At 49.6% G+C, this 250779-nt stretch overlaps 1 protein-coding gene across 1 annotated transcript; it reads left to right on the forward strand.

Moving 5' to 3' along the window:
• Nucleotides 1-46629: 46629 nt before the first annotated feature.
• ATXN10 (ataxin 10) lies at nucleotides 46630-189143 on the forward strand. Its single transcript, XM_068970734.1, has 12 exons — nucleotides 46630-46751; nucleotides 71487-71678; nucleotides 76892-76974; nucleotides 86733-86829; nucleotides 89147-89305; nucleotides 91877-91957; nucleotides 100813-100978; nucleotides 108992-109100; nucleotides 111304-111473; nucleotides 163045-163108; nucleotides 187272-187459; nucleotides 187953-189143. The coding sequence occupies exons 1-12, from the start codon at nucleotides 46636-46638 to the stop codon at nucleotides 187953-187955; spliced, it is 1428 nt and encodes a 475-aa protein (XP_068826835.1). The 5' UTR covers nucleotides 46630-46635; the 3' UTR covers nucleotides 187956-189143.
• The last annotated feature ends 61636 nt before the right edge of the window (nucleotides 189144-250779 follow it).

Raw genomic sequence — 250779 nt, forward strand, 5'->3', positions numbered from 1 at the left:
GGGATGGGCTGGGGGTCGGCCCAGGGTTGTTGAGGGGCTGGTGGAATAACCGCATCATGCCAGCGGCCTACACACTCCTCTTTCTGTCTTCCTCTGCAGAAAACCTGGGCACCAAGCACGTGGCTTCTGTGTCAGGTCGACTTGTGACCACTTACCCATGAGCCTGGGATAACTGCAGAAGCCCAAGGTGCGGGGGAGCCCGGAGCCCCCTTCCAGCACCCCTTCTTCCCTCTGCAGACCTCTGTGCGGACCTGCAACCCTGGCTTTGGGCAAAACCATTAAGAAGAGGGACAGACGGGGTGGGAGGCAGGGGAGAGGTGGGTGTCCCTTGTGGAGCTGAGAAAGGGAGGGTCACCTGGGGGTGAGAGGGAGAAACTTTTGAAATGACAAAGAGCAGGGGCGGCCATCGAAGCCCCCCCACCTTGCAGACCTCTTAGGGGAGTGGCCAAGCTCCAAGATCCTCCGTGGAAAATCTAAGTAGTTACCGGAGCCAGCCACGATGGCAACATCAGCAACAACTTCGACCCTGATGTTGCTGATGATGTTCCTGCACGAGACCCTCACTCAGCTCCTAGCTCTGGTCCCTGCACCTTGACGGGGAAATTATTGCAGTTGGTCTGTGGAGTGGCCAGTGACTGGGATCATTCCTAAGAGGCGAAAGCTTATTTCTGCATTTCTTTTTTTCCCCAATAAATCATCCCTTCATTTATTTAGTAATTACTGAACTCGGCATTGTGCTAGGCAAACATTTATAAACAAAATAGGATCAAAAAATTATAATTGGACTCAAATAGTTGTACACCAAATGTTCATAGCAATAGTCACAATAGCCAAAAGGTAGAAACAACTCAAACGTCCATTGATGAGCAAATAGACAAAGTGTCGTGTATTCATACTACAGCATCACCAATTCGATGCACATGAATCTGAGCAAACTGTGGGAGATGGTGAAGGACAGGGAAGCCTGGCGTGCTGCAGTCCACGGGGTCGCAGAGTCACACACGACTTAGCAACTGCACAATCCATACCATGGAATGTTATTCCGGCTAATCCATGCTACCGCATGGATGAAACTTAAACATTAGGCTAAGAGAAATAAGGCAGAGAAGAAAGACCCAATACTGCATGACTCCATGTGAGATACTAGAACAAGCAAATTTCTGCATTTCTCATGGTCACGATCAGGGGGCTTCCAGGAGGATTCTTCAGATTGCCAAGAAAATACCCTCCCAGACAACTTTCCTCTCTGAGTAGTAGGCTCCTGTGCACACAGCAGGTGCTTACTTCTTGCTCTAGACAGCAGAGCCTGCCTGCCCCAGCATGAAGAGTGTGGGTTTGCACAAAGGAACCATTTCCCTGTTGTCTGCTTAGATTAGCAGTCTCCTGGTTAAAATCGGGCTTCCCTGGTGGCTCAGATAGTAAAGAATCCACCTGCAATGCAGGAGATCCAGGTTCGATTCCTGGGTCTGGAAGATCCCCTGGAGAGGAGAGTGGTAACCCACTCCAGTGTTCTTGTCTGGGAAATCCCATGGACAGGGGACCTGGCAGGATCGCAAAGTGTCAGACACGACCGAGGAACTAACACATACACAGGTTAAAATCGATTCTGCGAGCACTTATGGGCAAGAACTAACAGAACCCTTCCAGCTGGTTGCCCTGGAAACGTGAGAGCATCTGGCTCCAAACCCAAATCTTAGCAGAGAAAGTGTTCGGCATCCCTGGGCTGCATGTAGGTGGTTCTGGGGTCACAGGAGAACCCTCTGTCCTGGGCCGGTTTAGTCACTAAGTCATGCCCAACTCTTTGCGACCCCATCCCACCCCTCTAGGTTGTCACAGAGCACCCGATTTGAGCTCCTTGCGTCATACAGTAAATTCCCACTGGCTATCCATTTTACATATGGTAAGTTTTCTTCTTTTAATTTTAAACATTTTTATTGCACATCTTCCACATCACAGATATGGAGAAAGGCCAGTGGGGATCACAGGGAATGGGTGGAGGGAAATCTGTCAGGCCTGGTTTCTTTAATTGTCTCCTGCAAACTTGCTGGACTAAGTTTTGTTTTCATCGCTTTTATTTTGTTAGCGTTCGCGCTGTGCAACAAGACGTTTAAGACCAGATTCATTTCACTTTCACACATATTTAGAAAAAATTCTCAGAGAAAGAGCCAATGAGTTGGTCATAAATTAATAATTAATTTTGCTAATAAAAGTACCATGTGAGGGGCTTCCCTGGTGGTCCAGTGGTTAAGAATCCGTCTGCCAAGGCAGGGGACACAGGTTCGATTCCTGGCCCCAGAAGATCCCACATGCTGCAGGGCAGCAGAGGTCATGCACCACAAACACTGAGCCCCCGAGCTCCGTGAGAGAAGCCCTGCTCACCGCAGCCAGAGAAAGCCTGCATGCAGCCGCGCGTGCTCAGCCGCGCCGAAATTAAACTGAAAAAGATAAAAGCGATAAGCGTGTATCTTTAAAAGCACCATATGCTTTTAGAGTTCTGAGAGCCAATAGTTACTTTGGCAACTGGGAAACTCAAATCTAAATTTAATGTCCAATTGAATAATGCCCCATCTGACATTTAAAATTTAGTTTAACCTTCCCTTTTGTTTCTGATCTCCATTTTTTTTTTTACTCTGTTCTATGCGAGAGCATGATTTTTACAGCAAGTCACCTCATGTTTTTTAAATGAGGCATAAATTAGAAATAATTTTATTTAAAAATGAGTATTAAATAGAAATCACCTGATGCAATAACCAAAAGGTGGAAAAAAGCCAAGTGTCCAACAGTGGACAGACGGACAGAACGTGGCCTGTGTGCGCACTCGAAGGTTCCTCAGCCTTAGAAAGAAGGGATTCTGAGATAGTGGGGTGTGCTCAGTCGTGTCCCACTCTTTGTGACCCCGTGGACTGCAGCCCTCCAGGCTCCTCTGTCCACGGGATTCTCCAGGCAAGAATAGTGGAGTGGGGTGCCATCTCCTCCTCCAGGAGATCCCGAGCCAGGGATCCCACCAGATCTCTTGTGTCCCCTCCATTGGCAGGTGGGTCCTTTACCACTGGGGTACCTGGGGGGCGCTTCCGACATAGGCTACTATACAAATGAGCCTTGAGGACATTTTGCTGCGTGAAATAGTCACAGAAAGACAGATGCTATGTGATTTCCCTTTTCTGAAGTAGCCGGAGAAGTCAAATCCTTACACACAGAGGGTAAGGTGGTGGGGGCCAGGGGCTGGGGGTTGGCAGAGTTGGCGTTCAATGGGCACAGAGCTTCAGTTGTGTAAGACAAACGAGTTCTGGAGGTGGATGGTGGTGATGGTCGTATAACAATGTCCATGGACTTAATGCCAGTGAGTCGAACATTTAAAAATGACTAAAATGGTAAATTTTCTTTTGTATGTATTTTACTACCAAAAAAAAAAGAGACCAGTTTAAAAAAATCACCCGAAAGTGAACAGTGTAAAATGTTTGTCCTATAGAAAATGCCCTAGGCCAGTTTCTGCTAGTTTTTTTCTTAGAAGAAGGACAGTACAGCAGCTTCCATGTGGATTTATCCATCCCCACCCACTCCAGTATTCTTGCCTGGAGAATCCCAGGGACGGGGGAGCCTGGTGGGCTGCCGTCTATGGGGTCGCACAGTCGGACACGACTGAAGCGACCTAGCAGCAGCAGCAGCTACCAAAGTTGATCAGCTGGGCCTCTCCAAGGAGGCATCCGTGGTGTGAACGCTGCCTGGCCACCAGCACAGCTAACACAGCCCTCCCCCGACTGTAACTTGATGCCACCCCCCGCCCCCAGAGCAGGTGGGCGTCTGTTAAGCGGCAGGACCAAGGCTGCCCCCACCTCCCAGCCTACAGGCCTCGTGGGGAAGGAACCTGGTAAATGCGGCCTTTCAGCAGCCACTGCGAATGTCATCACCGCTGTATTTTATCTCTGGCCTCCGGGGACTCACACAGCTTCCCCGTTATTAGTCTTATTATATCATCATCCGCAATTTTGCTTGTCAGCCAGTTGAGGGAGGGAGGTACCGTTACCAAAGGGGGGCGCCGAGCAAAGAAAAAGAGCCGTGTCTCCCTGGGGCGGGAGGGAGGCGGGCGGGGTAACCGTGAGCCTGCTGCTCCTGCGGGGGCTGTTGACAGACAGGGGAAGGGGCTTCCTGGGCCGTCGCTGTCGTCCTTGGGAGCCCCCAAGGCCGGTTTTACTAGAGGTGGACAAAGGCCGGGCCACCCTGTCAGCTGGCGCCCTTGGAGGCCGGGTGGTGCTGTGTCGGACTCGCTGGGTCCTGACCCAGAGGGTCCGGGGCCTGCAGGAGGCAGGGGATGGACACAGGTTCCCTGGCAACCGACGCTAACGATGGCCGAAGTGCAGCGAGGAGGAGCTCGGAAATGTAAACCCAGCTGGCCCAGCCCTGAGTCCTGGCTCTGCCGCAGTGGAGCTGTGTGACCTGGGCAAGTTGCTAAACCTCTCTGAGGCTGATGAGGGGACCACGATGCTACGTGTGAAAGCTCCTAGTGTGGTCCCCGCCAGGTCCCTTCCCCCATCCTCCTTCCTACCTCCCCGTCAGCCCACGGGGAGAAATACCATCCTGGTGGTCTTGCTAACAAGTCTGCAGCCCCAGAGCACTGGTTTCTGGGACAACCTAGAAGGTGGTGTGGTGGGGGCGGTGCGGAGACGGGAGGGAGGTTCAAGAGGGAAGGGACACGTGCATGCCTGTGGCTGACTCACGCTGATGTGTGGCCGAGACCAATGCAATGTTGGAAAGCAACTGTCCTTCAGTGAAAAAAAAACATTTTGGAAAGAGACTTCAGACGCCACCCCACCCCTCCCTGTGCGCTCAGTGGTCACCTCCCTCCATCCACAGAGAGGGCAGCCTCTGAGGAATACTGGCCACTGTCCCCTTCTGAGAGCCGCTCTGGCCGGTATCCTGCAGAGTCAGAAGGGCTGACTCTAAGGGCTTGACTCGGATGGTCTGCAGCTAATATCCCACGGGGGCGAGACAGAAAGTCTCAAAACCCAGGCGGTGGGAGATCCGGTCCCTTTACCAACAGCATCCCGACACCCTGCTTAGCCAGCGGTCACGGAAGACAATGAGAAATGAATTTGCAACAGCGCCTGACCAGCCGCCCAGGCTCCCGCGGTCCAGGAGGACCACAAGCCCAAGACTAGACCTGCTGCGCGTCAAGCCCTGCGCGTGAGACCTCTGTTGGGGACGCACAGGGGACTGAATGTAGCTGTTCCCCTGCAAGAATATAAGCAATATTGCCAATAAAAGACTCAATTAGGCTCATTGTTGTTGTTGTTGTTGAGCCGCTATGTCATGGCCAATTCTTTGCGACCCAAGGACTGTAACCCACCAGGCTCCTCTGTCCTTGGGATTCTCTGGGCAACAATACTGGAGTGGGTTACCATTTCCTCCTCCAGGGGATCTTCTCGACCCAGGGATCGAACCCGCAACTACTGCACTACAGGCAGATGCTTTACCACTGAGTCACCAGGGAAGCCCAGTGAGGCTCATAGAAGGCCTGTTTTTCAGCCACAATAATTCCCTAAAAAGGTCACTTCTATACGTGGGTTGTTTTTTAATGTCAGGTTTAACATAAATACTTCCCTGGTGGCTCAGAGGGTAAAGCGTCTGCCTGCAATGCAGGAGACCTGGGTTCGATCCCTGGGCCAGGAAGATCCCCTGGAGAAGGAAATGGCAATCTACCCCAGTACTCTTGCCTGGAGAATCCCATGGACGGAGAAGCCTAGTAGACTACAGTCCATGGGATCGCAAAGAGTCGGACACGACTGAGCGACTTCACTTTCACTTAACATGAATACGGTGGAATGCATAGATTTGAAGGGTACAGATTAAAGAATGTTTTTTTCGACCACAATAATTGTCTTTAAATGGTTATTTCTCTCCTTAGGCGTTAGTTTGTTATTTTTTGAAGTGAGGTGTAACATTCATACCGTGAGGTGTGTAGTTATTAAGCACACAGCTGAAAGAAACTTTGTACTTTTACACACTCAAGTAATCACCACCCAGATATAGAAAATTTCCAGCATCCAGACCCCCGTCCTGACCTCTCCACAGCCTGTTCCTGCCAGTGATTAGCCTGCCAGAAGTCCCCGCTCTCTTGAGCCCTGTCATAATTCCGCTCACTCTCGAGCTGCACGTGAATGGACTTCTGTTGCACGCTCTCTTCTGTGTCCGGCTCCCTGTATACAGTAATGAGTCTGCGAGATTCGGCCGTTGTTGTAACTCTTCACTCAGTCGTGTCCGACTCTCCATGACCCCATGGACTGCAGCATGCCAGGCTTCCCTATCCTTCACGATCTCCCGGAGCTTGCTCAAACTCATGTCCATTGAGTCAGTGATGCCATCCAACCACCTCAACCTCTGCTGCCCTCTTCTCCTCCTGTCCTCAATCTTTCTCAGCATCAGGGTCTTTTCCAGTGAATCAGTTCTTCACATCAGGTGGCCAAAGGATTGGAGCTTCAGCTTTAGCACCAGTCCTTCCAATGAACATTCAGGGTTGATTTCCTTTAGGATTGACAAGTTTGATTTCCTTGATCATCCATCCTTTGATTCATCCATAATACCGGTGAATTCATTTTTTTTTAATATAGTGTTGTGTTCCATTGTATGAATAAACCACAAGTTCTAAACAGCTGCCTGCTTCCCTGTGTATATCTTTGAGTGGACATGTGTGCTCATTTCTGTTGGGTATAAAGTTAGGAGCAGAATTGTTGGTTCATAGTGAAGGCCAAAATAGTTGTACCAATTCACAGCAATGCATGAACGTTTCCTTTATTCTACATCCTTACCAACACTAGTATTGTAGTCATTTTCATTTTAGCCATCCTACTTAGATTTTGAGTACTTCCCTAACTTTACGAGTTGTGTATCATTGTGGTCTTAATTTGAATTTTTGAGGATGTCTAGCAATGCTGAGCTCTTTTTATTTTGCTTTCTGGGTATTTGGATATTCTCTTTCGTGAGCTGCCTCTTTAACTCGTCTGCTCACTTTTAATGTGGCTTGTTGTTCAGTCGCTAAGTCGTGTCTGACTCTTTGCAACCCCAGGGACTGCAGCACACCAGGCTTCCTAGTCTTTCACTATCTCCCGGAATTTGCTCAGACTCATGTCTGTTGTGTCAGTGATGCAGTCACTTGTCTTTTCAAACTGATTTGTAAAGTTTCTTTACATATTCTAGATATGAGCCCTTTATTGGATACAAGTAATATAAACACCTTCTCCCAGTCTGGATTTATATTTTTACTCATTTATTCATTTCTGTTGGTAAATAGAAGTTCTTGGTTTTGGTAAAGCCCAATTTATCAACCCACTCATCTACAGATAATGGCTTTGTGCTCTATTTAAGAAATCTTTGCTCATCTGAAAATCATGCAGATATTCTCCTGTTTTCTTTTGGAAGCTTTATTGTTTTACTTTTCTCATTAGGAATAAATACAGGTAATCTTGAATTAATATTTGTGCATGCTATCAAGGTTCACTTTTTCCACATGAATATCCAATTTGGCATTTTATTGATGAGAACATTGTCCTCTATTGTCCTGCTTAAGAGCTTTGTTGTAAGTAGCCACATATGTGTGGGTCTATTTCTGTTCCATTGCTACGCCATTTCTAACAGCAATATCACATTGTTTAGTTAGCATTGCTTAATTTCATGCAAAGATGGGCTTGATCAAGGACAGAAATGGTATGGACCTAAGAGAAGCAGAAGATATTAAGAAGAGGTGGCAAAAATACACAGAAGAACTGTACAAAAAAGATCTTCATGACCCAGATAATCACAATGGTGTGATCACTCACCTAGAGCCAGATATTCTAGAATGTGAAGTCAAGTGGGCCTTAGAAAGCATCACTACGAACAAAGCTAGTGGAGGTGGTGGAATTCCAGTGGAGCTGTTTCAAATCCTGGAAGATAATGCTGTGAAAGTGCTGCACTCAATATGCCAGCAAATTTGGAAAACTCAGCAGTGGCCACAGGACTGGAAAAGGTCAGTTTTCATTCCAATGCCAAAGAAAGACAATGCCAAAGAATGTTCAAACTACCACACAATTGCACTCATCTCACATGCTAGTAAAGAAATGCTCAAAATTCTCGAAGCCAGGCTTCAGCAATACGTGAACCGTGAACTCCCAGATGTTCAAGCTGATTTTAGAAAAGGCAGAGGAACCAGAGATCAAATTGCCAACATCCGGTGGATCATGGAAAAAGCAAGAGAGTTCCAGAAAAACGTCTATTTCTGCTTTATTGACTATGCCAAAGCCTTTGACTGTGTGGATCACGATAAACTGTGGAAAATTCTTAAAAAGATGAGAATACCAGACCACCTGACCTGCCTCTTGAGAAACGTGTATGCAAGTCAGGAAGCTAACTGGACATGGAACAACAGACTGTTTGCAAATGGGGAAAGGAGTACGTCAAGGCTGTATATTGTCACCCTACTTATTTAACTTCTATGCAGAGTATATCATGAGAAACGCTGGGCTGGAAGAAGCACAAGCTGGAATCAAGATTGCTGGGATAAATATCAATCACCTCAGATATGCAGATGACACCACCCTTACGGCAGAAAGTGAAGAAGAACTAAAGAGCCTCTTGATGAAAGTGAAAGTGGAGAGTGAAAAATCTAGCTTAAAGCTCAGCATTCAGAAAACTAAGATCATGGCATCTGGTCCCATCACTTCATGGGAATCAGATGGGGAAACAATGGAAACAGTATCAGACTTTATTTTGGGGGGCTCCAAAATCACTGCAGATGGTGATTGTAGCCATGAAATTAAAAGGTGCTTACTCTTTGGAAGGAAAGTTATGAGCAACCTAGATAGCATATTAAAAAGCACAGACATTACTTTGCCAACAAAGGTCCGTCTAGTCAAGGCTGTGGTTTTTCCTGTGGTCATGTATGGATGTGAGAGTTGGACTGTAAAGAAAGCTGAGCACTGAAGAATTGATGCTTTTGAACTGTGGTGTTGGAGAAGACTCTTGAGAGTCCCTTGGACTGCAAGGAGATCCAACCAGTCCATTCTAAAGGAGATCAGTCCTGGGTGTTCTTTGGAAGGACTAATGCTAAAGCTGAAACTCCAGTACTTTGGCCACCTCATGCGAAGAGTTGACTCATTGGAAAAGACTTTGATGCTGGGAGGGATTGGGGGCAGGAGGAGAAGGGACAACAGAGGATGAGATGGTTGGATGGCATCACCGACTTGATAGACATGACTTTGAGTGAACTCCGGGAGTTGGTGATGGACAGGGAGGCCTGGCGTGCTGCGATTCATGGGGTCGCAAAGAGTCAGGCGTGACTGAACTGAACTGAATTACTCTTACTTTATAACAGGTCTCAATATTTACTAGAGTAAGTCTCCCAATTTTGTTCTTCTTCTTCAAAATTTTCCTGGTTATTCTACATTCTTTGAAATTTAATTTAAATCAGATTGTTAATATCCATTACAAAACTACTGCTGAAACTTTGAGATTACGTTGAATCTGTGGATCAATTTGAGACTTGCCACTAAAATAATATTGAACTTTATAGCTCATGATGTAGCATCTCTTTCTATTTATTTAGGTCTTCTTTAATCTCTCTTAAAAATGTTTTATAGTTTTCAGGTAGGTCTTGCACATTTTTCAAAAGATTGTTTTCCAGTTGCTCAATCATGTCCGACTCTATGACCCCATGGGCTGTAACACACTAGGCTTCCCTGTCCTTCACTATCTTCTGGAGTTTGCTCAAATTCATGTCCATTGAGTCGGTGATGCCATCCAACCATCTCATCTTCTGTCACCCCCTTCTCCCGCCTTCTATCTTTCCTAGCATGAGGATCTTTTTCAATGAATTGACTCTTTGCATCAAGTGGCCTCAGTATTAGAGCTTCAGCTTCAGCATCAGTCCTTCCCGTGAATGTTCAGGGTTGATTTAGGATTGACTGGTTTGATCTTGCTATTTAAGGGACTCTCAAGAGTCTTATCCACCACCACAGTTCAAAACCATCAGTTCTTTGGCATTCAGCCTTCTTTATGGTCCAACTATCACATCTGTACATGACTACTGGAAAAACCATATCTTTGACTATATGGACTTTTGTCAGCAAAGGGACGTCTCTGCTTTTTAATACACTGTCTAGGTTTGCCATAGCTTTCTTTCCAAGGAGTGTCTTTTAATTTCATGGATGTAGCCACCATCTGCAGTGATTTTAGAACCTGAGAAGAGAAAATCTGGAAATCCTATTTCTACTTTTTCCACTTCTATTTGCCATTAAGTGATGGGACTGGAAGCCATGATCTTTGTTTTTGGAGTGGTGAGTTTTAAGCCAGCTTTTTCACTCTCCTCTTTCATCTCCATCAAGAGGCTCTGTAGTCCCTCATCACTTTCTGCCATTAGAGTGGTATCATCTGCATATCTGAGGTTGTTGATATTTCTCCTGGCAATCTTGATTCCAGCTGTGATTCATCAAGCCTGGCATTTCACATGATGTATTCTGCATAGAACTTAAATAAACGAGGTAACAATATACAGCCTTGATGTACTCCTTTCCCCATTTGGAACCAGTCTGTTTTTCCATGTCCAGTTCTAACTGTTGCTTCTTGATCTGCATACAGGTTTCTCAGGAGGCAGGTAAGGTGGTCTGGTATTCTCATCTCTTTAAGAATTTTCCACAGTGTGTTGTGATCTACACAGTCAAAGGCTTTAGCGTAGTCAATAAAGCAGCAGTAGATGCTTTTCTGGATCTCTCTTGCTTTTTCTATGATCCGACGGATGTTGGCAATTTGATCTCTGGTTCCTCTGCCTTTTCGAAATCCAGCTTGAACATCCGGAAGTTCTTGGTTCAAGTACTATTGAAGCCTGAGTGAAAGTGAAAGTATTCGTTGCTCAGACATGTCTGACCTTTGCACTCCATGGACTGTAACCCACCAGGCTCCTCTGGGATTCTCCAGGCAAGAATACTAGAGTGGGTTGTCATTTCCTTCTCCAGGGGATATTCCCGACCCAGGGATGGAAACCCAGGTCTCCCCCACTGCAGGCAGTCTCTCAACTGTCAGAGCTACCAGGGAAGCCCACTGAAGCCTGTGTGCCTAGTCGCTCAGTCGTGTCTGACTCTTTGTGACCCCACGGTCTGCAGCCCACAATGCTGCTCTGTCCGTAGAATTTTCCAGACAAGAATACTAGAGAGGGTTGCCATTCCCTACTCCAGCGGAGCTTCCCCACCCAGGGATCAAACCCGTGTCTCCTGCATCTCCCATATTGGCAGGCAGATTCTTTGCCACTGAGCCATAGCTGTTCACAATATCCTGTTATTACATTTGATATAACACTGGGATCTGTGGTCAGAGCCCCTTCTAATTTCTGTTACTGGAATTTTTTGAAAATGTGGGAGCTGTGTCTTTCTGTTGTTTCCCTTGATCAGTTTTGAGGGGATTGTCAAGTGGTGTTTACATTGTCAAACACCTAACCTGGCTTTGTTCTGTTCTCTTTCCTTTTGCACCTTTGTTCTCCAGTTCATTGATCCCTACTCTTATCTTGTTTACAGTCTTCCCAGTTTCATAAGACAGAAGCTTAAATCATTGATTTTCAACCTTCTTATTTTCTAACTGATACATTTAAAACTAAAAAAATTCCCACTCAGGTACTTCTTTTTAGCTTTGTCCCACAAGTTTCAATATGTGCGTTCTCATTATCATTCAGTTAAAAGTATTTTTCTAATTTCCATTGTGATTTCTTCTCTGACCCATGAGTTATTCAGAAGTGCATTGCTTAATTTCCAAACACTTGGGGATTCTCCAATTATCTTTCTGTTATTAATTTCTTGTTTAATTGCACTGTGGTCAGAGAACACGCTCTGTGTGATTCCAGCTCTTTGAAATCTGTTGAGACTTGCTCTAGGGCCCTGCATATGGTCTATTTTGGTAAATGTTCCATGGCTGCATTTATCCCTTCCCTGCCCTGGTGCGGTTCACATTATGTCTTTTAGCACTTAATAATTTATTATTGCTGTAAATAATGTTTTTTTTAATCTTTACCCTTCCTAGTGTTTCTCATTCCTTCCTGAAGATTAGTGTGCCTACCTGGGGTCCCTTTCCTTCACCCGAAGGACTTCGGTGGGAGTCCTTCGACGTGCTGGTAACTACTTCTCTCGGTTTTTGTTAGAAGGCATTTTTGCTTGGCCTGCATCTCTGCAGAATATCTGCTTCAAAAAGGTTGGCAGGCTTTGGGCTTCCTTTTCTTTCAGCAATTTAAAGATGTTATTCCATTGCTCCTGGATTCCAAAAACATGAAATGTTTCGTGAATCTGCATGTCACCCGTGGGGGCTGTGCCATCTTCCCTGAGTCTGTCCAAAATCAGTGGAATCAGTGCCAGAACAAGCACATGACATAGCTTTTCAAACATTTATGCTTGTCTTAAAAGAAAAAAAAATCTTCCCTTTCGGCTTCTCTGCTTTTTCCCTCCTCTCAGTGAGGAGCGGATAGAGTCCCCCACCCGCTTTGGGTGTGTTTTTGGGGGTGTGTTCCAAGTGTTAGTCACTCAGTCATGTCCAACTCTATTGGGATCCCATAGACTGTAGCCCACTAGGTTCCTCTGTCCATGGGATTCTCCCAGGCAAGAATACTGGAGTGGGTTGCCATTTCCTTCTCCAGGGGATCTTTCCAAGCCAGGAATCGAACCTGGGCCTTCTGCATTGCAGGAGGAGTCTTTACCATCTGAGCCACCAGGGAGGCCCGGGTTTATTAAGCAGAGTAGAAGACACATGTCTGTGAAGCGATGGCATCAAACCACCCTCCCCCTTGCTCACAACACTCTGGCTGCCTTGGCCTTTCTCAGTTCCTCAAACTCTCCAAACTCTTTCCCGCCCTGGAGTTCTGCATGCTGCTCCCTCGGTTAACGTGCTTATCACGGCCCTCTTCACCGGGCTAAGTCCCACTCCTGCAGGTCTTCATTTAAGTGTTCCTTTATTTTATTATTATTATTTTAATACTTTTTTTTTTTTTTTTTGGCCATGCTGAGTAGCATGCGGTGGTTCCCTGACCAGAGATTGGACCCACACCCTCTGCACTGGACGCCCAGAATTGTAACCACTGGCCAGCCGGGAATTCCCTAAATGTTCCTTTTAAAGTTGTGTAGTTTGGGAATTCCCTGACTGCCCGGTGGTTGGGACACGGTGCTTTCACTGCCGGGGCTGGGTTTGACCTCTGATCAGGGAACTAGGATCCAACAGGCCCAGCAGCACGGCCAAAAAGAGAAAAATAAAATAATAAAATAATAAAGTTGTCCATTTTGACCCCTCTCCTGATTTACATCACGGCCCTTTTGTAACTGTTTATCACCCTCTTTCGGGTTTTCTTCCTGGAACTTGCCGTGCTTCCTGATCATGGAATGAGTCTTCTTGCTATTTATGTAATCATGTCACTTTTGGATGTTATCTCCTTTAGATCTGAAGCTCCGGGAAAGCAGCGGAAGATCCCCTGGAGAAGGGCATGGCTACCCTCTCCAGCATTCTTGCCTGGAGAATCCCATGGGCAGAGGAGCCCCTCATTCTGGGTGCTGGCTGTCCTCCCAGCCCCCGGCTGAGCACTCGGCACGGTTGGGGTTTGTTCCCCTCTTCCACCACCTCCGTCCTCTCCACGACTTTCCTCTTTCTCCTCCCACTCATTTCCCTCCTTCTCTTGGGTCCTGATTCTAGTGGAGACAAGCCAGGGGCTTTTCTGGGCGCTGTGCAGGTGAGCAGAGGTGACCGCTGGCGTGACTGTACTGGCTGCAGGCTGGCGGCCTGTGGGCGTGTTTACCTGAGTCATCGTTGGCAGAGCTTGCTGGCTCCAGGATGGAACAAGTGTGTGAGAAACACCTCTGCGGCAGGGGGCCCACCCCTCTTCAGACAAGGGCGGGCGTGGTCACCAGGAAAAGAAATCTCGAGGTTACTAGGGCTGAGGAATTTGTGCGCCTCATAATGAATGGGTTTCATTTTCAAGAAGCTGGGGTGAATGCCCCATTCAGGTCAGAATACCTTAGCCGCAGTGGACCCATTTTACTTGTATGAAGCCACCTCATCATGACTGGATTCAGCTCCTCGGAGCAGGGACCCTCTTACCTTTTTCTTTTGTCTCCCACAAAAACCCCAGCCCAGTGCCAGGCGAGAATGAACCCAGCAGTCAGGCCTTTATCATCCCGAGTGCTCCCAGTGAGGCCGATGGCAGGAGCAATGGCAGTCACTTTGAGCCAGGCATTCCCAGCGTCACGTACGTGATCTCTCACAACGGAGCCTTCTTTCTCAGTTTCTCTCTGACAAATGAGAACACCAAGGCTCAGTCCCTCCTGCATTTAATAAGAAGAGGGTTCCAGTTGCTGACCGACCTTTTGACTTGGGTGGAGGTATAAATAGGGGAAGGCTTCCCAGGTGGCACAGTGGTGAAGAGCTCGCCTGCCAGTGCCGGAGATGCAAGAGATGCAGGTTCGACCCCTGGGTCAGGAAGACGCCCCGGAGAAGGAAACGGCAACCCGCTGCAGTCCTGCCTGGAGACCTCCATGGACGGAGGAGCCTGGTGGGTTACAGTTCCATGGGGTGGCAAAGAGCCGGACACGATTGAGTGCACATGCGCACATGATCGGGGAAAAACAAAAATTGTTTTAAAGCAAGAAACTTTAATGGTGTTGAAAACGATTAATAAAGGTACGGAAATGTGAACTGTAAAAATTCTATACCCTTCCTTGCAAAATCCCAGGTTGGCTGGTAGGATGAGTGGTGGCTGAGTTTGCGCTGTGTTTTCCCCAGTGTGGACCACCCGGCCTAGAAGTCAGGGCCCCTCACTTATCTCCAGGTTCATCACCAGTGCTAATTTCATGAGGAGGGACGGGGGTGTCCAGGCTTGGGTTATCTGGGTGAGTCTTGCCCTTGAATTCCTTTCCAGGGACCGAGTAAGACAAAACAATGCCCCAAATCTCAAGTGAAATGGGATATAACAAATCAATGAAGAGACTGCAGTCAGGCATGTTTGCTTCTGTAAAATATTTCCAGAAACCCAGACAGTTCCTGATCTGAATGCTCAGTGCGCTGCGTGAGGGGACACTATCGATTTGTCTCCTTGCTAGAACCAGCTCGGAAACGACCCAGAAACACACTCAGAAGATGCAAGGGGGTATGAACTCGCGTCAGCAAAACAGATTCGTGGCGATGAAGTTGTGGCTACTCCGAGTCGACAATCATCCTTTACGAGGGAGTAACTGCCTAAGCAAAAAACAAGAGAAACAGAACCTGTAGTGGCATCAACTCTGCAGCAACAGCGTCCCGTCTCCACTCAGCACACCCTGATGGGGACCTTTGTGCATCCTTAAAAGATTCCTTTCTTTTTTGCCCTTTCTTTTCTGTTTTCTTTTTTCTTTTTGGTGATGCTAAGTTTAGCTATTGGGCTTCCCAGGTGGCTCAGTGGTAAAGAACCCACCTGCCAATGCAGGAGATGCAGGAGACGTGGGTTTGATCCCTGAGTCAGGAAGATCCCCTGGAGGAGGAAATGGCAACCCACTCCAGTGTTCTTGCCTGGGAAATCCCATGGACAGAGGAGCCTGGAGGGCTACAGTCCATGGGGTTTCAATGAGTCCGACATGACTGAGCAACTGGGCACACAAGTACAGCTATTAGAGGCAACTGAGAAAAGCATTCGCTAATCTCTTTAGGGAGATCGAGCCCCTGTCATTTAAAAACAGCTCCAAGGGGAATCCCTGGCCATCCAGTGGTTAGGACTCTGAGCTTTCACTGCTCAGGGTACGGGTTCAATCCCTGGTCAAGGGACTAAGATCCCACAAGCTCTGTGTGCAGCCTAAATCAGTAAATGAGAATTCATCTCAAGAGGCTCAGCCAAGGCAGCTTGAAAAATAAATAAAAATGGTTCCAAGCACGTAAGCTACCAAAGTAATGCAACCACTGACTTGGCAGCTCTGTGAATCTGGACAAGTCAATTCAACTCCCTAAGTCCATTTCCTGGTGGATAAAGTGGGAATAATGACAGGGTGGAAGCCTGCCTGGCACTGTGGACAGTGCCCAGCCTGGCACCGAGTCAGGGCTTCCTCACCGTGAGTTGCCTGCCTTGATGAGCAATCACCGCTGCTGTTATCCGTTATTACGTACTCACCCTGTCTGAGGATTCCCAGGTGGCTCAGTGGTAAGGAATCCACCTGCCACTGCAGGAGATGTGGGTTCGATCCCTGGGTCGTGAAGATCCCCTGGAGGAGAGAATGGCTACCCTCTCCAGTATTCTTGCCTGGGAAACCCAATGGACAGAGGAGTCCGTGGCTATAGTCCACGGAGTCGCAAGAGAGTCGGACGTGACAGCGACTGCGCAGCAACACAGTTCCATGAGATTCACCGGAAGTTCCCACTTAAAAGCTGTTTTAAAGAGAGGAAGTAGGGGGTTGGCACGAGAAGCACAGGAGGCTGGTGGGAGCGTGGAGGAGAGCTGATCTGAGTAGCCCTGGCCTGAGACCCACGCAGGAGGCAGAGGCCACAGGGCTCCTGATTCAACGGATGCATGCTGAGAGTCGAGTGTTGAGCAGGGGCCCCCAGAGCATAATGACAGGTGACGGATGTACCTGGTCCTGGGGATTATGCCTGCTCAGCACTTCCTACACAGCATCTCATTTAGCATCACAAGAACCCAGAGGCCAGCACAGCTGCGGGGACAGGGATTAGTAAGGAAGGTGTTCACTGTGCTGGGGAGGTGGGGGAGGGGTGCACATCCCTGAGGTCGCCAGCAGAGATGGAGGGAGCCGGGGGCACTGGTCAAGGCTGCCAAGACCTCGTGGAGGAACAGATAAAACAAGCAGGAGGGACTGCAGACGGTTCCTTGTCAGCTGGAGCTGGGCCGAGAAATGCCAGGGTCTCCCCGACACCTCGTGAGCGAGCGAGCGGAGCCAGCTGGTTCTCCGTTGCCCTGGCAACGCGGGTGCTTAGGTTCAGGGAATGCTAATGAAAGACCCACATGCAAATGAGGTAGATTGCAATTAGGAGGAACCACGTGCACGGTCTGTCCTTGAGAAAGTCGTGGCTGGCGGGTGGGGAGGGCGAGGCGTCTGGGAGGGAGCTTGCGCCCCCAGACAAAGAGCAAAGCAGAGAGAGGAAGACCTTGGCGTTGTGTAAGAGCCTCTCGCTGGCCTGGGCTGCCCTGCAGTCCTGCTGTACCTCCAGCGTGGGGTCCTGTGACGCTTCAAAGGCCAGAGGGGTGGGCTCAACCACTCAGCAGCTAGAATCTTCTCTGTCTCACAGATGGGAAAACAGAGGCTTAGAAAGACGAGGGACTTACCCAAGCTGTTCAAGTGGGCAGCGGATTTGAACACGAGGTCTCTCCCAGATAAACTCAAAAGTGGGTTTCTAGAACAGTTAGCCAGCTCTTCCTGAAAACTCTGGGGCTTAGGCCATACCCTCCCCCACCAAAATCCTTCTCTAAAGACCAGGCTCCCATATTCTGATATTTAGAGAGCTGATACCCACCAATCAGTCCAGACGAAAACCCACCGGTGCGGCCTGCCCACCTGTCCGGGGCTCGGGATCCATAAGTTTTCTGCCTCAAACAAGGAAGACGGACTTCGAGGAAAGCCTCTGACACTGGAGACCAAAGTCAACAGAGAATTACGGGGCTGAGCCAGAGCAAAGACAACAACAAGAAGAACCACGAAAACCTCTAATTAGGATCCTCGGAGAGACTGGAGGAGATGCCGCATTCGCAAAACTGGAACCGAGAACACCGAGAGAGGAATGTTCCAGCACAGGAGAGAGAGTCAGTCTCCAGTATTAACAAAGCAAGAAATGATGGAGTAAGTGTATTGCTTAAAAAAGGAAGAAGACGGATGAGGAGGGTGAAGGCATGGGGAGAAGGTTGCTCCCAACCTGGGAAGGCACCAAGCCAGGTTTTCTGGGCGCTGCCCCCGGATCCACGGCCGCCCACCAAGGGGCCTCAGATCAGACCTGACCCGGCCCTGCAGCATCACCCCCCACCCTCCAAAAGGTGGCCGGTCTGTCCTTTCCCCCACGGGTCAAGGGCCAAGTGGTCTAGTGTTCCTCTGGCTAACCCCACCTTGAAAGTAATTCTTTATCCCCCAGAACAGGCGATGGAAAAAGAAAGGTTCACGGCCCGCCTTCCCTTCCGTGGGGGCAGGGGTGGGGTGGGCGGGGGGCGCCAGTGTTTATTTTCCTACCTGATAGCCTGGGACTGTGACCTAACCTCAAACCACCCAAGCAAGAAGGCACGTCTATTCTTTTGTCTCAAGAAGCCACCTTAGTGTGTGCAGTTCAGAGTCGACCCTGGGAAATATTAGTCATGGAAACTAAGACTCCAGGAGGGATCGGGCTGATAAAGGCCTCAGTCTGGAGAAGCAGCGAGCTAATCACCGCTTCCCAGGAGTGAGGGTCCTTCCTCCCACTGACTGAGTCCGGCTTCATTGCAGAAGTGCTGACCGCAGGACCAAGCCTGGCCCAGCACAGACCAGGTCACCCGTGTGAAGCCGGGGAAAGCCGGGTGGAGTGCAAAAATCCTGCACCACAGAAGGGTGGTGGGCAAACCGAGGCACAGAGAGGTTGTGTAGTGGAGCCAAGGTCCCACAGCAACAGCAGCGGCAGAGCCAGCCTGTGCCGGGGGTATGGACGAGGGTCAGGCTCCGCCCCGAACCCCTCTGCTCTGTGTGTGCGCTCAGTCGTGTCCGACTCTCTACGACCTCAGGGACTGCAGCCCGCCAGGCTCCTCTGTCCATGGGATTCTCCAGGCAAGAATACTGGAGTGGGTTGCCATTTCCTTCTCCAGGGGATCCTCCTGACCCAGGGATTGAACCCAGGTCTCCTGCATTGCAGGCAAATTCTTTACTAGCTGAGCTACCAGGGAATCCCACCCTCTGCTCTAGGGCTTCTCAGTACTTTTAAAAATATCTGTTCACAGATGGAGTTTAATCAAGACACTCTTTGCTAAAACCACCTGCTTTGTTTACATTGGGTCTTTTTTTTTTTTTCTCCAGCGTCTGAAGTTTGCATAACTGGGTCTTTAAGATAAAAGGACAAGATTCCCCAAGGAAAAGCACCAGGAAAGGACAGTGCCACTCACCCAGGTGGAGGAGGACTGGACAGAGGTCTCCAAGTCGGCCTTCCACTGTGCTGTGTTTTTCTCTTTTCTATTTATTTATTTGTTGATTTTGGGCTTCGCTGGGTCTCTGTGGCTGCACGCCAGCTTTCTCTAGTTGCGGGGACCCTGTGCTTTCATTCTGGAGCTGGGCCCCAGTAAGGCTGAGGACAATTACAGGCTGCCAAAAGGCTCAGGGACCCCCTCGTCACATGTTACTATGCAGGCGTGCGTGTTTCGTCGCCTCAGTCGTGTCCAACTCTGTGCGACCCCATGGACTGTAGCCCATGAGGCTCCATGGATTCTGCAGGCAAGAATACTGGGGTGGGCTGCCATGCCCTCCTCCAGGGGATCTTCCCAACCCAGGGATCAAACCCGAGCCTCCTGCTGCTCCTGCACTGCAGGCGGATGGATTCTTTACTGCTGAGCCACCAGAGACGCCCTTGTGTCCCTATATCTGGATAGAAATGTTGATGATCCCCTCTCTGCATGAATTTAACCCAACTGGATAAACAGCAGCGGAGCAAGGAGCATTCCCTTGACTGAGTGATTGTAAGCAGCTGGTTTTGAGGCCCTTTGGAGTGTGGCCGAGTTAGCCCAGCCAGTTCAGAGGTGACGCAGAGTGAGAGGAGACTTCTGCAGGATCGCAAGGTCTAGTTAGAAGCTGAGACAGGAGTCACCCGCAGGAGCTTCCAGAACCTTCCAAGGCCTTGCTTCTGGACGTCTTGGCTGCAGGTCCGACGGGTGCAGATCCGATGGAGAGGGCTGGGTCGTGTCTGGTAAGAGTCGATGGTGATATTCCAGCCTCCTTGCCTCTGTGTAACCATGGCCAGTGATTACCCACCACTCACTTGCTGGGCACCTCACTTCAGGAAGGCCGCCCTGGTATGAGAACGGTTTATGAAAAGTGTTGGTCACTTTTTTCCTGGAAAACCTGAGCTGTCCAGAGACGGAACAGGCTAGTCTCAGGTTTCCCTTCTAACATTCAAGCAAGGTGGCCTCACTCCCTCTAAACCAGAGTCAAGAGGCAGACAAGTAAGGGCCATGTTTGGTAAAAGTAGTGGAAAGTTCTAGTGATTCTCATGGCTTGGGCCCCAGGCCAACTGGATTCCATTTGGAAGGTTCTAGCATTCCCAGACTAAAACTTCAAATGCCCAGTTCATTTCAGAAAAAAAACAGGACACTTGGTTGTCAATAAAGTGGGTCATTGCAAAGTGAGTTTTCATTTCTCCACTATGTGACTCTAACAGTATTAAATCTGGTATCATGAGGGTTGGAGCCACTCAGCCTAAGTTTACATTCTAAATACTCAGGCTAACTGACCACTGCGTAGCTAAGAAGTGAAATCTCATTGGCACTTGCAACCATCAGGTGAGGAGCAGACGGGCTGGTGGGCAGAAGGGGCTAACACGGGCTGGTTGTTTGCTCCTGGTGGGTTTTGCCAGTGCAGGAAGGGAAGTGATAGTTTTGGAGTCTGAAATTTGCCATAAAATAATGTCTTCTCCCTCCACCGGTGCACCTGCCTAGACCTCACTCAACCGATGTCCAGGTAATGCCTTTCCAACCCTTTCAAGCCAAATGAACCCTGCCCCTTGGCTATTACAGCATCCAGTCCAGCCAACTAGAGCAAAGGCTGCCCAGAGTCATCCCCTAGGACACCCTTATTTGGTTGAAGGTTAGGCAAGCACCCCCTGCTTGAGTCACCCGCACTGCTGAGTCTCACCTCAACCATAACCTGTGCTCCTCAAACCCAAGATAAGGCAGCTACTGCAGAATAGGAGAAACCTATAAAATTATAAAGACATTCACTGATGTGAGGGGAGACTGTCTTGACCTCCCAGGTTTATGCTTGTTGGAAAATGTCAAATTTTCCCTTTAGTTTTTCCCCAGCAAGCAGACTTCCCCTCCCATCTCTGCCATTTCTTGTATAACTTGTTCTTCAAAAGGAAAATTACAAACTCTTCTTTTAAGTATATTCTCAGCAGCAGTGGAAAAAAATGTTATTGAGTTGGGTGTGAAACTGAATCTATATTCACTCAGTTCTTAGCCATCTGTATCCCTCTGTCTGACCAGATTCCTTTACATATATTTGCACCAAGGCAATCTGACTTGCCTCTTGAGCTAGTGTGGATACATGGGCTTTTTACTCGGCAAATCCAGAACCTTCCATGTTCATCCACCAAGACTTTGAGAGCACTTATTAAGTCCTGATGGTGCTGAATACAAGCAACGAGAACAGTAAAGTTTTGAAAGTCAACAAAGAAAATAAACCAACATTTTTATTTGTCAGCGAGAGGTGGATGGCATATATGTATGTGTATGTATGTGGGTGCGTGTGTGCGCACATACACGTATCTAAATAAATGGCATACGTTGGTGAAAGCCATGTTATTTGGTTAAGACTGAAGGCTTTGTTGGGAAGGAAGGTGGTGGAATTAGATGTTGATACAGTAGGTGTTTCAAATGTCAGATTTCAATGGTAATGGGAAGGAAAGGAAAGAAGAAAAATGGCTCCTTTAGAACAAATCAATTCATCATTTCCCCCTTTGCAAACATTGAAAAAAGCAAAAGAAGCTGTGTGCCTCTCCTTGAGAGGAGCCTTTAGTTCTCAGAGAGATGAAGTTTGGGCTGATGTCAAGGTTTCTAAGGAAACGATGTAGGCTTATGAACAGCAAAGCAAATAGACATATAGCACTCGAGTAAATCATTAATTCATTAATATTATTATTGATGGAGGCTGGAGAGACTTATTCCATCTTTATCCCAAGTTCTCAAAAGTTTTCTTTCATCGCAAGGCAAACACTCAGATGGCCACTTTATGGATAATTATTCCCTCTTGGCCTCACTCTTGAGTCGAAGGAGGACTCACTCTCAGATTTTAATGGATCAAAGAGAATGAGAAACCAGGCAAGAGAAGTGTGCTTCGTGGGTTTTTTTTTTTTCTTTTAATTGGCGGCTGTGCGTTTTGTAGAGAATGGAAAATGCATTAAGGATAGTTTGACTTAAACACAAAGCGCTGGCTGGCTTGACAAACAGATTGAGCAGAGGCAAAGGCACACTGTCTGCCCCGCGATTATGTCCATTTTCATGGGGACATTTGCAGTGGCCAGACTCCGTGGCACAGGCAGGGGTGCTGGCAGGAGGCGGTGAGGGGCCCCGGCCTAGACGCAAACCCGGGGGGAATGCGGGGCTGGTGGCCAGGCAAGGCCAGAACACCCCCGGGGGGCTGAGGTTGCAACACGAGGGAGTGTCCTGGCTTCTCACTATTTCCTATTATTTCCGCCCGCCAAGTGAGTCAGCATTTTCTCTTCAGGTGCCCACCAGGCCTGGGGGGTCCTGGTGGAGGTGAGCGAGAGGTGAACCCACCCAGCTGGGCTTTGCCTCTGGCCCTCCTCCCCAGACCACCTTCAGAGAAAACCCCCCACTTCACCCCGTACCCATGTTCTCTCAGGATGACATGCCTGTAATCATTGTCACTAGTGAGCATGAGACTGGGGCCAGGTCTGTTACTGCAGGGCCGCTCCTGGGGTGCTCGCCAAAAGCGCGCCCATGCATGGGAGCTCCTGCACCTCCAGAGCTGTGTGCCCTGGGCAAGTTGCTTACCCTCTCTGTGCCATGCTGTCCTCCTCCATAAAACCTGGTCGGTCACAGCACTTACCTACGACAGTGGTTGTCAGTGTTGCCTGGAGGTTTTGTGCATGTTGCCAGCCTTACCACAGCGAGAGGAGCCGGAGCCCAGAGAATCTGGGCTAAGTTGGCACCAGTCCACTTCCTGGCCCTGCTCTGGGTACTGGACACCTGCAGAGCCTCCTTGGAACATTAAATGCGGAGGCACTTCAGGCCCACCCCCCCGCCGTCTACCCCTTCCCTTTAGACCAAGGAGAAGAAATCGTTTGCCTTCCAGCAGATTGGAGGGAAGCTCCCAGTGCAGTTCCGGGCTCTGGGAGCCTAGTGTGGACAGCCAAGGTGAGGACAGTGAATCATCAGCCAGGAGCAGGATGAGTGTTTATCAGTCAAATTAACACTCCTTGCCAGGAGGAGCTGTTGTGAAGGGAGATGGGAAAAGTCACAGCCCTGGGCACATGTGAGCCAGAAGTGCCTGGGAACGAGGTGCGGTGGGGGAACCAGGGGAGGCTTCCTGGAGGAGGTGGCTTTTGAGGTGGGTCTTGAAGAATGAAGAAAAGTTTGCAGAGGCTCAGGAAGCCAGGGAGCAATCCCAGGGAGGTGTGGTGTCATTGGGGGGGCTTGACAAGGGGGAGAGGAAGCTTCCTGTCAGACCCTAAGGCCTCTAAAAGCAAAGCCACTCTAACCCCTCTTGAACCCCAGGGGCTCAAGGCAGCGGTGCCTGGCCATTCAGGTCAGTCGGTGATACAGACTCACAGACCTGCCAGACCCCGGTCAGGAGGCTATACTTGGGCTGCGGAGGGCCTGTCCCATGCTGGCAGCCCCCGGTCAGGAGGTCATTCTTAGGCTGCAGAGGGCCTGTCCCACGCTAATTGTCGGCCTTGGTAGGGGCAGGTCCCAGGGGCCTTGGTGGCAGGGTAGGGGGCTTGGGGAAGAGTCCCTGTGTCCCAGAGGAAGGGGACTTGAGGTGCTGGTTGAAAGTAGTGCCCAAATGTCCTCCTGAGCTTGCTGGCTCTGGTTCTGAGGCACATGGGTGAGGGATCCTGCAACTGGGGGTGTCCCAGAGGGGGGACGGCAGGTGGCCTGTGGGGTCCGCTGGGCACATTGCATTTGTGGCAGCCACACTCAGCTTTGAGGGCAACCAAGAGCTGGAGGCTAACGCTAGAGCAGTGGCCACCCTCCCCTGCTCAAAGGGGGTGTGGGAGGACAAGGGGGTCACCGCCACTGTCCCCAGCGCTGGCCCCGCATGGTCAGAGCCCTTTCAGCCCCAGGAAGAGGCAGAGGCGTTCCATTTCCCGGGTCCACAGATAAAGCAGCTGAGTTTCAGAGAGGCCAACCATCATTCCCGCAGCTGTGCAGCCAGGAAGCAACCTGACGGGTCTAGGACTGAACTCACAAAGCACCCCACGCTCCCCTCCCTGGTGCTCCCAGCAAAGCTCACGGATGGCCCAGCTGTCTGCCTCCCCAAGAGGCCGAGCAATCTGAATTAGAGGCAGTCACATGTCCTATAAAGATGAGTGGGGAAGCACTGCTGTGCCAGGCACCAGGTGACGACCGAGCCCGGGATCTCGGGTCCAACAAGCACAAGCCTCGACTTGGGCTAGAGCGTCCGGGCCCAGCCGTGACCTGGTGCTGCCCACCAGCGGGGTTTAACCAGGCTGACCCTGGGGAGCCCTCAGCGGCAGGAGGTGGAGGAAACAGGCACACAGGGAGTGTGTGCAAAGCTCCTTGGGAACGTGGCAGGGATGGGGCAGGACCTTGGCCCAGGTGGCGTTTTAGATTCAGTATTTCCATTGTCTTGTTCGGTTACAGACTCTGATCTGTTTCCTAAATTTGCGTGGTGCCCCATAATGTGAAGCACAGCTGGGTCGGATGTTCACCCTTGGGCAAAGCACAGAAAGGCGGACTGGACTGTCCACCAGCGCCTGCCCTGTTGGTCTTGACTTAGCAAGCGGCCGAATCTCAGAGGTGATGGAGAGCCAGACGCAGAAGGGCCGAGATGGGCCCGGGAAGGTGGGGTTTCAGCCAGCCCGCAAGTGACGGATCCTAAAGCAGGTGGTCTGCAGGGGGCACTCCAGGCCTTGGCCCAGGGCTGGTACCGGACCCAGCGGAGGCTGGGTGGGCTGAGAGCTGCCAGGCCTTGGGAACACAGGCCTGATGGGACTGGATTTGCTCTGGGTTTGGGTGTGGAGCCCACACGAGGGAGGAAAGCATTTGTAGTCAGGTCATCATCAAGAATAAAGTCCCCATTCGTGGCTGCCACTGGGCCCTTTGCTGAATCTGTCCGAGGCGTCAGCCACTGCAGGATCCCCAAATGATAGGGCTCGAAGTCAAAACCCACTCCTTCCTCCTTCCCCGCAAGGCCTGTCTAGTCTGGACCCAACCGTGGGTGGAAATGCGTCTGTTTTCACCCTCTCCTGCCAACAAAGCACCTTTACTTCAGCTATTTTTTAAAAATTTATTTTGTATTGGGGTATTGCTGATTAACAATGTGATGGTTTCAGGCAAACAGCGAAAGGACTCAGCTGTACATGCACATGTATCCATTCTCCCCCAAACTCCCCTCCCATCCAGGGAGCTATTGTTTTTAGATTTGGAATTTCCATTGTCCTGTTCATATCAGTTACAGACCCTGACCTGTGTTCTAATTTTTCAGAGCAAAAACTCCCCTGGATGGGAGCCCCGAGTTTTCAGAGATTCATCTACTATGCCCCTTTGGGGCCTGAGAAAGGCCCAGATGGGTGAGCGTCTGGGGGGCAGGGGGCTGGACCGCGGAAGCTTTCCGCGGGGGTCCCTACATTCCACCCAGTGTCCCTACCGCTCCCAACAGATTCTTTCCGCAGGGACTCAGCCCTCACACGACATGAACAGGCTCGTTTTATATCAGAAGGCTGAATTTTAACTGACAAATTGGACAGTTCCCTAAGGCAAGGGTTACGAAGCTTTGTCATTCTCACTAAAAATGTGATTTATAAGATATTCCTATTTGCTGGACACTCCTGTTCCCAGGAATGAAGCCTAGCACAAAAATACAGGAGGACAGGAGGTCTACTTAGTATCTTGACCCCTCATAAAAATCCACCCCACCACTGTCTCTGTGAGCGTGTGAACAGATGTGCATAAATTAGGATTCCACAGAGTCCAGCAAGCTTAATTTCATTAAGTTTTCATGACAGTTTAAGGGGTCAAGCACTTAAAATTCAGGATCTAGCAAGAGTAACACACAATTTGCTTTTGAATTTTACGTGTTGAAGGGAAGGTCTAAGGGCCTGAAGAAAGCAATGCTATTTCCTCTGCCTCCAGTTTATAAAGGTAAAAACAGTATTTGTTGTTCCTAAAATATGCTGATATTTATGAATACAGGTATGTCAGACATCAGAGATCAGTCCTCAAGCTACCTCAGAAATTCTTTGTAAAAACCACACTCGAAAGGGCAGCAGGGAAACCATCTGACCTCTTAAAAGTCGGAGTTAAAGTTGCAAAGTCATTTTGCCCGAGATAACCAGGACTGCTCTAAAGCTAAGTGGGCAGAAATGGATTTGATCTCTATATCTGATTGCTTAGCAGAAGCCATCCAGCCAATTTTTCAACAATGTCTCCATATCATGGAACTTCCTAAAAAACTTCAAGGGGGTAACCTGAGCTTGTGAAAAATGATCCTGAATGTCAATAGGACAAAGTTTCCCTTCCAAGATGTAATTAGCGGGGTTTGGAGCGCCTTTCATATTTCACTTGACAAGCATCTTTTGCCTTTGTTCTGCCTGCTCTGGAGGGCTTTGCAGGGCTTTGCCATTTCTTTGTTAAGAGGAGTGGTTTTAAAAGACATATTTAGATAATAGTAATCGCTGAAAGTTGAATGCACCTGATAGGAATGTTCATATTTTACCCAATATTTTTGTGTGTGGAGAGAATCCTACTTTTTCTAGTAGTATTTATTTCATTGTAGGCACGTTTGACTGTGTAGAAACACTGACCAAGGACACACTGACAGCGTGAGCCAAGGATTGCTAAGAAGGCTGATGGAATCTCTAGGTTCCACTGAGAGACGTCTGGCGTGTAGACCAGACCCCAGGGTGCCCAGGTGGGTGGGAGCCTGTCTGGAGTTCTGTACCACATCATGGAAGAAACTTTGATGACAAATGGAGAGTATTCCTTGAAGAGGCCAGGTTGTTGAGCCATCCTGGGACTCAAAAGCAGGATTCCACAACCTCAGCACTAAGGCATGGCTGAGGACTTTCCTGGTGGTCCCAGGGGTTAAGACTCCATGTTGCTGATGCAAGGGGCACAGGTTCGATCCCTGGTCAGGGAACTAAGATCCCACATGCCACACAGCCAAAGAAAATTCTTTTAATGTATGCTCAATTAAAGTTGAATTTCAGATTAAATAATAAAAAAAAGCATCTCTGGGTAATTGTGTGGTGGGGAAGGGGGCACGGTCCCCTCCTATGCAGCAGTTACAGCATCTTGGCCTGTGACCACTAGAGGTCAGTAGCAGCCTCCCACCTCCAGGTGTTTCAACCTAGAGGTCTCCAGACCCTGAAGAACGCTGCCTGAGGGGCAAAGTCGTCTGCGGTTGAGAACCACTTCTCTGAAGAATGAAGGAAGCCGGGCATATTTCACCCCCAGATGACAATGTTGACAGAGAATAAGAAAGCTGTTTGTGGGCACTGCATAAGGAAAAAAAAAAGATTTTGAATTGCTTCAGAAGGCTGAATAAGAACAAATGGGGCAAAATTGTAGAGAGGTCAATGTTGACCAAGGAACAAGGAGAACTTTCTAGAAGAAGTGGACAGCTCTCATCCCTGTAGTACTTATGTTTATTTGAGGCTAGAATCCCAGTTCAACATCCAGAGCTCTTTCCTCCACAGATCTTTCTTGGAGCGCTCAGGGCGGGCAGAGCGCTGTGTGGCTGCTTTCCACACACCGTCGAATTAGTCTTCTTTGGGGGCCAACAGATCAGTCAGTCAGTCCAGTCGCTCAGTCGTGTCTGACTCTTTGCGACCCCATGGACTGCAGCGTGCCAGGCCTGCCTGTCCATCGCCAACTCCTGGAGTTTACCCAAACCCATGTCCATTGAGTCGGTGATGCCATCCAACCGTCTCATCCTCTGTCGTCCCCTTCTCCTCCTAGCCTCAATCTTTCCCAGCATCAGGGTCTTTTCAAATGAGTCAGCTCTTTGCATCAGGTGGCCAAATTATTGGAGTTTCAGCTTCAGCATCAGTCTTTCCCATGAATATTCAGGACTGACTTCCTTTAGGTGGTTGCTTTCCACCCACCGTCGAGTTAGTCTTCCGCTGGGGGCAACTGGAGCAGCTCTAAAGGCGGGCTCGTGCCCTGAGGAGTCCGCCCTTCCTCCAAGCCCACCCCAGTCCCACAGGGAGGGTGGGCAGGACAGCGGGGACGGGGGCTGTATGTGTGGCGGGGCTGGGGGCTGCCAGACGACGGGGGTCCCAGAGCACGGGGGCAGCAGGAAAGAGCCGGCCGACACGCGGACGGCTTCCAGCTGGGGTCTGAGCAGGGACTGGACGCCGGAGTCGTCACTCATGCTCTTCCCAGGCGTCCTCCAGGGACAGAGCCAGGTGAGCTCTCCGGGGCGAGCACCCAGCCCAGGTTCTCCCGCCCCGTTCCTTAGAGTCTTCAGTTCTAGGGACCCCCCTGGACCCACCCCTGGGCCCACTCCTGGACCCACCGGCAGCCGGCAGCCTCAGCAGGGTGCACGTCCCCAGATGACCACTAGGTGTCACCCTATGGTCTCAAATGCCGGTTCGCTGGTGCCCCAAGCAGAGAGCCGCTTTTTTCAGACTTCGACATTTTTCTCCTCTCTGCTTCCAGCAGAAACATTCCAAGATTCTGTGTGGCAGGTATTTTTGCTTTTCTGCTAAATGGCCTCCGTTCTCTTCTCCCTGCCTCTGCCTCCTCAACCAACTTCCTCCCCTCTCGCAGACCCTTCCTTCAGCTTTGTCCCCCCGGGGGGCTCACCCCGCAGTGGTGCGGCTCCTGGGGTGAGAACGGCATGGACGGTCCCCATGGAAACGATTCTGTGAGTGCCTGAGAGGGCAGGAGAGGCCAGCTCGGCCTCCAGGGGCTTCTGAGCAGCCCTCCAACTACTACCTCTCCAGGAATGAGCGCATCTGGCCCCATACCGCCCCAGGCACGTTGCCTGTCCCTCTGTAACCTCCCATGGTCTGCCCCGTGCCTGCCTCTTCGGTATGTTTTAACTTCTCGACTGTGAGCCCTGGACATCTCCCACCTTTCTGGTCCCCACATCGCGGAACAAAGCGTATGGTAGGATGTGGGCTATTTGGGGTTGAAGGAAAAGAAGCATCTTAAACGTTGAAGACTGACACACGGAGCCACTTTCGAAACCAGAACAGCTCTAATCATGAAGGTGAAGAGCACGGGGAGGTGTGTGTCCATGCCGAGGGTGCGTGTGTGGAGGCCAGGAGCTGGCTCGGAAAGCTCTGGGTGGGGGGCGCGGACCAAGGGGACAGGGAGCACCCCCCAGGGGCGGGGCAGGGCATGTGCTGTGCGTGGAGCCAGAAACCAGGGGTGCCCGTTCGGAGGAAGCAGAGTCTTCTGGCTGCCCAGGGGTCACCAGGGATTCCTGTGAATCCTGAGAGCTGCTCCAAACCCTTCCCCCTGCACCCTGGGACTCACTGCCCCTTCCAGATGATGTATGAACGTCTCCTCTCCTGGAAGCCTAGGTTAAAAAATGGCCAAACCATCAACGACTTAACATTCTCTTCTGGGTGGTCCTGCAGGTGGTGGTGGGGGGCTTGTATGTGGCATAAAAACAGGAGAAAACAAAGTTGGGGGCCACTGAGGAAGGTGGGGGCCTTTCTGCGATCGAGTGTCAGGCTTGTGGGATTGCTCAGCCCAGAACATGAGCTTGCGTGACCATCCTAGGGGGCAGATGACTGGGGGCTCCACGCAATGGAGGGGCCATGTGGACATTTTTAGACAGTGGGGTGAACTCACAGAAGGTTTGATGGTAAGAGCTCGTGTGTATTGAGCACCTACTATGTAAGACACTGTTCTAGAGCCTCTCACACCCTGGCATTAAATGCTCACAGTTGCCCAGTGAGGCAGGGCTGTCACCACTGGCCCATCTACCCTTCAGCTGTGGGAGCCGAGTCACATGGAGGTTTTGTTACATGGTGGGGCACGCAGCTGGGGGTGCCGCCTGCAGGCATTTGGGCACAGGCTGCTTGGCCAAAACTCCCCTCTCAACCAGTCTACATCCACAGCCTCCACTACAAAGCTTCTTCTTTTTTTTCTTCAATTTTTGGCTGCACCCCATGGTATGTGGGATCTTAGTTCCCCCACCAGCGATCAAATCCATGCCCCCCCTGCATTAGAAGGCAGAGTCTTAACCACTGGACTGCCACAAGTCCCACTATGAAAGTTCTGAATGTTATGAATAAACTAGCATTTTTCAGAGTCCTCTCCTCAGATCCAGACTGAAGGGACCCACGTTGAAGGTAGGTACATGTTTCGACTTCCCAGGTGGTGCAAGGGGTAAAGAATCTGCCCACCAATGCAGGAGACGTAAGATATGTGGGTTCGATCCCTGGATCAGGAAAGAAGTCCGGGACAATAGTTTGCTTACATATTTGAGACTAAAATATTGTCATTGTATATGGAAAAAGATTCTATATATGTATAACACAGCACTGTAAATCAACAATATTCCAGTAAACATTTAAAAAAATTGGAAGTATCCAAATGTTTAAAAGGATATACCACTATAACAATTAAAGGCTAACTGCTTTATCTGTGCAAAAAAAAAAAAATGGAACACCATCACTTGCAAAGTATCTTCACCCACATAGTCACATGTGGTTCTCCTTAGGGGCCTGTGCAGAGTACAGAGCAAATGTTAGTGACCCCACCTCACAGACGAGGAAGCAGACTCGCAGGCCAGTTGGGTGGCTCCTCAAGGGTGGAGCAGGGCTTAACTCAGGCCCAGTCTCTTCTGCCATCCAGTGAACTTCGGATAAGGCTGCAGCTATAGCTGTTCTACTGCAGGGGAACTAGCATACAGCAGGTGCCTACTATGTGCCTGGTATGTTAAGAGCCACCAAAAGTGGAAACAGTGATAGATTTTATTTTCCTGGGCTCCAAAACCACCGTGGATGGTGACTGCAGCCACAAAATTAAAAAGATGCTTGCTCTTTGGAAGAAAAGCTATGACAAACCTAGACAGTGTATTAGAAAGCAGAGATGTCACTTTGCTGACAAAGGTTCCTATAGTCAAAGCTATAGTTTTTCCAGTAGTCATGTATGGATGTGAAAGATGGACCATAAAGTAGGCTGAGCACTAAAGAATCGAAGCTTTTGAACCATGGTGCTAAAGACTCTTGAAAATCCCTTGGACTACAAGGAGATCAAACCAGTCAATCCTAGAGGAAATCAACCCTGAAATATTCACTGGAAGGACTGATGCTGAGGTTCTAACACTTTGGCCACCTGATGTGAAAAGCTGACTCACTGGAAAAGACCCTGATGCTGGGAAAGATCGAAGGCGGGAGGAAAAGGGGGAGACAGAGGATGAGATGGTTGGATGGCATCACGAATTCTATGGACATGAGCTTGAGCAAGCTCCGGGAGATGCTGAAGGACAGGGAAGCCTGGCGTGCTACATCCTATGGGGCCTCGAAGGGCCAGACCCGACTTAGCAACTGAACAACAATCTCCCATTAGGCACCGTCTTCCTCGATTTACTAAGGCTGAGAGAAGTGGCTTTCCTGAGGCTCCCCCGTGGCTGGCACAGACGGACTTGGAACCCACATCTGTCTGACTACAAAGTCCTATTATTTCTACCCGGTCTGAGGGCTCCTTCCTGCCCGTTTCCTCCTCTGTAACCCCACCCACCGGAGATTCAGCCCCTCTCTCACGCCTCACTTTGCGGATCTGTGTTGCCAACTCATGCGTAGGGTTTTAGCTCCGAAAATTGGAAGAAGGGGCTTAGCTTAAAACCCCTGTTATGGCCAAAATAATGTCCGAAGATGTGCAATAGACTAGATGGCCGCGACAGCAAAAGCAGCAGGGAAGGAGAGGAAATGAGTGACAGAAAAACTGGGGGATGGGGAAGGCAATGACAGGGTGGCGAGAAAGGGAAGGCTGGTGTAAAGAAAGTAGGTTCTGTTTGTGTAACGTTCGGCCGTCAGGGGTGGTGAAACCTTGTTCACAGGACCGGGGCTGAGCGGGGAGGCAGAGAGGAGCGCAGGGCCCAGGAGCCGGCCCCAGGGAGGAGGGGGGTCCAGGAGCGCAGGAGGCCGGCGGGAGGGGCCGTGCCTCCGCGCCGCCCCGCCCACCACGCCCCCTCCGGCCGGTGACCTTCACCTCCGCTCCCTCCGGCCGCCCACATCCCGGGCCCTGTCATCACTCCAGGAGCCCACTGCCTGACCGCAGCTTCCGACACGGCCCGGCCGCTCCCGCCTCCGTCCCGCCACACCCCCCCGCTGACCTCACCCTGATCCCCAGTCCCCGGACTTTCCCACGTGGACCAGCGCCTCCCGGCTCCCAGCTCCAGGCCTCCAGACCGCACAGGGCATCGTCACGGCCGTGCTGGTGCCAGGACCCTCAACTGCTTTGCCCCAGTGTCCTTCCGTCCTGCTCATCCGGCCAGACTTGAGCGAGGGATCTGCTCCAGCACCTGTCTCCTCTGCCCCGACAGAGGACACCCCACACAAGGATGTTCGGTGCCCACGAGGCCATGGTACCCGGAGTCAGCTGCCCACGGCAGGACTCCACCTCCCCCGCGCCTGGGCATCTATTCCAGTCCTCCGAGACCTGCTCTGGGCAGACGGCTCTGCCGCCCGGTTCACAAAGGACAGAGAGGAGCTGGGCGTGCCAGCCGCTCCTCGTGCCTACCCGGGCACACGCGCTCAGTGCTTTGTCCCTACGTTGTCTTGTCTGTGACAGCGACCTTCCTCCACTCTCCTTTCACAGCCAAGGCGCCAGCAGCTCCGTGAGTGGCCTCAGGCTCCAGAGCCTGCTAAGTGGTAACAGTAGGCTGTCTTCACACGTGGGCTTTGCTTTTCCTTCTGGCTGTACTATGCGGCTTCCAGGATCTCAGTTCTCTGATCGGAGATGGAACCTGGGTCCCCGGCAGTGACAGACCCGAGTCCTAACCACTGGGCGGCCAGGGATTCCCTCAATCGCATGCTCCTAATCCATAGAGCCAGCGCTAAGCCAGATCCTAAAGGTAAAACAGTAGAAAGACTGGCAAGCTTCCTGCCCTCATGAAGCTCGTGTTTCAGAGGAGCAGACGGACGGTACATAGGTGGACGAACGACTGTGGTAAATAACTGCAGGCTGTGTCCCGGCCAGCAAAGGAAGTTGCAGAGTTCAGTGATGAGAACGCAGCCCCGACTGGCTGCGATAAGGTGGAGCGCAGGGGCCAGGAGGCCAGGTGTGCCGTCGGCCTCACTCACCACCCACTCGCCTGGAAGACATGCCTCCACCTGTTCCAGGGTGTGCACTCTGGATCCTGTTCTTGGCAAAACAGGGTCACCTGCCCTGGGAGCAGCTGTCTCTGGGGACTTGATGAACTCAGTGGCTGGATTACTGAGGCCCACAGGTGGGAGCCAGATCAAACCAGTCGGAAATCAACCCTGAATATTGACTGGAAGGACTGATGCTGAAGATGAAGCTCCAATAATTTGGCCAGCTGATGTGAAGAACTGACTCATTGGAAAAGACCCTGATGCTGGGAAAGATTGAGGGCAGGAAGAGAAGGGGTCGACAGAGGATGAGATGATTGGATGGCACACCGACTCAATGGACATGAGTTTGGGTAAACTCCGGGAGTTGGCGATGGACAGGGAGGCCTGGCGTGCTGCAGACACGATGTTGTGACTGAACAATGAATGACAGCAGTAGGTGGCAAGGTAGTGGGGGCATTTCCAGGGTCAGTCAATCATCTAGGAAAGAACTGGGTCCTTACATGTTTGGATCACCAGCTTTGGAGGGGGGCCTCAGCCGTCTTTCTCCACGGTCGGGAGAAGGATGGAACTGACCATGATGGAGGCAGGTAGTTTAAGTCCATAAACACAAACAGGTATGGAGCACCTTGTCCCAGGCTGGGAGCCCCCGGGCGTGGGGTATAGAGATCTGGGTGCAGGAAGCTGTTGGGAAGAACCCTTGGGACCAACTCCTGCGTGAAGGCAGCAGAACTGCAGGGAAGGAGGGGGGCAGAAAACAAGACATTTGACAGAGGCCGTGGGCTTTGGTGAGGGCTGCCTGTGCTGCTGGGCCCACCCATGGATGGCCCCAGTCTCTGCCACTGCGGCCAATCAACTCATGGGAATTCATGTGTCAGTCCCAGGGTGGCTGGCGACAAAGGCTGGCGCTAAAGCCATTCTGTCCACTGAGATGTCTGGTGCCTTTTTCTGTACTGGATGCTCTCTGGATGTCTGATGCCTTTCTGTACTGGATGCTCTCTGGTGAGCAGTAACAGGCAAAAAGCTTTGTTGCTGGTGCCTGCTCTCTTAGGTTCATACACATCTTCTTTTCAATCTTCTTGTTCCCAATTTTCTAACATTTCTTCTTTCAGGACTCTGAGCATGCAACAAGCGATTTGCCACTGCTCTTTGGCTTCTATATATTCTAACCTTGGACCAAATCTCTTCCCATATGAAATGATTGACCAGGCCCATGCTCCAAACTCTGTCTCTTAAGATTTCAACTCACTGGTGTCTTTCAAAGCCACCCCTGAATGGGGCTGTGGGGGGCCACAGTCCACTTTTGGCTCATACCCACATGCCAAGGGTGGTAAACAGAATAGTGTTCCCCAAAGGGGGCCCCACCCAATCCCTGGAACCTGTTGTTGTTATTCAGTTGTTCAGTCATGTCCGGTTCTTTGCGACCCCATGGACTGCAGCACAGCAGGCTTCCCTGTCCTTCACCATCTCCCAGAGCTTGCTCAAACTCATGTCCTTTGAGTTGGTGATGCCATCCAACCACCTCATCCTCTGTCGTTCCCTTCTCCTCCCACCTTCAGTCTTTCCCACCATCAGGGTCTTTTGCAATGAGAATATGCTAAATTATGTGGAAGAGGGAATGGAGGATACAGGTGGAAGGTTGCTACTCAGTTGATCTTGAGATGGAGATTACCCTGAGTTAGCTGAGTGGGCCCGGTGTCATCACAAAGGTTCTTATACATGAAAGAGGGAGGCAGGGTTGTTATTGCAAGAGTCAGAAGAGGAGATGTGATGATGGAAGCAAGAATCAGAGAGACGGCAGCAGTGTGTGAAGGGCTCAGACATGCAGCTGTGTTGCTGGCTCTGATGGTGGAGGAAGGGGTCACGAGCTACAGAAAGTGGGTGGACTCTGAAACTGGAAAAGACCAGGAAGCATCCCCCTCCAGGGTCTCCAGAAGGAATGCAGGTGTGTCCCAGTCAACACCTCAATCTCAGCCCAGTGAGATCTAGTTCAGTCTTCTGAACCTAAGTTTGGGTTGTTTCGAGCCTCTAAATTTGCAATCATTTGTTACAGAAACTAATATTACATGGAGCAGTCCTATCAGTGAACCGAGCTGGCTGTTTCCCTTCTCCATCTGATCATAAAAGACTCCCATGGGGTGGCCAGCAGTGAAGAGAGCTTAGGAACATGGACCAGGGCCATGGTGGAAGGACAGGAGTTTGGGTTACTTACTTTCGCCTGCTGACATGGCTGGTCCTCAGCCCCAGGTATGCCACCTCCATCCAACAGCCAATGGCTGTTGCACCCTTGGAAGTTCTGATGGAATTCAGCTCTTAATGGGTAGTACTGTCCACACAGTCTCTTGACATCGCAGTTAGGTGTCCCATGCCTACCAAGGCCTAGTAGCATGCCAGAAGCTTTTTTAAAACGGGTGTACTATTCTATTGACATGTAAAGAGTTCTTGAACACCAAGAACTCTTGGACACCAAGAGTTCAAGTATATGCTTGCCACGCGTTCAGATTTTTGAAGTAAAAATAAAATGGATAAATAGCTCTGAGGGTGCAATGTTACCACTGCACAATAAATCCACCAACTAGACAATTCGGGGGGTGTAACTATACCCTTAGGAACACAAGTATAAGGACAAGCCCTGGAACTGGAGCAAAACCTTGCCATTCAGGACTGAACAGAGCTCCTTAGTGGCTGACGGAATCTCCCCTTGACCTCACACTTGAGACAGATTGAGAGAATCTGTCAGTATATGAAACTCACTGAATTCAGAACAAACAGTAAACAGAAGAGATTGGCCAGAGCCAGCTCGGATTGTGGGGGCCAATCTGAAGTGGGCAGGGTTGGCTGGGGGCTGGAAGGTTGCAGGTAGAGTCCAGGACTGATAGAGGAAGGCAGCCATCTTCTAAAAATCGCTGATTTCCAAACAAGCTTCTAAGATGCTTTTTCCAAACAGGGCCAGGAGTTTTTAAAATTGATCAGTTTGATGAGTTTTGGTAAATTTTTCAGTTGTGCCATCCCGATATTGCAGCCTTAGAACGCTTCCGTCATGCCCCCAGGCTCCCCTCCTGTCCGTGCTGGGTCCATCTGGGATCCCACCCCCATCTCTACTTTCTGTCTCTGCAGTGTTTGCTTTTTCTAGAAATTTCATACAAATGTGATCACACCATATGGTGTCTCTTTTGTCTGATTTCTTTCACTTATCACAACGTCTTTTGCTGGGCTTCCCTGGGGGCTCAGTGGCAAAGAATCCTCCAACATTGCAGCAACAGGAGGAGATGTGTTTGACCCCTGGGTCGGGAAGATCCCTGGGAGTAGGAAGTGGCAACCCACTCCACCCACTCCAATATTCTTGCCTGGGAAATCCCATGGACAGAGGAGCCTTGCAGGATACCGTCCATGGGGTTGCAAAGAGTCGGACACGCCTGGGCACGCACGCATGCACACGAAATGCGTGTGAGGTTCATCTGTGTGCTTATTTCTCTCTTCGACCCGACTGGCCAACCTGAGCACCCTCCTTGCTGTGTGAGTGCTGGGGCCTGGGGCGCCACCGCTCCTCATAGCTGTTCTTTGTCTCGCTTCATAAACTCTCGCCCTGTGCACGCACAGTTTAATAGTCTGAAACCCGAGCAGATTCCTATCTGCTTTGTTCTCTGCAGGGTTCCCACCTCTGCAAATTCCAGCCACTCTTGGTCTGCAGCATGTGATCTCCGTCTTCTTATTTCAGAGAGACGAACTCGTTGTTCAGAGTCCCCTGCTTTCTGCGCTGCCGCATGGAAAGTGAGTCCTTGCAGAAACGCTGCGTGATCACAAAGACCCCCTCATGTACTTGGGTTCTCTTGGGGATCCCAGTGCTACATGCCTATTGTTCAGGGTCTAAAAAGGGTCTTTCCATATATGTTGTCCAGTTTTCTAGTTCTTTATAAGCATGAGGGCAGGTCTGCTGGTAGTTATCTATGATGGCCTGTCATGATTTTCTTGTTGTTGAATTTTTTTCACTAGCTATTATTATGTACAAATTCACCTTTTAAAAAGTACATAGTTTGAACAGTTTTGGTAATTGTATACCATCGGTAGCCACCTGCACCATCATGATGCAGGTCAATTCTTTTACCCTAAAATGCTTCCTCATCGCCCTTCATATCCTCCTGCCTCACCTCTACATGCAACTTCTTCCTGCCACTGTGAGTCAGCCTTTTCCATAATTTCGAAATTATACAGTAGTAGCTTGATATTTTCACTTAGCGTGAGGTGAGATGCTCCATGTTGTTGCATGCATTAATATTTTGTTCCTTTTTATTGCTGAGCAGCATTTCATTCTGTGGAAATACCACCATCTGAAGTCAACATTCACAGAACTAAGATCATGGCATCTGGTCCCATCACTCCATGGCAAATAGATGGAGCAACAATGGAAAGAGTGAGAGACTTTCTTTTTGGGGCTCTAAAATCATTGCAGATGGTGACTGCAGCCATGAAATTAACAGACGCTTGCTTCTTGGAAGAAAAGCTATGACCAACTTAGACAGCATATTAAAAAGCAGAGACATTACTTTGCTAACAAAGATCCATCTAGTCAAAGCTATGGTTTTTCCAGTAGTCATGTATGGATGTGAGAGTTGGACTATAAAGAAAGCTGAGCACTGAAGAATTGATGGTTTTCAATTGTGGTGTTGGAGAAGACTCTTGAGCGTCCCTTGGACTGCAAGGAGATCCAACCAGTCCATCCTAAAGGAAATTCAGTCCTGGATATTCATTGGAAGGACTGATGCTGAAGCTGAAGCTCCAATACTTTGGCCATCTGATGTGAAGAACTGACTCATTTGAAAAGACCCTGATGCTGGGAAAGATTGAAGGCAGGAGGAGAAGGGGACGACAGAGGATGAGATGGCTGGATGGCATCACTGACTCTATGGACATGAGTCAGCAAGCTCCGGGAGTTGGTGATGGACAGGGAGGCCTGGAGTGCTACAGTCCATGGGATTGCAAACAGTCGGACAGGACTGAGCAACTGAATTGAACTGAACTGAATCGAACCACCATTTGTCTACCCATTCACCAGATGATGGACATTTGGATTACTTCCTGTTTGAGACTATTACGAATAATGTTACTAAGAGAGTTTCTGTATACCTCTCTCTGTAGAAAAGTACGTACATATACTTTGTGTTTAAGGAAATGCTGGGTCATGTTGTACACGTACATTTTAAAGACATTGTCGTACTGTTTTGCAAAGCAGCTTTCAGTCCCACCCGTGTCTCCGCATCACCAATAACACTGTTCCTGTCTTCCTAACTTTTAGTCTTTCTAATGGATGCATAGTGGTATTTCATTGATTTCTTCTTTGAATTACCTTGGTGCTTTCGCCAAAAACGAACTGACTATTGAAGTGTGGGTTTATTTCTGGGTTCTCTATTCTATTCCATCCATCTAGGGCCAGTTCCATACTGTCTTGATGACTGTAGCTTTAGAGTAAGTCTTGAAATCACAGGGCTTGCAGCCTTCAATTTTGTTCTTATTTTTCAAAATTGTTTTGGTTATCTAAGGTTCTTTGTCTTTTCATACAAATTTTTAAATGTCAATGTCCTTTTACAAAGACTGTTAATATTTTCATTGGAACTGCATGACTCTATAGATCAATTTGAGGAGGACTGACATCTTAATAATCTATGAACATGGCATATATTTTCATTTATTTGGGTCTTTTTCAATTTCTCTTTGTAATGTTTTATAGTTTTCATTGTACAGGTTTTAAATATCTTTCATTTAAATTTATTCCTAAGTTTTTTCTTTTTTTGGCCATATGACATGTGGGATCTTAGTTCCCCAACCCGGGATTGAACTCATACCGCCTATACTGAGAGCATAGCATCTACACTGCTGACCTGCCAGGGAAGTCCCTATTCCTAGGTATTTTTGATGTTATCATAAGTGAAGTTGTTCATTAAATTGAATTTGTAATTGTTCATCCCCAGTATATAAAAATACAATTGATTTTCATATATAACCCTGCTATACTCCCTTACTAGTTCCAGTAGAGTTTTTATAGATTCATTAGGGATTTTTACAAACATGATTAAGTGGTCTGCAAAAAGGACATTTTTTCATCTTTCCTAATTGGTATAGCTTCCATTTCTCTTTCTAGTCTTGACTAGGACTTCCAGTAAATGTTAAATAGACGTAGTAAGAGCGCGAATCCTTACCTTGTTAAGCACAGTCTTTCACCACTGAATCTGATGTCAGGTGTAAATTTTTTGTAGATGCTGTTAAACAGGTTTTGAAAATTCCCTTCTGTTTTTACCTTCCTGGGAGTTTTTGCCAAGAAAACCTCTTGAATTATATAAAATGCTTTTACCTGCATCTATTGAAATGATAATATGCCTTTTCTCTTTAATCTATTAATATGGTGAAATATATTGATTGAGTTTGGGATGTTAACCTAATTTTACATTCCCAGAATATGGCCCTACTTGGTCCTGATATATTGTCATTTTTAATATATAGCTTGATTTGTTAATATTTAGTTAAGAATTTTGGGGTCTATGGTTATGAGAGATATTAGTCTATAGTTCTTTTTTTTCTTTTCTTATGAGGTCTTTGCTTGGTTTTGGAATCAAGATAATACTAGCTAGATTTATAAAATAAGTTGAGAGATGTTACCTCTTTTTTTTTTCTGAAAGAATTTGTGTAGAATGGATATTCTTTCTTTCTTAAATGCATGGTAATATTTGCCACCAAAGCCATGTCACTCTGGAGTTTCTTTATGGGAAGGCTTTTATTTATAAATTCAATTTATTGATAGCAAGCTGTTCAAGCTTTATATTTTTCCTTGGGTGAGTTCTGGCAATTTCTGGTTTTCGAGGAATCTGCCTGCTTTGTGTAGATTGCCATATTTATCGCCATAAAGTTGTCCATAACACGCCCTTATTATTCTTTCAATGTCTATCGATTCTGTGGTAATGTCTTCTCTTTTACTCCTGATATTGGAAATTTGTATCTTCCTCTTAAGAAATTAGCCCAACTAGAAGTCTCTTGATTTTATTACCTTTTTCAAGGAGCTAGCTTTTGCTTTCACTAAAGTTCCAATTATTTTCTTCATTATTTCAATGGTTTTCCCCCTTATCTTTACTATTTCTGTCCTTCGGCTTGCTTTGGGTTTAATTTGCTCTCCTTTTTCTAGTATCTTAAGGTGAAAGCTTGGGCTTCCCAGGTGGCATTAGTGGTAAAGAACTCACCTGGGTCCGGAAGATCCCCTGGAGGAGGGCACGGCAACCCACTCCAATATTCCTGCCTGGAGAATCCTATGGACAAAGGAGCCTGGGGGGCTACAGTCTATGGGGTTGCAAAGAGTCAGACATGACTGAAGTGACTTAGTACATATACATGCTAGGTTAAAGCTTAGATAATGTGTTTGAGCTCTTTCTACTTTTCCAATCTATGCATTTAAAATTATGTTTCCTAGTGGCTTAGATGGTAGACTCTGCTTGCAATGCAGGAGACTTGGGTTCAATCTCTGAGTTGAGAAGATCCCCTTGAGAAGGAACTGGCAACCCACTCCAGTGTTCTTGCCTGGGCTATCCTGTGGACAGAGGATCCTGGCAGGCTACAGTCTGTGGGGTTGCGGAAGAGTCCGATATAACCCAGTGACTAAACAACAACAGCGTGGGGGGATCTTAGCTCCCGCCAGGGACCGAACCCCCACCCTATGCATTGGAAGGCAACCCAACTGGAATGCCGGGGAAGTTCCTGGAATGTTTTTAGGGATTCCATTTCAGTTTTTCTGTTGGCATCTTATCTATAATTCTTCGCATTTTTAAAGTAGTTGCCGCCAGGAATCTATTACACAATGCCTTCGTAGGTCATTATCTTTCTCTCTTCTATTATTGCTGTTACACTTCATTTATAACCTCACGAGAACATGTTCTAACTTTTATTATAAACCAGTTTATAAAACAATTAAGAGGAAAAGAGCAAATAGAAGAAAATGGCTGTTTGCATTTACCCAGGTATTTACCCTTTCCAGTTCTCTTCCATCTTGTCAGGATTTGCATTTCTGCATTTCCCTCAGCCCAAGGAAGCTTCCTTAGCATTTCCCATGGTGCAGTTCTGTTGGAGAGGAATTCTCTTACTTATATTTTACCTTAAAACCATGTCATAAAATACACATAACCTAAAATTGGCTATCTGAACCATGTTAAGTGTACATTTCAATGATATTAAGTGCTAGTGTGTAATAATGACCAGCAGCCATCTCCATAATTCTTTTCACCTTGAAGTTGAAAACTTTACATGCATTAAAAAGAAAAATCCTCATTCTTTCCTCCTCCAGCCCTTGGCTGCCACATTCTACTTTCTGCTGTATGACTTTTGACTACTCTAAGCACCTCATATAAATGGAATTGTGCAGTACTTGTCTTTCTTGTGAATGGCTTACCTCACTTAGCCTAAAGCTCTTTAGCTCTAGAGCTAAATACATGACAGACACTGGGTTGACACAGACTATCTCAATGAATCCTCCAAACCACTAAATTAAGTAGGTGTTATTAATATTTCATTTTACAAATGAAAAAATAGGCTTTAAGAGGTGGTTACTTGTCCAAAGTTAGGTGCTAAGAGATGAAGACACAATTCCCATCATCCAAGATTGCCTAATGATCTAGAGCTCATGTTTTTTTTTACCAGAGATTAGCAAACCTTTCCTATGGAAAACCAAGCAGCCAAACAGTTAATTTCTTTTCTTTTTTTTTTGCCACATGGCATAGCATGTGGGTTCTTAGGGGATCCTGACCAGGGATCATACCCTGTGCCTCCTGCACTGGGAGCTCGGAGTCTTAATCATTGGACCACCAGGGAAATCCCCTAATTGTTTTAATGTTTTAGACTTGGTAGGTTATACAGTCTCTGCCACAACTACTCAACCCTGTCACTACAGCATCAAAGAAGCCACAGGCAATATGTATAATGAACGAGTGTGACAATTTCCAATAAAATTTAGGAAAATAGATAGTAGGAAAGATTTGGCTTGCAGGCTGCAGTTTGCTGATCCCTGCTCTTAACAATTACACTATTCTGTTATTTTTTCCTTTGGTCTTCAAAGTTTTCAGTTTCACAAATATTTATAGCCTTGAATCTAGGCACAAGGCTTTGAACTTGATCCTGAACAGGATAAGGAAGATAAAGTCCCTGCCTTGAGGAATCTCAGATTCAAAGGACAGTACATAAACACATGTGTAGCACGAGGGGGATTCTCCAAAGTTAGCGCCAAAGAGAGGTATGGGCTGACTTGAGCATCCACTGAATATTATGTTTTGGAGGAGGAGCTGATATCTGGCATACGCTTTCTCTTTAAAAAAAAAAAACCAAACAACATTTCTTTATTTTGCGGAGTCTTAGCTGCGGCACGTGAGATCTTCAGTTGTGGTACACAGGGCCTTTAGTTGCAGGATGTGAACACTTGGCTGCTGTGGGATGGCGTTTCCTGACCAGGGATCCAATCCACGTCCCCTGCGGGGGAAGGTAGATTCTCAACCACTGCACCACCAGGGAAGTCTCTTTCCTTCATTTCTTTTTCCTTTCTTTTTGTTTATTTTCATTTCTTGATTATTGAATCGTGGCAGATCCAGTTCTCCTGCAGCAGGCTCAAGACACGAACATACCACAAATCTTCATCTAAAGTTTAATTCACGCACATCTACATGGTGGCATGTTCATCATAAGGCATCACTATAAAACATTTTTTAAATGCTAAAAAAATGCTATTTAGCCCAAGTGAAATAATAACTTAGTTCTGTCAGTTCATCCAAGGTTGAAATCCTCTAGCCAGTTCCAAGCAGTCAGTAACACTCCACCGTTTGACCGATTTCATATCCTTTTGTTTCTCATACTCACCTATATGTCTAGCCTGTCCTGTTAATGTCTATTTTTCCTTTCATGGCCTTTAATGATTATTTTCTTCCTCTTCCATCTTTCCTCTTTCTTGTACTGTGTGGATTGTTCACCCACTTCTGGAGGCGTGTTATTTTCTTTCTCCTTTTTGAAAATGTATTTTAAAATATTTCTGTTCATTAATTTAACTGATGTTTACTGAGCAATTACCACATCCAGTTCCAGTTCCAGTTCAGTCGCTCAGTCGTGTCCGACTCGTTGCGACCCCATGAATCGCATAAGTAGTCCTTTTCTAGAGGCTGAAGAGATAAAAGTAAAAAAAAAAAAAAAAGACCAAAATCTCTGTCCTTGTGTAGCTTAAACATTTTGGCAGCAAGCAAAATGGTAACAATAAATAAATAAACAAGTAAAGGATGTGATATAGGAAGTGTTAAGGGCCATGAAGAAAAATTCCGGAGGATCAGGAATTTGGGTGGTATGCTACAATTTTAAAGACTGACAAGGGAAACTCATTAAGAGACCTTTGGAGCAGATGAAGGAAATAAACCATGCAAGTGTGTGCTAGATAAGCATTGAAAGTGTTTCATGCAACAGGCACAGCATGTGCAAAATCCTGAGGCAGGAGCATACATCCCCAGGTGGAGGACAAGGAGGGCAGGGTAGTTGAAGCTCAGTGGAGGATGAAGACTAGCAGATGTGATCAGAATCGGTGAGGGAGGCAGCCTATTGAGGGACACTTCCACTGGAAGAACTTTGACACTTGCTCTGAGTGAGATGGAAATCCTTTGGATGGTTTTGAGCAAAACAAAATGTTGACTCATATTTTTAAAGGACTTATAACGTAGGGAGACAAGAGAAGGAGCAAAGCGAGTAGCCATGGTCACACTGCAATATTCCAGGTAATGAATTTGAATGTCATGGGACATGTTTTCTGTAAGAATCAGAGCAGTTACTTTTGTTTTACAATTGATGATGGAAAACTAAGGGGTAAGATTTTGATTGGTGACAAAACATTTTACTATTCCCTGCTCCTCGGGGAAAAGTTGGGAGATCCTGCCCTGTTAGTTTAAGGACTGTTAAACATTTTGGATGGTCTTGAGCATCTCTAGGCGATATAATGCCTGGCACAAAGTAGGTACGTAGAAATATTTGTGGAATTCATGAACATATCGTCAGTTAAATGGATAGGGCTGAATTACAGTCTCAGCTGCTTTGCTTGTTCATGTTTCATTTCTCCTGCATATTCTGGTGGTGTTTATCAGGTCTTTAAATTTTATTTAGCAAAGAACATCAAAAACATGTTATAAACACACCCCTACGCTTCAAGTCAAAATGTAGAGAGTATTACTTATATATTCTAATTGGCCTCACAGCAATTTGTCTAGTCCTTTATTATAGCAGTAATCAACTGTATTCAATTCTGTTTGCCTCTCTCTCTGAATAGTCTGTGAGTTCCTTCAGGGCTGGGATCATCTCATAGATCTTTACACAGTTGGTCCTCTGTCTCCACACGTTGCAGCATCTGTGGATATGGAGGGCTGACTATGGGACTTGAACATCCACGGTTTTTGGTGTCTGCAGGGTAAGGGGGTGTCCTGGACCCAATTCCATGCAGATACTGAGAGATCACAGTTTGTCCTGTACCTAGCATGGGGTCTGGCAACAATGTCTGTTCAAAGAACATAAACATGATATGATAAAGAAGTGAATCCCATGCAGTGAAAAGAGTGAGTTACCAGCACCCCTAGAGAAGCTTGTCTGATTCCTGTAAAATATTCTCATTTCCCTTTGCTGTTTTTCAGTCACTCAGTCATGTCTGGCTTTTTGCAACCCCGTGGACTGTAGTACGCCAGGCTTCTCTGTCCTTCACTATCTCCCAGAGTTTGCTCAAACTCACATCCTTTGAGTTGATGATGTCATCCAACCATCTCATCTCACTTCCTTTAGAAAAACACAATTCTTAGCCTAACTCTGTAGAATTTAGCTTTTTGACTTCAAATTGTATATAAAGCCCTTAATGAACTGGAACAGAGTCCCTGGTGGCCCAGTGGTAAAGAATCCGCCTGCAGTGCAGGAGAAGCAGGTTCTATGCCTGGGTCGGGAAGGTCTCCCGGAGAAGGGACTGGCAGCCCACTCCAGTATTCTTGCCTGGGAAACACCATGGACAGAGAGGCCTGGTGGGCTACAGTCAATGGGTTCGCAAAGACTAAACTTAGGGGCTAAACCACCACCAATGAGCTGAAACAACAGTATTCTCACCCCAAGCGGGCCTGGTAAATGATCTGTTATTGTCCGTGTGTTAGCTGCTCAGTTATGTTGGACTCTTTGCACTCCCATGGGCTGTAACCCACTTAGCTCCTCTGTCCACGGAATTCTCCAAGCAAGAATATGGGAGTGGGTAGCCATTCCCTTCTCCAGGGGATCTTCCCAACACAGGGATCGAACCCGGTCTCCTGCATTGCAGGCAGATTCTTTACCATCTGAACCACCGCCAGTAAGTGATCACTAAGATCACTAATAAAGAAAGCTGAGCGGGGAAGAATTGATGCTTTCAAACTGCGCTGTTGAAGACTCTTGAGAGTCCCTCGGACTGCAAGGAGATCCAACCAGTCCATCCTAAAGGAAATCAGTCCTGAATATTCAGTGGAAGGACTGATGCTGAAGTTGATGCTTCAATACTTTGGCCACCTGATACAAAGAGCTCACTCATTGGAAAAGACCCTGATGCTGGAGGGATTGGGGGCAAGAGGAGAAGGGGACGACAGAGGATGAGACGGTTGGATGGCATCACTGGCTCTATGGACATGAGTTTGAGTAAACTCCGGGAGTTGGTGATGGACAGGGGACTGGCGTGGTGCAGTCCATGGGGTCGCAAACAGTTGGACACGACTAGCGACTGAACTAACTGACTGACTGAAGAACTGGGAACTGAGCTTCCAGGGACTGAGACTTGCAAGATGGACACAGACTGCTCCAGCTCCCAGGGGCTCGGTGTGAGCCCTGATCAACCCTCCCCACCGCTGGATCGAGGTCTTCAGCCTTCTCCTCCAGGGGAGCCTCTGCAGGACTCCCCAGCCTTCCTCACATCCCCTCCTGCGGAGACCCCCGTCTTCCCGCATCTCCCCGAGGTGCCCTCGTCCCCCACACCCGCTCCCATGGAGACCCCCTCTGTCCCCATTGCCCCGCTCAGGGTGTCCCTATTCCGGGCCCAAGCCCGCCCCCCACCCCGCCGACTTCTCCTTGGGGACCCTCCGCCCTCCTGATGTCCCCACCCCCTCAAACACAACTTCCGCCCGCGCCCCCTCCCCACAGGGCGAACTTCCGGCCGGCGCCCCCCTCCCCGCAGGCGGGACTTCCGCCCGCGCCCCCTCCCCTCGCCGCACCGTTGCGTCCTCCGGTTTGAGGCGAACCTTGGGCGCTTGGTCTCGCGCTTTCCGGGCCGGGCCCGTGGGCTGCAGCGGCGCCGAGGCGGCGGCGGCGGCGGCGGCGTGCGGAGGCAGCAGCCCGCGCTCCACCCGCTCTCGCCGGCCCTCCTGCCCCTCCTCCTCTCGGTTCCTCGTCGTCGGCCGCTCGGCCCGAGCTGCGAGCGGCAAGATGGCGGCGCCCAGGCCGCCGCCCGGCAGGCTGTCGGGCGTCATGATGCCCGCGCCCATTCAGGATCTGGAGGCTCTCCGCGCGCTGACTGCGCTCTTCAAAGAGCAGCGGAATCGGTAACGGCGCGGGCGGCGCGGGCGTCGGGGGCGGCCCGGCGGGGCTTGCGGGAGCGGGGCGGGGGCGCCCCCTCCTCCCCGGGCGGCGGTGGGGTGGCTGCCCCGCGCCTCACCAGCGGGCCCCGGGCTGGGGGGCGGGGGTGACACCTGCTCCCCACTCGTCAGTGCGGGCGTGAGGCCGGGCGCAGGAAGGGGGACCGATCCAAGCGAGTCCTTCGCCGCCTCCTGCCTGTTGAGTTAGTTGAGCTGCGGTGATGGCGCCCGGATAACGTGCAAGATGGTCTCCTTGGCCTGGCTGGAGAGGTCTCCGGGCCTGGCAGGCCCCCAGAAGCAGCGGAACGTGCAGCTAGGGGAGACAGACGTTGCAGATGTGCAAGGTGGGAGGCGGCGTCACTCCGTTCGTCCTGTGAGCCCAGGCTCCGCATCCCCAGTGGTGGCCCTGCTTTGCGCAGTGGCTACTTCAGTCCCGACTCTGCCGCAGAAGGGCCAGATGTCCGTTGCGAAAGGTGCCCAGGAGTCTGAAGATCTGGATTTGGCTCCTAGCCCTACAAGCGATGCGTTATGGTGCCATTTCTCCAAGCCTTAAGATTTCCTGCCTAAAAATGGAAATGTAATACACGACTTCATTGCTAAATTGTACAGAGGAGTATATGAAATAAAGCACGTGAAAATACAAAGTACCTGATATCTCCAATCAGTGCCTGTTTTGTTCTGGTCTTCTCTGGGCCGCAGTTTGTGTGTCTGTTTAATAGGACTAAGGTTGGAGAGTACTTTCCTGGTGAGGTTGTCAAGATTAAGTGAACTCATGCATATTAAGTCCTTGGCACATATCTGACACATAGTATTAAATCAAGTTAACTGATACTATCCCTTAACACATTTATGGATGGTTCTCCGTAAGTGTTTTGTTGGGAAGCCCTGTTCTGGAATCGCAGAAGTGTGTGTAAAGAGTAGAGGGAGTGTGGGAGACGTCCAGATTGGTTTTAGAGGTTCACTTGGTCCGAGCACTTCTGCCTCAAATCTCAGTAAGCGTTGAGCAATTCAAAGAGTGTGAAGAGCCCTGGGCACTGCTCCTTTGGCTTTTGGGGAGATAAGCTAATTGATGTTGTACCTCAGAGAGATTTGTTGATTGCTTTAATGCTTAGGATATCTATACCATGGTGGGCTCTCCTTTTAGTCAACCAATCAGTAACCTTCATTGAGGACCTGCTCTGAAGCAGGTTCTTTGCTAGGGCCGAAGGTGCAAAGATGAACATGATGTCCCTTTTTTCAAGCAGGTTAGGGTAATTGCTGTGTAAACAAATTGTAAGAGGGTCTAGCCAAGAAGAGATGGTGGAGCTGGGGGAACTGTGGAGCTGGTGGAGAGATTTGTGGGTCAGGGAAAGGCCTTAGGTTACTATGGCTTCTAGGCTTACCGATGAGAGGGCTAATTAGAAAGAACAGTATGTGCAGAGGAACAGTGTGCTGATTTTGCATGGTCTCTGAGTTTAAATGAAATAACATAGATAAGATATCTGGTAGAGAGGACATAGTCAAATATCAAGTTCCTTTTTATAAGCTGAAGGATAAAATCCAAGGCCCTAAGCCAGTTTACAAGGCCTTTCCTGACTCTGCTTCTTGTGAGAGGAGTTTATGGGGAACCATGCTAGGAGATCAAACCAGTCAATCCTAAAGGAAATGAATCCTGAATATTCATTGGAAGGACTGATGCTGAAGCTCCAGTACTTTGTGAAGTGAAGAGCTGATGTGAAGAGCTGACTCACTGGAAAGACCCTGGTGCTGGGAAAGATTGAAGGCAGGAGGAGAAAGGGGCAGCAGGTGATGAGATAGATAGCGTCATCGACTCACTGGATATGAATTTGAGCAAACTACAGAGAGAGGAACCTGGCGTGCTGCAGTCCATGGGGTCCTAAAGAGACATAACTTAGCAACTGAACAAAAACAACAATGGAAGTTTGTTTCAAGGGCATGGCCTGGCAAATCGGTATATTAGACAAATCTCTGGCTGCCATTGTGAGAGATACATTAGGGTGAGGCTAGAGGCAGATGACTTGATGGAGAAGCCCAAGTGAAAGAGAAAACTGTCGGAATTTAGGGTATTGTCTATGGGGGATGGGTAGGATAGATACTGAAACATCTTTACCAGATTGAATGGACAAGACTCAGTGACCAGTTGGATTGCTGGGGAAGAATGAGAAGAGGTGAAGGTGCATCCCATATTTGAGTTTTTCCTGGGGCAGGCAGGAACTCTGTCCTAGTTCAGGAAGAGTTGAAGGCCGGGAAAGGTGACCTGATGTGTAGGTCTTGGAATCAGGAGGCAGATAGTATGTGGTGGTGCAGAGAGCCCCTGATGAGGATTTGTGAGCACAGGCTTCTGGTTCTCAGCGTGTCTTTGAACAAATCACTAGTTTGCCCTCAGAAGGGTCTCAGGGTTTCCAGAGGCCAGCTGCTCTGAGAAGATCCGTCCAATGCTGATGGACCCAGAGGGAGGATGGATGGAGGTGTCAGAGGCTGGATGGGACATAAAGTGAAGCAGAATGAGGCATCACAGTAGCAAACTGAAAAATGCAAGGCACAGCAGAATCACACTGCGGAAAGTAAGAAGGAATTTGACCTTTCCTCTTGAGCGTGGGCTGCACCAAGTGACATGCTTTTAAATACTAGATGTGGGGGAAGTGACAGGGTGTGACTTCTGAGCACAGAAGGCCCTGAAGCTTCCTCGTTGCCTTCTCTCTTGGATCGCTTGTTCCAAGAAAGCCATCTGCCATGTTATAAGGACACCCAGGGGTCCACCTAGACAGGTCTGTGCGGTGAGGAACTGAGCCCTCCTGCCAGTAGCCATGTGAGGAGCATCCTGGAAGCAGATCCTCAGTCCCAGTCAAGCCCACAGCTGTTTGTACAAGTTGATAAAGGAATCTGACCTGTGTTAGACTATGAATGGAATGGCTTTAAAACTGCTGAGTTTGGGGCTCATTATGTAGCAGTGTGCTTAGTGGTTTAGTTATGTCCCACTGTTTGTGACTCCATGGACTGTAGCCCTGCTAGGCTCCTCTGTTCATGGGGATTCTCCAGGCAGGAATGCTGGAGTGGGTTGCCATTCTCTTCTCCAGGGGATCTTCCCAAACCAGAGATTGAACCCAGGTCTCCTTCCTTGCAGGTGGGTTTTTTGCTGTCTGAGCCGCCAGGAAGCTCCCCTGTATTCAAGTGTAGAGCCAGGTGATATTTTTTACTTCCACTGTCCATGCAGCTGCTCACATGTGGCTATTTAAATTAATCAGCAATAAGTTAAATTAATCATTCCATTCCTGACTTGTCCCAGCCACATTGTCAGTACTAGTAGCCACACATGGCTAATGGCAGCTTCTCGGACCATGCAGATACAGATTATTCCCATCACAGAAAGTTCTGCTGAGTAAGCTACTGTGTTTTTTTCTATAGGATTCTTGAGTATTCATGAACTAGTGTAATGTTTGGGTCCTGCTTTCCACAAATCTTCTCATGCTTAAACTGATATGATTGCTCTTGCATCTGACAAGTTTGTTGAGTAAAGTGAGTGTATCACATTCCCTGGGTCCCTAGCATCTAGCATACAGTCTGATAATTGTAGGTTCTTAACAAAGTCTTGTGGAATTACTGCTATTTGTGTAAGTCATTATTTATGCGGCTTCTCAGGTGGCTCAGTGGTAAAGATAAGCCTGCCAATGCAGGAGACGCAAGAGACTTGGATTCCATCCCTGGCTGGGAAAGATCCCCTGGAGAAGGCAGTGGGACCCCACTCCAGTACGCTTGCCTGGAAGATCCCATGGACGGAGGAGCCTGGTGGGCTGCAGTCCACGGGGTCGCCGAGAGTCGGACACGACTGGGCACACACCGCACAGTTACTCATGGCACATGTGTAGTCTTTTGGTTCCATGGCACATGTGTAGTCTTCTGGTTCCATACTCGAATGGGTTAACTTTTTAAATCTTCTCTCAGTATGGGTTCTTTCTTCTTGTTAATGTGTGTTTAGTCAAAAGTATTTTCCCGATTTCTTCCTTCCAGGCTTTGTGTATACTGTGTAATAGGGCAGGTGCTTCCCTCCCCTCCATGCTTTGGAGTCCCTTTATCTTATAAACCATATTTTCTTTTTTATTTTTTAAAGAAAGCACTTACTAGATTCTACATACTATGTAATTATTAGTAGAGGTTTCTCATTTATGCTCTGTCTTCTTCTAGAATGAAGGCCCATGAAGACAGAAATAGTTGGCTTTTTTTGTAATTACCCTCTTTGGATAATGCTTCTTGAATTTGATCTTTGAACAGCTTAGGAAATTGTCAGCCAGTATTTCTTCAGCTGTTGCTTCTCTCATTCTTTCCTTTCCTTCAAGGAATTTAATTACACATATATTAAACCTTTCACTGTATTTTGTATATCTCAAAGCCTCTTTCCTGTATTTCCGATTCTCTCTGAGCTTTGGTTTGAAAATTTCCTCCTGTCTTCTCATTCTCTCTTCTGGTTTTTGCTGTGTCCGATGTGCTGTCTGTTGTATTCTTAGTTTCAGGTAGTTTTGAGTTTTGTAGAATTTCTGTTGGATTTTTTAAATGAATTACTCTGTTGAAATTCATAGTCATTTACTTTCTTAAGCATATTAATTACACTTATTTCAGATAACATGCCTGATAAGTATCTGTTGTCAGTTTCTGTCTTGTGTGCAGTCATCTAGTCTTCTCTTGACTGAATGCTGAATGTCGTGTAAGGAACGTTAAGACTGTTTCCAAACTATGTGCAAGTTCCAAGCCAAAGTCAGTCTAAAAACTCTAACCCTAATCCTGAATTCAAAAAAAAAATTTTTTGAATTTCATTCAAAAAATGATGGTAGGACAACTTGATATCTAAATGAAATAAAATGAACTTTGACCCATACCTTTTACCATTCACAAAAATAATTCCACATGGATTGTAGACCTAAACATAAAATTTAAAACTATAAACTGTTTAGAAGATGGGAGAGTATCTTTAATCTTGTGTGTAGGCAAATATTTCTTATCCAGGACACAGATAACATTGACCTCTCAAGAAAAATTGATTATCAAATTAGATTATCAAAATTAAAAAAGCTTCTGCCTATCAAAAGAAAATGGAAAAGGCAAGTCATACACTGGAAAATATTTACAACACATATACCTAACAAAGAATTTCCCTTAAAATGTATCAAGTGCTCCTGAAACTCAGTAACAAAAGACAGTCTGGTAAAAAATTGGCTGGAAAAAAATCTGGTTTAGAAGGGAAGATATATAAATGGCCAACACACATGGTAAAGTACTCAACATCATTAATCATTGAGAAAATGCAAATTAAAACAAAAACTCCACTGTGCTCTTTAGGATGGCTGTTACTAAAAAAAAGGGAAAAAAATGTTGGTAAGGATGTAGAAAATTTGGAACCCTTGTACATTGCTGGTGAGAATGTGAAATGGTTCAGCTATTATGTTAAAAAAATTTTTTTTATGGTACCTCAAAAAGCTAAACATAGAATACAATCAAGCAGTTCCACTCCTAGATATGTATGTACCTTGGAGGATTAAAAGCAAAAACTTAAACAGATACTTGTATGCCAGTTTTCATTGAGGCATTATTCATAATAGCCAAAAGATGGAAACAGCTCAAGTGTCCATCAACAGGTGAATGGCTAAAATGTCATGTACATACAGTGGAATACTGTTTAGCCCTAAGAAGGAATGAAGTACTGGTACATGCTGGAATGGGAGTGAACCTTGAAACCATGCTAAGGGGAAGAAGCCAGACATAGAATGACTGATATTGTATAATTCCACTTCTGTGAAGAACTAAGAATAGGCGAATTCACAGACAGAAAGGAGATAGAAGTTACCTGGGTTGGGGGGGAGGGAAGAGTTATTGTTTAATAGTTACCAAATTTGTTTGCGGTACTAAATTTTTGGAATTAGTGCTGAGGTTTGTACAACATTATAAATATAATTAAAGCCACTGAATTCTATACTGAAAAGTGGTCAGAATGTAAAATTGTATATTATTGGTTGGTGCAAAAATAATTTGGTTTGGCATTGGTGAACTTCGCCATTTGATATTGGAGTACATTCTTAAATTGGTTCTGTTATACATCATTTTCATGCACATTTCTCACTTTATTTATAGTTTTGCTAATGACATTACTTGCTGTTTATTTTATATTTATTTTAGACTGGAAATGTTAGACAAAAGGCAAGTTCAAGTGGTTTTTTTTTTTTTTAATTCGAGTTCAAAATGCGTCGTAAAGCAGTGAAGACAACTGGCAATATCAACAACACATTTGGCCCAGTAACTGCTACCAAAGGTACAGTGCAGTGGTGGTTGGTTCAAGAAGTTTTGCAAAGGAGATGAGAGCGTTGAAGATGAGGAATGTAGTAGCAGGCCATTGGAAGGTGACAACGACCAATTGAGAGCAGTCATTGAAGCTGATCCTCTTACAACTGCTCAAGAGGTTGCCAAAGAACTCAGCGTGGACCATTCTGTGGTCATCGGGCATTTGAAGCAAATTGGAAAAGTGAAAAAACTCACTAAGTGGGTGCCTCAGGAGCTGACTGAAAATAAAAAAACTGTCCTTTCGAAGTGTCTTCTTTTACTCTATGCAGCGGCAACAAACCATCTCTCAGTCAGGTTGTGATGTGCGGTGACACGTGGATTGTATATGACAGCTGGTGACGACCAGCTCAGTGGTTGAACCAAGAAGCTCCAGAGCCCTTCCCAGAGCCAAACTTGCACCAGAAAAGGTCATGGTTACTGGTGGTCCGCTGCCCATCTGACGCACTACAGCTTTCTGAATCCCAGTGAATCCATCACACCTGAGAAATATGCTCAGTAAGCCGATGAGATGCACTGAAAACCCAGCGCCTGCCTTGGCACTGGTCAGCAGCGGGGGCCCGGTTCTCCCCACGCCGCTGCCTGACTGCATGTCGCACAGCCAGTGCTTCAGAAGCGGAGTGGCTTGGGCTGTGAAGTTTTGCCTCATCCTCCACATTCCCCTGACCTTTCGTTGATTGACTACCGCTTCTCCAAGCGTCTTGACAACTTTCTGCAAGGAAAGGAGGCAGAAAATGCTTTCCAAGAGTTTGTCGAATCCTGAAGTACAGATTTTTATGCCACAAGAATAAACAAACTTATTTCTCATTGGTAAAAACGTGTTGATTGTAATGGCCTATTTTGATTAATAAACATGTTTGAGCCTACTTATAATGACTTAGAATTCACAGCCCGAAACTGCTGTTATTTTGTTCCAACCTGATATATACATGCTGCTGTCGCCAAGTCGCTTCAGCCGTGTCCAACTCTTTGTGACTCTATGGACTGTAGCCCACCAGGCTCCTCTGTCCATGGGATTCTCTAGGCAAGCGTGCTGGAGTGGGTTGCCATGCCCTCCTCCAGGGGATCTCCCCTACCCAGGAGTCAAGCCCGCATGTCTTAGGTCTCCTGCTTTGGCAGGCGGGTCCTTTACCACGAGCACCCCCTGGGAAGCCCCTAATACATAGATACTTTACCACAATTAAGTTAACGTAATATACCACAGTTGATAAAATTATGTAGTTAAGTGAGTGAATTGTATGCTTTGTTTAATTATGTCTCAGTAAAGCTGTTATAAACTAGTAAAACCATAATGAGATACCTTTGCAGACTCATTAGATTTGCTGGGATTGAAATGACTGACAGCTTTTGGTGAGGCTGTGGAGCAGTTGGTCTCGTCCATTGCTGGTGGGAGCGTGGATGGTGCAACCGCTTTGGGAAACGCTTTGGCAGTTTTTTATAAAGTTAAACATACTCCTGCCCATAACCCTAGGTTTTTATCTTAGAATATATGTCCACATGACTTGTGAAAGAGTGCTTGTAGCAGCTTTATTGATGGTAGCCAAGTACTAGAACCTGCTGCGATGGCCGTCAGTGGGCGGATGACTAAGCTGCCTGCTAACTGGACCACCAGTTCACACAGCAGTGCAGGCGGAGCTCAGAAGGCACCGGCTGAACGAGGCCAGACAGACAGTGCGCTCTTCACGACTCTGCAGTTCTGCGAAGCTGGCCTTCTCTGTGTTGCTGACTGGTGATGCAGGCCTGAACAGTGGCTGTCACAGGAGGCTGGCGGCTGACTGGGAGGGAGCCTGAGGGGATTTTCTGAAGTGAGGGAGACCTGCTGTACCCAGATGGGGGTGTTGGTTGCCTGGATTTGACAGACTCATAGAACAGTAGCCATCTGTGTAATTCACTGGCCACTGTATCTCAGTTTTCTGGGTGTAAAATTATTCTCCCTGCCACGCCCAGAAGAACTTCCTTGAGCTGAATCTCAGCCAGCCTGATGGAAAGGCTTGTGGAAATATCACTGGTCTCTTTTGCTTCCTAGTTGAGAATTATCACTGGTAAAACAATGTTTCTGAATTGTCACATTTCTTCCAAGAACAGAAGGAACTGGGCATCTGATGTTCTTAGTATACTCAGAGTGAGTCGGGATTTGATCCACGTGTTCCTCCATGCCAGACAGTGCTCTCTGTTTCCAGAGCCTGAGATGAGCTGAGGTGACTGATACTCATGAAGTGCTTGGAACCAAATCTAGGAAAAAAGGAAAGAAATCCTGGAAGGGTGCAGGCAGTAACGTGGCTCTGGAGAGTTCAGCTCCTTGTCCACTGAAGAGTGCAGTGGAAGGGCACTTTCGGAGTCTCGCTTTGCAGTGATGTCATGCTGCTTGGTGTGGGGCTGAGATCTCCTTCCTCAGGGTGGGGAGGCAGAAGTGGTTTATCATGGCTCTTCAGGATCTCTGGGTAACACTGGTGGTTGTGCAGAGTGACGGAAATGGTTTTGTAAACAATTTGAGTTTGGGAGCGTCTTCCCCACCCCCTTGAAATGTATTGGTATGAAATACTGATACCTTCTGGGACTCAGTAGGTTTCAGGGGGAAAAGGCTTTTGTAAGGCATAGAGAAGCAAAAGGTAAAGGAGAAAAGGAAAGATATACCCATTTGAATGCAGAGTTCCCAAGAATAGCAAGGAGAGATAAGAAAGCCTTCCTCAGTGATCAATGCAAAGAAATAGAGGAAAACAACAGAATGGGAAAGACTAGAGATCTCTTCAAGAAAATTAGAGATACCAAGGGAACATTTACTGCAGAGATGGGTACAATAAAGGACAGAAATGGTATGGACCTAACAGAACCAGAAGATATTAAGAAGAGGTGGCAAGAATACACAGAAGAACCGTACCAAAAAAATCTTCATGACCCAGATCATCACAGTGGTGTGATCACTCTCACCTAGAGCCAGACATCCTGGAATGTGAAGTCAAGTGGGCTTTAGGAAGCATCACTACGAACAAAGCTAGTGGAGGTGATGGAATTCCAGTTGAGCTGTTTCAGATCCTAAGATGATGATGCTGTGAAAGCGCTGCACTCAATATGTCAGCAAATTTGGAAAACTCAGCAGTGGCTACAGGACTGGAAAAGGTCAGGTTTCATTCCAGTCCCAAAGAAAGGCAATGCCAAAGAATGCTCAAACTACCGCACAGTTGGACTCATCTCACATGCTAAAGTAATGTTCAAAATTCTCCAAACCAGGCTCCAAAAGTACATGAACTGTGAACTTCCAGATGTTCAAGCTGGATTTAGGAAAGGCAGAGGAACCAGAGATCAAATTGCCAGCATCCATTGGATCACCAGAAAAGCAAGAGAGTTCCAGAAAAACATCTGCTTTATTGACTATGCCAGAGCCTTTGACTGGATGGATCACAGCAAAATTTGGAAAATTCTTGACGAGATGGGAATATCAGACCACCTTACTTGCCTCTTGAGAAATCTGTATGCGGGTCAAGAAGCAACAGTTAGAACTGGATATGGAACAACAGACTGGTTACAAATAGGAAAAGGAGTACGTCAAGGCTGTATATTGTCACCCTGCTTATTTAACTTGTATGCAGAGTACGTCATGAGAAACGCTGGGCTGGATGAAACACAAGCTGGAATTAAGATTGCCAGGAGGAATATCAATCACCTCAGATATGCAGATGACACCACCCTTATGGGAGAAAGCGAAGAGGAACTGAAGAGCCTCTTGATGAAAGTGAAAAGAGGAGAGTGAACTAGTTGACTTAAAGCTCAACGTTCAGAAAACTAAGATCATGGCATCTGGTCCCATCACTTCGTGGCAAATAGATGGGTAAACAGTGGAAACAGTGACAGACTTTTATTTTTTGGGGTTCCAAAATCACTGCAGATGGTGACTGCAACCATGAAATTAAAAGACACTTGCTCCTTGGAAGAAAACTTATGACCAACCTAGCCAGCATATTAAAAAGCAGAGACATTACTTTGCCAACAAAGGTCCATCTATTCAAAGCTGTGGTTTTTCCAGTGGTCATGTATGGATGTGAGAGTTGGACCATAGAGAAAGCTGAGCGCCGAAGAATTGATGCTTTTGAACTGTGGTGTGGGAGAAGACTCTTGAGAGTCCCTTGGACTGCAAGGAGATCCAACCAGTCCATTCTGAAGGAGATCAGTCCTGAATATTCATTGGAAGGACTGATGCTGAAACTAGAACTCTAATACTTTGGCCACCTGATGCAAAGAGCTGACTCATTTGAGAAGACCCTGATTCTGGGAAAGATTGAAGGCAAGAGGAGAAAGGGACAACAGAGGATGAGATGGTTGGATTGCATCACTGACTCAATGGACATGAGTTTGAGTTAACTCTGGGAGTTGGTGATGGACAGGGAGGCCTGGCGTGCTGCGGTTTGTGGGGTTGCAAGGAGTCAGACATGACTGAGTGAGTGAACTGAACTGAGATGAGTACCATTGTGCGGTACTTTGAACATTCTTTGGTGTTGCCTTTCTTTGGGATTGGAATGAAAACTGACCTTTTCCAGTCCTGTGGCCACTGCTAAGTTTTCCAAATTTGCTGGCATATTGAGTGCAGCACTTTCACAGCATCATTTAGGATCTGAAATAGCTCAGTTGGAATTCCATCACCTCTACTACTAGCTTTGTTCATAGTGATGCTTCCTAAGGCCCACTTGACTTTGCATTCCAGGATGTCTGGCTCTAGGTGAGTGATCACGTGATCATCGTGGTTTTCTGGGTCGTGAAGATCTTTTTTGTACAGTTATGTGTATTCTTGCCACCTCTTAATATCTTCTGGTTCTGTTAGGTCCATACCATTTCTGTTCTTTATTGTACCCATCTTTGTAAGTAAATGTTCCCTTGGTATGTCTGATTTTCTTGAGGAGATCTCTAGTCTTTCCCATTCTGTTGTTTTCCTCTATTTCTTTGCATTGATCACTGAGGAAGGCTTTCTTATCTCTCCTTGCTATTCTTGGGAACTTGGCATTCAAATGGGTATATCTTTCCTTTTCTCCTTTGCTTTTCGCTTCTCTTCTTTTCAGAGCTATTTGTAAGGCCTCCTCAGACAACCATTTTGCCTTTTTGCATTTCTTTTTCTTGGGGATGGCCTTGATCATTGCCTCCTGTACAATGTCATGAACCTCCATCCATAGTTCTTCAGGCACTCTGTCAGGTCTAATCCCGTGAATCTATTTCTCACTTCCACTGTATAATCATAAGGAATTTGATTTATGTCATACCTGAATGGTCTAGTGGTTTTCCCTACTTTCTTCAATTTAAGTCTGAATTTGGCAATAAGGAGTTCATGGGCAGGAGTCCCAGTCAGCTTCTGGTCTTGTTTCTGCTGACTGTATAGAGCTTCCTTGCCTGCAAAGAATATAATCAATCTGATTTCTGTATTGACCATCTGGTGATGTCCATGTGTAGAGTCTTCTCTTGTGTTGTTGGAAGAGGGTGTTTGCTCTGACCAGTGTGTTCTCTTGGCAGAACTCTGAGCCTCTGCCCTGCTGACGCAGAGGGTGTGACTGCCGGCAGTGGATGTGGTGGGCAGGGGCTCTTTGTCTCGCTTTCCAGTCTCATTCTTCCCTCCCGGCTGCGTGTTACATGGTGTGTTACGTGCTGTATATGCTTGAGTCGGCATCTTTAATTTTTGCTCTGTTTTTACCAGTTTTCATACGTAGAGAGCTAGATCATTAACTTCAACAGTTGTGGAGTGTACGGTCATAAGATTACATCATCATTTATCTGCCTTTTCTTACTGTTGGGCATTTGGATTTGTCTTTAATCTTTGGTAACTCCAACAGCACTGTAGAGACCATCTTTATAAACGCCTCCTTGTATGCCTGAGCCTTAGGGCTTTTTCTCCAAAGCAGAATTTGAGGTAGGAACTTGGGTGAAGTAATTTAACGATACGCAAGCCCCAGCGATCAGAAGTGTGGGAGAGGGGAAGCTCGGTGTGGAAGGAGAGAGAGCTGATGTAAGGATGCCGTATTCAGTGGCGGCTGTTGGAGGCAGCTGGGGCTCAACCTGACTGGGGGTCCCTGGGGGATGCACCTCTGAATTGCCTGAGCACGGGGGTCGTGAGAATTGCCCTTGGGGTCATTAACTAGATGGGCCAATGGTGTGTGATGAGGGATGCCGTGAGCATCTGCTACAGTCCGCTCTTCTCCTGAGACCTCCCCTTGCCTGACACTGTCCACTCAGTCACGGACTCTTGGAGGCCATCGCTGTTTGGAATCTTAGGAGACCTCACAGGCGTGTCGGAGCAGTAAGTCCTGTCCCCCTGGCGCAGCCTGTCCTGAGGCCGTTAGTGGACAGGCATCTGCTGGCCCCAGCTTCCCGTCTGGACTCCCCCGGCTCTCCAGCACTGTCGCCAGGCTCTGATGCCGCTGGGGCTGAGCCCTCGGTGGCCTTGCTCCCGTCAGTGTGCGGTTGCTGCCCCTGCCTACTTATTGTTACCCCTAGACACACAAGTGCCAGGAGACAGCCCGTCGAACCCTGAGTTCCAGACCCACTCCTCCCTGCCCCCGTGTGTCGTCGCAACCCTGGCTCTGCATGCTAATCGGGGGTTACTCCTCCTGTGTCGCCAGCTGGAGAATCTCAACGTGCTTGTTCTGTGGTCTAGTCTGAGGCACCCTGACCCCTTTCTGTGCACCCTGCTGGAGTTCTGTGTCCTGAACTCAGGCTTGGCCCAGCACAGTCTAGAGTTGCAAGGTTGGGAAGCACACACTCTGAAGGGTTGTCACAGAGAGCACTGAGGAAAGGCCTGTTTTCCCTAGGGTTAGACTTTGTCTGTGAACTTTCAGTTTGCTGGCTCACCTTGAGAGATTTATTGCGTTTTCTGCCTTTCTGGGCTCACTGCTCTCTGTATAATCAAGTTGCCCTTTCTTCTGCCTCCTTCCCCGGTGACCCCAGCCTAAGGTCAGGCCTTCCTTCTATTGGTTGTTTGTATCCTAGTGATACTGGGGGCTCGTGTAACTGGTCACCATGCTGGCCAGCATCATGGACCGGGTTCCATCTATGAAGTTCCGTGGCTCCCTCCTAACACTGGAGTGCACAGCTTTGCATGTGACCCATACATAGGGCTGCACTGCCTGTGTGCGTGGTAAGTCATGTCTGACTCTTTGCGACCCCGTGGACTGCAACCCACCAGGCTCCTCTGTCCATGGGATTCTCCAGGCAGGCGTACGGTAGAGGATTGCCATTTCCTTCATCCAGGAGATCTTCCTGATCCAGGGATTGAACCCGTCTCCTTCACCTCCTGTACTGGCAGGTGGATTCTTTACCACTGAGCCACCTGCGAAGCCCAAGGCTGCACTGAGTCCAGCTCTTTCCTGCTCTCTTCAGATGCAGGTCACCCTGTCCTGACACTGACTTTCCCATAGCGGCTCTGATCGCCACAAGCTGGAGGGGCGCTTTTCGTCTCCATTGTGCCACAGTTGAACTGCAGATGACTTTAGACCTTCTGCATTATGACCTGGGTGCTTCTGCCTTATTCCCCTTACCTCTTGCAAAGAACTGCAGTAGAGTATTATGATCACTTAATCACCTACCTGTCCACTAGAATGAGCCCAGACCTGAGGGCAGGCGTCTTATTTACCTCTGTGTCCTCGGGGCCTCCTTTAATACCTAGCACAGAATGAGCCCTTGGTTGTGTTTTTATTACTTCCTTAAATAATTTCCTGGAGTCAGCATAGAGGAAGGACTCTGGTAAGAGAGGTATGAAACACTGTCACATATGACAGAGGATCATGATTTCAAGAGGTCAGAAATGTTTTGGTGTCCCTCATTGCTTGCATCAGGACGTAGACTAACACTCGTAGGGAAAGGGTCTGTTGACGCTTGAGAGGCCGGCATGATGTAGAACTCGGAATAAACTGGTCATCTGTGTGTACGCAGGCTCACATAGGTTTTCCCCAAACACAACTGAGCCTGTGGCCCGCAAGTCTTTGGCTGCACCAAAGACAACAGCCAAACGAAGCAAAAAATCCACAACACAAAACAGGCCTCTTTCAGACCCCCATGAGTTGTCAGCTTGGTGAAGGGGCCACATGCTGTCTTGACTCAGCCGTGACTCAGATCAGCTGTGCTGAGAGAGGACGCAATTATGCAGCACTATAAACAGAACTGTGTCGAGTGCGGTGACGGCTCCTTTATTTTTACCTGTGCCCTGAGCTGGGCTGCCACACGGAACCGCTCGGTAAGGTGTTCTGACTCAGCTTCAAAATACAGATGTGGTCAGTGTGAGCCACCCCGCACATCCAATTATCTTAAATGGACAAAGTAGACAGGAAGAAGTTTGAGCCAGCAAATCAAAATAAATAAGGTCAGAATGGTGACCCACTGTGCCCTCAGAGGAGAGTTTCTCAGCTCTTTTCATCCTCCCAGTCTTTTGTAGTGGTCCCTGGACCAGAGGGTGTGGTCACTGGACTGTGGGCAAGGATACTCATTCAAAGGCAGAGGGACCCTGGGGCCCACGGCAGGCTGAGTCAACCTCTGACGGCCACAAGCCCAGAGAAGTCGCATTAGAGCCAAGCGTGTAGCGGAGCGTGGCTGAGCGCAGACCTTAGCAGGGGCTGTTGCTGTGCGCAGGTAACCCGCACCCCCTTACTGGGAACCGGTCACTATTGGTTCGTGACGTGGTGGGCCCGCCCCTAGCAACCAGTTGTCAGTAAGCGACAGTTGGTGATCCTGGTTCCCTCTCAGCCATTGGTCGGTGCTGCAGTGAGCCCCTCCTACAAGCAACCAACTGTCAGTGAGCACTGTTAGTGGTCCTGGTTCCACTGGGGCCCCCTGGGGTGCCTTCTCTTAGCCAGGATCAGGACTTCAGAGGATGAAACTTGTGTTTTGGGACCTTGCCTTTCTTGTCAGAACAGGGAATAGCGTTCGTTTGGTAGATTTACAGGAGCATCGCTACTGACTGTGACCTGACACCAAGAAGCTTGCAACAACTGCCTATGCCCTCCCTTACCTTTCCTAGAGAAGGGCTTTGCTGAAAACCTGGGGTGGTTACGGCGTGAGCCACCCATCTCTTGCATTGCCCTCAGTAAACCTCTCTCTGCTCCACACTCTTAGAGTTTTGGTATTGCCTGGCCTCTCTGTACATTGGGAACACAGACTTGAGTTTGGTAACAAGGACTCTCTGTAAGTGAGGGATCCACTGAGGATGGCCATGGAGGAGTGTGTGTGTGTAGTGCTTAGTCAGGTGCTGGGCGTGGCATGGGCACAGTTCAGCACAGTGGCTGCCATCCTCACCGAGAGTATTATAATGCTACCCAATGCTTACACAGTTATACCGTGATATGATACGGAGACACAGTAACACGGAGACATCACCTCTCCCCAGGCTGACTGGTTTCGGTGCCATTCAAAGGAAAATCTCAGCAGGGTTTTTGCTAGACATTTACAAGCTGATTTTCTAATTAATATGGGAAACAAGGTTTTCTGTTACTCACTGGTTCCCTTAAGGCTTTGTATGGATCCTTTTGGACTCAACTTTTAAAACCCTTCCCATGTGCAGGGGGCTTTCCCGGTGGCTCAGTCAGTAAAGAATCTGTCTGCAGTGTAGGAGATTGTCTGCAGTGCAGGAAACCTGGGTTCGATCCCTGGGTCAGGAAGATCCCCTGGAGGAGGACATGGCAGCCCACTCCAGTATTCTTGCCTGGAGCATCCCGTGGACAGAGGAGCCTGGCGGGCTACAGTCCATAGGGTTGCGAGAATTGGACACGACTTAGTGACTGAACCACCACCATGTGCAAAATTCCCTGTGTCTTCAACTTCTCTGGACATTCCTGTCATCTTGATCTAGGCGAGATATGGCTCACTTCTAAGGACAAACCTTGCCCAGAAAGCCCTCCAGGTGGGTTGTTTTCTCCCATATCCTGTGTATTGCTTAGCTTGAGGATGTGTAGGTGCGAGGGTAACTGTCATTGCTGCTTTCAGAACTCCTTCCTCCATGATCCCTGCAATTTCCATATCATGCCGTCAGAGTGTGTATAGCTCATAGATAGCCTCTTTTACTGTTAAAAGTTCAGGTGGTCACTCTCATTCCTTGACGAATCTAACTTTGGTTCACGGTTAATTCTGTGTTACTTCTCCCGTCTCAAGTCTTGGTTATTTTAGTGTTTACCTGGATGATCCTTTCATTACCCTGACTTTTTATTTCTTGACTGACCACCTCTCCCCTCCCCCACTTCCCCATCTAACCACACACTGCCGTGTGTTACCTAGGCCTTGTGATTAACCATGGCTGCGTGCCCTCCGCAGTCTTGATTCCAAGAGTCCCACTCTGACTGCCTGTCCTGTCTTGTCTCTCTGTGGGTCCCCTACTCCACTAAGTGTTACACTCCCCACTGGACACACAGTCTGTTGATCCTGCTTCTTCCTATTCTCTGTCCCTTTTGTTCCTTAGAGTCACGTATCCCTTAAATCCAGGTTAGACCTGTGGATCAGCGATAAAGCATTTCCTTGTATACATTCTGAGTTCCCTTGCCTCTTCTCCTTTGTGATACTTTGCTGGTAAAACTCTAGTCTAGTTAAATCCAGCTTGCTGCTGCTTTTCCACTTGCACCCAAATAACTGAACAAAGATGGATAAAAAAGTATCAACATACTGATTGGGCTTTCTGCAAACTGACGATCACTGACCTTGTGTAGGGATTTCGTGCTACCTGGCAGTCCTGCCGTTACCCTGGTCCGTCGGATTCTTCCGCTTTCCTGGTTAGCTGACGTATGCATTTTGCGCTCCCTTAGCCTCCACTGGTTCTCCCTCCTCGTTCTGAGCTTCCTGCGTTTCCAGGAATTCCCGCTCTCCTCTCTGCACCGCTGCCTCTATCTGTCCGCGCAGTTCGCCCGCCCTCGGGGGCTGTGGCTGAACGGCCTTCTCCAAATGCCAGCCCCCCTGAGGTCTGCACATATTCCTCTCTCTTTTACATATGTTGCTCCAACAGTTCTCTTCCCTTCCCCTCTTTCTTAAGTCATCTGTTTTACCCTTTCTATTGGACTATTCTCATCAGTTGATAAATCTGCTATAATTTTTCCCATCCTAAGAAGAATCTCTCCCCCATTTCCCTCATTTCTTTCTCCCATTTATATGAACTTCTCTAAGGGTTTTTATATTCATCTGCTACAGTTTCCCCTTTCTCTCTCTTGAAGCCATTCCACATTGCCAGGCCCCTTGGTCTTCATCTAAAATCCTCATCTTCTCTGCTGGTTGAGGTCGCTCATCACTTCTTTCTCCCTGGAACACCGTCTTCATTTGGCTCCTAGAGCCCCTCCCCCCCCCTTCTGACTCTTCTCTCTTGTTGGCTGTTCTCTCTGAGGCCCCGCGCTCAGTCCCTCAGAGTTCTCCCCGCCTACCTGTGCTGTCGTGACGGTTGCCTTCAGTCTTGGGGTTTTGTTAGAGTTGGTGATAGCTCTGACACTTTCTTTAGCTGGACTTTGCTGCTGATGTTCAGACATGTAAGCTCATCTGCCTGCTCCACATTTCTGCTTGTATTTCTAACAGGCATGTCAGATGTGGCAAGTCTCAAACTGAACTCCTGATACCCCCCTCCCCCAGTATCTTTACAGCAGTCTTCTCCAGTTCAGTCAACAGGAGATCATCCATGCATTTATTGCTCAGGCCAGAGCTGGGTCAGAGTTTGGCACCATCCTTGACTCTGCTTTCTCTGACACCCCTCATGATAATTTCTCATCAAATCTCATTGACTCCATCTTCAGAATATATTCAGAGTCTGGTCTCTACTTATTATGTCTGCCACTGGCCCCTCCTCTCCCAGCCGCATGGTGGAAGAGTGTCCTAACTGATCTCCATGTATCTTTTCTTTCTTTTGCTGTGATCAGTTCTTTACGGAATAGCAGAAGGATCCTTTAAAAGTGAAAGCAGGTGACGTCACTCCTCTGATCAGGACCCTCCCTGGCTTCTCGTCAGGTGGGTGGTCCTTTCAGTGGCCTGCAGAGCCTGTGTCTAACATATATTCCTAAATCCAAGTGGAGTTCCTCTTTACTTAAGGCTCCGGTTCTGGTTTTTCCCCATATGACTGGTAGTTGCTCCAGCGCCTCTTCTGGAACAGACTGGCCTTCTCCCTGGGCCTTTAGTGCCAGCCCTGCCGTCCGCCAGGCTCCTCTGCGCGCAGTTCTTTCCTGGGCGCCCTGGCTACTTCTGTGCATCCACCTTCTCTCTGCTTGCTTCCCTTGGCATAATGCACTTGAGAGTCTGCGTTCTGAGGAGAGATGCATTTTGAGTATGGTGAGGACGTTGGAGTAAAAGGAGACAGGATTTTTTGGGGGGATGAGGAAAGGACATTGAAACCCTTCAGAGCTGGGGTGAGAGTCAAATTTCGATCTTGGGGCCAAAACTGACCCACCACCTGTTTTTTTTTTTTTTTGTTGTTGTTGTTAATAGTTTTTGAGTTGACTGATTTTTACATTTTTAACGGTAGGGGAAAATAAATGAATAGAATTCCATGAAGATGATGTGAGCTTTAAATCCCAGCGTCCATAGAAAGAGTTTCACTAGAACACAGCTGTGTGTGTGTGTGTGTGTGTGTGTGTGTGTGTGTTTGGATCCTGTCTCTAACTGCCCTAACCCTGCAGCAGCGGATCAGCTGGGCCAGAGTTAACAGGTCCTCACAGCCTGAACTATTTACTCTCTGGCCCTTTTCAGAAGAAGCTTGCCAGCCCTGCAGCTCTGTCTCAGGGGCAGCTTGAGAGTCCTCGTCGTGACAGAAGAGGGGAAGACAGTGTATAAAGGAGAGGTTTGAGGTCTGCCAAAATGAGTTTCAGACTTTGGTGCAGACTGTTTCTGACAGGAGCTAGAGATGCTTTTATTTCCTGTTTCAGTTCTTCCTAATGCAGTCAGATCAGTAAGAGGTTTATGGTTTTAAATAACAACCAGTGGTGGTTATTTTAATCTGAACTTGTGTGTGTTCTAATAGTTTTCCTCAGTGACAGTGGTTAAACTACTCTAAAGCACGTGTGCCAATTTTTAATTAAATCTCAGGTATTAGAATAAATCTTCTAACAAGGATGAAATTCTCAGTTGTGGTGTTACAGTGACAAGGAGTTTCCTTTTCAGTAGGAGGTCCCACTGATGAATTAACTGTAAGGTGTGTGTACAGATAGTATGCTGGGCCTCTCTAACCTGCTACACATAATCGCCGGTAGTTTTCTTAAATTTTACTCAAATGGGACTTGCCAAGATTAAACCTACAGATCTGTTCAAACTTGAAGGAAATGAAATTCTACCGTGTGTATAATTCAGAGGCTGTTTTTGTTCTGTAATGTAACATTTCATTTCTAAGTTGTCTTCAGGGTATGCATTCCTATCTAAAAGGAATGTCTATCGGTTGGATTTTAATTGTCCTTCTAAGCACTTTGGGCTTTCTGTGAATGAAGTAGCTAAGCTTTTTAAAATCTTTGCGAATATTTTGTGTTAGTTTGGTTGAAGCAGAAATGACAGCAATTTTTTACTATAAATCACATTTGTAACATACAAACGATTGACTGATCTTTACTAGTTATTTCACTGTCGTTAATCATTACACAGACTTAGCTGTGCTGTCTCGACAGTGAATGTGGAATTTGCAGAGTACGTTAGGAGCGCCGTGTGTCTGTGCTGCCAGATAGCCTCCGTTCAAGGCCATGGGGAAGGTAGAGAGAGTCAGATGTTTTCCTCCTGGTTACTGTTAACGGAGCACTTTCTTTGTCCTCATCTGGTGAAAGTTGTGTATTAAAATGTGGAGTAAGATCTGTAGCTATTTGTTATATGTCTCTAGAGGAAAAGGGTTTTTTCCCCCTCTTTCACCCTTTATAAACGGATGCAGACATCTGAGAAATAGTGTCTGCTTTCAGGAAATGTAAAATGTAGTTAATCAGGTTACAACGCCTCTCCTTTCCCTCCCCCTTTATGCTTACCCACTGTATCATTTAGTAGGGAAGAAGAAATTAGATGTTTCTTAAATGCCAATTATAAGATGTCTACATCTTAAAATATGACCCTGATTTTTCAAATTTTTGGGTCCAGGGGTGTGGATTTCTTAATGGATGAGTTAAGCTGGTTCCTGGGTGTTTTACCTGGCTCTGGTTGCTGCTGCAAAGTACGCTGATAGCCCTGGTCCCGACAGGCCTGGCGCCTGCCTGCGGGCTCAGAGCACAGGCTCAGTAGGCATTTGGGTTCCATGGCAAGCCTGTGAAGCAGTGAGATGCCGCCCTGAAGATGTGACTAGTCTTGTCTCTGTTTTAAATTTGCACAAATGCAAGTTAGTTAGTGCAGGTCTGGGCCCTGAGGTACGAAAAAATACGGTCTTCTCTTTTTTGGGGATCTGTGGTCCAGCTGGGGTGGTGGACCAGATCAGTGAATGTAATCCGACGTGGAGAAGTGTTACTCCATGCTGTGGACTGAATTCCAGGGGAGCGTATAGTACTCTGAGCAGTTCCACCAGGAGCCCCCCGGGTTCTCTCTTCCAGGCAGAGGCTGGGGAGGGAGTGGTATGAGGAGGGATTCTGGCGGAGGGCGCATGTGCGAATAAACCCAGAAGAGGGCCAGTGCCTGCTGCCCTCGGGAGCCCACGTGATCACAGTCCCCATGGATTTTCTCTTTGTATCAAAAATGTAAACTTTTGTGTGTGGAATAGAAGCTGCCAGGATTACTCTTGAGGAGCTGTTAGTAGTTATTTGTGTGTCAGGAGTCTTTTGATTGACTTTAGTTCAGTTAAACATTTTCCTTTTGGCTGAAAGTGTAATAGAGGCATGTGTGTGACACACAAAAAATGTGTAGCCCTTGGAAGTGGTTGACTTGGGGTAGTTCCTGAGCTTACTGATGGTGCAATGCTTGGACTGCCAGTCACCCAGGTTTCTGAGAACAGGGCTTTTATTTAGTGTAGTCTGCTATTTGTTGTTGCTCAGCTGATGAGTTGGGTCCGACTCTGCGGCCCTGTGGACTGCAGCATGCCTGGTTTCCCTGTTTTTCACTCTCTCTCAGAGTTTGCTCAGACTCACGTCCATTGAGTCGGTGATGCCATCCAACCATCTCATCCTCTGTCTCGCCCTTCTCCTGCCCTCAATCTTTCCCAGCATCAGGGTCTTTTTTTCCAGTAAGTTGGCTCTTCATATCAGGTGGCCAAAGTATTGGAGCTCCAGCATCAGTCCTTCCAATGAATGTTCAGCTTGATTTCCTTTAGGATTGACTGGTTTGATCTCCTTGCATTATAGTTTGAGTTCAAAGCTTTTGTTGTGCTTGATAGCAGTTTTGAGTAAAATAGATGTTAAAAAGAGTGACACCAGAGAAGACCATTCACAGTAGGGAGGTGGTACCTATGTGAGAGGCAGCTTGCTAAGGACTGGCCGAAAGAAACCACACTGGCTTCTTTCTCGCTTCTTAGTCATCATAGTAGGAAAAAAGAGGCTTTATTGTAGCAGATTATTGAAGTTGTAGGGCTCTATTTTTATTTGACTGGAAGATTAAGTAATAAATGTCTTCAAAACTTTATGCAGATGGAGTAGATAGAAGTAATTAGGCTTATTCTTTGTGGTAGAAATCTTGACCACTCTTGGCATTCTTCAGAATACTTTGGACCCGTGGGTACTTTCTTTGTGTTTTAATAGGGCCTGCTCTGTATTTAGTACGGTTGGAGCTCAGAGCACACCTCCCCAGATAAGCCTCAATGGCATGTTGAGTTTTTTGAATTAAAGTTAGTCAAGAAAGAGCTGATGCAGGAGGGACCCTCTGACCCTCCTGTCTGTGTCTGAAAGCAGGCAGTAAATCTCCATGTGAGAGGTACCCTCCCTGACTCCCGAGGCAGAAGGCCGCTCTCCCCAGAGACGGATTCAGGGCCCAGAAGCCTGTATGAACAAACCTGGTATCTTCTTGAATTTACTATCCAGGTGCGGACTCTGGTTAGGTTCTTCGCTAACTAAGCACCCAAGCCTGTTTCTTTGTTCTGTCAATTCCTCACAGATGTATCCTTTCCTTGTCTGAAAAGTATAAAAGCTGCCTGCTCTGGCCTACTTTCTTGGTCCTGTTTCTAGGAGACCTCCATGCACACAAACTAAAATTTCTGTCTCTCTTGTCACTCTGTCGATGTTACTGTTAGTCCAGCCTGGAGTAGGCAAGGCGGGTAGAATGGGAGATTTCCTGCCCCCGAGCAGCGCTCTTTAGAGCTGTCTTGATGGAGGTAGTGAATGTTACTGTCTCTGAAAGTGGCTTATACACTTCATTGTTTTATACGGTTTCTGAGGCTGGACTAATGCACAGCTCTGAACTTTGACCTTTTTAGTTGGTTACTCAGTCACTGAGATCTGAACCAAAGCTTCATGATCTTGTTTTAGAGAAGGCTGATGGCAGGGGGCGGGGTGGGGAGGGGGCAAGTTATTTTCTGGGTGAATTTCCAAGTTTAGTTGATTAATTTATACTCTGTCTCTTTCTGAAACAAAATTTGAAGTGCTTAAAAAAAAAAAATACTTCGTAGCTCATCAGAAATAACTGACTCACACTCCATGGAAGCTCTCCTTGGTTTGGAGCACAGATCAAGAAGTGGGAACCGTGCTTGCTTGCTTTTCTTTTTTTTTTTGCCCACAAAGTGTTTTTTACATTATTGAAATAGATGCGAACGTTTAGAAATCAAATTTAACATGAAAATCTAGCTCGTCTTTTAAAATAGGTGGGTGTGTCCCCTTTCCCCAAGCCTGTACCAGCCATAGGCTGTAGCAGAAAAGATAGGACTTAGGCTTCCTGCTTTCCACAGCCCACACTTGGCCCAGCTTGCCACTCAGGGTACTTACTCCACGACTTCAGACATTGAGTAACTCTAAAGAGATTTGCTAAACTTGAACTATAATGTTTATGTATAAATTTTGTGTAGTCTAACAGTATACAAATTGGGGGAAAATGTAGTACTGTTGATATCTGTAATAAAATCAAGTTACCAAGCCAAAATAAATAAATACAGCTAGATAAAATAAAAGGTAAGGGAGGAAGTTGGAGGGAAGGAAAAAGCCAGATAGGAAAAATAAGGTTAGCACTCAGAAGTCATGCTGAGGGGTTTGTAGTGTTAAATATGGGTGGTGGCTTTGACTCCATGCTTCTTAAAGGCAAAGACAGGAAAGAGGACATGATGAATGATGTGATTTATTCTGTCCATCCTTAAGGTGAAAAGACAACACTTAGAGTGCAAGTATTTATGGTCCTGAAGCTCCCAGAGAGGGTGTCTCAGTGGCCTGGGGCGCTTCAGTGGCGGTGGTTCTGTGGAAATGCACTTCACCACCATCCTTTCCCCCCGTGGTCTGGCTTCATCCAGGGGAGAAGTGTTCCCCTTCACTCCGCAGTGAGAGCACAAAGAGAAACCCCACTTGGTTAGAACTGAGCTGTGAGCATCTCTTCAATTGTCTAACAGCAATCTGTCTTCTACCATTAGAGCAGATTCTTGTTTCTCTAGGGGATTCATGGAATGAGGAAATTGGCTGGCATTTAGGTGCCGTGTTGCACACAAAAATTCTTCTCTTCATAACTTGGAGATGATAGCCAGAGCGGGCAGCGCTCCTGGCGTGAGTGGCGTGTGGGAACCGAGGTGCGGGCTGCATGGGAGGGAACCACTCTCCCGGGAAGGGCACTCACCCTGGCTTTCTCTCAACTCTCTCTCTCTCTCTCTCTCTCTCTCTCTGTCTCCCTCTGCTTCTATCTCCTTCCCACTCCCCGAGCCCCCATCTCTGTGGTTGCACATGTATAAGCTCAGAGACCTGCTGCTGGCTTGCTGTATCTGAGAATGCATGGTGTCTTGCCCCTCAGGCAATCCTTCATGAGTTTTCTTTTTCATAATTTTACTTTAGGTACAGATACTGGGTGACAGAGGATGTGGTTATACTCTCTGTCCCGAACAGGAGATGCAGAGCTTCTGTTTTGAGAGCAAATCTGTAACCTCCATACTCAACAAAAGAATCCGAAATGCAGTACTTAGGTGCAATCTCAAAACCCAGCAGAACTGACCATAAACAGTCACTGTAAATGGGGATTTGGGTTGTCGTGGGGAGTGGAGGTCGAACAGTTTCAGTTGGGATTGTGGCTCCAAGGGTCGTGAGCTTAGTGACAAGGGCGAGTCACTCAGACTCCTTTCTCTGTTCAGTTACCTTTAAAATGCCTAGGACAGTGTTGGCTTCTGAGGTTAACGCGAAGCTTCAGTGAGATAATACAGGGAACGGTTGATGAATCGCTTAGTCTCTGTAGCTCTTTTGTGTCATAAATCAAGGAACTGAAACAGATAGGCCTAACCTACCTCCCCACAAAATTAAGTTATCAATACAGGCAGTGTTCTGAAAATGACGTTTGGAAATGAGTCTTTTTTTTAAACTGATGTGCAACAATTTTATCATTTTTCAGAGAAACAGCACCCAGGACTATCTTCCAGAGAGTCCTGGATATCTTAAAGAAATCTTCTCATGCCGTTGAGCTGGCCTGCAGAGATCCATCTCAAGTGGAGCATCTGGCTTCCAGTCTGCAGCTGATAATGGAATGCTTCCGATGTCTCCGGAACGCATGTATCGAGTGTTCTGTGAACCAGAATTCAATCAGGTACTGTTCTTTCTAGTTACATACATGCCTTTGATTATATGGGCCTCCCAGCTGGCACCAGTGGTAAAGCGCCTGCCTGCCAGTGCAGGAGATACAAGAGATGCAAGAGATGTGGGTTTAGTCCCTGGGTCGGGAAGGTCCCCTGGAGCAGGGCCTGGCAATCCACTCCAGTATTCTTGCCGGGAGAGTCCCATGGACTGAGGAGCCTGGTGGGCTATAGTCCATGGGCTCACGAAGAGTCAGACGCGGCTGAAGCTACCTAGCACGAATGCATGCTTTGATTGTATTTCTTTGTGTCTGTGCGTGCTGGTTCTGCCGTATTGGCTTATCCAGTAGAAATGATTTTGGCATCACAGCTGCCTGTTTTTATTCAGACTCTCTCTCCACGTCTCGGGGACAAGCGCTCTGAAGGACTTGGCGTGGGAGACTCTGAGATGAGTCTGTAAAGGAACAGCATGTTTAACATTAAGGTGGTTCTGTTTCTTACTTGTATTTATATGTTTAGAGGTATTTGGTTTTCTACATAAAAGTGATTTGAACTTATCTTTGATCCTTTGATTCTGCCTGCCTAAAGGCATATGCAGTTTAGACTTCACTTATTAGCTGTAAATCTTTTAACTAGTTTTCGTGTTTTAATTAGTTGCTCTTATCTTTACTTTCAACAGGGAGCACGTTGTGAATTTCTGAGATGAAATTCATATCGTGAATTTCTCAGCTTTCCTTAGGATCCTGTAAACTTGCCAGCTTTACTTCCACCTAACTTACAATGTACAGTTAAAATGTAATTACAGAGACAAGCGAGAGAATTGCCCTGCGCTGTTCTTGTTCTTTTAATGTTACACTCTGCTCCCGGAACTGAGCACCTTTCCTCTTTGGTTTTGTGGAATCTACTTTTTATTAAAAATTTTTACTTGAGGGGAAGTCAGAAGCCATAGAGCATGCTCACCTTTATTTCCTGGACTCGAGTGTAGACAGAGCCCAGGGGCCTCGCTGTCAGCTGCCAGGATGAGTGAAGTCGAGCTGGCGCAGAAGCCAGTAGAGGGTTTCCCTTCGCTGCCTGGACCGTCTTATACCTGAGGCTTGAATATGATTAATGAGATTCTTTAGATCAAAGGAGAGGGCAGGGGGGGAAGGCGAGGGTTTAACTTCAACACAGAATTGAACATGGCATCCTATGCAGATGAATGGATAGACACAGTAACAGTCTTAGTAGTAATAGTTAACACTGAGAAAGCGTAGCTAGTTATGTGCTGGGTGCAGCAGGCCAGAGCCAAGTTTATTTTGTCACTTTCCAGGCGGGGAGGCCTGTAGTGTAACAGGAGAGGGAAGGAGAGCCCTCAATGGAGATTCTAACCATCTGGGGCGTCAGCTCCTGGAAGAACCATTCCTCTAGTCAGAAGTACAAGAGAGATTCCGGTCAACCTCAACTAAAGCTGATGTTGCCAAGCCTGTCAAGGTTCAGATCTCAAGCAAAATGCATTTTTCTGATGTTTTAAGTTATTAAAGAATTAATGAAAAAGTAGGATGCTGTTAGGGCCTAGGTCTTTTTATATCCTTTGTCTGAAAATTGCACTTTGTGTGGACTGGAATTGCTGTTTGCCAAGGCTGTATGGAACTTGGGATTGAATACAGCAGAGCAAACAATCTGAGTCATAAAATTTCAGGAAGTACTCCGAGAAGACTGTTAAAAGCAGTGAGCCCTGCCTGTAAACATGACCCCTGTTGCTGGGGTTGCTGGGCTGCTACTGCAGAGAGCCGGATGAACAGTTCAGGCTCTGTGGTCGCTGTCAGATGGCTCGGCTTCCCACTGCAGTGTGAAAGCAGCCCTACACTGTGCGTGAAGAGACGCACGTGCTGTGTCCAGTGAAGCCTCATTCGTGAGCATCGAAATTGAGTTTCATAGAATTCGCATGTCATGAAGCTGCATTGATTTCCTCCCCCAAATCTGGCTGATAGAAGCAGGCAGTGTGCCCAGTCACCTGGCAGCTGTTTGTATGTGTAAAGGCAAGGGCAGAGAGGGGAGCAGCGTCTTCCCTGCCGAGGCAGGAGCTGAGCCGCTTTTCCCTCCAGCCCCGAATTTGAATAGAGGAGGGGCAGTGCCATCTGCCCGCCTAGGCTCGGGGAGGGGAGAGAGGGTCCTAGCCTTTGCACGCCCACCCTGACCCTCGTCTTTAGCAGTGAATGTCTTGGCCTAATTCTGATTCATGCTGAGGAGAAGTGAAGAATGTAGGGAGCTATATGAGTTTCTTTGGCTGCTATAACAAATTACTGCAAATATAGTAACTTAAACCAACAGAAATTTATTATCTGACAATGCTAGAGTTCAGAAGTCCAAAATCTGTTTTTCTGACCTAAAGTTAAAGTGTCAGCAGAGCTGGCTCCTGAGTCTCTAGCAGAGACTCCATCCTCTTGCTTATCTGTTAGTAGCTTCTAGAGTCTGCCTGCTCTCCTCACTTCATGGCTCCATCTTCCCATCTCCAAAGCAGCACTGTAACGTCTTCCAGTCTTCCCGACTCTGACCACCTGGTGTCCCTCTGGTAAGGACCTGTATAGTACATAAGGCCCACCTAGTAATTAAAAATAATCTTCCTATCTTCAAATCATTAATTTAATCATACCTAGAAAGGTCTCTTGTATTTTCTGACCAGTTCTTATTCTCCAGCACCAGCTGGGAGTCCAACAATTCAAATCCATTCTGACCCTAGCATCCTCACGTTAGTGGTATCAGATCCCATAACTTGGTGATATCAGTCTCACAGGACTGTCCCACTTGATGCCAGGTGCAAATGGGGTCCCCAGGCTACATTTCTGCCCAGCCGACTGGAAACTCAGGGCTTCCCAGGGTACCCCTCAGGTTTGATAATTCAGTAGAATGACTCAGGGAACTCAGGGAAGCACTTGACATTCTATTGCAAGTGTCCTGTAAAGGGACAGTCACGTGGCAGGGATACTCAGGATGGGGCAGGGCACAGAACTTCTAGGCCTTTTCTAGGCCTGCCAGCTTCTGGACACTTTGCAGTTGAAACCTTTCCAAACTCATTGTTCAGGATTATTCATGGCAGTTCTGTCACAGAGGCACGGCTGATCAGGTCATTGGCCAATGGTAGCTGAGCTCAGTCTCCAGCTGTCTTCCTTCCTCTGAGATGGGAGGTTGGGGTTGAAGGTTTCAGCTGTCTGACCTGATCTTAGAGTTGGTTCCTCTGGCAGCAGCCCCCTCCTGAAGCCGTCTACAGACCCAGTGATAGTGTAGCATAAACTGAGGAGGGTTGAAGGGGCTTGTTAGGATTAACGAGAGCCCTTCCTGTCACACAGGGACTTGAAGGATATCAGGAGCTCTGTGCCAGAAACGTGGGGTCAAAGATGAAATAAATATTTATTACATCATACCTCTTTGGCCATGTGAGGTAACATTCAAAGTTTCAAGTTCAGTATGTGGACATTTTTCAATGACCATTATTTTGCCTAGCATAGTCTTCCCTTTGGCCCCTAAAGATTCATGTCCATACTATGTGCAAAATACATTCATCTCATCCTGAGATCCCTCAAATTCTTGAACCGTTATAGCACCAACTCAAGTCCAAAATCTTACCTAAGTCTCATTAGTGTCCGAAGTCTTACTGTCTGAATTACATATGGTTGAGATTCTGGGTGTGATTCACTCCGGGGCAGAATTCCTTTTTATCTTTGGGCTTGTGGAACTGGACAGCAGGTTGTCTGCTCCCAAAATACAATGGAGGGACAGGCATAGAGTAGCAGTTTAAGACATTATCCTCTAAAAAAGGAGAAAATTGAGGGAAAAGAGGAGTCATTGGTCCCAAGCAATTTCAAAATCCACTTGGGCAAGCTCAGGTTTTGAGGCTTGGGAATAATCCTGTGTGGCTTGAGGCTCTGCCCTTGCCCCTACCCTCAGAGTCATCCTTCCTTTTTCTTGAAGGGTAAGGGTAACACATGTTTTCACCCAAATAGTTTTATCAGTCTTCTTTCACTCTTTCTCCGTGCATTTCATCCCCGTTGGCAGGGTTTCTACTGGTATGACATTCTTAAAAACCTTGTGGGTCTCACGTGTATGTCATGGGGATTTATGCACCAGTGGGCAGCATAGAATGTGCTGTCGAGCTTTCTCAGATAACCCATCTCTATTCCTGACTTCTGCTGAGACGACCGAAGGGGGATGCGGAACATGCCTGATCTCCTTAAAGAGCTCTCTGGGTGAACACTCACCTTTGAGTTCTTCCAAGTCATTAGGAAAAGGTTGTCCAGCCATGCCCTCAGCTTTCTCTCCAGAGCACACTTTCCTAACAGTGGACATTCTAGTTTCCAGCGTCTTTTGCTATCTGGATGGACCAAGAGTTTCCCCAGTTGAACCTGGCTCCCTTTTAGTCTGCTTTATCTCTACTTGCATTCCTACCGTGTGCAGCAAGAGGGAATCAGGGCACACCGTCAGTATGTTGCTTGGAAATCAGCTCAGCTAAATATCCAGTTTCATCTTTTGCTAAGCTTCTGCCCTGGTAAGAAAAGGATTGCCTTTCTTCCAGTTTCCACTCCCCTGTTCCTCACTTCCTCCTGGGATCTCACCGGCGGTGCCTTCAGTGTTCACGTTTCTACCAGGGATTTGTTTAAGGCATCTTGGCTTTTCCTGTCATGCTTCTCAAAAGTCTTCCAGTCTCTGCTTGTCGCCGAAGTCCAAAACCACTTCCGTGTATTTTTTATCCGTTACAACAGCACCCCGTTTCTGCTACCCAAGTCAGTGTCTTGTTGCTACTGTGATAAATTACTAAAGCTTAGTGGTTTAACACAACACAGATCTGTTATCTCACAGTTGTGGGGCTCAGAAGTCTACAGTGGGTCAGCATGGCTGAGTCCCTCCTGGAGGCTTTTCCTGGCCTTTTCAAGCTTCTAGAGGCTCCTGCATTTCTTGGCTCATGGCCACCTTCTCTGACTCTTATGAGACCCTTGTGATATACTGGGGCCACCTGGTTAATCTGGGAAAGTCTTTTCATCTCAAGGTCCTTAATTTACTCACAACTGCAAAAGTCTCCTTTGCCATGTAAAGTGACACATTGACAAGTTTAGGAGATGAAGATGTGGGTACCTTGGAGGGCCATAACCTGCCCGCCATAGGAACGGTTAGCCAGTGGTCCCTGCATTCTTGGGATCATCATTCAAAGTGCAGGAATGTGTCTGACTTTGTCTTTTTTGAACACCTTATACAGGAACTTGGGTACAATTGGCGTTGCTGTTGACTTGATTCTTCGTTTTCGTGAACTGCGAGTGGAACAGGACTCCCTGTTGACAGGTAACTGACAGTGTGAATCGTGGATTATTTATATCTTTGACAAGGATTTAAATACCACTGCTTTGAGTATTACATCGTTCATTAGAGCAAATGTTCTGTATATTGTGAAACAGAGAAACTTCATTATTAAATGATATTAAAGGGTGATCATAAAAGAAAGGTGTAGTAACTTCCTTGCCTCCCTTGTAGGCGGTGTCCCTTTCTGAGTCCTTGCCTTGGGCCACTTCTGCATGTGACTGGCTGTGGAGACAGGGCCTTTACAGAGAGGATTAAGATGAAGTGCGGTCATGGGTGGGCCGTAATCTGCAAGACTGGGGTCCTGCAGGAAGGGGAGATTAAGACACAGACAGGTGCAGGGGACTGGGCACGTGAGAACACAGAAGATGACCATCTGCAAACCGAGGAGAGAGGACTCGGGAATCCAGGCCTGCCGACCGGAAGAAAACAAATTCTTGTTCAAGCCCCTCAGTCCCTGGTGCCTTGTGAAGGCAGCCCTGGCAGAGGGAGTGTCCTCTAACACGTGTGGTGGGTCAGGCCCTCTCCTGGGTGCGGGGTGTGATCTGAACAGGGACCATACCACGCAGACGTGTCTCTCTTCAGGGTGCTTAGTCCCAGTGAGGGCAGCCTTGCATTGCACGTATTAAATAAGTCAGATACATAGCATGACAGAGAAGGGAGTTAGCTCTGATTGTTAATAGCTCCTGATGTGGGAGTAAGAAGAAACCATGCTCCTTAATACGAGGACAAGAACCCCTTCCAGGCTTTGGGATGTTTTTGGTTCTTGGGCTACTTGCATCAACACGACTCCTTTGGACAGGGTTTATTATCATAACATATTTTAAAAAACAGAATTTTAACAGATGATCTCTTTATGCAAAGAATTGAAATACTTGTTGGTAAACCTGTCATTTAGTAAGAACGTTTCAAATGTATTAAATATCCAGTTTATAAAATGTACTAGATTGGAGGTGAAGAAAATTCTATTTTAGTAATAATTCAATGAATCATTACTTTTAAATGAGAAATCTCCAGCTGTATTTAAAATATGATTTGATTTATAAGTTAATTTATATAGAGTTCTTAATGCCTATGGTTATATAAAGTGAAGCGTACTTCTGTGAGTGTTAGTGGGACGCTGCTGTGAGAAGGTAGAGAGAGAATTTGAGCTGATCATTTTTCTTCACAGGCCTGGAAACTGAGGCCCATGGGAAACAGGCTAAGTGAGCTGCTGGAGGTGCCGCCTGGCTTGCTTTAATTCTCATCCTGTGATTTCTCAGTATTTTCATTTAAGATGCATTTGTTAAGATTCTTGCATCATTCTGTTTGATTTAGAATTCTTCCTCTAGGATGTTGTAATTATTTACTTATTTGTTTTTTATTCTATTTATGTTTTTTAAAGTTTTTTTGGGAGTGGCCCACACCACATGGCATGTGGGATCTTAGTTCCCTGACCAGGGACCAGACTGGCACTCCCTGCATTGGAAGCTCGGGGTCTTGCCTTAACCCCTGGACCACCAGGAAAGGCCCTGTAATTATTTTTTGAACTAATTATGCAAGAATTTGCACAAAAAGTGTTTGCTCTAAGTTTTTTGAAACAGCAGTAATTTCTTGAGTATTCTCAATTTGGTAGGGCGTAGGATTAGGTTGTGAAGTGTTTTAAAATGTTACGTATTTAGAAGTATTTTCGTAGCTCCATTTTATGATAAAGCAAAAGCCTCAGAGCTCAAATTAGAGGATTAAAGATCAGCAATAAAATACAGATTTCACTCCCTTGCCTGGAAAGGCAGTTATTTTTGAAGTCTGACTGGTATGGTAATCCAGACAGGGAGTTCAGCATGTACCGTTTTGTAATTGCTGTGAAGTACGATGTGGTGGGTAGCATGTCCCTGACAGAGCTGAGGAACTGGGGTGGGTAGGAGTAGGCTTCTCTCATAATGACGGATCCCTAAATAAGACGCCCAGAGGAAGCTGCACAAGCGCTGTGATTAAATAACCATCAGTGAGGAGCTGGCCGCCTCCGCTGTGCTGGGGTCCCGGCCCCACTTGCCCCTCAGAGGCCAGCTCTCCTCTCAGCACTTTTGCCCTCCGCTCCACCGCCTGTCAGCCTGTGATAGGATGTGCTCTCCTATCCTCCATCTGTCCCCTTGACCCTGTGTCCCCCTCGATCACTGTCCCTTCTCTCGGCCCCTCAGTGGCTGCGGAAGATCGGTTACTTGGTATTTACAGTATAGGATAAAAGGTGTTCTGTCCCTTCTTCTCAGGATCAGTTTTCTGTTCCCTGGGGCAAATAGATGATCTAACAGAAAAATCTGAGGAGCCAGTTTCCAAAGCTGTTAATGAACTAGTTTGCCATTGATGAATAAGCTAGTTGTTTGGTTGGTGGCTTGGCTGTTCATTGGTACTTACCAGTCAGAGAGAGTAGGTCTGTGCAGGCCTGCTTGATGTAAGATGCCCTGAGAGCTGCTCACAGGCTAGGCAGCTGCGGCCGTATCAGGTAGTCACTGTCTTGCTCGCTGCTGGGACAGGCACATAGTGTAGCTCACCGCTTTAAAGTGAGCAGCAGGTACGTTTGGTGCAGCGGCAGTGTTGCTCACCGCCACCTCTGGCTGGCTGGAAGGTTCTCCTCACCCCAGAAACAGAGTCTGTGCCCCCAAGAGGCCGCTTCCTGCTCCTGGCCCCACCATTCTGCGTTTTGTTGCTATGGGTTTGCCAAGTCTGGGTTTTTCATATAAATGGAATCATAGAATTATGTGACCTTTTTTGCCTGGCTTTTTAACTTAGCATAATGGTTTTTGAGGTTCATCCACATTGAGCATGTGTCAGAGCTTTGTGTATTTTTATGGCTGAGTGATACTCCGTTGTGTGCACAGACCACATTTTTGTTCATCTGTTCATTCATTGTCTCCATGGTTTGACTCTTGGGCCACTCACTCTTCGGCTGTTCAGAATAGCGCTGCCATGAACGTGCGTGTATGTGGATTTATCTGAGTACCTGTTTTTTTCAGTTCTTTTGAGTATATACCTAGAAGGGGAATTGGTACATCAATTTTATATTTAAATTTTTAAGAAACTGCCAGACTTTTCCATAGCAGCTGATGCTTTTATACTTTCAACAAGGTTCCAGTTTCTCCACATCCTTGCTGACATTTGTTTTCCTTTCTTTGGATTATAGTTATCCTTGTGGGTGTGAAGTGGTATCTCATTGTGGTTTTGATTTGCGTTTCCCTAATGACTAACAGTGTTGAACATCTTCTCATGTGCTTTTTGGTTATTTATAAATCTTTGGGGAACTGTCTATTCAGATTCTTTGCCCAGTTTTTAATTGGGCTATTAAATTTCACTGTCAGGTTGTGAGAGCTATTTATTTATTGTGGATACTAGGAGTTATGTTGAATCTGTAGACCCACTTGGGGAGAATTGCCTTCATAACGATGCTGAGTGTTCTGGTCCATGAGTGTGGGACATCTCTCCCATTTGTTTAGGTCTCCTTTAGGTTTTCAGTTGTGTCAATTTCAAGTAGATAACTTGTGTTTATTAACCGAGTTGGAAGGATATTACTGAGGCAGGGAGGAGAATGAAAGTGATGTTTCTCATGCATTCTTGAAAGAGGCAGCCAGTGATGTTAATGAATCTTATTTGGAATTCAAGAATGAAACTTTGGTGGCACAATGAAACTTAAACACATTTTATAGTGCATAAGTTCAAACTTAATACAGATCTTTTTTTAAAAAGTGTTCTAGCTCCTAATACAGCTCCTGTACCATCTTCTGATTCTTTTTCTGTGAGAACCTTATTCTTCATAGATTTTTAGCTGGATATTGGTGCCAGAGTTTTGTTACCGCTCTTGAGGTAAGAACTATAATTACGTTGTCAAAATAATATTTAGAGTATTATTTTCAGAGAATAATTGCAGTGGTGTGACGAATATCTTATGCTCATCAAATTTTATGTAAACATAGACATGAGTTATTTTAATTGAGTTATTGGTGTTGTTTTTGGCCTTTGTTCTTCCCTAATCTATAAAAATAATGTTGGGCTTTTTGAGGGGCTTTGTAACATTTGCAGTATTTACATAAAGATCAGTTGATAAGCTGTTTGGTAAAAGTAAACTGTCATTTGTACTTGCCTTGAGTTTTCTTTTCTTGTTTCTAGGATGTCTTTAAACCTTTTCCTTCCCAGAATTGTGTTCTGATTCAGAGAGCTAATTTTTAGTTGCCTGATGAGTTGTTGGGTTCATTGGCTTTCAGACTAACTTATATTGTTGGCTCTTCTTGTGTGTGTGAAAATTTTACAAGGATTTCAGTGTTAATATTCTGAAATATTCAGAAGAAATATTAATGTCATTTTAAACTATGACAAGATTAAAATGAAGATTTTTTATTATGAACATTTTATAAAATTTTATTATAGAGTAATTTTTTTTAATACATAAATTTTTAAAAAGGCCTTAACTTAATATACATCTCTGGATTTATCATCAAAACAGTTTTTCATCTGATTCCAAAGAGGATTAGGCAAAAAAAAAAAAAATTGGAGAAACAGGATTTACTCCCTAGCTTATCCCTCTGTCCAGTAATTTCTCCTTTAATTTCTATAAGAATTTATCTTTTTGTCCAAATCTGACAATAGTGCATACCGGCACCCTTTCCCATCCCGTGGCAGGCCATGAGCAATAGTGCATGCCGGCACCCTTTCCCATCCCGTGGCAGGCCATGAGCAATAGTGCATGCGGGCACCCTTTCCCATCCCGTGGCAGGCCATGAGCAATAGTGCATGCGGGCACCCTTTCCCATCCCGTGGCAGGCCATGAGCAATAGTGCATGCCGGCACCCTTTCCCATCCCGTGGCAGGCCATGAGCAATAGTGCATGCCGGCACCCTTTCCCATCCCGTGGCAGGCCATGAGCAATAGTGCATGCCGGCACCCTTTCCCATCCCGTGGCAGGCCATGAGCAATAGTGCATGCCGGCACCCTTTCCCATCCCGTGGCAGGCCATGAGCAATAGTGCATGCCGGCACCCTTTCCCATCCCGTGGCAGGCCATGAGCAATAGTGTATGTGGGCACCCTTTCCCATCCCGTGGCAGGCCATGAGCAATAGTGCATGCGGGCACCCTTTCCCATCCCGTGGCAGGCCATGAGCCCGTCAGGCGCTCTTCTTGGAGGACTTGCAGAGTGATTTTTAAAAGCTCAGAAAAGAGGAGGAAGAGCCGCCGTCGTCTGTGCGGCCACGCTAGACACTGGTTGCCGCTCGTCTTCGGTGGTTGTGTGTAGGGTGTGAACGTGTGCTTGCAGTCTGGCATCCTGCTTTATTTTAGGTTAAATGTTAACTTAATTCAGTTTTGAGGGTCTTGCTTCAGCATTTTGTTTGCATAGTTTTTTTTTTATCTCAGTGTTTTGCTTTTTGGCCACAGTTTCGCAACTCTTCTTTGAGCGGCCAGTTGTCACGTTACTCTGAGTAAGTGACTAGCACGGACTGCTCACACGCCTCAGCCTTCTCCATCTTCACAGCTGCTCTGCCTCTGAGGTGCTGGAGCAGCAGCGATGGGCCGGAAGGGAAGCCTGGGTTTCGGGAGCCTGTGGACAGAGCCCCGCGTGCCCAGCAGAACAGGGTTCTAGGAGGGTGGAGGCCTGCAAGTCCTCTGCCCTTGAAAATGTCCCCTGGTCGCTGCCTGGCGGGATTTCCTTTGAGGGAGCAGGGCCTTGGTCTCATCCCAGCTTCTGCTGTGGCTCCTTCCCGACGAGCTGGTCCCGGTCCCTGGGAAGAGCCGCAGCATGTTCTCACCCGTCCTGCTCCTGCCACTTGTGGGCATGGTGGCCCGGGCTGGGGGCCTGCCTTCCTAGCTCTGGTGACTGCACAGGGGCATGTCGCCCCCGAGTCTGCGGGGGTGTTGTGGGGTTAAGTGCGATGATGCCGACAGAACGCGGGTGTCCGCTCTTGGGAAACAGCGTGTACCTGTCAGCACTGTCGCCTCTGGCCTCCCGCCTAGGCTCTCGAGGCTGTGTTCATGCCTGTGTTCCTTCCTCAGGAGTGTCCTGCTCTGGTTTCACTCAGGGTCTCGACCCTCCACTCTGCCTGTATGGGCTGCCTGGCCCCAAGGGAACCACCTTGAGAACAGGCGCTGACCCTGCAGCGTGGGTGCCGGGCGGGCGGAGCTGGGGCCTGTGAGGCACTGGCCTGTGGTCTCAGGTGTGAGCTGAGGCGGGGCTGGGGCAGGGGTGGGTGTGCAGGCGTCCACGGCAGTGTCTGTGACCGCAGACTGCACACCAGGATCGGGTGCCCGTGGGAAGTGGCTGGCTGGCTGCCCTCCTCAGTGCACGGACTGGGGTGGCAGCCGGTATGGACCAGGGCCCTGGGCTGTTGCTGACCTGGACCATGGGCTTGACCTCTGTGCCTCCACGTCTTCACCCGAAAAACGGAGATGACGATAACCTGCCATATGGTGGGAGTTATGATAAATAAGAATCTATGTGAAATGAAGCACTAGAATGGTGTGAGTTACATTAGTGATTGTCCAGTGTTAAGCGTTGCTCTGGTTCCGAGGCTGTCATTACGCAGCTTTGAGCTTAGCCATCTGTGCCGTTCGGTGTGAGCTGGGTAAGCAGGTTACCCAATGTTTGCTGGGTAAGCAGTGTCCACAAACTCGTGTCTCCTCTGTGTTCCGTGAAGTTCAGCCAGTGGAGGGTCTTGTGGGTGAATGGAAGCAGCAGGAAGGAGAGCGACTGCTCCCCACTCGTGTCTCCCTTGAACGGCCCCCTTTCCAGCTCCCTTCCCCCAGGAGCCTTTTGGTTTTCCCTCTGAGACACCTGTCAGCCAGCCTGGCCCTTGCTGAGGCTCCCCCACTCCCCGCTCAGGGAGGTCTGGGCCCCCTGTGCGGAGCCCCCAGGCTCCTGGGTGCTCAGAGCCTCACCCCCTCCCTTTGGGCCTCCAGTTTTAAGGGTGGTGAGTGGTGGTTTCCTGTAGCCTTAACCTCCGTGTTACCTTAGTCTTGCCTTTTTAGTTTAACTGATGGCCACATATTAAATTTTCTTTGTTAAAGGATAGTTTGGCTTCTTTGTCTGATGACATGGTCCTGGCGGGTTGAGCTATGTGTGTTTTCTAAGGCTGTGCCTGACGACACCTTTTCTTGCTCCCCTTTCCCTTCCTCCCTGCTGCCTGGGCCCCTCTCGCCATCTCAGCTGGGGTGCAACCAGGAGACGGAAACCACACTGCAATTTGAATAGGGAAAGTTTAAAAGAAAGAATTACTAACTATAACAAAGGCTTGAAATAACAAGGGATTGACTACTGAGAAGTAAGGAGAATGCCGAAGAACACAGAAATTGCGCACAGGAGGAGCGGCCAGGGCCCCAGGGCTGAGATGAGTGTCTCAGGAGGAGGCTCCCCGCTCCCCCCGAGGTCTGAGACCCAGGCCTCCTTGTGGAGGGTGCAGTATAGGGGGACGTCGTCCACAGGCTGCTTCCAGAACGTGGAACTGGCTTCGAAGCGTCCTGAAGAAGCTCCTGCTGCTGGACGCTGCTGGTTGTCCCGCTATGCAGGAGCGCGTCTCTAGAGAAGCTGTTCCTGCCGGAGATGAGCCCAGAGAAGCAGGAGAAGCCTGGCCAGAGGATGACCCCAGAACCAGAGGGGAACTCTCCCTTTCCCACAGGGCGGGCCGGGCCAGCTGATGGAGGAGGCGTCTGAAGGCCTGCCTTTATGTCTGGAGAGCAGGGCGAGAAGCTAAGAGGCAGCAGTTGGTAGCTGGTTCTCAGGCAAAAATAATCCAAATGTGCTTTGTTCACTGGTGTAAAGGACTTCAGAGAACCTTGAGTTCATAGTGAACTGCGTTCTCATGAACGCTTTGTTATTTTCTAACTGAATTTTTTTGCCAGTCTGGTGTGTGTAGTACAATCTTGTGGTTTTCCCATGGGCTCGAGTGCCTTTTCTTCCATACGTATGTGTATGTAGACACATGGACTTCCGGGTGGCTCAGCGGTGAAGAATCTGCCTGCCAAGCAGGAGATGTGGGTTTGAAGATCCCCTGCAGGAGGCAGTGGCAGCCCACTCCAGTGTTCTTACCTGGGCAGTCCAATGGGCAGAGGAGCTGGGCGGGCTGCAGTCCACGGGCTTGCAAAGAGCTGGACATGACTTAGAGCCTGAACAGCAATAACATGTATACACATATATGTTCTATGGATTTGGACAGGTGTGGAGCACATGTGTCCATCATTGTAACATCATACAGAGAAGTTTCACTGCCCTAAAGACCCTCTGTGCTCCACCTGTTCACACCCCCTCCCGGCCCCTGACCCCTGGTGGCCACTTGTCTTCTCACTGTCTCCTTAGTTTTGCCTTTTCCGGAATGTTGTAAAGTTGGACTCACGCAGTTTGTAGCCTTTTCAGATTGGCTTTTCATGTGGTGTTTAATGTTCCTTTTCATAGCTTGGTCGCTCATTTCTTTCTAGTGCTAAATAATACTCCATTGTCTGGGTGGACCTCAGTTTATTTATCCATTCGCCTACTGAAGGGATATCCTGGCTGCTTTCAGGTGTTGGCAGTTAGGAGTAAAGTTGCTGTAAACATCCATGTGCAGGGTTTTGTACAGACAAAAATTTTCATTTACTTTGGGTAAATACCACGGAGTGCAATTGCCAAGTTGTGTGCTAAGAGTTTGTTTGGGTTTGTAAGGAGCCACCAGACTGTCTCATGAAGTGGCTGTGTGAGTCTCATCCCCACCCACAGTGAACCAGAGTTCCTCTGCTCCACGTCCTCACCTGCACTCGACAGCGTGCTGGGTTTTGTCCAGAATTTTGCAGTTTTATTTGTTGAAATAGTCTAAATATGTCAACTAGGTTGTTATTAAATCTTACTCAAATCTTCTAAATATGCTGATCGTTTTGTCTGCTTGTTTTATAATTTACTGGGGAAAATATATTGTTATTGCTGAATTTAACTGAATTTTTCTCTTTGCTGTATACTTTTGTCCATTTTTCTTTTATATATATTTGAAACCATATTATTAGATGATTCCAATTTAAAATTGTGCCTTTCTGATAAATTAATTCTGAAATGACTTTTTAGAAAACCTTCTAATAATGCTTTTTGCCTTAAAGTTCATTATGTCTGACTTTAAGTGGTGTATGACTACCTTTGTAGGCCAGTATTTGCCTTATATATCTTTTTACCATTCTTTAACCATCAGTACTTCTGTAGCTTTGTATTTTACATGTATGTTTTAAATCCAGTCTCAGGGTAACTGTTTCAATTGGAACACATATTCCAGTGGTATTTAGTGTGATTACAGGTAAATTTGTGCCTACAGTTACAGTCTTTTTTAAAAGTTAATTAATTTTGTATAAGAATATTGTTCTGGTGAGGGCTTTCCTGGTGGCTTAGTGGTAAAGAAGCCACCTGCCAATGAAGGAGACTCGGATTTGATCCCTGGGTCAGGAAGATCCCCTGGAGAAGGAGTGGCAACCCGCTCCAGTATTCTTGCCTGGGAAATGCCATGGACAGGGGAGCCTGGCGGGCTATAGTCTGTGGGGTTGCAGAGTCAGGCATGACTTAGGGACTAAACAGCAGCATCATGCGTTGTTTTGGTAAGGTATTTTAATATCAACGTCATGCCCAAAGTTTCACTGTGGTGAGAGACTTTCATAGTTGAGAGACGCTAACAGAAACTTCTTGTTGAATAACATGAGGAATATTTCCTTTCAGGATATATTTTAGTGAGTTCAGACTCTTTCCATCACAAATCTGTTTTGCTCTTGTCACCCCTCAGCATTTCGCTGTGGCCTGCAGTTTCTAGGCAACATCGCCTCCCGGAATGAAGACTCCCAGTCTGTTGTTTGGATGCATGCATTCCCAGAGCTCTTCTTGTGAGTATATTGATAAGAATTTTTCTGATTTCGGAGAAGGTTGTAGTTACATCACTCCACTTATGTGAAGTTCCAAAACAGGAAGAGCTAACCTTGGTAACAGAACTCAGGGCAGCAGTTGCCCTTGGCAGATGGTGGCGGGTTTGGTAACTGCTGGGAGAAGGCGTGAGGGCGTCTCCTGGGTCGAATGTTCAGTATCTTGGTCTGGATGGCGGTCACATAGGTGTATGCATATCTAGTAATTTATTGGGCTGTACACTTAAGATTTGTGCCCTTCATTGTGTGTCAGTTTTTACTTTATGTGAATAAAAGTTTTGGTTAAGTAAATCCTGTTAAGGATACTTTTTAATAAGGAAAAAATGTAAAAGAAAAAACTATAAAGTGCTGAAGTATGGGTAATGACTTAGTCACATGTTTGTTAACTGAGCATCTCTGTGCTCAGCACAGTGCTGTGCGTCTTGGTAGATATGGACCAGTGTAAGGTGTTGGAAAGTCAGTGTGTTTGTCTCGGCTGGTTCATGGTATTGTTTCTGGTGATTGACTGCTTTGCATTGATCAGCTGTGTTAGTGCATAAGAAATGGAGCCTTGAGATGAAAGGTGGGCGGGTGATGGCCGCGGGAAAGGCCTGTGCAGGAGCAGGAGGCCTGCCTCTGATCCGGGGCCCACTCCAACCAGGGGGTGTCTTTGGTGGTGGCCACAGTGTAAGCACCAGAGCAGCTGTTGTTCAGGTGCCCCGAGCTGGGGTTTACTGTGCATTTCCCATCCTCTGTGATGTCCCTGTGCTTCCCTGGTGGCTCAGTGTGAAGAATCCGCCTGCAGTGCAGGAGACACGGAGTTGATCCCTGGGTAGGGGAGATCCCCGCGAGTAGGAAATGGCAACCCACTCCAGTATTCTTGCCTGGAGACTCCCATGGACAGGGCAGGCTCCACAACTTAGTGACTAAACAGCAACAACAATGTACCCGCAGGACAAGCGGTACTGTCCCCATTTGGACAAATGGCGGAGCTGATGCTAATCATTGATACACGGCGCAGCTACAGCGGGAGCCCTGTGCTGCCCTCCGGATCCAAGCCTACACTTTTTGAATACCAGCTGCCCAAACTCTGTGCCGTGATTGGGTAGGTTTTCTGGGCTCATCTGTACAGAGTTAGGATGAGGGAAATACTCATGTTATCTCTAGCTCACTGCGCTGGAACTGGTTCTCAAACTCCTGTCGATACTAGAGTTGAAGACAAAAAGTCTTTATGGTTAGTAATAACTGAGCTTAGGCTGGAAGGAGGAGTTGGTGGAATTCAAGCTATAAAATAAACACCACTCACTTTTGAGAATTTGTTCCTTTAAAACTGTCTGAGCACCTCATATCTGCCAAGTTCTGAACTAGCTGATTGGAAGAAGGGTAACTTAGGTATATCCACTACTCCCTGAACCCCATGCTGGAGGCGTGTCATTGTGTAAGAAGGGATGTGTGACTCAGGGGAGGCCAGGTGTCATAGGAACACAGGAGAGGTCCTCAACAGGGCAGCCGGTGTTTACCTGGTGGTTTTACATTGGTTTGAGACCTGGTGCTCACAGAAGCCAGGGAGCTCTTGCCATCCTGTTCCATTTTTGTGTCAAAAAACACACTGAAAGAAGTTATGTGCCTTCACTCTCTCTGCGTTTGTGAGACAGACACAACCAGGTTTGGGCTCAGCTTTGGCAGTATTGGCTTTGTGCCCTTGGGCAGGTAAAGTCAACACATTCTTCACATCTGTGAAAAAGGGTAATAACTCCTCCGGAAGAGTATTATGAGGTTTAAATGAAAAGAAGTCCTGCCATAGTGCATGACCGTATTAGAATTGACAGTTGATAATATAGTGACCTTTTAAGGTCACACAGCTGATAAATGGAGGAACCAGGAGTTATCCTGAGGCTTTTGACTCCCAGGTTCTCCATATATCATCTTTTGCTGGCACATTCTGTCCCTCAAACTGGTAAAGAAATGCCTATAGTCTGGGAAGTACCTTTTTTTGCCTTTTAATTTTTCTTTCTAATAAGAATGAGCCTTTCAATGCTTTATAAATGTAATCACTTTTTTCTTTAAACAGATGTTATTTGCTTTTTGCTTCTGAGTCAACTGCCCCTTTCATATCGGATACTTTGTTTTGTGTCTAATTTTATATTTGCTATTTTTGCCAGAAATAATGTTTCAAAGTTGTGATTCTTTGTTAAATCCTTAGAAATGTCAGTGTATACTGAATTTGTTAGTTGGATTATTGTCATTTATGAGTTGTCATATTTTATCATTGGGCCAACACCCTGATTTCTTTATTTGGAAGATCTTGCCTAAATCATCCAGACAGAAAAATTGTTGCCTACTCGTCAATGATTTTGTTCACATCCCTGAATTCTGAAAGAATGAAGGAGCTGGAAGAAAACCTCAATATTGCGATTGATGTCGTAGAAGCTCACCAGAAGCAGCCTGAGTCGGAATGGCCGTAAGTGTTTTGTTAGACATGCGCCTGCTTAAGAACAGCTGATGTCACTTTCCTGGTAAAGGTTCTGAGTAAAAGCTTGAATTACAACAATTGAACAATAAGTTAAAGTTTAACATATGCTGAAAAAACAAGGAAAGCCTTAGGAATGGATCCCATTGCTAGCCCTTTTTGTCTGTAAAGTAAATATGTCTGTCTCTGATGCCCTTTCTACTTGGACTTCTGCTTTGGATGGAGGGTATTTTTGATTCTCTCCCAAGGTAATTTGTTCTGTTTTTCTATAAAGTTGGAGTATTACTTACAGGCTGTAAAATGTCTTTGTGGCATTTTATGTTTCAGATTAGTGGGACCCCACCTCCCTCATAAAATATTACCACAAAATTTTTGCATTTACAGAAATAGTAATTCTATGAAATAATTTAATCACAAATTTGAATTTTGTCACTTAGAATATGTTAACCACTATTGGATCTCTACTGGTTATTAAGGTCTTTATCTTTGGTTCTTCCCTGGAGCAGATATTGGGTAAGAAAGTCAGTGCGATGAAATCTGAGTGAAAGTTGAGAATTTACTTGTAACTTTGTGCAGTACCCTAGAACAGAGAGTAATATTATATTTAGAAAAACAGGCCCAGCAGCTAACATAATAAAAACTTAACAGGTAATTTACAACTATTTAAATGACCACTTTTGAGTTGTAAGGAAAAAACCTACCTCCCACTGGCATTCCATCTTGCTCTGTATGTATAATATTATTTGCAGCCAGGATTATGACATTCAGTGTAAGGTAATGTAGCCAAGAATTCCAGTTGTCTGTATGGATGTCCAGACGGAATACTTTTTTCTGCCTGTATTTGTATTGATAAATTATGAGTGACAGTTATTATCCTTTAAATAGTTCTACAGTGAAAATGGGGCTTCCCTGATGGCTCAGTGGTAAAAGAATCTGCCTGTGATTCAGGAGACATGGGTTTGATGCCTGGGTTGGGAAGATTCCCTGGAGGAGGAAATGGCAACTCACTCCAGTGTTGTTGCCTGGAGAATTCCATGGACAGAGGAGCCTGGCAGGCTGCAGCCCGTGGGGTCACAGAGTCGGACACGACTTAGTGACTTAACAACAGCAAGAGCACACTGCTCTTCTTTCCTTCATGTTGCCTTTTCAAGTCCTTTTTGTCACCTCTAGTTTAAATGCTCTTCCTTCCCTTTTCAACTAGGGATTCACCGACTCTTGATCTCCCTGCCCCATCCGTCACCTCTCTCCCCACCGCCCCACCCCCACCCCAGCCCTCTTGTTAGATAAACTCTGCTGTTTCTGTAATCCATGATGTGTCTGTATGTTACGCTGAAGACACTTCTGTCGGATTACCTATCTGTGCCCATGTCTTTCTTCACTGTTAGAGTTTGGAACTGGGGCTGGGACCTAGCCCCTTACACACAGTATTTGGAACATTGCATTTTTGAATGAAAGTTGTTGAGGGAAGATGTTTTGAGCTCCAAGTAGGTGGTTTATGAATGAACTTCAGAATCACAATTTTGTATACCTGGCTTGATAGGCTGAACTTCTATTGTCACACTGAGATGACCTACCTAAGTTGATGTGAAAATTGAGAATCTTGAATATTATTCATTATTGTTAGAAATATTTTACATCAGTGTCGTTCCGTTATTTGAAAGGTTATGGGGGAAATAGAATGTGTGTTTTGGTTTTGTTTTTATATGAAGTGATGCTATGTTATGGTAGTTAATATGTTTCATTTGACTATCATACTTAAAAGATACGCTTTTATTCTGTTATTTACTAAGAAGTGATTAAACTGTGTTTGTTGATATAATTAATGCTTTACTGTCATGCTTAGTACTAACCTGGATTATGAGCAGTATATTCCTTAGTTCTTAAGTCTTCAGATACCCTCTGGTAAATACGATTCAGAGTTAATTAATAGTATGCTCAATCTTTTTAGTTGTCACAGTAGTGCTTTGAAGAAGCATGCTTACACTCTTTGCCTCAGGGCTTCCCCAAGTTGGTCTCTGAGTTTCGATGAGTGCATCGCTTGACAGTGAGGGGTTTTTGTGGTGGCTCGAGAGTGCTTCAGGAGCAGACAGTCCAGCCAGCATTCACGGCTTCGGCGGTGTGTGTTTCAGGAAAAAGGAGGACATGTCTGTTCCTCTGATTAATCTTAACACTACACTTTTGATTAAAACAGTTTAATGTGTTTTGTTATACCCGAGCTAAATTTCATTTTATCATTTAAACTATAGTGAACTTTTTCCTTTTGTAACTTAGATATTAGTAAAAAGTATGGTAGGCCCTTCCCTTAAATTGAATAAATTTGAATCACTGTGATAAATTTTTTAGAAGTAAAATTGGAGAAAAATATTTTGAGGGTTTTTATTTTCTTTTCACTGCTAATGGAAAAATAGTATGTGACCCTCTTAAAACATTTGAAGGTCAATTGAAGCTAATCAGAAATTCAACAGGAATACTTTATGTATAAACTATGTCTATAAAGTAGATAAGGCCTTGTCTGTTTTACTATGTTTCTAGTAACCAAACCCTTTCCTCCTTTTCTCTTAGGTTCTTGATTATCACAGACCATTTTCTGAAGAGCCCGGAATTGGTTAAAGCCATGTATGCCAAAATGAGCAATCAAGAAAGGTAACCCCAAAAACCAGTGTGGTTTTGAGAATTTAGCATTCCATAGAGAGTATCCTGTACACATGACTGAAAAACTGTGTGGTTTCTTAGTTGGCACAAAATCTCTAAATACATGTTTCTGTGTCGGTAATGGTTTTAAATTGGTTGGTTAACATTACAGCTCAGCCACAACAGCAGCGATTTACCAAGCGTTGCAGAATTCAGGTTGGCGCCATTATTCAGTAAAGCCGTATCGAAAAACATTGAGAACAAAATGTTAGACTTGTCCTTCGTGTTTATAAAAGTAATTCCTGCATCTGCGTATTAGAGCTCTATAGACGGAATGTGCTCATTTGTTCACTCCCCTGTTGTCAGGATTCGGGATCCACTCTGTAGATGTGCAGTTTTCCAGTGTGTGCTTTAGAATGAGAGAAAATCAATACGTGTCTTCGGCCTTCGCTGCCGTGTAGTGGGAGGGGCTGTGCCCGCGGAGCCCAGAGACCGTGGCACCTTGGCCCGTTGTCTGGGTGCCCTCGGCCAGGCCTCTCACCTTGCTCTCAGGCTCCTGGCCGGTGAAGTCAGAGGAGTGAGCAGAATGATCTAGGGCTCTGTCCATCCCCAAGTGTAGGTTTTCCCTAACCTGATTGGAAATGTTGCCCTAGGAGAATAAGACTTATTCAGAAATCACAGATCTAATGATCAAAAACCTTAAAAAATGTTAATCTTTTGATTATAGTCACAATTTTTATAATTGCTGTGGTTTCGAAATTCTTTCAGTGCATTTGGGTTCCACCAGTTAATCTTTATGCACTTCTTTGTAGTCTTGTTAAGTAGTGTTTTTTTGTTCTTTAATATCTTTAACAAAAAGGGAAAGTTCATGCTTTTAAAATTCATTTAAATGCCATATTTATAAATCCAATGCCCCCCCCCAACATATGCATACTTTTCCTGCAGAAAAATAATTAAAATAAGTATGTGAAGAACAGGGCTATGAATTAGTACATTGCTCTGCAGAGAGGAACATCTGAAAACAGGAACCACAGTTTTATTGTATTTCAATATCAAAGCTTGTTTTTCACGTGTTCCTATCAAATGATCTTTTGTTAACTGATCCATTTCCTAACCCAATGAAGATGACAGACAAATGTTTCCCATTTTTATTACAGAAACTGCAGCCACCGCTTCGCAGCGTCATACAGATTTCTTGCTCGGGCGTCACCTCCCCTGCCCCGTTATTTTTCTTGCACAGGAGAAGTGCCTCTATTGCTCACACACTTGCTGGCAGTGTGGCAGCAGTGGATTGCCAGTGTGAGGCCAGGATGGGGGCTTTTTTAACCTGTGCTCTCCGTGTTTCCTAACCAGTGCTTGGCACGTGATAGGTGCTAAACAAGTTTTTGAATGAAAGCTTGTGTGACTGAGTGGGTTTTCTCACTGGTGTACTTGTTACTGTAACATCACTCGCTGGATGGGAGACCTCAGTGCCCTCCCCCCGCCGCTGCCTCCACTCCTGTTTCCCTCGGTCAGTAAGCCTTACCACCTAGACCATTTCAGTGTGCGGCGAATTCACTCCTGTCACAGCTCTGGTTTACATACCACCTTTGACTAGACGTGGGCTTTAGTGTGTTTAAAAACTGTGATAAAATACACTTAATACAGAAGTCACCATTGTAACCTTTTAAACATGTGTGGTCAGTAGTTTAAGTATAGTCACGTTGTTGTGCAGCCAGTCTCCAGAACTGTTTCCTCTTGTGCCATTGAAACTGTACCCATTGGGAACTTCCCTGGGGGCCTGGGGTTCAAGAATCTGCCTTGCAATGCTGAGGACTCAGGTTCCATCCCTGGTTGGGGAACTAAGATCTCTTGTGCCACAGGGCAACCTGAGAGCCTGCATACCGCAAGGAAGAACCTGGAGAACACAGCTAAGACCTGATGCAGCCAAAAATTTAAAAAACAAAGGTCTACCCGTTAAACAGCTGCCCATTTCCCCCTCCCCCAGTCCCTGGAAAGCACCATGCTGCTTTCTGTTGCTGTGATTTGACTCCTCTAAGTACGGTTGACTCTTGAACAATGCGAGGGTTTAGCGGTGCCAACCAGCAGCGCAGTGGAAACTTACAGCCGGCCTCTGCATCCGAGGGTCCTCCGCATTCCCAGATTCAGCTGCCTGCAGGTGGTGTCATGCGGTGGTCCCTGTTTACTGGAAAACTCCGTGTCCACGTGGGCCTTTGCAGATACTGCCTGTGTTCCCTTGCCTCGGCTGAGTTGCCCAGGCAAAGTTATTTGCATCCTCCCCTGTGCATCGATCATGATCATTTGCTTTTCTGCTGGAATATGTATTCTTCAAGGACAAAGATTGAATCTTGTGAGTTCTCTATTCTTAACACCTGCCAGAGTCAGTACTGGAACATTACTGGAAAGGGAAACTCTACTGATACCAAATACTTAAATGAAGCATCTCTTCAGGATGCTGACTCTGTTGATAGTGTGGACTGCAGATGATCCCATCCGCCGGGAGGACGTGTTTTGCCAGCAGGGGCCTGGCGTGGCTCGGCTGGTTCGGGTGAAGCTCGCTGTGGGAACTGCTGGGCCTGGCGGCTTATTTTTGCTCAGTGGCAGGAGGAGGGGATGGGGGCTTTGCAAGAGCGCTCAGAGGTCTGTAGAGAAGTGGAGGCTGCTGGCTTCCTTGGTGACTCGTTTTGGGCAACAATGAATGATTCTTCAGAGTGCCGTGCTGACAGACCAACAGAGCTGAAAAGACATGGCTTTCTCAGTGGGGCTGTTTGATGAAATTAACTTTGCCCTTGCTTCTGGAGTGGCGCTCCGTGCTGCCCTGTGAGAACTGAGAAGACAGGGCACGTTCCTGAGAACTGAGAAGATACGACACATTCCGTGTCCTGGGGTTCAGATGAGGGACTGCACTGGAGATTTCTGGGGCACTTGTGGTGCCTCATTTGGGGACACACAACAAGGGTCTACTGAGCAGTGCCCAGGCTGTGGCCCCAAGCTGCTGAGCTAGAGAATCCAGTTGGGTTGGGGGCTGTTAGATTAAAAAACTTTGGGGGCTCAGTCAGTAAAACAGGCACGGTGTTCATTAAGCCCCTGCTCATGGTCTCTAGGGCCTGAGGGCGAACGGTGCCCCTCCCTGCCCCCGGTGTGGGTGTGTAAGCAGGGAGGCGGAGCTTTCTCTTGCTGGTTCTACTGGTTGTCATGGTGAGTTGACTCCTTCACCCTGGTAGTTTATTTGGGCTGATTACTGGGTGAAGATATTTTGGATACAGAGTTAAAATCAACTCCCATAGTGTGATTATGCAGAAGTGAGTGCCTGTGTTTATACAACTTTCTAGTCCCCGTTCCCAGTGAATTGGAGTGACACTGAGTTAAACTAGCTGCTCCTAGAAACCAGCTTGTGGCGTTACCAGGTTTATAATCTGTGTTGTGGTGTTTTTCAGTTGCTTAGTTGTGCCTGACTCTTTGTGACCCCTTGGAGTACAGCATGCCAGGCTTCCCTGTCCTTCACCATCTCCCAGAGTTTGCTGAAACTCATGTCCATCGAGGCAGTGATTCTATCGAACGGTCTCATTCTCTGCCACCCCCTTCTCTTTTTGCCTTCAGTTTTCCCCAGCATCAGGGTCTTCTCCAGTGAGTCAGCTCTTCGCATCATGTGACCAAAGTACTGGAGCTTCGGCAAAGCTGTCTGCAAAGTTATCATCTGGACGGCACAGGGTAGAAGAGCGGAGGCTAGTTGCGCTAGTTATGCCACTCTCTGCTTTGGATAAGGCACCTCTTGGAACCCTGTTTCATCTGTGGAATGAGGGTGGTAGTGGTAGGCACCCCATGAAATCGTTGTGATTACCAGCTGAAATCTGTATGAAGCTCTCAGTGCTGGCATGTAATCATCGCTTGGTGACAGTGAGGTGGTGTTTCTGCGTGCATATTCCTACGACTTCTACTATAGTGAGCTTGACCTTTTTCTCCAGGTAGCATCACTGTTATGTATGGAGGCAGCATGCAACCATTATCCTTTAATCCTCAGAGAGACCTTCTGAAATAGTTTTATTCTTGCCATTTTTTCACATCAGGTATCTGAGACTTTTAAGGTTAAGGTGTTTGTCCTGGGTTACAAAAGTAGCTGAGGTGGTATTTGAACTCAGTATGTCTGATGCCAGAGTCATTGATCATTTTCCCTGTAATGCACTAGCTTCTCATATATGTAATTTTTGACAGGATTAATAAGATTAATCCAGCAACAGCCTATATCTTGGTTAGCCTGTTGTCCAGGTTAATGAAAGTTTTGGCCTTTGTGGCATGCCATTCAACAAATCATTCAGGTGGAGTAGTTCAAATATAAATTGAGAATTTGTTGGAGATGTCAGTCTTTGAATTACAGATGTTTTAGTACCAGAATTGTAAGCTATTATTTCCTACCCTAGAATGCTCGTAAAACTCCCTCTCACTCTTTGCCCTCGTCCTTTGCCCCGTCACTCCAGTCCTCTCATGACGTACCCATTTTAGGGCAGTGCAAGCCCGGGCTCTTGAGATTGCAGACTGCATCAGTTGAGGCATAACTTTATAAAGTATGAACCTTGCTGTAGATTTTTTCCATAAAATCGTTCCCGTGTACATTGCTTTCTGTTTTTTTATGAAACAGGACTCGTCATTTTGAGGACAGAGTATGTAACTATCAGAAGTGAATTAGAAGTAGGCGGCTCATGATAGCCGGCGATCAAGGAGTGAGTTGAGGGGTGTGTCGGGGGGCCCAAGGCAGCTCCTGTGCTGGTCTCTGGGTTGCCGGAAATGAGACTGAGGTGTTGCGATGGCTCTGGGCAGCGGGTCGCTGGCCTCTGGCTAGCGCTTTCTGGTTCTGCAGCCTCCACTCCTGGGGGAATGGGCCTCTTAGGCCACTCGCGCTCCGCCATGTGTTCAAGGGAGTGTTCAGTGTGGTTCCCTCGCAACTGCAAGAAGCAAGAGATTCCCCGTGCTGTCCCATTTCCCCTGGCTCTGCAGTACTTTCCAACACACCCGTTTTCTGGCATAGAGCTGGGGCGGGCAAGTGCAGTGCACAACCGAAGGAAATGCCTCTGAAAAACAACTTCCTACTCAAGTTCTATGTCCTGTGTGTAATTCCTTTATTTTATGAGAAAGATGAGATTTTTTGTTTGTTTGTTTGTTTGTCTGTTTTTTGTTTTTTTTTGGCTGCATCGTGTGGCTTGTGGGATCTTAGTTCCCCAGTCAGGGTTTGTACCCAGGCTCTTGGCAGTGAAAGCGGGGAGTCCTAACCACTGGACCACCAGAAAATCCCTGAGAAGGATGATTTGGGTGGTGGCTAGAAGCAGAGGCAGTTAGAGAGTTCAGTGGGAACTCCGGGTGGGAGGACCCCGTCTTCCAGACTAAAGTTTTTAGACCCACTCCCCAACAGTGGGCGGAGAAGGCTATGGCATCCCACTCCAGCACTCTTGCCTGGAAAATCCCATGGATGGAGGAGCCTGGTAGGCTGCAGTCCATGGGGTCGCTAGGAGTCAGACACGACTGAGCGACTTCACTTTCACTTTTCACTTTCATAAATTGGAGAAGGAACTGGCAACCCATTCCAGTGTCCTTGCCTGGAGAGTCCCAGGGATGGGGGAGCCTGGTGGGCTGCCGTCTATGGGGTCTCAAAGAGCTGGACACGACTGAAGTGACTTAGCAGCAGCAGCAGCAGCTGACAGTGGGAGCCCTTAAAAGTTTTTATTGCTAGATGACTTAATATAAGGAGGATCATTTAGTGAAGTATAATTTATTGCCAGGTACTTTTCAAGCTTGGTGTATATCTTTATATTTTAAAGATTCATCCCTGATTTTTTTTCGTTCACACTCACTCCCTTCCTGTCTCTTAGTTCTCCCATTGCCTAATAGAGTGGAGCGGCGCCTCTCCTGAGCAGAGGAGGCGCCCGGGAGCACCGCTGCCTCAGCCTGCTGTGTGAGGTGGCCGGCGGGTCTGAGCTGCCCGCCTCCTGGGACAGCCCCCTCAGCAGGGTGCCTGGGGCGCCAGGGCCTTCCCGCAGCGCTCGGTCGCCTCGACTAACACTGCCCTGTGGCCTGCCGCTGTCCTGACCCCTCCCAGCTCTTTAGGACTTGCTTCTCTCTCCTTCAGCATCTGCGTGGCATTGGTCCTTTCCCCCACTTAGGACCTGTCTGTCTGTTCCTCATTCCTCTTCACCCTATTCTGGGTGATCGTCCCCTGGGTGCTCAGTTCCCTAAAGCTAGGGATCATGCCTTCTTAGACCCGGTAATACCTGCCACGTTATCCCAACTTACAGGGAATGTCTTTAGGGCAGACCTTCAAGTTCCTCTTGAATCACACCATGTGTGGCCTATGTGGCCTCTTCCCTGGCCTCTCAGAGGTCGGAGGTCGTCCTGCTCAGGGAAGGTGGGAGGCCTGGCTTTGTGACCGGAGCACCCTGTTGTCTTCAAGGATTGTATGTGAATTAGAGAAAACAGATGTATCTGAATGCATACTGAACTGTTCGTTGTTCTTCTCTGCTCAGTTGAGGGGATTATTTGTTGTATTTTGGATTAATAACTGCTGTAAGAAATGTGAAGTTTTAGGAGTTTTGAAAATCGCTAAGCTCTGTGGGTGATTTTCATAGACTAATGATCTTTCTGAAGAGGCCTTACAAATAGCTGTGAAAAGAGAAACAAAAAGCAAAGGGGAACAGGAAAGATATACCCATTTGAATGCAGAGTTCCAAAAAATAGCAAGGAGAGATATGAAAGCTTTCCTCAGCGATCAGTGCAAAAAAATAGAGAAAAACAATAGAATGGGAAAGACTAAAGATCTCTTCAAGAAAATTACAGATACCAAGGGAACATTTCATGCAAAGATGGGCTCGAGAAAGGACAGAAATGGTATGGATCTAACAGAAGCAGAAGATATTAAGAAGAGGTGGCAAGAATACACAGAAGAACTATACAAAAAAGATCTTCACGACCCAGATAATCATGATAGTGTGATCACTCACCTAGAGCCAGACATCCTGGAATGCGAAGTGAAGTGGGCCTTAGGAAGCATCACTACGAACAAAGCTAGTGGAGGTGATGGAATTCCAGTTGAGCTATTGCAAACCAGAAAGATGATGCTGTGAAAGTGTTGCACTCAATATGCCAGCAAATGTGGAAAACTCAGCAGTGGCCACAGGACTGGAAAAGGTCAGTTTTCATTCCAATCCCAAAGAAAGGCAATGCCAAAGGATGTTCAAACTACTGCACAATTGCACTCATCTCACACGCTAGTAAAGTGATGCTTAAAATTCTGTAAGCCAGGCTTCAACAGTATGTGAACCGTGAACTTCCAGATGTTCAAGCTGGTTGTAGAAAAGGCAGAGATCAAATTGCCAGCATCCGTTGGATCATCAAAAAAGCAAGAGAGTTCCAGGAAAGCATCTATTTCTGCTTTATTGACTATGCCAAAGCCTTTGACTGTGTGGATCACAATAAACTGTGGAAAATTCTGAGAGAGATGGGAATACCAGACCACCTGACCTGCCTCTTGAGAAACCTCTATGCAGGTCAGGAAGCAACAGTTAGAACTGGACGTGGAACAACAGACTGGCTCCAAATGGGGAAAGGAATATCTTAAGGCTGTATATTGTCACCCTACTTATTTAACTTCTATGCAGAATACATCATGAGAAACACTGGGCTGGAAGAAACACAAGCTGGAATCAAGATTGCCGGGAGAAATATCAGTCACCTCAGATATGCAGATGACACCACCCTTATGGCAGAAAGTGAAGAGGAGCTAAAGAGCCTCTTGATGAAAGTAAAAGAGGAGAGTGAAAAAGTTGGCTTAAACCTCAACACTCAGAAAACAAAGATCATGGCATCTGGTCCCATCACTTCATGGGAAATAGATGGGGAAACAGTGGAAACAGTGTCAGACTTTATCTTTTTGGGCTCCCAAATCACTGCAGATGGTGACTGCAGCCATGAAATTAAAAGACGCTTACTCCTTGGAAGGAAAGTTATGACCAACCTAGATAGCATATTAAAAAGCGGAGATATTACTTAGCCAACAAAGGTCCATCTAGTCAAGGCTATGGTTTTTCTTGTGGTCATGTATGGATGTGAGAGTTGGACTGTGAAGAAAGCTGAGCATGCAAGAATTGATGCTTTAGAACTCTGGTGTTGGAGAAGACTCTTTTGAGAGTTCCTTGGACTGCAAGGAGATCCAACCAGTCCATCCTAAAGGAGATCAGTCCTGGGTGTTCATTGGAAGGACTGATGCTGAAGCTGAAACTCCAGTACTTTGGCCACCTCATGCGAAGACTTGACTCATTGGAAAAGACCCTGATGCTGGGAGGGACTGGGGTCAGAAGGAGAAGGGGACGACTAAGGATGAGATGGCTGGATGGCATCACCGACTTGATGGGCAAGAGTTTGGGTAAACTCCGGGAGTTGGAAATGGACAGGGAGGCCTGGCGTGCTGGCGATTCATGGGGTCGCAAAGAGTTGGACATGACTGAGTGACAGGACTGAACTGAACTAAAAGTAGTGAATAAAAGTTAGCCCACTTAACTTTGCTGTTGTTACAGTAGATGACGTATTGTATAACTTATTTGACAGCATTATTGAAATGTGGAATTTTATTTCACGGCTCGAAGTAATAGATATAACAAGGTGCTTATTTCTGTAGCTTATTCACTGCAAAGAAATCAAGATTTTGAAAAATAGGTTATTGATGAATTGTATTCACAAAAAATATGTTTTCCCTAAGTAGACATTATAAGTAAGTTAGGAATTTAAAAATAAAAGTACTCTCCTAAAATGGTCTCTAGAAATATTTTTAGTATTTTACAATTTCAGTATTACATATTCATGTAAAAATCTTCTCTGTTTTACAGGGTTACATTGTTAGACCTTATGATCGCCAAAATAGTGGGCGACGAGCCACTGACCAAGGATGACGCCCCTGTGTTTTTGAGCCATGCTGAGTTGATCGCGAGCACTTTTGTGGATCAGTGCAAGATTGTACTGAAACTAACCTCTGAGCAGCATGCCGACGATGAGGTGAGTGAACAGAGAGGTTTTCTGACTCAGCGAGGTCCTTGGTGACAAAAACTTTAAATATTATTTAAGTAACATACCTGCTGGGGACTGAATGCTTGTGGCTGGACCTCCTCTGAAGTTTCCTGGTCACAACCTGGTGCCCAGGGTGATGGTGATAGGAGTAGGGCCTTTGGAGACAGTTGGGTCATGAGGGCCTCATGGATGAGGTTGTAGAAGATATCCCACAAAGTGTCCATGCCCCTTCCACTACATAAGGCCACAGCGAGAAGTCGACCCTCTGCAGCCCTGAAGGGGGCCCTCCCCAGAACCCAGCTGGGCTGACACTATGATCTTGAACTTCCAGCTTCCGGAACTAAGAGAAATAAATGTTGTTTATGAGCTACTCTGTCTGGTATTTTGTTACAGCTGCCCAAGCTAAGACAGTATTCTTATTTTAGAACAGTTGCGAAAATACAGATTAGTGAAAGTAGTGCCCTTATTCTTACCATCCTGAGTTTATGACTTAAGAAACCGTAATTAATATATCTTCTGGGCAGTCAACACCAAATACGTGCATGCATGCACACACACAGGCTTTCACAGAGAAATCATTTTATGCTGCCTGTTTGTAAGTTGCTGTTTTTCCTTCTGCTGAGTGTGAAAAAGCTGCATGAGGGCAGACGTTTGGACGGTAATATTCCTAGAACCGTGCGCAGAGGAGGCACTTGGCACCTGCCTGCTGAATGCATACGTAGAGCATGCGCGGTGAACGCCGTGAAATGCTGCTGCGGCGTTCTGTGTATCGCCTTTGCCGTACCTGCCCTCAGTCCTGCTCATCACAGTCAGTGCTGTCGTCCGTCCGCTGTCTCTGGGTGGGCAGGTGGGCCCCAACCCACAGCGTCGCCTTGAGAGCTTTGTGTGGGCGTGTGCACCTGTTCACTCCCACAGTGATTGTGCCCCTTCTGCCATGCAAGTGCATTTCCTTCTTTGTGAAAATACCTTTTTCACAGTTGCTTTGCTGTGGACTTGCTTTGGGTCCCACACAGGCCATGCTGGGTCTCGCTGATAAGGTCAACTTCTTACCCTTACGTCTGTGATAGAAGGGAGGAAAGTCTTCTTACTCTTGGGCTGCTTTCCTTTCTGGGGAAAGATTCGCCCCTGTTTCAAGCAGGAGGAGCAGTGAGCTATGCTTCAAGAAATTTTAAAAAAAAAGAATTTTCCAGGAGACAGAAAATGAAGTAAAACTTAGTACTTGTTATATCACAGCTTTAAACTTTTTCAAGACATGAACATTTATAGTATAGATGATATCAATATTGTAATAAGACATTACCTGATGTAACTTTTTATGTTTAGGAAAAGCTGTATCTTTCACACTTTTTTCTTTAACAGTGGGAGAAATTATTATGTATTAATAGCTAGAAAATTGTAGTTTTGGGGGGAAGGCCCAAATAGTCCACCTGTTGAAAATCCATCAATCTATACACTCAAATTGCCAACATCTGTTGGATCATAGAAAAAGCAAGAGAATTCCAGAAAAACATCTACTTCTGCTTTATTGACTACACTAAAGCCTTCGATTGTGAGATCAAAAGAAACTCTGGAAAATTCTTCAAGAGATGGGAATACCAGACCACCTTGTCTGACTGCTGAGAAATCTGTATGCAGGTCAAGAAGCAACAGTTAAAACCAGACACAGAACAACGAACTAGTTCGAAATTGGGAAAGGAGTACATCAAGGCTGTGTATTGTCATCCTGTTTATTTAACTTATATGTAGAGTACATCATGCGAAATGCTGGGCTGGATGAAGCACAAGCTGGAATCAAGATTGCCAGGAGAAATAGCAATAACCTCAGATATGCGGATGACACCACCCTTATGATAGAAAGCAAAGAAGAAATAAAGAGCCTCTTGTGAAAGGAGAATGAAAAAACTGGCCTAAAGTTCAACATTAAAAAAATGAAGATCATGGCATCTGGTCCCATCACTCCATGGCAAATAGATGGGGAAACAGTGAGAGACTTTCTTTTCTTGGACTCCAGAATCACTGCAGATGGTGACTGTAGCCATGAAATTAAAAGACGCTTGCTCCTTGGAAGAAAAGTTATGACCAACCTAGACAGCATATTAAAAAGCAGAGACGTTACTTTGCCGACAAAGGTCCGTCTAGTCAAGGCTATGGTTTTTCCAGTAGTCATGTATGGATGTGAGAGTTGGACTATAAAGAAAACTGAGCACTGAAGAATTGATGCTTTTGAACTGTGGTGTTGGATAAGACTCTGGAGAGTCCCTTAGACTGCAAGGAGATCCAACCAGTCCATCCTAAAAGAAATCAGTCCTGAATATTCATTGGAAGGACTGATGCTGAAACTGAAGCTCCAGTACTTTGGCCACCTGATGCAAAGAACTGATGCTGGAAAAGACACTGATGCTTGAAAAGATTGAGGGCAGGAGGAGAAGGGGACGACAGAGGATGAGATGGTTGGATGGCATCATTGACTCGATGGATAAGAGTTTGAGCAAGCTCTGGGAGTTGGTGATGGACAGGGAGGCCTGGCTTGCTGCAGTCCACAGGGTTGCAAAGAGTCGGACATGATTGAGCAACTGAACTGAACTGATATGCTTGTGATTTGTGCATGTTAATATATATATTATCCTTTAAGTTAGAAGTTTTTTAAAAAAGCATTAGTAGTTTTTAAGGAGACCCGTACCTCAGTATTTAATATATCATAAACCCCGTGGTGCGTAGGAGCTGGCCTGTACCAACTTCTGAGAGTCGGTTATTATTAAATATTCAATAATTTGTGAGCTGGTTGTTAAACTCTTGACGGTTTCAAATCAGCCACGGTGGAAGTGTTTATACCAAGTACTTATACTTTGGAAAGCAGGGTATGTTTACCAGTCGACTTCGCACTGTCAGTTTGCCAGCAAGCCGCTGCATTTACCCACCTGTGATGTTTTGGGGACAAGATGTCCAATAAAGTTCTCATGATGCTATGACCTAAAAATCAGAATGAAAATAGATGTTTTTATAGCATCTAGGCTTCCCTGGTGGCTCAGATGGTAAAGAATCTGCCTGCAGTGAGGGAGACCTGGGTTCCATCCCTGGGCTGGGAAGATCCCCAAGAAGAGGGCATGGCAGCCCACTCCAGTATTCTTTCCTCAAGAGTCCCTATGGATGAAGGAGCCTGTAGCCCTACAGGCCATGGGGTCGCAAAGAGTCGGACATAGCTGAGCGACTAAGCACCCAGCACACATTTTTTTATTTACATAATTATGTGGCTTTAAAATCCTGAGGTTTTATTCATATGTTCTTTTATACAAATAATCCTCGGTTCTCATGCTAGCGTGCAAGTCTCTGTCCTTTGGTATATTTTGGTGTACTACTCGTTTCCAGTATGTGGTGTATTTTTGTCAGTTCTGGTATGCTTATTTTTTTTAAGATTTGCTTTGTCTTAAGTTTCAGTCTTGTCACTTGTTGTAGTGAAATTTGCCTTTCTTACAATATAATATTTCCTTTGTTGTAAGAAAAAGTAATTCAAGCCAAAGGCAGTGAAGCAAAGTTAAGGACTCCTCTTTTTCACCCAGGCCCCGTCTATTTTCTATAAACTTAACAGCATATACTTTTTTCCTTCCAAAGGTTTTATTGTGTGTATACAAATGGCAACCCACTCCAGTGTTTTTGCCTGGAGAATCCCGGGGACGGGGAAGCCTGGTGGGCTGCCGTCTGTGGGGTCGCACAGAGTCAGATGCGACTGAAGTGACTTAGCAGTAGCACACACCTATATACTTTTGTTACTTTTTAAAACACAGTACTATATATTCTGTTCTGTAACTTTTTTTTTTTCACTTACTCTGATGTATCTTACCCTTGGACACATATATTCATCTCATTCTTTTTAATAGTTGAATAGTATCACACTGTATACAGCCATCAGAATTTTTTTTATTTGTTCCCATAGATGTACATATGAGTTGCTTCCACATTTTGTTTTTTTTTTAACCTTTACAAATATTACAACAGTGAAACACCCTTATAAAAATACCTTTCAGTTTTGGGCAAGTCAATCTGGGATTATAAATTCCTGGTAATTGAATTGCTGAGTCACAGAGAATGTGTTTATTTAAAATTTGTAAGAGTTGTTTCTAAATAACACACCTAAGTGCACAAGAGTATATGGGTCTGCGCCCTTTCACTAGTCTAATTATCATTTCTCTCTTACTTTTCAGTGACCTATATGTTGTTTGTTTTTCATATCAGGTTACCTTTTAAGATACTTTTTTTTATGAGCATTTTCAGAAAGTTAAATGTCACAAATAGAAGAAACTTTTTTTGCCCATAATTTTTTGTTTGAATTTATTTATGGTAGTCTTAGCCTTTTGGGAGTTTGTTTTAATTCAGTTAGGTTTATCAGTTTTATCCTTATGACTTCTGAATTTCTTTACAGATTTAGTAAAATCATCTTCCCTTAGATTGTGGAAATGCTGCTGCTGCTGCTAAGTTGCTTCAGTCGTGTCTGACTCTCTGCCACCCCATAGACGGCAGCCCACCAGGCTCCCCCGTCCCTGGGATTCTCCAGGCAAGAACACTGGAGTGGGTTGCCATTTCCTTCTCCAGTGCATGAAAGTGAAAAGTGAAAGGGAAGTCGCTCAGTCGTGTCTGACTCTTAGTGACCCCATGGACTGCAGCCCACCAGGCTCCTCCGTCCATGGGATTTTCCGGGCAAGAGTACTGGAGTGGGGTGCCTTTGCCTTCTCCGAGATTGTGGAAATAGACACCTGTATCTTCTAGTTCTTTCAGTACATTGTTCACATATTTAATTAACCTAAGATTTATTTTTGTGTAAGAAGTGTAGCATAGATTCAAATGAATTGCTTGTGTCTTTTAACTCTCCAAGATTATATAATCTTTGGTAGAAGACAGCTGGATTTGAACCTGGATTTCTTCTATTTCTGGTGTGTAATCTTGGAAGTTACCTACCCTCTCTGTGCCCCAGTTTCTTTACCTGTAAAATGGGTTGTATTTTACTATAAGCACTGAATATACTGATTGGTACCTAGCTGCTGCTGCTGTTAAGTCGCTTCAGTCGTGTCCGACTCTGTACGACCCCACAGATGGCAGCCCACCAGGCTCCCCCGTCCCTGGGATCCTCCAGGCAAGAACACTGGAGTGGGCTGCCATTTCCTTCTCCAGTGCATGAAAGTGAAAAGTGAAAGTGAAGTCACTCAGTCGTGTCCAACTCTTAGCGACCCCATGGACTGCAGCCCACCAGGCTCCTCCGTCCATGGGAGGAGTAAGAGTGCTGGAGTGGGGTGCCATTGCCTTCTGGTACCTAGCTAATATTCCCTAAATGTTATTTGTTAATTATAGTATCAGTACCATTTGTTGAATAATCTGATCCTTTCTACTAATTTTAATGCCACCCAAATCATGTTAAATTTTTAATATGATTTTGCATCCATTTCTGTATTTCCGACCTTTTACAGTGGAAACTGGTAAGATACTAACCACTGTTAAAGAATTCAAAGAGCCACGTGTTTATATGTGATAAAGGAATGCTGAAATGAACTTACAAAGAGTTGCAGAAACTGGTCAATGAACAAGGAAGTGATTACTTGCATTCCAGCCAAACAGAAGTCATCTGCGTTTCTGTAGACAGGAGCACTTTGCATCATCATCAGTTTTCTGCAATGACAGTATTGTAGAATGGCTCAGAGACTCTGAGTGGCAAAGTGAACCCAGACAGATGACCTGGAAACAGTCTGCCTCTCCTTCACTCATTTCAGAATTGTATCCTTTGCTTTGCCTGCATCTTTTTTCCCCTACTGGTGCCTGACTTAATATACACAGTGTTACAATAGTTATAAATATTGGAATGGCATCTCACATATTTCTCTTGTTTTTTAAAGAGAATTTTTTTTACTGGCTGTTATTTCATTGCTGCTGCTAAGTCGCTTCAGTCGTGTCCGACTCTGTGCGACCCCATAGACGGCAGCCCACCAGGCTCACCCGTCCCTCGGATTCTCCAGGCAAGAACACTGGAGTGGATTGCCATTTCCTTCTCCAATGCATGAAAGTAAAAAGTGAAAGTGAAGTCGCTCAGTCGTGTCTGGCTTTTCGAGACCCCATGGACTGCAGCCTACCAGGTTCCTCTGTCCATGAGATTTTCCAGGCAAGAGTACTGGAGTTGGGGTGCCATCGCCTTCTCTGTTTATTTCATTATTAGTTTCCAAATACTTGTTAGAAGCATTTCATTAATGAAAGCATTCTGATGATTAAAATTGGAAATTTGTTAGGTGAGGATAGATTACTTTTCTTTTGGGTTTATTTCATATAATAATATAGAAATGAGGAGTTCAAAGGAAACTTTCAGATCATCTCTTCCCACCCCCTAATTTTGTATCCTTTTATCATGAAAAATTTCAAACATAGACTAAGAGAAAAAATGTTGTTAAACCCCCATCACCCAGCTCCAGAACTTATCAGTTCCTCATGGTTCTTGTTTCATCCACAGTCCTTCCCATTCTTAGGCTGGATGCCCCAGATTCGCATAGGGTCCCACGTAGTCCATCAGTTAACCTTTTATGCGTGTGTCTGAAAGATAAGACTTTATATTAACACACGAGTGAAATACAGGTAACACATCCGAAAACTTAACAAAATGTGAATATCAGATGAATAGTATTCAACTGTTCCCCATTGTCTAATATTTTTTTTCAAGTGTCTTTCTTTGAATCAGGATATAAGTAAGAGCCATACATTACAATTTGTTGCTGTGTCTTAAATCTTTAAATAGCCTTCTAGAGCTGGTTTTGTGAATTTGTACAAAGATGATGAGTTGTTTAGTTTTGCTTTTAATCATTTTGAAGTCATGGCTTACAAACCATTGGCTTTGTTTTCAGTTTTAGCAGTGATTCTTCCTCATGGTCTCCTGTGCTAACCAGGGGAGCCTCTCCAGTTGCTTCTGATTTCTTCGGGCACGACCGGGGAGTGTCTTGATAGCTGCCGTGCTCCCTGGTATGACAGGGTGTCCAGGGCAACTTTATGTGTGCTCTGTCCTGACTGACAGCCCGGCAGCCGCTTCCTCAGGGAGAAGTGGTGTCTAAAGATGCCAGGCTGGGCAGCTTCCCATTTAATAACAGAGGATGCCAGTGCCGTGCTAAGAAGTTGATAGCTTTGCTCAAGTCTTTTGAACAGACTTAGCATCTGGATATTTTCTCCTAACTTTTAAACTAGCACATGAAAGCAGTGAAAGATACCAAAAATGTGTGTTTATTGCTATCTCAGATTTCAGAATACTATATTAAAATATAGTCTACTAATTGGAGAATAATAAATACACATTTAGAAGTTTTGAAAGGAGGTAGCTTGTTTTTCTTTTGAAGAACATTATCTGAGATAATGAAATTGCATTTGAAAATTAGACTGCCTATTGCCATGCAGCTGGTGGTTTCTTGATCATGTAGTTTATTTGATATAAATTATTTAATGGTTATGTGAACATTTTCAAATAATATTATCTTTTCCAACTATTAGGATAGCATATACGTTTGTATTTACCCAGAAATAATCCAAGTTATTGCAGTTATAGTTCTTTCAGGCATTGCATTTTACAGGATTCCTGTGGACAAGAAATTAATGTATTTCATGGGTTACTTAGTAGAACTTGCTTGCTGGGAATTCTTTAAAAAGAAAGTACTTGCATAAGTGTTACGTACATAGCTAGTCATTTTGAACTTTTATTCCACTGTTGGAAGGTATTTTTGCTTGAATAAGAACTTTTCTGACTCTTTGCTCTAAGAAGCCGCATGATCTTGCGTTCTTGATGGCAGACCTGTTGTTAGTGAAAACGATTATTCCTGTGTATATTTAATAGTTCGGTTTTGTTCTTGATCGTTCTGGTTGTCTCTTTAGATGTGTTACAAGCATTGTCTCTTGACTGTTCTTTGTAACATTTTCCTCTCCTATGATTATTTGTGACAGTCACATCACTTAGCTTGTCTTGAAAGTCATGTTTTCTTTTCTTTTTAGGAGGCACTGGCTACAATTAGACTTCTTGATGTCCTTTGTGAAATGACCGCTAATACTGACCTGCTTGGCTATCTGCAGGTTTTTCCTGGCTTGCTGGAGAGAGTGATTGGTGAGTGAAATATCACACATAGTGTTGTTTTTAATCAAAAAATCTTTGACTTGTCATACTATAGTATAAAGTTCAAGCACAGATCCTTAATGTTCAGTGTATTGGTCTTCTTTTAAGATTTTTGGGAATATTTCTTCTTGAAAGGACTCGTTGTGTTTTGGCAGCAGGTCTGGCTTTTGCCCCTTACCGCTGTTTATCGCCTGCTCAGTGGAAGGGGACCCTCGTCCTTTTACGCAGGGCGCCCCGAGTGCTGTCCCATCAGTAGTGCTTGTGACAATGGTGGTGGGGTAGGGAGGGTTATGAGAAGATGGGGGGGTTTCAGTGACGATGGTGATTTTTATGCTGCTGTCGTTTTACCAGTTTTGTTAGTAAATTTTTCCCAGCTTCACTTAGGGAACTTGAAGAATATTGCCGTATCCATAGTAATTACGTATTCCATTCTTATAAGGAAATTGTTTTAAACGGGAAGCTATTGTTTGAAATATTACCATCTTTGCTAAAAAGCTGTTTGCAAAATAAGTTCACTTATTTTGTAAGTAATAAGTTCACTTAAAACCTGTTGCTTGTGGTTAGCCATGCTTGTGGTTGCTGTTCACTGTTGGCTTTTTTTTTCCTTTATTAAGACAGTACATTTATTCTGGAGACCCATCTTCCAGGAAAGATGAATTGGCGTCCAGATGGGTAGAGGAGTTAGCAGTGAACTTTAGAAGATACTTAGAATCTCATATCAGTGCTTTATTTCGAATGCAGTGCTTTCAGTGATAGTTAAAATAAGACATCACAAAACTGAGAAACCGAATTATTGCAGGAAAAGCATGCGTGTGGAGCCTGAGCAAACGCGGGTGGTCCGCCCAACTGCCGGGTCACTAGCTTCTCCGAACCTGGTTTCTTCGTTTTCAGGTCAGGAAAGTGGCCTGCCTTTGCTGACTTTGTTGAGAGCGGTGCTGAGATAATGTGGAAACGGTTTGTAAACCTCTGGAAGACTGTCCGCTTTCGCAGGCTGCCTGTAGGTGCCCTCACAGAGCATAATAGTGTTAAGGGGCTTCTTCTGAGTGCACCCAGACGGTAGAGAGCTCGTGCTGCCTTCCGACTATCTGAGCAGGGGAAGGCAGTGTCGGCATGCTTCCCAATGTCTGTCCTGAGGCTCGTTGCAGATAGGCGCTGAAGCTGAGGGGCGTCCGTGGTGGCTTAAATGGTGAAGAACCTGCCTGCAGTGCAGCAGACGCAGGTTCAGTCCCTGGGTCGGGAAGATCCCCTGGAGGGAGGAATGGCAGCCCACCCCAGTATTCTTGCCTGGGAAAGCCCATGGACACAGGAGCCTGGCCGGCTGCAGTGCATGGGTGGCTGAGCTGGACACGACTGAAGTGACTGAGCACGCACTGCAGTTCACACATAACTGACTGTAGCTGTCACATGAGCGCCTTCATAAAGAGGTTGGATTTGGAAACCTTGTACTAGGGAAGATGGAAGAAAAGTTTTAGCTGACCTTTCTGTGTGGATAAACAGAAAGTCCAGGTTGGGCTAATCATTTGGCTTATCACCCCCCAAGTCAGCGTTATGGTAAATTCTAAGGCAAATGCTGAAGAGCCTTCTGACCGTTCCTTTGATGAAAGCTTTCAGTATTCTGTGTGTGCCTGTGTGCTAACTCCCTTCAGTCTTGTCTGACTCTTTGCAACCCCATAGACTATAGCCTGCCAGGATCCTTTGTCCATGGGATCCTCCAGGCAAGAATACTATACCTGTATTTTTATTTTAATCCGTTAAAATAAATTACATTTATTTATGAGAATCTAGTACAAAACAAGGCATTCTTAAGAGTCCCTTGGACTGCAAGGAGATCCAGCCAGTCAATCCTAAAGGAAATAAGTCCTAAATATTCTTTGGAAGAACTGATGCTGAAGCTAAAACTCCAATATTTTGGCCACCTGATGCGAAGCACTGACTCATTGGAAAATAACCTGATGTTGGGAAAGATTGAAGGTGGGAGGAGAAGGGGACGACAGAGGATGAGCTGGTTGGATGGCATCACCGACTCAATGGACATGAGTTTGAGTAAGCTCTGGATGTTGGTGATCGACAGGGAAGCCTGGTGTGCCGCAGTCCATGGGGTCACAAAAGAGTCAGACACAACTGAGCAACTGAACTGAACTGAGTACAAAACAAAAATTTTCCTGTGGAAAACAGTTTATCCTTTCTGCTGTAGATCTTCTGCGCCTGATTCACGTGGCCGGCAACGACTCCACAAACATCTTCAGCGCCTGTGCTTCCATTAAACCAGAAGGTGATGTCTCCAACGTGGCTGAAGGCTTCAAGTCTCACCTCATTCGCCTGATTGGGAATCTGTGCTACAAAAATAAAGATAACCAAGACAAGGTAAGTAAGGTTCTTAGTATGCTTTATACATATACCACTTTATTTAGAATATAGTATTTAGGATTTAGAATCTATTCATTTTCTGGAAATGAAGCTTTGAAGTGCTTAGAGAGTATATGTATATGTGTGTGTTTCCACAGCTTGACATAATGTGTCATATTTGTTTGTATTAGGGTTTCTATTTTTTATAATTTCTGCATTATATTTGCTCTTTGTGTGTTTGAACCAGTCTCCTTTGTATTAAACAGTCAGTGTGTGTCCTAAGCCTGTGTGTTTGAACATACTACTTATTATATGGAGCACATGAGTGAAAAATAGAACCTAGGAATTTTCAAGCACATAGTAGACATTTGATAAACAGAATTTCTTTTGGACCATTATCTTAAGAAACAAACAGATCTTAACTAATGTCTGTGCCCTGCCTTTATGCATCATAAGCATTTCTTCCAGATACTCTGACGTGGACATAATGTTTAAGTGTAAATCTCTGAAAACTCAACAGATTGCCGTTGGAGACCTCTTTTGTGCTGAACAGCTGAGGGGTAATTGTATTGCTAATATGAGAGGGTGATAAAAAGAGATAGCTGGAGGGCTGGACCGCATGCTTCTCTTTGAACAGCCTGCCTGTGTCTTTCCAGAGTCTTGCTTTTGTTTGGTGGCATTTGTTTTGCTTTGTCAGATACTGAACATATGTGGGGCAGATTATATTTTTCCAAGATAGCTGCAAAAATATCTATCACTCTGTATGTAATTGCAATGTGACTTTGCCACTTCCCCATCAGAGGTTAGATTTATTTCTCCATCCTCTTGAATCTCAATGACCAAGGCCTGTGACTGCTTTATAAAATATGGTTATAAAATATGGTGGGAGGGATCCGGTACCACTTCTGGTCTAGCCCTTGACTGGTCGGGTAGATTCCATATCTAGGCTCTTAGAGGCCAGTCATCACGTGAGAAGTGCAGATTCCCTGAGATTACCACGTCCACATGGAGAAGCCTGCATGGAGGAGCATGCAATGCAGTGAGGAGAGAGAAAGGGGCTGGTGAGCAAGCCCCAGGGCAACGGGCACAGACGTGAGAGGCTGGCTTGGAACGTTTTAGGTCATTGCCCAGTTTCTTTGTCCCAAGTGCAGCTCCTCAGTTGCCCAGCTGATGCATGAGTCAGGGACAGCCTGCCTGGCAAAGCCCTTTCTGAATTTGTGACCTACAGCATTGTGAGTAAAAATTTTGGGGAGAAAATAAGTTGTGTAGGTTCTGCTTCTGTTAATGGCCCTGTAAGCTACTATTGGACTGATCCTCCTGCAGGTAGTGAACTGTGGACAAAAGACAGCAATGTGAAGACATTCCAATTTGATAAAAGTTAGATTTTGGAGTTGAGATGACGCTTGGATGAAGGGCACCACAGAGTTGGCCATGTGGGGCAGTTAAAGCTCTGATAGAAAACCTATAGGTCTTTTAGCTTAAAGAGTCATAAAGGACAGTTTGGAGCAGCCACAGCTTTTGTAAAGTGAAAGTGGAAATCCTGGAAAGAAGAAAGTAAGCCCTACATACTACGTACCAACCGCCTGAATCTCTGCTGGTGCCTGAATCCAAGACACAGCGTCAGGCTCCAAGCAGCTAGGCTAGGGACAAGATAATGACACTGAGATTTGAGCTGCCAACTTAAGAGTCTCGGTTTAAGTTGAACCAAGATAATTACCTACTGAAACAAATAGGATACCAGTATTCTGTAGAGGAATATAATAGAACCTAGAGTTGCCCATACCATAGCATTCACAGTGTCCAGGATAACTTACATCCCAAACTTACGTGAAACCCATTATCAAGACAAAAAAGATGGTGGAGTTGGAGTGTGTGATGACACAGAGACGGGTTCAGAGCAGTTGTGACTGCACAAGGATGCAAGGGAAAGCTTGCTTTGAGTGAAAGAGAAGACCGCTTTTCTCAGCAGCGAAATAGAAGCTATGTAGAAGAACCAAACAGAAGTCTTAGAACTGGAAAATACAGTATCCAAATAAAATATAAAAATGTTACCGAATGAAGGTAACAATTCAATAGAGAGGACAGAGGAAGCAGTCAGTGAACTTGGAGGCAGAGCAGTAGGAGTCATCCAGTCTAAAGAGCAGGGGAGAGAAAAGACTGGAAATGGAGTGGCCATCCTCAGATGCTAAAGCCTGGGCTAGTGTGGTAACTGGGATCGTTCCTACAGGACGTGGCAGAGACATGCTGGGCAGCTTGCCCTTTTATTATACACGTATGCTATTTCAGTGACTCCTCATCTGTGAACAGGCACGAGTGGAAGACTACTAATCCACCCTTGGAAAATTACTGGACTGATTTTTATAAGAGAAAGGTGATAGAGAATAAAACACTTTACCTTTTTAATGACCAAGACCGCCTTTCTTCAGGAGCACAAAAGAGGTGGGTTTCTTGTGTTTAACTATTCTTTTGTTGCTAATTTGGATTGCGTTCTTAAAGGAACAAAATGTAGTAACCCTTAAAAGGCTTATGAAGTAACTCACTGAGGTCGGATCAGATTGCAGCGTAAGTAAATACAGAGTGTGCCCCCGGGCTGCTCTGGAGAGGTCGTGGGGCTCACAGGAAGTCAATGGTGTGTCCTTCATGTGTGCAGTTGCTGATAGCTCTGCTGACTTCTGAGCAGACATTCTCGAAGGTATGAAGGCGTTCGTTCTTTGAGCGTAAGAATGCCTCTGTTTCTCCTACATTTTTTACCTACACCAGCAAAAAGCTTAGCCTGAAAGCATTGCTTGTGGGATTTTGTTCTCCTTCCAAAGAAGCTATCACAGAATCACAACTGTGACTCACTGGGTGTTAGCCTTGCTCATTGATGCTGCAGAGGGTGGAGTTCATTTTGGAGAAACAGATGGTTCTAGAGCACGTCCTGATCACCATGCTGTTGATTTTCATTATAGCATCTGGGTTGTCTCACTTCTCTGCAGCTCGGGCCTAGAAGGATGTTTGGCTCTTTCTCCATGACTAAAGATACGTTAAGTGAAAGTGAAGTTGCTCCGTTGTGTCCGACTCTTTGTGACCCCATGGACTGTAGCCTATCAGGCTCCTCCGTCCATGGGATTTCCCAGGCAAGAGTGCTGGAGTGGATTGCCATTATGTGTTAGGGGGATTTTATATCATCAAGCTTAATGAAGTTAATCCTTCACCCAGAGTGGAAACGGGGCTGATGGTTTGTTGAGTGTCTGCTTTGTCCAGCCTTGTGCTTATGGACATGTTATCCTCTTTCATCTTTGCATCAGTCCTGGAGTCAGGTTCTGCCAGGCACACCGTAGGGAGAGGCCACCAGTTAGTGATCTGCAGAGTCCAGAGCAAAGTTTAGGTTTGTCTGCGAGCCTGGGCCTGCGCTCTCTCCCCTCTACCATGGGGCTTCTCATCTGGAAGCTTTCCAGGGCTTTGGGGAAGATGTCTTAAATAGACTTCCTGAGTGACCTGAGATGCTGGAGGCTAACCAGGCTCCTTGGGTCCGCTCTTGGTTCAAGTCGGCCACCCTCTTGCAGCTCACGTCTCTGTCTCTGAGTCATCCATTCATCAATTGTGGGTGGCCCTAGCCTTGGGGACCCTTAGATGGATAAGGCAGGCCGGAGTCTCCTCCTGTGCAGCTTCCCCTCTTGGAGCACGGAGGGACCGTCCTTCCTTGTTGAACCAGAATCCCAGAGTTATTGGCACATATTTCCTTCAGTCTTCGTGCACTGCTGACTGTTCTGAGGTTTGGTCAGAAGTCGTTTAAGCCCAGCTAGGTTTCTGCTTATCTGTGTAACTGTTCATCACATTGAGTGTGGTGCCCACCTGCGGATGGCTCCCCCCGTGATTAGTTATGTGACCCTTTCTCTGTTACAAAGGTCATTTCCTCTGCATTAGTTCTTGGAAACGTTTTGACACCTCTCTGGCAAGGCTGAAAAGATATTGTCTCCATTTTCTAAATGAAGAAACTGAGGCTCAGAGGGACTAGGTATGGTTTAATTCAGCTGGCGTGTGTGGAATGGACCCTGCTGTGTGCTGTGTGCTCCGCTTAGTAGGGAGGCGTGCAGGGGCGCCCGCAGCTCCAGCCAGAGTCCCTGATTTGAGGGGGAGGGCACAGTGGGGGAGGGGCAGCCCTCTGTAAACTCAGATGGGAGCTGGCCTGCACCATAGTGCCAGGAAGGGCGATAATCTTTCCATTTGTGTCCATGGGCAGTTTTCAGGAGGGTCAGGCTGCCTGGTCTGCGGTTGAAAGGTGCTCAGAGATTTGTTTGCCCCGGTTCTCCGTGTGTCCCAGCTCTGCACGTGGTGGAGTGTGTTTCCTGGGCTGTGAAGGAGTCTCTCACGCTCCCTTTCCCGGGTCGCCGTAGGGGCTGCTCTCCAGCGCAGCGCCTGTGCCTGCTGTTCTCACCTGTGGCTGCGCTCAGCTCGCATGGTGTGTCCTGCCGCCTCTGGTGCTGGCTCGCTGCTTGTAGACCTTGGTGGGCCTGAAATGGAGGTTGTGTCTTGGTTTCTGTCATGAGAAGCACATGGGTCTTAATGCTGCAAACATGGCGAAAGCACTCTCCCGCTTCCCCTTTGTTAGAATAAGGGACGTTCGGTTCACGTTGTTGCTTCCTCATTCTTCTTCTCTTCGCTATTGTCGTGAACTCTTGAAGTGGATGCTTATTATTGAATAGGAGAAAGACTGAACACAGTGTTTGTTTTTTTCATAAAGCTGAATGCATTCTTTAAAATGGATGAGCAGGTGATCCAGTTTTTCTGCCTTCTCCCCGACACTGCCCCCCCACCCCAAGAACTCATAGTGACTGAGGTGGGCCATCCACTGTTGTGGCTGAATTCATTCTGCTGAAGCTTTTGTGGAAATGCTGTTCAGTGTCTTCTCTTCCCCCTTCTGCTCCTGACTGAAAGATTGCTAGCTTTCACACATACGTTTGATCCCATGTGTTCAAACATATGCACCCATAAAGCTTTCATTAGAGGCATGACTTCATTTTAAAAATAAGTCCATTCTATGTGGAAAAGTTCACCATGTAAAGACAGTAAACTGTTTGGCCACTTGTCTATTGTGAAGGCAGGTTTCATTTCTATATCTTTGTGATGCATTTTCCAGTAAATGTTTTACCCACTGTGTGACCCCCAGCAACTCAATTGTACCTGCCATATATAAGCATTCAGTAGATGTTTCTTGAATGAGAATTTATTTTAAAACATCTGTCAAGTGTCCACGACATACTGAGCACAGTTGTTGATGCTGAAGATACAAAGCAAGTAAGACACACTCTTCCTCTTCAAGGAACCTACATTTTACTATAAAATTTCCTGACCATGCTTGCAAACAAAGGCAATTAAAATAACTTTTCAAACAAAAATGAATGTTCCGCTAAATGCTGGCTTTTGTAATTATTTGTAGTTTGCCTTATTTTTATTTAATTTATCCATAGCCAGGATATGTGTTAATATATAGCATAAAATATTAGTTATTAAAAATTTTAATTCAAAGTTTAAGCTTTGTAGCTCTGATTGCACTTTTTTCATTAAAATTTTAGAGTAAATAATGATTGTTAAGCATTCATAAGAGGATTATTTTTACGTCCCTTTTTTGAGGGGGAGGGGTGCCTTTCACATCCATATAGGAGGAACCACAAACAGGCAAACCATTATATCCTTTTTCAAAATGATTTCTTTCTATTTAAAATGTTCTTAAGCAGCATATTTGCCTGTTAAATCATGAAACTTAAAAAATCTGTTGCTCTTTCCTAATTATTTTCTTTAGGTCGTTGCTCTTAGTGGGGATCAGTCCTTGTTTTGTACAGGATTACTGGCTAACTTACTAGTTACCTAGACAGTTGACTGACTCGTTTATTTGTTACAGTTGCAGAGAGAGCACCACTGACAGGCGTGTGCTAGTGTTTCCCTTTGTGCTGCTCTCAGTGGGTTTGGAGATTCCCAGATGGTTCAGGGGTAGAGAATCTATTCTGCCTGTCAGTGCAGCAGACATGGGTTTGATCCCTGGGTTGGGAGGATCCTCTGAAGGAGGAAATGGCAGGCCACGCCAGTATTCTTGCCTGGAGGAGAATCCTGTGGACAGAGGAGCCTGGTGGGCAGCTGTCCACGGGGGTCACAGAGTCGGACATGACTGAGCATGCCCGTGTGCATGTCAGGTGGGTTTGGGTGGCAGTGCCCTTGATGCTCAGCCCTTACGCAGGCAGGCATCTGCCTTCTTGGCCTGTGCTCGGCCTGTGGATGTCCCAGCCTGCACTCATCACACTGACCTTAATTTAGCCCTCAGAGCTGAGGATCACAGGATGTTTTTTCTGCAAAACCATCTGAGGTTGGTGCAGGGAAGCTTTCTACTCTGCGCTCCCCTCTCTACCTTGCCTTGTCTGTTCCTTGTTACTGTCGTTCCGTCACTCAGTCGTGTCCGGTTCTCTGTGACCCCATGAACCGCAGCCCAGCAGGCTTCCCTGTCTTTCACCATCTCCCAGAGCTTGCTCAGATTTGTGTCCATGGAGTCGGTGATGCCATCCAGCCACCTCATCCTCTGTTGTCCCCTTCTCCTCCTGCCCTCATCTTTCCCAGCAGTGATACCTCCGGCTTTTTAACATGCTCTCTAGGTTGGTCATAGCTTTTCTTCCCAAGGAGCAAGTGTCTTTTAATGTCATGGCTGCAGTCACTGTCCGCAGTGATGTGGGAGCCCAAGAAAAGAAAATCTACCACTGTTGCCACTTTTCCCCCATCTATTTGCCATGTAGTGATGGGACCATGATCTTAGTTTTTGGATGTTGAGTTCTAAGGCAGCTCTTTCACTCTCCTCTTTCACTCTCATCAAGAGGCTGTTTAGCTCCTGTTCGTTTTCTGCTATTAGAGTGGTGTCATCTGCATATCTGAGGTTGTTATTTCTCCCAGCAATCTTTATTCCAGCTTGTGCTTCATCCAACCCAGCATTTCTCATGATGTACTCTGCATATGAGTTAAATAAGCAAGATGACAGTATACAGCCTTGGCATACTGCTTTCCCCACTTGGAACCAGTCCGTTGTTCCATGTCTGGTTCTAACTTGCTTCTTGACCTGCATACAGGTTTCTCAGGAGGCAGGTAAGATGGTCTGGTATTTCCAACTCTTGAAGAGTTTTCCACAGTTTGTTCTGATCCACGTAGTCAAAGGCTTTAGCATAGTCAGTGAAGCAGAGTAGATGTTTTTCTGGAATTCCTTGCTTTTTCTGTGATCCAACGGATCTTGGCAATTTGATCTCTGGTTCCTCTGGTTTTTCTAAATGCAGTTTGTACCTCTGGAAGTTCTCGGTTCATGTACTGTTAAAGCCTAGCTTGAAGGAATTTGAGCATAACCCTGCTAGCACATGAAATGAGCACAGTTGTGTATTGAACATTCTTAAGCATTGCCCAACTCCCCTGCTTTCTACACCCTGCCCGATACCCCCAGTTTTTGCACGTGTATATTCACGTAGCAGTTTTTGTTTCTAGTTCCTAGTGCAGCACTTGTGTGTTGTTTCTGCTTAAGACTTCAGTGTGATGCACGTAAACTGACTACCGGCAGAACCGTGACACAGAAGTTGATCTGAGTATCACTCAGGTGTCACTTTAGCGAGTAAAAGTGATTTCTTCCTAGTCACCCACAGCCGTCGCCACTGCTCTTCGCTTCTCCCTTGAGGTTGACTCCCTCATGAAACCCTTGCCCTAGATCTTCCTGGATGATAGTGGTTAATCCGCCCTCTTTCCCAGGCACATATTTTTCCGCTTTTACAGAAAGCTTTGATATCGTAACTCTACGCCTGACTAACTGGGGAATTCCAGGTAGGCTATTGAAGGTGTCCTGGCATTGAGTCCTCCTGGCACTGGCTCTTCTCTTCCCTTGGCTTGTAACGTTTGGCTTCATAAATATGAGTGATGTACGCAGGGAAGCCTTACAACAGACAGACAGCTTGGGGTAGTGCAGAGAGTCCAGACAAGGCTGAGAGAAGCCCACATCACCTCTCAGTTTCACCACCTTTTAGCTGTATAGGATAAATTTGGACAAGTGACTTAACCTCTCTGAATCTCAGCTTCTTCACGTGTAAAATGGAAACTGTTACACCTGCCTTACGGGGTTGGAAGGATTAAATGTGATCACTTACATGTAAAGCATTTGGCAGTACCCGCTCCTCCTTCCCCCACACCCCGCCACCTCCAGCCCCTCTGTGAGCGAGTAGCTGTAGTTCACATCAGCGTCTCCCCACTGTGGTTATTGAGATGGCCGTTTGTGCACAGCATCTCACAGTATTTACAGACCATTCCATACTCTGTGCTTTGTTGTTGCTGATTAGTTGCTAAGTCGTGTCCAACTCTGTGTGACCCCTTGGGCTGTAGCCTGCCAGGCTCTTCTATCTGTGGCCTTTCTCAGGGAAGGATACTGGAGTGGGTTGCCGTTTCCTTCTCCAGGAGATCTTCCCAACCCAGGGATCAAGCTCACATCTCCTGCCTTGGCAGGCGGACTCTTGACCACTGAGCCACCAGGGAAGTCCCACTCTGTGTTTATCACCTTTCTAGTAAATGGGACTTTGGGGAGGAAGCACAGTGAAAGCAAAGTATGCGAACCTTTTTTTCCCCTCTTTAGTTTGACTACCAACACTTTCTCAGTTGAATTTCCCTTTTGTTATTGTCGACTAGAGAGCTGAAGGGTTTTCTGTGTGGATTCCAGAATTGGTTCTAGCTTAGTCTTGAGAGTGTTTTAAGGGACTTCTGAATTACAGGTTTACGGCCCATCTCAGACTGTGTGTTTTCCTCTGTCGGAAACTAGTTGCACAGAATCCCAGCTTATTGATTTGAAGATTGAATGTATAGACAAGAGCTGGCTTGCTTAGAATTCCACATCTTTGTAATGTAATCCGAGTTCAAGAAACATGTCAAAATTCATAAATCAAACCGTCACCATTAGTTTCCTGAACTTATAGTTCCTGCTGCAGTAAATGAAATTAAAATTCCTAGCTAGAGGACACATACCATGGCTGAGTGTGTTGCAGCTGTCTGTATCTTGTAGAGTGATGAGCTCTTCTGCAGAAAAGGTTTAACATTATTTCAAACGAAGAGTCATGCTAAATACAGAAATACCATGCGACTCACTGTTGTCTGTTCCATACTAACCAGGCTCCAGCCCATGCCAGGCTCTTCCATGCCGTGCTTTCTCCTGTGGCTCCCACCGGTTGTGTTCCTCAGAGACTAAGCTCCTTTGCAGGCAGGACACACCCGGTCTGGTTTAACACCCTCCATACCACCGAACTGCAGTGTGAGGAGCAGTGAGCAGAGGGTGAGAGCCCTATTTTACTGGTTAGTCAGACCTTGGGTAGCTGAGTTATTTGGAGCAGTAGTAACAGGCTGACCTCTGACCTCCAGACCCAAACTCCGCTGTGCTCCACTAGGTTCACATTTGCTGGAGAAAGAGACATTCGAAATCTTGGACCAACCTGTAGGAGTCCTTAAGGAGGGGCATCTTTTGTAAAACAATGCACACAGGACTGACTTTTTCTTGGCAATGATTGTATTTCTTAATTCCTGTTGAACTGTTTTCAGTAGTCTATAACTTCTTCAGATTAGTGTAGAAAACTGCATTTCAGGGATATGCATATTTCTCAGAAGCATCATTTACACGTTTCTTACGTACCAAAAGAAAGAGTGTGAAAGTCATTTGCCTGGGGTGACTCAGCAGTTTGTAAAAGCCTGGTGAAAAATTCAGTTTACTTTGCTAGGCCAACTGGTCAGTTTCTAAACAGTAAGGGTTTTAAATGGATTTGTGTTCAATAGTAAAAACCTTTATTTTGCAGTATCCAAAATAAGAGGTATCTGAGACTTAGGTGAGGGGGAAAGAAGCTGCGTTCCTAGATAAAAATATAGAATATTGTAAAGATACTTGTTTTTAGACTCATTGTTTGTTAACTGTTCGGCCAATTACAATCCCCTGAGTGGGGAACTCAGAATTTTGAGAAAACATGAAAATAATGGAGGAATTGACAATATTAAAATACACTTTAAAGTTAAAATAACAGTATACAGAAATGTATTGTTTAGTGGAAGCGAGCATAGAAGCAGACACCTGAGAAGTTATAAGAAGTGAGCGTGCGACAAGGAAAGCCCAGAAACCCAGAGAGAAAAGAGAAGTTTAGTGTGAATGTGAATGAGAGATGATTGATTAACTAGTTGGAAAAAAATCCAGCTTTACCCATAACAAACACCAGAATAAATCTGAAATCGATTAAAGTGTTAAAGATAGAACTGTAGACATATAGATAGTATTTAGTTGATTTTTTAGATTAAGCAAGGACATTTTATGGATTAGAAATAGTGAAGATTATTCTAGATTTCACTATAAGTAAATGAGACACTCTGGCTCAAACCAGCCTCAGTTCAGTTCAGTCACTCAGTCGTGTCCGACTCTTTGCGACCCCATGAATCGCAGCACGCCAGGCCTCCCTGTCCATCACCATCTCCCAAAGTTCACTCAGACTCACGTCCATTGAGTCAGTGATGCCATCCAGCCATCTCATCCTGGGTCGTCCCCTTCTCCTCCTGCCCCCAATCCCTCCCAGCATCAGAGTCTTTTCCAGTGAGTCAACTCTTCGCATGAGGTGGCCAAAGTACTGGAGTTTCAGCTTCAACATCAGTCCTTCCAAGGAAATCCCAGGGCTGATCTCCTTCAGAATGGACTGGTTGGATCTCCTTGCAGTCCAAGGGGCTCTCAAGAGTCTTCTCCAACACCACAGTTCAAAAGCATCAATTCTTCGGCACTCAGCCTTCTTCACAGTCCAACTCTCACATCCATACATGACCTCAGGAAAAGCCATAGCCTTGACTAGACGGACCTTAGACCAGCCTAAATAGGTTTAAACCTGCTGCTACTGCTGTTAAACCTGGGTTCTGCTAAATCATAGCTGGGTGACCCTGAGCAGAATATTCAACCCCTTTGCAACTCTGTACTCATCTTATGGCAAAGCAGCTGTGAGGGGTAGATCAGCTCGCCCATGTGAAACATCGGATAAGTGCTGCATCACGGTCAGCTGTGTTTATGCGTATGCTGACTTCAGTATTGTAGATAATAGTAGAAACAGTCTACTTTTCCATCCACTGGGGCTGTTTTGCTCAGTTATGGTAATATGATATACAGCTAATACAATCATGTTTTCAGAAAGCAGGTACCATGTTGGTATAGTGCTCGTGATATCCTGGTCAGTGGGAGTTCAAAGTAGGATACAACATTACATCTCATGAGCACCTACTTTTTATGTTTCTGTGTCTGTTATATGTGTATTTATGCAGACACATATATGCATGGCCAAATGACCCCAAAGAAATACACTACAACATTAATAGCAGTTATCTCTGGCTGGTAAAAGTAAGGATTGGCTTCTTTTTCCCATATGCTTTTTATAGTCATCTCTCAAGAGCACTTGGCATTCATGCATGCTGAGCTGCTCAGTTGTGTCCGACTCTTCGTGATCCTTTGAACCGTAGCCCACCAGTTTTGTCTATCTGTGGGATTCTCCAGGCAAGGATACTAGAGTGGGTTGCCATTTCCTCCTCCAGGGGATCTTCCCAACCCAGGGATCGAACCCGCCTCTCTTAATGTCTCCTGTACTGGCAGGCGGTCTCTTTACCTCTAGTGCCACCTGGGAAGCCCATAGTCATATACAGTGCACATGAGTCATTTTAATAATAATAAGAAAATTCTATTAAGGGAAACAGGCCTGAATGTAGGCTTCTGGTTTTCCTCTGTGACAGGAGTATGTCCTGAGTTCATTAGCAACCAAGGTTAGTTTTTTCTTTGTTGTACTTCAGAGTAGGACACCATCCTGACCCCTCTAACCAAGGTCTGGAGGCTTTAATAATTGCAGTTTAAATTTATTTTTAGTGGAAGGATTTGAAATAATGAAACATGAGCCGAGGATCTGGATGATTTTGCCAAACAATAATACCTGGGCTGGGGATGGTGCATGGGGTGTGTGTAGGAAAAAGAGGAGAGAAAATAATAAAGTGCATTCTTCCAAGGTGTGGAACACTAAGAGGAATAGGAATTCAGATTCAGCCTTTATTGTCAGGACCTCTGATTTGGGCACATTAGCTTTGGCTGAGTGCAGCAGTTCCCAAGATTTCTGCTACATATCTCCACTTAATAAAATCGGAGTGCTTGTGATACTGTGAAATTTCTTTGTATCTCCCCAGGCTTCATTTCTTTGGCTAAATGAGAAAAGTGCTCTTATTGCAAATGTTAGAGAGTTCTCTCCTTTTCTAAAAAAAAAATATAATGGAGCTGTCTGTCACACATCTAAAACAGTTTTGATCTTTAGCATATTTCGTGTGTTTTTTTTACCCCTCCTGGCTGCAGCTGAAAATTAAGAGGATCAAAGTCACGTTCATATAAAAAGCCTTAAAAAAAAAATCAATACTTGAAGTCCCTATTGGACTGCTCACCGCTCCTGCTTTTAGAAGCCTACTGCTTATCTCATCCTGATAGAATTTAATTTCAGACCTATCACACTCTAGTGGACCGAGAATGATATTTAGTCTCAAACTGTGGAATTTAGTTGAATTCGAATCTGTTTCTGTGTTGCCGTTAAGAGTAAAATCAGGAATAATTTTGACTCCAAATATGAACGAATGTGCTATTTGGCATCGCGAGAGCTTTTAGTTCAGTTCAACAAATCTGTGTCTGCCGTCTGCTGTGTGGCAGCGAGGACTGTAGGCGCTGGGGCTGCAGAGATGGGTTTGGCCTGGTGCTTACTCTCAGGGAGTTCACACTCGAAGGGGGAGACAGGTGTGAACATAGGGTAGTAAGTGGTGTGTGCAGAGTCCTCAGGATGAAAAGTAGAAAATTCCTAAGTGCTTCATACCAAGGGTTCACGTTGGAGCTTCAGCAGGAGCTCTGGGATCTAGGCCTTCGGGGATGAACTGAGCAAGAGGCTGGCAGACCAGAGGGTTGGCTTGGCAGGCAGAATGGCTCCTGTGAGCACGTGTGTGGGCCCACGTGCTGTGTGCTGGACTTCACTGGGACCCAGGGGTGGGAGGTCGGGTGGTGGGGTGGTGGGGGACGAGCGAGGTGGCTGGAGTGGAGGGCTGGCCAGCTGGGCTGAGCAGGCCTTTGTTTGCCTTGCTGACAGACTGAACTCCACGGGAGACAGTCTCTGTCTCTATAGAATCATTAAAATATCTCTTGTTGCTGAAAACGGTCTGTTCTTTTTTCAGATCCTCTCATCCCCTCATCGTGTGCCCCAGCCTCCAGGAACTTAGTCCTGGTTGGATCCCAGATCCCTTCACTCTCCTTTTCCGCTGTGGCTTTTCATTCTTGGCATCACGGGTGGTACAGAGGCTGCCCAGTGGCAGGATGTGCCCCAGGCCCCCCAGGGCCTTCCCGGGACTACTCCGCCCAGCAGCCAAGCTGGCAGGGAGCCCAGGTGGACGTTTGCTGCGTGAGCCTCCCCCGACTCCCTGCTTCTGGCCTTCTCACAGTTACCTTCAGTACAGTGTATGGGGATTTTTTGATTTGGGAAAAAAGTTTAAATTCCATTTTTGTTTACTTACTAAGAACACAAGCTTGGTACACTTTACTTCTCAGAGTCTCAGCTTCTTGATCTGTAAAATGAGATACCATTACTGACTTCATACATTTGTTCTGAGATTAAATTATTCTTTGTGATGAGAACTGCTCTTTATGCGTGTTCCTCAGTGGGCTGTCTGGAAGGGAGTTCTGTCTGTCCCGTTTGTGCCGAGGCCCGTGTTCCCCCACATTGCCCGCCTCTCGAACAGAGTGTCGGAGGGGCCTGGCTCCGGGAGCAGCCGTCATCCCCAGCGGTGGCAGTGTCCTCCTTGTGGCTCTCGGCGTGGGCTTCTGGGGGGTGGCACCACGAGCAGGTGCTGAAGCGGGAGAAGGCTGGGCCCTGCCGGTTCCCCCTCTGCCTGGGAGCTGCCAGATGGCCGCCACTGTCCCTCGACACGAGGCCTGGCTGGCTTTCTCTCGGAGGCAGCATCCTGGAGCCGGGGCCGGGGCAGGAGAGCCGCGTCAGCCCTCCCGGGGAGGCGCACGCTGCGCGGTGCTTGGACGTCTGTGGGGGGCCCCCCTGGGCGGGCGGGGAGCCCCAGCGCTCCCGACCTTCAGTCTTCCCCGTGGTCGGCGTCATGCTGTCAGTCCCGTCGTCACCTTGTATTTCCTTCAGCTCTGGTTTGTGTACGAGGCGCATACACCTTGGAGAGGAAACACTTCAAGCCCTCATCAGGTTTTCACTTGGTAATGTGGTTGGGAGCAGCCAGGACTCTCCTCCTAACTGAGCCTGAGGCCTGAGCCCCGTCACTGGAGTCTCCTCCTGTGTGGTTGTTAGTCGCGGAATCGTGTCCTGCTCCTGGCAGCCCCATTCAGGCACCACAGCCCGCCAGTCTCCTCATCCATGGGACTTCCCAGGCAAGAATAATGGAGGGGGGTTGCCATTTCCTCCTCCAGGGGGTCTTCCCGACCCAGGGGTTGAACCTGTGGCTCTCGCATTGGCAGGCGGATTACAGCGAGTGAGTAACAGCAAAGGAGTCACAATGCCAGAAGCAAGTGCTGCTTGGTGCTGACGGACAGACAGCTCCCAGTCTGTTTACACACGCCAGTGCGCTTACCCTCAGGTATTTCCTGGTGGGCTGCAGTCCATGGGGTCGAAAACAATCGGACACAGCTGAGCGACTGAACAACAGTTTCCTAGAGTGGCTGATACTGTCCTCATCATACAGACCTGTAAACTGAGGCCCATCAGGGTCGAACAGCTTGCTGAAGGTCACACACACAGTCCACAGTGGAGGCCCGTGAGAACCCAGGCGTCCCAGCTCCACAGCCTCCCAGCGACTCGCTGCTGGGCCCTGCGCTGGGCCCAGAGGCACTGCTGGCCGAGTCTCTGTGGCAGTCGTCTGTGGGGGACATAGTGAGCCACAGGCAGGGTGCTTCCTGTGTTCTCCTTAGGATCACAGATTCTATTTCTGGTTGTAAAGGAATGCACGCTGAGTATCCACTATCAGTCTTACAGGTGTAAGAGTAAAAATGATTCTCTCTGCTTATCCAGACTATTTTTAAGTAGTTAGTATTCTGAGTACAGTCTCAGAAAACTGACATTTTCAAAAAGATACTTTTGTTAAAGAAAATTTTATCTACTAATATATACTATACACACACACACACAGACACACACACGCACACATTTCCTGGAAAATTCCATGACAGGAGCCTGGCGGGCTGTAGTCCATGGGGTCATAAAGAGTCAGACACGACTGAGCACGCAGGTCTCTCATCTTACACACCTAAGCAGAGAGGACATGTGTTCTGTGAGCATTTACAGACAGTGAGCTATTGGCATTAAAAGAAAGTAGCTTGGTCGCTGTGATGAACTTCTTAATGGATATTTCTAGTCTGTGTTTGACAGAAATTTGCTGCAAAGGCCGTTTGGCATCATTTCAGCCCCTCTGCTGAGAATTTGCTCCCCTGTGTGAGCTTGCTTATTGGGTGGGTGGCTGGGGTGTGATTGTCCTTTCGGGTTGGACTCTTTGTGTTATTGTACATCTTATGTTACAGATCCCTCCCCAAGTGACAGTTAGCTCATGTTACTCTCAGACATTTGAATAATTGGTTTAACGTGAGGCTAATTTCTGGGAATGACTCATCACTATTTATGTGGTATGAGTTAGTTCAATGTTGAATTTACCCACTGGAAAACTCCAACAGGAAACCTTAAAAATAAGTCCCTTCCACGCAGTGCTGGGACAGGAGCAGGCCTGGAGTTGAAATTCCATCTTCTGAGGCCCACGCAGGCTGTGCCTGAAGATGGAAGAAGAGGTGACTGGAGGGTCATAGGCGAGAGGAGACGAGAATACAGTTTCAGATGTTTTCTGAAACAGATCACACCCTGCCCCTTTCTGTGGCAAAGAGTGACTTGGGTCCGCACCTGCAGCTCTGGAAGGACAGCCTGGGGCCTGGGGGTGTGGAGGAGGCCGGGCTGGGAAGTCTGAGCTGGGAGGCGCGGGGTGGGGGCGTTGACAGAAAAATCCGACTGGGAGCAGGGAGGGGGAAGGCGTGTCCCTGGCCTGCTGGAATTTCAGCCCTGGCAGCTCTCAGCTAAATCCTCCTCTCTCCCCCAGCCCAACCCAAACCAAACAAAACAAGAATATCTCAGAGCTTCAGTGCAGAGAGGGGCAGTACCAGCTGATGGGCAGCCCTCCACCACCACCCCAGCCCAGGCCCCAGTGGAGGAGCGGCCTCTGTTTCCCGAAGCAGCAAGGCCAGTCGGGGGAGGCCCAGGACAGGGGCCCGCACCCTTATCTTAGTCAGATTTAGAATTCTGCTGTTTCCCCTCTAGGGCCCCTGGAGAACATGTTCCAGAAGGAGGGGGGATGTTTCATTGAGCATTTTGAAGAAAGAAAGAAATCAGTCATTTCTATAAGGCCTTTAAAATGGACTTGTTTTTAATCTTGGAAAATCATTTCTAGCAGTTTTAGAAGAAGATTTTTATAGCATTGGTAAATTTGGATAGGATTTTTAAAAACCCTTTTCACAGGCACATAGGATTCAAGGAATTTTTAGTATACTGACTTTATGTCAGATTGTTTTGAAATTTTAGTTAATGTCAGAATTGTGACTAGAATTCCCATGCAAATTAATGGACATTCTCTTTTTTTTTAAGTATTATTCTCTTGTATAGTTTTTATAAACAGTTGAGCTTACTCTTATTAGAAAATTAAGCCTGATACACTTTCTCCAATCCATTGGACTCATTCAGGGTACATTTATTAAATTGGTGTTTATTAGACTTCTGCATACACTGTTTATTATTTTTAATTATGTTTCTAAAGGGGAAGAAAACACAAGCTCAGCTTCTGTGCTAAGATGCAAAAAATTCAAACTGTAGTTGATACCTCAAAATTTGAACTGCAAAGAGGGACTTAAATATTTGTCACTAGGACACTGCTATCAGAAAGGTCCCCCATGGGGGTTGGGGGATCCCAGCCCAAGTCAGCCCCTCACCCCCCACCCTACCCACGTCATCTGGAGCTTCAAGCTTCCAGCTTGGCTCAGAGTTGTCCAACCTACTCCCCTCCGTCATGTGCAGTCTCCTTAGAAGGGTTGTTGGAGTGTTACCTGAGCCACATTGCAACTTTCTAGCCATTTCAAATTCACATAAAAGCTCAGAAAAGCCAGTTTTACTTTTATAAAATTGCAACTCATGGCTGGAGATACTCCCCCTTCAGTGCTGTACGTTATGATCTAGGTTCAAAACATCTGATTCAAAGCTGTTGTTAGTCGCTAAATTGTACACAGCTCTTTGTGACCCCAGGGACTGCAACATGCCAGGCTCCTCTGTCCTCCATTGTCCCCCGGAGTTTGCTCAGATCCATGTCCATTGAGTCGATGATGCTATCTAAGCATCTCATCCTCTGCCGCCCCCTTCTCCTTTTGCCTTTCCAAATTATTTCCAAGTATCGATCTTGAAAAACTGACATTTCTTACGGAGTATCACACCAGATTTCCAGGTTGCCTTGGATATGTTTCTGTGCCCGTTCACAACCTTAGACATTCTCGGTTAGTGCAGTGTTTCATGCTCTGACAATTATCTCTAAAATGTTGTCTTTAGGTTGCCAGGTGTTAATTTAAACACACCACAGCCTGTGTGCTCGCGCGTGCACGCATGCCTCCACACTCCCGCCGCAGTGCCAGGAGCTGTGATTTAAAGTGGAATTGATAGAGCAGTGGGTAATGTTTTATATTTAGGGCAAGCTCCTGATGTACAGCTTCGTGTGACATCTTGTTTTTTTAAAAGCCTGAGGCATCAGTAATCTTCACAGCAAGAATGCTCATGCTTTTATGCATTCCAGGCTTACTGTCTGTTCTGCCCAGTAAATATATGGCTTTTATGGACTTATAAATCATGACAGTAGGATTCATACATATCCAAAAAAGAAGAGATTTAAATCTTTACTGAGTTCTCAAGATGTAATGTAGTTTAGCCATTATTCTTACTTAGAAGTAACCTTCTTATCTAAAGGCAGTATATTGTATATCTTTGAAGGTAACCTTAAAAACGTATTGCAGAGAAACAAATATTTATTAAGAGCATCCTGTGTGCCAGCCGTCTCCTGAGTGCAGCAGAGAAGGCAGTGGGAGAGACGGCCCCAGTTCTTAAGTAACTCAGAGCCCAGAGGAAGATGCTGAAAGGTGGAAGATGGTGGCATCTGGGAAGTCCTCTTTGGGATGGAGGAAAGAAGTCAGTGCCTTGTGGCGGGGCAGGGAAGGGCAGAGTGTCCCCCTCTGCACGGGGCTCTGAGCAGAGGAGGGGCCTAGTCTTTCAGGATAGAGAAGGAAATGGCAACCCACTCCAGTGTTCTTGCCTGGAGAATCGCAGGGACAGAGGAGCCTGATGGGCTGCAGTCTCTGGGGTCGCACAGAGTCGGACATGACTGAAGCGACTTAGCAGCAGCAGCAGCAGCAGTATTTAATGATGTCCTCAGCAGAGGGCAGGTTCACCTGCATGATGGACAGTTTCCCTCCCTGCTCAGCTCTAGTTGGGGAGGGGCTCGGAGCTGAGGAACCACCAGTTGGTGGTGTCCAGAGCCAGCTCCTCTCTGTCTTTCTGGTTTGTTGTTCTTGTTCAGTTGCTGAATCATGTCCGACTCTTTGCGACCCCATGGACCGCAGCATGCCAGGCTCCCCTGTTCTTCACTGTCTCCCAGAGTTTGCTCAGACTCTGTCCATTGAGTCAGTGATGCTATTTGACCATCTTGTGCTCTGCCGCCCCCTTCTCCTTTTGCCCTCAATCTTTCCCAGCATCAGGGATGAGTTGGCTCTTCGCATCAGGTGACTAAAGTATTGGAGCTTCAACATCAGTCCTTCCAATGAATGCTCAGGGTTAATTTCCTTTAATATTAACTAGTTTGATCTCCTTGCAGTTCAAGGGACTCTCAAGACCTCCAGCACCACAATTCAGAAGCATCAATTCTTCGGCACTCAACCTTTATTATAGTCCAACCTCTCACATCTGTACATGCATACTGGGAAAACCATAGCTTTGATGATATGGACCTTTGTTGACAAGATGATGTCTCTGCTTTTTAATACACTGTCTAGATTTATTCATCTAGGTGTATATATTTATATATCTATCTAGGTGTGTATATCTTAATTTACACACAGACAAAATGCACAGGTTTTTAAAACTTTTTTAAAATCAGTTTCGATTGTACTGGGTCTTCATTGCTGCCCTCGGGCTTTCTCTGCTGTGGCAATCAGGAGCTGCTTTCTAGTTGTGACTCATGGTCCTCTCTCTTTGCAGTGGCTTCTCTTGTTGGGGAGCCTGGGTTCTAAGCGCACCGACTTCAGTCGTTTTGGTACAAGGGCCTAGTTGCCCCGAGTCAGGTGGAGTCCTCCCGGACCAGGGATCAAACCCAAGTCCCCTGCATTGGTAGGCAGGTTCTTAACCACTGGACCACCAGGGAGGTCCATATGCACAGGCTTTGAGTGAATGATTTGGTGAGTTTGGGCAAACCTATACATCTGTGCCGCCGTCACTCCATCCAGGATGCACTTGACACTCTCGTTAGCTCAGCACTCTCCACCATGTCGGGGCTGGCTTTTGTGTGCAGCTTCAGCCTCGTGCAGGGAAGTCACAGCCCAAGTCAGGCCTGAGGCCCTAGGTGCCTGTTCCCTGTGGGCCTGTGTCCCTGTATCCCCCGGCCTCGCCTTAGACTCCCTGGGAGCAGCAGCCTGTGGCCTGACGGCGCTCAGTCTTTCCACCTTCAGACGACCATCCTGGCCCTCCTCACGTTCCCTTAGCCAGACCTCACGAGGCTCCGTCACCTCTGTGAGCGTGGCTCCGTTACCACAGTCCTCTGCGTGTATGCACAGCACACGGGGGTTGAGTCGCGCACAGGGGTGATTGGTCCACACTACCCGCTTTAGCTCCGTGAGCATTTACTGAGGGTCTCCCATGTGCCAGACTCTCTTAAGCTTTCAGGTTCAAACTGACTCAGACGCAGACCTTACTCTCAGGTAGCTTCTGAGGTAGTGTGGGCCCCAGATGAGGAGCAGAGCGCTACGACATGGTGTGGTCAGAGCTTGGAAGAAAGGACACGCTGGGCTTCTGATCAGGACGTGGGGTATCAGCAGCAGCCTCCTGAGAGTAGTGATGGCGGCATCAAGAGTAACAGGCTTACTGAGTGCTGGGCCTGCTTCTCTGCACTTCACTCTTAACTCATTTAACCCTCTTGAGGTTACTTTCTGCATTTTGCAGATGAGGAAACCAAGGGCCAAAGAAGTTATGTGCCCAAGACCACACAGCTGTTAAATGACATGAGGAAGAAATAAGCTTTGTCATTTGTAGCCACTCGGATTTGTTCGGGTTTGTTACTGGCGCATAAACTGGCCTATCCTGACTTGCTAGGAGCATCCGCATAGAAGGGCTTGGAGAAGAGCCACTCCCGGGGCGGGACCAGTGGGAGGTTGGCCAGGCGTCTGGAGTGGGAGGACGGGAGGCCTGATCAGGGGTGTGATGATAACGCTGGGAAGAGGAGGACAGCTGGGAGAGGAAGGAATCTGAGGAAGACAGGAATGCAGGGGATGTTTTCCTTTGCTGGGACGAGGGTGTCAGTGCCTGAGTGCTGCTCTACTCGTGGGAAAGAAGTTAGCTTTTCACTGCTGCCTTACCCGTTCAGTTCAGAGACTAGTTCTGGTATTTACAGTGCTGATTTTCAGCAGAGATTTAAATACTGTCTAAAACCCCAGGAGCCTGTCAGCCCCCTGCCGTTCCCCTCACTCTTCTCAGCCACCAGTACCGTGCTTTGCCCAGAGCAAGTGCTCAAAATTTCTAGGGATGAACAGATGGCTAGTCTTCGATATAATTGCTTCCTTACGGTTAGACTTCTCTTTGCTCTTGTTTAATGCTACGTTTGCTGCTTTTCCATTTTCCTCCTACCTTTCTAGGGAGATGAGGTTCAAGAATGACAGTGGGTAGAACTATAATAAAATTGCATGTTGGTGTCGATCAGTTGCTAAGTTGTGTCCGACTCTTTGCGACCCCATGGACGGCAGCAGGTCAGGCTTCCCTGTCCTTCACTATCTCCCGGAGTTTGCTCAGATTCATGTCCATTCCATCAATGATGCTATCATACCGTCCCATCCTCTGCCGCCCCCTTCTCCTCCTGCCCTCAGTCTTTCCCAGCATCAGGGTCTTTTCCCAGATGAGTGTCTCAGCTGTTGGCATCAGGTGTCCAAAGTATTGGAGCTTCAGCTTCAGTCCTTCCAGTGAACTTTCAGGGTTGATTTCCTTTAGGATTGACTAGCTTGATCTCCTTGCTGTCCACCGGACTCTCAAGAGTCTTCTCCAGCACCACAGTTCGAAAGCATCAGTTCCTCAGTGCTCAGCCATTTTTATGGTCCAACTCTCACATCCATACTTGAGTACTGGAAAAGCCATAGCTTTGACTAGGCAGACCTTTGTTGGCCAAGTAATGTCTCCGCTAAACTCCTTTAACGAGGTGAAGGTAAGGGTAATGTCACAGTAGAATGCAGTTTCTGCTAGACAGTACCTGTTTTCCTGTTTTGAAACTTCTGAATACAGTGACTAGCACATTTCATACAAGTCTTCGCTCTTTACTTTTTTATCATACACCTCTTCCCTGCTTTTGCCTAGTCATTATTAGTAATTATATAAAAATCAGTTTTAAGCTATACCCCAGGGAATAACAAAAGCTGGTTGCTTGTCTAAGTGCTCTTTAATTAAAGCTGAAAAAAATTAGGTTGTTGTGATGCAGATATTTTTAAAATACTGCTGAAAACAGAAGAGGCTGATCTAAGTGCAATCAGGTTGAAACTGTTTGTACTTAAATGGAATAAAATATACTCTGGCTTTTTTTTTTTTTTTTTAAAGAAAAACCACATCTGTCTGGGATGTGGTAGGTGTGGTCCTAATTTTAAGCAGGTGAATGGACCACATAAGCCTCTAAGAGTCTTCTGACTCCCAGGTTTTTCTGACTTTTAAAAAAAATTCCTATTTAAACATATGTTTAACGTTTCACTTTATGGCTTAAGTGAGCTGAACAACAAAAGTTAATCATAAAAGAAAATGTTATGCTCATAACAATTACTGAGAAAGTGAAATGCTCAAAGTTATGGGTAAAAAGGTAAATTAATTTTCTCTGTGCTAGCTTTTGCCGTGGCATTTCTGAGACTGTTTGTTTTCATTTTGTGTGTCTTCCTTGTCTGGTCTGTATTTCTTTCTGTAGAGCCAGGTACTTGGCTTCCTGTTCTCTCTGTATACATTACTGACCAGGGGCCTGGCCCCAGGAGGTGCTCAGGTATTCAGGGACACGTCCGCTTTCTAGACAGGATGAATGACTGTTTCTTTCTTTATCTTTGAGTAATGACCGGTAAGAGGTAAAATCAGTTATTTCAGCCAGGAGTAAATGCAGTAGAATTCTTTTGACTATTGTATTTTCTTTGTTTAATATTGTTAATTGCGTGTGAGTGCACACACACACACTTTGAATATAGCATCTTTGCTTTGAATGTGTCCCTGCACTAAACTTGCCCTTTAAATGAAGTAGTGCTCTCATCCTGATTGGCTCAGGCGTAAGGTGGTGTTGAACTTGCTAGGCCCTCCTCCTTAACCCATCGACTGGGTCTGGGCAAGGCTCTTCCTTCCGGTCCCTCTCAAGCTAGTTCATGGAGAGCTGGGCCAGAGCGTGTGGCTTAAGGATCCACTGAGTGCCTGGACTCCTAGAGCAGGAACTGGAGGCACTGAAGACCCTGAGACCTCACACCCAGCCTCATACTCTGCCCTCAGCCTGTGCGTCTGGCCCAACTTCCTCGCTCTGCAGACTGCCATCTCTTTCGCTTGTGGCACCGGGTGGCACCTACCTGACCCTTGGTGCTTCCTTACCTCACTGCTCAGAACCTGCCTTTGGCAGGTGTTGTCTCTATATATCTTGGCTCCAAGTCTTAAGGAGAATTGTGTGGCTTCTGGATCAATTTCCATCCTTGTTGGAGGTCCCTCACAACTCAGTGTGGACCCTGGACCAAGCACAGAGGCCACCCCTAGGGCTTTGAGCTGCAGAATCTCAGGCTCTGCCTCACACCTACTGAATCGGAACCTGCATGTTAGCAAGATGCACAGCTGGTTTGAATATACCGTTAAGTTTAAGACGCACTTGTGGCTCAGTGGTAAAGACTCTACCTGCCAGTGCAGGAGACACAGGAGACGTGGGTTCCATCCCTACGTCAAGAAGATCCCCTGGAGGAGGAAACAGCAGCCCACTCCAGTATTCTTGCCTGGGGAATCCTATGGACAGAGGGGGCTGGTGTCACAAAGGTCCATGGGGTCACACAGAGTTGGAAGCGACTGAGGACACACAGGCACACATGCACGCAGGCCCCAGCCACTCCTGCACAGAGAGCAGCGTGGCCCTGCCTCCTGGAGGAAGAGGCCCCGGCCACTCCTGCACAGAGAGCAGCGTGGCCCTGCCTCCTGGAGGAAGAGGCCCCGGCCACTCCTGCACAGAGAGCAGCGTGGCCCTGCCTCCTGGAGGAAGAGGCCCCGGCCACGCCTGCACAGAGAGCAGCGTGGCCCTGCCTCCTGGAGGAAGAGGCCCCGGCCACTCCTGCACAGAGAGCAGCGTGGCCCTGCCTCCTGGAGGAAGAGGCCCTAGCCACTCCTGCACAGAGAGCAGCGTGGCTCTGCCTCCTGGAGGAAGAGGTCATGAATGCAGCATTCAGCCTGGAAACGGCCGGGCCTGTGGCCACCCCTCCCTCTCTTTCCCACCCTTGTGACTGTCTCATGTGGCAGAGTGTCCTGGGGGTGAGCTGACAGGAGACGCTCTTGCAGAGATGTTCAGAGGAGAGCAAGGGGTAACTGGCTGGAAAAAGAGATTCTGTTCAGAGGCTCCTAAGAGACAGGCCTGTGAGGAAAGGTTTGGTCAGGGTTGCGGAAGGCCTTCGAGTATCAGGTGGCCTCCCCCTTCTCTCGCCGCTCTGACCTGCTGCCCTTCACGCTCTCGGCTTCTGCCTTTACTCCTCTCTGTTCCCAGAGCTGCATGGCCCTATCCGGCACTTGCGGGAGGGTTTTGCTCCTCTCATGAGCGGCCTTTCCTCCCTCTCCTCCCTTTAAAGTTGTGCCCCTGCCCCCCCCCTTTGGCATTGGCTCCACGTCTCTGCCACACTCACTGCCATCTGTTGTCTGACGTGTTTATACGATGTTTGGGGTTTCATCTGTGCCCAGGCCCCGCTCATATTCCTAGAATGGAAGTCCAGTGAGGGTGGACCCAGACCACGAGTCTCTCACGCATCGCTGTTCCACTGCCTAGATCGCACTGACCTACGGTAGGCCGTTACGTGGGTCAGGGGCTGTGAATAGCGTGAAATGCCAGCTGCGTTGACATCTGTGACGTTGACATGCTGTGCAAGGTCCACAGAGCACCCAGATCACTCTCTCTGTCTGCACAGGATCGCTTTGGGACCATGGCTCCTGGACTGCAACCTCAGACGCCTGCTTTCTTTCTAAGTCTGAGCTCTCTGCCTTGAGTCGTCTTCGCCTTCCCCGCAATGGGGGAGCTCCTTCTCTGCACGGCCAGGCCCATCACCGCCCCCTCGCCCCAGCCTGCCTGCCCCTTCCTCTCATGCGAGTTCTCCCCGCCAGCCCGTCCTCACAGGGCAGGGAGTCGTTAGGATTTGGGGGGAGGGTTTCTGCCAGCAAGACTTCTTTCATACGAAATGTGTGCAGCTCCTCCTCCCCCTCACGTGTCCTCAGGTTTCGCGTCTGAGCTCAGGAACGTCGGGCTCACCGGGTTTGGTTTGGCCTTGTCTGCAGGCTGCACAGTCCGGCTGCGTTTATTGTCCTTTGTCTCTGGCACTTCTACTGATGTTTCCCCCCCATCCTTTGTGGGCAGATTTAAGTGAAGATAGGATCTTCTCTTTTTTCAGCATCAAAACCTTGCATGCTTTGCTGAAGAGGAACCAGACAAGCTTTTAAGCAACCAAGGAATTTATTCAAAACTGTGTTAAAATGAGACTCTCTGGGTGGAACAAATAACACAGTTTCGAAACCGCACATATATTTAGTAAGCTGTGTACTTATTGAAATTCACAGACACTTCAGCTCCTCACACATGCTGCTGAGTTCTCTGCATCAAACAACGAGAATGTCAACCCCATATGCCAGCACACCAGCGACCATGGAAATTCTTGTCCATCTTCAACTTCGTTGGATTTTGATTGTCAACAGCCTCCCATCCTTAGTATATGCTGTTTGTTTATCAAACAGTTCATTCCTAACAATCATTGTGTCCAGTAATCCTGTTCTTTACAACACAAATGAACTTAACGCTCATTTTTCTATTTTGTAAATGATGAAATTCCCTTTCAGGGGTTTTCAAGAGCTGTGCTGATAGGAAAGCAACGTGAGGGCAAGTATGCCTGCCTGTAGAAACGTTCTGGGTATCAGAGGAGATTTCTGGGTTGGTCCTGGAGCACGCCCATTCCCGAAGCAGTGGCAAAGGAAGTAATTGGGCCTAGTGCAGCGGTGGTCAAAGGCAGTAGGTTGCAGCTGGCTGTCAGGAGTCGCAGATGGGGAGGCAGAGAGCAGCGAGGAAGGTCTGAGAGCCGCGGGAGGGGGACTGAGAGCTGGGGAAGCCTGGCAGGCTTTTCAGTAAAGCCGGACTCGGTCAGTGGCTAGGAGAGAAGATAATTCACCCGTGCACAAGTTAGTCTTTGAGGATTTGGGGAGCATTTAACTCCTCTCAACCCAGTTTCACAGCAGGAAGTTGCTCTAGAGGCTGCACTGGGATGGATGGCTTGAATGCTGCTGGTTTTAACCCTATTTCCACTTGCTCCTTGGCATTGCCCAAGTTCTTCCCTCTTGGTTACTTAAATCTTTTGTGCAGATGTTTCAGAAGCCCCTTATGTCACCAATCACTCCTGGACATAAATTATTTCCTAGCAAATTGTAAATCTGGGTCTTGCTGTTCAGAAATACTGGTTGTTATCATAAAGGCACTGCTGAAAGGGAAGCATTCTGTTTGAAAGTGGTCACTGTGCGTACAATGTGCTGGGGCAGGAAGACTTGGTTTCACACAGGTGGTACTTCCCCTGCTGTTTATTTATCAATTTAATGTGATCTCCACAGTGTTCTCAGGTTTGTTTCTGGAGCTGGGTTCAGTGGCTCAGCAATAGAGAATCTGCCTGCAATGCAGGAGATGCATGTTTGATCCCTGGGTCAGCAACATCCCCTGGAGGAGGAAATAGCAACCCACTCCACTGTTCTTGCCTGGAGAATCCCATGGACAGAGGAGCCTGGCGGGCTGCAGTCCATGGAGTCCCAAGAGCCAGACAAGACCGAGCATGGATGCACCCTTATATAGATGAATAAATGGGCAATAACAGCCCAAATACGTAAATGTAAAAACACCCAAAACCTACGCACATGAAGAGCAAACATGACGAGTCTTTTTACATTATACACTGAGAGTAGAGAAAAACTTCCTATATACCTCATTCTAACAGCAATAACAGAAGCTTGATAGATTTAAATATACTTTTTTAAAAAAGCCTTTGCACATCAGGAAACAAATAAAGTAAAATGATAAATGACAAAGGGAAGAAAATATTTACAACTTAAATCACAGAGAGCTGATAGCCATAATAGGTAATTTCTAAAATTAAGAAAAAGACCTATGACCCTATTTTAAAATTTATAAAAGATGAATAATTTACAGACAAATAAAACAAGGAGCCATCAAACTAATGAAACACTGCTCACTCTTGGCCATAAAAAGAAATGCACACTGACCAATACACTTGTAGCATTATTTACAACTCTTCAGCGTTAGAGACAGCCAGGGTCCCTCAGCGGAGAGCTGTGGCTCGTCCGTACAGTGACTTACAGGGAGTGCAGCAGCGCCGGTCCTCCACATAGTCTGTGGAAACAGCAGCCGCAGAGCACTTTGAGTACGCTGTCTTTTGTATAATCTAGGGGCAGAAATATGAATTCCATCCATTTTCAAAGAGAACCTGTGGAAGGATAAACTAAGAACTAATTATTAAAAATCGGTTACCTGTGAGGGAAAGGGGCAGTATGGGGTAGATGGTGAGTGGGGCGCGGGCTAGAATTCTCTGTGACTCAGTTGCTCAGTAGTGTCTGACTCTTTGCAGCCTCAAGGTATGTAGCTTGCCAGGCTTCTCTGTCCATGGAATTTTCCGGGCAGGAATACCAGAGTGGGTTACCATTTCCTTATCCAAGAATTCTCTAGAGGTACCTGTTTTTAAGTATTATTTTAAATACACTAGAGGTGGAAAGTGTGGAAAGAGGTAGAGAAGCAAGGTTGACAACATGGTAACTTGAAGCTGGATATTGAGTATGTGGATATATATTGTATCTCTGTCTCTAGTTTGTGGCATGTTAGGAAAGTTCCACCAAAGAGGGTTTTCAAAAAAAAAAAAAAACCTCTTTTAATTCCTATTGTTGACTTTAGATTGAAACCTTTAGTGGATGGGGGGAGTCATGGTAGAATCTGAACAACAGCTTCATCAGTGGAACAATGTCTATGTGTGCTGGGCCACACACACAAATTTACATGTTTACACTGTCAACGTTCGTAGGCACGACAGCTGCCGCATAATGGGATTGGTGCAGCGTGTGCTGGGTGGATGGGGAGTGAAGGATGAAGTGGTTAGAGTCCTGGCCCGTGAGAAGGACAGACAGCCTGGCCAGCACAGCGGATGCCGCTTGGGAAGGAGGCTCTTGGGCCCGGCCCTGCAGGTAACAGTCAGCTGTGTGGGAGTGAAAAGATACTCAGAAAGGACGGATTGTCCCAGCACAGGGAGAGAGGAAGGAAAGAAGAGGGAGCCGGGGAGACTCTGGAATAGACTCCGTCAGGAGGGGAGAACAGAGGCCAGATTCCATAGGCCTGGGAGCCGGCTCAGAGCCGCTCTGGCCCAGAGCCAGGCCGCCTTTGTTCTGTCTCCCTGAGTAGCCTAGTGCAGTGCCTGCTCTGCATACAGTGAGGGAAACGGCCTGAATGAAAGCCTGTAAGAGTGTCACGACGTTGAAAAAGCATGAAACTTTTTTGCAGGAACACAAGGTATAAACATGTTGGTTGACTAAAGAGTAAACTTGGCCGTAAGTATTTTGCCGCTCTATAAATACATTTCTAAATGAGGATGCCCAGATGCAGCCCCACAGAGCAGGCTGTGTCCCAGATGGTGAGACTCAGAGCCGACGAAGTGGGTTTTAGGGTTTCTGTTCTGCTAATAATAACGCTGGGGCTTCTTGAGAGCTTTCTGTGTCACGTCTGTGCCTCATGCTGGTCTTGTACCTACAAGAAGTATCCCCCCTGTTTCACAGATGAAGGACCCCAGAGTCAAGAAGTATTTGCCCAAACCAATTAGGGCAAAGTATGATTGAAACCTAGATCTGTTTGAAGTCCATCCTAAGCAGAGTATTTTTAAAACTGTAAATTGCAACCCATTAATGGAATGTGAAAGTCATTTAATTCATCATAGCCAGAATTTTTTTTTTTTAAAGGAGCAGGATAAGATGGAATAGAAAACGTTTCATTTATCATCATGTATTTAGCAAGAAGTACGCATAGGGTGGTGCCTTGGACGCCTGGTGAGTCTCCACCCTCTCTGGACGGCTGTCAGTGTGTGGCTGCACGCCTGCTCAGTTCTTGCGGCCCCTTGTCCCATGGACAGAGAACAGGTGCGGCACAGTCTTAGAGCTGAGGTGGTGTAGGGGCCACTCGTGGGGAGCCTGCTGTGGTCCCCCAGCGCTTCCCAGGGAGAGCAGAGCTGCCTTGGAGGAAAGGAAGGGCACCCGCTTTGTGGAGAGAGGCCGGTCCTGTTAGCCGCCGCCGCCTCGCCTGCCTCCCCCAGCCCTGACTGGAGTGGACAGCAAAGAGGCCCACCAGCGAGTCTCCAGGTCCCTTTCCTGAAGAGGAAAGAGGATTTCAAACGCATTTTAAAAGCCCCACGGGGCCAGGGAGTGGGTGACATCGCACCGCAGCGTGTTGCCCCCCTGCTTTCCGTCTCTGCCCCCCGCTCTGGACGTTTACGCTCGTCGGCGTCCTATCAACAGAAGCCCTCGTTGACCAGCAGCTCTTCAGGCCGCCATTTCCAGAGGCTGTAGCTGCAGCCTGGGGCCACCTTTGAGAAACACCGCCCCTTAGTCCTTAGCATCCTCGGAGAAGGAGGGGTGGGGTAAGGGGTGGGGAGAGATCATGTGCGCTCCTAGAGTGTTGGGGTCTGATTTCTGACTGACAGCAGAGCCCGCAGCCCGCTGGTTCTGAGATGGGCTCTGTGTCTGGGTCCGGTGCTGTCAATCAGGACCTCCGCGTCGGGACTGTGTGCGCCTTCTGTAAGTGGCTTCCTCGAGATTTTGTAAGAAATTAAGACTAAAGTTAGAAACATCGTGAGGGTTTATAGAATGGCGTGCACTTGCCAAAAATTTATACTTAGCTCACATTTTAGCTCTTTTTAATCTGTTCAGACATGTACTTATTTGCTTGTTGAATCATTCAGAAATAATTATTCTATAATGCTTCCATTTTATTAAAATACAGTCAACACTGGGAAATATGGCTAGAATTAGGTGAATACCTAAGGTGGCTTCGGGCAGTTTTCATCTGTGTAATAGCACCTTTTCTCTTTAGTGTGACTGTTCGTGGTATAGACACAACTTGGAGTATTGTTAATGGGTGTTTTGTGAAGCAGCGTCTGAGTAGTTTACATAAAGACTTTGTGCCTTATGTGGTAAGCATGAATCTTCAGCTGATTTAACATAGAGCCACCAGCAGTAAATGCTTTGGTGAGATCACCCAGCCCCTGACAACAGGCCTGTGAGGTGGAGCTTGGAGGCTGTGAGGAGCTGCTGTGGGCACTGAGGTTCGTCCATCCCTGGCCTACGCATCACCCGTCTGCCTGGGGCTGGTCTGTTGCCACTCTTGAGCAGGTCAGGTGCTCTTTCTGGAACTTTAGTTTTCATGTCCTTAAAACCAAGATGGTCATATATTCTGTAACAGAGGGAATATTCTGCAGAGATTGAAAAAAAAAAAACACCCTCTGCATAAAGGCTGCAAGTGATTGTTTCCATTTTTTCCATCTAAAACTTAAGAAATGTGGACCATGTCTTGCCTGAATCTTAAATATGTTTGTTAATAATAATGAATCTTTATGCAGTGTTTTACAGTTTACAAAGCTCCTTTACAGGCACCTCATTGAAGGAGGTTTGCAAAATAGTTGTCTTTGCTCAAAAACCCTCTCTTGAGAGTTGCAGTGTGTGTGAAGAGAAGGCAGTGGATGCAGAGAGCCTCTGTGTGCAGGGACGGGGCCTCCATCAGCTCCTGCAGAGAGTTGTAGAATAAGCTTCCTGTTTCAGGGGAAGCAGAAATGGTTTCCAGTTAGTGGAACATTCTACAGTGGTGCTTGTCTTGGGACTGGGAACCCGTGCCTGTGTTTTGTGCGTTTCTCATGGGGAAAGTGACAGTGGACAGTTCCTGCCATTCTCAAGGTGAAGAGTTATTGAGTCTCCAGGGCTGAGTTGTTATCACAGCCCCTCTGTCTCACAGCCAAGCTGGAGAGGATGTGTCACTGTTCTTTTCAGAATTACGGAGGTAGATGGAGCGGTAGGTTTAGGTGGCAGTGGTAAAGAACCCGCCTGCCGATGCAGGAAACACAGGAGATGCAGCTTTAATCCCTGGGTTGGGAAGATACCCTAGGGGAGGAAATGGCACCCCACTCCAGTATTCTTGCCTGGAAAATTCCATAGGCAGAGGAGCCTGTCGGGCTGCAGTCCCTGGGGTCACAGAGTCAGACTCGACTGAGAACGCAGAACACTGCAGGACGGTGGCCATGCTTCGCAGGTGTGGTGCGGGACACGTATAATTCAACTGGCCGTCCCTTTCATTTTTTCTCCTGTAAGAAACTCTTCCTTTCAGAAAAGTTCACGTACCACAGCCACGCAATTTTTCATAGAGTTTGCAGAGGTCCATGAATTCCCTGGGAACTATTTTTGGACCTCAAATTCAGAACCCTGCTTTAAAGAAGTTGAACTGATGTGGAAGAAAAATCCGGACTTGCAGGCTAGGCAGTTGCTTGCTGTTGTCGTTTAGTTGCTAAGTCATGTCCAGCTCTTTGCGACCCCATGGACGGTAGCCTGCCGGGCTCCTCTGTTCATGGCGTTTTCCAGGCAAGAATACTTTAGTGGGCTGCCATTTCCTCCTCCAGGGGGGATCTTCCTGATCGAGGAATGGAACCTGCGTCTCCTGCATTGGCAGGCGGGTTCTTTACCACTGAGCCACCAAGGACGGCTTGACAGACCTGATTCTAAATCATGTAGGCGCTCAGGTGCTTAGGAGCTTGGGGCGGGAATAACTGAGCCCCAGTTTTCTCAGTGGAGAAAAAGGAGAAGAATAACGCATGCATCTTGTCTTGCAGGATTGTTTCAAGCATTAACTATCACATTGACTCAGATGCTAAAGAATCTGCCTGCCAGTACAGGAGACTGGGGTTCAGTCCCTGGGTCGGGAAGATCCCCTGGAGAAGGAAATGGCAACCCACTCCAATATTCTTGCCTGGAGAATTCCGTGCACAGAGAAGCCTGGTGGGCTGTGGTGCATGGGGCCGCAGAGTCAGACACAACTGAGCGACAAGCACTTCACTTTACTTCATCATCTCTGTAAAGCCCATCAAGAGTGCTTGGTATTTCACGGTCACCCAGAAATACTACCTGCTGCTGCCACTGTTTGCAAGCACTTACAGTCTAACTTAGTTAGTTTTTGTACCAGAGAGTCTGAGACAAATGTGAGGTTGTTTGTTTTTTTTTTTAAGGTTTATCTATAGGACAGACTATGCCCGTCTCATTTTTTTATTTTCACATATATTTTGTACATAATTTCTTGGTAAGTGTATCGAATTGAACTTTTTAAGCCAAGTACTATTTATGTCACTTGAGTAGTGAGCAGTTGAACTTAATGGATTTTATATATATTTATCTTAAAGGAACCAAAGCACTAATTTTATATTTTGAGAAAGAACTGATTTGAATATTTCTTTTGAGATTCTGCAGTGTCACTCCTAAGTAGTACCTTACTTACTGAGGTGAGCCAAAGGAGGAGTTTGTCAAACTTTGCTACATACTGAGTAGCCTGTAATTATCAAGATTATCCAGTTAGCATAAAGTGCAGTTTAGATTCTGTTCTGTACTTGTTGCCATAGCTGGAGTCGGGCGGGTGTTTAAACCTTCATGAACTCAAAATTCTTTTATGATGATGGAATATTTCATGTTTTAATACTCTTGGTACAGAGTATGTGTTTAAATACTTTACCAGGCGTGTATTTTTTACAGGTTCATATAATATATAAAATGCATTTCTGTTCCAAGAAAAATACAAGTGGTAAACAATTGGGAGAGAGCTTGCATATTTCCCTTTATTATCCTGTCTGATGATTAATGCATTCAGCTATGTTCAGCCTCACGTGTAACCAGGTTAGTGTTTAGTTTGGGTTAGGCTGTTTTCCTTGTGAGAACAGAAATGGCCAATCCCGTGCCCCGCCCGTCTCCCAGATGGAGTCTGCATTGTTCCCACATCACGGTGCTTAACGGAAGGTCAGAATTTCTTGTGAAAACAGATTTTGGATTAACTCTGTCTGTGCACTTGCACACACCCCTCCACACCTGCCCATGTGCTTAAGCTCCAGCAGCCTGCTACAGTTACAGGTTTAATTTAAAGATGCAAGAGAGTGGACATTCTGCTTTGTGCCATGAAGTGCAGGAACAAGTCTGAATACACCGTAGATTTGCGTGGAGACCATGAGGTTTCATAGAAAGAGCACGGACTTGCAAATTCATGGTGTGACCTTGGACGAAGCCCTCAGTAGCTGAGCCTCTGGTTCTCGATAACCTGCCCTGCTTGATTATTGTGAGGATCTAATGCGGGCCTGGCAGCTACAGCCGGCAGGTCTGTTTTATGTCTGACTTTATGGAGACACAGCAGCGTCCCTTCCTTTAGGGTTGTCTCGGCTGCTCACCCTCGACACCCGCACGGTTGGGTAGCTGGGACAGAGACCACAGTGTGGCTTGCAGAGCCTCAGCTGTTTATTTTCTCACCCTTCACAGAAAAGTTTGCTGGCCCCTGATACAGTGCAATCAGAAATCGTGATTTGAGTCTCAGCTGTGCCACTCAGTACCCATGACCATAGTTGATCGTCCGTAAACTTAGTACTAAACTTTTTCCTCTATAAATATGATTTGTCCATCCATTCACTGAGTATGGTTTGCTTGCTATGAGTCAAGCATTGTTCTAGGCTCAGGAAGTGCAGTGCTGAGCAGGATAGACCCAAATACCTGCCCTCATGGAGCTTGCATTCCAGTGACACATACTCAGTGAGGATAACACCACCTCACAGGGAGGATTAGATGAAGCAATCCTTGTAAAACCACATTGAGAATATTCCTTGCATGAGGCATCATAAGGAGAATAGTAGTGTTGATGTTATTGTTAATGCCACGTGTAGGGCTGAAAGTGAACATGTTAGTCGCTGTCCAACTCTTGAGACCCCATGGACTATAGTCTGCCAGGCTGCTCCGTCTGTGCGATTCTCCAGGCAAGACTACTGGAGTGGGTAGCTGTAACCTCCAGGGAATTTTCCCAACCCAAGGATAGAACCAGGGTCTTCTGCATTGCAGGCAGATTCTGTACCGTCTGAGGTTGTTAATGTGTAAAACAAAGTAGAACCTCAGCTCAGGGCTGAACCCTTGTAATTAATTCCATGCTCACTGTCCCTAACTAATGTTTTTATTGAAAGAGTGAATAACTCGAAGTAAATAAGAGGGTACCATTACCCTATATATGAGAGAATAGCTTGTAATAAGCTGAGTGTAATCTCCACCAAGTGCATAGGATAGCACTGCTGAGGCCCCAGTCGGGAGCTGTGTGCAGTCCCTGGGCTGTTCAGGTTGCAGAGGCCTATCCAGGTGAAGAAGATCAGAGCAGGAGACACAAGCATCTCACACCTCTGGCCGCTTAGCATTTATTTTTGGAATTTGGAGTGAAAGCCTGGAACTGTATGCTCATTCCATATTTTAAATCTCATTAGACATACCGTCCCTTTCTTAAGACCTTTGAATCTCAGAGTAGGGAGAAGAGACACTCAGGAATGTCAGGATAAGCTTAGATTAATAATCCCTTCAAGTGTGATTACATTTTAAGACTGAAGATTAGCGTTAAAAAATAATGAAATTGATCCTAGTTTCCTTATATACTTAAATTTGATCATCTAATTAAATTGGTGTTTGCACACAAGGTCCTTAGACCTTGTGTTTCACATCTTGGTCCTCAGTGATGAATGGGGTGGGCCAGAGTTTATTGGCAAGTGGACCGAGTACATACTGTCAGAGGACCTGGGGAAGATACCTAGTGTTGTTCCTTTTCCCATTTGTAAAGTAAGGAGATCGGACCAAGTTTTTCCACGTCCTTTTCAGCCCTAATCATGTGATTTGTGAATTTTTTCTTTGACCAGGTTGCCCAAAGTAGGAAGCTTTTTATTGTTTTTCTCTCCTGCCAGAAACCGCTCCTTCTCCCCTGGTGTAATGACGTGACACCCTTGGTTCTTCGTGTTTCTAAGTACAGAACACGTAATATTAGAGTAACAGGGCCCTGCCCTTTCTAAGAAGTTGTCAGTTTCTTCATCTTCTTAATCAAGATGGTTTCCTTTCGTAATCCTCATCCGTAGGTGGGGGTATAATGGACCACATAATGACCTAAGGCATTTTGCAGTTCTGATATTCTGAGATTCCAGAGTAAGATTCAGAAGATGGGAGGTGGACTAGAAGGAAGAAGGCTGTGTTATTTTGTTTTCTTCTTTTAAGGTGGAGGAACGGGAAACCTCCACAGCTGGGAACTTTCCAGGACTAGGCTTGCTGTCGGAGTTGGGGGATGGCTGTGACCCCCCAGTAGTGATGCAGGTTCTCAGTAGGCACCTCTGTTGTTTTTCTGCAGTATTTATGCAGATCTTCTTTCTTATTAAGCTCTCCATTTCTCACATAACTGTAGGAAGTATGTATGCCCAAAAGTATGTATGATGGGAAGTGACCAATTCAAGATGGCCTGGTATAATTACAGGTGTACAAACTGAGACTTGAAATCTGTAGTTTGCGGTGTGTACTCCGGCAGAGAGCAAATAAAATTCATACACACTTGAAAATACAAAGTAAAAATCATCTGGACTTTATTTGAAAAGATGCCATTTTTCTGGAATTTTCATTTTTAGGGTAATTAGTCATAATGTTTTTGAAAAAAAAAATCACTTGAAGTAGAATGGAAAAGTACACTTCAGCAGTTTAACCTATCAGGAATCATTGCCCTTAAAAATACAAGGTTATAAGGTCAGAAATTTTATATATATATATATACACACACACACACACACACACACACACACACACACAAAACATGTATGCAGCTAATGCTACCTGTGAGTTAATATCTGCAGTATTCCAGATTTATGAAACCCCAGCTGAGAAGGCTTACATAGATAAAAGGACACAGTGTGGTTTTAAGCTGCTGATCTTTAGTCTGTTTCAGCATCTTGTGTTTTCGCAGGCAGGGAGCAGTGAGTGAAGGCTGCCTCCCTGCCCGTTTCAGAGGCTGGCTCGTGGTGCGGGCTGTTAGGTGGGAGTGTGGGGGTGAGGAGCTCTGGTTCTGGATTCAGATGGTCCAGGGCCAAACCCGGGCCATGCTGTGGGGCAGGGAGTGCCCTGCAGGAGTCTGCTCCCATCAGAAAGGCGGGACAGTGCGGGTTCCTCCCCACGCTTTCGGGAGGACGAGGACAGTTAGGCGTAGTCCATGTGACGTGAACAGTGCTGGGCAGAGCCTGAGTGAATATGAGCTGCCGTTGCCGCTGTTTGCCTGAGAGATCCTGATCTTTCTTCTGAAATCCCAACGTGGGTCATCCTTGACTTCCGTCCTTAGCTCCTAGTCGGAGGTCCTCTGGCCCCTTCAGAGTGGCATGCTGGGAACAGGGCTTTCTCAGTTGTGGGTCCAGGGTGTGTCGATGCGCTTCCCCAGACTCCTGCTGCTACAGAGGCGGAAACCCTGGGCGTCACGTGTGGGACAGGCGCAGGGAGACTCTGAAGGTGGAGGAGAGGCAGCTGCCCAGGGCCTTGGGGCTCCGGGGACGGCCCCTGGTGCGCTCCTCGGGTTTCCTTTTTGCCTCATATTTCTCAGACCAGATGTTAGAGAAGCTGTCGATCCAGAAACATTGGAGCGGACCGCAAAGCCCCCAGGAGAAGCTTGCTCTTTCCAGCTGAAGGACAGGAAAGGGGCAGCCCCCATCAGCAGTGGCCAAGTGGGGAGCCTGCACTTAAACCTTCACCTGAGTGTGATGGGATAGCCCCCACCCCCGCTCTGGCTGGGGTCAGAGAGGACTGGGTGGGCAGCTGGGACCCTCTTCCCTGCCCCTCGTAACAGGCACCCTCCTTCCCTGCCTGGCCCTGCCGTCCGTGGAGGGCACGTGGGGAACTGGAGCTCACACTGTTCCATACCAGTCCCAGAGGTGAAAACTGGTCTCCTTCTGCCCAGCAGGAAGGAGGCCAAGTGAGCCCTGCCCCAACATGGCAGTAGCAGGGTGCTGCTCCCCGCCCCACTGTGGTGTCGGGGAGCCAGCTGAAACGGGAGCCTGCCGTGAGATCCAGTCCCAGCAGCATTCCCTAGTGTTCAGGGTAATTGAAGGTCCTGTGTTACACTGAGAGCCAGGAAAATCTCAACCTGAATGAGAAAGGGCAGTCAACAGATGCCGGCACCTCGACGACACAGATGCTGGAGTTATCTGATGGGGACGTTCAGGCAGCATTCATGAAAGTGCTTCAACGAACAGTTGTGAACAATGGGCGCAAATGAAGGAGCAGAAGATCTCACCAGAGAAAGAGAAGATGCAAAGAAAATCCAAGTGGGGATTTGAGGACTGAAAAATATGACAGCTCAAAGTGAAAAAGCTCACTGGACTGGTTAGATAGCAAACAGAAAGGACAGACGAAAACAGCCGGTGAATGTGAGGAGAGAAGGTAAAGTGTCCAGTCCGAATAACAGGAATAAAATAGACGGGGAGGAAATGGCCAGGGACATGCAGGACTCGAACAGACGCTCTCACATTCCGTCATCAGAGTCCCAGGAGAACGGCAGAAAGAGGGCGGGGCTGAGGAAATGCTCAGAGAAACCGTTTCCCATACTTGACCGAAAAACCCAAACCTGCAGGCTCAGGAGGGCCAAGACCAGGTCACGTGTTTTCAGTTCAGTTTGTGGACAGTGACCGTCCCAGCTTCTGGAAACGTTTGCGATCTCAGTTACCCACCCATCCTCCTAAGAAAGGATCTTGCTTCCTGTCTTTTATTCTTAATGACCGAGATCTTGCCTTATCTTCGTCGAGGTTACATCAGCCAGCATTTTCAGTAGAAGCATAACAAGAGAGTCTTCCTGCTGAATTTCTTATGTTTTCCTGAGCCAGCAATAACCCGGGTAATAAACGCAGTAGATACAAGTGCTGTGTCCACCAACAGTCTTGTATACGAATGTTCATAGCAGGCTTATTTGTAATAGCCAAAGCCTGGAGACAACCCAGATGTCTCTTTAATAGTTGAACAGGTAGTGCCCCATGGTGTGTACACACAGTGGAACAGTACGCAGCAGTGCAGGCGGCCGGCCACTGTGAGGTGCAGAAATAGGTGCAGTAAAGGAAACCAGAGCAGGAGAAGTGCGTGCCGTAGGGCTCCTTACCCCAGTGAGGCTGTGAAAGTGCCGCACTCAGTATGTCAGCAAATTTGGAAAACTCAGCAGTGGCCAGAGGACTGGAAAAGGTCAATATTCATTCCAGTCTCAAAGAAGGGCAATGCCAGAGAATGTTCAAACTACCATACAATTGTGTTCATTTCACATGCTGGCAAGATAATGCTCAAAATCCTTCAAGCTAGGCTTCAGTAGTCTGTGAACCAAGACCTTCCAGATGTACAAGCTGCATTTTAAAAAGGCAGAGGAACCAGAGATCAAATTGCCAACATCTGTTGGATCATAGAAAAAGCAAGAGAATTCCAGAAAAACGTCTACTTCTGCTTCATAGACTATGCAAAAGCCTTTGACTATGTGGATCCCAGAAAATTGTGGAAAATTCTGAGATGAGAATACTAGATCATCTTATTTCCTGTCTTCTGAGAGGCCTGTATGCAGATCAAGAAGCAACAGTTAGAACCGGACATGGAACAATGGACTGGTTCAAAATAGGGAAAGGAGTACGTCATGGCTGTATATTGTCACTTGGCTTATTTAACATTTATGCAGAGTACATCATGTGAAACGCTGGGATGGATGAAGCACAAGCTGGAATCAAGACTGCCGGGAGAAATGTTAATAACCTCAGATATGCAGATGATACCAACCTTATGTCAGAACGTGAAGAGAAACGAAAGAGCCTCTTGATGAAAGTGAAAGAGGAGAGTGAAGAAGCTAGCTTAAAACTCAACATTCAGGAAACTAGAATCATGGCATCCGGTCCCATCACTTCATGGCAAAGAGATGGGGTAAAAGTAGAAACAATGACAGACTGTTTTCCTGGGCTCCCAGGAATTACTGAGGATGGTGATTGCAGCCATGAAATGAAAAGATGCTTGCTCCTTGGAAGGAAAGTTATGACAAACCTATACAGCATATTAAAAAGCAGAGACATGACTTTGCCAGTAAAGGTCCATCTAGTCAAAGCCGTGGTTTTTCCAATAGTCATGTATGGATGTGAGAGTTAAACCATAAAGAAGGCTGAGCACTGAAGAATTAATGCTTTCCAATTGTGTTGGAGAAGACTCTTGAGAGTCCCTTGGACTGCAAGATCTAATCAGTCAACCCTAAAAAAAATCGACCCTGAATGTTCATTGGAAGGACTGATGCTGAAGCTGAAGCTCCAGTCCTCTGGCCACCTGATGGAAATAGCCAACTCATTGGAAAGGACCCTGATGCTGAGAAAGATAGAGCCCAGGAAGAGAAGGGAGTGACAGAGGATGAGATGGTTGGTTGGCATCACTGACTCAATGGACTTGAGTTTGAGCAAGCTCTGGGAGATAGTGAAGGACAGGAAAGCCTGGCGTGCTACAGTCTATGAGGTCAGACACGACTGAGCAACTGAACAATACCACCACCCCAGATTCCAGAGAAGGCAGAAGTGATCAGAGATGATAGAGGTGAGAGTCCCAGTTCCTGTAAGGACTCATGCACTGGTGGGTACTGGAACGTTCTCTGTCTTGACCTTGGGTAGTGGTGGCATGTGTGCACACATATGTGAAACTTCTCTAAGCTATCATACTTAAGAATTGTGTGCTTTATTGTAGTAAATTCGGTTTTAAAATGAGTATGTGTTCTGAAGCCTAAATCTCCTTGTAAACTCTTTTTGATGCCTTCAGGGTGAAGCTCACAGCCTTGGTTTCTGGGCCGTCTAGAGGGGTTAGGTATGTCGCTCTCCTGCACCCCCAGGACACTTTGTGTGTCCTCTAGCTCTGGATATTGGTGGTGGGTTTTGCTTGTCTCTGTGGCCGTTTCTCTCTCCCTTATCCCCACTGCCAACTTGGGTAAGGCAATAAATGTGTCTCATTCACCCCTTAGTCCCCAATACAGGGTCTGTCATAAGTAGCTAGCTATCTTTTAAATTTTTGTCAAACTAACAAGTAGTTGTAGATGGCAATTCCCTGATAGCTCAATTGGTAAAGAGTCTGCCTACAATTCAGGAGACCCCAGTTCGATTTCTGGATCTGGAAGATTCCCTGGAGAAGGGATAGGCTACCCACTCCAGTATTCTTGGGCTTACCTTGTGGCTCACCTGGTGAAGAATCCACGTGCAATGCGGGGAATCTGAGTTTGATCCCTGGGTTAGGAAAATCCCCTGGAGAAGGGAAAGGCTCCCCACTCCAGTATTCTGGCCTGGAGAATCCCATGGGCTGTATAGCCCATGGGTCATAAAGAGTCAGACACGACTGAGTGACTTTCACACACTTGTAGATGAAAAGATTTTCAAGTGTTTGAGTATTAGCAAACAGGGAAATCAGAAGGGCCCTGAAGATGAAGTGTGACTTTCATGTCAGGCTAATGGTGAGATTTCTAGGGAACTGGAAAATCAGCCAAAGAAATGTGCCACGCGGGCCTGGTTGAGTTTGGCTCCTGGGTCCTCCTCCTGGGTGGTTCCTGACTGCTTCCTGGCAGGGCCTGCCCACCGTGTCCCTGTTCTGCCTCACTGGCCCCTTCCTCTTCCTGTCTCAATCCTAAGCACTCTCAACTGGATACTTTGAGGTTTTCCAGCATATTTAATATTATTTCAATCATCATCTCTTTTCTGAAGACCTGAAGCACCTCCTCCTGCAGTTTGTATGGTGCAGTTGCAAAAAAGCATGAATTTTAAAAGTTAACAAACCTGAGTTTTGCCACTCACTCAACTCTGTGACTGCAAACACAGCCATTAACCCTCACAAATCACAATTCTTTTGTCTGATTCCTACCTTGCAAAACTCTTACGAGCGCCCCATTTTTGCCTGTAAAAATCTTGGTGAATAAGGAAATACTTAGTGTAGGTTTCCTTCCCTTCCTCTTTTCCATTCCCGTTCTGTAGCAGAGCGAGTGACGTTTCTCACCGTAGGTGTGTCTCTGAAATGTGGCATCTTTGTTCACAGACGTATCCCCTCACGATGGTCTCCTCCTGGAGGGTGAGAGTGGGCCTCCACGGGACGCCTTCGGGGGCTGTGGCGGTGTCCGCCAGTCAGGCAGGTGGGAGAGGGGCAGGCTGTCGGCCCCCTGCAGATGCACCCGTTGGCTCCCTCCTGCCTGTGCCCACGAGGTGGGCAGCTCAGAGCAGGGCCCCCTGGAGGCCTGGCGCTCCTGCGTTCTCACCGCCATCTCCCTCGTTCACAGTCCTCCCACAGCCCGTGTGCTGCCCTTCCCAGCACCGGCTGGAGGCTCATCGTGGAAAGTCTTTTTTTGTTAGCACCATGGGCCAGTTGATAAACAGTTTCTGAGACACTATTTGTTAGTGGCAGGTAGCTCATCAGAATACAGCATGCAGTTGAGAGTCTGTTGGTGGGTTAAAAATTAAAGACCGAATGAAAACAGGACAGAATTCTGTTTGTTCAGCCACTGAAGTGTGACCTTGTAGACCGTGCGTTTTGGGTGGGAATTATACCCCAAGTACCAAAGGTGGCATGCATATTAAAAAAAAAAAAAACACTCGCTTTGTGGGTTATTTTTGTTCTGAGCGTAGCTGTGCGTGTTAGCGCAACGTGCCTCTGTTTTCTCTGCCGCTGACACAGCGTTCCGACCCTTCTCTAGCGTGTCTGATTTCTCCAGTCGTGTCCTGAGTTCCGTGCAGAGGCTCCTCAGTGGAACTTTCAGTCTTGTGCGCTCAAGCATGCTGGGGACAAATTTACTTCTAGACTCGTATATTCCCCTGCTTCTGCTTAAAACCAGAGGTCTTTCATCTAGCTCTTCACATATTTCGCTGGTCAGGTTTTGATGTTTTGCTTAATGAAACTCTTAAAATGACAGTAATGGCAAAATAACGCCCTGCTTCTAGTCTTTTCCCTCACATTTCAGCCGGTCTGAAGTTCTTCACAAAGAATGCAAGAGAAATGCTGGAAGTAAAAGGATAAGTAAGATGATGTTCATATCGAGCATTTCTTGAGCATTTCCTAGAAACCAGGTGTTGTGGAAGTCACTCTCTTTTCTCACCACCTGCTTGATAACACCCTCTGCTCTGTAGGGAGCTTTTGGCCCATTTTCCACGTGAGGCCAAGGCGGCTCGCCCAGGCTTACACAGCGGCGCTCGGGTCCTGCTCCCGCTCCCTGCCGTCATGTCATGGGGCCTGGGAGTCAGGGCCACGCCATGCCAGGCCGAGGCTCCGTCCTGTGGGAGGGATCTGCTTGGCGCCTCTGACCCCTGTTCTCCTGGACCAGACACTCGACGATGTGTCCCGCTCCAGATCAGCTGAAAATACCTTTCTGACATCCCACCCTAAAGGTTCTGGTTGCTTTGTAAGTGGTCAGCGTGGAAGCAGATGCTCTCTGTGACAGCGTTCATTCTCTAGGGTTCCTACCGTGTGTGAGGCACTTCCTTCTCACTTAAGGACAACATCTCTTTTTCAGTCTTGTTAAGCAGAATATAGTAAGCTTCTTAAAGCCAGCTAATTTCATTCATTATTTAAACAAAGGTTTAACTGCTGGGTGGAGAATTCATGAGAAAATCGCACCAAATTCAGATGCAGATGTTTGCCGAAGAAAAGTTAGTTGTTGATCTTCCTCGAATTTGGTGGTTGAACTTACAAAATATTTGTATTGATTACATTGTTCTTTGTACTTCTGGACATTTTAATAGTCTCAGTATTACTGTTCTTGAAAAGCTTCTCTGTTTTTCCGTAAGTGCTTTCAGGGCTCTGCTCTGTACCCCACTGAGCTTCCCTGGGGACCTGCAGTGTCATTTTCTCTCTGCACTCTCTTCTGGTATATGTATAATAGCTGTTACATGGCTTACTTTCTCGTGTGCTCTTCTTTTCTAGAGTGTTCTGCCGTGCAGTGTTGGCGGGGTGGGGAGGGGTGGTTAGCTTGTGGACTGCACCCTCTAAACGTGTCTGGGTGCCTTCCTCGCTGCATCCCTGCCACGGGCCCCCTCAGCCCTCTGCTGGTTCTTTCCCTCCCTCCTCCCAGCCTCCACTCCCAGGACTGACAGCTTCTTACCTGGGGCATCGATAGACTCTCTTCACAGGAACCTTGTCCATCAGTCTTCTTGAAGTTGAACTTCTCATCAGATTCGGCTTTGCTCTTCTTGTAGCTTGAACTGGGACATAATGAGTAGGTTGGAATGAAAATATTTCCATGAGCTATGTATGTATATCTGTGTTATTCCTGTGTAGTTTTAACAGAACAAGGCCAGAAATTTGTGTATCTTACAGTTCACAGTATAATTTGGTATGGAAATGAGCTTCTAAAGTTACCCTGAAAAATTACCAGTGGATAAATAATCTGATGTTGATAACTTTTAAGTTTTAAGGAAATCTTACCACTGTGCATTTTGAGTTATTGGTTATCTCCTTCCAGGAAAAAAAAAAACGGTTCATATTGCCTACAAAATAATCCACTGGGAGTGAGTGCTTACGTTGGCTCTCAACTGTCTGCATCCAGCCCCTCCCCGTGACCCATGACCTCCAGTTCCCAGGCCTCAAGGACCCTCTATGTGCAGATGACCCCAGAGTACGTCTCAAGCCCAGACCTGCCCCCAGGCTCCACAGAGGGATGCCACTGCTCTGTACCAGCGATCATGGCACACACATGTACGCAGACACACATGCACAGGAGAAGTACTCAGCCATACAGAAGGACGGCATCTTGCCATCGTCACAGGTGGATGGACCTCCAGGGTGTTCTGCTAAGGGAAATGTCAGAGAAAGACAGATGCTGTAGATTTCACTTAGATGTGGAACATAAAAAACAAAACAAATGAACAACTATAATAAAGCAGAGACAGAGTCAGAGTAGCAAAATCCAGAGGTGGTGCCAGAGGGGAGGGAGGTAGGGGTGAATGAAGTAGGTCAGGAAAGGTCAGAGGTACAGACTCGCAGTTTAAAATACATGAGGCGCAGGGACGAAGGGTGCAGTGTGGAGAATGCATCCAGTAATGCTGTAACAGCTCCGTAGGGTGGCAGACTTACCATGGTGGTCATTTTATAATGTAGAGTTGATACTATGCAGCTGGAACTGCCACAGTCCTGTAGATCAGTTGTGACACAGAAACGCTGTCTGCTGGGCCCGGGACCCCAGACTTCCTGTTCAGCAAGTCTGGGCTGGGGCCTGATGGTTTGCGTTTCTAAAGAGCAGGTGCCCGGGCGATGTTTACACTCCTGCTCCAGGGACCCGTGAGGAGACCCCACTCCACAAGCCCCACTCTCCAGCCTCATCTCCTGCCATTTTTATCGTCTGCCTGCACACAGCCATGCTGACTTCTTTCCGTAAGTCAGTTATGCTCGATTCTTTTCACCTGTGAGTCTTTGTGCTTCCGGTTCCTGCCCCATTTTTACAGCACAGGTCCCAGTTGAGATACCATCGTCTTCTAGAAAAGTCTTACCTGACTACCCTTTCTGACGTCCTGCCTCCACTGTCCCTCTCTGGTTGACCATCCTGCTTATTTCCTTATAGGGATTATCATGATCTGTAAACGTGTTTTCGTTTGTTCACGTCTTTCTTGCTCATGCACTCTCTCCCTCTCATGCACTGTCTCTCTCTCTCTATTTCTCTCTGTCTCTCTCTCTCTGTCTGTCTCTAGGCCAGTGTCATGAGCCCAGGGATCCTGATGACTTGTTACCTACAGATATGCTATGGGATCAGTCAGAAGAGCTGTTTTCCTCCTTCATACACACGGATTTTTTTCAGCAGATAGCTGTTGATATCGAAGGGCAAGGTAGGGAATGCAGGAACGAACGAAACATGCTTCATTCAGTTGTAAACCCCAGAGTCTAATGAAAGAATCAGACCACCAAATGAGTAGCTGCTATGTACCATGAACTTGATACAGTCAAACTCACTAATCCGATTGTTATACCCTGGGAAGGAGCCAGTCGCAGGCCCAGAGATGCCAAGGACTGTCCACGCTCGCTCTGCTCTCGCCGCAGCACCACAGGGAAGATTCTTGTTCAGTCTCATTGCTTTGCTGGCGTGTTGGGCCCGAGGTGTGTCCTTTACCTGGGGGAACCCTTGGCCACCACCTTTTTAAGGCCGCTCCTGCCTACCCAGCCACACCTCTTCTTTCTCCTGGGCTACTGGTAGGGAGGATAGATTTTTGCCCCCACCCCTGAAGTTTCTTAAGTGGGTCAGACCAATATATGAATCAAATTAACTCCAAATCACTTTGACCTCAAGGCAGAAAATTCATTCCATATTAAGGTACTCCAGTGTAAGGCCTAAATTCATTGTAATCATAAAATGCCCACAAGAGATACTCTCTATTTGAATATTAATTCTATCTCATTATCAAATTCCCAGGGAGATGTTAAAATCCATAGATTACATTTCATTTTAAATTAAAGTCCAAAACATTAAAGTCAAATTCTCTGCCCATGTGACTTAAAATTCAGAGAAATTAAAGTTCTGAATGCACCCTCCCAATTTCTTATCCTTTTTAATCCCAGCTAGCCTGGTAGGCTACACTCCATGGGATTGCGAAGAGTCAGACACGACTGAGCGAGTTCACTTTCACTTTTCACTTTCATGCACTGGAGAAGGAAATGGCAACCCATTCCAGTATTCCTGCCTGGAGAATCCCAGGGACGGAAGAGCCTGGTGGGCTACAGTCCACGGCATCACACAGAGTTGGACACAACTGACACGACTTAGCAACAGCAGCAGAGGCGCTCTTAACACCTGCAGGGGGTCAGGAGTCTTTTAACAACAGTAGCTTGGGTGGGCGTCTTGAGGTTTCATGAACCCCAGTAGTAAATCTCTGATATGCCTTACTTTGAAAAAAGAGGTGAACAGGACGCAGGCTTATCGTGCACTGGCCCCTGTACACCAGAGTCAGGAGACAAGGGGGTTCCCAGTCTCCTAATAGTTACCCCAAGCTAAAGCATGTCCACCAAAGCCAGCACTAGGTGGCTGTTGTCGAGCAGCAGTGAGTCTCTGATCGCCGAGGGACTGTCTTTCGCAAGTCGGTGTCCCTCCCTCTCCCTTGCCCTCCCCACTCTCCTGACGCCAGACCTGCTCTTTGCTTTCTTTCCTTTTCCTTCATCCACTGCCTGTGTTCTGGTGGTGACATTTACCACTTTTCACACCACTCTTAACTCCTGTTTGTTTCCTAGTGGCAGAATGGTCCAAAAAAAGACCTTTTAAAATTGCAGGATTTCTTTGAATTTCTGTTTCTCCAGTGCAGTAAGAAGAGAGTAGCCTTGTGTTTTTTCTGATCTTGGGGTCTATCTAAATTTTCTTACTTATGATATTTACTGTAGCGTTCTGGCACAAGCCATTTTCAAGTTAAAGTAGTTTTCTGGGAATTAAAAAATAATAAATAGGTGCTAAGTATTCAGTTCAGTTCAGTTCAGTCGCTCAGTCGTGTCCAACTCTATGCGACCCCATGAATCACAGCACGCCAGGCCTCCCTGTCCATCACCAACTCCTGGAGTTCACTCAGACTCACGTCCATCGAGTCCGTGATGCCATCCAGCCATCTCATCCTGGGTCGTCCCCTTCTCCTCCTGCCCCCAATCCCTCCCAGCATCAGAGTCTTCTCCAATGAGTCAACTCTTCGCATGAGGTGGCCAAAGTACTGGAGCTTCAGCTTTAGCATCATTCCTTCCAAAGAAATCCCAGGGTTGATCTCCTTCAGAATGGACTGGTTGGATCTCCTTGCAGTCCAAGGGACTCTCAAGAGTCTTCTCCAACACCACAGTTCAAAAGCATCAATTCTTTGGCGCTCAGCCTTCTTTACAGTCCAACTCTCACATCCATACATGACCACAGGAAAAACCATAGGCTTGACTAGATGGACCTTAGTCGGCAAAGTAATGTCTCTGCTTTTGAATATACTACCTAGGTTGGTCATAACTTTTCTTCCAAGGAGTAAGCGTCTTTTAATTTCATGGCTGCAGTCACCATCTGCAGTGATTTTGGAGCCCAAAAAGATAAAGTCTGACACTGTTTCCACTGTTTCCCCATCTATTTCCCATGAAGTGATGGGACCGGATGCCATGATCTTCGTTTTCTGAATGTTGAGCTTTAAGCCAACTTTTTCGCTCTCTTTCACTTTCATCAAGAGGCTTTTGAGTTCCTCTTCACTTTCTGCCATAAGGGTGGTGTCATCTGCATATCTGAGGTGATTGATATTTCTCCTGGCAATCTTGATTCCAGCTTGTGTTTCTTCCAGCCCAGCGTTTCTCATGATGTACTCTGCATAGAAGTTAAATAAGCAGGGTGACAATATACAGCCTTGACGTACTCTTTTTCCTGTTTGGAACCAGTCTGTTGTTCCATGTCCAGTTCTAACTGTTGCTTCCTGACCTGCATACAGATTTCTTTTACCTGATGCTTTTTCTGTGATAGTGAGATAATTACTGGTATGTTAATGAGGATAATTGCCTTGTAGATTTTCTTATCTATATTAAGATGGTGATGAATTTTTAGGGTATGTTTAATTAACCTAATATTTTTCCAGGAATTTGCAGAGTTGTCTTGGGAAGGGGGTATATGTTCATAAGTAAGTTCGTTATTTTCCTTTATTGGTCTGTCTGAATCCTGCTTTTAGAATCAGGCCATGGTAGCTTCATAAAATGAATTGAGGAACTTTCGTTCCTTTTCCACTGTTCTTGAATGACTTACGTATAAAATGGGCTTCCCTGGTGGCTCAGTGGTAAAGAACCTGCCTGCCAAAGCAGAAGATGCAGGTTCGATCCCTGGGTCAAGAAGATTCCCTGAAGAAGGAATTGGCAACCCACTCCAGTATTCTTGCCTGGGAAATCCCATGGACAGAGGAGCCTGGTGGGCTGCAATTAACGGGCTTGCAAAAGAGTTGGACACAAACTTAGCGACCAGATACCAGCGACAGATGTACATAATAGATTTATCTGCTCCTTAAGAACTTCTTGGCACTCACTTGGGGAGCTGTTTGGGTCTTTGTCTCTGTCAGTGCGTCTTGGTCATTTTCATATCTTTATTTAAATGCAACTGTTTAAAGTATTGACCTTTTCAAGCTTTTTATTTATGTTGTTTTTTTTCAAAGTATCTATTTCATCTCAGTTTTTTGGTTTTTCTTTTTTTCATTAAATTCATAATATTTAATTATTTATATTTTCTATATCTATTTCTGTCTCTTCATTCTGTTCTCTTAAAATAGATATCTCTCTTTTTTCCCTCATCATTCTCTCTAGGATTTTTCCATTCTAGTCATGTTTACAGTGAACCAGCTTTTGATTTTGGTTCATCTTTTCTGTGTGTTCTTAGTCTCTAATTCATGGACTCGCCTGTCAGTCCAGGGGGAACAGAGATAAAGAGTGAGAGCAGGCTTCACTCCAGAAATAGTGCAAAACAGGAACCAAGAGAACGACATCTTTAAAAAACTGAGAGAAAACTAGAATCATACCAGCCAGAATAGTCTTCACAAATGGGGGCAAAATGAAGACATTTCCAGACAGACAGAAGCTGAGCGGATTTGCTGTCAGTACAACTGTGCTGTGAAGAATGTTGATGGATGTTTTACCAGGTGAAGGAAAATGGTTACCATGTGGGCAAGAATGAAATACTTCTATCTTCACTTTTTAATTTTTTAAAATACATTTGGGTCTTTGAAGCAATCTTAATAGTAATATATTTGGCATTTTATAATGTATATACAAATAAAATGTATGAGAGCTGTTGCCCAAATGTCAAATGGAGTATATAGTTGTAAGATTCTTACACTGTATGTGAAATAGTGTAATATTATTTGTAAATAGACTACTACAAGTTAAGATCCATATTCTAAACCTAGAACAACCACTTTTAGAAAAGGAAAGAGAGTTAGCTAATAAGCTAGTAGTGGAGGGGAGAAGATGGAATATTTAAAAACACTCAGCCTAAAGGAAGTCAGGATAAGAGAAAAAGGGGAATAAAGTACATTGGACTTCAGCAGTACGTGAACCGTGAACTTCCTGATGTTCAAGCTGGTTTTAGAAAAGGCACAGGAACCAGAGATCAAATTGCCAACATCCGCTGGATCATGGAAAAAGCGAGAGAGTTCCAGAAAAACATCTATTTCTGCTTTATTGACTATGCCAAAGCCTTTGACTATGTGGATCACAATAAACTGTGGAAAATTCTTCAAGAGATGGGAATACCAGACCACCTGACCTGCCTCTTGAGAAATCTGTATGCAGGTCAGGAAGCAACAGTTAGAACTGGACATGGAACAACAGACTGGTTCCAAATAGGAAAAGGAGTACGTCAAGGCTGTATATTGTCACTCTGCTTATTTAACTTCTATGCAGAGTACATCATGAGAAATGCTGGGCTGGAAGAAGCACAAGGTGGAATCAAGATTGCCGAGAGAAATATCAATCACCTCAGATATGCAGATGACACCACCCTTATGGCAGAAAGTGAAGAGGAACTCAAAAGCCTCTTGATGAAAGTGAAAGAGGAGAGCGAAAAAGTTGGCTTAAAGCTCAGCATTCAGAAAACAAAGATCAGGGTATCTGGTCCCATCACTTCATGGCAAATAGATGGGGAAACGGTGTCAGACTTTATTTTTTGGGGCTCCAAAATCACTGCAGATGGTGACTGCAGCCATGAAATTAAAAGACGCTTGCTCCTTGGGATGACTGTGCCCAACCCTCTTCGAGTGTGGGTGCCTTGCTGTTTGTATATTCATGTAATCCTCACTCTAACCCTCTTGTTACACGCAAGAAAGTCTAGACTGAAGTTCAGAACCCTCCACAGGTTACACGGCCAGAGGGCTGAGCTGGAATTCTCCCGCAGGTCTGTCTGCCTCCAGAAGTAACCCCCGTCCTCTGTCCTGGGGATCGCACCTGGTCTCGCCATGGGCAGGTACATGCACATCCCATCCAGGCAGTTGAGGGATGGTGAACCAGCGCCTGCCTCCTTCCACCTCAGGCTCCGAGCCTTCTGAGTTGGCAGTCGCCTCTGCTTCATCTGCCAGTGACAGCGCTGTCTGGGCGTTGCCACACCCACGTCGGCAGTGTGCTGGCCTCGGCAGGAGGACTCTGCTCACCTGGGCGTGTGTGCATGTACCCTGCGGCCCCCTGCCACGAACACACTTTGACTTCTCACTGGGCGCTTCAGAGGGAGATTCAGTCCTGCGTTGGCATCGTGCTCTTGTTTTTCTTCAGGTTGTTGTGACTTTGCTATTTGCCATTCAGTGTGAGAGCAGACAGTAATGGAGCCTCTGGTGTTGTGTTTCTTTGGTCAGCCTAATACATTTTTCCCCAAAGAAGCTTAGATACTACTTGAGTTGGGCCTGGCCACCTTGCAGTGCATTCTCTGAGATTAGTGTTGGCCGCAGTGGGAAAGAGCAGTTAGCAGTCAATGAGCCGTCCTGGTGTCTGCACTTGACTTCCAGAGGCTAAATGTTCACTTGTTTAAGCCAGACTTGCCGTCTTGTCGAGATGTGTTTCGTCGTGAAGCGTTGACTGAGCTTGGCTCCCTGATAGGAACTGTTACTACAACTTCTGACTCATCATGGGTCTAGAATCAGTTCCCAACACGTTAGCTAAAGAAACAACTTCCCTGTTTTATGAAGTGCGAACAGAAGAAAAGGTGTTCATGTCCTAATCGTTTCCCCTGCCCCTGACGCGAGCTCCTCACTCAGCAGTGGCAGGAACCTGTAAACATAAGCGTGGTGACGACACCCGCAGCCGCATCTCCTGGAGGTGTCACGCCCATGGGTCCCTTTCTCAGTGACCGTCATCTGTGTTCACTCTCCAGCGTGTCATTATGTGTGTGTCACGATGTCACTACCGTCCTTTGTCTAGAATAGGTTATGTTATAAACCTTTAATGAATTTCTATAAAAAGTTACCTCGTATCATTTCATAACGGAGCGGTATGAATGAGAAGTATTAACCTTGGAGTGCATGCCCCGAGTTCAGGTATGGCTCTAGTGTAACCTTGATTTCCAAGAACTCTCTAATTCACCCGTACAGTCTGCTTTGAAATGTCAGTTTTTAGCATGTGATTTTATTTCCCCTTCTGTCAGGGTTGTGCCACTAAGCATCTGCTCAGGCAGTGTCCGAGGGAGCCAGCTCCTGTCGCCTTCCCAGCCACTCATGTCAGAGGCGCCTTTTCCACTGTGGCAGCTGAGGGGTGGGGTCGTAATTTGCCTGAGTCTTATTAGAAGCAAAGTTGAGCAGACTTCGACATCTCTGCAGTCCGCTTACGTCGCTTTCGTCTGTGCCATTTGTGTTCATGTGTTTCATCCAGTTTTCTGTTGGCTTCTTGATCTTTTCTCAACTTTTACAAAATCTGTACATATTAAAATATTAACCCTTTTCCTGTGGTATCTTTCAGATAATTATTACAGCTTTCACTTGCCTTTTATAAAAAACATAGTTAAATTTTAAAACTTGTCTGTTGCTTCTGGATTTAGAACCGTAGAAACTGCTTCCAACTTAGGAAAAGAATTTAGTTACTAGTAAACCGAGATTCATTTGAAGTTTATGCTGGTGAATAATGTTGGGAAGAGATCCCACTTTATATTTTTTCTAAGTATATTAAAATGTAGTTGATTTGCAATGTGGTATTCAATTGTATTTTTTTAAATATGTCTGCCTAGTTGCCCAACTTTTTGGAGGAAGGATAAAAAGAAAGAGTGTCATTTTTTATTTGCACGTCTCTTTTTAAACATTTCTGGACTGATAGAGGCATTTCAGGTAATTGCACTAATCGTATTTTTACAGGAATGAGTCAGGAGATAGAAAAGGAGCCGCAGACCTCCTGTAGCCCCCATACCCCCAGGCCGTCCAAATGTGTGAATTTGCCTTTTCTGTTCTTTGTAGGTGAATGAGCTGGACGGCATCCCCCTGATCCTCGACAGCTGTGGCCTCGACGACAGCAACCCCTGTATCCTTGACGTGCTTCCCAGTGAGTTCACGCCCGGGGCCTCCATCTGGCTCCCCTTCACGAGAGTTAGCTGGCTTTCTCGTTGGCTTTGTCCCTAAGAACTGAGCCGCTTGGTCAGAGTTGGGGCCGAGTCACACTTCTGCAGCCTGTGCAGCGCAGTGAGCTCAGGTTCTTGGCGGGGTGGGGCGGGGCGGGGTGGGGGAAGGGCGTTCTCCTCCAGAATGCCTTAAGCCCCAGCTGAAAGCTCACCTGTGGGCCCTGTGTTCTCTGCATGTCACTGACATCACCTTTCCAGACCACGTGTTCCGCGGAGTGACTGTGGAAAACGGTACGTCTCTTCAGTAGAGGTTCAAAGGGACCTCTGGAAGAACCATTCTAGCAGTGGTAGCTTGGAGACCTCTGAGAGCTCAGAAGTGGGAGAAGCGCCCTAGTGGCCCGGGAGTCTGGTTTTTGCTGGGTGCTGTCCTGGGGCCCTCAGCTACTGACGCCAGAGGCTCTGGGTCTTGCCCCTCCTTGTCCTGACCACCCTTCTGGAGGGCGTTGTGCAAGGAACTTGCCCACTCCCCACCTCTCCACCTAGGTCTTCCGTGTGGGAAACGAATCTAGTACAGTGATGAAGAGCGAGGCTGGAGGCAGCCTGTGTAGGTTTGAGAATCTGTTTCACTTCCAGACCTTCTGGTCCCTTGCCTGGCCATTGCATGGCCTTGTGCTTATTGCTGGTGGGTGGGCGGTGGCGGGGGTGGGGGGGTGTTAATAAGGCCATTGCCAGGACTTTGAGATTGTGACCCTGTGGGAGGCCAAGTGAAAGTGAAGTCACTCAGTTGTGTCTGACTCTTTGCGACCCCGTGGACTGTAGCCCACCAAGCTCCTCCGTCCATGGAATTCTCCAGGCAAGAATACTGGAGTGCGTTGCCAAGGAGGAGGGGAATTTTGTGTTTAAAATGCTCACTATTGGTTTCTGTCAAGAAGAGAAAAGGAGCTGATGAAAATCATGTGTTGCAAAGTAAGTAGATTGAGAAATGCTTATTATTTGTGCTAAAGATACTGTCGTTTGTCTAATTAGCAATGGAAGAAAAATTCCTATTTTAAAGAGCATGATAGCTTGTAAGCTCAGTCAGAGAAAGAAAAGAAAACCGCCTCTGAAGAGTTTTCTTCAAGGTAAAACAGTCAGTTCACTGCCTTGCATTATGATCAGGCACTATAGGCTGTGCTCCTTAGACGGGTTTGAAATTTTTTAGCCCCAAAAAGGGAAAGGAGAAAAGAAAGCTGTCACAGGAAAGCAATAAAAGAACATTCAGGTGTTACTGCAGGTGTCGCGTTTCCGGATGAAAAAGATGATTTATTGCAAACAAAAAAATTCACGCAATTTTACTTTTATATTCCCTGAATTGACCTTCTAGTGAAGAAAGGTTTTTTATTACTAATCTTTGGCCTTTGGCAAAGACTGAAAAATTAAAAGGCTGTTGTTGCACACAGCCCATGGCAGCTCTGCAGATACGCTGCATGTGGTTCATGCTTCCTAAGTCTTTTATGTTGGCGTCTCCTTGCCAAATATTCATTCATTCATTCCTTTCAGGAAACATTTATTGAGTCCTTACTATCTGTTCCAAAGAATAGCAAGAAGAGATAAGAAAGCCTTCTTCAGCGATCAGTGCAAAGAAATAGAGGAAAACAACAGAATGGGAAAGACTAGAGATCTCTTCAAGAAAATTAGAGATACCAAGGGAACATTTCATGCAAAGATGTGCTTGATAAAAGACTGAAATGGTATGGACCTAACAGAAGCAGAAGATATTAAGAAGAGGTGGCAAGAATACACAGAAGAACTGTACAAAAAAGATATTCACGACCCAGATAATCATGATGATGTGATCACTCATCTAGAGCCAGACATCCTGAAATGTGAAGTCAAGTGGGCCTTAGAAAGCATTACAAACAAAGCTAGTGGAGGTGATGGAATTCCAGTTGAGCTGTTTCAAATCCTGGAAGATGTTGCTGTGAAAGTGCTACACTCAATATGCCAGCAAATGTGGAAAACTCAGCAGTGGTCACGGGACTGGAAAAGGTCAGTTTTCATTCCAGTTCCAAAGAAAGGCAATGCCAAAGAATGCTCAAACTACCGCACAATTGCACTCATCTCACATGCTAGTAAAGTGATACTCAAAATTCTCCAAGCCAGGCTTCAGCAATACATGAACCATGAACTCCCTGATGTTCAAGCTGGTTTTAGAAAAGGCAGAGGAACCAGAGATCAAATTGCCAACATCTTCTGGATCATGGAAAAAGCAAGAGAGTTCCAGAAAAACGTCTATTTCTGCTTTATTGACTATGCCAAAGCCTTTGACTGTGTGGATCACAATAAACTGTGGAAAATTCTTCAAGAGATGGGAATACCAGACCACCTGACCTGCCTCTTGAGAAATCTGTATGCAGGTGAGGAAGCAGCAGTTAGAACTGGACATGGAACAACAGACTGGTTCCAAATAGGAAAAGGAGTGCGTCAAGGCTGTATATTGTCACCCTGCTTATTTAGCTTCTATGCAGAGTACATCATGAGAAACGCTGGGCTGGAAGAGACACAAGCTGGAATCAAGATTGCCAGGAGGAATATCAATCACCTCAGATATGCAGATGACACCACCCTTATGGCAGAAAGTGAAGAGGAGCTAAAATTCCTCTTGATGAAAGTGAAAGAGGAGAGCGAAAAAGTTGGCTTAAAGCTCAACATTCAGAAAACGAAGATCATGGCATCCGGTCCTATCACTTCATGGGAAATAGATGGGGAAACAGTGGAAACAGTGTCAGACTTTTTTGGGGGGGACTCCAAAATCACTGCAGATGGTGACTGCAGCCATGAAATTAAAAGACACTCCTTGGAAGAAAAGTTATGACCAACCTAGATAGTATATTCAAAAGCAGAGACATTACTTTGCCGACTAAGGTCCATCTAGTCAAGGCTATGGTTTTTCCTGTGGTCATGTATGGATGTGAGAGTTGGACTGTGAAGAAGGCTGAGCGCCGAAGAATTGATGCTTTTGAACTGTGGTGTTGGAGAAGACTCTTGAGAGTCCCTTGGACTGCTAGGAGATCAACCCTGGGATTTCTTTGGAAGGAATGATGCTAAAGCTGAAGCTCCAGTACTTTGGACACCTCATGAGAAGAGTTGACTCATTGGAGAAGACTCTGATGCTGGGAGGGATTGGGGGCAGGAGGAGAAGGGGACGACCGAGGATGAGATGGCTGGATGGCATCACGGACTCGATGGACATGAGTCTGAGTGAAGTCCGGGAGATGGTGATGGACACGGAGGCCTGGCGTGCTGCGATTCATGGGGTCGCAAAGAGTCGGACACGACTGAGCGACCGAACTACTACTATGTGTTTACATACGTTACCTTCTTTAGTCTTGACAACACTGTGAAGTAGGTCCTATTATCATCATCTTCCCCATCTGTAGATGAGAAAATAAACTGAGAACTAAAGGTCAGGCTCAGAGGTTAAGCTTGTCGTGTACCTGATTCTCAGCCACTTTTCTAAACTGCCTCCTATGAGTCAGCGGGATGGTCAGAACGCATACAGAGAAGGCATAGTAAGATACTAATGTAGTGGAGAAATGACTCAGAATTATACACTGAAAATTTTTAAATGGACAGTCTATATGGATAACTGGTTTTTAAAATGGTTATTAATGAAGCATTGCAAGATTCAGGAATCTTCTCTGAATTGTCAAGAAAAGGTGAAACGTTAGATGTTTAGTGTTATATATGTTTAGTAACTCTTTAGACTTTTGTTTAAAGGCCTACTAGATTTTAAGGACATGTAAGATATACTTAAGATGAGACCTAAGGGAGAGTGATGGTCAGAAATGAAAAAGCGTTATAGCCTAGGAATCCAGGTTTTGTAGGGATTCAATTTTTAGATGGGAGCCATAAGTTGAAACCTGGCTCCCCAGTATTCAGAGCAGACGGGCCGGGTGCAGATCACAGAGTCGATCCACCCAGCGCTCCTCCTCGCTGTCTGCTCCTGCTGTCGGGGGAGTTGCCCCAGGCATTCTTTCATCACCGCACCTTGCCTCCTTACCTCTCCTTCCCTTTCCCACCCTCCTTTCTTAGGTTTGTTTCTCTCCTATATGTTTTTACTCATCAAAATACTACATCTGTTGGCTTTTTTAATGCCTAAGGTGTAGATGGGAGAGTGAAATCTCTGGCCCAGTCTCCAGCACTTTGCTGTTCATTGTCTGAGCTGTTGCTTTTGTCTAGCTACGTAATGTGCTTTGCTGCTGTCCCTTGGTCTGTCAGATCCTGACGTTAGCTGTTTAGTTTGTCATGACACTGGGACTTAGCTTCTGTTACCAGCCCCTCTGCTCTCCCCTTCGTGCTTCCACTGTAGTTAAGATCCCATTTGCTCTATTGTCTGCATTTCTGATGAGGTTGAACATCTTCTATTTGGAGTGTGTGTGTGTGTGTGTGTGTGTGTGTGTGTGTGTAAAATGTGCTTGATCAAAACCTTTTGCCCATTTTTTCATTGGGTTGTCTTTTTATAATTTGTTTGCAATAGATTATTTTATATATTCTTGGTAGAAGTCCTTTGGCAGCTGCACGTCTTGCTAATATTTCCTTTCCCCTATTCTATTACTTGTCATTCTCTTTATAGTTTTTTTTATTAACAAAATTTCTTAAGTTTTAGTCAAGTTTACCACTGTTTCTTTATGATTAGTTTATTTGAGTGTGTATTCTGTTAACTATTTTCATACACTTAGGTCATAACAATACTCTGTATTATCTTCTGAATACTTTGTATTTTTACCTTTTATGTTTAGGTCTGCAATTCATGTGGGATTGATTTTTGGGCATGGTGTGAGGGAGGGTCTGTTTCTGCATTTTTCCACCGGAGCAGAGCATTGTCCCGGCCCAGGTACTGGAAAGAACACGTGTTGGCTCCTGTGGCGCCGTGTGTTGTGTGGGTGGCTGTGGACTCTCCTCTCGTTTCCCTGGATCTCTGTCTGTCTGTGCCAGTGCTAGAGTCTTAGGTACTGTCACTCTCTGCAGTTTCAAGATACTGTAGATCAATTGACTGAGTCCTTGATTGAGTTGATTGAGGCCTTCCAACTTGTTTCTTTTTTTAGAGTATTATGGCTATGTTTGGTCATTTGTATTTGCCTGTAAAAGTTTTAAAACCAGCTAGTCAGAGTCTACGCATTTGTGCCTGCGTGTTTATGTGCACACACGTTTACACACATGTACATGCTTAAAACCATCACAAAGAAAACAATTTAAAATCTGTACTCATTGAAATTGCATTGGCGAGAATCAGTTTAATGAGAATTGACGTCTAAACAATACTGAGTCTTCTAACCCATCCATGATCATGGCATATCTGCCCATTTATTTAAGATTATTATGGGGTTTTTGACCCATGCATTATTTAGAAATGCATTTCTTAAATTCTGAACAAATAGGAATTGTTTCGGGGGGACTCATTTCTAACATAAATATATTATGACCAGAGAGCACACGCTGGGTGTTCTCTGTCCTGAAAATGTATTGAGACCTGCTTCATGACCGCTGTGTGGCCAGTTTCGGCAGCTGTTCTGTGTGTGTGTGGGACAGTCACATCTGCTTTCTAGTAGTGGAGTACAGTATTTTCAGGTCAAGATTGTAAATTTTTTACATTTCTAGTGATGCTTTTGTCTATTTTGGTTTATCAATTAGAGAGATGTTTTAAAAATCAGCCTATGACTATAGATTTCTCTAAATTTCTCCTCTTAGTTATCTAGCATTTTTCTTTATATATTTTGAGACAGTATTATTGAAGTATCAGGTCTTGAAAAATGTCCCCGTTGTCATTGTAAAGTGACCTTCTGTATCTCTAACAATGCTTTTTGCCTAACGTGAATATAGCTACTTCGCTTCACTGTTGGTTGATGTTTACATGGTAAGACCACTGCAGAGCTTTCATTTTCAGTCTTCCCATGTCAGAGGCGTTGGCTGTGAAGAGCATGGCTGACTTTTCCTTAGTCTGGTTTCTTTGCCTTTTAGCTGCTGCGTTTGGCCCATTCATATTTAATGTAATTGCTTATCTGTTTATATTTAAGCCAGGCTGATTTGCTTTCTATTTTATTTTTCTCTTGCTTCTTTTGAATTGTTTTGTATAATTAAGCATTTATCTTTTTCAGTTTAAAATGTTTAATTTTTTTTCTATTTTGTTAATAGTTCCCTGGGAAATTATAACATGCATCCTTGACTAAGGAAAATACAATGTTTTTCAGATCTTTACCCCTTTTCTAGATAATATAGGACCACTTAGCATCCCCCAGCTTATATGCTGTTATATGTTTTCATTCTATTTTTAGAACCCTATAAAACATTACTATCAATTTTCATTTAGATGGATCCACATACTTACTCCTTTCCTGCCTTTCACCCCTCTTACAGCTTTGTCTGTCTACCTGGGGTCATTTTCCTTCTGCCTGAAGACTTTCTTTTAGAATTTCCTTTAAAATGGGTTCATGGGTGAGGGACTGTTTGGCTTGTTAGAAAATGTGTGCCTGGTTCCAGCATTTGGGATAGCTACAGGATCTCAGTGTTTTAATGCAGTGGTCCCCAACTTTCTTGGCACTAGGGACTGGTTTCTTGGCAGACAGTTTTTTCCACAGACTGGGGAGGAGGGTAGGGTGGAGATGGTTCAGGCCGTCACGCGAGTGATGGTGGGGTTCAGGTGGTAATACCTTTGGACTCTACCTGCCCCCCTCCATCTCTCATAAGTTCAGTTCAGTCGCTCAGTCGTGTCCGACTCTGCAACCCCATGGACTGCAGCATACCAGGCTTCCCTGTCCTTTACCATCTCCTGGAGCTTGCTCAAACTCATGTCCATCAAGTGGGTGATGCCATCCAACCACCTCATCTTCTGTTGTCCCCTTCTCCTCCGGCCTTCAATCTTTCCCAGATCAGGGTCTTTTCTTTTCCATCTCTCATAAACTTGGCCCTATTTACAGAACCTCCAAGCCTGTCTGCCATACTTAGAATGTGTCCACAGGGTCCAGCATGTCCTGACAGGTCCTGTGTGTTCTGGCCCCACCTGCCTCTTCAGTTAGATCCAGACTGGTGTCCCTCTTTTAGCATTCCCCAGACAGGCCTCCTCTTTTGTTCCTCGAATCTGTGACTTCTCACCTCAAGGAAGTCATTGTCTTCCTCCCTTGGCTGCACTCTCTTCCCTGGCTCAGCCTCCTCTTCTCTTCCACAGGGAAGCCTTCCCTCGCCAGCCCCTCCTGGGACCTGTTCTGCTCCTCCAGCTTGTCCCAGTCTGTACCTGAGTATTTGTGCGTTTGCGTCCTAAGTACCCTCTAGACCAAGGGCCATAAGTGCATAGACCTTTTTTTTTCTTTCTGTTTTTATCTCAATGTAATATGCCACTGATAGGCACATACTAAATGTCTAGTAAATATTTTAGGATGGGTACATGACTGAGTAAGGCAGTGAACAAATGAATGAAAACCAGCAGCTTGATGAAGTGTGTGTGTGTATATGTTTATTTGACAGGTAGGGAGGATCTTCCTAAGCAGGGGAGAAATTTCTCCCTTGGATTTGATGATTCTTTTGTGAATTGAATAAACTTGGTTTGGCAGCAGTATTATTTCAGCTTTGTTTGGTGGTTCAGCCCCTTCTAATAACTCACACCAGTCAAGCTTTCATTGAACTTTAATTTCAGTATTTTGTGTTAAAGAAAGCAATATATATTGCATGTGTGTAGACTAGGAATCAGAGCTGAGAGTAAAGGTCAGTTAATAAAAACAGCTCCGCTCTCTGGTTGCTCTGGATCGGCGGGCTGTGTTGTGTGCTCATGCATCGCCCATGGGTTGGGGGTGAGGGCTCATGTTACCTTACGTAGGCATCCTCGTTCCCTGTGGGAAGTCAGCAGTTCCGACCCCCTGGAAGACTTCTTCTTTCTCCACCACCCATGGGGATTAGGAATTTCTAGGTGGCATATCCAAGCAAACTGGGCTGTCAACTCCCCCAGGCTAGGAACGGGACTGGAAGGCTGGCTGCCCCGTTTCTTGGAGGTGTCTTCTAGTGATGGACTGGGATTTCTAGTTCCAGGGAAGAGAAAACATCCCAAGGGGTTGTTCACCCCGAAGGAAGGCCCTCAGCGGCTGTGCTACATCAGGACACAGCCCAGCTGTTCGTCCGCCGCTCCCTTGCGGGGACCCGCAGTAATGACACAGTAGCAGATACCATCGGAAAATTCCAGCCCCGCCACCACAGAGTCAGTTTCTTATTTGTCAGTTTATTGTGGCAAGTGGGATTGTTTGTTGTTGCTGTTTCCAAATAGAAACAGCTGAACTTTATTTGAAATGTTTTTCTTTTATTCTTTTTTTGATCTGTGTTTTGATCAGTTGTCCTTGATGTGGGTTTTATATATATATATATATATTGTTTTTATTGGAGGAGGAGGGGACAAGGATAGGATGAGCGTCTAAACTGGGTTGGGTTTTTTTTTTTTCTGTTCTTTCCTTTCTTCTCCTTCCTTCCTTTCTCTTTTCTTCTTTTTTTTTATATTGAAAAGCCTCATTTGTAAGTGTTATGTGTGCCCAGAAGCGTACCTTTATAGGAAAGTAACCAGAGTCTCCCCAGTCATGCCATGCCACGGAGGGATGGATGGCGTAGTGGCAGGAGCACCAGCCCTGGGGGCCGCAGACACAGGCTCTACTGCTTCTCAGCCTCGAAGCGCGCTGCTCCGCCTGTGTGGCGAGTCTCAGCTTATGTGTCTAAAGCGGGATGGACCCCCACAGGGCCGTGGTGAAAGGAGTGTGCTGTGTGCAAAGCGCCCAGCCTGCAGCCTCTCAGCAGGCAGATGCTGCCCCACAGATGTCCTGTGACAGCTGTGGCTGCCCAGGAGAAAGGCGGAGTTTCATCTGTGAGCACACTGTGAGTCAGGGGTAAGACTTAAGTAATATTAATGATACTGCAAAACAGAAAAGAGTCCTGAAATGTACTCTCACATACACAACAAAGGCCCCCTGTACTTGAGGAGTAAAGGGTGGTCGTTTTCCATAAATGATGCTAGACCAATTTAATATCTCTTACGAGGAAGAAAAACCTGCCACCCGTATCTCACCCTGTTCACCCACACTAATTGAAGACAGCTCATAAACCTTCATGTGGAAGGTAAAACACAAGAGCTTCTAGGAGGAATCATAAGAAAGTATGGTTCTTGTCTTGGAACAGGCAAAGGTTTCTTAAACAAAACATCAACATTTTAACTGGGAAAGCACTAACTTTGTAAAATTATTTGCATTGTAAACGTGTATCTGACAAAGGACTCATACCCATACTAATTTAAGGACTGTTGTGAAACAACGAAAGAGAATTCAGGTTCTGAGAATGAACAAAAGGCCCATGGCATCTCACAGAAGAGGAAACCCGGATGGCCAGTAACTGTACAGAAAGAGCTTAGCATCCTCGTCAGGGAAATACATGTTTAACCCACAGTCAGGAACCCACCAGAAGAGCTGGTGAGATGACAGAACCAACGGATGGCAAAGGTGTGGGGCAGCCTGAACTGTGATGAATTGATTTGGGAGGTGTCAGTTAGAAAAGTCTCTTTGGAGAACTTGGGCAGTGTCTGCTGACTCCAGGCCCGCCCTGTGAGCCCGCAGTCGCACCCCGGGGGGAGCACACGTGTCTGTCAGAAGACGCGTGCAGGAGCGTTCCTAGTCACAGGGTTTATAACAGCCCCAAAGCAGAACCGTCCCACGTGGTCAGCAGTCGCAGAAGAGTGTGGACGTCCATTCCACAGCGCGCTGTACAGCAGCAGAGAATGAGCCGCCCTGTGTAACACGGGTGTGTCTCACTACCATAGCACAGAGCTAAAGAAGCTGGATTCAGAGAGTGTACGCTCTGCGACTGCCTGTAGAGGAGGTTTACCAGCAGGAAGAATTAATCTGTGACAGTAGCAGTCAGGATGGTAGTTACCTTGATGGGTAGGAGGGTGGGCATAGGTGGGCAGTGGTACCCAGGGGCCTTCCAGGTGCTGGGCATATTCTCCATCTTGACCTGGGCGGGCTCATGTGACGTGCGCCCGTGTGGAAATGTCAGGATGTACACAAGGAGGCGTGTGTTGTTGCTTCTCACACTGACATTTTAAAAATCGAGTAGTTTCTAGGTGCCCAACCCTGTGCTGTATATATATACCCTTTAAGCTACATTACCCTGCACAGGCGGTTTCTCTCCTTCTTTTTTTAACAGGCCTCTTTGTTAAGCACTGTCATTTCACAGATGAGAAGAGAGGCGCTCATGGAGTTGGTTCCCCGAGCACAACTGGCTCTGCCAGCTCCTGGGCAGTGGGACCACGGGGCCAGCCCAGCGCTGTCTGTGCCCTGCTCCTCGTTCAGGCGTCTAGACTCCTGTGCGGGCGCCTCTCCGCCGGCCCAGCCCTTCCTCCTCTTAGACTTGAGCACGCGCGTCCTCCTCCTGGAGTTCCCCCGTGGCCCCCAGCGGAGCCCGAGCGCCTCGGCTCTCTGTCAGCCGGGCTCCTCTGCTCCTCCGTGAGCGCGGCACACGCAGACCCTGTAACCTTGCCCTCCAGAAAAGCGTATCCCGGACAGGACCTGTGCCACACTGCACACCCCATGCCAGACCCCGCAGGCCCCAGGGGTGTCACCGCAGTGTGTCCCAGAGCGCATTTCTGTCCCAGAGCGCATTTCTGTCTGCAGCGCCTTAAACACCTGTTATGTTGGAGAAGTCTTCTAAGTAATGCACATATGTGTCAGATGTGTGGTAGGAAGGCGTCTGCTGCAGGACTCCCTGGAATCTGTGCGGTTCTCGTGTACCTTTTGGAAATTCTGGGCCACAGTGCCACATCTTGGGGAATGCAGGGATTTTAGTGGAAACTTGAGAACATGCTCCATCCTGTCCTTCGCTTCACGAGCAGTCTAGCTTGTGTCTGGGCCTGCCGAGCCGCCACCAGAGGGAGGTATTCGGGGAAGCACCTCAAACACTTCAGGCTGGCACAGCTGGCTGACCTTGCTGCTGTTTATAAAGGCACCAGCGAGCCCCCACACCAGGGAAGTGCTTGTGTTGTGCTCACTGCAGGCCTGCCGTTCGTGTCTTCCTCTGCCCACCCTGACACTCACATGGCCAGGATGTCGTCCTCCTGAAATAGGTCTTGCATCCTCCGGAGGGGAGCGATGCCTGCTGTTGATTTCTGTGTCCCCAGCACCAAGCCCCTGGTGGTCGTTCAGTGATCTTTCGTTCATTTGTTGAGCTGACATTAATTTAAGCTAGAAAACCTTTTACTGCCGTTTGGCTTTAAAAAGATAAACTTTGGGTTTAGCTTCCCAGTTACATGATGTGGGTTTTTTAAAGCCTCTCACTGATGCTTTTACCCATTGCCTAGTGTGGCTGAAGGTGTGTGAACCAAGTCTTTGTCCTCGTCCAGAGCAAACAAGCGTGGACACGACTTGCCTCCCTGGGTCCTGTGTGCAGCGAGTGGGCATGGGGCTAAGGATGGGCGGCACTCTGCCACCACACTGCACCCCACACCCCTCAGGCTCCACAGTTGCAGGCCAGACCCGTTCAGAGTGAGAGTGGGCAGGAGCCCTACCTTTGATGTAGCTTCTACGGTATCCTAGCAACTAGTTCCCCAGCAATCGAAGCTGGAAGTTGGAGGAGTGGGATGTCCTGTCGTGAATGAGACGCCCACAAGAGTGAACTCTCCTTCCTTGCTCAGGTGTGTCGGCAGATGGTCTGACTGTTTTACAGTAAGACTGACATGCTTCAGGTTATGCCCCTTCAGATTGTGTCTACTTGGCTTTTGGTTGTACACCTCTTGTTTTCTTACACTGTGAAGCTCACAGCGACTCGAAGTGAAGGCCAGATGGTGGTCTGCCCTCTGACCTCGGGCCTGCACTCAAGCCTGGCCACCTGTGGGTCTTGCTCAGCCTGCCTCACTCAGCCGTCTTCTCTCCTCCTAGAGGTCAGGGTGCATCAGTCCTGCCCCGGCCTGTTTACTTGCACGAAAGACAAGACTGCTGGAGGTTTACTGTCACGCCTCTTGGAAAACGGGAGTCTGTCCTTCGTGAGGTGAGGTGCTTGGCAGGAGCTGTGTGGCCTGCAAGCGACCGTGTGCCCCTTGCTCCCCCTCCGCCTGGGCTGGCGAGAACGTGGAAGCTGCTGCTTTCGAGTCCGTCAGTCGCTTGGCCCGCCTAGCTTGGCGACGACTCTGTTTTCTTAATTTGGCTTCTCCGTGGTTACTGTTCATGTTTTAAGTGCCACCGTGTACAGTTCATTCCAAACCAGAAACAAAACTTTATGCGAACATTTATTGCCATTCGTTTTTGTCCTTAAGGGTCTGCTCCTTTGGCTGGTTGATTTAACGAGCACCATTTAAAGTTTAAGTTTTATTTTCACTAGGAGGCATCCCCTAGACCGTCCCCACACTGCCACACCCAGCGTCAGGCGGCCCTTCCTGACTCTCCTTCGGCACCTTGGCTCCCTTGTTGTCCGTCTTCCCGGGGTCTCCTTCCGTCTACACTGGCCATTCTCCCAGGTAGAGTTAACCTTATTTATTTGAGAGAAGTCTGCCAGAATCCCCGTTCAAATGAGGCCACTTTTTATTGTCTCGTTTATCCTATCATTTCACATTGTAGTTGTTACACCAGTTAGTAGTGTGTTTATTTCTCTCCACTGGACATTCTAGGACGTTCAGGAGGACTGCGGCGTCAGGCCTTCCCCTCATGGGCACTTAGCTGAAGCTGAGTTTACAGGTGAACATACACGTGCCCACCTCTCTGCTTTGCCCCACTCCGTGGTGGTCGCCTTGACTCTGTCCCTTAGTTGGAGATTGGCACAGGGAGAATGAAGACCTGAGAAATGGTGTTGTGTTTAATAAAATCCTCTTGTGGGCTCTGATGCTGGTTGAGAAACAGTGACTCGTGAGAGGCCATGAACTGGCGACCCTTCCTCAGGAGGAGTGCTGGCAGCTGGAGAACTAACTGCTGTTGATAACTGAGCAGACGGGGTTTCATCGACCTGCGTGATCTGGCTTTCCTAGCCCCCCAGGCAGCTCTGTCCATGGGGTTCTCCAGGCACGAATACTGCAGTGGGTTGCTGTGTCCTCCTCCAGGGGATCTTCCCCACCCAGGGGTGGAATCTGCGTCTGCTTTCTCTGACAGGCGGGTTCCTCACTGCTACACCTCCTGGGAAGCCACCTCGCCTGGGCATGGAGCTCAGGCGGGCAGCGCTGAAGTCTGCGCCCAGGTCCTTCCTCGTCCACTCTCACTCCTGCTGTCATGGATGCTGGTTGGTCCCCATTCCCACGCTGTCTTCCCTCCAAGCCACCCTCCACGGCTGCCAAAGAGAGCTGCCTGATTTTTCTGCTTCAGCTCTTTCAGTGGATTCTCATCGTATAAAATGCAGACTCCTTCCTGCAGCCTGAAACTCCTCTGGCCTCTGGCCTCGACCCCTGCCCTCTGCCAGCATCCTGCCTCCAGCCCCAGCCTTGCCCGGATTGTGTCTCCTGTCGTGAGGTCGCGCATGGCCGGTGCTGCTGCTATCTCCCCAGCGCACCAGGTGACCAGCTTCTCTTTATCCCGAGTTCTCACCTCAGTCCCCTCCTCAGAGAAGCTGTCTCCCCCCTCCCTCATCCGTGTCTTGTCCTCCTGTGCTCATGCTTGACCACATCAGCCTGAAGGTCTGTCTCTCTGAGGCTGATGCCCGCCTCCTGTCTAGAATGCCAGTGCCACAGGGCCGGGGACCTGTGTGTCCTGTTAGTTACTAGATCCCCAGTGCCGAGCACGGGGCCTTTGTGTTTGTCAGACGAGCACCCAGATGGCATTTAAGTCCTGAGAGGCTGGATGTGTGTTAACAGTGGAAACCCGCCTTTGTATCTAAATCGCTTGCTCTCATTCCAGTGTAAGTGTCAAGAAGCATGTTGTTCAGAGAGGAGAGGGAAAACATGTGGAAGTATTAGATTTCTGAAATTCAGTGAGGTTCCCCCAACGTGGGACAGCCAGTACTTTAGAAGTTTTAGAAAGACCTGTGTCAAGGAAGAGCTTGAGACATTAGTATTCCCCCTGCAGCCAGCTTGGCTCAGGTGTCATGGGTGCTTATTTCCAAGTAGTGCTGGAGGCGTTTGCACGCTCTCGGTTCCCGCTGAAGGTGGTCTTGACTGTGCAGTGGACACCGCACCGTGGTGGTCCTCCCTCAGTGAGGCGACAGAATCGCCCATGCCCCCAGTGCTCAGCTCAGCTGGTAGTGATCGCAGTGTGCACAGACAGCGTGAGGCGTCCGCGGGTCTGTGCCTGTCCAGACCGTGGGCCGGCTGCTCTTGCCTGCTGACTCTGGTTGCTGCTGTGGGTGGCGGGAGGAGAGGCCACCAGCCCGGGCTGCGTGACCTGGGGGCTCATCGTGTCCAGACTAGTGGAGTTTGGACTGAGGACAGGTGGCGCAGGCACTCAGGTGGCCCACGTGCAGCGCACCGACCCCTGGGAGCTGCTGGGCCTTGCCCAGCCCAGAGCCCTCCAGAAGCCCCGCGCTGCTGGTGCTCCTTGTGTACGCCTTCGTGTCTGAGAGCTGCTTTTGACCCCTGGTTATGCTTTATTCATATAAAGATGTTGTTAGTACCAGGCAAACAATAATCTTCCGTAATTTAGATGCGGTTACTTACTTTTTTCTGGGCTTCCCAGGTGACTCACCGGTAAAGAATCTGCCTACAGTGCAGGAGATGCAGGAGACAGGTTCGATCCCTGGGCCGGGAGGACCCCCTGAAGGAGGGCCTGGCAGCCCGTTCCAGTGTTCTTGCTGCAGAGTCCGTGGGCAGAGGAGCCTGGCGGGCTGCAGTCCACAGGGTCACACAGGGTCGGACACGGTGACGTGACTGAGCGCACGTGCGCCTTGTCTACTCCAGGCTGGAGTTTCATCTTAAATGGGTCACTGTCACCCATGAAGGTGTTCTGCGGAGGTGATCACCCTGACCAGCATCTGAAGGCTTATTTCATCTTTTGAGAGAAAGGGACTCTGTTTCAAGTCTTAAAAACCTGCCGCTCCTTCCCCTGATGTGTAGGCAGAGCTCAGAAGCTTGCAGTCAGCCTGGCTGGAGGGGACCGCTCCGGGCCTCCTCCAGGTTTCCCCTCGTGGACCGGTCCCCCCCCTATGGACTGGTCCCCCGTCATGGACTGGTCTCCCCTCTTGGGCTGGTCCCCCCCCATAGACTGGTCCCCCGCCACCATGGACTGGTCCCCCCCCATGGATTAGTCCCCCTCCATGGACTGGTCTCCCACCGTGGACTGGTCTCCCCTCTTGGGCTGGTCCCCTGCCATGGACTGGTTCCCCTCCCCCATGGATTAGTCCCCCTCCATGGACTAGTCTCCCCTCAAGGGCTGGTCCCTGAGGAGGGCTTAGGGCAGAGGGGCAGGGGCTGGAGCCCGCCTCCAGACCAGGCCAACCCCATCAGGTCCTTTACTTGCTGGGTCTGTTTTCTCATCAATAGAAGGTTTGGCATCACCTCCCGCGAGTGCTGTGCTGGTGAAGGTGGGGACTTTGTGTCAGTGCCTGGAGTGGCCCTGCGGGTGATCCCACCACAAGCTCTGCTATGCTTATTATTACTGTTATGACTTCATGCAGATAAATAGCAGTGGCTTATGTGAGAGACACTTAATTCCCCTGCAGAGCTTTGCTTACATTGATTGAAGCTAGAAATTTGTTCAGGCCAGCAAGTCCTTTCTTCCAGAGAGCAGAGTGCTGTGGACGTACCCTCTCCCCTCCGCCGGCTGCTCCTCACAAGTTTCTCTCTGTCAGGGCCCAGTGACCTCCCCATCAGCGGAGCCCCTGACGTGAGTGGAGCCTGGGTCCTGCCTTCCCTTGAGCAGTTCGCCTCTCAGAAGGCCTCTCCTGGAGGAGGTCTCCCCGGAGCCTGAAGGCTGAGGTGGTGTGGCGGGGGGCCTGCCTGTGTGCCATCGGCAGCGTCGCACGTACCGCTCAGCTCTGGCAGGACTGGGGTCCGCCTCCTCAGCGGACGGAGGCCAGGCGCCCACAGCGTTTACTGCCTCCTCCTTGGTGAGTGTGCATACGCGTGAGCACACGTTCCATAGGAGGGTCAGAGTGAGCAGTGGCGGCAGAGGGAGTGAGGGCTGTGGTGGGGCGGGCACCACGTGGCGGGCCTGGCACCACGTGGCAGGCCCTGGGCTGGCCGTCCCTGCCCCGCCCCGTGCCAGGCTCGTCAGTCTCAGACTGTGTGCCCTCGAGAGCCCCCGAGTACACATGGAGCCGCCTGGTGGCCCGGCCCTCTGGTGTGGTTTGGTTAGACGTGGCCTTGCTCCATCCCAGCCCGAGGCCTGTTGTGGGGCTGTTGCCAGGCTGACGGCCGCTCCACGCAGCTCTCTGAAGTGGTGAGATGGTCCCGGAGTGTGTCACAGACAGAATTAGCTTCAGGCCCGGGGGGCCCTTTCCCACGGAGCCCGTGGACGTGAGGTACCTGCCCGGCAGCCCCCATGCACCACAGGGCTTTGGAGTGGGGAGTGTGGGGTGGCCACAGGCCAAGCGGGGTGTCGTCTTCTATGACTTTGCCCCAAGCTGACAGGCTGCAAGGCGGGGTGGCAGCGGCGAGCCTCGGAGGCCGGTGCCTGACCCATCTGGGCCCTGAGGGCCGGAGGGCTCATCGCGGCCGGGGCCAGGCTGAGGACAGCGGTTCCGCGGTTCCTCGCCCACGTGGTGACGCAGGGAGCCTGGGGAGACGGCAGGACGGCTCTGGCTCCTGAGCAGAGAGGAGCCTTCGAACTGTGACTGTCCCCGCCTGAAGGCAGTCATGGATGGGAAGTCAGCCGTGCGCACTGAGGCTGGTGAATGCAGCCTTTGTCTCAGAATCATTCAGACACAGGCGGGTTGTGTTTCTCTGGTGGACACTTGGATGCTGGGATGTTTCTGTGAGAATTCAGCAGTGTTCCCCTGGGCCTCTGCACCACTTCCTTTGATGTTCTAGTTCCCTGGGCATTTGGAGGCTGAAAAGCAGCCCCAGCTCTCAGAGCAGAGAAGCTTCCGAGACGACGTTCAGCCTCAATAAAGACTGAGACTCTGCTCCTTCCGGTAGCACCTATGAAACACAAGCGTATCACTTTACTGTGATTGTGACCTTCATTTTCCAAATCTGGCAATAATTTGCTCCCCTGCACTTTTCTGTTGGGGCTTCCCTGGTGGCTTAACTGGTAAAGAATCCACCTGCAATGCAGGAGACCAGGGTTCGATCCCGGGGTCAGGAAGATCCCTCGGCAAGGGATATGGCAACCCGTGCCATTCCATACTCTTGCCTGGGGAATCCCACAGCAGTCTGGTGGGCTACAGTCCATGGGGTCGCAGCGAATGGGGCGTGGCTATGTGCTGGCACGCTCCCTTTTCACCTCCCCTCGCCTTGCAGTGCTTGCTCACTGCGCTCAGTAGTAGCCGTCAGCTGTGAGTCGGTGAGCAAGAGGGCACATACACTGACTTGCACTCACTGCTGGGACGGACTCCAGGGCCTCGAGCGGTCTGCGTTGGCCGGCGTTGACACACCTGAGCCGCGGAGATGTGCCCTCGGATTAAAATGCAGAAACGCGGGGGGAGAGTTAGACTCCAGACAGACCAGCAATTCGGAGAAGGAAGAGCGTGCCAGGACGGGTCGTTTGTGGTGGGGACTGAACACACTCTGGTTTCCAGCACCCTACGAGGGGGCCAGTATGCCGTCTGCCCAGTGAGGACCCTGACTTTCTGAGCGAGGAGAGCCTGTAGTTTAACTGAGTGAAGTGATGGTTGGAGATAAAGGCAGAGCTTGGATGCGGGTCACCACGCAGCCGAGTGTCCCAGCGTTTGGACACAGAGCTCAGCCCTGCAGATGGGGGTGGCTCCTCATTAATGGGCACTAGCAGTGTCTTTCAGACTTGTCTCCTCCACGAGGACCCTCTCTTCTGGATCCCCCGTGTCACAGGCAGGTTGCCCGCTGTCCGAGGACTCCCGTCTCCCCCCAACCCCAGCCCCACTCGGGTGCCCACTGCGGTTTGTTTGTACAGGTTCCTACTCTGGCAGCAGCAGCCTTGGTGGGGCCTGGCCTTCCCTGGCAGCAGTTTGGGAAATGCCTTGTTTTTTTTCTTTTTTCCTCTCAGCAAGTAAATACTTGAAGAGCAAAGCAGAGGCTGGTTAGGGGACTCCTGCAGACGGGGTCAGGGTCAGAGAAGTGAGCCCACTGGGAACACGGCCCCTGGGCACTCAGGGTCTCTCCGACTTGCGTGGCTGGGGGGAGGCAGGACGGTTGTCACTCAGTAGGAAGAGGAGTCGCCCTCAATGTCCCGTTCCTGCCGTCCTGCCCTCTGGCTGGCGAGAACTGCCGTATTTTGAGGTGTTTCGGTTTTCAGCAACGTGAAGCATTTTGGAAAAGTCTTGAAACAGAACTACTGCTTTGCACTCTGAAAAATTCTGCCATTTTAATTAGTCTGAGAAGATACCAGCTTAGATGTGGACGTTGCCTCCAAAGCATCCTCATGTTGAGGGAAGTCTCAGGGCAGGTGACGATGTGGTTTTCAAGCCTAACAAGGTGGCCTGGGCGTCCTGTCCTCAGGCCAGCTTTAGCCGAGGTGCTGATGTGTGTTCTCTGCCCTGCTGAGTAGTGTGCTTTGGAAAGTTTGTCAAGTATGTAAACCCCTGGCTGTACATGGGTTTGTTGTCTAAAATATTTTTTTAGTATTCTGCAAGCAAGATGAAATATAGATATTATCTATAGCACAGATATCTGTTATATGCGTACTATACATAAGATGTTAAATATATGCACATTATACATCTGCAGGCATGTTAACATATAAAAACCATAAATAGATACTACATAGTTTATGTACATACACACATATATCCTGAGAAGTCAGTAAAATCCTTCAGCATTCAAATTGTTTTAGTCTAAATAGCTGAAGCTCCAGTATTCTGGCCACCTGATGCGAAGAGCCGACTCATTGGAAAGGACTCTGATTCTGGAAAGGACTGAAGGCAGGAGGAGAAGGGGACAACAGAGGATGAAATGGTTAGAGTCAGTGACTCAGTGGACACGAGTTTGAGCAAGCTCTGGGAGGTAGTGAAGAACGGGGAAGCCTGGCGTGCTGCAGTCCGTGGGGGTCGCAGAGAGTCAGACACGACTGAGCGACAGAAAATAGTTTTAAGTTTTTAGTGCCAGCCCTTTGAAAAGTTCATTCGTTCATTCAGCGAGTATATATCGGTTCCTTCCATGTTCCAGGGCAATTTGGCAGACCTCTTCTGTAAAGGGCTGCTTTTAATCAGTGTTTTAGACTTTGCTGGGCACTCTGTCTCCATCATAGCAGTCCAGCTCGGCTACTGCGGCACAAAAGCGGCCATGGGCGGTCCGCACATGAATGGGCGTAACTGTGTGCCAATAGAACTTTATTTATTATGGATACTGGAATTTGGATTTCACGTAATTTTTGTGTGTCGCAAACTGGTATCTTCTTTTTGTTTTTTCCCCAACCATTTAAAAACATGAAAACTAGGGACTTCCTGGGAGTTGCCGGGGGCCCAGGTTCAGTCCCTGGTCGGGGAGCTGAGACTGCACAAGCTGCACGGCGTGGCCAAAGTAAATTAATGAATTTTTAAAACATGGAAACTTTTTAACTTGCATCCATTCAAAATCACAGGCCGTAATTCCCCCAGCCCCTGTTCTCAGCAGCTTCTTGACACTGAGCACAGTGGCCAGAGCAGAGTCCCTCTCATCACAGGGCCCTGGTCCCCCATCACCTGAAGGACTTCAAGTTGCAGTGATTCCAGTAGCTGGAAGTCAGATGAACGTCGTCCTCATCAGCGGTCCCAGCACCAGTGTCCTGACTCGCCGGACCTGGCTTTCTCAGAGTGCGTTTGGCACGTCAGTCCTAGCCCTGGGCTAGCAGTGCCGTGGCCGTGGGGTCTCTCTCTTGTCTCCAGTTGCCTCCCAGCCCGCACTCCCCTGCCCCGCCCTGCCTCCTCACCTGCCTGGTGCGGGGCTGCAGGGCTCAGCGTGGAGCCGACGGTGTGGAGAGGAGGCGCTCATGGCTGCCGCCCTCGGGTGCCGGGTCCTGGGGCCGCATCTCCCTTCAGCTCTCCAGGCCCCGGGGTTCCCAGGCGCTCAGTCCGCGCGCTCATCACTAGCGCTTTCAAGACACCACGTGCTCTGGTGAAGGGCTGGCCGAACTGAGTCCTCACTCCAGTGCTGATCGCAGGGTTCTTTGAAGGCAGTTTTGTTACAAACAGGCTCACGCCTTCTGTTTGGAGTAGCTATGGAAACGTTAGAAGCTCTCTTTCTAAAGCCGAGCAGACAATGGAGCGCTTGGAGTGTTGGTAGGATTAGAGACTCTGGAAGATGTTTAATTTTCTCCCCCCTCTTGCTTGCTTTCTGTCTCGGTAGAGAGGGAACAAGAGGGCAGTGTGAATATTAACCGGGCCGCTTTCATCTCCCTGTGACCCTCCAGGCTGTCTGGGTCTGCGGGGCACCCAGCCTGGCCCTTCCGGCTCGTAATGAGGGGAATCGTGCATATTCATGAGCCGGGTCCTGGGGCTGGGATTCCTTGCTTCTCTTCAACGCAGACGTTGCGAAGGAACAGCTTAAAATTAGGAACTCAGAGATCCTAGACAGTAGTGCCAGGGTGTTCTCACTGGAAATAGACACACGTTGGAGGATATTGTTGTGGTATTTGATTTACAGGCGGACAGCACAAACCCCAAACGGGGTGCTCACTTAGGTCGACATGGAGGGCACACCTTTCACGTCTAATCACAGTGCCCGGCAGGACTGGGTGAGGTCCGCCTGAGAGAGGAAGTAAGGTTGGTTTCACTTATGACATAAAGAATATGAAATACAAGTCTGAGTGAGATGTGTTGGGGTCTCGCTGTTTTGTGTGTGTTTTGATTTTCAGCGTTCTGGGAAATTGACCCCGCCGTGACCGTGTGGCCTTACTGTCTAGACCCCTCCCACGCCCTCCACTTAACCCATCTGTTTGCCCTTTGAACTCTGGTTTCGGGAGAAGACTGAACTGCCACTCCGGCTTTGGGCTCCAGTGCTGCTCCCATCAGGCTATGCCAGGAGCCTGCTTCCTGGGAGACAGGGATGGTCCCGGTTGTCCCCACAGCCCCGGCTGGGAGCACCACCCCAGCTTGTAGGGTTGATCATCAGGACGGTCGTCATTAATCTCACTGTTTCCTCCGTTCAGAGTAGTGACTGTGTGAGGTTTCTGCAGAAATGAGCAAGTGAACAGTGGGGTAAGATGCTGAAACACCATCACGGGATGTCCGCAGAGCCCAGGGTTACTCCCTAGGTGGGCGTGACTGCAACCCACCCTTCCATCCATCCACACCGGGATTCTCCTGGGTTTCGTCATCCTGGACCTTTATTTACACGGTCCGGCTTCCTTGCCTGAGTTGCATTTATATTGATTTACTTTCATCTAATCTTTCACCCTGCGAAGCCCTGAGTCAGGAAACCACACCAAGAACAAAACGGAAAAGCACAGCCCATGTGGGTCACTGCACTGCCACCACACCCCCTCCACACACACACATCCACACACGTGCACACACGGTGGGTGGGAGGCGGCGTCCGCTCGCTCGGACAGCGAGCAGATGTTTCCAGCGCCACGCTTGGAGCAGAGGACGGAAGGTAAATAAGCCATCATCCTGGCTTGTGAAGAGCTCACAGGGCATTGGGGCGGACAGAAATATGAACAAATAAGTATAGCTTCCAGGATGTCAGCACACACATCATCATCCACTGTGTGTCGGGTCTAGCTGCATGCTTGGGACGAGAAAACGGACTCTGGCTCCTGCCCTCTAGAAGCTCACCAACGCATAAGCAGATCAGCAGGTGCAATGTGATGTGAACTGGTAAAGGAAAAAGAAGAAGGGAGAGAATGTTTGGAAACACGCAGTAGGCACGCCCAGCTCAAGCTGGTGTCGGGGCTGGCCGGGACAGAGCAGGTGGGTTTCCAGGAGCGGGGTCTCAGCTGCTCGCCCCGGGTGAGGAGGGGCAGGCGAGGGGGAGCAGGTCCCAGGTCAGGGCTCGCATGTGGAAAGATGGGGGCCACCTGGCGAGGTGATGTTGCCGGAGCCTGGGGTGTCATTTGCCCTGGAGCTGAGATCATCTGACAGTCCGAAGCTCTGGAAGATGGCCCTTTCCTCCAGAGACACTCGGCACTGGCAGCTGGTGGTGGCAAGACTGGCATCTGATGCCTCGATTGCAGAGCTAGCCAGCCCTCCAATTGTGAGGCGCTGTCAGTGCATTTCTGGGAATTTCCCTTCTTTCTTTCAATTAAAGTGAATAACCAGGAAGCTTCAGAAAGAAGTGTTTTGTGCCTGTCATTTAGCATTGGAGAGTTGTCACACACAGGAACTGGAGTGCTCCAGGCTTATACACGGTCTTGCCCAGATTCAGCCTCATATGCTCGCTCCTGCACTCAGCTCTCTTGACCCCTGCCTCATCTCTTTCTGCAGCAAGGGTTGCATGGTGATGATGGCGTCCTGCGCGAGACGTGAATTGTAGTGAGTGATCCCTGCTGAGAAAGTCACTAATGTGTTGAAGGTCTTTGTTGTCCAGGATCATCCTTTTCATTCTCCCTCCCATGACAAAGTGGGGTTCTGGTGATTGTGGAGAAGGAGGAGTTCAACTTGTATGCGTTTGAGAGTCTGTGGATTCATCTCCAGAAAAGAGGTACAGCCTTCTAAAGGCCCTGGGCTTTGTTGTGAGAGGGTGACAGGTCCTGGCGAGATGAGAGCATTTTTCCCATTTAGGGCAGTTATCTTAGGATTGCATCAGCCACCATTCTCTGCCCTTTGTGGAAAAGGTTGGTCACTTGTACCCACCAGTAGTCTTGGTGGTCTGCCTCCAGAGACCAGTGGGTCCGTGTGCGCTCGTGACTGTGGGCCGCATCGGTGGAACCGAGAGGGAGCAACCAGCCAGCACTTTGTTAGCCCAGAGCCGCTGGTTTCCTATGTCCTGGCTGCCTGACTTGAGTGGACGGGCTCATGTTCTGCTGGTTTCCTTCAAGGTCAGTGAACTAGGGGCAGTTTGGTTCCCGTGCTCTGTGCACATGGAGGCCTTTCTGTGCGACTCCCGTGCTGAGGAGAGAAGCCTCACCGCTGAGCCAAGGTTTGGGATGGCATCCAGAGTGCAGACTCTTGAGTTCAGGGACCCGTCTGATCACCTTTTGGGGAGCAGATGCCTCGATGTGGCATCAGACAGGCCTGCCTGGGAAACACTGGTAACAAGGAGGAAGGACTCGTTTTTCCTGCTGCTGTCCCCCTGATCACGGGGCAGGGAGGCCTCTGTTCCTTGGAAAAAGTGTTTATTCCACACTTGGCACTTTGTTCCTTCTGAACCAACAGAGGGTGCCAGGCCCAGTGTTCCTGGCGTCTCTCTCTGTCCCTGGGCCCGAGACTAGGGCAGTCTTACAGAAGGACATCGCAGTGGCCGCCTAGCGCCCTCCTGAGGTTCCCACAGCTCTTGGGAAGTACAGGCCTCAGCAAAGAGCGCAGTAAGTCTGCGTTCCTCATTAGTTCTTGTGTGTGCCGTGACCAACACCGCACGCAACACCTAGGTCCGGGCTGGGGCACAGGGAGGCGCCGCGTTCAGACGGCACAGTAAGGCCTTCACAGGCCTGCTCCGCCTCTACAGAGTGAGGGGATCCCACGTGGCGCCCAGGAGACCAGTGTTCAGCTATAACTGGGCTTACTTTAAACAAGACGATCTCGCCCGATTCTACCCTAGCGTCTTTGTGACTCATTCTATATTGCTCTTATTCCTTCCCTGGTGACTCAGTAACAAAACTGTCCAGCACACAGGCGCGCGCGTGTGTGTGCGTGCGCGTGCACGCCGACATGCGTGCTTGTGCTCACACACTTGCCGTGCGGCTGCTCTAAGCCTCTGCCTCCCCCTCTGTTCTTTCAGTCCAGCGCCCCTCTGTGCCAGTTGCTGGACACACACAGCGTTGGACATACGTGTGTGTATGTGTGTCTTCGCCTCTTGAATTATTTCCCGCTCTGCATGCATATTCACAGCACGTCCTCCAGGAGAAAGTGTTCGTTGACTCTGGGTGTTTAGGTCGTCTGCCCGTCTCCTCCTCTTCCACTGATGCTCGGGTGAAAGCATGCTGGCAGATTCCTTCACTCTGCTCCCAGTTCTAACCCAGTGGGTGGTGTATGCCATCCGAAACCTCACGGAGGACAACAGCCAAAACCAAGACCTGATTGCGAAGATGGAGGAGCAGGGTCTGGCAGATGCATCCCTGCTCAAGAAAATGGGGTTTGAAGTTGAAAAGAGGGGTGACAAGCTGATTCTGAAGTCAACTAGTGACACACCTCAGCTGGTAAGTATTCAGGAGGAGGACTAGTTCCCCTTCAGTCTATGGAAAGTGGTCCCCACTTCCCCATCACCTTCGAAGTGACACTTTGATGTGATTGCTTCATAAGAACATGGGTGGATGTATTTTGCCTCCTGAGATGGCAAAGAAAGCCCTACATTAAATTGCAAATAACTTTTTGTTCGGGCTTTACCCTGCCATTTTCTTAAGAGAGTTGAAATTTCAAACTTGTTCTAGGGGAGAAAAAGAAAAGGCATATCAAAATTTTCACGTGGTGTAAAAGTTTCTGGCAGTAATGAGACCTTCTTTAAAAGACAGCTAATGTTGGCTGCAGTGAAAAGAACAGAAAGCTCCTTGTATGATGCTGAATGGGTTGTTTCAGGTTTCTTTCCGTTATTTCTATCGTTGACCAAAATTCTCTTGTGCTTTTTTCCTTTGATGGTTCTTGTAAATAGCTCTGTCACATCTGCAATTTTGTTTCTTTTTTTTTCCCTCTTAGTGAATGAACTCTCCATCCAAAGAAATCTGAATTTTTGGAATCTGTTTCCTGGATCTTTCGCAATATGTGAAATCGCAAGTGTTTGAAGATTTTATTACATACACGTTTAAGAATCTGTGAATCTTCTAGATAATAGAGTTAAATGCATATAAGCTTAAAAGTGAAAGTGCTTGAGGGTCCTGTTGATTCTTTGCTTTAAAATGTAGCTGTCTGGTTTGCTTCTTTCCCCGTGGAATACAATGTGCGTTTAAGTGATAGATTGTACTTACTGTGGCCGCAGATAGTAAAATTCCTCTCGCTGAGCGCATGTCCCTTCTTTGGCAGAGACTTGGAAGTTTGCTCGAGCCCGCTCTCCCTTTCCCTTCTTTGTCTCCTCTTGGGGGGTTTTCTGGGCGCTGGCAGGCAGCTGAAGTAGTTCTCACTGTGATTAATTCTAGCAATCGCTTTTCCCCCCTCTGCCTTTCCAAAACATTGACAAGACTCATTTCCAGTTAATTAATTCGAGAGATGGCGAAGAATAGAGGGCTCTCAGAGGGCTCCCGCTCTTCACTGGGGTCCTGGGCAGCGTGTCACTGAGCCCTGTCCCTCTGGAATGTGGCGGGAGCGAGCGGGTGAGGGGACTTGTGGGCCATTAACTCTTCCCATTCCAGATCACCCTAGACCTAGGCGTCCCCAGACCCCTGAGGCTTACCAGCCGGTGCCTGCATCAACCACCGCCCTGGCTGTAAGCGGGAAGGAAGATCTCACGGTCGCCTGGGTGTGCAGAACCTCGGCATTAAAGGTTCATCCAGGTCTTCCTCAGTTTAAAAAGCACTGGTCTCGGAAAGGCACCACTCAGTTTCAGCCGGGGCAGTGGAATTGCAGAAGTAGCTTGGGGGAGCAGGGGCGTTCTGACCCGTGTCTGTCAGTGTGCACACACTCAGAGGAAGAACTGGATTAAATGAGTACGGAAGTCCTTGTAACCACCCAGACCATTAATGTAATCAGCAAACACTCTCGGGGCAGGTCGTGTTGTGGATGCTTAAAATGTGTTGTCTTCTGGAACAGCCGTGTTACTAAGCTAAACTGTAGCGTGAAATCTTGCATAAAATGAAAATGGCCGAGACCGAACCAGAAGTTTTCTAGAAATACCGATTGTTCCAAAGTAAAGTGCTCCTAAGTTTTTGTAGCTGTACTTAAATTGCTTTGTGGGGGGGGGGGAAAAAACCAGCTGAAGCATGTTAAGAATGAAATAAAAGTTTTCCCATATGTGGTCTAATGTCTTCTATATAACTGAAGAAATGCCAGTTTCTACAACTGTAGAATCTGGCATCCTTTGTGACGTTCCGTTGGTAAAGAATCCTTTGCAAAATCCAGAATGCACGAAGAAGCCCTTCTCTTCCAGGACGCAAGGAGTTAAACCCCTCGTCTCCAACTAGAAGTCTGGCCAAAGGGGAAAGCAGTGGGAGTCCCTTTTCCTTTTAACAAGTTTGCAATAGACACTTCTTTTTTTCCCTGTCTCAATGGATGTGTGCACACCAGTGGCATCACACAAACATGTCGGTATAAGTCATGTAATAACAAACACACACACATCAAAGGGAGCCTTGTGAGAATACAGAATGGGATGAGGACTGTGTGTTTTCTAAATAGGAAATGCGGGGCTTGCATAGTGAAAACACGCTGACGGCTGCATTGTGGCTGCGTTTGGTGCCTCCCAACACATTAATTCCTGAACACAACAGCTTCCCTGTCCTCTGCCAGGGACTTGGAGCTTCTGAGAACCTTGTTTTACACACCACAGAGGATTAAAGCACCACCTCAATCAGTCATTTAGAAAGAAAAGGGAAAAAAAAAAGGCAGCCCAGCCTTACAGAATTTGTAAAGAGAGAGAACGGTCACAGCAAGTTTTGTGACCATAGTATTGCTTTCAAGAGCGGACTGACAACGCAGTTCAGTCTCATAGCCTGGTCTCTTCTAAGAGAGAGCGGAGAAAGGCCTTCCTCCTCAGCGTCGAATCCGAGCGCTTACAGCGTGATGCCTTTTAATACCTTAACAATGGATGTTCATTTTTCAGAAGTACTTGTTTTCACAGTTTTAGTCATAAACTATTAGAATTTGTCTTTATGTCCATTCTGTTAATTAGATTTGACTCTTTTGGAAGCTGATACCAGATGCATTATTGTTCGGTAACTTCTGAAACTAACAGGATTCTTTGGAAACTGCTGAAAGAAGCCCGACCGAGGAGTGATTGAGGTCATGTGGGCTATTAGTAAATCTCAAATCAGAAATTGAGATTTTTACGTGTGTATATCTTGTGTCCATTAGCTCCTGAAGGCACTGATCTGTGTCTCTCACAGCAACAGCTGGCAGCTAAATGTTAAATTTTTGTGCTCTTTTGATTTCTATTAATTATATAAATAATGATAATATGCATGGGTAAACAAAGGTTTTGGGACAAAAATGCTTTCTTTGCAAGAGGAAGCCCTAAATATATATTTATATAAAATGCTGTTAGTAAGTTCTACACAGAAAGGAATCAATCTGTGTATGAAAGGCAGTAAGATTAAGACACAATTTTTAAATGCAGGGAAGGGAGGGAAGTACCTTAACATTTAAGAGAAAAGGCCCTTTCAGTGCTGTCCAAGGTTCTGATAATTTCAGCTACAGTGGCCTGGATATGGAAAATCAGTTAAAAACCTTTTTTAAAAAAAATTTAGATTTTTTTCCTCCACTTGTAATTATATGATGGAATATCTATTTTCTTCTTCCCTGCACATTTTAATTTTTTTTTTTTTTTGGATTTTTGAGGTCAAATCACATTCAGGTGGCATTTCACAGTGTAAACATGATTTGCTGTCTATAATATACATGAATTTTAAAGGTGAGCTTTTCTGTAGATGCAGTGCTTATGGCAGCCCACTCCAGTACTCTTGCCTGGAAAATCGCATGGACGGAGGAGCCTGGTAGGCTGCAGTCCACAGGGTCCGCAGAGTCAGACACGACTGAAGCGACTTAGCAGCAGTACTTACGGTTTGTTCATGCATTCCTTTATCACAACCAGACAGTTATGTCGAAGAAATGACTTTCTGAAGGCATTGATAGTTGTTTATTCCTGCTCAAGTTGAAACCTTAAATTAGGAACATTAAGTAAAATGTTTCTTTTTGTTTAAGCAACATAATGTACATTGTTCATTTGAATATAAAATTGCGTTGTGCTTTTCCTTCAGTTAAGCAGGCTCTTAACGTGATTGTTTTGCAGCCTGGATAACACTTTTTACCACCACCGTGTCCAGTGGTGGTCAAGAGTATAAACTCGAATGGGTGCTGGAGTCCAGGCCCCCTCTTTCACCTGGGAGACTACGGGCAGATTGTGTCATCCGAAAATGGGTCTTGTAACACCTGCAGCCTCTCAGAGTGTGTGAGGATGAGCGCGAATGTGTGTGGAAGCACTTAGGACAGTGGCTGACACATGGTAAACACTCACTCAAGCTACTGTTGTCGTTTTTAAGCCTCTGACACCTTCATTGTGAGCGTATCTGAGGGACGTGCGTGGAAACTGTGTCTTGTCTCCTCCTCCTCCTCTCAGCCTGCCCCAGTGCTGGGCATACAGTAGGTGCTCACTAAGTGTATTCTGTTCCTTTAGCAGATTCTTGTATGGTGCTTTCCATGTACTGGGCAATGTTCTAAGACTTAAAAAATATTAACCACTAATCCTCGCAGCAGTTAGGCAGTCTGTTCCAGTATTAATCCCATTACATGGATGAGGAAGTTGAGTTGCAGAGGTTAATGCCTGGAGTCACACAGAAGTAGATGCTTAATGAGTAATTGCTGTGGTTAATTAGCAGGGAGTGAATGAGAGGGACAATACAGCTTCTTTCCCCAGAAGCAGAGAAAATAAATGCAGCCGAGATGCCTAAATTGTGGCTTTCGATGCAGAGCCAGGGGAGCTTTATGGGGAGAGCACAATTGGAAAAACCCAAACTCACATCTGAGCTCCACCTCCTGCCAGCTCAGCAGCTTTGCTCAGGTTGCTTGACCACTCTGAGCCCGTTTCCTTCGTGAGCAGCATACCAGGCAGGGCCTCGGACGCAGCACTAAACAGGACAGTCTGTGGTCCCCGGAGGCTGACATTCTGCTGAGAAGGAACGGATAAAACAGCAACGAGCACCACATACTCTAGTCTGTGCCGTGATGCAGACAAGATGAGGATGTAGTTTAGTTTTGACTTCCGGGCGAGCAAGGAGGGAGGAGCGGGAGAGAATTTGCCTCTCGCTCGTCTCTCCTTGAGTAAACCCAGGGGTAGTTAGTTGTGAGCAGCCCAGGGGAGGGGCTGCATTTCCAGGGCTGTTGGGTCCTTTTCTCCCCCCCGCCCCCCCGCTGGAGACTGTTTGTGGATGTTCTTGCCCTGATCTGCATGATGGTTGGAGCCATCCTGTGGTCAGCGTGCGGTGGTCTGTCCTCTCGGTAAATGGTAAAAATAGTAAAGGAGAGTGAACATTTGATGACTGTACTTGTAGTTTTCCTGTTTTTGATTTATAGAACAATACTCCCAACAACTGCAGAATACATGTTCTTTTAAAGTATGCATGGAATCACTTACCAAACATTGGTCCTTTTGCTGTGCCCTAAGACAGATCTGAACAGATTACTAAGGATTGAAATCATAGACGGTATGTTCTGACCCTAGTACAATCAAGCTACATATCAGTACCAGAAAGGTAAGTAGAAAATCAAATAATGTGTTTTTCAAATACCTAAGGGTCAAATGAAGAAATAGAGATAGGAGATATTTTTAACTGGGTGTTAATGAAAATGCTACATGTCAAAGCTTGCAGGCTGCAGGACCTTCCCTGGCCACTCCAGTGGTTAAGACACTGCACTTCAAGGCAGGGGGCATGGGTTTGAGCCCTGGTCAGGGAACTAAGATCCCACGATGTCACATGGCGCTGCCACCAAAAAAAAAAAAAAATTGTGGGCTGCAGCTAAAGCTATTTTTAGATGGAGTTTTATTACCATAAGTGCTTCTCTGAGAAAAGACAGAAAACCAATAAGGTAAGCGTTATCTTAAATAGGAAAAACCACAGTTGAAGGGTAATAAAGGAATAAATATGAGAGCAGGAAATAATTAAACAGGAAGCAACCACAATAGTAAAAATTAAAAAAACAAAATTAGGAACATACAAAAAAGACAAAGCCAAAAATTGGTTCCTTGAAAAATACATTAAATTGAGAAATCTGTGGTAAGACCAGTAAAGAGGATGCTTAGAAAATCATTATCCCCATAGATCTTGTGGACATTAAGAGGTCTTAAAAGAATATTGTGAATATTTTATGTTAGTGAATTTGAACTTTTAGATGACATGGACAAATCCCTTTAAAAAAAAAAAAAGAAAATCCTAGTTTAAATATTGACTCTTTCAATACTTCCACAGAGAAGACTCCAGGCTCAGCATCAGCAACAAATTCTACCAACATTTTAGCAATACTGCCAACCACACACACAGTTCCAGAAAAGGGGACGATTTCACAGATTTTTGTGAGGCCAGCATGACCCTGATGTTCGTCTCATGCCCGAACAAAGATCCATCCAAAGATCCTGAACGCGTTACTAACAAACCATTTCCTAGGTCTGACTCGGGGACCAAAGGAATGTAGCACGCCAGGCTTCCCTGTCTTTTACCATCTCCCAGAGCTTGCTCAAACTCACGTTCATTGAGTCAGTAATGCCATCCACCATCTCATCCCCTGTCGCCCCCTTCTCCTGCCTTCAACCTTTCCCAGCATCAGGGTCTTTTTCAATGAGTCAGCTCTTTGCATCAGGTGGTCAAAGTATTGGAGCTCTAGCATCAGTCCTAATGAATATTCAGGGTTGATTTCCTTTAGGATTGACTGGTTTGATCTTGCAGTCCAAGGGACTCGAGATCTTGTCTTCTCCAATACCACAGTTCAAAAAGATCAGTTCTTCAACGATCAATCAGCCTTTATGATCCAGCTCTCACATCCATACATGACTACTGGAAAAATTGTAGCTCTGACTATATGGACCTTTGTCAGCAAAGTAATGTCTCTGCTTTTTAATACATTGTCTAGGTTTGTCATTGCTTTTCTTCTAAGAAGCAAGGGTGTTTTAATTTCATGGCTGCAGTTACCATCTGCAGTGATTTTGGAACCCAAGAAAATAAACAATCTGTCACTGTTTCCATTGTTTCCCCATCTGTTTGTCATGAAGTGACGGGACCAGATGCCATGAATTTAAGCCAGCTTTTTCACTCCCCTCTTTCACCCTCACCAAGAGGCTCTTTAGTTCCTGTTCGTTTTCAGCCATAAGGGTGGTGTCATCTGCATATGTGAGGTTACTGACATCTCTCCCGGCAGTCTTGATTCCAGCGTGTGCCTCCTCCAGCCCAGCGTTTCTCACGATGTGCTCTGCATAGAGTTAAATAAGCAGGGTGACCGGATGCAGTCTTGACACACCCCTTTCCTGATGGGGAACCAGTCTGTTCCACGTCTGCTTGCTGCTTGACCTGCATACTGGTTTCTCAAGACAGGTACGGTGGCCTGCAGCAGTCCTGGGAGGCCAGGCATGCTGACGTAAGTCCTTTTGGAGGAGGTTACGTTTACCTCTAGCGTGTGGCCTCAGGCCAAACTACAGGGAGGGAACACAGCCCTACCCATCAGCAGAAAAGTATTAAAGATTTATTGAGCATGGCCTCGCCCACCAGAGCTTTGGTGGGCAAGCCCACGCAGTTCTACCCACAGCGAGTCCCTCCCATCAGGAAACTTCCACAAGCCTCTTCTCCATCAGAGGGCAGACAGTGAAAACCACAATCACAGAAGACGAAGCAAACTGATCACACGGACCACAGCCTTGTCTAATTCAATGGAACCATGAGCCACGCCATGTCGGGCCGCTGAGGACGAACGGGTTATGGTGGAGAGTTCTGACAAAACGTGGTCCGTGAGAAGGGAATGGCTAGCCACGTCAGCATTCTTGCCTTGAGAACCTCATGAACAGTATGAAAAGGGACAGGAGGGAAGTTCCTTGTTCTGATAAGGAGTTACCTATGAACGTGCACTCAGCAGATAGCAAACAAGAAGTGTCGAGAATTGTCCTCTTGACATTACAAAGGTGGGGTTTCAGTCACACCACTTGGAATGGAAAGGTGAGCTAGCCCAGGAAAAACACCCACAGAGGAGGTGGAAGGGCGGTGATTGCAGAAGAAAAACAGAATTGTTGATCGCTAAGCCAAAAGGAGTCTGTACATAAAGTGTTAGGATGAATCAATGAAAATAGCTAGGTTACTGAACACAAGATTAATACACAAAGATTCACTGAATTTCTACAGACTAGCAACAAACATTTAGAAAGTAAAAAAACATTCTAAAATGTATAAGGAAATGTAAAAAGCTGAGAACGGTCAAGACACTGAACACCACGATGGATTGAAAGAACACGATGGTCGAGGATTGAAGGCCAAGTTTCCTTAGAACAGTGTTGCATTGGCACAAAGATAAATAAACAGACCAGAGAGACAGCAGAGGCCAGAAACAGACCCTCTCAAGTGGACACTGGGTGTGTATTTAAAGTGGCGTCACAGAACACGGTGGGAGGGGGGTCTTTTCAGCAAATCCTGCTGAGACCATTGAGTATCTAGAGAGGGCAAAGGGGAGTGACCCCTACCTTACCGTGTGAAAATGTCGCTTCCTACTCCGATTGCCAGTCTGAAAATAGGGAAAACAAGCCTCCAGGAGCTGTAGAAAGTGAGTTTCACCTTAGATAGGGCAAGATTTCTTAACTGTGTTACGAAAGTGATTAGAATGGGCTTTATTAAGAACTCCAGAATCACCCGTAAGATTGTGGGAAGGCAATGGCAGGAGTGTCTGGGACTGCAGCCACAGTCAGCAGGGTGGGTGCCCAGCGTCCAGTGTAAGACACTGCACAGGTGATTACTGTAGGGCCCTGCGGGCTGCAGCCTGCCAGGCTCCTCTGTCCATGGGATTCTCCAGGCAGGAGTGCCGGAGGGGGTGGCCATTCCCTTCTTCAGGGGGTCTTCCCGAGCCTGGGTCTCCCCACTGCAGGCGGATTCTTCGCTGGCTGAGCCACCGGGGAAGCCCCGCTGCGCGACTCTAAAGGTCCCCTCATCCTGACAGTCGCTGGCCGGGCTCTGTCTGGTCAGGTGGCCTTGTGCCCCTCAGAGCGCTGGTGGTCCCTGACTTCAGGAAGCGGGGGTGGTGAGGTCTCTCCCAGGCTGACACCTGCAACGTCAGCCGTGTACCCAGGGGATTTCCTCTCAGCCCTTGCTTCTAGTGTTCCAGCCTTGTGTGGCCGAGGGCCAAGTGGGCACAAGTGTCAGGCTGGAGAGTCCCCAGGGAAAAGGACCCATGAGGACACACGCAGCCCTGTGACTGGAGAGGGCGTCAGGCTGGGCCTGAGGAGCCAGCCACCCCGGACCCCAGAGCTGGGTGTGAGGGGCGGGTGCGAGCCAGGGTGGCTCAGGGAAGGACGAGAAGCAGGGAGCGGGAGACGGCGACGGGGAGGGCGTGGATCCACAGAGCCTTGTCTTCAGCAGGAGGCCCCGGTCCGGGAGCCCTCGCTGCCGGGCCAGGGCCTGGAGGACTGACTCGTGGGGTGCATGGCTCATTCCTGGGGGCAGGAGGCGGGAGCCCGTGCCACCTTGGGGCCCAGGAAAGTCGAGCAGAATGCCAGGCCCTGGCACAAGGCCTCTCCCAGGCCCATGTGAGCCTGAGCTTCCTCGTCAGTGAAACGCTGAGGACAGTGCAGCATCTGCGTGTTGATGTCGGGTTCTTCAGGGAAACAGACCCCACAGGATGTCTGCACATGGCCTAAGAGACGTGTCCAAGGAGCTGTCGCCTGTGGCTCTGAAGGCGGCAAGTCCGGGAGAACCAGCGGTGGAAACCCCGGCCCGCAGGCCTGCAGGCTCGATCCCCAGGAAGAGCCAGAGTTACTTCCAGTCCAAAGACAGGGAGAAAACCCGTGTCTCCGCTCCAGGCAGGCAGGCAGGCAGGAGGAGCAGCTCTTTCTCTGGGAAGTGTCGGCCACATCATTCTGTTCGGGCCCCCTCGCAGGGAGTGCCGTCTGCTCCGCTTACCGGATTCTGGTGTGAATCAGCCTCCCCAGCGCCCACTGTCACGTTTGACCCCTTGTCCATGCTGTGGCCTGGGCAGGTTGGCTCAGAACGACCATTGCCCCTTCTCAGGGTCCTGTGAGGGTCTGTGAGGCGGGTGTCGTGCAGGTGCCTTGTTGCAGTGACGACCGGGGAAAGGGCCCTTAGCTGGCACTGCTGCACCCTGGGCCCGTGTCGACAGCTTGTTGGACTGCCTGCGTCCCCCCTGGGCTGGCCGGCCAGGCAGCAGGGCCCGTGTCTCATGTGCCCTGTGTACTGGGCGCTGTGCGTGGCTCCATCACGTCACCCATGCTCGTGTGTCGAAGCCCTGACGCCCAGCACCTCAGGATGTGACTGAATTCAGAGACAGGCCCTTTAAAGAGGTGACTTGGTTAAAATGAGGCTGTCCGTGTGAACCCAGTTCAGTTGGTCAGTCATGTCTGACTCTTTGTGACCCCATGGACTGCAGCATGCCAGGCTTCCCTGTCCATCACCAACTCCTGGAGCTTGCTCAAACTCATGTCCACTGAGTTGGTGATGCCATCCAGCCATCTCATCCTCTGTCGTCCCCTTCTCCTCCTGTCCTCAATCTTTCCCAGCATCAGAATCTTTTCCAATGAGTCAGCTCTTCGCATGACAGCTGGAGTCTCAGCTTCAGCATCAGTCCTTCCAATGAATATTCAGGACTGATTCCCTTTAGAATGGACTGGTTGGATCTCCTTGCAGTCCAAGGGACTCTCAAGAGTCTTCTCTAACACCACAGTTCAAAAGTATCAATTCTTTACCACTCAGCTTTCTTTATAGTTCTAATCTCACATCCATACACGACTACTGGAAAAACCATGCCTTGACTAGACAGACCTTTGTTGGCAAAGTAATGTCTCTGCTTTTTAATATGCTGTCTAGGTTGGTCATAGCTTTTTTTCCAAGGAGCAAGCATCTTTTAATTTCATGACTGCAGTCACCATCTGCAGTGATTTTGGAGCCCCCAAAATAAAGTTTGTCATTGTTTCCCCATTTTTTGCCATGAAGTGATGGAACGGGATGCCATGATCTTCGTTTTCTGAATGTTGAGCTTGAAGCCAACTTTTTCACTCTCCTCTTTCACTTTCATCAAGAGGCTCTTTAGTAGTTCTTCGCTTTCTGCCATAAGGATGGTGTCATCTGCGTATCTGAGGTTATTGATATTTCTCCCGGCAATCTTGATTCCAGCTTGTGCTTCATCCAGCCCAGCGTTTCACATGATGTACTCTGCTTATGTGTGGGACCCAATCCACTCTGATCGGTGTCTCCGTGTAACAGGAGGACATTGGGACACGGACACGGGGGTGCTGCCGTGCTCAGAGGGGGACTGTCTGCAAGTCTCAGGGAAGAGGCTCAGAGGGAACCAGCCCTGTGGACGCCTGATCTCAGACACAGGGGCCTGTGAGAGTGCAGGTCGCCGCCCCCTCGCTCACACTGCAGGCACGCGCATCAGCATCAGCGCCCCTGGAACTCCGCAGCTGCCAGCAGGACCTTCCCCACCCACATCCGCTCCCGCTGTCTGCGCTCACTCTGCCCTCCAGGCCTTGAACAGGCACTCGGGCATTTCTCACCCCCAGACCCGCGCCTTCCTGCCTACGCCCCCGTCAGTGGGGGAGCGCCCCTCGCTGAGGGCTGGGCCCTGCTCACAGGCCAGTCCCTCCCTATCAGGATCCCGGCCTCAGGGGCGTCTCTTCTGTCTTCAGCCTCTCTGTCCTCCTTGCTTCCTTTCCAACAGGCTCAGGTTTCACCCACCTTTTAAAAAAAAATTTCAGATACCCTCATTTTTTAGCTCATTTGTATTCAAAGTTTTTGTTCACGTTTCACTAAAAGAACTTGGAAAAATCGACACCAACATTTCAAGTTGATATCTTTTTTCATCGTAAATCTTTATAGTTCTAAAATGATATAATTTGCAACAAACAGCAGAGGTGCTTTAAAGAGAACTGTTAGCATCACACCTTTAAATGATTTTAGTAGAACTGAAATACAGAAAAATGTGGTTCCGAACATAATCCATTTTAAAAGTGAACTTGCTTTCTTTTAGTATTTGAAAATATTATTTTTACTTTTATTTGGAATCTGCACTTATATTTTATTCTATTCACAGAATGTTATCCTAATGTAGTATTTGTATGCTTGAAACCATGCAGAGTATTACGATTTCACATACAGAATAAAATCTTGGCCAGAGCAGAACTAAACTAAAATCCATGGGGAAAAAAAAAGATAGCTGGAAAATATCTCAATATTTGGAAATTTAAAGGCACACTACCAAATAGCCTGTGGGTGAAAGATGAGATTATGAAACAAACTTTAAATGTTTAAATGATAAGAAAAGCGGCACGCAGTCGGCTGTTGGTGGCCGTGGGGGGCTGGCTCCAGGGCCCACCTCAGGCACCAAAGTCCACGGGCGCTCAAGTCCGGCTGTCGGCCCCAGGTCCTGCGTCTGTAGAGACAACCAGTGCAGGGTTGTGTCGTGCTGTAGTGGGGCGGTGGGGGAGGCGGGAATCTGAGTCTGAATGGACCCACCCTGTTCAGGTCTGTGTTGTTCAAACTGGAAAAAGAAGAGCTAATGAAACAAAGTTGAAGGAAGGGAATAAAACCGATAAAAATAGAAATCAATAAAATAGGAAATGGACACACAATAGAGAAACATCAGTGAAACCAAAAGCTGGTTCTTTTAAAAGATCCATAAAGTTCACAAATCTGCAATGAGCATGCACAAGATTAAAAGAAACACACACACGAGCCTGTCAATATCAGCAAGAAAGATGGGACATCGCTACAAATCCTCCAGACACAAAAAGGAAAACCAGGAAGTGTGAGGGAGTCTTTGTGACCCCATGAACCACAGCACGCCAGGCCTCCCTGTCCATCACCAACTCCCGGAGTCCACCCAAACCCATGTCCATTGAGTCGGTGATGCCATCCAACCATCTCATCCTCTGTTGTCTCCTTCTCTTCCTGCCCTCAATCGTTCCCAGCATCAGGGTCTTTTAAATGAGTCAGCTCTTCAAATCAGGTGGCCAAAGTATTGGAGTTTCAGCTTCAGCATCAGTCCTTCCAATGAACACGCGGGACTGATCTCCTTTAGGATGGACTGGTTGGATCTCGTTGCAGTTAAAGGGACTCTCAAGAGTCTTCTCCAACACCACAGTTCAAAAGCATCAATTCTTGCACGCTCAGCTTTCTTCACAGCCCAACTCTCACATCAATACGTGACCACTGGAAAAACCATAGCCTTGACTAGACGGACCTTTGACAAAGTAATGTCTCTGCTTTTCAATATGCTGTCTAGGTTGGTCATAACTTTCCTTCCAAGGAGTAAGCGTCTTTTAATTTCATGGCTGCACTCACCGTCTGCAGTGATTTTGGAGCCCCCCAAAATAAAGTCTGATGCTGTCTCCACTATTTCCCCATCTATATGCCATGAAGTGACAGGACCAGATGCCAAACAACTTTATGCAAAAAATAATTGAAGAAAGCAAATTATTTCTGTTTACAGACATGAATTATCAAAATGGACACAAAAAGAAATAGAAAATCCAAGATAGTCCTGTGTCTATTAAGGAAATGTGCAATTGATCTTTCCACAAAGAGAATCCCAAGCCTCTGTCTTCGCTCTCAGAGCCTCTAATGCACGTCACACCTGGCAGCCAGGATGGTCTTTGTGCAGCATCAGTCTGTCCCGTCATCCCCTACCCCAGAGTGTGGCTTATTCCCCAGAATGACTCTGAAGGCAATTTGAGCCTCCTCACAGCCTCATCTCTGACCATCGTCCTTCCCCATCCTGTGCACCCCCTCCACACACACACACGGGAGTGTGCACACACCTGACTTCTACCCCACTAGTTCTTAACTGGCAATACCCGGTACCCCCACCAGGGCATATTTGGGAATGCCTGGGAGCGCGAGTTGTCACAGGCAGCATGGATGTCGCTTGACGCTGAGCAGGCAGGGCGGGCAGACACCCAGCAGTGCCCGGATCAGACGCCACGGTGAAGGCTCACTCTGACTCTTCTCTGGGCATCTCCTCTGGGGGAAAGCACGCTGTTGGCTCTGCCTGCAGGCCTCGTCTTCACCTGGCTATTCCCCACTCAGGGCAGGTTTCAGGGCTCTGCTCCCTACACACTGCTGCTGCTGCTAAGTTGCTTCATTTGTGTCCAACTCTGTGCAACCCACCAGGCTCCTCTGTCCCTGAGATTCTCCAGGCAAGAATACTGGAGTGGGTTGCCATTTCTTTCTCCAATGCATGCATGCATGCATGCTGAGTCGCTTCAGTTGTGTCTCTGTGCAACCGCACGGACAGCAGCCCACCAGACTCCCCTGTCCACGGGACTCTCCAGGCAAGAATTCTGGAGTGGGTCGCCATTTCCTTCTCCTCCCTACACAGTGACTGAGTCGATTTTGCCTCCCTCCTACTGCCCTTTTCCATTAAAGTAAAGGTTCAGTTCCAGGAGCGGAGACTGTTCGTTTCAGTATACCCTGACAATCACTCACTGCAGAGGGGCGGGGGGCTGCCAATTCCAACATTTACACGGGAACCACGGTTAAGCCTCCCCGCTCTGGAAAGAGAGGCTCCATCCTGATCTTCGTTTTCCTTGTGAGTGGTTTCCCTGGCTCTCCGGCCCACACCTGGGCCCCGGAATGTGCCCGCCTCCTCCCCTCACCACCTCCCTTCCCTGGCCCGGTTCATCTCTGGTTTTAATATCCTTCATCTTTCCCCCACGGCCGGGCTCTGTCGAGCTTTCCCCCTTCCCACTCCCAGTCCGGCAGCGCCCGTCCCCCGCGCCTGCCCTGGGCGGCAGAGGGCTGAGAACCTGCGGGTTAACCCCAGGCAGGCCCAGAGCCACCCTCAGCCCTTGCCCGGCGTGCTCCAGGTCTGCCGTCTCTTGGACGTTTCGCGTGCTGATTGCAGGCGGTGGTCTTCCCAAGACCCGACAAGGAAGACGAGAAGACCCCCCCGAACCCAGCCGCCACACTCTCATCATCGACTAGCTGCTTCTCTGCATGCCTTCGAAGGCTGAAGACCTGTCAGTCAAAGCAAAAGGATTAGCTTCACCCATGTGAAGGGAACATTGGGAAGAAAAAAAAAGATTCCTTGTCTGAACTTGAAAATAAAAATGCTGATGCGGTTTTTATTCCAGAAACATATCTTACTGATTAAGGGCACGCACCGCTCCCGGCTCGTGGGTGGGCCAGGTCGTCCGCCTCCCCGTGCTCCACGGCCAGGCCCGGTGGCAGAGGCAGGAGGCAGTCATGGTGCCCAGCGCCTGTCTCTGGTGATGGTCGGCTGTGCACATGGACGCACGCAGGACGCTGAAATGGACCCCCTGAGGCAGGGCCCGTCCCTTGGCTCAGCTAGCTCACCTTCGCATTGGGGCAGCGTGGACATGGGGTCAGGTAGAGCTGGTCGAGGCCCGCTGCTCGTGAGCTAGTGACCCTGGGCGATGACAAGCCCCTTAGGCCCTGTTACCACCTGTGAAGTGGAGGTAGCAGCGCCTACTTTGCAGAGGTTGGGATCAGGCAACGACTGCCACTGGCACCTGCCCGCACAGGCCAGACACCCCTCGATGGGCCACTGGGCCAGTGCCAAGACGGCAGCCCAGAGCACACACACCACCCCCCACCCTCAAAGAACCCGAGGACGCCTGAGGCCACTGCCCCTCCCAGCTCCTCTTTCAAGGTTCCCTGCCGTGGGTTGGAGTGGCAGGAGCGGCCTGGGCCCTGGCGGGCCTCAGTCTCCATGGCTGTGAAATGGGGCCAGCACCTTTGCACACCGCGACCACACAGGGCTTGTGGCTTGGCATGGCTGTGGAGGCTGCTGCCAGGGGGGGCAGCCTTCGCCAAGGGCTGGATTCCTCCCAGCCATGCCCAGCTGGCATTTCCTCCAGTTTCACTGGGTTGGGTTGCAGAGCGATGGCACGATTGATAATGCTGTAATTGGGGTGACTTGGGCATTTTCCTAGGTACGGCTGCCGATGACTCACGCTTGGAAAGTCAACATTCCACCGCCATCAGGCCCAGGAGACAGTTCGGTAGCCTCACAAGGATTCGAGTTTCACAACTTCGGTGTCTGATTGTGAGGTCCTTGAGTCACAGAGATTGCGCACCTCGGGAGATGTTTAGGTGGGGCCTTTGTTCCCCGGGTCCTACGCAGAGAGGCTTTTCTTTGAGGCGTTGAGCTGGCACCTAGAGGGTTTCCAGCTGCAGTCTGTTCCCAGCAATTAAGATCCTGTAAATAATAAATCCGCTCCAGAGCCCAGCTGCTGAGGCCCTCAGCTGTTCCTCGCCTCTCTCCTCCTCCCTGCGTTCTCAGTCTTTCCAGCTACTTCCTCCCCGCTTCTCCCCTTCTCTGGATTGCTCTGTTTTCTTCTGCTTCTTTCTGGGTTCCCCCCTTCGCCCCTGGTGCTAGGTGCACTCATTCCTTGCCCCCTGCCACAGGGCACAGAGCTGGCTGCAGTTGGAGGGTGGAGTGGGCAAGCGAGACCCAGGGGAGGGGCAGGTCCTGGGGGATCTCACAGACTTGGTGTCGGGTCCAGGGCACCCCAGCCATCCCAAGCCACCTGTGAGCCTGGCTCCTCGCCGAGGGCTGTGCTGAGGGACGTGTGCCTGGCCTCAAGAAGGTGTGCAAGCGCACTCTCCTGTGGGTCCCTGCGAATCCTGAGGTGCCCTGTGGCACCTGTTAGTCAAACCAAGACTGCCTGTGGGGGCGTGGAGCCCTGGGGGCCTGGAAGGGGCTGCCCTCCTCCTGTGCCCATGTGCGGTCGATGGCGCTCACGAACGCCTGGTGCAGGCCGGGTCCCTGCCCTCCTGAAGCCGATGCCAGTTACAAGACAACCCCTGGTGATCGGCCAAAGAAGGGACAAGCTGGTGGGTGGGGGGGAGGACGGGGACTCTGTCGAAGGTACCAGGGGGCCTACGCACGCCCATAGCACCGCGGAGGGACCAGGGTCCTGGCTCCCTGAGGTGGACCCCAGCTCCTCCTTCCTGGCTGGGTGGCCTTGGGCAAGTTGGTCTACCTCTCAGGGCGTCAGTTTCCTTCTCTACGAAACCAACGGAGGGACAGTGGTCCCGACCTCCCGGGTCTGCTCTGAAGGCCCCGTGAGACAGCTTGCACACAGCAGCTCAGGGTCACCCTGAGCCCAGATGCTTTCCCCAGCAGGGGAGAGGAGGAGGACAGGAGCTTTCAGGGCAGAACCCAAGCCAGGCAGGTGGAGGGCCTCCAGGCACAGCCAGCTTCCAGCCCTGGGGAGGTGGCATGTAGCCCAGAGGCAAGCCTGTACTGCCCTCTGGGGGACGGCCCTGTGGGGAGGAGGAGGCTGTGGCCCTGGGCACGGGAGCCTGGCCCTCAGACCCCCCCCCCAGGGGCTGCCCCTGCATCTCCTTCCGTCCTGCACCCCCAGCTCACTCTGAGCTCCTGTGGCTTCACGGCGGTGCCTGGACACCTCCCCTCCAGAGACTGCCCTGGCCCAGGTCCTCGGTGCCCCTGCTCCCCGTGACGGTGCAGATGGGAGCTGGCACATGCCCGGTGCCCCACTCCTGCGGACAAGACGCTCGCACCAGGTGTAGCCCCTCAGCAGTCTCTGGGGCGGTGCCGTCATTAGTTCCATTTTACAGATGAGGAAACTGAGGCTCAGAGAGCGCTGTCAGGGGCCCGCTAAGCCTCCGCCTCCCACGGGCACAGCCTGGAACTTGTCCCTGCCAACAGCCGCCTCTGGTTCCAGATGCCCCCAAGCCAAGGCACCCCGCCTGCTCCCCACATCCTCCTCCCGCCGCTGCCCCCCTCCCCACCGGACCCTTCCACGAACTCCCTCGACACTTGGCTCAGGGCATCCTTCATTTCCATCGGCGCCCACACACGCAGCCCCCAGCCCCTCTCCCACAGGCAGCTCTTCTCCAGCAGAACCCCAACCCCGGCTAGATCCCCCTCCTGCTCTCTTCCCTGGGGAAGCATTGGCCACGCAGCCGGGCAGTGCCCACGTGACCCTGTCCCAAGTGCCTGAGCGCCTCTGCCCACGGGTCACAGCCCTCCCTGCCCCCAGCGCCCCTTGTTCCAGACTCCACCCTGTGGAGCCCCTGGCCCCCAGCTCGGGGTCTTCCCTCATGGGCTCTGCACACAGCAGCAATTGGGGGCTTTCATGTCTGTCGGTGGGTGACGGGCACGCAGAGCTCCCTGGGCACAGTGTGGCCCCGGTGGCCACCCTGGCCCTTTCTCCCCGTCCCTGCCCACAGCTGCCAGCCACCCCCTTGACTGCCTTGTCCCCCTCGGCCAGCCCACAAAGCCCATCCTTCTCCAGGGTGTGTATGGCGGAGTTCTCTCTTCGGCATCCACTGACGCCTGGAAACCTGGCCAGTTTCAAAGCTTTAAATTGCAGCGGTAATCTGACGGCCGCAGACTCGCCATCACACGTCCCAGTGCCGCTGTCTAAGCCTCCACAGACCCCCCGTTGTTCCCCGGGGTGCTGGGGATTTGCCTGCTTAGGTCATTCTTCTGCCGAAAGCCCCCAAAGACTCTGCTCTTATCCAGGGCAGGGCCGAGTGTCTCGGGGGTCCACGGGGCTGCCTGCTCTGACTGGCTGCCCTCCAGCTCCCCTGCCCCCCTGAGCGGGCCTGGCCCTTTCCGAGCGCCCCTCCCGCAGCCATCTGCCCGGCTCACCCCCTCCGCTTCCCCTTGTGTGCTCCGGAGCTTAGTCTTCTCCGACCCCGCCAGGCTCCCCTGCCCGTGGGCTCCTCCAGGCAAGAATACCAGAGTGGGTTTCCATTTCCTCCTGCAGGGGATCTTCCCAACCCAGGGGTGGACCGCACGTCCCGCCTCTCCTACGTTGGCAAGTGGGTTCTTCGCCCCTGCACCCCCGGAGCCCCTTCTCCTGGTCTTGGCTAAAATGTCCTCTTCTCAGTGAGCCTGCTGCTCAGGCCCTTCCCCACAGTAGCCCTGCCTCCCGACTCCGCGTGCAGCCCCCCACCGGCCCAGGGCTGGGTCACACATTCTTGGCTTCCTAAGGGCAAGTCTTCTTCCTTTCAACTCGCTGCTCCGTAGCCCGCGCCCAGAACAGCCCTGGCACACAGCAGGTGCCTGGGACTTGTCCGCTGAGTGAATGGCACAAGGAAGGCCCTTGGCCCCGTTCTCAGAACAAGGTGTCCCAACAGGGAGGTGCTGGGGCAGGTTCTCCGTGGTCCCAGGGAGGCCCTGGCCCCCACCTGCCAGCCTTCAAGTGGCTTCAAATCAGGTTGGGTGGGCTCGAGTCCACTCAGCATCTCTCCAGGGCCAGAGCAGGTGGTCCTGACCCCAGTGCCCTGGACGCTCCATGGGTCAGCATCAAAGCCAGATTAGCTGGAGCTCAGCCCCGGCTGCCACATTCTTCTGACAGTTATCGGCTGGGAGAGTCAGCGGCTCCAGTTTCAGACTTGGACTGACTCTGGGAGTCCCAACTGCGCATGTGCGTGCACACACACACATGCACACCCGCGCGCACACATGCACACCCCACACATGCACACCTGTGTGCACACATGCACACCCCCACACGCGCACACCCATGTGCACACACACAAGCACACCCCCACACATGCACACCCGCACATGCACACCTGCACACAAAGCACACCCCACACATGCACACCCGCACACGCATGAGCTGTTTAGGGAGCCAGGGGCCCTTGCCTTTGCTGATAGCTCGCCATGGCCCTGGTCTCGGACGCGACCCCAGAGAGCCAGCACTGGCAGCCCTTTTCTGTCAAGGCGATCTTGCCCAGCATCTCACAGCACAGCCAAGGACCCTGCCCAGAGGCAGGATGTGGTTTGCATCACCTTTACTCCCAGTTCCAAGGGCCGTGTTGCTCTCCTGTGCCACTTTATGGGACAAGCACCAGCCTCAGTAACTGCTGCCCAAGAGGAAATGTGTAAGGAGGCCCCCCTGGTCACCACGTGAACCCAACCAGATGACCAATGGGAAGGGCCCAAAGCACAGAAGCACAGGGGCTTCTCAAAGACGGGGTGGTGATGACCGGCTGTCGTCACTGATCCTACAGATGCACCTGCACTGATACACTCCTCCACGGCTGTCACTTTGTTTTGCCCTCTTCTGGGTAGATTGGGTCACACCCTTCTCCCTGACCCGTCACACCACGGACCTTCCTTGCTGGGGCATCAGTCTTTTTCTCCAACTCAGGAGAAAACCGCTCCCTGATCACCAACCGGAACCAGAGCTCAGGGTTCCCGGCCCTCTCGGCGAACACCAGGTTTCTTTTATCTGAATCAGCAGAGGCCCTGAGCATCCTTACTGACCAGGAGGCCAGCTCTTCTGCGTCCAGTAACGTCTCCTTCCCTGACCAGCCCAGGCACCTGACAACTTGCATCAAATCACATTTCACTCTCTTTCTGCTGAAACCTGTGTCTGTACCTTCTGCCACTTCTCTCCCCCCCCCCACCCCGCCAAACTTGCTGTCTTTTGGGAGGTGCGGTGAGGACTCGTAGTCAGGAGAGGGCTGGTGCCTTGTCCAGCATTCCAGGGTCACACACCCAGCAAGGGGAAGGCAGCCAACACTTGGTTTAAAAAGAGAGAGCGCTTCTGTTTCTGGTCAAGATGGAGTAACAGGCTATTTTTACCACCACATGAAACAAACAATAGAGAAGGCTGAGTGCCGAAGAATGGATGCTTCTGAACTGTGGTGCTGGAGAAAACTCTTGAGAGTCCCTTGGACTGCAACGAGATCCAACCAGTTCATCCTAAAGGAGATCAGTCCTGGGTGTTCATTGGAAGGACTGATGCTGAAGCTGAGACTCCAGTACTTTGGCCACCTGATGCGAAGAGTTGACTCATTTGAAAAGACCCTGATGCTAGGAAAGATTGAAGGTGGGAGGAGAAGGGGATGACAGAGGATGAGACGGTTGGATGGCATCACTGACTTGATGGGCATGAGTTTGAATAGGCTCCAGGAGCTGGTGATGGACAGGGAGGCCCGGAGTGCTGCAGTCCATGAGGTCGCAGACAGTCGGACACGACTGAGCGACGGAACTGAACTGGAACAACCAAAAGAACCAGACAGAACATATACAGTTTTCAAGACACTGGACCTCAGGCAACGCAAGGAAATGAAGTGACCCCTGAGAGACAGCAAACAAGGTGCTGCCTTGAGAGTCCTCAGGCCACAGCACAGGGAAGGGCCCCAGGAAGATCCTTGGAATCACCCTGAGTGACTCCAAAGATGGTTCCCAAGATGGAGCTGAGTGCCCAGGAGGACCAAGGTGCTCCAGTTGGCAGGCTTTGTTTCAGAGAAGAGAGGCTGCGCAGGGACAGCTCTGGAGATGTCCACAGGATGCCCCTCGGGTTCCCCAAAGGACTGGTCCCTGCCTACGTGTGAGGACGCTACTCAAGGCCTGTGAGAGAACCATCCTGATGGATAAAGGACACAGTGCCCAGTGCTCCCAGAGGGCTGAGACTGACGCTTGTTCCCACCAGCTAGGCTGGAAAAAACTGTAATTCTGGTGAGTGAGACATCTCGGGGAGGAGCACAGAGGCCTCGGAAAAGTGGAGGAAGACAATCATCCCTTGACTGAACCCTTCCCCACACCTACCTAACATATCGTGAAAGCAAGACCCCAGAGGATCACACTAAGTCAGAGTGACCCATCTGCACTCCAGGTCGCAGCTCAGGAATGCTCACGGAGATACAGTGCTAGCTAAGGCCCCCAAAGGTAAATTTTTACAGATGTCAAGCGTTCCACCAAAGATTATGAGGCAGTCAAGCAAGCAGGAAGTGTGATCCATGATGAGGAAATAATCCATCAAAACTGACCCAGAATAGACATAGGTGTTGGGACTTCCCTATGGCTCAGATAGTAAAGAATCTGCCTGCAATGCAGGAGACCTGGGTTTGATTCCTGGGTCAGTAACAGCCCCTGGAGAAGGAAGTGGCAACCCACTCCAGCATTCTTGCCTGGGAAATCCCATGGATAGAGTAGCCTGGTGGGCTACAGTCTATGGGGGTCACAAAGAGCTGGACACAACTAAGCAACTCGCACACACAGACACAGACACAGATGTTCGAATCTAGTGGAGAAAGCATCCTAACTGTATTCTCCCCCTAGTTCAGATAATGGACATGCAGAGGATAAAAAAAAAGACCCAAATCAAACTTCATGAAAACCTGAAATGCACAAGATTAAAAAATACAGTGGATGGAACTAACAGAAAGTTAGCTGTTAGAGGAGAGGTGAATGAACTTGAAGACATAGCGATAGAAGCCGTTCACGATGAAACACACAGAGGAACAAGAATACCCGATGAAAAGGGCATCACTGGGTTGGGGGTCAGCTTCTAGCAGCCTCATCTACGTGTAATTAGAGTCCCTGAAGGTGGGGAGGCAGGAAACGGGAAAAATATTTGAAGAAATAATGGCCAAAAACTTGCCAAAAGGGTGAAAGCCCATAGATCCAAGGGCTCAACAAACTCCAAGCACAGTAGGTATAAAGAAAAGCAAGACACATTATAACCAAATGGCTCAGAGACAGTGCTCAGGATAAAAGTCTTAAAAAGCGACCAGATAATAAGAAATATTACACGGAGATGAAGACGGTTAGAATGCCAGCAGACTTCTTGTCAGAAACGATGCAAGTGAGAAGACAGCGAAGCAACGCCTTTAAAACACTGGGAAGCTATCAACCTATCCTTGTCTCTAAAACAAAGATACCTTTCGAAAGATAATGTCAGCAAATATACACCAAGTGAAATAGCTTTCAAAGGCAAAAGTGAAATAATAACATTTTCAAACACATAAAAGCAGGAAAAAGATTTATCAGCAACACTTGAACCACACGAAATGTTAACCTGCTTCATGCAGAGGAAAAATAATACCATCAGGAAACATGGGTCTAACAAAGAAATTAAGAACACTGGAAATGGTATCGACATAGGTAAGTATGTAACATTAAAAAAAAATTTTGAATCCTTTTAGAATGTAATTGAAAAGCCTAAACTATACACTTTAGAAGATCTTTGTGATCTTAGGTTGCACAAAGATTTTTTAGGTATGACACCAAAAGCATTATTCACTAAGAGACAAATTGGTAAATTTGACTTTATAAAAATTAAGCTCTTCCATTGTAGAAAACAAGCTTATGATTACCAAGGGGGGACGTGGGGGTGGGATGAATTGGAAGATTGGGATTAACATAAATGACTACTAGATATGAGACAGATCCTGATGAGAACCGACTGTATAGCAAAGGGCACTCTTCTCAGTGTGCTGTGGTGACCTAGATGGGACGGAAATCCAAAGAAGAGGGGATATAGGTACACAGAGCTGATTCATCTTGCTGTACAGCAGAAACTAAGCATCGTAAAGCAGCTATTTGTTTGCTGTTGTTTAGCCACTAAGTCTCATCCGACTCTTGTGCCACCTCATGGACTGTAGCCCACCAGGCTCCTCTCTCCACAAGATTTCCAGGCAAGAATACCGGAGTGGGTTCCCATTGCCTTCTCCAGGCGATCTTCCTGACCCAGGGATTGAACCCACGTTTCCTGCCTTTGCAGGCGGATTGCTTATCACTGAGCCACCTGGGAAGCCCCGTTATCAACCTGCATTTCTGGCATCCCCAGCACTGTCAGGTAGATTCTTTCAATGAGCCACCTGGAAAGGCCAATATTGCTCATTCAGTTCAGTTTGGTTCAGTTCAGTCGCTCAGTTGTGTCCAATTCTTTGCGAGCCCATGGACTGCAGCACGCCAGGCCTCCCTGTCCATCACCAACACCCGGAGCTTACTCAAACTCATGTCCATTGAGTTGGTGATGCCATCCAACCATCTCATCCTCTTCTGCCGCTGCCTTTTCCCAGCATCAGGGTCTTTTCCAATGAGTCAGTTCTTCGCATCAGGTGGCCAAAGTATTGGAGTCTCAGCTTCAGCATCAGTCCTTCCAATGAATATTCAGAACTGATTTCCTTTAGGATTGACTGGTTTGATCTCCTTGCAATCCAAAGGACTCTCAAGAGTCTTCTCCAACACCACAGTCCAAAAGCATCAATTCTTCAGTGCTCAGCTTTCTTTATAGTCCAACTCTCACATCCATCCATGACCAATGGAAAAACCATAGCTTTGACTAGACGGACCTTTGTTGGCAAAGTACTGTCTCTGCTTTTCAATATGCTGTCTAGGTTGGTCATAGCTTTTCTTCCAAGGAGCAAGTGTCTTTTAATTTCATGGCTGCAGTCATCATCTGCAGTGATTTTGGAGCCCCAAAATAAAGTCTCTCACTGTTTCCACTGTTTCCCCATCTATTTGCCATGAAGTGATGGAACCGGATGCCATGATCTTCGTTTTCTGAATGTTGAGTTTTAAACCAACTTCTTCACTCTCCTCTTTCACTTTCATCAAGAGGCTCTTTAGTTCTTCTTTGCTTTCTGCTGTAAGGGTGGTGTCATCTGCATATCTGAGGTTATTGATATTTCTCCCAGCAATCTTCATTCCAGCTTGTGCTTCACCCAGCCCGGCATTTCTCATGATGTACTCTGCATATAAGTTAAAAAGCAGGGTGACAATATACAGCCTTGACATACTCCTTTCATGATTTGGAACCAGTCTGTTGTTCTATGTCCAGTTCTAACTGTTGCTTCTTGAACTGCATACAGATTTCTCAGGAGGCAGGTCAGGTGGTCTGGTATTTGCATCTCTTGGAGAATTTTCCACAGTTTATTGTGATCCACACAGTCAAAGGCTTTGGCATAGTCAATAAAGCAGAAGTAGATGTTTTTCTGGAACTCTCTTGCTTTTTCGATGATCCAGCAGATGTTGCCAATTTGATATCTGGTAGACTTCCCTGGTGGCTCAGATGGTAAAGCATCTGCCTACAATGCAGGAGACCTGGGTTCGATCCCTGGGTCAGGAAGATCCTCTGGAGAAGGAAATGGCAACCCACTCCAGTACCCTTTCCTGGAAAATCCCATGGACGGAGGAGCGTGGTAGGCTACAGTCAGTTCATGGGGTCGCAAAGAGTCAGACATGACTGAGCAACTTCACTTTTCACTTTCCTCTGCCTTTTCTAAATTCATCTTGACATGGTTCACATACTGTAGAAGCCTGACCTGGAAAATTTTGAGCATTATTTTGCTAGCGTGTGAGATGAGTGAAATTGTGTGGTAGTTTGAACATTCTTTGGCATTGCCTTTCTTTCCAGTCCTGTGGCCAATGCTGAGTTTTCCAAATTTGCTGGCATATTGAGTGCAGCACTTTCACAGCATCATCTTTTAGGATTTGAAATAGCTCAACTGGAATTTCATCACCTGCACTAGCTTTGTTCATTGTGATGCTTCCTAAGGCCCACTTGACTTCACGTTCCAGGATGTCTGGTTCTAGGTGAGTGATCACATCATCGTGGTTATCTGGGTTGTGAAGATCTTTTTTGTACAGTTCTTCTGTGTATTCTTGCTGCCTCTTCTTAATATCTTCTGCTTCTGTTAGGTCCATACCATTTCAGTCCTTTATTGTGCTCATCTTTACATGAAATGTTCCCTTGGTATCTCTAATTTTCTTGAGGAGATCTCTAGTCTTTCCCATTCTATTGTTTTCCTCTATTTCTTTGCATTGATTGCTGAGGAAGGCTTTTTTTTTTTTTTTTAATCTCTCCTTGCTATTCTTTGGAACTCTGTATTTAGTTGGGTATATCTTTCCTTTTCTCCTTTGCCTTTCAGTTCTCTTCTTTTCTCAGCTATTTGTAAGGCCTCCTCAGACAACCATTTTGCCTTTTTGCATTTCTTTTTCTTGGAGATGGTCTTAATCCCTGCCTCCTGTACAATGGCATGAACTTCCGTCCATGGTTCTCCCGGCACTCTATCAGATCTAATCCCTTGAATCTATTTCTCACTTCCACTGTATAATTGTAAGGGATTTTATTTAGGTCATACCTGAATGGTCTAGCGGTTTTCCCTACTTTCTTCAACTTAAGTCTGAATTTGGCAATAAGGAGTTCACGATCTGAGCCACAGTCAGCTCCCAGTCTTGTTTTGCTGACTGTATAGAGCTTCTCCATCTTTGGCTGCAAAGAACATAATCAATCTGATTTCTCTGTTGACCATCTGGTGATGTCCATGTGTAAAACTTCTCTTGTGTTCTTGGAAGAGGGTGTTTGCTATGACCAGTGCGTTCTCTTGGCAAAACTCTATGAGCCTTTGCCCTGCTTCATTTTGTACTCCAAGGCCAAATTTGCCTGTTACTCCACATATCTCTTGACTTCCTACTTTTGTGTTCCAGTCCCCTATGATGAAAAGGACGTCTTTTTTGGGTGTTATTTCTAGAAAGTCTTGTAGGTCTTCATGGAACTGTTCAACTTCAGCTTCTTCAGTGTTACTGGTTGGGGCATAGACTTGCATTACTGTAATATTGAATGGTTTGCCTTGGAAATGAATAGAGATCATTCTGTCATTTTTGAGACTGCATCTAAATACTACATTTCAGACTCTTTTGTTGACCATGATGGCTACTCCGTTTCTTCTGAGGGATTCCTCCCTGCAGTAGTAGGTATAATGGTCATCTGAGTTAAATTCACCCATTCCAGTCCATTTTAGTTTGCTGATTCCTAGAATGTTGACGTTCACCCTTGCCATCTCCTGTTTGACCACTTCCAATTTACCTTGATTCATGGACCTAACATTCCAAGTTCCTATGCAACGTTGCTCTTTACAGCATCAGACTTTACTTCCATCACCAGTCCCATCCACAACTGGGTGTTGTTTTTACTTTGGCTCCATCCCTTCATTCTTTCTGGAGTTATTGCTCCTTAAGGAAGATGCTTATTAGGGAAATGCAGAGTAAAATCCCAGCAAGGTACCCCATACATCTATTTGAACGGCTAAAACTGGGGAGACCGATCACAGCAAGTGTTGTCTAGGGTGTGAAGGAACTGGACCTCTCATCCACTCATGGTAGCCATTGAGTGTAAAACGGCAGAAGCGCTTCGGGAAGCAGTCTGGTAGTCTCTTAGAAAGTTAAGCATGTGCCCGCCCTGGGGTGCAGCCGCTCCACTCTTGCATTTACCCAAGGGGAATGCAAACACAGCTCCATGTGGAGATTCGTATACGAATATTCACAGCAGCCTTGTTCGTCACCCCGAATGGACACAGCCTAACTGTCTATCAGCCGGTGAATGGAAAGGCAGACAATGGCATAGACACTGAGGAATAAAAAGGAGCCACTGTCAACTGGCTCTACAACATAGAGGAGTCTCAAAATCGTTATAGGGAGTGGATGAACCCACGCAAAAAGAGAACTTACTCTGGTTCTGTTGGTCTAAAAGTCCAAGAAATATTGGCTAATTTATAGTGGCAGAAGGCCGATCAGGGGGGGCCTGGGGCCAGGGTGGGGTGAGAGGAGGAGGGGGACGACTGATTACAAAGAGACTCAGATTTGTTCATTACCTTGATTTTGTGGTACCCAACTGTCGACTTTACACATGTGCAGTTAATTGTCCCATGATTGTACCTCAGTAAAGCTTCTTTCAAGGAAAGAGCAAGAGGAATGTTCCAGAGGCGAGGCCTCTTCCTTCACTCATAGTGGAGGTTGGGTGGGCTCATGCCTGTCAATCACGTGTCACAGTGCCCCGCAGGATTTCTAAGCCACGCCCACACCTGGCCACTTGCCTTCTGCCGCAACCAGGCTTCCAGGGACCTCTTTCTGCCAAGTCCTCGCAAGGGCGCAGGCAAGTGTCCTCCTGGGTGGAGGGAGGAAGGGATGGAAGATTCAGGGTGCCACCTGCCCCTTGCATTCGGTCTGTTCTCATGGCAGCCCTGGCCGGTGAAGCCCTGTGGTTGCCTCTGCACAAAACGCTGGAGATGACACTTGGCCGGCCTTGCTGCTGCTCCTCCTCGCCCATCTCTCCAAGGCATGCCATTGTCCCGCCTCCCCTTGGAATATGTCGGACACATTTGATCAGAATCGCCTCCAACAGCGAGGTCCTCAAAGCCAGCACCAAGGCACAAAGACATCCCGCCACCCCACCCCCCGCCAAAGCTACCCACAGGGTCTCTTTGCAGAAAAGGCTCCAAGCTCCCTTCAAGATCAGACGTGCTCTTGGGACCCCGCCTGCCCCAGCAGGACAGATTGCCTTGGCGAGTCGATCAGATTCTAATTAGTGCTAATTAGTGCCCAGCATCTGTGAGAGGAGGCGCTGGTAGCCAAGCTGGCCTCTGGTTCTGAACATCACGGGGGACTGAACATCAGCTGGTGCCTGCTGAAATGCCCGGGCACTTCCTGCCCCTTCTGTCTGGGCATCCCTGGACCAGTGGCATCCACAGGATGGGCTGTGGGCGGCTGGGTCCTGGCCCCCTGCTCTTTCCGAGGGCACTCAGCTGCCCTCGGGCCAGGCCTGAGGTTTACTTAGTCCCTTCCATGCGCCAGTTCTGCGCTGGGGCTGGGGGGCCATTGGTGGAATAAGAGAGGGGCTGCCATCCTCAGGGAGGTCTCACAGGCTGGGGTTGGTCAGAACGCCCGGGGTCTGGGGCAAGTGGGGCCCCTTCTGGAGGAAGAGACAGCAGAGGAGCTGGGCTGGGGGCTGGGGACCTGGGCAGCGGGCATTCAGACCAGCACTCTGCCTCCAGGCGGGGGTGGGGGGGGGGCGCGGGGCAGCCTCCTCACAGACGCAACACGACCACGGCCCCGTCTTCCCCGAGTGCTCTGGGTGCCAGGCCCAACGTGCCCACTTCCCAGAGCGGGTGATAGCGGCCAGGGTGTGCCGAGTTGCAGGGAGCCTGGCGGGGGCAGAGGGCCTGATCAGAGCCCTGGTGCTCGAACTTGAGCTCCGTGCTCGTCCCGGGATTTCAGGTGTGGATGGACTTTGCCTCTTTCTAGGGTCAGAGAGGGCTCTGGAGAGGAAAACAAAAAAAAGGCTGGTTCAATTTCTCTTCTGGTGTCATATTGATATTCTGAAAATAGTTGGCCCTCTACGGCAGAGGAAGTCTCCAGAGACACGGAGCATCTGGAGATGAGACGGGACACTTTGACAGGCCCTCAGTCCACTTCCAGAGAAGGGCCACAGGCAGGCTGCGAGCAGGGCTTGTCCACCAGGGCGGCTCTGGGAAGGCTGGCGCGGCTTCCTGGGCTGTGGGTGGGCGGCTCCCCGTGAGGCGTGGGGACAGTGAAGCCACCTCCCGACTCTCCTTTGGGAGCGGTGGTTCCCTGAGGCCCTAGGAGCACCCTGGGAGGGACCTGGGGACAGAGGCCACCGTGGGAGGCAGGCCGCATGGATCCAGCCACCTGCCGAGGCTTCCCGCATCCAGGCTCCAGGCTGCCCCTGACTACCTGTGGCAGTTCTGGGGGGCGGCCGAGTCCCAGAGGAGGAGTGGGGAGACACTTTCCCACTCAGAGTCCAGCGACACCCGTGACCTGCCCCGGGGGCTGGCACCGGGATGCATGGAGCTGGCCTGCTTTGCTGGCCACCCGCCTGCTCAGGACAGTCTTGCTTTCACGGCACGGTTGGTGGGGCGGGAACGGGGGCGATCCCCCACCGCCCGGCCTCCCCTGGGTGCGGGAGAGCGCCCCCTGGCTGCATCCTGCGCAGCTGGGGAGAAGAGCCGCACAGGGACCCTTGCTCGCATTGATTCGCTCAGGATCTGGGAAGATGTCTCTTCCCTGAAGGATTTTTTTTTTTGTTTTGAAGCACTGTTTGGCGGGGCTTGGGTTTCTTCTCTCCTAACTGAATTCCGCTTGTGCAGAGGAGAACAGAAAAAAGACTGTTCGCCTCTGCCCCGCCCCCCTCCCCCCAGTTCAGATGTGGCCGAGGAGGCGGGCAGTGGCCTGGAAGGGGCTCCTTTCAGCCCTTGTGAAGGAGCCAGAGCTGTCGTGACTCAGTGCCTGAGCAGGACAGGACAGGTGGCTGGGGGGTGGGGGGCATAATACCCACAGGCGGCTGGGCATCCCTCAGGGCGATGGTGGGCGATGGTGGGCGCTGGGGACCACCCGGGGGGAGAGAGTGCGGGAGGCAGCCGGGGTCCTGGGGGGCGGCGCCCACGGGAGGAAGCCCCCTGGGCAGGGGGCGGCTGGGGCAGGGGGGAACCTCTGCTGAATGCAGACCCCCTGAGACCCTATTCAGAGCGTGTCCCCACTCTGGGGCCGCCACAGATGTCCCAGAGGGTGAAAGGCTATCCAGACACAAAGGCCCTGGTGGGGGCTGGGGCTGCGTCTTGTCTGGGTTTGGGTTTCTTGGGCTGAAGCCAGTGAAGTGAGGGAGGCCTCTGCTTAAACTTGACCTCTGGAGCCCACCGCCGTCGTCCCAGGACGGGCTCAGACTGAGCCAGGCAGCTGGGGTGTCCCCAGCCTGCGTTCCTGCCAGCTGCACTCCCTGGGGACACGGCAAAGAGCGAGAGGCAAGAACCACGGGGATGATGACGCGGCTCTCCCGGGGCCTCTCCTCCCGTCGCTGCAGCTGTTCAGTCGCTGAGCTGTGTCCGACTCTCTGCGACCCCATGGACGGCAGCGCATCGGGCTCCCTGCCCATCACCAACTCCCGGGGCTGCTTATGTCCATCAGGTCAGGGATGCCATCCACCCCCCTGCTCATGCTGTCTCTCGTCTGTGAAAGAAGAGGAAGCTGAGGCCTGGGCAGGTGGGGCCACTCACCCACACAGCCCCGCGACGTCCAGGCTGGGAACACAGGCCTCCCCGCTGCCCTGGCTTTGTGCCTGTCTCTTGAGTGTCCCTGTGCCCAGCCCCACGCTGGCACGTCCCTCCGGGTGGGAGGCCTGGCCCGCCCAGCTGCTGAGGCTCAGGCCAGCGCCGTCTTCTCAGGGCCTGTGGCCATAGAAACTGCCTGCCTCCAGGCCAGACCTCCCTGGCGTCTGTCACTGCTTGTGGGGATAGACGCCCGCTGCAGACTGTGACCAAAAGCGCTCCAGATGGGTGAACGAACTCAGTGGGCAGTCGCCGCACCCTGGCTCACTGCCCTGGCGAGCCCAGGGTCCCACGACGGCCTGTGCCCCGCGGCCGGCCTCTGGCTTCTCCCCAGGCCCGTGTGTCACTGCCTGCTGGTCAGGCTGCTCCCGGGGGGTGCACAGGTGCGAGGCAACAGCGCAGACGGGAGCCGGCAAACAGCCACACTCCTGACCCTGGGAGGGGGCGGCCCATCCTGGTCCGGGGCTGAGGGTGCAGTGGGAGAAGGCGCCCACACACCAGTCCAGGACGACCCCTCACCCACGTCCCTGAGCTGGGCCAGCTCGCACTCCAGCAGCCAACCGGCTGGCCAGTACATACCATGTGTTAAACAAGCTGGCCCAAGTGGCCAAGGAGGCCCCGGGGAGCCTGGAAGGTGGGGTCGGGGCCCCAGCTCGTCTCGGGGTTCAGGCACCATCGCCAGGGCCCGTCTAAGTGGTGTTCACTGGCTCTAGGCTGGGCCCCACCCACCCCGCCTGGGGGGCCAGCGTTACCGTTGTTAACAGAGAAAAGGTTAAATGCCTCTTGTTATTAGACGGTTGTGCTGCAGTCATCATGAAATCCCTGGCTAAGCAGCCTGCTGCTTCTTCAGATATTAACCCTCAAGTATATATAACGCGTGCACTTTCCTTTACCACCATTTACCCATCACCCTATTTAGAAAACGCTTTCTTTTCTAATGAAATTTCAACTATTTTCCACTTGCTGTGTGTGCATTTGTGTCAGAAGATTGTGTGTTTGCTATAGGAATAATATGACATTTTTTATTCTCTTGAACAATTGTTAGATTTATGAAGAAAGATGGGTGAGCATAAGAGGCTTGTGAAAGCTTCCTGATGGGAGGGACGGAGGGTCAGAGGGTCAGAGGGTCATCGACCCAGTGGACAGAAATCTGAGCTCTGGGAGACGGTGGAGGACAGGGGAGCCTGGTGTGCTGTAGTCCGCGGGGTCGCAGAGAATCAGACACAACTCAGCAACGAGCAACAGCAATGACAATGAAGAAAGATGTCCTATGAATAGAGACATTAGCAAACACCCAAATAAGAGATAAAATATCCTAGGTGTACTGCAGTTCTTGATGTCCCTGAAGGAGCTAACATTTTACAAAATAATTTTTAATTGAACACTCCAAGTTCCATTAAAAAAAAAAAAAAAAAACACAAAAAACAGAGAAGCAACCGAGGTCAGAGAGGTTAACCAACCTTCCCAAAGTCCCACAGCTTGAGAGGAAACAGCAGGTCCCCGCAAACCTGCCAGGCTCCCTGCAGCGGTGGCTGAAGAGGGAGAGGACAGCCAGGGGGTGAGGGCGGGGATGGAGGCCCAGGAAGGAAGGCTGGTGGGGGTGGTGGTTCGTGCGAGTATGCGAGCTGGTGCTGGGGGCCTGGCCTTTGCCCCGGGCAGCCTGGCTTTGCAGCTGCAGAACGTGGGGCTCGTCCACCAGAGAGGAGGGAAGGAGTGGCGGCTCCACGTGTCCCAGGCTCCAGGTCTCAGCCCCCAGGGCTCCTCCCTGATGCTGCCTCCTCCTGCCTGCAGCCCTGCCTTTTTATATCTGGCGGCGCCCCTGGCATCCATCACCCACGCTGGCCTGCCTCTCCTGCTCCCGCTGGTGGTCTTCAGGTGGCCAAGAACAATAATGTGGCTGATAAATCTCATCACCACCACCGTGATCGAGCGCGGGACGCGCCAGGCCCTGTGCAGGGAGGTGCACGCCCGGGCCCGCCATTGCCTGCCCCCCCCCCAGCTTCTCCCGCCCCCAGATCTCTGGGTGTTGCCTCGAGTAGGCCCTGGGGTTGGTCTTTGCACACCTTCTGTCTACTTGCAATAGTCTGGCAACTGTCTTGCAAAATCTTGCAATACTTGCAACTCTCTACTTGTTGCCAAGTATATCATCCTATTTTATGGATGATAGACTGAGGGTAAGAAACATGCTCAGGGCCCCGAGAATGGCAAGTGTAGTGACCCGGAGTCCCAACAGATCACAGGAGCCCCGCTCCAAGCGGCCCGGACAGAACGATAACTGGTGTCTGTTCTTGTGTGGGTGCAGCCGGCCAGGGAGCCCCTCTTGTCCTCAGGGTGCCCTGAAAAGCTGCCTCCGCCCCGGGGAGCAGCACCCCGAGCCCCCCACCCCGCGATGGCCCCGGTATGCGGCACTGCCCAGACTGGGCCCTCCCTGGGCAGAGTGGCCTGCCGCCCAGGGCACTTCCTCAGCAAGCCATGGGCACCCGCCAGACCCTGGGCCTGGCTGCTCTGTAATTGCGGGTGTAGCCGGGCATGTGTGTGTTATCGGGTGATACTTAAATCCCAACCTTTTCAAAAGCAAACCCAAGTAAGTACACATTTGGGAACAATAATTCCAAGCTTGGAGGCGTTACTTGAGGCAGACGGGGAGCGTGGCACCATGACCGCTAACCGGCCCCTTTGCGTCCTTAGATTTGACAGCATCTGTGTCCATCTGGAGGGAACTTCTGAGACCAGTGCCTGTCCAGCCCTAGGTCTGGCCTGCACCGCTTTGCAGCAGGGTCCAGCAGGTCCCCCAAAGTGCAGCTCCCGGAGCAGAGCCTGGTCCCTGGCCAAGTCTAGGTCTCTGGGGCCGGACCCTGGACACAGGAGAAGGACACCCTCCATCCTGAGGGAGACCAGAGGAGAAAGATGCCCAGGGGCTCATGCCATCGATGGCTCTAAGGAGCGCAAATGGAAGCCAGGAGCTGGGGGTGGTGTGGGGGGATGGCCCACCACAGGACTGGGGTTGCTCAGCCCCAAGCTGAGTCCTAGAGAGAGGCCCACGGAGAGAGGGAACACAGTGCGAACCAACCCACCCCATCCCCCCGCAGGAACCGCAGGAAAGGCTTGGCGGGAGGGGAGCCCTGGGGGTGGGAGGAACCAGAACACGTTCCAGGGAAAGTGATGACAGCCCGTAACCCCTAGCAGGTTGCAGGGTTGTTCCCAGCCTCGGCAGGTGCGGGGCTCACGGGCGCCTGAAGAGCTGGGGAAACCTCAGGACCTCGGTGGCCTCACTTGTGCTCACCCTGTGATGGGGTGACCTCGTGAGGTGGTGCTGGGGGGGATGGGCAGCTGGAGCCAGGAGGAGAGGGCCCCCCAAGAGGCCGTGGGAGGCAGCAGTCCCTGCCCCGTCACTGACACGCCAGTAGATGGCCTGCCTGTGAGCAAGGCAGTGGGCGCTTAGCAGTTCCTGGGAAGGTGATTTAGTGCCAGGAGCCGCTGCCTGGGAGCCTGGCCCCGAACCTCCGTGCTGACCTGGTTTCTGCCGTGGTGGCGAGGATGCATCCCTCCGCATGCCATTCCTCCGTCCCTGGGGCACCGAGCCTCAGTTTCCCCAGATGCTGCAGTCCCAGGTTTGGTTCAAGGCTGGGTCCCAGCTCCCCTCCCCCTGTTCCTGGGCCCAGCCAGTGGCCTCTGCCCGGCAGGAGTCTGCCCTGGCCTGTCTGCTCAGAGAGTGTGGACCCACCAGGAAGCCGGTAGTAGGCCCAGCGGGGGGCACCTCTGAGCCCCCAAGAGCAGGGTGGGCAGCCAGCTTGGAGTGCGTGTGTCTGAACAACCCCCCGGGGAGCCCCCTCCTGTCAGGAGGCTGAGCCTGGCCCCAGTCCCCAAAGGGGGCATTTCTGGGTCCTAGGACACAGCCAAGGACAGCGTCAGCCCCCAGCCTGCTCCCCAGGGCCCCCATCCTCGAGCTCAGCCTTCAGGGTGTCACCTCGTCCCCGACAATCCCCACTCCCACCACCACCCACTCGGAGGTCTCCTGCCTGCCTACCCCACTGGACCTGAACCTTCCCTGTGATCAGGGGTGGGGGTGTGGGAACCTGGGGGTGACCCACCCCCATCTTGATCAGGACCCGCCTGTGATGAGGACCCCTGACCCCCAGATCCCAGCTCCCAGAGGCCAGGGAACAAAGGCCGGGCCCAGGGCTGACCAGCGGTGACCGAGCATTTCAGGCCGCTCACTTGCTCTCTCCAAACACATTAGCTTTCTGGAATTCACGCTCCCTCTGCCCTCATTATCCACAATTCAGATGCCATTCCCAGGCAGCTCTGGGCCCTCCAGGCTTAGCCGAATGCCCCTGCAGGGTCCCACGCGGCCACCTGCACCGGGGGAGCAGGCCAGCTGCCTCCTGGTCCGAGGCGGCTCTGCCCACCCGCCCCCCGCCATGTGTGTGGAACCACACATCTGACCACGCCATCCCCAGAGGCGGCGGCTCTGGGACACCCTGCGTCAGGCAAGGGGGTTGCCAACCAGACACTTCACGCCGGGCGCCTGGGGTTGGAGGGGGGGAACGGGCACAGAGGACTGCAGAGCCCACCTTCCATGTGAGCCTCACGAGGGGTCTGTGCCCCCGCTCAGGTGTGTCCCCCAGCCCCCGCACACCTCCACCCCTGGCATCAGCCCAGCCGGCCAGTGCTCAGTCTATGCATTCAACTCGAACACTCCCTCCTCCAGGAAGGTCTCCTTGACTGCACCCCAGCCCAGTGAGGCAGGTGCTGGGGTCTGGTAAGACGTCAGGGCTGGGCACAGCTTCTGATCACCCTGGGAACCTTAGCCCTGGGCCCTGGGCCCGGGCCCAAGGCCTGGGCTGTGGTGGGACTTTGGGAAGGTTCGCGGAGTCCGAGGTGGTAGAGATCGTGTGGAAGCCTCCTTGCTCCTCATGGAAGGTCCCTCGGATGCCCTCGGCTGAGTCTTGGAAGGTTCTGGACTGTTGAGAGGGTGATTCCTCTCCTCTTCATGCCTGCTCCAGACCTCGTTTCCTGTCCCCTCAGGTGGGGGGAGGGCCGGGCAGCAAACGAAGTGTAGACTTGACCCCAGGCTGTCTGACGGGGGCCTTGGGGGTCTGGGGGAAGCCTGGAACCCAGACAGCCCTCCTGCTCCTGGTGCCGGGACCTGAGTGCAAGCCACGCACACACGTGGACACATGCACACAAACACACTGGCATGGATGCACACACACACAGAGCCACTCCTGACCCTCTGAGTGCCCTCCAGGCCGCCCTCCCCACAGCCCACGGATCTTAGCCAGGCCTTTAGTCACATCCTGGCGGAAGACCGTGGCCGGAGCCTGGTGGCCAGGGCGGGGCGCGGGCTGGGCAGCTTCCCCGGGCCCCACCTGATGAGAGACGGCTCAGTTGAGTTGCTTCCTCATCAGAAATGTTCCCTCCTGGCTTTGGAGTGGGGCGCCCAGGCCGGTCGGCAGCAGGCCGGGCCCCTGCGGCTGTTTATCCAACTCCCACGGACGCCACACGCTCTTGGCTGAGGGCAAAGCTGATGGGACCCAGATGGGCAGCCTCAGAGGCCCGTGCAGGCCAGGCCAACGCCAGGGGCTCCACCTCCCAGCTCAAGGGGGCCCTGCACTGCCTGAGAGACAAGGACACAGACACCTAGCGGTCTCCCCGGCAGCCCACCACCTGTGTATGCTGTGCCCCTCGGTGCCCGGGGGGCTCTGCGCTGGGGCAAGCCCGCCTTACCTGCGGGAACGGTGCAGGCCTGTGGGAAGACAGGGGGGTCAGTTGTGTGTTGGAATTAGTTAGGGCAGCCTCCAGACACGGCGAGGGGAGCCCCCCATAGTCCTTGGCCTGCCCAGTCCCCTTGAGCCTCAGTTTCCATGGGAGTAAACGTGGTAACACCCTCTGGGCAGTTCAGTTGGTGTAGCTGTGGCGTGTGGAGTCTGTGCCAGGCCTGGCGGGTTAGGCCCTGGGGTCCAGGGCTTGCTGCTCTGGCGTCTGGATGCCCCCCGGGCAGGATGGTCCTCTTGTGGGCCCCAGGCCCCACCATCCTTCCAGCTCACCCAGGGATCCCGGCTGCCTGCCAGCACCATCACAGTACCCCCCCTTGACTAAATGCAGTCCTGAGTGGTCCACAGTGCTTCCCACTGCCCACCCTGGTTGGGACTGGGCCCCCATCCCAGCTCCCTTTCAAGGAAGCCTTGAGAAAGTGTTCAAATGCAAGTTGAGCTGGTCCACCCACCCCTGTGAGCTCTCTTCTGTGACCTCGGGGCTCTGGGGGGGAGCCCAGGAGGACCCACCTCCTAGAACCACCCATTCCCTCTGCCCCTGCGGCCCCTCTGTCCCTTGAAGCCTGGGCCCAAGGGGATGCCCCGTCCTTGCCCTCACTGCTTCTTGCCATCAGCCTGAAGCCCCCTGTGCCCTGGGGTCTCAGGCTCAGACGAGGTGGCCAGGGGGCTGCCTGCTCACTGGGGCCCAGGGTGTGGCCTTGAATCCTAAGACAGACCCCAGGAAACCGAGGCTGGGATCGCCGAGCAGGCCCTGGATCTGCCCCTGCTCCCTGCTGGGGTCTCTTTCTCTTGAGGATACCCCTACCCTGCACTTCCCTGTGGCTCATGCCTCCCCCCACCGAGCCCCTCAGGTCTGGCATTCGCCCATGGTCACTCCCTGGACACGCAGACCTGGGCCCAGAGACCAGGCCATGGAGGACGAGAGGGCCCTGCTAGCTCCCCTGGGCTGCCATTCGGCCCCTGAGAGCTGCAGCTGGAAGGTGGGCACTGCCGGCTGCAGGCTGTGGAGGCCTTGCCCACCCGGGCATGGTGAGACTGGCCCTCCTCTGTCCGTGATGGGCAGGCCGGCCCTGGGGCCCACGGGGGTGGCATGTGGCGGCAGTAGGGACCTGGAGGGGGTCTCTTGGTGTTGGTCAGGCCTCCTCTTGACGGGCCTCGAGCCCTCTGAATTGAGAGGGCTGTGGGCAGGTGGGCTCCAACCATGCGCTCTGGTCTTGACACTCCTGGGAGGGCCAGCCGGCAGGGAGCTCTGGGGCGCCCTCGCCCCTCCTGCCAGTTGCACCGTGACTAAAGCGGAGCCCCCCGCTGCCTGCTGCGGCTCCACCAGGCTTTGTCCCCAGGCCGTCCTTTCTCTGCCGGACCATGGAAAAGGCCGCGTCAGCGCCTGCCTTTGTCTGGCCCGCGCCCCGCTGTTCTCAGGCTGGACAAAGCCGGCCCGTTCACAGCCGCCCGGGCGGATAGAGCAATTCAGTGTTTGGATAATTCAACCACAAAAAGCCTGTGGCCCTTTCGCCTCCATCAGCTGGGCGCAGCACTCCTGCCCCTCCGGCCTTTCAGGACTCTTGGGAGAGAAAATTCCCACAGGCCCCAGAGGCAGGCGTGAGCCCTGGAAAAACAGCGGCTTTGGCCTCCAACAGGACACCCGCAGCCAAATCCCCGCGCTGCCTGAGGCCTGGGGCGTGTTCCCACCCCTCCCAGCTCCGGCTGCCCATCTGGAAAAGAGGTGCAGACCTCCCACCTGAGATGAGGGGCTGCAGGGGAGCAGGGAGCTTTTCTCTTGGCTAACCAAGGCAGGGCTCTGGGCAAGCCACCCCTCTTCCCACTGGCCTTGGGTTCGTTTCTTTCTTTTCTATTTTCCTCCTTTTATCTAGATGCCCCAGCTCTCAGTGGTCACACATGTGATCTTCCATCTTCATTGCAGCTGTGGGATCTCGTTTCCTGACCCAGGATCGAACCTGGCCCCCTGCATTGGGAGTGCACGGTCGTCTTAGCCACTGGACCACCAGAGAAGTGCCTCGGCTTTGCTTCTGATCTACAAAAATCAGGGCTGAGTCTGAGGCAGCAAGGGCAGCAAGGGCTCCCCACAGCAGACAGTGTGAGTGCCGCCGTGTGTACAAGGGAGCAGAGATGAGGTGTTGGGACGCGTGCAGTCATCAGGCTGCCGGAGAGAAAAGGGCCAATGGCACCAGGCCCCAGAAGCCACCTCCAGCATGCCCTCGCCCACGGTGTGTCAGAGCAAGACCACCCATCAGCCCACCCCTTGTGTGTTCCTCCGTAGGATCCTCACACCTGAGCTCCCCATCCCCCCACTCTGACAACAGCCCTTCCTCCTGCTTCACAAGCGCTCAGACCGAAACCTCGGACCCCTGCCGCCTTTCTCTAGCCCTGAGTTGATGGGATCGGTCGGCAGATCCTCTCGTCTCTGCCTCCCCCGGGGTAGGCATCTGGAACCGACCGCTCCCGCCCGCACACCCCGTAGCCTGGTCCCAGCCTCCAGCCTTCCTCCCCCAGGGGCTTCCTCCCTGGCACCCTCAGGCCTCTGCCAGCGGGTGATGCTCACTACCCACACACACAGGGCACCTTGCACTGGAACGGCCACCCATCCCTCCTGCCTCGGCTGCCCTGCGGGCCCCTGACCACAGCTCCTCGGAGCCCCTGCCTCCCTCCTCGGTCCATTCCCGTGGCCGTGATGGAGCGGCAGGTCCAGGCGGCACTCCCCTGGTCTATCTTGCTCACGGCTGCATCCTCAGCACCCACCACATAGCTGATGCATGTTGGGAGTGGGTGCCTGTTCCAGCGGGGGAACTTGGGACACCCGAGGGCCTCCCAGACTGCTCTGGCCCCAGACCCCTCCCTGGCTCTCCTGACCACAGTTTCCCCATCTGTGAAGTGGGCACAGAGTCATCCTCCTCAGCCACAGCCTGGACCGTGGGCACTTTGAAGTCTTGTCACTGCACCCATGTGGCCATCCCAACCTCAGCAGCGCTCGTTTCTGAATGAGAGCCTGAGGCCCAGAGGAGGGAAGGGCTGACCAGCCCCGACACCTGGACCCAGTGTGCCCTTGTCACACAAAGTGCCTCCCGAGAGGGCCCCGACTGGCCCTCTGGGGCTCTTCTGCCCACAGGGACCCTTGAGGGCCTTCAGCCTGCTGGCAGGTTGCTTGTGCCAGGCAGCCTCTCTAAGCAGTGGGGCCTGGTTCTCTTGCCCCTTCCTGCACCTCCCTGTCTGGGCCTGGCCCCGGGTGTCTCGGTGGGCAGGACTGGGGCTCCTCCACAGTGTCTGAACTGGTGTGAGCGACCCCCACTGGGACCCTGTCCCTTCCTGCACCACGTGCCCAAGGCCCTAGGACAGGGGCTCCCCACAGAGTGAACGCTCGGGGACATCACTATACCAGTGGGGAAACTGAGGCAGGGAGGGGCATAGCTGCAGGCTGAACAGGGAGGCTCCACGGTGAGAGGCCACCCTGCGGGCTGGGCGGCCTCCGCCTCCAGCTCTTCCAACTGCTCTCACTGCAGTGGTGATGAAAGTGGGTGTTGCCTGGTGATTCCCAAACTGTGCTTCACGGAACCCCTTGAGGCATGACAGCTGGACCGTAAAAGGGCTCGTAAAAGGGCTCGTAAAAGGGCTCGTAAAAGGGTGGTCACAGAGGCGCAGGAAACACTGCCCAGAGCACGGGGCCGTGGGTGGATGGCCACAGTGCCGCCACTTCAGGCAGTGGACAAGCAGCTCAGGCGCTGGGACATCCCCAAGGTGCTGTCACCTCCGGGCAGGGCCCTGCTGGCCTCCTTCCCCAGGGGCAGCAACCCTGGTTGTGTCCTTGCTCTCACCCAGGAGGCCGGTGTGCCCAGACCCCAGGGCACCCCAGAACAGACCCCTGGGGTCTCGCAGCCCCCGGCCAGCACCGCCGTGGAGCCCCACGACCTGCCCTGGGGAGCGGATGTGACGTGAGGACTGCTCAGAGCCGCCTTCCCACTGTGCCTCCCCACGCCGCCTGGAGCCCCCCGCTTGCCACATGAAGACCGCTTGGGGCCCACAGCCCAGCCGTGGCTCGCTCTCCTCTTGCAAAGCACAGAGGGGTTGAGTAGCTTGTCTGAGGTCACGGTCACAGCAGGGTCCCCAGAACTCACTTTCTTCTTTATTTGGTTGCATGGGGTCTTATTTGCAGCACTTGGAATTTCGCTGAGACATGTGGGATGTAGCTCCCTGCCCAGAGATTAAACCCAGGCCTCTGCACTGGGAACCCAGAGTCTTAGCCACTGGACTACCAGGGAAGCCCCCAGAACTCACTTTCTTGACCACTGTCCTTCTACCTTGCTTGCTTCCATAGAGATGTGAATGGCCAGCGTCAGGCCCACCTGACTCTCTTTCTTCAATAACTCCTTCTTATTGCCTCTTCATTTAAGTCTCTGCTCCATTATCACTTCCTACAGGAAGCCCTCCTGACCTTCCGGCAGGCATGGCATCCTGGGTGTCCCTCATCAGGGCCTTGCCTGGTGAGGAAGCAGGGAGGGCTTACTGGAAGAGGAGGGGAGCTGGAGCTTTGTCTCAGAAGGTGAGAAAGAGTCCGGCCTGGCAGAGAAGGGAGGCGAGGACCCAGCTAGACTCTGAGGTCAGGCAGGCCTGCTGGAGGTTGGGGGGCCAAGGTGAGGAGACTGGCAGGAGGGGAGGAGCTAAGGCCAGGTCTACGGCAGAGGGAGGCCCTGTCTGGGCAGACTTTCATGGTCTGTGCCCTGTGCAGCTGCTGGTAAACCCACACCCGTGACTGGTTTGGCCAGTTTCTAACGTCCTCCTGGGGAGCCTAGGGGGCTCGCTGGACTTGACAGATGATTCTGCCAGGCCTACTGGGCGCTGTACACCCTTTAGTGGCCAGGGGGCTCTGCCCTGGGCTGGCCTGGCTTCAACTCCAGGTCTGTGAGACGAGGGCTTGTGCACGGTCCCTGAGGCCCTGGGCTCCCCACCCAGGAACACAGCCTGGGCCTGAGGAGGAGCCCACCCGGAGCCCACACCCACTGGGGCCTCCTCGCTTCCTCCACTCGGTGACGCCTCCAGAGCCTTGAATGTGCTCTTTTAGTCAAGGGATTGGATGTCCTGAGAGGGACTTGTAAACTACAGCCACCCACCAGGGCCCACCGTAGCGGTCTCCCTCCACCACCATGCCCTGCCCACCCTGGAACCCTCCGTGGCTCCCACTGCCCAGAGAACAGTCTACACGCCCAGAGCTGGCTGACACCCCTTCCTGCTGCTCCAGTCTTAGTTCTTAAAATTTCCTTAACCAAGCCCCAGGCCAGTGGGTTGCTTCAATCCTCACCAGGTGGAGAGCCCGGCCCCTGAGTGAGCCGGTGCGGGGAGGCAGGAGGAACCGGGTCTGGGGCCCCCCGTGGCTCCTACATCTCATCTGTGCCTGGCACGTCATGCCCCTTGTCCCTTGGGGAACAGGGAGACACCTGTGACTTAGGGACAGAGGTGCCTCAAAGCTCCCCTCGAGCCCCCTCCACCGCCTCTCTGGGCGCCTGCACCATGCTCACGCTCCAGTTGACCTTGGCATTCACAGGTCTGCCTGGCACTTTACAGTTTGCAAAGGGCTTTCTGCCCATTGCCTGACCAGACCTCACGCCCTCTCTGGGCAGGGTTGATGCAGGTGAGGAAGCAGAGGCTCAGAGAGAGAGTGACCTGCCAAGGTCCCATAGGGACTCGGTTCCCCTCCTCACCCCTTCCGCTCCCTGCCCCGAGCCTGCAGTAGCACTGATGGGGAGTCCTGTCTAGAGTGGCCATGGGAAGCCATCAGTGGGAGAGGTCCACCTCAGAGGAACGGAGACCCCACGTCGGGTGCCCCCAGGCCTCGTCTGACTGATAGAATGGTTAATGTTTAAACCGCAGCAAGGAATTCCCCCTCCCCAATCTCCCCATTTACACACACTTCCTACAAGCCTGAGAAACAAAACCCAGCTGGCCAACAATGGGGAGATAAGGAGGGCCCCCCTCCCCCCTGCCCTGACACCCAAGGGTCCACTGTAGCCTGGAGGGCACTGCCAGGAACCAGGGGGTGAGCGGAGCAGACACCTCAAAGAGCAGGGCAGCTGCAGGCAGAGTCCTTGCTACTGTGACATCTCTTAAAAATAGTACTGGTGGTTGTTTGGAGCGTTACACGAGACTCACTAGAAAGCTGCAGTGATGGACGATACACAAAGCTGTAAAGCTCCAGTAATCCAGACATGGAGTACTGGTGCAAGAACAGACAAATGGATCAGTGGAACAGAACAGACAGCCCAGAAATAGACCCCCATAAATGCAGGCAGCTGGCCTTTGATGAAGGAGCAAAGGCAACTGGAACGAAGGAAAGTCTTTCCAGCAAATGAGGCTAGAATAGCTGGACAGCCACATGCAAAAAGAGAGTTTAGATGCAGACCTCACCCCTCCACAAAAATGAATTCAGAATCATAGGCCTCAACGTAAAATGTAAAACCGTAAGATGCCTGGGCTTCCCTAGTGGCTCAGACGGTAAAGAATCTGCCTGCAGTGGAGGAGACCCAGGTTCGATTCCAGCTGGAGAAGACCTTTGAGAGTCCCTTGGTCTGCAAGGAGAAGGAAATTAACTCAGAATATTCATTAGAAAGACTGATGCTGAAACTGAAGCTCCAATACTTTGGCCACCTGATGGGAAAAGCAGATTTATTGGAAAAGACCCCGATTCTGGGAAAGATTGAAGGTGGGGGGAGAAGGGGACGACAGAGGATGAGACGGTTGGATGGCATCACTGACTCGATGGGCATGAGTGTGAGCAAGCTCTGGGAGTTAGTGATGGACAGGGAGGCCTGGCGTGTTATCGTCCATGGGGTTGCAAAGAGTCAGGCACGACTTAACCGCTGAACAGCAACAGCAATAAGACTCCTAGAAAATAGCACAGGAGAAACGCAAGATGATTTTGATAAAGGCAATGGCTTCTTAGATATTGCACCAATGGTGTGATCCATGAAGGAAATAACTGATTAGCCAGACTTCATTAAAATGAAATACTTCTGCTCTGTGAGAGACAACGTCAAGAGAAGAAGAAGACAAGCCACAGCCTGGGAGAAAATATTAGCAAAACACATCGGATAGGGCTCCCCAGTCCACCAGGGGACAAGCGCTGGATTCCTGGTCTGGGCAGATCCCACGTGCTGAGGGACAATTAAGCCCAGGCTCTAAACCATCAAGCCCATGTGTCGCAGCTACCGAAACCTGCTCACCCTAACGCCCGTATTCTGCAATAAGAGAAGCCACCGCAATGAGAAGCCCGCACCCCACAACCAGAGAAAGCCCAGATGCAGCAACGAAGACCCAGCATGGCCAAAAGTGATTAACTAAAAGAATAATCTTTTTAAAAACCTGATAGAAGACAGGTATCTAAAATACACATGCAAAAAATAAATATACAAAAAAAAAAAAAACCCCACTTAAAACTCAACAAAAAGAAAGCATGCAACCTAATTTAAAAAGTGGACCAGAAGTCTGGAAAGACACCCCCACCGAAGAGGAAACAAAAGCACATGAAATGGCTGTTTCATAACCCACCTTGTGGAAAATAAAGCATATGAAAACATGTTCGTCGTCATGCAAGTTAAAACAGCAATGAGATACCAATACACACCCATTAGAAGGGCCAAAATCCAGCTCTCCGACAGCTCCAAATGCTGGCAAGGACGTGGACCAACCAGAACACTTGTACCTTGCAGGCAAGAATGCAGATTGGTGCAGCCACTTTGGAAGAGAGTTTGGCAGTTTCTTATAAAGCTAGACTTACTTTTACCGTATGTTCCAGCACTCACTCTCCTTGGTATCGACCCAGAGAAGTGGAAAGCACGTCTACATAAACACCTGCACCTGGATGCTTCTAGCAGCTTCATTCATAATTGCCCAAAGCTGAAAGCAAACAAGACGTTCTTTGGCATGCGAAAGGATACACAAACTGTGGTCCATCCAGACAACAGGACAGCTTTCAGCGCTAAAAAGAGATGCGCTACCAAGCCATAGAAAGGCATGCAGGAAGGGACCCTGGATGCATGTCGGTGAGTGAAGTAAGCAGGTCTGAAAGGCTTGTTGTTCAGTCTGACTCTTTGTGACCCCATGGACCGCAGCACACCAGGCTTCCCTGTCCTTCACTATCTCCCAGAGTTTGCTCAAACTCCTGTCCATTGAGTCAGTGACGCCATCCAACCATCTCGTCCCCTTTTCCTCCCACCTTCAATCTTTCCCAGCATCAGGGTCTTTTCCAATGAGTCTCTTCACATCAGGTGGCCAAAGTATTGGAGCTTCAGCTCCAGCATCAGTCTTTCCAATGAATATTCAGGGTTGATTTCCTTCAGGATTGACTGGTTGGAACTCTTTGTTGTCCAAGGGACTCTCAAGAGTCTTCTCCAGCATCACAGTTCAAAAGCATCAATTCTTCAGCACTCAACCTTCTTTATGATCCAACTTTCACATCCATACATGACTACTGGAAAAACCATAGCTTTGACTATATGGACCATTGTCGGCAAAGTGATGTCTCTGCTTTTTAATATGCTGGCTAGGTTGGTCATAGCTTTTTTCAAGAAGCAAATGTCTTAATTTCATGGCTGCAGTGATTTTAGAGCCCCCAAAATAGTCTGTCACTGAAAAGGCTACATATTGTATGATTCCAACTCTATGTCATTCTGGAAAAGGCAAAACTATGGGGACAGTAAGAAGACCAGTGGTTGCCAGGGGTTACAGAAAAGATGAGATGAGAACAGGTGGAACACAGAGGACTTTTCAGGCAGTAAAAGCACCCTGTATGATTCTGCAATGATGGGTGTATGTTATTTGTCCAAACCTCTAGAATGTATCTGGGCTTCCCAGGTGATGCTAGTGGTAAAGAACCCAGTTGCCAATATAGCAGACACGAGAGAATCCAATTCGATTCTTGGGTCAAGAAGTTTCCCTGGAGAAGGAGATGGAAACCCACTCCAGTATTCTTGCCTAGGAAATCCCATGGACAGAGGAGCTTGGAGGCTACAGTCCATGGGGTCGCAAAGAGTCAGACACAGCTTAGCAACTTAACACAGTCAAGCACAAGCGCATAGAATGTATGACACAGAGTGAGCCCTAACGGCAACTGTGGGCTTTAGTAATAAACATGCATCAGAACCGGCTCATCAGCGGTGACCATGTGCCTCACTAATTGTAGATACTAATTACAGGGGAGACTGTAAGGGTGTGGAGAGTGAGGTATAAGGGAAATTTGTATTTTTCCTCAGTTGTTTTGGTAAACCAAAACTGCTCTTCTAAAAAGTCTGTTTAAGAAAAATGGAGCATTGGACTTCCCTGATGGCCCAGAGGTTAAGACTCCGTGCTCCCAATTCAGGGGCGTGGGTTTGATCCCTGGTTGGGGAAGATCCCACATGCGGAACAGCCAAAAATAAACAAAAAACAAAAAAAGGGTGAGGGGGGGCAAGGAGCATTACGTGAGTTACAACCACACACCATATCTTGCAAACACCATTTTTGTTCGTTGATGTACACTTTCATTTTCAGCTTTTCTGAGGTACCGCCGACCCAAGAAGTGTATTATTTGAGAGGCACCATGTGAAGTTCTGATGAAGCACACGTGGGGTGGTGATTACCCCGATCCAGGTAACTCACACGTCCCTCCCTCACATAGTCATCTTCCTTGACAAACACAGAGCTGAACACAGCATCTAGACAGCCGAAGGGACAGGCCGTGTGACCCTCCCTGCGGGGATAAAGCAGGCGGGAAGTGAGGGGCACGGCCCCAGGGAGGGGACCGCAGCCAGGAGGGGCTCTGGGGCCTCTGGGAACCGGCCTCGCTCTGTTTCTGGTCTGCGGACGCTTACGTGCAGGGTTTGGTTTGTGAAAATTCGTTGAGCTGTACACTTCTGCGTCCACTTTCCTGTGGGTTATACTTCATTAAAAAGTTCCAGAAAAAATAGTGTTTGCGGCAGAAAACTGGAAATCCCAGAAAAGGAGAAGGAAGGTGGTTCCTTTCGTCTGTCCTCTGCCCACCAGGAGGGGTCCTCGACTCAGGGTTGGGGGAGCGGCTTGCGAAGGGGACATCTAGGCTGCAGACTGCCCGGCCCTCTAACCCCGCACCTTGGGCCCCGGACTGGGTGGGGGTCTTCGTCTCCGTGGGACTCCAGCGCTGAGCCTGCCGGGATGGGTGAATCACTGCATCCTGGAATGATGATATCTGGTTCAGGAAACTCCCACTCGGTACCCCTGTGGCCCAGCCCAGGGATAGGGGACTTGGGCCCCACCTACCAGGGGGCCCCCACATTGATGTCCTGGGTGTCCAGGGGCAGGGATGGGCAAGACCACCCTAGGACAGGCCCCTGAGTCTGTCCCAACCCTGGGTGCCCCACCACAGTGGCTCTGAACAGACCCCAGTGTGCCCCTTGTTCTAGGGAGGCGGGGGCCTGGCTGGGGCCAGGGCCAGGGCTGGGCCTGGGCCGGTGACATCATGGATCAGGCCTTGCCAGTTCCTTCCCGACCTCGGAAACCCCAACACCCCGCTCCAGGAACTGGCCTGTGGAGTTGGCTTTGGCCGGCTGCCCCCACAGTGCGGCGGGGAGGCCCCGGCCCCACAAGCCCTGGCGGCCTGTCCCCGGGGCCGCCCTCCTTTCGGGGGCTCCTGGGGAGTCTGTGCCCGTGTGAGAACCAGCGGGGTCAGCTCTCTCCGCCCTCGCCCCCGCCGCCCCCCTGAACAGCAAGGAAAATAAACAGCTGTCCGCCCCTCTCCACAACTGGAAACACCGCCGGGCCCGCGGCCTCAGACCAAGCTGTGGGGCTGAGTCACCGGCCAGCCACCGAGGAGGGGGCAGACCCGGGGCTGCCCCGTGGAGACCTCAGGCCAGGCCGCCCCGTCTGGGCCCCACGCTCTGCCCCTCCCGCTACACCCCAGCTCTTCCGAGCCCCAGCTCCCGACCGCCCTGGGCCTCCGTGGCTTCACCGGCTGATCCAGGGGCGGGCCCGGCACTCTCGCTCTCTCCGTGATTGCGGATAGTGACCGAGCTGCCTATGGCTCTGGGATCCGACCGGGGGCCGCAGCCCGTGGCAGGCCTCATGGAGCAGAACAGGAGAGCAGGCCTCCTGGAGCAGAACAGGAGAGCAGATGTTTCAGAAAGATCATTCGCAAAGGTGGAATTGCAATGGGCCTCCTGGGGGGTCTTGCCCAGTTGGGGGGTCTGACGACCCTAGAGGCGCCAAGGTCTGGTCCCCAGGGCTGGCACCCCCTCCTTCCTGCCTTCTTCCCTTTCTCCTCCACCCTGTTCTCCGTCCTTCCTTCTCATCCTCTGATAACCTTTTTCTGGGGCAGCACCCTCCTGACTCCAACCTGTAATGACCTTTGCAGGTACCTGGCCGTCCCCAGGGGCCTATGGCGTGCTGGGCCCTGAGTCCTTGGGGGGGGGGGCCCAATCCTGCCTGGGGATGGATCCACACAGGATCCAGTTGGAGGTCGGGGTGTATAGCTAACAAGCTACCCGCTGGGAGGGCCTCACGGCGGCTCCCTGCCCAAGGATGGTCTCTGGAGAGGCTGGGCCAACCTCACTCCTGCAGGAGGCGTTATCCCAGGATCGAGGTGGTGGCAGTGGAGAGTGTCAGCTGGGAAGGGGGGCCGGCCAAGCAGAGGGGTTAACCCTGGGCAAGCTTCAGGTGCTGTGCGTGGCTGCACCGGGCCGAGGGAAAGCATGCCTTTGGGGCAGAGTGTGGATGCTGGCCCAGGGCGGCAGCAGCTCCAGGGAGACCAGCAAGGGCTCCCCCGGACTCCCCCGGGCTCCGCAGGGCGACGAGGGCGGGGTGGAGGCTGAGCAGAGGGCCCAGCGGGGCAGGGAGGATCAGAGGGCAACCGGAGTCCCTGCTGGGTTCCCACGCTGGACAGCGGGGCAGGTGTGGCCTCGGGGGTCACCGAGCAGCGGGAGGCCAGGGAAAGCCTGGTGTCTGGCCTGGGCGGACAGCGGGAGCATCAGCCAATTAACCTGCAATCGCCTGGGGAGACTCTAAGAGGATTTGCCTTTTGTCTGGCTAATTATTCCGCGTCTCCACTTTTCCTTTCCTGGGGAGCCCGGGCCCTTTGCGGAGCTTTAATTAAAAGGAAGCCGCTTTCTCAATTACCCCAAGGGTGGGGCAACCAGTGGAAACCCCGGGGGTCACCCTCCGGGGCGAGCAGAGTCTGGGGCGTCTTCCCAGGGCCTGGGATTATCACCGACGGGGAATCAGAGGCCCTCGAGGGGCCCACCCGTGCGGGCTCTCCTGGCCTGGTTGACCACGGCCCACGGGGCCCCTCCGAGCTCTGGGGTGTCCCCGTGAGAGGCGGGAGCCCTGTCAGCTCACAGGAGTGGGGTCATGGCTGTGACGGTGCCACACAGGGGACCCGGGGGGCTTCCCCAGAGGCCCGGGACCACAGGGCCATTTCCTGGGCCCCTCCAGTTCCAAGGGGTGCCCCCACATCCCCTCCCCAGCCCTACTGGGCACCCTCATGGGTCAGTGAAAGTTCACTGTTCAGGGAGAATGGAGCCAGGCCACGGAAACCAGACCTCATCTCCGTAGCAGCCCCCGGCAGGCACAACACCGAGAGAGGCCATGCCTTCCTGCTGCCAGGCCTCTCACCCCGCCCACTCCTCTGTGCCCAGCACGGGGCGTCTCTCTCCCTGACTCCACTCCAGGCCCGCTGTGGGCCCCTGGGAGGGGTTGGCAGTGGGCTGTGGAGTCCCTGCTCCTGCCCTTGTCTGCGTGGCACCTGGGGCTTCCAGGAGGAGATGACTCATGAACTGCTTTTCAAGGATGCGCAGGAGTTTGCCAGCAGAGGACTGGAAAGTCACCTTGGGGGAGGCAAACCGAACCAGTGGGCCAGGGGCCAGTGACACCAAGGAACGGGGCCCTGAGGTACCGAGGGTCTGAGAACGGGTCACTCTGGCGCCAGGGGCCAGTGGCACCAAGGAACGGGGCCCTGAGGTACCGAGGGTCTGAGAACGGGCCACTCTGGCGCCAGGGGCCAGTGGCACCAAGGAACGGGGCCCTGAGGTACCGAGGGTCTGAGAACGGGCCACTCTGGTGCCAGGGGCCAGTGGCACCAAGGAATGGGGCCCTGAGGTACCGAGGGTCTGAGAACGGGCCACTCTGGCCATGTTCACAACCTGTGGGACCCCGGGGAACCACTGGGGCTTCAGAGACTTGGCGGCCACGGAGGCCCTGGGGCACCCAGTGCAGCCCTACCCTGCCCGCTCTCGGGTGACTGCTCTTTCGGGAGGCTGTCCGCTCCCGTGTTCTTTCCCAATTCACCCGTCCTGCCCCTCACCGGGCCCTCACTCTTGCCTCCTTTGGTTCACTCACACGTCCTTCTGCTCACCCATCCGGTTGTCCATCCTCCCACTCACCCTCTTAGGGAGCGCTGGGCAGGTGCTGGGTGTGGGCCCGTGGAGGAGAGAGCTTCCTGACAGAGCTGACCTGCAGCAGCGTCAGATGCATCGAGAGTGCGGGACCAGGGGCTGCTCTGACCCCAGGGTCAGCGGGCCACGCCAGGGGTGGCGTGCTTCCTGGGCGGGGCCGCAGAGTGGGTGGCCCAGACGCGGCACTCCAGCCTGACGCACTCAGGACCCCGAGCTCCGCTGGCTCACCGGGGCCACCGAGGTGCTCACGTGGCCTCCCCTGCCTTGGCCTGGGCTCTGGGATTCCGAAAGCTGACCATGGCGCTGGAAAGCGGCGGGGCTCACACTGCCCTGCCTCCCACCAGGCGCTGCTCTCTGGGCCCTGGGTCTGGGCCTCTTGCTGGGCAGCTCCTCCTGGAGAACCCAGCGTTTCCCACCTCCAGCCAGGAGGCGTGGGGTGGTGGTGGTGCGGGCTGGCGGGCTGTGCCCTGGGCTCATGAGATCAGGCGACACTGATGGCCTCCCTCTTCCTGATGACAGGCGCAGGGGACTCCGCCAGCTCACCCAGATGTGTCTGGCTGTCCCCTCCCTGCGGGGTGACGCCAGCAGTGGCAGCAGCAGTCAGGCCTCCTGGGAAAGGGCAGGTGGGCCTCCCGCCGCCACCCCAGGTAAGCCAGCCTGCACCTGGCAACAAGGTGTCCTTGTGCGGCCTGCCCCGACCCACGACCTCCATGGCCAATTAGCATGGCTGAAAGCCCTCCGAGCGGTTCTGGAACTCGTCTTTCACGTGACAGTTTCACTTGGGAACGTTTGAGCACAGACCCTGGCCTTTGGCTTCCTCTCGGGGGCCCCGGCTGAGTCGGGCCGGGGGCAGCAATGGGACCAGCTCCGGGCTGCCCTGTCGCAGGCCACCCTCGAGGTTCTGCAGAAGCTGAGAGCCTACATCCAGGGAGCCTCTGTTTGGGGGTACCCGGCCTTGGCAGACGGGGGGTGAGACCAGTGTAAACTGTGAGGCCCGAGGCAGATAGCATCCCTCCGCGAGCTTCACGCCCTTTGGGGGTTGTCAAACACTTTCAACAGCAGAGCCCTTTGGGCCAACTCAGCGTTTGCGGAACTCCAGCCTGCAGCACCGGTCATAGGGAAGCTGCCCTGCGGAGGAGGGCCACAGGGCCTGGGGCCCCTGCCCCGGAGCCCGAGGCTACAGGGGACACACCCCCACGCCCGCCCCATGCTGCCCCCATCTGAGAATAAGGTCTGAGCAGGAAAGGCCAGCTTGTCCCATGGCCACCCCCTGCAAGCCGGTGACGCCAGTGATGCGGGGCCCGAGCCCTTCCCTGCTGCACACACACGGGCTGTGAGGGGGAGAGGGCTTGGGGTCTAAACCGCCCAGAGCGCTCCAGAGTTCTTCCCGGCTGTGGCCGCCAGGACAGCTGGGGCTTGTCTTGGTCTTCCTTTTGATTTGCTTCAAAAGTCGTCACTGAGCCCAACGGTATGCTTGGCGCCGGGACACAAGGGAAAGATGTCCAGCCTTGAGTTCTTCTCCAGAAAGATCTCCTGGGCTGTGAGGATGGGCTCAGGGCCTTGTCAGGGTCCCCCAGCCCGGGAGGGTGCTTGGATAGGGCACTCTCTTCACTGGGTGGTCTTGGCATCCTGGCATTCCCTGGTCCTGGTGGTAGAATCTGTACATCCTGACCCCATGGACTGTAGCCTGCCAGGCCCCTCTGTCCAAGGGATTCTCCAGGCAAGAATACTGGAGCGGGTTGCCATTCTCTTCTCCAGGGGAGCTTCCCAGCCCAGGGGCTGAACCTACAACTTTTGTGTCTCTCGCACTGCAGGCGGACTCCTCACTGAGCCACCGTGTGGGCGCCCAGTAAATGCATTCCTTGGAGTTCTGATCTCCTAGAGGCCTGAACCCAGCCAGGACCTCGGGCCAGGGCAGGCTGGGGGTGGGGGGGACACACCGTGTTCCTGGGGTCACCAGAGCCGCTTGCTGGCTGGGCTGTTGGCATCACTCACCGCTCAGGCTTTACCCTTCCCTTACGCCCTTAGCCTTGTTGTTTTCTGGTACTTAAGGCATTTTCTCATCAAACCAATGTCTGGAAAGTTTCCATCCATCGATTGGGTCAACACAACACAGCTGCATTCCTGCTGCACCCTATGCCCTGTCGCTGGGCCTTGGTGGTGACAAGCCAGCGACGGTCGTGCCTACCGGCGGCACCAGCCGGAAGTCTGGAGACAAGCTCCGTGAGAACCAGCTCCGAGGATGGGGCAGGCGGTGACGTGGCCTCTGCAGTTTGGAGCCCGAGGGGCTCTTTCTGAGCTGGTGACCGCCAGCCTGTGACTCCTAGCAGGGGAACGGCCACACGAAGGGGACTCTGCAGGCAGGCGGGGGGGACAGGAGGTATCCAAGGGGACCTGGGCAGAACCTGGCCAAGTTGGAGGTGAATCGCATAGGCCTGGGCGGGGACGGAGCAGAGTCGGCAGGGTATTAAGAGCCACCGTGTATCCCTGGTTCACTCCTCACCCACAGGGTTCTGCTGGCCTTCACGAGGAAGGGCCCTCGGAGGGGGGGTGACCCCGACCAGCCTCAGGCAATGCTTCCTCACTGGCACACGGCCCACGAGCGTGAGCCCGGCTGACCCAGGCCTGCTCTACCCCAGGGCGGCCCTCCCCACCCAGCCAGCAATCACACCTGGAGGGCTGGGGTGCACCCAGGAGCTCTGCGTCTCCCCCAAACCCCAGTTCTGGAGACAAGGGCTGCCCTCTGCCTTGTGGACCCCAGTTTTGCCCTATTCTCAGAAGGCACTGCCTCTTGGGGGCTTTGGGGTGTCCCTCCTGGGGAATCCCCAGGCTGTCGGTCTTGGGCTGAACAGTTGCCTCCGAGACGGCCAGATCCAAATGCCAAGCTTGCACATCTTCCCTTATATGGTACGTGTGGTTGAGGCGAGAATCCTGAGATGGGAGCTTATCCCGGGTCATCTGTGGGCCCTGAACGCAATCACGGGTGTCCCAGGAGGGGGCGGAGGGGCCCTGGCATACACAGAGGAGCAGCGGCATGAGACGGGGCAGAGAGAAGGGGGGAGATGCTGGCCTTGAGGGTGGGCGTGATGCGGGCACAAGCCAGGATGCTGGCGGCCACCCGGAGCCGGGACAGAACCTCTGGGGGGACAGCCCTGCCCACACCTCGACTTAGGGCTTCTGCCTCAGCGGGAAAGCCTCCTGGCTGTGGGGGTTGTCAGAGCGGCTGCAGGAGAGTGGGCGCTCCAGGCCTCCTCCCAGGGGAGCCCAGGCTGAGTCCTCAGTGCAGCAAAGACATCCCCGCACCCCTTGCCCCGGGTGTGGCCACCGTGGGATGTCTTCCTCACGCCCCAGACGGACGCAGTGCAGGAGCCCCAGGAGCAGTCAGACTGGCACCCTCAAATAGGGTGTGTCTGGTGCAGTAAAGAATCCGCCTGCAATGCAAAGACCTGGGTTCAATCCCTGGCTTGGGAAGATCCCCATGGACAGAGGAGCCTGGGAGGCTGCAGTCCATGGGGTCGCAAAAAGCTGGACATGACTGAGCGACTTTCACTTTCTTTCTCATTTAAAAAGGTCTTCTGGTGGCTCGGACCGGAAAGAATCTGCCTGCAACACGGGACACCTGGATTTGATCCCTAGGTTGGGAAGATCCCCTGGAGGAGGGCATGGCCACCTGGTCCAGTACTCGGGCCTGGAGAATCCCATGGACAGAGGAGCCTGGTGGGCTACAGTCCAAGGGTCGCAAAGGGTCGGACACGAATGAGTGCTAAGCACGGCACGGTGCAGTCCCCCGGCTGATGGAGGGCCCGGGGGAGACACCCCGGGAGGCCGGGGTTCTGGGGCTGCAGTGGAGAGAGGGGCATGGTGCCCCAGCAGGCTCCCTGGTTCCAGCTCCTGCGGGACGGTGCTGGTGCGTACGGACCAGGGAGGCTCTGGAGGGCAGGCTGGGGGCTGCGGGGCATGCGGGGACAGGCGCGCCTTCCCCAAGCAGCGTGGCTCAGCCAGGCGTGCGCTGCAGGCCCCAGACCCGCCGCCCAAGCCCTTTTAAGAATAAAAACAAATATTTGTGCTGCATGTTGTGTGTGTTGGGGTTTAGTTTTCTTCTCCAGGCTAAAAATAGGCGCCTCTCCCACCCCGGCGGGGGTTCCTGCCCCGCCCGCCCCTGGGCCGGGCCTGGCCTGGTGCTTGGGGCTCCTGCCAAGTTCTGGCTTAACTGCCGGTGACAGGCGCGCGAAGGTATCAGAGAATGATTACAGGATTAAGGTGCCCGTTACGGCGGCGCGGGGGGTGCTTCAGCGCCGGGCCAGCCAGGACGCGTCGGGGGTGGGGGTCCCCAGAGGGGCTTGGACACCGCCCCAGGCCCCCTTCACCCGAGGGTAATAGTGACACCACCGCCCCCGTCTGCACTAACAGGAAAGAGGCAACACTAACACCGCCGCTCGGGGGGGCGGAGCTGGCACAAACGGGCTGTCCGGGCAGAAGGCGCGTCCCAGCCAGGGGGCGACCGGGGGCCACCAGGGGAGGGGCGGGGACCCCGGGAAAGGGGTGAGGGAGGGGGTGGGCTGGGGGGGCGGGGAGGAAGGACAGGTGATGGGCAGGCTCAGGGGGCTGAACGGTGCGGGGAGGTTCCGCCCGGGGGTCCGTTCACGCCACGGCCGTGCTGCCGTCCAGGGTACAGTGGGGGTGTGAACCTGGGGGGCCTTGGGGAGGCGGGTTGGCCAGACGATGGGGTGGGCCCCAGGCCTCAGGGAGTCCCCAGAGGGGAAGGGCAGTTCGGGGGACACGCTGGTGCCACCTGCAGGAGCCAGGGACTGGAGGAGGTCTGCGGCCACCCTGGCCTGGGAGACAGTAATTCAGAACCACGGACAGCCCTGTGACAGTGAGAACCCCGTGGGGGACGGGAGGCGGGGCCGACAGAGTCCCTGAGCCCCAGCCCCACACGGGGGCCAGCAACGGGTGAGACCCCCAGAAGGGACCAGGCAGGGGCAAGGGCACCAGCTGGGGGCCGGAAGGAGAGGGAGAGGTCAGGACCTGGGGCTCCCGGGCCCTGGGGCTGAGCCAGACAATGGTCATCAGGGAAAGGGGTAAACTGCAAAGTGCGGTGGGCACACCAGGGCGGCGCTCTCAGAGCCTTTCCATGCAAACTGTTAAGTCCGGTGGGCACACCAGGGTGGGGCTCTTGAGGCCTTTCCGTGCAAACTGTAAAGTGCGGTGCCCACTCTGGTCCGGGCTGGCCGGGACTGTGCGGTGTCTGTCTGCAGGGGGAGTTCCCCAGGGAGACAGTCCTGCTTTTCCCTGGGGATGGGGGAGGCGAGCAAGGAGGGGCTGCCCACTCCCACAGCTTCCCCACCGCCCAGGAGCCTGTCCAGCAAGGCAGGGACCGAGCAGGGTGGGTGGCAGAGGGGCTTCCCCATGTCCTTGCTTGGCTGTCAGCCTGGGGGATGCTTCTTCCCTCTGCCCCGAGGAGGAGGGTGGAGGGCGGACGAGTTCTGAGCGCTCCACACAGGCCATCTCGCAGGACGCTCCTCGCAGGCCCTGGACAGGCAGTCCGTCCTGTCTTACAGAGGGGAAACCGAGGCACAGTGGACCAAAGACACAAAGACAGGAAAGGGCTGGTACCAGAGCCCCTGCTGTCAACCAGCTCCGGCCCGGCCAGCCACGCTCCGCCCATGGATGGCCCCTGCCCTCCGTGCAGGGGGCAGGCCTGCGTCCAGGCTCCTCCCCGACCCCGAGCACCCGAGGAGGCCCCCATCCTGCACCGGTGGGGCTGCTGGCGCCCAGCTTGCTGCCCACCAGCCGTCCCCTCTCCTCCCGGCCTCTGGCCCGGCGGGTCCCACTGCCTGGGGCGCCCTCTCCCTCTTCTGCCCTGGCCTCCGTCAAGCAGCAGCTCGTCCACCTCACGTGGTCCACGCTGACCGCCCGCCCGTCTTACGTAATCTGCCTTGGCCTCACCTCAGCCCTGTCTCCGTTCTCGCACGCTGGACCCTTCATGGTTTATGCTGTTCTTTACATTTCTGATAGATGGCCTGTTGCCTTGTGGCCCCTCAAGACGGTCAGCTCCCCGAGGGCAGGACTTTCACTGCCTCCCCGGCGTCTGACACAAGAGAGGGGCACCGTGAAATTCATCGAGCAAACGAGTGAGACCAGGTGCTTCTCGCCTCCAGAGGGGACTCCAGATGAGGCAGAGGAGAAGGGGACCTGGGCACGGCAGGCCTCCCAGAGCCCAACACCACCCATCCCCTGCCCGCCTGGGCCCTGGCCCACAACCGTGACCTCCCCCCGGGCCGCAGAACCGAGACCTCTGGCACACTAGACAGAAAGCACAGGCTCTCTGCGTCTGAGAATCGTGAAACCAGAACGCTGTGGGGGCTGCAACCCCCCCTCGCCACCGTGTGGAGGTCAAACCATGCTTAAATTCCTCTGGTGACGAGGAGCTCCCTCCTTCCAGCAGCTTGGGCAGTGAGCAAAGCTTTCTAACGGCCTGAGGCCCACCCTGCACTGGACCTCCTAGGGCTGCCTCTCTGTGTCCTCGGTGAGCGGTGCTGGCAGGCCCTTTCCACCAGAGCAGGGATGGGAGACTGCCCCTCCCGGCAGCGGGCACACCCTCAGCTCCTGGGGAGACAGCCCCAGTGACTCAGCTGTGTCCACTCCCTCCCCTAGTGTGTTTGCCGTTGAGATTTAATCGATGCCCTTTCCCTGGGAACCCCCGTCCGCGAGGCCAGCCCTGCTTACTCGGCCAGCAGCCAGCCGCCTCCCCAGACGGGTCGACAAGAAGCTCAAAGCCCTGGCATTGGCCTCAGCAGCTCAGAGCCAGAGGTGTGGGGTGCCAGGGTGGCCAGGCCCGTCCTGGGTCTGAGGAGGACCTGGGGAGCCGCTGGAAAACAGGGTGATGGACGCCCGGTCCCCCGGGCTCAGTGGAGGAGGGGCTTGTGGGTGGGGGAGCTGCTTCAGGAGGGGCTCAGCGCCCAGCCCTCCTGCCCACAGCCCTCCCAGCCTGGTAACTCCTGTTTGAGAGCCTTCTTTCTTGCAGCAGGTTGAGCATGTGGGATCGTAGTTCCCCAACCAGGAATCGAATGTGTGTCCCCTACATTGCAAGCGCAGTGCCTTAGCCGCTGGACCACCGGGGAGGTCTCACTGAGAGACTTTTCCATGGAAGAGAGGGCTGTGGATTGCAGCTCAGGTGTCAGGGAAGCCAGCTGGCTTTGTCTGGAAGGCCCAGATCCGGGATCCACGGTCCGCGATGGCCCTGAGGAAAGAAGTGGGGAGTGCGAGTTCTGAAAAAGCTGGAAAACATGAGACTCAAGGGCCAGGCTCCCTCCTGTCCTCCCAGAACCTTCTGGAACCTGGTCAGCGGTGGGGCAGCTGTCCAAGCTCCACTCTCCCCACTGCCCAGCAACCCCACACTTCAAGCTCTGCGTCCCTCCAGCCACCCAGCCCCAGGTCCTGCCTGAGACCCTCACTCGCCTCTGCTCCTGACCCCAAAGCATCTCTTTCCCTCCGGTCTCACTCCCAACCCCTCCCTTTCCTCCCTTCTCTTCGAGGCCTCGGCTCCTCCAGGGAGCTTAGCTGACAGCCCCCCAGGGTCAGTTCCCCACCCATCTTGCTCCCACCCCTCCTGCCTCCCCTGCAGCCTCAGGGATGGGGGCAGGGAGGAGGGATGAAGGGACCTGCTGTTCATCATTCTGCCCCTGTCCTGGTTTGAAGCTATTAAGGGACCTGATTTCAGCCTCAGCTCTGGGCCCCACCAGGCCCAGCCAGGCCCCGGACCCCAAGGAGATGAGCAGTGATGGATGAGGGGACAGAGGAATGTGGGGAAGAGTGGCGTGCTGTCCTGTCCTGCTTGGAGGAGCAGGGGAACTCAGGAGCCAGCAGTGAGGGTCTGAGCCAGAAGCCAGGGGAGGGACTTGGTCAAATGCCTCCAGCCCACTGCGGGCCTGGGGACCCGGTGAAGCAGCAGAACAGCCCCCGTTGTGGCCCAGCCCCCGCAGCTCAGGCAGAGCTGCAGACCCCCGGAAAGGCCTCCTCGGGGGTCCTGCCTGGCCTTACCAGCGAGACCCTTCGCTGGGCTAGTCTGGGTGGACTGGAGTCCTAGAGACCACCCTGGGGCCTGAGGGTAGGTGGGCCGGCCACCCACAGGGGACGAGCAAGGCCACCTGTGCCCAGCACCTGGAGGGCGTCCCAACCCGGCACTGGCCTCTGCCTGCAGGTGGAGTAAGAGGACTCCTGATCCAGGGCCCGCATCTGGGCCGCTTCCTGGAGAGGCTGGAGGGCTTGCTGTTCCTCGGCGTCCCAGGAGGCTGCAGGATCCCAGCTGAGCTCAGGGCAGCGTGCCACCCAGACCTCGAAAGGACAGGCCAGCCAGAGGGACCAGCCAGGCAGTTCTGCCTGGGCGCTGCTCATCCCTGGCACCCTAGGAGCAGTGCCCGCCCAGGGCAGGCTGCGGGTAGGCCCTGACTCCCCTCCCTTGCCAATTCATTTGGCAGACCACCTGCCTCAACCCAGGCCTCTGCTGGGCACTCCTGGGGGTGCCAGGCCTCCCTGTGGCCCCCTGTGTCCTCAGACCTACAAGATTCCCAAGATTCCCGGATGCTCAGGCCAGGCAGCTGAGTCCCCAGGTCCTACAAGACCAAGGACCTGATGAGGAGGCAGGGGCATCACAGAGAAGGGAGGTGGGCACAAGCTCAGACTGGGAGCGGGAAGGGCAGGGGTAGCTGCAGGTGAGGTCCAAGGTGATAATCAGCTGAGCCTCCTGGCTCCCGGGGCCCCTGCCCCAGTGCCGTGCCTCCCAGGGGACGTGCTCTGCTCAAGGGCCCTCAGCCTGCCCATCTGCCTGAGTGCCAGGAGCGCTAGTTCTCACTCACCTCTCGTGCCCTCCTGGGCCCTTCGGGCTCCCTAGACCACAGCCCTGCTTGCCCCGGCCCCTTTTCCCTTCACCAGGCCCGTGACTCCGCCCTCCTGACCCCTTCCCACCTCCTGGCTCTAAGAGGTAGGAAGTTCACCCAAGTGTCTAACCCAGATCCCGCCTGCTGCACTTTAGCCCAGTCTTCACCATTCTGTGCTCAGTGAAGACAGCTGCCGTCATCTCCTCCCTGGACCCACTGGATCCCTGGATGTCTTCCCACTCATCTCTGTGAGGCCTTGGACTAGGCCCCGGGGCCTCAGTTTCCCCTCTTGGGAGTTGGCATGGAGCTGGGTAGAGGGAAGACGCCATAAATTTGAGTTCAAATCCCAGTTCTGCCTCTCACAGGCCAAGGACCTGGGACAGAACCCTCTATTCTCTGTGCCTCGGTTCTCCCATCGATAAAACAGAATTAGCACCGACCTAACTAGGGAAGGGGTGTTGTGAAGTTGTGGGTAACCGTGGGCCAGAGCCAGGCACTGGCATGGTGGGGGGCCTGCTCACTTCCAAGGGCCCCCAGCCTGCTTGAGGGGGGCCAGTCATAGCAATGAGACCTCTCTGCCCATGAGGACGGAGAGCAGGGATGGAAGGTGAGGGAAGGCCGGAGCCCTGGCAAGCTTGCTGGGGGAAGGTGGGCGTTATGGGGGAGAGGGTTGCAGGCCAAGGATGGGAGGAGACACAGCTGCAGCGAAGACTGGGTGCGAGGCGGGGGTGATGGGGAGCTCTGGGGAGGAGAGGTTTGCTGGCAGGGTGGGGGCTTTGCATGCGGATGGGGCAGAGGGTGGCCGTAGGAGATGAGACAGAAGATCAGGAAGGACTTCCAAGGCCGCAGCAAGGAGACAGCCTCTGTCACCACGGCCACAGGACCCCTGGGAGCGCTGGCCACTGGACAGCAGCTGAGTGGGCAGCCCTGTGGGGAAACAGGGTGGGAGGCCTTGTTGCCAAAGCTTGGTCTAAGCAAGGTGTGGGCAGGAGCGCCCCCCAGACAGAGAAAGCAGGAGCGCTGGCCTGGCCAGACAGCTGGCTCCCCTGCGTCCACTCTACAGAGGGGGACGTTGTGGCTCAGAGGTGTGGGCGAGCCAGTCCAAAGCCCTTTCCTCTCTCCCAGGCCGCCTCAGCCTGGTTACACCCCTGGATTGGGCTGCCCTGTTTAGGGCAGGAGAGAAGCGAAGGCCTGGAGCCCCCAAGGGGCAGGGGCAGGCTTGAACCACCGCCATCTCCAGGGCCAGATGGGGCCTCCAGCAAGGCTAAATGAGTGACTGAATGAATGAGTGGGTGGTGGAGACATGCCCCCAGGACTGCAGGCGCCCTCCATCCCACCCCGGCGTCCCCAGACCCTGCCCTGGGAAGCCCTCATGACCCACCAGCCTTGGTGATCCTTGCTGTCTTGTGCACAACAGTAAGGCAAGCCCGCAGAAGCTGTATTCTGGACAAGTTCAGAGGCAGGACGGGCCTGCACACCCGGGGCCCACAGAGAGAGATGGGGGCATGGGAGTCACTAGGGGCTGTGGGGGTGTTGGGCTGCCTGGGGAATGCTTCTGAAACATCAGCCTCAGAGGTGGCGCCTGGGCTGGGGTGGGGGGTCTGGCGGCCCCCAGACCAGGCCGGGCCATGTGGGCTCAACGCCTGGGGCAGGGCTCCTTGGAGGGTGTGTTGGGCGGCCCTGGGAGGCCGGGGCTGGGGTTGAACCGTGGCCAAGCAGTGAGTACAGTCTGGGCACTGGGGCCGGGGCATTCTCAGAGCTCTTTCCTCATTCCTGGCCCTGTGGGAGTAGCCGGACCCTGGCGTTCCTCGGCCGCCGCCACCGCGGATGCGCTCACCGTCTCGTGGGGAGCAGGGGCCTCCTGCCAATCTCCCCGGGGCCCCCGGGGCCTGGTTTGGGGCCCTCCAAAGCTCGTCGACCCCCGAGTCCTGGCCCCAGCCACCTCCCACTTTGGGATGGGGACGCTGATATATCTGATTCAGATGCTGATAAATATGGGGGCAGGGGCACCAGAGGCTGTGCCCAGGGCGGGGGCACTGGGAGGGACAGAGCTGAGATTTCAGGTCCAGGGTTCACCCCATCTCCCTCCCTCTCCACGCCCTGAGGGGCACATCCTCCTCCGAAAGCCCACCTGGGAGCCCCTCCCTCTGGATCTGGGCCTGGGTGCCCAGGCGGATGGGGGCTGTGTGATGCCAGGCTGCCTCGGGACAGCGGGCAGTGGCCAAACCGGCCCCGCCGCATGCCTCCGGCCCTCGGCAGGAATGCCATTCATCCTCCCTGCTCACAGGGCCTCTGGCAGAAGCAGTGAGGCCTGATGGCCAGCCCAGGGCCCGCAGAGGGACCCTCGGGCTGGGACCTCCTCCCAGGGACCTCGGGCTGCCTGGCCTCACCTGGAGAGGGCAAGGAGTGCCCTGGGGCAGGGGGTCATGGAGTCAAAACCCCCCAGATACAACTGGACAGACCCACGAGGACCCTGAGGACAGATCCCACTGGGGTCAGAGGGGGAAGGAGACACAGAGGGAGACAGATGGCCAGGGCCTCCCACCTTCAGCCCCACTTCTCCCGAGAGCAGCCCCCTGACACCAGGCCATGACCCTCCTGCCCCTGTGGCCTGACCCAGGCTGTCTGGGGAGGCCTCAGAGTCTGTGTCCAGCCCCCCAGCTGTGGCCCTTGCTTGGTGGGGACAGGCCCAAAGTGCTTGGGGGCAGGCAGGATGAGAACCAAGCCCCCGCAGCGAAGTGTGAAGGACGGGGTGGGGGAAGGGCCATCAGCACAGCGCCAGCTCTGCCCACACAGCAGGGTCCAAAGGGTGGGGGGCCTTGTCTTCAGGGGCCTGCTCGTGCATCCCTCTCCCACCCCCGAGTCAAGGGCTGCAGAGACTTCACACACTTGCTTCTCTGATTCCAGCTTTATTGGAGCCGAGCGCTCCCCTCCCGGGGAGGCCAGACACAGCCCATCAGAAACCCGCCAGCTCTCCTGAAGGGGTGGGGGGGGGGGCAGCCACCACAGGGACACACAGTGCCTCGGCTACCAGCGTCCCTGCCTGGGCCACACGACAGCCCTGCCCCTACCCGAGGGAAGGGTGACATCCTATTAGGGGAGGGCAGGGTCTCGGTGGGGGCCACCGAGTAGCCAAGGGACAGTGCATGTGACTTGGTGGCATCAGGGGCCCCAAGGGTCCAAGGGCCGGTTTCAAGCAGAAGGAGGAGCCTAGCTCAGGGACAGCGCGGCCATCCCCCCGCCCCCCAGTACCCAGTGTAGGTCACAATAATTTAAAAGACACTATAGACATTTCGACGCTATATAACAATATAAGTTAACCAGGTTTCTTGGCAGAGGATGCTAGGCCTGTGGACTCAGCGGAGTATCCTGGGACTTGGGGTAGGGGGTGGGAAGGGGGCTGGGGGGCATTCACAGTGGCCTGGGAGCTCCCAGGACAGCAGCTGTTGGTGGCATGTCCTGGCATCGTGGGGGCAGGCAGGGTAGACACCAGGGCCACGGCCCAGTGTCACTCACCCCAGGCTAGTGTCCAGCCCACTTGTCTGGTTAGCGGCCTGAAGACCATCTCCACGGGATTCTGAGAGAAGACGCCTTAAGCTCAGGACAGGGACGAGCGCACGGACGGCAGTGCGCACAGACGGCGGTGCGCACCGTCCTTTCCAGCCTCAGACACCTCGTGCCTCGGTCTCCCCAAGCTGGGCAGGAGTACTGGCAGAGGGCATGTCCAGCACGGAGTCTCTCCCCACCCGGCCCACAGCTTAGAGTCAAGCAGGACCCCTTTCCATTCCTGTCTCCCGGGTTTCAGGGTAACTTAACCTCATGGCAGGGTCTGTGTGGGGTGGGGGCCACGGATGGCTGGAGGGCAGCCATCTGCTGGCGCAGCAGGTGGGACCCTGGTGGAGCAGTGCCCTGGATCCGAGCTTTCTCAGCATCAGGGTCGGGATGAAAGGACCTGGACTGGGCAAGGAGACCACCAGAGAAACCCTCAAAGGCACCTTGAGGCGGGGCGTGGACCCCATTGCAGCTGCCAGGGGGAGGAAGGGCACAGCCAGAGTTTTCAAGGCATGGGGACTGCCTGTCACCCTGGGTGTCCCCAGAGCACGTCCTTCAAGGTCAGGAGCCCTGGGACGACCGTCAGGGAGCCTGAGCCCAGGTGAGAGCCTCCACTCAGCCTTGTGGGGTCTCTCGCTAGTGCTTGAGCTACTCTGGGCCTCAGGGTCCCCATCTGTCAAATAAGGCAAATACCCCTGAACTGTCCCCCTGTCCCACCAGCCTGCCCCGGCATGGTGCTGTCCTGGGGGTCCAGCTGATTCCAGGGTGGGAGGGGGTTCTGTAAACCAGGGGGCGTCAGGCTGGTGGGGGGCTGGAATAGCAACAGCACTCAGGGACGCAGCACTCCTGGAACCTGACGTGTGTGACAATCTGATTTGCTAGATATGATTTTCAAAAGAAAGGAGGAAGGGGCCAGAGGCCCCTGTCCGTGGCTCTCCTCACAGGCTCTGGGCCGTGCCCCCTGCCCAGCTCACGTGGAGACCACGTGCCCTGGCCGCCTCCCCCCGGACAGGGCCATGCACAGGGATACTCCCGCGGGTACCCAGGGGCCAGAGGGGGGAGCAGAGGGCGGCAAGGGGACACACTAACAGAGTACAGAGTTAGGACCGGCTATGCCTTAGTGCTAAAATCCTCTCCAGATACTAAGGAAACATAAATAATTTTTGTCGACATCTGCCCAGACTGCCCCGGAGCCCAGTGACTTCTGAGGCCTGGGACGAAGTCTTTCTGAGTCCTGTACCACCAGGCTGGGAGAGAAGGACGCTCGGAGTCTTGTCGCTTTGCTTTCCGAGCATGCGTGTGTCCTTGAGGTTCACTGTCCCAGAGAAAAGAAATGCACTGGGCGCCGCTGGGGACACTCACGCCATCGGCCTTGCCCTCTGGACCAGCTGATGGGCACTGTTCTGCCACAAGAGGGGACTGGCGTGGCAGGA

Source organism: Capricornis sumatraensis, chromosome 4, assembly GCF_032405125.1.
Source record: "Capricornis sumatraensis isolate serow.1 chromosome 4, serow.2, whole genome shotgun sequence".
Classification (NCBI taxonomy): Eukaryota; Metazoa; Chordata; class Mammalia; order Artiodactyla; family Bovidae; genus Capricornis; species Capricornis sumatraensis.

What these genes read in the sequence shown, in the direction of transcription:
- ATXN10 (XM_068970734.1), top strand. Translation starts at nt 46,636, where the DNA reads ATGGCGGCGCCCAGGCCGCCGCCCGGCAGGCTGTCGGGCGTCATGATG. An exon ending in GTGAACCAGAATTCAATCAG is followed by an intron (nt 71,679 to 76,891) that starts GTACTGTTCTTT and finishes CACCTTATACAG; the next exon opens with GAACTTGGGTACAATTGGCG. An exon ending in CCTCGACGACAGCAACCCCT is followed by an intron (nt 163,109 to 187,271) that starts GTATCCTTGACG and finishes CTCTGCTCCCAG; the next exon opens with TTCTAACCCAGTGGGTGGTG.